The 251,821-nt window shown below is 47.0% G+C and overlaps 8 protein-coding genes and 2 long non-coding RNA genes across 17 annotated transcripts; 7 read left to right on the top strand and 3 right to left on the bottom strand.

Moving 5' to 3' along the window:
* Positions 1-58,147: 58,147 nt before the first annotated feature.
* On the top strand, positions 58,148-93,539 carry C12H15orf39 (chromosome 12 C15orf39 homolog). 4 transcript variants are annotated; one of them, XM_020814166.3, is made up of 4 exons: positions 58,148-58,763; positions 83,203-86,970; positions 89,005-89,038; positions 90,390-90,530. In XM_020814166.3, exons 2-4 carry the CDS (start codon positions 83,262-83,264, stop codon positions 90,391-90,393), a joined length of 3,747 nt encoding a protein of 1,248 aa, XP_020669825.3. In that variant the 5' UTR covers positions 58,148-58,763; positions 83,203-83,261; the 3' UTR covers positions 90,394-90,530. The 4 variants fall into 4 exon arrangements, with proteins under 4 accessions (XP_020669825.3, XP_020669826.3, XP_072838221.2 ...); XM_072982120.2 differs by lacking the exon at positions 89,005-89,038 and adding an exon at positions 70,454-70,858 and having other exon boundaries at positions 58,149-58,763; positions 90,390-93,539; XM_020814167.3 differs by lacking the exon at positions 90,390-90,530 and having other exon boundaries at positions 89,005-89,042.
* A 6,661-nt stretch (positions 93,540-100,200) lies between these two features.
* Positions 100,201-125,006, top strand: LOC110090533 (uncharacterized). Of its 5 annotated transcripts, none has more exons than XR_013538990.1 (13): positions 100,201-100,698; positions 102,996-106,257; positions 108,660-108,718; positions 109,811-109,971; positions 110,529-110,635; positions 112,192-112,250; positions 113,550-113,686; positions 113,789-113,913; positions 115,886-115,944; positions 118,457-118,611; positions 119,687-119,719; positions 121,320-121,462; positions 123,315-125,006. XR_013538990.1 is itself a non-coding variant. In XM_078381067.1 (13 exons), the coding sequence occupies exons 1-13, from the start codon at positions 100,442-100,444 to the stop codon at positions 123,378-123,380; spliced, it is 4,671 nt and encodes a 1,556-aa protein (XP_078237193.1). In that variant the 5' UTR covers positions 100,201-100,441; the 3' UTR covers positions 123,381-125,006. The 5 variants fall into 5 exon arrangements, 3 of the variants coding, with proteins under 3 accessions (XP_078237193.1, XP_072837765.2, XP_072837763.2); XR_013538989.1 differs by having other exon boundaries at positions 121,320-121,433; positions 123,315-123,452; XM_078381067.1 differs by having other exon boundaries at positions 119,687-119,796; positions 121,320-121,433.
* A 1,236-nt stretch (positions 125,007-126,242) lies between these two features.
* Positions 126,243-139,497, top strand: LOC110090531 (zona pellucida sperm-binding protein 3). Its single transcript, XM_072982004.2, has 9 exons — positions 126,243-130,370; positions 133,749-133,867; positions 133,957-134,060; positions 135,420-135,597; positions 135,691-135,811; positions 136,492-136,583; positions 136,716-136,849; positions 136,935-137,045; positions 139,321-139,497. Exons 1-9 carry the CDS (start codon positions 129,960-129,962, stop codon positions 139,446-139,448), a joined length of 1,398 nt encoding a protein of 465 aa, XP_072838105.2. The 5' UTR covers positions 126,243-129,959; the 3' UTR covers positions 139,449-139,497.
* Positions 135,805-139,327, bottom strand: LOC144584603 (uncharacterized). The gene is made up of 3 exons (XR_013538963.1): positions 139,199-139,327; positions 136,702-136,871; positions 135,805-136,601 (listed from the first exon to the last, which is right to left on the bottom strand). It is a non-coding gene; the product is annotated as an uncharacterized LOC144584603 (long non-coding RNA).
* Positions 139,498-141,508: 2,011 nt separating the features above from the next.
* LOC144584598 (methionyl-tRNA formyltransferase, mitochondrial-like) lies at positions 141,509-152,266 on the bottom strand. Its single transcript, XM_078380970.1, has 9 exons — positions 151,952-152,266; positions 150,233-150,445; positions 147,781-147,903; positions 146,723-146,825; positions 146,151-146,226; positions 145,037-145,128; positions 143,930-144,011; positions 142,792-142,874; positions 141,509-142,376 (listed from the first exon to the last, which is right to left on the bottom strand). Exons 1-9 carry the CDS (start codon positions 152,116-152,118, stop codon positions 142,239-142,241), a joined length of 1,077 nt encoding a protein of 358 aa, XP_078237096.1. The 5' UTR covers positions 152,119-152,266; the 3' UTR covers positions 141,509-142,238.
* A 3,921-nt stretch (positions 152,267-156,187) lies between these two features.
* LOC144584616 (maestro heat-like repeat-containing protein family member 2B) lies at positions 156,188-187,968 on the top strand. The gene is made up of 34 exons (XM_078381052.1): positions 156,188-156,209; positions 156,529-156,665; positions 163,012-163,177; positions 163,738-163,836; positions 163,946-164,019; positions 165,137-165,277; positions 165,812-165,904; positions 166,887-167,009; positions 167,549-167,653; positions 167,895-168,033; positions 168,606-168,646; positions 170,084-170,219; positions 171,296-171,342; positions 171,829-171,936; positions 172,357-172,476; positions 172,905-173,030; positions 173,599-173,751; positions 174,519-174,545; positions 175,522-175,650; positions 176,118-176,197; positions 176,595-176,730; positions 176,970-177,128; positions 178,039-178,140; positions 179,198-179,375; positions 180,667-180,776; positions 181,240-181,392; positions 182,021-182,175; positions 182,457-182,619; positions 182,833-183,023; positions 183,388-183,525; positions 184,601-184,712; positions 185,050-185,196; positions 186,022-186,195; positions 187,268-187,968. Exons 1-34 carry the CDS (start codon positions 156,188-156,190, stop codon positions 187,439-187,441), a joined length of 4,158 nt encoding a protein of 1,385 aa, XP_078237178.1. The 3' UTR covers positions 187,442-187,968.
* A 343-nt stretch (positions 187,969-188,311) lies between these two features.
* LOC144584601 (uncharacterized) lies at positions 188,312-196,179 on the top strand. The gene is made up of 3 exons (XR_013538961.1): positions 188,312-188,712; positions 189,565-189,667; positions 190,279-196,179. It is a non-coding gene; the product is annotated as an uncharacterized LOC144584601 (long non-coding RNA).
* Positions 196,180-199,825: 3,646 nt separating this feature from the next.
* LOC140702463 (methionyl-tRNA formyltransferase, mitochondrial-like) lies at positions 199,826-214,336 on the bottom strand. The gene is made up of 11 exons (XM_078380969.1): positions 214,090-214,336; positions 212,371-212,583; positions 209,918-210,040; positions 208,897-208,999; positions 208,578-208,653; positions 207,613-207,704; positions 206,602-206,683; positions 205,576-205,658; positions 204,929-205,159; positions 201,979-202,746; positions 199,826-201,304 (listed from the first exon to the last, which is right to left on the bottom strand). The coding sequence occupies exons 1-9, from the start codon at positions 214,254-214,256 to the stop codon at positions 205,022-205,024; spliced, it is 1,077 nt and encodes a 358-aa protein (XP_078237095.1). The 5' UTR covers positions 214,257-214,336; the 3' UTR covers positions 199,826-201,304; positions 201,979-202,746; positions 204,929-205,021.
* Positions 214,337-218,334: 3,998 nt separating this feature from the next.
* LOC140702436 (maestro heat-like repeat-containing protein family member 2B) lies at positions 218,335-248,900 on the top strand. Its single transcript, XM_078381051.1, is given in 32 exon segments — positions 218,335-218,356; positions 218,697-218,833; positions 222,492-222,579; positions 225,237-225,344; positions 225,905-226,003; positions 226,463-226,524; positions 227,299-227,439; positions 227,984-228,076; positions 229,062-229,184; positions 229,723-229,827; positions 230,069-230,207; positions 230,780-230,820; positions 232,255-232,390; positions 233,479-233,525; positions 233,999-234,106; positions 234,525-234,644; positions 235,094-235,219; positions 235,949-236,101; positions 236,877-236,903; positions 239,323-239,520; positions 240,436-240,537; positions 241,595-241,718; positions 243,064-243,173; positions 243,636-243,788; positions 244,428-244,581; positions 244,771-244,959; positions 244,962-245,026; positions 245,243-245,374; positions 245,376-245,434; positions 245,869-246,006; positions 248,388-248,512; positions 248,839-248,900. Coding segments are annotated over 32 exon segments (3,486 nt in total).
* An 8-nt stretch (positions 248,901-248,908) lies between these two features.
* Positions 248,909-251,292, top strand: LOC144584615 (protein maestro-like). The gene is made up of 3 exons (XM_078381050.1): positions 248,909-248,986; positions 249,847-250,020; positions 251,096-251,292. The coding sequence occupies exons 1-3, from the start codon at positions 248,909-248,911 to the stop codon at positions 251,267-251,269; spliced, it is 426 nt and encodes a 141-aa protein (XP_078237176.1). The 3' UTR covers positions 251,270-251,292.
* Positions 251,293-251,821: the final 529 nt, after the last annotated feature.

Genomic DNA, 251,821 nt, shown 5'->3' with positions numbered 1-251,821 from the left:
TGGCTCTTGTAATTTCATTCTTGGAATAGCCATTTGCTTGTTGGTCCCAGTTCAGATGGTTGAGTTCGGTGCTGCTCTCAACCAAAACGTTAGAAAAAAAAACCTTAAGGTTTTTTTTTTTAAAGAAAACCCTTAAAACACAACCTACAAACAACCCGGAAAACCCACAACAACCATCAGATCCTGGCCATGAAAGCCTTCGAGAATACTTAGATAATACTCTAGAGCTGCACTGTTCATGTATCATGATGATTAAGCATTATCATCATCTTTCACGACCAAAGTTTGGCAACCTATCTGCCAGCGATGAAAATCTGGGGGTGTTTTGTCAGTTTCGCGATGGAGGGTTTGATAAACTTCAGGAAGGTTTACTGGGGCACTAGACCAGATTTCCATCTCTCTCTTTTGTAAACATTCTTTTTTGCATCTGCCTTGTGATAATGATGGTGGATCTCTTCTCTGGGGCCCCTCAAAACGCTCTTGAAATGATACAAAATCATGGCGTACCATCATTTTACCCAGCATTCTCAATCCTGATTTGCAGCAATAGGGAGTGGGCCTTTTCTGGCCATCCCCATTTGGCGGTAGCCCCACCTAAAGGCAAACCAGGCCAGACCCTGCTTGGCTTCCAGAATCAGTCTTGATATTGGTATTGTGGTAATGGTTCATCCAAACTACCGTGTTTTCCCAAAAATAAGACCGAACCTGAAAATAAGCCCTAATAGGATTTTTCAAGATGCTCGTAATATAAGCCCTACCCCAAAAATAAGCTCCAGTTAAGTGAAACCCTGCCCTCCACCCTTGTGCAGCAAACAGAAGATGACATGACTGTACAGTATTTGAATAAATGTAAATTGTTGTACCTGGAAAAAAAAACATCCCCTGAAAATAAGCCCTAATGCGTTTTTTGGAGCAAAAATTAATATAAGACCCTGTCTTATTTTCAGGGAAACACGGCAGATGGGCCCAATAAGTGAGTCAGACTTGGTAAGTCAAAAGGTAAAGGTAAAGGTTCCCCTTGACAATTTTTGTCCAGTCGTGTTTGACTCTAGGGGGCGGTGCTCATCCCCAATTCCAAGCCATAGAGCCAGCATTTTGTCCGAAGACAATCTTCCGTGGTCACATGGCCAGTGCGACTTAGACACGGAACGCTGTTACCTTCCCACCGAAATGGTCCCTATTTATCTACTTGCATTTTTGCATGCTTTCGAACCGCTAGGTTGGCGGGAGCTGGGACAAGCGACGGGTGCTCAATCCGTCGCGTGGATTCAATCTTACGACTGCTGGTCTTCTGACCCTGCAGCACAGGCTTCTGCGGTTTAGCCCGCAGCGCCACCACGTCCCCCAGCGCCACCACGTCCCCTCGGTAAGTCAACATTTATGTAAATTACATTGTACCAAAGGATTTGCCTAACAACTGGATCCAGGCCAAAATTGACTCTTTTTTTTTCACGTTTTGATCATCTGAGATGATGATCAGTTCCTGTCAATGTCCCATAAAAAGTGAATTATATGTGCAGTGATCCCCAAACGTGGGTTCGCGGTTGTCTTGACGAGCACAGCTAGTGGTGAAGGCTTCTGGAAGTTTTAGCCTAAGGACATTTGGAGACACCCAAGGTTGGAAACCACTAGTCTATGGATGACAGGAAACTTGAATGTGTCAAAAAAAAAATTAAGCAGGGGAAAGGTGATGCTTGTTGAAGACTGGCACTTCTCCCTATGCGAGGGCCGTCTGTATCACTGATTCGCCAATGGAGACATGTTTAAAAATAAAAACTCATGCCAGTGGTTTTTCACTCCTGTTACAATTTTGAGCATTTATGGCTTACATCATTCATCTTGTCAAGGATAAATCCAAGTTGTCTGACTTCATGCACACTTGGTGGTTTCATAATAAACTTTCGGAATGTAAAGCGCTTGAAGGTGTTTTTCCGAAAGATAAAGCCCTCCTGTCAAAGCAAGCCAATAAAAATAGATTATTATCTGATTTACAGATCTGTTTGTGGAGAAGTTAGCTAGGGCTTACCTCACTTGGCACTGCCTGGAAGCATTAGACAACAAATCACATCATCCTTGCAATTGCTCTGCTGGAGGGCCAGCGGATGGAGAAATCCTTATCTGAACATACTTCACTATCCTTGAAAATCATGTTTTCCTTGAATGATGTACAATAGGACCCCCCCTATCTGCAGGATCAGTATCTGCGGACTGAAAATACTGCATAAAACTCCCCAGAAATATGTATTTATACATATTTCCAGGCTGTATTTACCAGAACTGGCCAAAAGACCGTGTAATGTCTAGCATTCAATACTTCCACGTTTTTTGGCATCCAGGGGGGGGGGAGGACTTGGAACTGATCCTCGCAGATATTGTGGTTCTACTGTATAAAACATTATAGCACCGAAACTCAAGAAAGTGGTTAAAAAAATGATTCATGTCTTGTACTGAAAGGGCGATTAAGTAGATGACAGGAGACCTAAGGCTGGAACATAAGAACTGTGGCAGAGGCCCTTTGTGTGGAAAACACCCACATCAAAGCTTGGAAAAGGTGGTGTTGAGGGTTTTTTTTTGGGGGGGGGGAGACTACAATTGTGCATCTTTCCAGATTTGAAGACTTTTGGGTGAGATGCCAGGAGGCTTTAGCATGTGACAAAAAGGTTATAGGCTGCGTCTCCCTTGTGCTTCTCTGATCAAAACTCAGAGTTTTGCCTTTAAAGTTTTTGGAGCACCTCTCAGCCAAGCTGTGCCTGGGTGGGATGAAAAGAAAGCTTGGGAAAATTAATTTGTTAGGCGGCACAATCTACTGACAGTCTTCCAGCCAGCCTGGCTGGAATAATCTGGAAGCTTTAGCCCCAAAAGTAACTTTTCCAAGGTAAAGTTAGCAGGGGAATTCCCAGAAAGCCCTCTACCAAAGATTTGAATATATAGGTTGGAGAGAGGAAATACAATCCTAATGCCCAGTCCTAATTAGTTATTGAGCACCTGCATAACAAACTATGGGTGGTTTCTGAGCAGTCTTCAAGGGACGTCTCATCTGTTGTCCATTACAGTAGTCCAAGCTGGAGGCTTATCAAAAAACGAGGCCAGGCTTTCTCTGTCTAGGCTACATGTAGTGAGTTGCAGAATTAGGTTGCAGAACGTCCCCTTGATTTTTATACTCCTATTTCATACTTGAAAGCTTTCAAGTGTGTTTGCACAAAATTTATTTATTTATTTATTTATTTATTTATTTATTTATTTATTTATTTATTTATTTATTTATTTATTTATACCCCGCCCATCTAGACATAAGTCTTGCGTAGAAAATTTGAGGCCAAAAGCAGTTAATAAGGCACCATAAATCCCCTTCTACATTCCAAGATCCATTTGTTCCTTTCAAAACCAGTTGGAAAGAAATCAGAAATCACTGAGAAACAGGATCATCAATTATCAAGCTAATAAACTGCAGTGTACAATTTGCATATTCAGAAATATATCATCATTGGGGTTTTTTGCTTGGCACTTCGCACCTATTCTGCATCTGTGAAAGGGCTTCCCTGAAAATGCCTCCCTGGCCAACAGGACTGATCCTGCACTGGTGCAATTAATGCTAGATCATTGCAAGTCATAATCAGAAGGCTTTATAGCTTGATTGAAATGACAAAGCTACCATTGTAAAACTGGCATTTGACCTTTTCTTAAAGCAAGAGAACATAATCTCTCGGGGCCGTAGAATGTCCCTGTGTTGGCTCAACTGGATGTGGCATGTTGCTAGGGCAGATGAAGGAGAACCTCAATGGCGTAGGGTAATAACTCTATGCTCGGGCACTTGCTTTAAACACAGAAGGTTCCAGGCTGAACTCTCCATTGTCCAGATGTGGCTGGGAAAAACATTCCTGAAACTTCAGTAAGCCACTGTTGGCCAGTGTCAGACAAGACCAAGCAAGACGGACGGACGGACGGACGGACGGACGGACGGACGGACGGAAGGAAGGAAGGAAGGAAGGAAGGAAGGAAGGAAGGAAGGAAGGAAGGAAGGAAGGAAGGAAGGAAGGAAGGAAGGAAGGAAAACTCCTCTGAGAGATGATTCCGTGATGTAGGTATTTATTTAGGAGGCAGTTAAAATCACTGGCATTCCGGGAGGCCTTTCACGTTGACCCCGGTTGAATGCCTCACCTCCAGTCTTGCCTGTCTTTGAAAACTGGTTGCACCACTATCTAAGTTTTTAGACTATGTTTTTTTGTTATTTATGTTATATTTACTTCTGTGGAGTTTGTTTTAACTGTCTGTAGAAACAGTTTCTAACTCTGCTACAGCTCCCTACAGTCTGCTTACACTTGGATGATAGACCATGGGGAGCCAGGGATCTGAAGTTGGGTGAGGAAATAATTTTGCTTGAAACCCTGGCATGCTGCTGCCAGTCAGAACTGTGTAATGTTGGGCTCGGTGGGCCATTGAATTGACTCAGCATCTGGCAGCTTCCTATATCCTTAGAGAACAGTTTAGTGTTGAAACCTAGCAGCCCATCAGCTAGAGTTGTGGAAAACCTCTGCTCTAAAGAGAACCTCTTGGAGAAAGCTGCTGCTTTGAACAGAACCTGCTCGAGAGTCATGGGGGAGAGAGAGAGAGAGAGAGAGAGAGAGAGAGAGAGAGAGAGAGGAATTCATTCTGAAAACTGGAGGGGTTTAGGGATCTACTGCCTGAAAGCTAAGAGAATGGCGAAGGCTGACCCATTTAGAGATTTAGAGCAGGGCTAGAAATGACTGTATTCGCGGGAGGGGTGACGAGACAGCTTAAGAATGAAACAAATCAAAGAAGTGTTTTTCTTGGCGGTGGTGCAGCCAAACAGAGGAATGACTTGCAAGGTCTAGCGTGAGCGTCGGGCAGGTTACAGCCTGAAACGTTGGTGAGATCATGGGAGACCAGCGGGGACAAACGCCTCCGGGCTGCCCCTTGAGGTCTTGTGTTTATACAAGGCAATCTGTTCCTTCCGTCACATACTAGGTAGGGCAGCTTCCTTCTGCTGGAATGCAGACAAACAAAGACAGGTCTTAAGAGGGAACCACAGGTTGGGCAAACTTTTGTACTCTTGATCAAAGAAAAGGATCAGCCTGGACAATGCAGTTGGAGGAGCATCACCTGGTCCAAAGGCCTTGGGCAAGAAGGCCACACTGGATGCCACTTCCGCACTTTGGAAGGCCGTTGACAAGACACTACTTGACGGGCTGCAATCCCTTAATGAGTCAACCACCACACAGCTGGGAGCACATCTGATCTCATCTGAGTTGGGAGACTAATAGGGCTTAAATAGGAGATCACCAGGGAATGGCAATGTATTGTGGAGGGTGTTTGAGAGTGGTAGAATGTACAAATGTATGATTTGTGTACAGAAGGTCCCAAGTTCAAGCTCCAGCATCTCCGTATAGAGGCTAGGAGCCCTGGGCCGATATGTAGCTCTGATTCTTCCTGTCCGAGTCAGCAATATTGGGTGAAATAGACCAATAGTTTGAGTCAATATAAGGCAGTTCCTTGTGACTTCACTAACAATGTTATTAGCTGCTGTTGCTGTTCTTCTTCCTCATTATAGGTGGCTCCTGGATTCTGCAAGTGGGACATGGTATCCCAACATTTATGGAGCAGGGAGATACATCTGACCATCCTCTCCACTGAGTAGATTATTTATCCTAACAATTTTATGGGAAAGAGAGCTAAAAGCCTGAGGTCCTTGCATGCATTCCGAAAGTAAGGGTAGGCAATACCTTTACTGAGTTACTAAAATATTTAAAACGAGTCAGCTTTCAAGGTCTAGCACAGTGATCCTGAACCTTGGGTCTCTAGATGTTCTTAAAACTCCCAGAGGTCTTCACCACTACCTGTGCTGGCTGGGATTTCTGGGAGTTGTAGTCCAAGAACATCTGAGTATCCAAAGTTGGGAACCACTGGTCTGGCATCTGGGCAATGCAGAACTTGAAGGGGTGGAAAGAGGAACGTCCAAAAAAAAAATCATCCTGATCAGATGTTTCAGTGTGAGGACCTGAACTCAAGGTAATGTCCTCGTAGGGAGGTTGCAAGTTCACTGGATCAGCTTGAGGGATGTACCTTTTTCCTCGGGCAGTGCGGAATAGATTATTATCCTCCATAGACAAAGAATTGACAGTGACCTGATCCATTCTCCACTGCATTGAGTCACAACATTTAGCTCTGTTTTGGTTGGAAGGAATGCACTCTGCAAATGTGGGCTGGGTTAAAGCCCCAGTTGCCCCCACTGGCCTTAGTGACCTGTCAACTCTGTTGCCAAGAAGTGAGTTGCCCTTCAGCCATTCACTCACACATAATTTAAGTTCTTCAAGAAACCTTGAGAGAAAGAGTTAGACTCTGAAGAATGGCAATCCTCCATGGTCTACTAACTTCCAGCTTTTCTGGAGACTGCCGGCGCATCTTTGCATCAATGCTTCCTTCTGATGTGGCCTGGCAACTTAGTCTATTGCCATAGGAAAAGACAGTGGTAGACCAGGCCTTGGGGCAAACCCACATACTGTGCAACCAGTAGACCAGGCTAGTGGATGGTCCCAAGGCCCCTTGGTAGACTGGACATCCCAGAATACAGGGAAGGTCTGCCTAAAAGTTAGGAAAGTGTGAAGACAGGAGGAGAAGGGGGATGACAGAGGATGAGATGGTCAGACAGTGTCACTGAAGTGACCAACGTGAATTTGACCCAACTCCAAGAGGCAGTGGAAGGCAGGAGGGCCTGGCGTGCTCTGGTCCATGGGGTCATGAAGAGTTGGACACGACTTAATGACTAAACAACAACAAATCATCAAATCAGAACTGACTTATAGCAACCCTATTAGGAGTTTCAAGGTGTGAGATATTTAAGGAGTAGGTTTTACCAGTTCCATACCACACAACCCCAATGGGTTTCCATGGCTGACCGGGATTCAAACCCAGGCCTCCTGCGTCCCAGTCCATCACTCTATCTACGGCACCATACTGGGGATCTGTAGTAATATAACGTAAACTTAAAAAGCAATGAAAACATCTTTTTTCAATATAAACATAGTTTAATTATATTTTTAAACTACTTTATTAACCTAAAATGTGACTTTTTTATTTTTCCAGAAATCAGTATCTAACTTATAACAGGATATGTGTTAAAATATATTTGTGTTTCTTTTGACTGAGTATTAAGAAAAGAGCTACTGGCTGTGCCTTGAATCCGTGCATCTGATTTTTACATGATCCTCAAAGCTGGCAAGAGTGAAACAGTACAATGCGGTAAATGACCCATGGAAACAAACAGCCAATTAAAACAAGAAACAACTGCCTGAAACACATGGGTAGGCCACTGTTCCCTATTGGAGTATACCTGCATCATATTAGTAGATCAGGCTGGAGGGTTACTTAGACCGTGTTTGTAAACAACCTCCCCATTGGAAGGCTGCTCTATCCATCATGTTCGTAGACTATGACTGCCCCACTGGACTCAAGATTCAGTTGACCAGATTTCTGATTTGTTTTCTGATTTGTTTCTGTAGCTCTGGTAGTACTGCTGACCCTCTATGGAGGATCCTGGTAGTGTTCCAGGCGATATCTACCTCTTTGTATTATGAATCACAAAGTTGATTTGGGAGGAGGCCTATCTTGATTTGCTTGCATCAGAGGCCAAAATTGCTAGTTAAGGTGTCTGTAGGGTGCAGTCTCCTAGATGTTGCTGGACCACAGCTTCCATCAGTCCTTGCCAGGAGCGATGGATGATGGGAGTTGCAGACCAGAAACATCTGAGGAGGAGACCTCCAGTACCCTCCCTCTGATGCTGGCAAAATCAAAGGGGGCAACATTAATTAAAAAACAAAACAAAGGGCAACATATTAAGACACCTGAAGACTAACAGATTTGTTTCAGTGTGAGCTTTAGTGGATGAAAATCCACTTCCTCAGACACACATTGATCCAGGAAAGGTCTCTTAGGCACAGAAAGGGAGAAAAGAAGAGAAAGAATGTTAGTCTGAGAATAATTTGCCCATTAAAGACATGTGAAATTTTGGAGGGGGGTGCTCTCTTCTAGAGGAAAGTGTCCTCATGGCAGCCTTCCTTCTAGATTCTCAAAACAAATATTTCTTGGAGCTAGCAGTACGGAGAGGAGCTTATGCTTCCTGCAGTGGGTTGGGAGGGAAGGTTTAACAGGGCAGGGCAAATGTCAAAAAGATGATTCAGAACTATAAAACAGGACGCTTTCCCTCATGCTGGCATCCTGGGCTCTGTGTGTTTCCTTTTACAATGTCCCTCAGCACTTTACAGTAAATTGCTAATCCACAGATCAGTTGGGTTGCAAGGCTTGTTTTCTTTTCTCAACCCTCCCCCAATCAGCAATTAACCAGCAATAACAACAACAACACCACACACACACACACACACACACACACACACACACACACACACACACACACACACACACACACACACACACACACACACACACACACACACACACACACAATCTACTTACCTGCCTGCCTGCCTGCCTGCCTGCCTGCTAGCCAACCAGCCAGCCAGCCAACCAACCAACCAACCAACCAACCAACCAACCAACCAACCAACCAACCAACCAACCAACCAACCAACCAACCAACCAACCAACCAACCAACCAACCAACACAGGGATTCCGCAGCTTGAAGACAGGTTCTTGCATTGCTTCACAGTAAGACCAGCCCTGCAAAAATATTTTTTTAAAAAACTGGAAATACACATGGCTGTACCTCTGGTAACAACCCAGCCATGAACTCACCTGGCTATCTTTGACAAGCCATGATCTCTCTGCTATCTGCAGTATAAGAGTAATGATGCTAGCCTGCTTTCCAGGCTGTTAGAATAATAATAATAATAATCTGAGAACTGCAGAGCTGGAAGGGACCCTATGGCTTATCGATCCCAACTTCCATCAAGGAAGCACAGTGAGGAATTCAACCTCTGACTATTCTTAATAGTCTTCTAGATAATTACATTCTCAATTGCATTATAATTACAGAGATCAGGCTTTGGATCAGTAGTGGGGAACATGTGGCCCTCCAGATGTTCTGGCATTGAATCCCCCATAATCTTTCACCATCAGAGCTAATGAGAACGGCAGTCCAGCAACAAGAAGGTCAGAAGTAGATATAACCCTACTTTAGGGTAGCCACGCAGATGTGTTGGCCTGTATCTCTCATTGTCCAACAAGCAGTATGACTGGTAATAGTGGTAATACTGGTAATCAGCAACCTCTTTGGGACATTAGGTTGGGGGAAGGGCAGTGTGAAGTATAATTACTGTACTCATAACGAAACATATGGTGGATCCATGGTTAGCCATATACATTAGAGCAGGGTTCCGTTTTAATCAGCGGGACTTAGCTTAGTCTGAAATCTGCAAAATCTCACTGACGTCAATAAATCCGCTATATCTACGGCTAAGTTTCAATCCAATCCAATTCCTCAAAACTAGAATGATGTGGATGCGCCATTTCTAGATGCCTTATTCCCATTGGGATCATCTTTGAAAATTAAATCTGCTGAAAGGGAAAGACGATACTGTCCTTATTGGCACAGCATCTAATATGAGTGGCTCCCAACTTTGGGTCCCCAGATGTTCTTGGACTGCAACTCCCAAAAGCCTTCACCACCAGCTGAGCTGGCCAAGATTTCTGGGAGGTTCAATCCAAGAACATCTGGGGACCTAAGGTTTGGAACCAGTGGTTTAAACCAATAAAGCTTTTCTTTATTTCCATGGCTCTTTTGTATTCACTAGAAATGTTTCACACCTCCACTTGTGTAGATGAAGAGACTGGTTAGGATCCTGTTGGGTTTGTGCCTTTGTTGTGGTGGGCCATCAAGTGCTTAGATGTACTTAGGTCATAATAGCTCATACACATGGCTATGTACTTAGTTGTGTGCCTAGGCTTTCAATGAATAACTAGAAAATTGGCAAAAAATATATATCCTTGCACAATATCTCTTACACAAACATATTTCTCAATAGGCTTCTGGGCACTGTCATTTCAAATTCCCTGGATTCACTTCCCATTCCCATCTCTTTTATCCACCCATCTCCTGAGTCTGTTGTTTTTACCTTTTTAATGTTGGCTCCATGGAATTTTCATCCACCCATCAATGGCCATTTTCCCAGTTTTGGGAAACGGACCACAATGTACTTTCATCTTTGCTAGGGAAGATTTCAGAGGCCAAAATCTGATATGATGTAGAAACAGCCAAAAGAGCTGTCTGCCAACCACACATCAAAGCTGCGTGAGCCTGGATTGCCGTACAAACCAAATGGAACAACAAGAACAAGAACCGATCCTTGTTGGTCATGAGTAAAGTGTTAGGAAGAACTGACATTTTTGAGACTGGACTGGAGTCAATGGCTGGGGTCCCCCTATTTGCAGATATTTGTGGCTGGCCCATCAGATTTTGGAAAGGACTTTACTACCATGGAGACTAATGATGCTTCCTGTTGCCACTTCCTACTGACTCCTATCCTGGGTTCCTGGTTCATTGGGACTTTTACAATTCAAGAAGGCAAACCACAATGTTTTGTTGGCTCGTCTGGAAGCAACAAGCCAGGATTCCAAGTTTGGAGAACACGCTAAACCTGGTTGGGACATCTTTTGTCCTCCAACCGGGATGTCACCAACTCCATTTTGCATTGAGTGGAGCCACTGTAGAGTTCTTTGTCCCACAGCATTCATGTATGCAGACATTCCACTCTTGAGTCATATATTCAGAGGCAGAACTTCTCCAGTCCTCCCTGCCCGCTGGTCCATGGAGATCAGTGATGGCCAGGAATTTTCATCTCTGTCATAGGATACGGAGTGTGGAAGCAATAAAGAAAATAAAGATTATCCTTACCAAGCTTTTCCTGCATGAGTGAGGGCAGGGTAGAGCAAAGCCCTGGCTAATCTAGAAATCTATTCACAAAATGACCAACCAAGCCCATGAGGGCTGGGACAGCCTTTGGTCATGCTTCCTTCCAATTAGTAGACAGTATCTCTATGCCATCAACAGAACAGTTTGTGGAAAAAACCCTACATCCAACAGACCAAGCATTCCCTGACCCAGAAATGCACCCCTCTGTTGAACATCTTCTCTGCACATCCAAAATTCAATACCAGAAGTATTGCTAGAGTTGTGGATTTTTTAAAAATAATGCTGGAATTCCATCGTCCTTTCATTGGGGCCGAGGCAGAAAGTAAAGAAAATTGCTTCCTCACCTTCCTCACCTGGCACAATAAGAAGTGAAATAAATCAAAGGCAGCAGAACAAAGAAATCAGACGAGGCCCTCTTTGATGTTTTACTGCCTCTGCAAATTGGTTTTCTTCCCATCTTGGCTCAGCTGGCAAACACCCAAGATCATATTACTTTGCCCAAGTGCCTGTGATTAAAAGTTGCTTATCGCAGGAAAATGATTCAAAGTCTGATTCTGGTTTGGTTCACTTCCTCCCTTTCGAACAGGGCAGTAACTGTTAAAATTGCTTTCCTTTGCAATTGGGGGATTCCTGCGCCTACTTTAGCTCCCATATCGTGTTATCTTGTTTCGGCCACTGCTTTCACACCTTATTTTCACACTAGGAGGTCTGAACTTCCTTTGATGCTACAAAACACAACTCCATTTGGCTATTTGGAATTGTTTTTTTTTTCCCGCCACCAGATTTGCAGAAATAAACTGAACCTATCTCCTTTTATTTTTGCTGATTTATAGAAATCAGTCAACCCAAGAACTGGAACCCCCCCCCATGCAAAGTAGAATTGGGGAGGGACAGGAACAGAAAAACTCTTGGGGTACCAGTGGGCACGGAAAGAATGTAGGTGTTACTACCAGGATGACTGGTAATGCCCACAGATACTCATAAGGGAACTAAACATGCTTTATTAGTAAACCTTTGAGATTTGTGATCTTTGGTTGCACCTACGAAAAATCAGATATACAGAAAAAGCTAAATCTGTGCCATGTTTGCAGAGAAGTCTTGCTTTCCTTCTCATTATACATGAAAGGTCCTCTTTTTTGGACAATAATTCGAATTTCTTTATCAGCACAATCAGTAGGCACACTGGCTGTGACCAATTTTGGAAGCTGTTGTCCTAAAAGGAGACTCTTAAAACCTTGGGTTGTAAGCCATGCTGACAGGAGAATTCTGGGAATAGTAGTTTTTTTTAAAAAAAAACACAGGAAATTGCCATGGTGGTTTATGCATTAGGGCGAGCCTCCGACCATTCCATTCTTTCCTCCTTCTTGACTAGGGGCAGTTCATCTCTGCTTGTACATATGTATGACTTACTGCCTGTGTATGTGTGTGTGTGGAACATCCATTTTTAGCCTTGGTTCTCTGCCCACCACTGCTTATTGTGTCAACAACATGAGGCACCAGCATCTATTGTTATGAATGGTCAAGGGGGAGCCATTTGTCCGAGGGCTAAGAGGAGCCAGAATAAGCATTGCAATTCAAAATTATGTACAGGTAGCTTTGAACCGGATCAGCCTCACATGCAGACCATTGCACTTACATGTGGATTTCCCTCTTTGAATCTATCTATCTCCTATTATTTTTGATGATTTATAGAAATCAGTCAACACAAGAATTGGTACCACCCCATGCAAAGTGGAATCGGGGAGGGGCAGGAACAGAAAAACTCTCTTGGGGTACCAGTGGGCACGGAATGAATGCAGGTGTTACTACCAGGATGACTGATAATGCCCACAGATACTCATAAGGGAACTAAATGTGCTTTACTGGTAAGCCTCTTTGGATTAGTTATGACATCCATTCCTTTTGCCTTAAAAACTACTGTATGGCATTGATCTAAAATGTTCCCAGTAATAATCAGTTTATTTAAAACACACACACAAAAAACGGGAATTATACTATTAGTTCCCTGCCCTTAACAGGTAAGGATGTTGTCCCGTAATGGCAAATTTCTAAATATAATGCAGCCGTCCCCAGGTAGACAAGGGTTCAATGGGTTTTGTACAAGTGCGATATTCTCCTTTAGCGATACACTGAATTGTTCTCCTCTCTTAGGGACTAGCCATTGAACGGAGGCCCCAATCTCCTTCTGCTGTGTTTGACTACCATTCCTAAAGGCTGTACCAGCAGTTTCCATCTTCACCAGATGACTTTTTTAAAAAGGAGGAGGAAAGAAGCCCAGGACCCCCCCCCCCCAGAAAAAGGCTCTTCAAAATGTCTCTGAACTTGTCTAAGGAGATTCTTTAAAGCAGTGGTCCCCAACCTTGGGTTCCCAGGTGTTCTTGGACTTCAGCTCCCAGAAATCCTGGCCAGAAGAGGTGGTGGTGAAGGCTTCTGGGAGTGGTAGTCCAAGAACATCTGGAGGCCCAAGGTTGGGGAACACTGCTTTAAAGATACCTTCAACAGGAATTCATGGTGGTTTGGGGGCTGTGTCTCTCTAGACTCTCTTTGACCACTGAAGCCCCCTGACTTCCTCTCTGCCTGCGTCTTCTTTCTTGTTCCCCTCATGTAAGTCTTGCCATGCAAGGTGGAGGAGAGGCGTTCACTCCCATCATGCGGAGAAGCCATAATTAAGTTCTTGAGAGAACTGCCACTAAAGAATGTGGAGAGGAAGCTGTTCAGGTTGCTTCTTCTCCAGATCCACAGGACTCCTTTTTAAAGAATGACAGTGGGAGTTGTGAAGGGGGCTGCATGCCTTTCTCTTGTGTTTGTTTTTTCAGACCTGGCATGCATAAATAGCTCTTCCAGGATAAAACTGAAGGAACACCTGGGATGTCAACCCACACCATGTATTTCCTGCTTGATGAACAATCACAAAACAAAATTTACAACATGTAGATTAAGACAAGCTTATAGTAGAATATATAAACTACTTTTCTCACACCCCCAGGGCTCCACTCCTAATGATGTGCTAATTATAACAGTTTGTTCTTCCTAAATTCAGAAGTATGAATTGTCGAAAAGCTGTAATAATAATTCCTTGGTGTCAAGCTGCTTTCCATTTATGGTGACTCTAGGGTTTCCTGAGTATAGAGTACAGTGGTACCTCGCTAAATGATGACCCCGCTGAACAACAAATCTGCATTACGATGACTTTTTGCGATCGCTATAGTGACTCGCAAAACAGTCATTCCAATGGGCAATTTTCACTTAACGACGATTTGGTCTGTGCTTCGCGAACCATTTCTTCGTAAGACGACATTTTTCCAGTTCAGCAAAATGGCTGCCCTGTGTTTTCCAGACCCATGCTTCGCAGGTCAGCCATTTTTACAGCTGATAGGCGCTCGGAAAACTGCTTCCCTATGGGCGATCTTCGCTGGACGACGAGGTAATTTCCCCATTGGAACACATTAAATGGGTTTCAATACATTCCAATGGGGAAACTGTTTTCACTGGATGATGTTTTCGCTTAACAGCAATTTCAGGGGAACGAATTATTGTCGTGGTGCGTGACACCACTGTACTTGGAAGCAATACATCCTTCCGTTCTTCTGGGCCTGCTTTGGGACTGTGCAGGCTGATTCCTCTCCCAATAAGTACGTTGAGGATTTGGTCTTCCGGCCAGGTACTCCAACTCACTGAGCTATTCAACCAGCTTTCAGAGATCTGCATTCAAGACAAAAGGAGCTTGGATATAAAGCCCAGCTTGTCATATCAGCAAGTGTCTGAGATGTGAGGGCTAACCCTTGAATAGGCTGCAGAGCAAAATTAGCAGGCATTACTCCATTGGCTCCAGCAAAAAGACAGAAAATGTCTTATTTTATAATAGTAAGCTTCAGGCAACTGATGGTGCTTGACAGCAAACGATGGGGCCTGACCTGTCCTGATATTGTTGCAGCAAAACTTCCACCACAGCTCACGCTTGGTTGTGCTGGCAAAGGCTGATGGGAATTGTCGTCCACACATAGGTCAGAAGGGAAAAGTACTGCTTGCATCAGGGCAGACACAAAGGAATTCAAATAATGCCTGGAGTCACTTGTATAAACAAATTTGGGCTAATTTAAAAGAGAGAGAAAAGACCAATTCTGGGTTGTAAAAGTCTATTGTTTCAGGCTGAGAGGTTTCTTCAAAGTTTTGCCTATCACTTAATAGTCACTAAATAATTTTGGGGCACCCAAAATGCTTGGAAGCTATAAACATGATGAATCCCTCTTGTGTTGAGATAATAGCAAACTGTGTCTAGTTCAGTCTCGTCTTATCTAGACAGACGAATGTACAAATTTGGAACTTTATCTAGGAAGACGTATGGGTTACTCTTCTCTCCCCTCCCCCAACCTTTAATCTCACAGAAACTTTTTAGGCATAATGAAGTTGTTCATTTATTTATTTCAAATATATACCACTCAATTTTGTGACATGTAGTACTCTAGATGGTTAACAGTAAATATAAGAAAAATCAACCCGCTGGAACAGAACGCCTCCCAATAAAATCCCTTCACCAACACCAATAAAGATTAAACCAAAGACAAACAATGAAGTAATTGAGAATGGAAGTCCTAATTTATGGGGGCAATGCAGAAAGGCTAAAGAGGCAACATGATGCAGTTCTTGGAAATGGTATAAAAATACTAAGGAGGTGGGAAGGAGGAACTCTTTGACCTCTGATCTCCCTTTGCCTCATGAATCCATCGTTTGGAGCAAGATTTCTCTGGGGAGCTGGGCTAAAATTTCTTGGATGCTGAAAAGCTCTGCTTCTGAACTCTTCGTATTTGTTATCTGTGCTGGAATTATGTATGAGCTAAAGTCCCATTTCCACTGTCCCAGGACCTTAACTGGTGGAATAGCTTCATGAATTAGGCATCTGGCTGAGGATGTGTATGACTTTGGGCTGGCTTGACTACACTCCTTGGATTCTCCCTACTTCTTTTCCATTCCCACGGGGCTGTCTTGACACTGGGTTGGTCCTGGATTTTGTTTCTGGATCCTATGGACTTGGTTTACATGACCTGATGGTAGGACTCTGTCTTTTTGACCCCCACTTTGCCCTGTGACCTTAATCCTGGACACCCCTTGTTTAGTTTGCATATTTTCTGGCCCTGCCCTCCCCTGCAACTGCAGAAGCCTTCACCACCAACTGTGCTGGCTGGGGTTTCTGGGAGTTGCAGTTCAAAAACATCCGAGTAACAAAGGTTAAGAACCACTGATATAAATCCTACCCCCAAAATAAGCCCTAGTTAAGTGAAACCACGCCCTCCACCTTCGTGCAGCAACCAGAAGATGACATGACTGTAAAATAAAACATCCCCTGAAAGTAAGCCCTAATGTATTTTTTGAGCAAAAATTAATATAATACATTGTCTTATTTTCAGGGAAACACGGTATGTGTTGCATATACTGTTTTGTAAGTTGCTTGGGATCCTGAAATTGGGAGAACAGTGAGATGAAATGAAAGAGATGGCTTCTAGATATGCTGGCAGACTTTAGGTGTTGAAGGTCCAAGTGTGCTATTTTTCCAAGTTCTGTCTGTATATATTACATCTTTTGTGAAATGGAAGGGAGAAAGGAGGAAACTGAGGAACAGCCTTGTTTGCAGCTTGTTAACATTGCTCTCCTGTAGTCCTCCTGATTTGCAAGTGGCTTGGCTACAGGAGAATTGCCTTAAGAAGCTGTAAACAAAAGCCACATGGCAAAATCCTCCCCTCATTTTCTCATTCTCTCTCTTTCTTGTGTCTAGGTGCCCTAGTGCAACAGTGCTGATACCAAGCCTTTTTAAAAGGCATTATTTGTAAAGATCTAGCCCTCTCTGTGTTTTAACAATGCCCCCTTCAATCACTATGCCATCATGAGAACCACCAGGAACCCTACACAAACTTCCCTGCATCAGTTCAAGCAATCATATATTTTGAACCAATGCAAATGAATCCACTATCAAAAACAGTAGAAGCCCCCACATCAGAGGGGGAAACTAAAGATTTGTGGACTCTGGGCTTGTTCACCTTGGCTTTTATGCCATAAGGTCAATGGGAAAAATGTATCAGACCATCGCAATCCCATAGCATTTCCAGCATTATCTATCAACGTTGCTGCAGCCTCACGAGGCTATATCTCTGAGAATTTTTTAAATATTGTGAATAGAATTCAAGATGGGAGAGAGCAGGAGAAAGTGAGCTAGATTTGCTGTTGAAAGAAGCAATGAATGGAGCCAGGAAGTAAAAGATAGTAGAAATTTGTCCAAGCAGGTGTAGTTTTTTTTTGCTTTCACGTCCTGCAAGCCTGGCATGGAGTTTCATCATAGCCCTCATTAGGAACTGGCAGCAAAATTCCCAAGGGACTTCCCTTGTTGTTCCTTATTTGTCAAGAGAAGGATATCGCGATCTTTAAAAGGTTTCCCCCGGGAACTCTTTGGGACCTGTTTTGATTATTGTTTTTCTTCCAGCCTCTGGTGCTTTCCTTTAACAAGGGCATGTGCTGAATTAATTTCATCTGTGTTAATTAGTGTGAAGAAACTTGCTCTCTTAAGCCATGTGGCCACTGACAAAGAAACAACAAGATATTTTCTTTACATACACATACAACTATCTCTGCAAGGGTTCAGAAATAATTTAAATATTCCAGAGAATTTATAAAATAATGTAGCCAATTCCTGGCAAGGAGAATAATTCTATGTCATTCAGGTAACAGAAAAGTTACTCTCTTTTTTTAAACCTCATGAACATTTTAAGCAAGCCCACCTAACTGACACTTCATAGATGAAAACATAATTTTGGGGGAACATAGACTTTCCTTGAGTTGCACATTTCTCTGGATTTTTGATGCCGCTCCCAGCTCAAAAACTCTATACAAAGCGGCATTCCAATGTTGCCTACAAAGTGTATGAAATGTTGCATACAAAATGTGTATGTAAGGTGAATTTTTTAATGAGACATGGCCAATAGGGAAAAGATGCACATGATAACAAATGTGATTTTTTTGTTGTACATTATTTTTAAAAATCCAAGCTAAGGCCAAAACTGGACAGGAAAAATGCCTTTTTATCTGTGAAACTGACACGGACTGTATAAATTGACTTTAAATAGTCCATCTCTAGTCATATTTGTGTTTTCTTTCCTTATGTTGTGGGTCCTCTTCCTAAACTAACTGAAACTGCATCACCAATATGTGGAAGACAGAGTAGACTTTAAAGAACACCAGAATTTGAAGAAAGGCAACAACACTTAGAGGACTAAAAAATAAATCAAGTCCAAAAAACCTTCCCCATCACTAAGGCTGCCACCCCAAAATTTTCCAAAGAAAGCTGCATATCCCGCAGTCACATATGTTTCACTGGTTCTTCTGGTGGAAGAAAAAAGAAAATTGCAGGGATGAGGGGATATGAAATGGAAGACAATGCCTGGAATCCTGAATAGGGAGCACGTTCCCTTTTTACCTTTGTTGCAGGTCCCGACTGAAGAGTTATGTCTGTGTCTGGGCTACATTTAAACACATCAAACCCAATGGCAAACTAAATGAAACAATTCTTCCCTTGCTACCTACAAATTGGAAGAATAAAAAAATCCCTAGCAAAATGTCATTAAATGAGTTTTAAATGCCTTGAAATGTAAAATTTGATAGTAACTAGAAAAGGTGGCTCATCAGACCCAAAGTAACATTGTAGCTGCTTGTTATATTGCTTTTGAAATGTAACTTGGTTATTAACTTGTTGCCTACAAAGTATATCTTTAATCTATAAACTAAACTCTTTAATCTCTCTAGATTGAGAGCGAAGACCAAAATCCAACTGAAATGCATATGGGACTTCCTCTTCGCAGATGATGCAGCCATTGTTGCCCACTCTGCTGAAGACCTACAACAACTCATGACTCGTTTTAGCAAGGCTTGCCAAGACTTTGGACTAACAATCAGCCTGAAGAAAACACAAGTTATGGGCCAGGGCATGGACTCACCTCCTTCTATTACCATCTCCACACAAGAATTGGAGGTTGTTCATGACTTTGTGTACCTTGGCTCAACCATCTCTGACACCCTCTCTCTAGATGTCGAGCTGGATAAACGCATTGGGAAAGCAGCTACCATGTTCTCTAGACTCACAAAGAGAGTATGGCTCAATAAGAAACTGACAACACATACCAAGATCCAGGTCTATAGAGCCTGTGTCCTGAGCACACTCCTGTACTGCAGTGAGTCCTGGACCCTTTGTGCATGGCAGGAGAGGAAGTTGAACACATTCCATATGCATTGCCTCCGACGGATTTTTGGTATCACCTGCCAGGACAAAATTCCAAATGGAGTAGTCCTAGAACAAGCTGGAATGTTTAACATATATACTTTACTGAAACAGCGACATCTGTGTTGGCTTGGGCACGTCGTGAGAATGTCTGATGGTCAGATTCCAAAGGATCTCCTGAATGGAGAATTAGTGCAGGGAAATCGCCCCAGAAGGAGACCACGGCTGCGATAGAAGGAGATCTTCAAGCGGGATCTGAAGGCCTTAGGAATGGACCTCAACAGATGGGAAACCTTGACCTCTGAGCGTTCAGCCTGGAGGCAGGCAGTGCATCACAGCCTCTTCCAACTTGAAGAGACCCTTGCCCACCAGGCCGAGGCCAAGAGGAAGTCACAAAAGCGGCAAAATCAGGGAGCTGGACAGGGGACAGACTGGATTTGTCTTCAACATGGAAGGGAAGGTCGCTTTCGAATTGGCCTCCTCAGCCACACTAGACACTGTTCCAAGAGCTCTATTTAGAGCACGTTACCATAGTCTTTTGAGACTGAAGGATGCCTGAACAAACTAACTAGGTGCAGACCATTGACTTGTGACTAGTTAGTTTCAAGCTCTGAAAGGAACATTTGGTTTTTGTTAAGCCAGTGGCAACAAGCAGCTGTGTTTTTTTTTCATAATGCTCCCTGTGAGTCTATTTATTTTATTTTAGGTTGGTTCAGTTAAGAAACTTATACCTCAGTAAAGCTGCATATCCCATTTTGAAAGAGATAGCTCCCCTCACCTCATAAAGCATTTCATCAAAAATGAAATCAATAAAACCACTCAAAATTACAGTTAGAACCAGATGCAGCTGGTAAGAGAGTTTATGAAACATCAGACTAGAAAGTTAAACACCTGCTGAAACAAAGAGATATTTACGAGGTCCTGAGAAAGCTACTGTGGTCTTCCTTCAGACAAATCAAGAATACAGCAGAGTTTACCCCTCAAGATCTCAGTACAGCTTTGTATAAATTCACAGAAATTATTTAGTCTACAGGCTGAGAAAAATAAACAGCTTCTACCAAACTAACATAGAGGACTGGCATAGAGAATTTGTGGAAAAAGCTGGTTGCTTGAGAAACGGTGTGTGCTTGTAAATAACATGGAAACAAAACAGGCTGGTGGAAGCAGGTAGTCATTGAGTCTTTTGCTCACTCGCCTGCATTAACTCTGTACTCGCCCATGGATATTTTTATTTTTACTTGCTTGTTTTATTTATAGGCTGCCTTTCTCCTGAGGAGGGACCCCAAGGCGGCTCACAATATTAAAAGGGACAGATTTAAAAACATACATTAAAAAAAAGCTATATGCTAATTTTTAAAACGCCTGAATAAATAAAAGGAAGTAAGCATTAAAAACTATCTAAAATTGAAAAGAAGCATTCAGGGGCTCAATTATGATTGTTAAAAGCCGGCCTGGCAACATGGGTCTCCAGTTGCCAGTGGGAGGATAAAAGGGAGGGGGCCAGCCTGATCTCCCCAGAGAAGGCCCTCCTGGTGTCCTCATCAACCGCTCCTGCCCTGGCAATGGGCTTAAGAGGAGGAGGGCTTCCTCTAATGAACTTAAGCACTGAAAAGGCACATGTGGGGAGATACAGTCCTTCAGGTAGCCTGGACCTAAATCCTATAGGGCTTTATAGGTAATGTCTCGGTGAGTGGTTACATCCATGGCTATCTTAACACACAGGCAGCTTCTTAAAACTAATCTTCCTTCTAGCTATTGAGGGCTTTAAGTGTAAAGAGACTGAGGTATTCAACTGCCTTGCCCACAACAACAACCTGGAGCAAGAGTGTTTTTAAACATCTAAAGGTAAAGGAAAAGGTTCCCCTTGACATTTAATCCAGCCGTGTCTGACTCCAGGATGCGGTGGTCATCCCCATTTCCAAGCCATAGAACCAGTGTTTGTCCATAGACCGTTTCCGTGGTCACGTGGCCAGCGCTACTAGACACGGAACACCGTGACCTTCCCACCGAGGTGGTCTCTATTTATCTACTTGCATTTGCATGCTTTTGAACCGCTAGGTTGGCGGGAGCTGGGACAAGCGACGGGTGCTCACTCCATCATGTGGATTTGATCTTACGACTGCTGGTTTTCTGACCTTGCAGCACAGAGGCGTATGCGGTTTAACCCGCAGCGCCACCACGTCCCCATTTTAAAGCGCTAGCTGAAGGGTAATCAAGAAATGATGGAGAAGAACAGGCCTATCCAAGCAGATGTTCATGAAATGGAAGGCGGTCTGGCAATCACGGCAGCCACAGGACCTTTCATTGGACACATCACAAAAGCATCTGGGTGCTGACAGAGACTCTGCAAAAGAAAGATTGACAGTGAATGTGCTGACAAAAGAGCTAAAACTTTGTGTGCAGACACTCTCAAAGTTTGACTGCATGGTCAAATACCACAGAATTTGCTCAATTTTTAAAATGGGTGAAGTCAAAGTACTTGAGGGAGGACATGACACAAGGGCTGATTCGAATTGGTCCAGACTTTGTTTGCTCTCAATGGGTCTTCCCCCCCCCGCTGCTGGGGGGCTTCTACTTTTTTTCTAAGTCATGCAGTTAGTTGTGATACCTTCTTGTAAAGGTGGGGTGGGCGGGCGGCCGAGCATGTCTGTAGGTGGTGGGGTGTGATAGTCAGGCTTGGAGAGGGGGGACATGCAAAAGCAAATCATACATTAAGAAAAGCGCTATATGCTAATTTTTAAAACGCCTGAATAAATAAAAGGAAGTAAGCATTAAAAACTATCCAAACTTGAAAAGAAGCACCACGAGTTTAATGTGAGGGGATGAGGTGTTAGTCCTGAATCCTGTAAAATTATGTGGGAAGGCTCTTTTATTGTGAAGCAAAAACTTAGTGTTGTCAATTGTTTAACTGACAGGTCTGAAAGTTTCATTAAAATCCCCTTCCTCTTCCTATTTGTTACTCTTTCCCGCTACTTTCAAGTAATTCATGAAGGAATTACTTCATCTCTGTTTATATATGGTTTAAAACTACTAGCATGATAAACTGTGGCTAAAATTGAGAGAATTCCTACATGTGTTACTTGACAGTAAGGGGAAAAGAATAATGGCTGGAAAGGGGAAGGTGATGATTGATGTTATGGGATCATTCTAGTGTGTGAATATAATGTATTTTGCAAAATTAGTTTTCAAACTTGATGTTCTGTACACTTAGTTACCGTAAGTACCTTTCCATGTTATTTTTTTTATAGAAAAGTTTTTGAGAAGTATAGTAGTTTGAAGCTTTAAATGAGAAAGTGGCTTCAGATCAAAACATGAAAGGATCAGCACAGGTGGGACAAGGGGAAGGAAGGATCAACAGAGGTGGGGCCAGAGGAAGGAAGGAAGGGTTGAAATGCAACTTGCATCATATCCAGCCTGAAATGTGAACTCCTGAACCAATCCACAGCCCCTGTGTGAGCACTGATTGTGATTTGAAACTTAATACAGACTGCAAATCACAGGAAAGCATAGTCATACCCCCAGAGGGATCAGCAAGATTTCAAATGACATTTTATACTGAGAATAAGAGGCTAACTTTAAACAAACACGTTTTGCTGATGTGCAGAACCTCCTTTTTAATTTCAAACCAGAGAAGAATTCCAGAGAGGGTGAGAAAAACTACTTGCCTTCCAGCATTCAGAACCAAAAGAGTTTATAATAATTCTTAACTTCACTAACATTCATGTATTTATATCCCCCTTTTCCTCCAAGACTTTTGAGGTAGCTTAGATGGTTCTCCGCCGCCAATTCTGTCCTCACAACCCTCTCGCAATACAAGCTAGATTTAGACAAAAAGTAATCAGGCTTCTATCTCCTGATGAACTTCATGGCTTAGAAGGGCTTTGAATGGAAGGTTCTGCCAGGGGTGGAGTACAGGACAGGCCTGGCCACTGGCCATGGCTTGAAAACATGCCCTATGGCCCTACTGCCTGGGGATTCTGGGAGCTGAGGTCCTAAATAGTAAATGTTTGAATCTCCGGCTGCATCCATGTGAACCCCATGACTCTCACCTACACACAAAGGTCTCACCTGACTGGTAAGTGACCTCAACAGACAAGTGATGTAATGAGAGACCAGACTACAGTAGTCTCCTGATTGTGCTAACTTTTCCTAGAGTACCAAACGCTATCCTGTAAACTCATAGCCTGGTGAGCTTGTAAGCTTATAAGGGAAACCTATATAGAAAGGTGCTTAAAGAAGGCCTGCAAGCTAAGCCTCTCTGTGGACCTTCATATGCCCTCCCAGAAGGGGAGAGAAATGGCATCAGGTATCTCGGTGTTCATTCCCCCAGGCAAGCCACGCAGGTGGAACAAGTTACCATTAAACCTCTTTGTCTTCAGTCCTGGTGATCTGGGAGAGATTTGCAGGATTCTTGTTGCAGTGGAAGGGGAGGCAAGAAAGGATTTTACACATACTGGACTGAAGACTTCCAATGACAGAAAGATCTCTTCCAGGTCCGACACTTGTTTCTCTGTGTCTCTTGCCACTTGGTCAGAACAGCACAGTTTACAAGGATGAGCATCCCAATTTTCTCCTCTCCTTTTAAAGAAAGACACTTCTCTTTAAGAAAACGTTTAAATATGACTTGAAATGTATTGAAAGGAATCTTCTGTGCAACAGTGTTTTTCTAAGAAGTGCTTTTTGCATAAGAATTGAAAGTTTCTAACTACGTAGCTCTTCCTTGGATATAAACTTCTGTGAAAAGTTCGTTCGTTCATTTAGTCATTTAGTCGTGTCCGACTCTTCGTGAAAAATACCATAGTGCTAAACTATACCGTTTGGAACAAAGGGAGATTTTTTTTTAAAAAAACTACTTTCAGGAAATGGGGAAAAAACATGGAATATCACAGATTTTAGCACTTTACTAGCAAAGGCAAGAGAAATATCTTGTGGCTGGTGGGAACAATGCCATCAACACCAGTGGTTTATTATGTGCATTTATGGGAATAAATTTTAAATCATGCCTAAGCCCAGAATTTTGCAACAGGCTGAAAAAGAGGCGGACCAGTGCTCATCTTTTGACATATGGTCAATTGCTTAGCTCTTTACTTAAGGTCCAATGTGAGTAGCGTGATCACCTTTAAAGAAAGAACAAGCGTCATCAACAAAGGCTTGCATAAAACTGTATGTGCCAAGTTATATGTGCAGTTGAGAATTAGCAATGGTTTTGATTATAATATATAAGTAGGGAAGACAATGACCAGATGATCCAGATACCTGTTCACTCTGTTGTCCAGCTGACCGCCATGGAATGTGAATTTAAAGTTTATGACCATCCTTTTTATAGTCCTTTACGTCTATATCACAAGAGACTCAACCACGGCAAGGAGAGACCACCTTCAAGAACTGTACTGTCTTCTGGCAGGCCTTCCAAGAGAGGACTATCTTTTACAAAAAAAAAAAAAAAACACCTGGGCACCCTATATGTAAGTGGTGAGGCTCAGCCATACTCTTCTAGACGTTACAGAATTGATAACATGGCAAGTATCACAAAGTTTGCTAGAGTGAAGGGGTTTTGGTCGCTACTAGCTATCAGAATATCCCGAACTCCTGGAAAAATGATTGAAGTCAGCAGTGCAAGCAACTTGGAATGTTGGCAGCGAAAGAGAAAAGATTCTTATTGGCAGGATGATGTTCTGGCTCCCTGCAATACTGCTTCTTTTGTGGGGAGCTTATTTTCCAACAGCCAGTCACAAAACAAAGCATGTAAAAATGCAAGATCCAGAGGTGAAGCATGTGCAAGGAGAGGCAAGTGGTCTTTCACCTTTGGGGGGATCTCTGCTTGTGAATTGATGTTTGCCTATCTGCTAGTTTGATCCTGACCCGCCTGGAGGAACTCAGTTTTGCACAGCTGGCTGGAAATAATGAGGAGGAAAAGGAAGAGGAAGAGACATTGCTGTCACTGTTTTGTGGAGCTTTCAAGGTGAAGGAAAAAGACTTTTATGAATTCTCAGGCAATTTTGATTTCTCCATTCAGACACATGGGTGCGTGCATGCATGGAAGGAAAACTATGCTTGGCTCCAAGAGAGTCGGAATTAACCCCAGAGTGGAACAAGATGCTAATAGTTCTACCATCCCTTCCTACTAGGTTAGGAACAGAGTTTGGAAATTTTACATTTTGGACCACAACTCTTGGTACTTCCAAGTGCTTGGCGGAGTTAGGGAGTGACAGACCAGACAATTAATTTTTCTCAACCCTGGTCAAAAATGATTAAGGTCATTACCAGGAAGTGGAACAGTGAAAGAAAGCTGGTCACCTCCCAAGTGAGAGATGCACCATATAGATTATCTAAGAATATACAATGGTGCCCTGCATAGTGATGATAATCTGTGCAGCAAAAATCGTTGCTATGCGGATTCGTCGCCATGGGAAAAAAAGCCCATAGGAATGCATTAAAGCCCGTTTAATGCGTTCCTATGGGCAAAAAACTCACCTTTAAGTGAAAATCCTCCATATGGCCGCCATTTTCGCTGCCCGGTAAGCGAGGAATCCGGGCAAAAACACAGTGGGCGGCCATTTTTTTAACCCAGCAGCCATTTTGGAACTGCCGATCAGCTGTTGGGAAATCATCGCTATGCGAAAATCAGTAAACGAAACAGCTTACCGATCATTGCAAAGCAATATTTTCCCATTAAAAACATTGCAATGCGATCACAAAAACGATCGCAAAAACTTAATCGCTATGTGGATTCGTCATTAAACGGGGCGCCCGTTAAGCGAGGCACCACTGTATATCTTGTTGGAGACAAAAGTAGATTCTACTCCTGGTTGGTTGGTTTCATTTCGTTATGTTGGAGGAGGGAGCTTTCTAATAATAATAATCATGTGCTGTCAAATCAATTCTGACTTATGGTGACCTTTTTTCTGTGTTTTCCAGGTACAGCCTACTCAGAAGTGGTTGACCATTCCCTTCTTCTGGGGGTGCCCTGGGACAGTGCAACTTGCCCAAGGCCACCCAGGCTGGCTCTTTTGGGAGGCGCAGTGGGCAACTGAACTCCCAACCACTGGGTCTGCAGCCGGATGCCTAAACCACAGAGCCACCCAGCCAGATGTTGCTGTGGTTTAGATAACATCCAGTATTTAAGGACAACTTCCCAAGATTTTTGGCCTTGTACAAATATACAAAAAAAATTGAGAGGTTGTGCTTGGAGTGATTAAAGAGACAATTGAATACAGTGGTGCCTCGCATAGCGAGGTTAATCCGTTCCGGATTAACCTTCGCTATGCTGAAGCATCGTTGAACAGGGCAGGGAATTCTATTGGTTCCAAATGGGCCAAATACTCACCGTTCAGCGATGCTTCTTAATGGCTGGCAGCCATTTTCACGCCCTCGCCTCGCTTAACGAGGGCGCGAAAACGCTGCGCGCGGCCATTTTGGGCCATTTCTGGGCTTCCGGCGGCCATTTTGGCCGCCGAACAGCTGATCGTCGGGCTTCGTTTTGTGAAGATCGGTAAGCGAAACGCTTACCGGTCTTCGCAAAGCGAATTTCGCCCTATTAGGAAAATGTTGAGCGATCGCATTAGCGATCCGAAAAAACGGATCGCTATGCGATTTCGTCGTTATACGGTGCACTCGTTAAGCGAGGCACCACTGTATTATCTAAACCATATGGCTCTAAAATAGCTCTTTTAACTCTTTATGGGCTCAGAAACACTGGGAACAGATGGAAGACGAAAGAAATATCTTCACTTCTCAGGACTGGTTAAGGAAAGTGTGGCAGGCAGTGAAGTTGATAAAAGCAACTGGTAAGAGAGGATAACAAAGGCTGCAAAAGCAAAATACTGTAGATTTACAGAACAATAGGCATTATTTTAAAATAATTGGAATAAGAATATTAGTGTTTACATTTCTTTACCAATTTACAAAAATTGTCTCTCTTTTCCCATTACAATAGGATAGGTAGGAATTTTTATAAAAATGGCACACTTTGCCAAAAGAATTTAGTATGATGGAGAATACTGTGTTTTTTTCCCCTCAGAAATCTGCCAGGATTTCAAGGCAAGGTATTTGCTGTTATATGTCTCCAAGTCACACACACACACACCGACACATGGCGACCCTATGAGTGAGCCATCTCTAAAATGCCCTGTCCTCAACAGCCCTGCTCACTTCTTGCAAACTCAAGCTTGTGGTTTCTTTCAGGGAGCCAGTCCTTCTTGTATTGGGGCTTCCTCTTTTCCTGCTGCCTTCCACCTTTCCCAGCATTATTGACCTTTCCTGAGAATCCTGCTTTCTCAGGTCCCAAATTAAAAGGATGGGTAGGGTTGACCAGTGTCTTCTGCCTGTTTAGGATGCCTGTGTTAATAGTAACCTGAGGGGTGTCTTTCCATAATGTTAGCTGTACTATAGGTATAAGAATATACGCTGGCTATCATAATATACTTATATAATTACTTAATTCTAACACATATGGTTATATCTCAAAAGCTACCATAAGGAGGAATCGCCTTGGTGTTGTGGTGAATAAAACAAAAGCAATGAGGAGACTAGATTGTCATATATAGGACGATAATGATGCATTCTCTAAGTGTTAGTAAAGAAAATCAATGCAAATAAAAACAAAACCAGCCCTGATACAACCCACCCCCCTCTTTGGTAACTAGCTTATCTTCCCTGCCCTCTTCCATTTACCAGCAGAATTATATTATGCAGTAGCTACTCTCTGGAGATGATGGGGGCCGAGTTTCCTGCCTTGGGTTTTCGAGACCACCAGTTGTTTGTGGAGGAGGGGGGCAGACTTTCCTATTACCCTTTAGTAATGGCACCAAAGGGATTTTAATTTTTTTTTAATTTTTATTTTTTGTAATTGTGTAATTGGTAATTGTGCCCCATGTGGTCTGGTAAGCATTGTGATGGAGTTGAAGCAGTGTGGGATATGTCGTCCGAGAAATGTAAGATGGAGTCAGACAGGTTCTGTGCGAAGATGATCTGAGAGACATTGGAATGTGTTTTTCTAAATGCTACGAGAGTGTTTTTCTGAAGACCGGTACAGCATGGCTCGTGATAAAGCTGCAGGACAGACCAAGGGGCCCTTGAAAGACTAAACATTCCGAACTAATTCGAGAAGAGATAAAACAACATTCCGAACTAATTCGAGAAGAGATAAAACACCTGGATCTTCATGGGAATCGAGGGCGCAGGAAGGCGTTATAGCCCCTTGAGGCTAATTGGTTAACAGCCATGAAGTGCCAAGAAGAAGGGAGGAGTCAGAGAATGTAGAAAAGATGGAAGGAGAGGTGTGTAAAACACAGCAGAGAGCTAGCTACAAGCTAACTGATTTCGGAAGGATCTAAAAATGATGATTCTTTCTGGAATGCGTCATATAAATATGTGGGAAACTATGTGATTGCCAGAAGGAGGTGAGGTTAGCCCACCTTAGCCCAGCATATTAGTTTTTTTATGGGGATTAGTTATTTTATTTAACTGTAATTACAGTGGTGCCTCGTTTTACGATTGCCCCACATTACGACGAAACCGCATTACGACGATCTTTTTGCGATTGCAATTGCGATCACAAAACGATGGTCTGAACGTGTTTTTTTTCGCTTTGCGATGATCGGTTCCCTGCTTCGGGAACCGATTCTTCGCAAAACAACGATTTTCCTCCAGCTGATCGGTGGTTTCAAAATGGCCGCCGGGTAAATAAAATGGCTCCTCGCTGTTTTCTGGGACGGATTCCTTACAAGACAGCCACCGAAAATGACCGCCCTATGGAGGATCTTCACAGGACGGTGAGTTTCCAGCCCACTGGAATGCATTGAAGGGGTTTCAATGCGTTTCAATGGGCTTTTTATTCTCGCATTACAATGTTTTCGTTCTACAGCGATTTCGCTGGAACGAATTAACATCATAATGCGAGGCACCACTGTATAGGGAACTATCTGGGAAAGGACAGGTGCTGTAAACTGGGATTCTTGCTTTGAAAACAAAGGTGCTACAGGTCTGTAGGGTTTGCTTTTAAAATGGAAAATATTGGAGAGCATTCAACAGCACCATTAGCTACCTCCTGTTTGGATTCCCAGAAGGGCAGACCCAGAACTGGGCCAAGAGAACAGAGTGTACTGAAGCACCTTCGGATGAATGCTTTCAGTTCAATCTCCTTAAGTACTGCTAGGCACAAGGCATGCTTGTTTGGCTATTGGAATGCCACAGGGTCAGTAGATAACATGTCTAGTCAGATCCTGAGATCTTAACAAGCTGGCCCATCCAGAAATCTACCGTGGGAATCTTTGCTGGCTGCCAGACTTTCATGCATGATCTTTAGCTTCTGCCATAGTTCTGGAGAGAGCTCTTCAAAGGGCAGCTGCAGGAACTGGTTAACTAGCTTTCAAATGCATCAAAGGTCCTCAGCTTCATTTGGAAAGGACTTGAAAGTTGACTGAGTCATGTATCTACTGGAATACTGAAGACGGGCTGATTGTGGATTGGCCTTCATCCCTGTTGGGTTCGTTCTGTGAAATACTGATTTGCCTCCATGTCTATAGATACCTACGCTGCTTATCTAAGTTGTTAGGTTTTCCCAAAGCTTGTTTTTGGATCAGCAGTACAGCACCTGTTTTGAATCCAGATGATCTCAGGTTCTTATCCCCCAATATTTCTAAGTAGATCAAACTGTGTGAAGGTCCAGAGAGCCACTGCTGCCAGTCAGTATAGATTGGGAAGGGCTACTTAAGTTGGCCAGCAGGTCAATTTCCCCAACCTGGACCCGTCATAAACAGCATTCCTTAAAAAAAAAAAAATGAAATCTCAGACTGCAGCAATATGACTGCGATTATATCTGGGCAAGACAACCAAGAGCCAGCTCAGCTGATGTTCTGCTGGGTGAGGCCACCACGCTCAATCCGATTCTCCTCCTAGCTTAGAAATTGGGAAATACCTCGAATTATCATTGCCCTGGCCGAATGCCATGCTTGCCTTGTTTGTGCCAAGGCTGGAGGAGGTTTGGAATCGAATAGCTCCTCTTCCCCAGAGTCCTGCTGCTTCGCTTTTGCTGGCATATTTGGCAAGCAGAGTAATTCTATGAAGCACATGCCTTTGTTGTAAGATCTCTGAGATAAGCAGACTGAAGGACCCCTCCTTTGGCAGAATTCTGCCTCCCTGCTCCACATGCTTCAGTTATGATTGTGCTGTTAGCTGCTTAATTGACTGAAATGTTGATTAGCAATTCCAACTGATTCATTCATCTGTTTATTAGTATTTGTATAGGATTAAAACAATGGTCGGAATTTAGCAGTCCATCTTATGCCACGTAGGCCATCAGCCGTGCTCTTTTTTGGGGCAATTAAAAATTTCTAACACCCCATCCCCAAAGCCCTGAGGCTCCCTCCTTTGGGATCCCTTTCATTGTGGGGAAGCCATTGGAAACTATGGGATGGTAGGGTCTGTAATTCCAAAAAATCATCTCTGATGTTCATGAATTGTAGAGACCCTAACGAAAGGAGTAAACCTGGTGATTTCAGACATTTATATCTGTGTGCTGGGCATTGTTAAAATTTGCTAAAACAACAACAACAATAATAACAATAACAACACACACACAAACAAACACACATGGGAGGCTGAAGCAGTTTGTGTTATTGCCAGTTTGACTCACACGCTGGATCCAAATCAGTTTGCAAATTCCCTTCATCCTAGAACTGAATCTGGCCATTCCACTTTGGTCAAGATTTCATCCAAAGGGACCCAAATCTGGCAAATACTTAAGAATTCCAAAAGGTGACATTTTTGGTTTCGTTGTAGGACTACTCTTTTGGGGGCCCAGGCTGGATGGAAGGGTTGCTGTAAGGGAGCTTGCCCCTGGCGAAGTGACCCTTTCTGGTGCCATCAGGCGAATGCATGCCTTTCCAGCCATCTGATCGCACCTCCAGTTTCCCCGGCTGTGTTTTCAAGGAACCCCTGGAAGACCCCAGAGCTGATAAATAATGCAAACATGCATAACCACAGCAAGTTTTGGAAACACAATCTGGATAGCTCAGTGGCTTAGGCTTCTGGCTGTGGAGCCAGAGGTTGGGAGTTTGATTCCCCACTGTGCCTTCTTGATAACGGCTGGATTTGATGATCTGCAGGGTCCCTTCCAGCTCTGCCATTCTAACTTGATGATGATAATGATGGTGATGATTAAAGTGTGCTGCTCATATACGGGGTGGTTTACAATTCAATTATGCAGACTGCACATTGCCTGCTCCCCCAGCGAACTGGGTACTCAGTTTACTGTCTTCAGAAGGATGGACAGGTTGAGTCGACCTCAAGCTGGCTACCTATGCCCAGAATCAAAATCAGGTCGTGAGCAGAGTCTTTACTGCAGTACTGCTGTTTAACTACGGCACCACAAGATTCCTCCACCTCCTTATCTCATTGGTTATCCAGATTCAGACAAACCGATTTGCTGTTCTTATTACTTGACTCTCCTCCACCCCATCATTTTTTTCATATTGTTTTTTTTAAAAAAAATATTGGCTGTTGGTTACAGTGGTTTATCAGTAAGCCCTTTGGGATTAGAAAGATTTCTAAGATAACAGTCCTGGGCATAATTCTTATTTTGTCACAGGCTGCAGCCATACTCCAACTGCTGTGTCTGTAAATAATGTCTTGAGTCACATTGTGGTTATTTTTTCACCCTGTGAGTGATTCCAGAAATATCATCATTTTGTGGTGAACTTTTCAGGAGCTACCATTATCGTAACCCACATGAAGCTGTCAACAACCACATCTGTTCCAAGAGGAGATGTGAAAAGCTTGTAGTCTAGCAAGATTTTTTTTTCATATTTCCCCAACCCTACAGGCTCCTTCCCTCCTTGATTTGCTACCGGTTGGGAGATTATGGGGGCACTCCGACACCATTTTTTTTTACAAGGGGAATGTTTCTCCCATTGTCATTGCCAAGACTGACAGGCATTCCGGATGACGAACACACCAATGGGGGTGGGGATGTAAATGTGTTGTTGTTTAGTTGTTTAGCCGTGTCCGACTCTTCGTGACCCCATGGACCAGAGCACACCAGGCCCTCCTGTCTTCCACTGCCTCCCGGAGTTGGGTCAAGTTCATGTTGGTCGCTTCGATGACACTGTCCATCCATCTCATCCTCTGTCATCCCCTTCTCCTCCTGCCTTCGCACTTTCCCAACATCAGGGTCTTTTCCAGGGAGTCTTCTCTTCTCATGAGATGGCCAAAGGATTGGAGCCTGAGCTTCAGGATCTGTCCTTCCAGGGAGCACTCAGGGTTGATTTCCTTGCAGTCCAGGGGACTCTCAAGAGCCTCCTCCAGCACCACAATTCAAAAGCATCAATTCTTTGGCGGTCAGCCTTCTTTATAGTCCAGCTCTCATTTCCATACATCGCTACTGGAAAAACCATAGCTTTGACTATTCGGACCTTTGTCAGCAAGGTGATGTCTCTGCTTTTGAAGATGCTATCTAGGTTTGTCATCGCTTTCCTCCCAAGAAGCAGGTGTCTTTTAATTTCATGGCTGCTGTTACCATCTGCAGTGATCATGGAGCCCAAGAAGGTAAAATCTGTCACTGCCTCCATATCTTCCCCTTCTATTTGCCAGGAGGTGATGGGACCAGTGGCCATGATGTTGTTGTTTTTGATGTTGAGCTTCAGATCATTTTTGCGCTCTCCTCTTTCACCCTCATTAAGAGGTTCAGATGTAAATGTAGCCCCCATGAAACATTGGTTCAGCCTAAGAGGGTGGATCTAGGATAGAGCAGGGGCACCAGTAACAGATTTTTTAAATCAGGAAGAGCAGGAGAACTGAAGAGGCCAGAGCTGCTGTTGCCTCTTGGACTACTGAGCCCTTGGCCAACTTGGTTTAGGTATAATTTCTACAATTTATTGGCTATAATTCCTAAACCAATTTTGGAGTGCTGAATCTACATAGCACAATTGAACTGCATCCAATTGCTTTGCTATTTTATTTTATTTATTTTTATTTTTATTTGATTTATTTGATTTTTACCCCACCCATCTGGTCTATAAGACCACTTTAGGGTTTTGAGGATTCTCCTGTGTTATGGACATAAGCTATCTTGGATTTTTGTCTGGCGTGGGTGCACAAATGGTGTGGGTGCACAAATTTTGTTGTTGTTCTAATTGTTCATGTTGTCTCTTATAGAAATGCAAATAAGAAGAGATTTATTTCATGAAATTGTGTTTGCAAGATTCCTCAACAGTAAGCAAACAGCCTCCTCGAACATGGATGTGTTCCATAAAACCTGTACATGTTTTTAAGTTTTAAAAATGGAATTGCTTTTATATTGTTCTCATTGCTGTACTTTACCCAGAGATCAGAAGATATAGGGTGGAATATAAATGTTCTCAATAAGTAAATGTTCCTGATATTAAGCAGACAGTAGAAGAGAAAACATGGTCAATAAAGCAGTAAAGGAAATAGAAAGATTGAGCAAATGTTCCTTCGGCTTGTTTGGAGCCTCCGGAGAGCAGGGAGTGGCCAAACCCCTGGACTCATGAAGAGCACCTTCCCTGAGATCTAAGCTTCAGCTGAGGTGCCCAAGAAAGGCACTTATTCTTTTTACATCTCAACACAACACAGCAACGAAGAGCACTCGTTCATGAAGCATTTGTAGATGCAGCCAAATGTCTTCTTGTTTATATTTCTCTAATTGGCAAAACGATAGCAGAGCACCTCGCTAACGAGCAAAATGATAACAGAGCCAAAGATCTAAGGGCAAACACATTCCAGAGCTGTCCGGCTTGGGTCCTCTTTATCGTGGCTAGCCTTTGAGCTGCTGCTCAGAAACATCTGTATAAACGGGTTGTAGAGGAGGGAGGAATGAAGGAATGGGGCAGAGAATGAAGCCGGGGAAGCTACAGAAGAAAGAATGAAATCTAGCAGGGGCCTAATCTATGGAGGGAACATAGACACATGCCAGTAAGCCTCCTTGCTTTGACACATGACACTGAAATGGCATTACACCCATGCATTTTTAAAAGAAATCTGGGCCTTTCTTTAAACCCTCAAACCCTGGTTCCATTACAACACTGCTCGTCATTGTTTAGTCATTCAGTCGTGTCCGACTCTTCGTGACCCCATGGACCAGAGCACACCAGGCCCTCCTGTCTTCCACTGCCTCCCGGTGTTGTGTCAAATTCATGTTGGTCGCTTCGATGACACTGTCCACCCATCTCGTCCTCTGTCATCCCTTTCTCCTCTTGCCTTCACACTTTCCCAACATCAGGGACTTTTCCAGGGAGTCTTTTCTTCTCATGAGATGGCCAAAGTACTGGAGCCTCAGCTTCAGGATCTGTCCTTCCAGTGAGCAATCAGGGTTGATTTCCTTCAGAACGGATAGGTTTGTTCTCCTTGCAGTCCAGGGGACTCTCAAGAGCCTCTTCCAGCACCACAATTCAAAGGCATCAATTCTTCGGCGGTCTGCTTTCTTTACAACACTGCTACAGTCTACAAAACTGAATAAAAAGCAGGACACAACATATCATGGCAAAGATTCCTAACTACTCAAGTTCTAGAGTTGCCATGTGTCCTAATTTACAGGGGACGGTCCTCTGGAAGCATCCTTTGTTTCAAAAGATGTCCACTTCAGATCCAGCTTAAAGATGAACAGCTTGTGTGGTAGGTCAATGTCAGAGTGAGTGAACATGGTACCTAGTGGTCATACTTTTATGGGAAAACATGTTGCATTTTAATAGGAATTAAAGCCATTATTTCTAAAAATGCATCTATAATACCAATGAGCATGTGGAAATTTGATCTAAATCTGCTCACTATTTTTTTTCTGTTTTATCAAGTTGATAAGCTGCAAATTTCTGAGGCCACCCTTCCAGGAACCAAGAGGGCATTGTTTCTCCTCTCAGCATGAGGAAACCCACACACAAATAGAAGGAAAAATTGTGGGTGTCAAAACTAAACATTTTTTTAAAAAATATTTGTTTTCCATTGGGTTAGGAAAGATCATAGGGAAGGGATTTGGAACAGGGTACTAGGGTAAATAAAAAAATACAGAATGTGATAGAGAACAATATATATCATTATTACTGTTGCCGATATGTTTTCCTACTAAGCTTACTTCACATTTTATTTATTTATTTATTTATTTATTTATTTATTTATTTATTTATTTATTTATTTATTTATTGGACTTATATACCGCCCCATAGCGCTACAAGCACTCTCCGGGCGGTTTACATTTTTTAATTATACAGGCTACACATTGCCCCCCCAGCAAGCTGGGTACTCATTTTACCGACCTCGGAAGGATGGAAGGCTGAGTCAACCTTGAGCCGGCTACCTGGGATTTGAACCCCAGGTCGTGAGCACAGTTTTAGCTGCAGTACAGCAGTTTTAACCACTGCACCAAGAGGCTCTATTTTTCAAGCCTTTAAAATCTATAATTATATCTTCTTTCTCATAATTTCAACCCATTTGTGTTCTCATCTCTCATTCAATTATACAAAGGTTCCCACTTTTTTCTCGCCTCAACAATTTCTTTGTCTTTTAATACTTAAGGTAAAATATCCATCTCTGTCCACAACTGCAAGGTATATATTGGAACCACAAAACACAGCATTCACACCAGAATCAAAGCACATGAGAGACACTGCAGACTAAAACAACCGGAAAAATCAGCAGTAGCTGAACATGCCCTAAAACAACCTGGACATGAAATTCTATTTCAAAATATTGAAGTACTGTACTGGACAACACCAGCAATCATTATGTTAGACTGCACAGGGAAGCCATTGAAATCCATAAACATAAACAGGACTTCAACAAAAAAGAAGAAGGCCTAAAAACTAAACAGGCCTGGCTCCCAATACTGTATTGAAAAATACAGCCTATAAAAGGTCAACGCTCACAAGGACCAGGGATCATTGCACAAAAAAGACCAGCTAACGACACCCATCAATCACAGAGATAATCTCTCCCCCTTTATCACAACAAAAAACACGCTGATCACCCTATCTCCTGAAAAAACACAAAAGCTGTTCCCACAGCTATAAATACTCAACTATCCAACAAACACCAACAGAGCATGGACAGAGTTCCCACTCTTGTCCTCTGAAGATGCCGGCCACAGAGACTGGCAAAACGTCAGGAAGAACAACCTTCAGAACATGGCCAAAGAACCCGAAAAACCCACAACAACCATTAGATCCCGGCCGTGAAAGCCTTCGAGAACTCCAGGATTGTTGGACTAAAGATTTTTAAAGCAGGAATACAACGGACCTGAAAAGTGGTGAGGCAAGAGAGAAACCCAGATGAAGTTGTTCAAGACTCCAGAGTTTATTGCAATTTTTCATGGAGTGACCCAGCATTCCTGTGCATGAAACATATTCCTGGATAGGAATGAACTATGATTTGTTTGTTTGTTCAGTCGTTTAGTCATGTCCGACTCTTCGTGACCCCATGGACCAGAGCACGCCAGGCCCTCCTATCTTCCACCGCCTCCCGGAGTTGTGTCAAATTCATGTTGATTGCTTCGATGACACTGTCCAACCATCTCATCCTCGGTCGTCCCCTTCTCCTCTTGCCGTCACACTTTCCCAACATCAAAGTCTTTTTCAAGGAGTCTTCTCTTCTCATGAGATGGCCAAAGTACTGGAGCCTCAGCTTCAGGATCTGTCCTTCCAATGAGCACTCGGGGTTGATTTATGATTATGATTATGGGTCACCAAAAATATACAGCCTCTAGTATTCTTTCTTCACTGTTGATAGAGACTGTATTTCATTTGTTTGCCTTTTCATTACAACTGCCAGGACCCCCCAGCCACTCATACCTGTTAAAGTAAGCAAAAAGTCACTGCAAAGTAAATTTACTATTACTTAACAAAGAAGTTGAAGTCGCCCCTCACAGAGGAACACACTTAATGTCTTTATACCTAAGCTATTGGAAGAATTAATTCAAAGTAACTAGTCATGTTTAACTCTTTGCCTACAAACTCTTCTGTTGTTCAGGATTCTACTCAGTTCTTCAGTTGGAGGAGGTTCTCAACTCTGGTGAGAGACAATATTACAAATACCTGACTTTGCAGCAAAAGATTTTTTTTCTGTCTCTAAAGGGGTAAAAGCAGTTCAGGTTGGATTACTGTTGTACTCAAGCCGGCCAGCTGGTAGTTCTTACATTTTTTACTTGAGAAACGGCTGTTCTGCCTTTCTCCTCCTCAGCCTCCCAAAGTGGCTTCTAAATTAAAACCACAAGAAAGCTATAAAAACAGTGGATTAAAGGTAATGCATCTGTTGGCATGATTAAAAATAGTGACAAAAAGGGTATTAAAACTGGATCTGTCGGGGGGGGGGAAAGTTGGTCGGAGCAAGAGTGAAACAGCTGAAGGATGTCATGAAGTTCAAAAAGTCTTGACCACAATCCAAAAATTCAAGACAAAAGGAGCAAACCAAACTTCTTTGGAGAAGGCCTTCCCGAAACTGGACATCACTGTTGAGAAGGCACTGCAATCCACTGCTGAAGAACATGTGGTCCTCCTGGAAGTTACCGAACTTCACCTCTCAGCAGCCTTAGGCCAACAGAGGCAGTAGTAAAGGATGATGGGATTTATAGACTGGCAACAGCTAAAGGACCCCTTCCTCTCCAGCCATGCAATACCATGTTCTCAGTGTCCGTTGCGTGAAAGACAGACCACAGTCTCCACATTCTTCTGTGAAAATTGGTGAATGCCTGCTTATAACTTTGAATTTGTGTGGTAGACAAGCTATCCCATGTTTATTTCTTGATCAGTTTGACACCTGCCCCTTGAGCCTGGAGAGTGATGAGGAAGAAAGCTTAAACAAAGAGTGTCTTGCACCCTTTAGGTTCTCCCCATGAATTCCATTTTTCCCCAGTCTGGAAATGGTTTTCCTGAAGCAGATGATATAAGACTTTTTATAATGCACACAAAGTACAAAAGCAGGCTTTGTTAGCAACAAACAACACAAGAACTCTCTGCATCATCTCACTATCTTGGATGGCCATCCATGGTCTCCCCCTTGTTGGCAGTGAAGCTTCTCATAGGGAAGCTGAGGAGAGACTGAGGGCAGCCAGAGAAACAATATGGAGAATGATGGGATTTACAATTTACAACGGCCAATCTGTCCATAGATGCTAAACAAGCAACCTGTTAGGGGTAATGAGTAAATATTGCTTGTTACACCAACAAAACAACACTCAGTTGCTTTTTTAATTGATTGTGAGCCGCCTTGAGTCGCCAATGGGGAGAAAGATGCATATAAATACAATACAATAACATGTGATGTGATGCAATAACATAAAATAAAATAGGCAATTTTTAGACCACAGAGAACAGGATGTCAGCATGCTGTCATTAGTCTCAAAAATAACATGTTGCAGGTAACATTATCCAGAGCCCAATGTAATCACTGTTCCCTCCATGCCCATCAGTACTACAAGGAATGTTGTTACCTGGGACTAGACATGGGATATTCATATTTGCCTCTCAGTGGAGATGAATATGAATTTTGGTACCACCCGGGCCGTTTGGATATCCCCCCCAGAACTGGTTGGTCCACTTACTGCTTGCTGTGCAGTGCCAGCGGCAATCATCATTCACAACACACAGATCAAGGAAGTAATCCGGCCGGCGCTTCCCCGCCTCCCTGCATAGCCGACCACTCGGGCAGAGGGCAGGATGATGAGTCTCCCCGCTCAGCTGCTGCTTGGTCGGCTATGCAAGGATGCAGGAAAGCCTTGGCTGGGCTACTTCTGCGATTGGCGTGTCGTGAATGACAACGGCCACTCGTGCCACACAGCAAGCGGTAAGTGGGACTGGCCAGATTTGTCTCCCTTGGGAATATCCCATGTCTACTGCGATGCATTATTTACAAGCTCTCCTCCATAATAATGTTGCAGCAAAGGCATTTAGAGGCATCTAAACAATATGAGGTTCTCCTCAGAGACAGGAATTATGTTAAACGGGTTGTGCATTCACAACAGAAAGTGAACTGCATGAAGAGACTTTATATACGTACAAGGGGCATCCAGGCATTTTTCTTTGTAGGATTAGGAACTTTGCAAAAGGCATGGTCCACAATTGCATAGACGGGTCTGGTCACTGCAGTCACATTGAGATGGGCATGAGCTGCCAGTTCAGCAATTCGTGTGGTTTGTTTATCATCTGGACAGGTGTTCAGAGCTTCAAAGCCTTGCCTCCTCCAGCAGGAGCCCACTTAGGGGCAGTGCCCAGAGGAGGCAGGGCAGGGAAGCCAGGCTGCTGCCGTCGCATCAATGCCTGCTGGAGGAGGCAGAGTTTTGAAGCACCAATAAAGAACCGGCGCGAACCACCAAACCTGTGCCCATCTCTAGTCAGGGCATAGATTCCACCATTGGGATACTCATGTTACCAGGTGTGACCTTTGTTCTCTGAGTGTGACATACACAGAATAAGCAATATGAAACAAGAAGCTCTACACCAGAAGAGGTGACATGTGCTTCTCCATCTGTTGGTGGACTAGAACTCCCTAGGAGATCATGGGAGTTCTAGTCTAGGACTGATGGGAAGGACTCTCCCCCTTTAAATACAATCATCCTCTTAGGTCATTCCCCCATGGCATTCTCTGAACCATCTCTTGCCTCCATCCCTCTGCCCCCAGTTTCTCAGCAAAAACTTTAATTAGGGAGCCTCCCTGTGAAGAAGATAAGGAAACATCAAAGGCCAGGCCAGAGACAGATATAAAAACCAGAGGGGAAAAGGAGTCGGGAGGAATACGAGCAAGTGATGCCCACGCTGCGCCCCCAAGCAGAGGAACACCAAACATTTTCATTAAGAAATGCAAAGCCTTTGGGGGCGGGGAGGGGGAATTGGGATAGCTTTTTTTTCTAGTTTTCCTCCGGGGACTTTCTTTTCCACTGAAAATAAGGAGTAAACTCCGGCAAAACATTTCCTCCTTGGGAATGAGTGAAAAGCTTTCAAAGGAGAGGGCCAAAATCTTATTGTCTTACAGGCTTATTGCCTCACAGGACCGCAAGAAGGCACTATGGGAGATACCTGTTCCTTTTCTGATGGCGTGATTGATCACCAAGTATTGATCGCAACCAAGCTACTGAAGGCTGAGTGCTAAAACTGAAGTTTTTGTGTGTGTTTCTCCCCCCCTCCCCCAAATGATTTTGTCCAATATTTTTTAGTCATTGAAAATGTTTAGGAATATGAGCAGTCCCTTCAAGGACCAAAACCCTCTCTTACCTTAAAGAGGGAGTTAATGGTCTTTGTTTACTGGCCCAGCGAGCTCTGGGTGGATTCTGGCTTCTGAGGATAATAACCATCCCGCCAGGCATCTTTTCAAAACATGAAATGGTTTCTGTGTGTTCTTCACTCCCGCGGCCTGCTTATGCCGAGTCCTCTAGCTTCCCTTCAAAGAGACTGAAGGCATCTGTGATGGGCAACTGGATGTGAACTGCCAAATAGCTCAGTGGCTTAGGTCTCTGGCTGGGGACGTGGTGGCGCTGTGGGCTAAACCGCAGAAGCCTGTGCTGCAGGGTCCGAAGACCAAGCAGTCGTAAGATCGAATCCACGCGACGGAGTGAGCTCCCGTCACTTTCTCCCAGCTCCTCACCAACCTAGCGGTTCGAAAGCATGCAAATGCAAGTAGATAAATAGGGACCACCTCGGTGGGAAGGTAACAGCGTTCCGTGTCTAAGTCGCACTGGCCATGTGACCTCGGAAGATTGTCTTCGGACAAAACGCTGGTTCTATGGCTTGGAAATGGGGATGAGCACTGCCCCCTAGAGTCGGACATGACTGTTCAAAAATTGTCAAGGGGAACCTTTACCTTTACTTTAGGTCTCTGGCTGTGGAGCCAGAGGCTGGGAGCTCAGTTCCTCATTCTGCCTCTTTGACAGGGATTGGACCGGATGATCTATAAGGTCCCTTCCAGCTCTGCAGTTCTAAGACTAAGATTAAGAGTATGATGGAGCAATGGTGAAACCAAGCCTCAGCAATAGCAGTGCGTGTGGTTGTTTGGGTGCATGGACCAATGTGCTGACCAGGTGACCCTAACAGGGGTTTCAAGGTATGTGTCACGATATAAGGTTTGGGACCTCAGTACATGGTGGAACATCTCCTTCCACGAGAGGGTGTCCATTTTACCACCTGAGGATAAGGAGCGATTTCACCAAGGCTACCCCACCCTAATGAACTTCCATGGCTAAGTGGGGATTTGAACCCAGGTCTCCTGAGTCCTAATCCATCACTCTAGCCACTACATCTCACCGGCCACTTATGCAGCACCAAAAAAAGAGGGAAAGCCTCGCTTGTGTGTGTGTGTGTGTTTTTTTTTTTTAAGAAAAGGACAAGAGATCACAGCTTGACATGGCATGTGGGTTCTGTTTAATTGCTATTGTTGAACTAAAAACATAGCTCTCCTGGGGAAAGACAATGGCCAAGCAACCAGCATGGCTACATGGTTGGCCAGCCACACTCGCTATCAGGGGAGGGACAACGTGGAAGCTCCCGCTTCCCCGTCTTGGGGTTCTTGATTGTCATTGTCCTGCTCTTGTGTAAGTAGAAGTCCTGTGGAAATCCACAGGGTTGATCGTCAACTTGGTTAACAGCAAGCTGGAGATCACAAAGGATGGACAGGTACACCCTGTTCACATCCCAAAAAGCATTCTGGGCTGAACGTGGCCTGGAACATTTCTCAAACCGAGGAGATTTTCAGACAGAGGTGGTCCTCACCCAAGGAGAAGACACGTCCACCCTCGCAGAAGTATACACTGCGCCCACTGCAGCAGAAACTCTGAAGCACTCCTTTCCACTCTCTGCTTAGTGCAGGGGTCTCAAACATGCGGCCCGGGGGCCATTTGCGGCTTGCCGGATGATAGTATGTGGCCCCCGCCTTGCCTGCCCCCCCCGGAGTGCCCACGTGTCCTCTGCTGCCAAGAGTAAAAAAAAAAAAAAGCCTTGCCTCGCTCGCCAGCACTCTTCCAAGACAGTGCCTCTTGCACCCTCCATCCGGAACTGCAGCCTGCCTGCCAGCCCGCCTGTCTGCCGGCTGGCAGGCTGCAGTTCTGGATGGAGAGTGCAAGAGGCGCTGTCTTTGGGGAGAGCCGGCGAGCGAGGCGCGCTGCCGGCCCTTTTTCCAGAGCGCCTGAGCCGCCGCAGAGCGATGCCTGAGAGCGGAGCTCGCTCCCAGCCTGTCCTCAAAGAGCGCCGCCAACAGCAGCTGCCACTGCCTCTTCCAGGGAAGCGGTTATCAGGCTCTCTTTCATTCTTGGCAACCCCAGCACCATCCCAGCCAGCGGCTGCCTCAGCACCCGGCAATGCTTCCTCCTCCTCCTCCTCCTCCTCCTCGTCCTGCTTCAGCCGCCTCAGCCCTGGAGGCTGCCTGAGCTGGCCTCTCAAAGTTTGCTCCTCTGTCGTGGTGGGGGTAGCTGCTGCTGCGGAGTGCTCCTTTTTTTGAGGGGGGCCCTCAGAGAAAGGTTGCCGGACCTCCGTGTGTGTGTGTGTGCGTGCGTGCGCATACCTGTGGGGGCCCCACCCCATTCTGTTTAATTTCGCAGATACCGATGGGCAAGGTGATTCTGTGAGGGTTTAAAAAAAAATTATGTTGTTCCCTCTCCGCTTCTTTGTCCTGCTGCTACTGCTGGTCGTGGTAGTGAAGAAGGATTTGGAGGGGGTCGTGGCTGGCGGCGAAGGCTCGCACGCCCCTCCTCCTCCTCGAAGACCCAGCCGGGCTAAGGAAACTCCTGGGCAGCTTCCTAGGGCTCTTGCTCCACTTGGCGGAAAATCTGATGCGGGCCCCAGCCTCACCCAGACTCCGCCTCCAGTGGTCCCCAAGTAAATTGAGTTTGAGACCCCTGGTGTGTATGCGGTCCAAGGGAAGATTCGTGCGTTAGCCGCCCAGATTGGTAGAATATACCAGATGGGCAGGATATAAATAAATAAATAAATAAATAAATAAATAAATAAATAAATAAATAAATAAATAAATAAATAAATAAATAAATAAATAAATAAATAAATAAAGACAACTTTGGCTAATCATGCTTGCCTGGCAGGGAGTAATAACACTTCCTTGGATCAGGTCTGGAAGGAGAGATTGGTGGGTTTATCAGCACAACCAGACTGTGTGGTTTCTGTTGACCATCCAAGGTGTTTCTGCCAGGCAAGCAATGAGGGAGGGAGATAATTTGTGCGCCCCATTTATGAGCTTCTTTTGCGGTCTCGTAATCTCTATGCGTGAGGCTGAATAAAATGAGTCCAGAGAGGCCTGGAGAGAGAGGGTAAAAAAATCTATCGCAGGGAGATACTCCCCGGATTTGAATGTTTCTTTTACAGTATTTGCTTATTTCTGTGTTTACATTTTCCCTTTCCTCCAAATGCCCCATATTCTGGAAATCCATATACGGTTAACACAAGCATAGACATGAGAGCTGGATGCACTGATGATCCGCTTGAATCAATTCCTTATGTTTAGATGGATGTGGGTCAGAATCCTCATATAGTTCCCTGTACAGCCCATCACTCTCTAGTCTAGTTTCCAGGGAGAGAAAGAACTGTATAAATTGACATGGCCTTCCAGACGTCTTTCGGTGGCAACTCCTACTGACCACAACCAGCGTAGCCCATAGGTCAGCACGATGGGAACTGTAGTCTGCCAAACTCTGGAGGCTTGCACATTGATGTTCTGCATCCTTGCCTTAAAGTCAGGGAAGGATATTGCCCGGGATCACAATTTGTGCCCCTGCAGACATTGTTGGACTAGTTTCTTTGACCAATTCTCAATGTATCCACTAAAAACTACAAGTTAATTAAGTGATCTCATGACTCACAAACAACGCATCTTTACCTGTTTGTCTTTCGTGGATGTAATTTATAAAATTCTCCAATAATGTCAAAAAAATAAGAAACCACCTCTTTCTTTTCTTTTCTTTTTATCCCTCCTTTCCTTCAGAGAAGCTCAGAAAGATTCATGGGATTCAGAGTGGCTCACAGCAACATGGGATTGACATTTATTCACCAGCTTCTGCTATTAGCATGGAGCCGGTGTGGTGGTGTGGGTAGATTGTCAGACCAGGACTCAGGAGGACTGGGTTCAAAGCCTCCCTCTGCCATGGAAATTTTAGTCGGGGATATAGATGGTAAATCATAATCAAGCTTCCGACTTATGGCAATCCTATGAATTAATGATCTCCAGAAAGCTCACCTCACCCATAGCCCTGCTCAATTCCTGTAAACTTAATCCTGTGGCTTCTTTTATGATCCATTTCATATTTGCTTTCCTCTCTTCCTGCTACCTTTAACTTTCCCCAGCATCATTATCTTTTCCAGGGAACAGGATGAAATAGAACTCATTTAATCTTTGATTCACTCTTAGGAGTTTATTTTCTTAACATCATCTCTAAAATAGTTAGACATACTATTTAATTAATCATGCATATTGAATAATAATAATAATAATAATAATAATAATAATAATAATAATAATAATAATAATAATAATAATAATAATAATAATAATAATAATAATAATAATAATAATAATAATAATAATAATAATAATTTGCATTCATTCCATTTGTTCCAACCCTTTCTTTTAACATTAGTTAAAAATTACAGAATGTTAGATCTTTAAAAGGAACTGGTCTGACCCTCTTTCTCTCTCTGTCTGCAAGATCTATAGTGCACAATGCAACCACAAAATTCTTGATAGATGTCTGTCCAGCTTCTGCCTCCAGTGAAGAGCAGCTCATGGGCTCATCATGAAGCAGGTTAGTCCAGAGGTTAGCCAAAATCAACTCCATCTGTTAGTGTCTAGCCCTGCACTCTGAAGCAACAGGTCTGCTCCCTATGTAGCAATCCTTCAGATATTTGAAGATCGCTATCATGTCTCTCTTTGTCAGAGAAATAACAATACCAGATCATGTTGACAAGGTTCCACACTAGATTCAAATGCAGTTTCCATATTTCCCATAAAGCTTGCGTGCTGCTTATATACTACCACATAGCACTTAAAACCCTCTCTGGGCGGTTTACAATTTAATTAGATAGGCTACGTGTTGCTCCCCCATCAAGCATAATTTACCGACTTCAGAAGGATGGAAGGCGGAGTGACCCTCAAACCGTCTACCCGGGATTGAACCCAGATCATCAGCCGAGGTTTGGCCGCAGTACTGCAGTTTAGCTACTGTATCACGAGGCTCCTCATAAAGATAATCACTTTGATGAATCTATCTATGCAAAGAGGTCTAGGGATTTGAAGCAGAACGTAGAAGAAGCTGGAACTTTATATGGAGCTAATTTACTCTCAGGAGCCTGCAGACTAATGTCCACTTGCCAGTTTGGACTACAGATCTCAAGGGCATGAAAAGTACAAATCTTGAACTACAGGTTGGTGTTGAGGGAGTGCCTTTTTCTAACACAACAAAGAGCCCCGTAAATAAACAAGCTTGATTTGACATAAACTGGACTGCCGAGTGTTTTAAAGTTGCCAGCAAACTCCTTTCGGGTTCTCTTCTGTAACATATTCCACTCCAGACATGTCTTAGTACTGTGAACTCCTTTGAGATATAATGCTGCCAACTACCTTGATAATATAATAAGTACCGGGTTTCTAAAAATTTAACCTCCGGAAATTTGAGTAGTACGTTGCTCTCCAGGTGACTTTGGGCCAGGCAACATATCTCAGACTAACTTACCTTGCAGGGCTATATTAAATGACAGGAATGGAAACCACCTGGATCTTCTTAGAAGAGGTGGATTAACAAGAAGAGAGGCTCATCCTCAAGTAAAACAAACTGTGCATTTCTGCTGTTGTTATGCACCACCACTGTTGCCTCTGACTCAGAGCGAAATTATGAATGAGTGACCTTCAAAATATCCTACTCACAACCCTGCTTGGCTCTTGCAAACTCAAGGCTGTGGCTTCCCTTATTGAGTCAATCCATTACACATTTGGTCTTCCTCCCTTCCTGCTGCCTCCAAATTTTCCCAGCATTGTCCTTTTCTCAAGCTAGATCTCTGAAAAGAAAAACTCATTCAAGATTATACTACAAATATCTGCTAGCTAGTGGAGTGCGCCAAAGAATTTCAGAAGGAGATCAGTATATGCTTTGTAGACTGGAGCAAAGTCTTTGACTGTGTGGATGATGAGAACCTATGGGTTGTTCTGAAGAAAAGGGCTGTGTCTCAGCACTTGATTGTCCTGATGCATGACCTGTTTCATGGACAGGGAGCTTTAGAACATAATGTGGAGAGACGTAATGTACCCTATAGGCAAAGGAGTCTGACAAGGGTGTATTTTATCTCCTTATCAGTTCAGTCTGTACACTGAGTATATATTACAGAAAGCTGGATTAGATTCAGATGAAGGAGGAGTGAAAAATTGCAAAAAGCAGCAATGATCTGGAATTAATCCCGATGAAAGTGAAAGAAGAAAGTGCAAAAGGAGGGCTACAGTTGAACATAAAGAAGACAAAAGCTGTAACTACAGAAGTACCATACAACCTAATGGGACAAAAAAGATTTTTAAAAAAGACTTTGTATATCTTGGTTTAATAATCAGTCCAAATGAAAGCTATTAGAAGAAGACGGAGACTTGGGAGAGCAGCAATGAAGGAATTAGAAACAGTCATCAAATGTAAGAGCATTGGCAATCTTGTATTTGCAATCACCATGTATGGGCGTGAACGCTGGACACTGAAGAAAGGTGTCCGGGAAAAACATGATACATTTGGAACCTGGTGCTGGAGGAGAGCTTTGTGGATAACCAGGACTGCCAGGAAGGCAAGTCAATCCTGTACTTTCTCTAGAGGCAAAAATGTTGAACTGGATTCTGTCTTCCTTTGGGCATGTCATGAGAAGGTGGCAAAAGACAATAATGGTAGAGGTGGTGGTGGTGAGGAAAGGTGGAAGGCAGCAGAAAAAGAGGAAGACACAAATATGAGATGCACTGATTTCATAAAGAAACCACGGGCTTGAGTTTACAATAGTGTTGATTATCTTCACCTTGGTCTCAGTGACACAAGATTGGATTTGATGATCTTTTCCCATTACTTTGTGGTGGCCTTTCCACATCTCAGTCATCTTCTGATTTCTTGGCTGCCGTCTCCATCTGGATTAGATGATTGAATTAAGGTATATGGACAAATCTTAGGACTGGAGAGGAACCTATAGATTGTGCGGTCCAGACCCTTTCAAGGAGGCCCGGGGGGAATCGAACTCAGAACCTCTGGCTCCGCAGGCAGAGACCTAAACCACTGAGCTATAAATTATTATGGGTTCATAACTCTTTTCTGACTTATAGCAACTCTAATAATGTTTTAAAGGTACGTCAGTGTTCAAGTAGTGGTTTTACTATCCCCACTGGCCAATGAATTTCCAGGTGGAAATTTGAATCCAGGTGGGATTTGAATCCAGCTCTCCTGAGCCCTAGTCTGACACTCTACCCACTATACCACACTGATAATAGCCTTCAGCTACAACTCACTTAGGTTAGGAGATGTCCTGGCCCATTTAAACCAAGTATGAATAATCCCCATGTTTTATTGCTTCCTGTTTTAACAAGACTGCAGGTGAGGTTTCATTGTTCCAGGCCATCATCTACACCTGTTCCTCACTTCTCCACTTGGCTCAAACTTGACTTTTCCCTTTTGGTATTAGAAAAATATGCAGGCTTGTATAACAATGGCTCCTTGTTCTCTGGAAGTTAATGATTGTGGACAAAAGGAAAAGATATGAACTGTGAGGTCATTCACTGGACTCTTAGATAAGCATCTTGGAACTTCCATTTTAATGCAAAATAAGACCATCATTATATCTTTGGAGAAGACCAGGAATGCCAAGCAAAGACTTAACTAATCCTTTCCCTCAGGTTCATCCTGGAGATTTACTTTCCTGACCATGTGACAAGTCACCAGCTTCAGGGACGCTGTACTTCCAACACCCAGGTGAGAAGCTGATCCTCGGAATTTTCTGCCTATAACAGAGGTCAGCTTTGGAAGTCATGAAGCCTCCAGCCGAGGACAGCAATGTTATTTTTATAGACCGTGGTTCCTGGCCAGCTTGACCAGTGTTTGGGGATTATTGCCAGTATGGTCCAAATGTTTATTTCCCCACCACACCCTATTTAAGGAAGGGGGTGATGGCTTTTGATGAGCTGCAGAGGACTTTCGAAATCAGGTCAGAGACCTCAGTCGGCTGACACCTGGCCTGAACCTATTGATTTCAATGGGCTTAGGTGTGCACACCTAATTTAGTCAGAACTCTCCACTATGACCTGTCCGTCTTGAGTGTCCCTGCACGGCATAGTCCATAGCTTCTCTGAATTACTCAAGCCCCTTCGCCACGACAAGGCAGCAATCCGTGAAGGGGTTTAAAAAGCAGAGACATCCCCTTGCCAACAAAAGTCCGCATAGTCAAAGCTATGATTTTTCCTGTAGTGATGTATGGAAGTGAGAGCTGGCCCATAAAGAAAGCTGACCACCAAAGAACTGATGCTTTTGAATTTTGGTGCTGGAGGAGGTTCTTGAGAGCCCCCTGGACTGCAAGGAGAACAAACCTATCCATTTTGAAGGAAATCAACCCTGAGTGCTCACTGGAAGGACAGATCCTGAAGCTGAGGTTCCAATACTTTGGCCATCTCATGAGAAGAGAAGACTCCCTGGAAAAGACCCTGTTGTTGGGAAAGTGTGAAGGCAAGAGGAGACGTCAGAGGACAAGATGGTTGGACGGTGTCATTGAAGCAACCAACATGAATTTGACCCAACTCTGGGAGGCAGTGGAGGACAGGAGGGCCTGGCATGCTTTGGTCCAAGGGGTCACGAAGAGTTGGACACGACTAAGTGACTAAACAGCAACAAGGTGTGCACACGACCTTAGAAAGGAAACAGGGTTGCTGAGCAAATGTGCTTTGCTAGCCAGAAGGAAAAAGCTGCAGTCCAGTGTATTCCCTTCCTTCCACACCATAAAAATTTAAATAAATCATTAACAATCTCTTTCCAGAGTCTTATAATTCCCCAAAAGTGTTCCCCCGGATGTTATCTGACTGCAACTCCCATCACCCCAACCATTGACCTTGCCTGTTTGTGGATGATAGGAAGCCTGGCACTTTAACATTGGGAGACCAAAGACTCCTGCCAGAACTATTTTCGAAGGTGTTTTGCTTACTGGGAAACCTGCCTCCCCATCCCCCCCTCCTTTTTATCAAGCTTTCACTTCCCTCGAGTCTTGTTAAATGAAACTTTCCACTCTGTGCTGGCAGCTCATCAAAACCTCTGAACTCTGTGGACTCTCTTGTTGTCAAAAGTTGGCAAGGTGAGTGGGGTGTGGGGGGGAAGGAAGGAACGGAAAGAGGGGCCATGAGGGTAGGCTGGTGATGTGATGTATAAAAGAGGAGAAATGCCAGTATTATTCTCTGCCTTGGGTATTTTCTTTCACTGGAACAGACCTTTCTTTCCTCAAAGACAGTTCCCCTATTCCTCCACCCTTCACTAAAGTTGGCAGTTCTATAACCCCCTTTTATCTATTTATTTTCTATATGATGATATTTCCAAACAACTCCTCGTAATTTTTTTTTGTTTTAATCCAAAAGCTTGCACGTGAGACTTGGCAAAGTACAACGTGATCAAGTAATAAAACCAGAAAACACAATAAAGACAAGCAATGAAGCAATGTATTAAAATCAGGAGGATAACTGTCTAGACTGGTAAACAGGGTGATTTATATGTGAATAAACCCAACTGAACTATGTGCAATTGGCATTTGAGTAGACATATCTAGGAATTCATTGTAAAGCAGGTTTGGCTTGATTGCTGGCAAGCCAGGGAAGAACCAGTAGTTAACCCTTAAAAGAAGAGAAATTAAAAATCACTGGCAAATGAGGCTTGCCAATCCCTACCACCACCTCTCTTTCTTTTTTCCTGGCAGAATTCCTTTGCTTTTAATAATAGTAATAATAATCCTAGACTTGCAGAGCTGGAAGGAACTCTGAGCTATCCAGCAGTTTTGGATCACCTTTTAATAGCTGCTTAATATGCAAAAATTAGCAAGTACTGTTTCTCAGGCCCTTGTTTTATATCTGGGCCAGCATGTAAAGCTTCTGTCTAGTATAACTTCTGTGTTAGGTAATTATTAAGGATATTGGAACTTACCTAGAGGGGAAAGTAGAGGGGCCTCGGGCCAGATGGGCAGTATAAAAATGAAATGGAATGGAATGAACGGATGAATAAAATAAAATAAAGTACAGTGGTGCCTCGCAAGACGATTGCCTCGCGGGACAATTAATCCGCAAGACGATGGGCTTTTGCGATTGCTGTTGCACTTCGCAAGACCTTTTTTCCTATGGATGATTTTCGTAAGACGATGTTTGGGTCTATGCTTCGCAAGACTTTTTTTTTAAAGACCAATGCTTTGCAAGACGGTTTTCCTCAATGCATTCCAATGAGGAACAGTGTGTCACAAGAAGGGATTTTTAGACCGATGCTTTGCAAGACAGTTCCCCCCCCCATTGGAACGCATTAAATAGATTTCAATGTATTCCAATGGGGAACAGTGCTTCACAAGTGTTTTCTATGGACGATTTTCGTAAGACAACAATTTTCCCCCATTGGAATGCATAAAATAGATTTCAATGTATTCCAATGGGGAACCGTGTTTCGCAAGACAATGTTTTTGCAAGACAGCAATTTTTGTGGAACAAATTAACATCGTCTTGTGAAGCACCACTGTATAGCACCATAAAATCAGTGTTGTGCTAGTCCCGTGGTTCCCAACTTTGGGTTGCCACATGTTCTTGGACTAAAACTCCCAGAAGCCTTCACCACTTAGCTGTGCTGACCAGGGGTTCTGGAAGTTGTAGTCCAAGAACATCTGGGGGCCCAAGGTTGCGAGCCCATGCTTTAGTCTATTTCCCAGACTTTTTTTTTATATCGGAGCATTGCACAATTTAAAATTATGCACAGATATGAAGGAGAGATGAAGTCCAGCAAATTTAACATGTTGACATGATTGGATTAATCTCAACAGACCTTTAGCTTCTATATTGTGTGCCACGGAGATAAGTATAATGCCATTCTCTCAAGATGGCCTCTGCAGCTGTGCCTTTACTAGTTTTGAGCTGTGTTTAGCCTCCTTTGCTTTTAATTTCCCAGAACAGCCCAGTGTGATAGGAGGCCAAAACCATTTTGGGATATAAAATAGCATGTTTGTGTGATTTATTCTGTGGAAATCGGAAGTCTATCAACTAGAGGAGATCCACAGATGCAGTGGAAGGTGGCAGATACCAAAAAAGGGTGCCTCTGAGCATAAAGGTCGCCTCAGAATTTGTTTTCCATCCTAGACATGGAATTCTCAAGCAGATCTGTTTTCTAAACAAATTTACTCCTATTTCCTCCTCTAAGGTTTTCTTGATTTCCCTGTGTGTGTTTGTTCTACATTTAGGAGTTGGAAATCTTTGCTGATCTTTTGGAGATCTACCAACAGATTCTCATCCAGCTTTTGCTTGCCTTGGCTCTGACATCGGATCCACCTTCCATTGGTTTGTTCAGGTAATTTAATGTTTACTGTACTGCCATTGCTGCTTATTCTTGGCTTCTCTTTTGACAGTTAATCAATGCTGTTGAACTGTTTTGATAATGAACTTCTTACACAAGAAACCGATTGTTGGCTTATAACGACATTGGTTGGATGATGCAGAAGCCAGCAATGACTCCACAGGGAGAAATAATTGGGGAAACTTTTCAAAGAAGGATTAGAACTTTGAAAAGTTACTTTGAAAGACTCCAATTCCCAGAATCCCCCTGCTGATGCTAATTGAGGGATTCTGGGAAAACAGGACAGTTGCTGTGGAAATGCTCACTGGTTCTGGAGGAGAGCTCTGTGGATCTCCTGGATTGCCAGAAAGACAAATAAATGGGTCCTACATGAAAGAAGGCAAAAATGAGGCTGAGGCTGTCCTACTTTGGCCACATCATGAGAAGCCAGGATTCTCTGGAAAAGACAATGATGCTGGCAAAGGTGGAAGGCAGCAGGAAAAGAGGAGGACCCCCATATGAGATGGATTGATTCCCTAAGGAAGCCACAGGCTTGAGTCTACAAGAGCTGAGCAGGGCAGCTGAAGACTGGACATTGTGAAGAGCACTCATTCATAGGGTCACCGTGAATCGGAAGCGACTTGACAACACACAAGAGCAACAACATATAAGAGGAGTTCTCCGAGCTCTCAATTCCTGTGATGCGGTAAACCACAATCTTCAATCTATGGTAGTTTATGAATGAGTTACAAATCAGCCAATTCATGGCAGTTTGCCATGACTTTAAATTCAATGGAAGAATCAAGCCATCAACTGTATTTGGCCAGAACCCTCTGAATCCACAACAAAATCAACCCATCATATGTGGTCTGCCATGATCTCCGAATCAGCAAGAAACCCCAAGAAGGAGCCACCTTGTGCTGGTCGATGACATTTCTTGTCTTCATCTCAAAGCAACAAGGTTCCCAGAGATTCTCTGCCAATGAGTGTCCTTGAACATTGCTCCTGTTTGCAAAACAGAACTTACAAAGTCCTCTTGCCAAAAATATGACTATGAGGTCAGCAGAAGGTCCTTGATGGATAAGGCTACCCACAGCTACTGGTTGTGATTTATTTGTTTATTTATTTAAAGTATTTCTAGTCTGCCTTTCTCCTTAAAAAGGACTCAAGGCAGCTTCCATCATTAAAAGACAACATTTAAAGCCAATAACAGTAAGTATACACAGACTAAAACGTATCAAACACACTACAAACACAGCAAACAAAACACCAAAACACATTCAAAGCAGTAAGACACAACCATCCATTAAAAAAAAAAAACCCACTCAGGCAGTCACTGAGGGAAAGCTTGCCAGAAGAGAAAGATATTTTGCCTGCTGGTGGAAGGACAGCCAAGATGGGGGCCAGCCTGGCCTCCAGTGGGAGGGAGTTCCAGAGTCTCTGGGAGCAGCCACTGAGAAGGCCCTCTCCCAGGTCCCTACCGGATGCCTCTGTGAAGGTGGCGGGATCGACAGAAAGGCGTCTCATGATGATCTTAGCACCCAAGTAGGCTCATAAAGGGAAACACAGTCCTTGCAATAGCTTCGGCCCAAGCTGTACCTGTAGGCTCTCACACAATGTGGGTCCCCCCCCCCCAGTGGGCATCTAGTGGATGCAGATGGACTTCATGGGCATCTGGGTCTGATTCACTCCAATTCTTCTTAGGGACAAGTTATATGACATGCTTAGCATGCCGTTAGAAACTGAAAAATGCAGAAATGTTCTTGCACAGTGCCTCCCTCGTAGCTGCGTACCTGGGCAATCAGAGTGGGAGAGGAAACTTCTTTCTACCTCCCAATCACAAAAGGAAGCAAGATAATTAGCAAGCTATGAGAGGTGAGGGGGGAAAAGAGTGCTGTGTTACCGAGATGCTTTTCAGCACTTAAGGAATCTCACTGCGGTGCTATTGGTATCATCTAGTGTTCTCTTTAGATTCTATTGTGGGGTCAACACTCTTCCGGAAGGCTTATATATGACGCCTGGCAGCGATCCTAGACTTGACACTGCATTAAATGGTGTTACTTCTCAGAAGTACTTTTTCTCTGGTTAAGCCAGTTCAGCACCTACTTCCCTATCCAGACAAAGATGACTGAGCCATCATATTTTATGTATGTATTTAAAATATTTTACCCCACCTTTTCTCCTTAAAAAAGGACCCAAGGTGGCTTACATCATTAAAAGACAACATTTAAAGCTAAAAAGAATCAGTATACAAAGGTGGCTTACTTTAAAAGACAATATTTAAAGCTAAAAACAATAAGTATACAAATATTAAGGAACAAACAAATACCATTCTGAGAACACAAACATAACTAAAAACATAGTAAAACCATGCCTTAGTTATCATCAGGTTAGAGTACTGCAATGTATTTTATATGGACTGGCCCTTGAAGACAGTTCAGAAACACACTTGAAATATTTTTGGCAGCTAAGAGTTTACATCATACAATGCCTATTATCTGCCAGTCACTCCAGCTGCTAATCCATTTCCAAACTTAGTTCAAGGTCTTGTTTTGGTCTGTTCTGTACAGGCCCAGTTACTCATGTGTAAGCCCACTCATGCGTCCTCCAACAAGCCTTTCGAGATCAGCATGGGAGATCTTAATCTTTGGCACACCATCTGTTGGCGACTATGAGGGAGAGGGTTTTCTCAGTAGGCCTCCCACGTTTCTAGAACTTGAGGAAATACGCACCACCTCACCATGGCTGACTTAAAATAACGACGACGACACAAACCCCAGAAGCTGAATTTGTGGCTGCCAATGTTTTGTTGAAGCATCTGCAGCTTTTTGGAATGGTGGGCATCAGTGCTTGTAAGCAGGACTTGGCCCTAAGATATGGGCATGAGCCACCCCCCACACACACACCATGAAAAAAAGAGAGAAGAAAATGTGAAAAAGAAAGTTTCTGCTTTCAGGAAAAAAAAATAATGGGGCAGGATGGGATTCAGCAGGTTCGCTTCAAGGTTTCATTGCCCTCTAAAGGTTGGGTGCCATGGGGCAATGTCTCGGTGGCCCTGCGCTAGTGACAGCCCTGGGGGACATGGTTTGAAGGCTGTATTTGCCTGCCTTCCAGGTCAGGAGAGGGCAAAATCAGTGTGCCTGGGAGCCGGTGATTTGCCTCAAGGATCCTCTGGGGGCCAGGCAGGTCCCGAAAAACAAAACAGAATGGGAAGCTGCCAGAATCACACTTTTGCATGCATGCATGCACGTACGCACACAGAGGGAGAGAGAGGGTGGAGGAACCTGCTGGGGTCCCCTATAAAAACAAAGCCCACCCTTTTACCCATCATTGTCTAAAGCAGGGGTTCCCAACCTGGGGTCCCCAGATGTTCTTGGCCTAAAACTCCGAGAAGCCTTTTCACCACTAGCTGTTCTGACCAGGATTTCTGGGAGTTGAAGTCCAAGCACATCTGGGGACCCCAGGTTGGAAACCACTGGTTTAAACCAATAAGGCTTTTGTTTAGTTCCATGGCTCTTGCGCTGGCTGAAAATGTTTCGCACCTCCACTGGGGGGTAAGGGAAGAGATTGGCTAGCATCCTATGACGTGTAGATATAGAACATGTGAACACAGACAGACAGACAGACAGACAGACAGACAGACAGACAGACAGAGAGTCCCAGGAAAACTCTGCCATGGTGGCTTACTATCTGTAGGGCCTGGGGAATTCTGTTGGGTGGCCTCTTAAACATGGCTTGAAAAAAAAAGAAGCTTTCAATCAAGAAATTGGTCAAGTGGAGAAATTTTATTTGATACAAGCAGAAAGATCTTTAAAGGAAAGTAATATGGGTTGAATTGAAAATATGGGTCCTGGAGATCTATAACCATGAACTAGTCGCCTGGTTGAAGCAGAGGGACGACTGATTTCAGAGTGACCATGCGAAAATGCCTCAGATGAATGTAAGTGTTGAGAAGTCACAGGTCTAAAATGGGACGGAGACCTCCATCCTTTTTGGGAACCATGAAGTGCAGAATGCAGCAGCCAGACTACTTAGTGGAGTGAAAAAATACCAACATATCTCACCCACTCTGGCCGCATTGCATTGGCTGCTCATCTGGTTCCACATTGACTTCAAAGTGTTGATGCTTACGTACAAAGCCCTAAACGGTTTAGGGCCTTGATACCTGGCAGAACGCCTACTCCTACCAAGATCTACCCGTGTCACTCGTGTGAGCCAGGAGGTGACGCTGAGGAGCCTAACGCCGAGGGAGGCCCGGAAGGAAAAGACAAGAAATCGGGCCTTCTCGGCGGTGGCTCCTCGCCTCTGGAACAACCTACCTCCTGAGATTCGTGTGGCTCCCTCGCTGGGTATCTTTAAAAATCAGTTAAAAACATGGATGTTTCGGCAGGCCTTCCTTCCAGTCAATCCGATGCCCTTCTTCCTCCCTTTGTTTGCTCCCAGTTTTTGAAATATCTATCTTTATGTTAAATTGTTCTATGTATATTTATTGTCCTATTTTTATGCTGTTAGCCGCCTAGAGTGGTCTTAACCGACCAGATAGGCGGGATATAAATAAATAAATAAATAAATAAATAAATAAATAAATAAATAAATAAATAAATAAATAAATAAATAAATAAATAAATAAATAAATAAATAGTAGGGCAGTGCCACCGCTAGGCCTGAGAGTCAAAGTCAAATATGGCTTTTCTGACCAGGCCTATGCATAGCAATCCTGTCACAAAAAGGGGACTACTAGATATTTTGTATCCCAAGAAGAACAACACTATATATATATATAAACAGCAAAGGACCTCACAAAACACATTTAAAAAATGCGAAATGAATATACTTTATTACCTATTGATTACAATTCTGATAAAAGGGGTTTCATGCATTCCAGTCACACCTCATACAGACTTATTCAAGAGAGAATAATTCTTGATTTGCGTCGTCCAAGTTCCAAAGAAAGTAGTTGGTTCCAAAAGTCTTTAGTTTCAGCAGACAAATTCTACCTGCCCGGACCTCTCTTTTTATATTCTTTTTGGGGCAGGTTGCTAGCCGTGCATGTGCATTAGGGGCTTCTTTGTCCCCCCCCTAGATAAATGGTCCTTATCACCTATGGTGAAGTATGGAATGCTTTTCCCATAGTGGATCTTCCATCACTAGTGGACAGGTGTGGAATCTGTTTGCTCGGGAAGATCCTCCGACCTATACCAGGGTCTTCTTAATCCTCGAGTTTGCTCTACTCCCTGAATGAGCAGCAGATGGTTTTTGTCAGCTTACTGACAAAGTTCAAAAAGTTCACAGTTCAAGAGCTGAATTTCTCACAATGAGGTCTCCATCTTTGGGTCTTTGTTCTCTCTCTCTCATGTTCTTCACCTGATTCTAGGCCAAACATTCCCACACACCTTACAATCCCACAGCCCTGCAGCCCACCACCTGTTTAAGCACAAAACTTACTGAATGTGCCCAGTTAGTCAGACCCTGCCTACAATATAACTCCAACACTCCGGAGATGCAAGTGCATCTCCTCCTGCCTTTTGAAATGGTCTGGCTAAAATCCCCTTTTCAGAGGGCTAGTGGTGGCCAAGTATTGGCTTTTACTGCACCAGGAGAAATCCAGGTAAAAAGGTTTGTAGATTTTATTAACCCCTCATCTACTTTTTCTTTCCTAATTGGAGGGCTGCCTACCTGTCAGGGCTGGTGTGAGGGCAAGCATCCTCTGTTCCTTTTTGTAAGGGCCTGGGGAAAGCAGGTGTAGAATTGATTTTGTTTCATTCCCCCCCCCTTTCCTAAACTGAGGTGAAGACACGGCTTTTCTCCTCCCCACAACCTTGGGAAGTAGGGAAGCTGATTGTGTCTGGATAAGGACTACCAGGGGAGTTTCATGGCCCAGAAAATTTGGAGATTTGGAGCCAGGTTTCTTGAATCTCATCTCAGCCCAACAGCCTTAGTGCAGATTAAGCCGCAGTCCTGCGGTCAAGCCTCTGCTCACGACCTGAGTGCGATCACCACGGAGTCAGGTAGCCGGTTCAAGGCTGAGTCAGCTTTCCATCCTTTCCAGGTCAGGTAAAATGAGTACCCAGCTGGTTGGGGCAAAGTGGGGGGGGGGGGAAGAGTGTTGTTTGCCTTATTACGGTCCAGAGAGTGTTTTTTTTTAGCAGTAGGGGGCGGCATACAAGTTGAAAGAAGGACAACCACATTCTACCACGCTATTTTAATGAATGAACGAATGAATGAAAAAGAAGATGGCATGGATCCGCATGCTTTCCTCCTTCTTTTCTCCTCGCTCACACACATTCTTGTTCTTCAGCCAGCTTCTTCCCTCTTTCCGTGACTCAGGGCAACTTGCTTCCCGTGGAAACGGATTGGCTCCGCTTCTCCCGAATCCGGATCGCTCTTTTCTCCCCTTTCGCCTCTTCCCTCCCCCCCCTCCCATCCAGCCTCCCTCCCTCCCTCCCTCGTGGGCCTGACTGCCTCCGGCCACCCCTTCCCTCCCTCCTTCCTCCTCCTCCTCCTCCGCCTCCCGGCTAGTTTCCTCCGCCTTCGCGAGGCGGGGAGGGACTGGAGAGCGGGAAGGTGACGCCGCTGCTCCGGATCGAGCTCGCGTCGACTTTGTTTCTGCGGGCGGAACTGGCACGTGAAAGGAGGGAAGGAAGCCGGGCTCGGTGGAGGGGGGGGAAAGATGCTTGATCCCGGGTGCCAGGTCGCCGGGGTTTCGATTCGATCTTATCTTTGTTTTGGGTTGTTTCCCTGAAGAAAAGAAGTGAATCCGGATTGGCGTTTTTGCTCCGGATTGAAAGCCGAGGGAGGGAGGGAGGGGGCGCCGTAGTGGTTGTGGATTTGTCGACGACGCGGATGGGCCGTTTGGGGCTGAGCCTCTTGGAGGACTTCGAATTGGATTCGATTTGAATCGGGCGCGGGGCAGCGCGCGCCATTGAAAGCACATCTGGTGGCAGCGGGATCGCGGATGGAATGGATTGAAAAGAACGGCCGCGATCCGCCGCGTTCAGCCTCCCCATGTTGCCTTTTTCCGCCTTCCGGGCGGCGTCATTCCCTAGCTGGCCGGGAGAGTAAGATGCGCCGGTGGGGAGCCCCCTTACCTGCGAGGAGCCACGCAGCCAAACTCCGGCTGCTCCAGGTGAGTCTACTCGGATTTCCTTCCCGGAACCCAAGCGATGAAGAACGAAAGAAAAAAAGGCGTCCCCCTCGCCTTGGATCCTTTTAAAGGGAGACCGTGGAGGGGGGGGTGAGGAGGGATCGGGACCCTGTACTGTCAGCCCTAGCCCATCCTTGTCTACTCAGAAGGAAGCCCGACTGGCTGGCTAGCCGCTGCCTTCCTTCAGGACGGCTCGAGTCTCCAGCCCGCAGGCTTGTGCGCCAGGCTTCCTCGGGAGTAAGGCGTGGGAAATTGGGGGCCGCGCTCGAGCAGGATCGGACCAGGGGAAGTGTAAGGAAGCCGCGAGTTCAGCGGGGTTTGGTTTGGCTTGGGAGGGGAAGGGCTGCTTTCCGTCTAAAAAACCCAGAGCCAGGATGAAACCGGAATTGCTACCCGCGCGCGGTTGCATCAGTTTATTGGCGAGGGGAGGGCCGGCGCTTTCCGAGAGGACCCAGGTGTTCTGCCTGGCGGGGAAGGGGGGGTAGTGACACCTCCCGAGTAAACACAGCCGTACAAACAGGAGGGAGAGAAAAAGACACTGTTTAGTCTGTGGAGGAGGACTTTGGAGGAGCGCCAAAACGTGCTTTTTGGGACTCCTTCCCTTGAAGGCGAGCCTCGGTTACCGGGAGCCAAAATGTATCCCTTCTTCCTCGGCTTTTAACTCTCCCTCAATCAATCAATCGATCGATCGATCCACGTCGACCTCATTGTCTTGGCAGAACACATGGGAAGGCCAGCAGCGTTATCAGAGCGCAGCGTTTAGCCCGTCGCGCAGGAAACCCACGAACTTTCCCGAACTGTCGGAAAGACGCAACACGAGGGGGCGCCGGGACTGCTCCGCAATGTCTTTCCTGGACCGGTAGCAGCACTTTGCACATGGTCTTGAGGACCCTTGCCGCTGTGATTTCTTTTTTCTGTTGAACTAGGAGGAAAAAAACAAAACTGGAAGGGGGTTTAGGTTTTTTTTGTTGTTGAGCGTTTGACTGCTCTTTCTTTCTTTCTTTCTTTCTTTCTTTCTTTCTTTCTTTCTTTCTTTCTTTCTTTCTTTCTTTCTTTCTTTCTTTCTTTTCTCTACCGCCCCATGAGTGCGATGCACTCTTCTGGACAACTTTGCCACGCTTAAAAACTTCAAAACCGAGCAATCGGATTAAAATAAAACACGCAGGGAAGAGCGGAGGGCTAAGACGGCAGGCTTTATTTTGCTGCTGCTGGGCGTCGGTGGGGCTGCGCGCCCGCGCAGGGGGTGGGGGAGTGTGCGCGCGTGGGAGGCTGCGATCCCGTGCACCTTTAGGCGTCATGCTTTCTTCTGAGGGTCATTCATCATTTCCGCCGACTCGATCGAGCGGAGGCTGGCGCGGTTTGCCAAAGGCCTGGGCGGGTTTGCTCTGACCCAGCCGCCTGCAAGCTATGGGTGTTAAAAAAAAATCAAAATCAAAACGTGGTCTCCTCTTTCAGCACCGTCCTGTAATCCCCACCCCTTGAGGAGGGCTGGTTTTCATCCGTTTCTCGCAGTGTCTTCTGTATATTTTATATTTTTGACACTCCTTCCCTCTCCCTCGGCCCCCACCCACTTTTTCTTGGACTACAGGGGTCGGGGGAGGCTTCTTGTTTTCCCCCTGTCTAAAAGAAGTTGTTCCCACAGGACCATCTGTTTCTTGTTGAACTTTTTAAGAAAACACACTGGCCTTAAAAGGCTCCAGTTGCAGCTTTCCTGGCCATTTATGGAGGGCCTGAGTTGTGTTTGTGTTTCTTCTTTCCAGGGTTGTGTGTGTATGCAGCATACACCCACACTCAGCACATGCACCTCAAGGACTGAAAAACTCCCCCCTTTTTTTGCAGACATGGTGTGGGCTCCAGTGTAAAAGCTGTTTTGGGGCCCGGTGTGTGTGGCTAAAGCGCCTGAACCGCAACCCCCTGTGTTTGTGGTAGCTATAGCATTCGTGTACACAAATGCGCTCAGTGGGCAAAGCCTAGGAAATGCCTTTGGTGTGGGTGAGTGTGTAACGCTTGGAGCTGAAACATGAGAAAAATGATGGGTTTGTGCTTTGCCAGAGTTCGTTATTTCTTTATTTCATATAGGGAGCTGCACAATTTAAAACTGTGGGTATGTGAAATATTGGCAGAATTTGAACAAATTAAAAATTTAAGATAATTGGATTAATTTTGACCAGAAGTGAGCTATTTCAATAGCATTATTGTGGCCATTTGCTAGATCTTTTGTACACATGGTGGGGCATAAAAATCCGAGAAAATTTGTCCTATATCCAAGTAGCCACATTTTACTTGATTATTCTTTGACCCTCTTGCTTTCCCTTGAAATCTATGAATGATGGGTCCAGCCGGAGTCTTGTCTTGGTGGGAGACACTCTTCAGAATTCATCCCTTTGACAAGGTGTGCCATTTCTGATCTCTGTAGGTTTAGCCTAGCCTCTTCGGGTTTGATATTTAGAGCTTCAGAGGCGTGTTCTCCAGAGTCCTCCTCTTCAGAACTGACATCGTAAAGCAGAGGTGCTGAAAACGTGGCAGGAAACCACATGGGGCCCTTGGGTGGCTCACTAAACCCTATAATTTTGGTCGTCAGTTTTGTTCCCCTGTTTTCTGTGATGCCTCCTGAGAAGGGCATGGGGAGTGTGAGCTTACTTGGAAGTAAGCCTTGTTGACTACAGCAGGGCTTACTCCCAAGAAAAGCTTGTAGAGTTTGGCCAGCTTGTATTCCAATCCATTTCTTGACGACGTAAAACTGAAATAATGATAAGGGCTGCAGCATTTGGAAATGACTACAACTCCCAGAAGACCCCAGCGGTGACCGCAGTGCCTGGGGGGATTCTGGGAATTTGCCACCGAAGCATCACTTTTCCAGCCTTTGCCTAAGAAGTTGCATTTTACCAAATCACATGATGGTGGTGTCCAACTTTGTGATGTTTATGATTCTACTGGGGATAAGCAAATGATATGATCTACAATGCCTATGAACCCTGGCCGTCAGCCGTACAGGCTGGGGCAAATGGGAAGCGTGGTGCTAAATATGTGGAAGGCATCAGCTTGTTTATGGGAGATGTCTTTCTTGGGTCCTTCTTAAAGAGAAAGGCAGAGTAACAAGATTTTAAGTATAGTAAATAAATGTAGAGCAAAGCTTTTTGCCTGGACAGGTTAGGAGGATCTCCCCATAGAAGGGTCATTCCTAGCTTTAAGTGAAAATGGGTACTAGCAGTAAGATACTGGCCAATGGAAGCACAGATATTATATGTATAAGTTATGTGAGCGATGTTCCTTTTCCTGCATCTCTTCTTTGGTTTTCTGCTGCTTTTATTTTTTCACCAGTGATCTTCTTATTCCATTCCTGCTTCTCAGGTCTCTGCCCCAAGTGGTTTACAATTTAGGATTCTAAGCATCTTAGGACAGGAGCCTTTTCTCTTCCATGTCTGTAAAAGCACATCTGCCACTCGCCTGTAGTGTCTGGAAGAGGTTAGTTCCAAAGGAAATGTCTATGAGTTCAATAGGGTTTCCTTCTTCTGAGGCCTTTATCTTCTCTACAATGCTGTTTACAGTTACCTGAACACAGTGGGACTGATTCACGTGCGAACATTCGTAAGACTCTAGGCTCTTAGAATTGTATCTGTGACCCAACTTTTGCAAATGCTAGAAAGATCATCACTAATAATAACCAGAAGTGAAGAATGTAGTCAGCTTATGTTTATCCACATGGTAAAACCAGAACAGCACTATGCAGAATGTTACTATTTGGTTCTGAATAGTTTTCTTGTTCGTTTCAGATGTGGTTGAATGCAATGCTAATGGTATGTGGTATCCAGGGCCATTCCCTTCTCAACAGTGGTAGTTAATGCTCTTCTCAGTAATTGCAACAGCGGTCCTTTGTGCTTGTGTGCGTTCTGCCAGTGTACGTTTAATAGTGCCAGTGGTGTACCACCAAGTATTAAGCTACAGTCAGAACAGAAAATAAAAAAATCACATTTCAGGCCAGTTTTGAGCAGCTTGAACAAATTTGCGAGCATGGGAACCATATTTGGTTTTGTTGCCTTGGCACAGATGCTCGAGGGAGACGAATGATGTGCTATGCTCTTCCAGCCAGATTCTCTGGGATTTTGGAGGCAAAAGGTAATTCTTGAGCAAGGCCAGGTTTAATGAGATTGGCAGCCAGGAGAACCTAACCAACCCACCCCCCTCCACCGGCCCAATAAAGGGTTTTATAAGCTATCTATGTAATGCTTTCAGATGACGGCATTCCCCATTCATGTTGACCTGAGATCTTGGGAGACTGAAGAAGAAGAAGGAAAAAGGCTTTGGTAAATGTGTTTGTTCTGGGTCTGAACATTCTTGGCTCATTTTGTCATTGGGAATGTGGGTGGAGGCTGGGGTGGGGGTGGGTGGTCAGTTCTAACTATGTATGCTCTGGAAGGCTGGACTTCGCACATCACTTGATCAGGTGTTGTTTGAATTGTGCCAGTAGTTGCTTTGCCTGGCGAACTTTTTGACCTGTGCTTGGAAAACACTTTATTACATGCATGTAAAGAGTGTTCAGTGTTGATATATATTGTGTATAGCACGCACGCAAGCAAGCAGGGAGTAGTAAATTATTGCAATATTAAAGAAACATTATACAGACATCATATTAAAACTCATAATAAAAGCAATATTAAAAACAGAGGTAAAAACAAAATAAAATAACTGGTAAAGTACATGGTTCCCATATCAAAGATGCTAAGAGGAACCATGATAGATCAGAGAGAAGGGTCAATCTAAACCCAGCAATGAATATTATTGATTGGATGGAAGTCCCGTGTAATCTAGGGGGTTGGGAACCTTTGGCTCTCTAGAAGTTCTAGACTTATGGTAAGATCCAGAACATCTAGTCCCTCCACACTGGGGCTGATGGGACTTGTAGGCCAAAACAGGGCAGAAGGTTTCCCTTTCCTACTATTGGCTAACACCCTCCCTCCCTGTCATTTTTTGGGGTATCATCTTCCTCTAGCCAGAGGATTCTGGGAGTTGTAGTCTAAGAAGGACCATTTTCTGGGGAAATCACAAGGTGGTTATGAGCATATGCTTATTTTGTCATTGTTCCTTTGCAGTTTTTTAAAAAATAAATACTGCCTATTACTTTAAAAGGCTCTTATAACTCCACCCCATGATATCATCTGGCCCTGGGGGGGCTAGTTCTGAGTGGAGACCATCTGGCCTTCAGGACCCCTAGTTTCCCCCACAGCTGCTGTCTTCACGAGGGTTTCCCAATCTCGACTTGACTTCTCTGGGTGTATTTAATCGGAACTCCCAGAATTCCGGGTCATAACGTAGTTATTCAGGATGGGCAATGATGGGAATTGTAGTCCAAGACAATTGTAGGACAGGGACATCCAAGACCAGGCACATGGAAGGCCTGAGAGTTATCCATTTCAGGTCAGAGAGGTCCAACTGCTTGGTAAAGGGGAAGAAGCTTTGTCATGGCTTTGAGCGCAGGTGGTTTGAAAGCCTTCTTTTGAGAGTAGATCAAGATCATCCCCTAGCAGGCTTCCCTGAGGTTTTGTACTACAACCCCCAAGAGCCTTGCTGGGTGTGGTCAGGGATGATGGTGCTTGTAGTCCAAAACCTCTGAAGGTCATGAAGTTATGCAAGTCTGGTGAATGCTCTGGTGGGCAACCCAGACTGTGCTGGGACGTCTCTATCTACACCTGCTCAGGTAACCCAGTAGGTTCAGAAGAATCAGGTTTTGCAAGCAGGATGGCCAGACGTGAATGGTTACTGGGTGGTGGTGCCCTCTCTCCGAGGTTCCTCTCTTTCTTACTGAGAGCATAAGAAACCTAGACATGTAACCGAGTGCCAAGAAATCTACTTTTTTTGGACTCCGCCTAGGCCTGCAAAGCTCAACATGATTTTTCCAGGAAATTTTGTGGAATGGATGACGTGTCCTTCCCAGTAAAGGCACGCCGGAGTGCCAAATGGTTCATCACAGTTGGCCAGTTGGCCCTGAAGAGAAACAATGAGGGTCTTGTTCCATTTACCTTTCGCCTGTTTTCGAGGCATCTTTTGGAGCAGAGGGAGGACGTTCCGTGGGTCTGTTTATGTTAGAAGATGATATTCTTAATCTCGGCTAGTTTATCCTCTCTCCCTGTGCAAATCCCCAAATGTCTGAGACTTGACTCATCTTCTGCTGGAAGGGCAAGGAGGGCAAATTGGCTTTGGAGGAAGATACTGTGAACAAAGGAGCATTCTTGATCCGTACTAATTCAACAATTGCAGCAGTGCGGGGGGGGGGAATAGTGTGTGGCCTATAGCCCCCCCCCCGAACTTCTCCCTTTTCCATCCATGAGTCTTTGCTCGTACCTCAGTTTCTTTTTCACTATCAAGAAATCCCAGGTGTCATTTGGATTAAGGAGCAAAAAAGGTAGAGAAATTGGGGGTGGGTGGGAAAAGAGGTGAATCGCGGGCTAAAGGGAGGGGTGGGTGAAAGGGGCAGCGAAGCATCTTTTTCTTCTCCAATCTGTTTTATTCATTTAAAATACTTTCACCCTTGAGAGGACCAAAGGCGGCTTACACTTGAAAGACAATATGTAAAAGTCAAAAGCAGTGAGCATACAAATATTTCAAAAGAATTAAACATGTATGATATTAAAAACGGCCAATTAAATCAGTACTAAAAACACATTTAAAAGCAACAGAGCATACAACCCTTCTCAAACGGCCAGTCCTTCGGGGAAAGCCTGCCAGAAGAGAGAGGTCTTCGCTTGCTTGCAGAAGGACAGCCAAGATGGGGCCAGTCTGGTTTCTGGTGGGAGGGAGTTCCAGGGTCTGGGAGCAGCCACAGAGAAGGCCCTCTCTTGTGTCCCCACCATACACCCCTGTGAAGGTGATGGTACCAAGAGAAAGGCCACCCCTAATTATCTTAATTCCCGAACAGGCTCATAGAGGGAGATGCGTTCTTTGAAATAGCTCAGACCCAAGTTGTTTAGGGCTTTATAGGCTAAAACCAGCATTTTGAATTGTGCCCAGAAATGGATCAGCAACCAGTGGAGCTGCTGTAACTGGGGGGTGGGTGGGTGGGTTGTTATATGTTCCTTGTAACCAGCCCCAGTCAGGAAACTGGCTGCTGCATTTTGAACCCTCTGAAGTTTCTGAACGTTTTCCAAAGGCAGCCCCACATAGAATGTGTTACAGTAATCCAGCCTAACTAGGACATGTGTCACCATGTCCACATCAGACCTCTCCAGAAATGGGCACTGCTGGACTGCAACTCCCATGTGCTCAGGCTCGCCTTGTCAACAGCAAGGGATTCTGGGAGTTGCAGTCCATCTGGAGGCGACAGACCACCAATCTTTGTACTCAAAAGGGAGGTCAGGTTTAGACCTCTGATGTCACTTTGCTGAGTGAAGCATATGAATGTGTGTGTGTGTGTGTGTTTCTGTGTCTTGTTAAGCATGGGGAACTGCTTGCCATTATTTCGACAACGTGCAAAGTTCTTAGCAAGCAATTTGGAAACCACTTGGTTAAGAAAGAAGTGGACAGCTTAGATAAATAGATTTGTTCCTGTTTTCAGAAGGGGATTTTCCCAGAAAGGATGACAAGTGGGTGGCAGAAGAGGGGTGTGTGTGTGTGTGTGTGTGAGACAGAGATAGAGAGAAGGGGGGAGTTTGAGTAGCTCCTTTTCAGAGATCAAAAGGAGCCCATTGGCACAGGGCAAATGGGGAAAAGGCTAAATATTTTCTGAGGGCTGCACCAGGGTTATCTGGGTCATCGAAAGCCACCAAGCTAGAGGAAGAGGTGGCTTAGACATCGTCCCCCACCCTGCTGTAGGTCCTGATAAAAGACACATAAAAAGACTCGTACACATGCACATACATCTGTGTGCACATGCACACGTCGTCCCGTAGTGAGTGTGGCAAAATAGACTTTTTCAGTGTGTAAAATACAGAACTCTGCTGCCTGGACTCTTCTGTGCTACTGTGAGTGGCTGGCAAGCTGACCTAAGCGGCAGAGGTTAGGGCATAAACAGACAGTTCACATCTTCAACTTATCTCCTGCTGTTGAACACTTCAAAGAACGGTCTGAGCAAGGAGCAGTGCTTATCTTCGTCAGAGGGCCTATCAAAGGGACCCTGCCTTATCTGCAGCCCTTGAAGTCAGATCACTTCCTTCCCAGAGAGCTATGCAGATTTGACTGTGTGCATGGTAGCAGGTCACCACGCTGCCTTTTGTCCCGATGAAACATGAAAGGACCTTCAAGAGGTTGCTGTGTAATGGCTCGTTTTGTTGTTATGTGCCAGCAAGTTGTCCCCTGAATTACGTAGACCCCATGAATGAGCCATCTCTAAAAAGTCCTATCCTCGGCAGCCCTGCTCAGCTCGCTCAGATTCACACCTGTGGCTTCCTTTAAGGAGTCGGCCCATCTCATCTTTGGTCTTCTTTTCCTGCTGCCTTCCACCTTTCCAAGCATTATTGTCTTTTCCAGAGAACCCGGCCACCTCGTGATGGGCCCAAAGTAGTACAGCCTCCGTTTTTGCCTTCAGAGATAATTCAGGCTTGATTTTATCTAGCTCTCTTTGATCTTGATTTTTATTAAATAAAAGGCCCATTTACTTATATAAAAGGTGGTTAGGGAAACTAGTTAGTTAGCCAGGCATGTCTTTCAGTAGAACAATTCTTTACTCAGTGCTGGATAGCTCAGTGGTTTAGGTCTCGAGCCAGAGGTTGGGAGTTCGATTCCTGACTAGGCCTCCATGACAGGGGCCGGACTTGATGATCCTGAGGGTCTCTTCCAGCTCCGCAGTTCTAAGATTATTATCAGCCTGTCTCCTGAGGAGAATCTGAGTCTGTTTGCCATCATAAGGGGCTGTGCCAGGAGGATACACTCTGTGCATGCCCCAGAACTATACAATTTCTCTGTTTAGGTGCACGTATAGGTAGAGTAGATCAGCTTTTATTATTTTCTGGTGCGCATTCTTCCCAAAGGGACGTGGTGGCGCTGTGGGCTAAACCGCAGAAGCCTGTGCTGCAGGGTCAGAAGACCAAGCAGTCATAAGATCGAATCCACGCGACGGAGTGAGCGCCCGTCGCTTGTCCCAGCTCCCGCCAACCTAGCGGTTCGAAAGCATGCAAAATGCAAGTAGATAAATAGGGACCACCTCGGTGGGAAGGTAACAGCGTTCCGTGTCTAAGTCGCACTGGCCATGTGACCACGGAAGATTGTCTTCGGACAAAATGCTGGCTCTATGGCTTGGAAACGAGGATGAGCACCGCCCCCTAGAGTCGAACACGACTGGACAAAAATTGTCAAGGGGAACCTTTACCTTTCTTCCCAAATGCTTGTAAGTCTCTCCACATTTGCTCCTGTATTCCGCAAAACCTTTTCTTGTAACTTCTACTCTTTTTGTCCTTGTGAATTATTTCCCTTTTCTTTTTGAGGAACTACAAAAGTCATTTGAAGAAGCTCTGTAGATTTAGGACTGAGAGGGTTGGTGGAACTAAAATCACTCCTTGGCTTGACCAGCTGCTGGGATTTTTTTTAACATTTGTGTGGGAGGAATGGGTGGCTACCTTGCAAGGTTGGCATGCTCATTTTCAGTGCCTGGAGCACCTCTAAATCTGGGAGACTGGGGTGTTGGGAGGAATACTGTTCCAGTCAAACTCCCATAGTCTCCACAACCTCTGACTCCCCCTGAGCTCTCTTACCTCAGGATGAACAAGAGGGGTGTGGTTGAGTGGTGGTAGCTTAATGGGGGAACTGTGACAGTGAAGAATGATGGGAGTTGTGGTTCTACAATATCTGGATCCAGCTTTGGTCATAGCTAAATGTGGATGCATATTTTCCTCCTTACCTTAATTTTGCAGTGGGTAGGTCAGGCTGAGAAAGAAAGAGATGGGTCAGAGGTCACTTCCGGAAGCTTCTTGGCCAGGTGAGATTCGAGACCAAGACTGCTGGCTCCAGGCCACAGTGCCTTTCTGCTCTCTGATGGATGTGTGTGTGAAAAGAAAAAAGCTGAGAGAGATGGCCCTAAAACGCGTGGAACTTAAGCCGTCCACCCCCTTTTGTCATTAACTAGCACTTACAGTCTCAGTAACTCAGAAACGGGTAGAAGAAAGAATAAAAAATGCTTCATTTGCTTACAGATCAGCAGCAAACTGACAGGCATGATTGCTTTCGGCAACAGCCCTCAACAGAGGGAAAAAAGCTTCGAGCAGAGAGGCTTTGAATTCAGGAGGGAACTGTTGGTTAGTGCTGGATAGACTGTCCCGCCAGCTTGCTAAAGGCAGCATGCGAGGTTGCAAAAACTCCAATATAAAATAGACTTGATTGAATCAAATGGAAATTACAGAGGAGTTGACTCGGTAAATTCCCAGTGGGCCTGCTCCAGTGCAACTTACCCGCCTTTGCCACAAGATTTCAGTCACTGCCTTTGAGGCTGGACAGTTGAAGAATGAAAGTGTCATCAAAAAGCCTTGGGAGATGAAGAAAGAGTAGCTGGTGTGGTTTAGAATCTTGGATTGAGTCTTGGGCATTAAGACCCTGGTGTTTCCTTCCAGGTTCTCTTGTAAGGACAGCATGCAAAAGCCACATCTGCCATCAGGAGATGGGGTGGAAATGAAATCAAACATCTGAATACAGTGGTGCCTCGCTTGATGAGGATAATCCGTTCCGTTCAAATTGCTGTTAAGCGAAATCCTCGTCAAGCGAAATGAAAAAGCCCATTGAAATGCACTGAAAACCGCTCAATGCGTTTCAATGGGTGAGATATCTCAGGTCCAGCGAAGATCCTCCATAGGGCAGTCATTTTCTGGTGCCTGTAATGTGAGGAATCCGTCCGAAGCACAGCGGAGAGCCATTTTAAACAGCGGGCAGCCATCTTTAAACCCACAATCAGCTGTTTTCTAATCGTCGTAAAGCGAAAAATCAGTTCCCGAAGCAGGGAACCGATCATCGTGAAGCGATTTTTCCCATTTAAAACATCATTTTGCGATCGCAAGAACGATCACAAAAACTTCATCGTTAAGCGATTTCCTCGTCTAACGAGGTAATCGTCAAGCGGGGCACCACTGTACTTTGCAAGTGGAAAAGACCTGGGTTGAGACCCTGGTAATCTCCAACTACATTGATCTCTGGTAGCAAATAAGGGGGGGTTCTGGGTGTTGTAGTCTGAAAGATAATGTTTCTAAGACCTGAGCAAAGCTAAGGGTGAATCCAGCTGACATCTCTTTTGTTGATCACAATAGACAATGTAGAGTTTGAGGTCAACTGCAAATTTGGGGGCTGGAGACCTGACCAAGATGTCCTGGATGGGATTTCTTGCTAGGCACCTTCTCTAGGACACGGCTTCCGTTTCATTCGCTCTCTTCCTTTGGACCCAATCTGCATAACCAGCCAGATGGGAAACATGAAGGAAGTAGAGGCTGGTGTCCTGTCTGTTCACTGTTTTGCACTTTGTGCATGCTCAGAGGAGGGCAGGTGGAGAGGCTGTGATGGGAAAGATGAACAGCAGCAAGGGGTATGGATTTTGGACAGGGAGGCCCCAGCGGGGCTATGACCCTTGGCCTCGGTCCCATCTGGTTCTACGGGAAGATCCTTACACGAAGGTCAAGTTCATCCAACTTAATATTTCTTCTGGAGGTTCTCCCAAGTTTATATGCAGTGATTTCATTGAGCCCTCCTCCCTGAAATTTTTCTAGGGCACTGGAATTTCAGCAGACTTCAGCACGCCCATGGTGGACCACAGGCAGATGATGGCAATGGAAAAGTCTATCTCTGTACAAGTTGCCTGGAAGAGCTGCTTAAGTTTGATAATAGCCTTTCTGAGACCTTGGCACCCAGATCTGTGATAAAGCTGCGTCCGTGGCACTCGGGAAGGATCGCACCCAATGCAAGGCCAGGGCATCTTGGCGGCTGATGGGACCATAACAAACTTGACATGTTTTAAAGAGAACGTTGATATGGAACATGCTGATTTGACCCTTCTGAAGAGGTTGCCAGAACTTGAACGATGGTGCTGCTTTCTCCTAGAGAGATGATGCATGGGCCATGAAGAGAAGAGAAGTCTTCACGTTCAGCCAGAAGCTTCAAAATTACAGAAATAAGTAAGGAAGTAAATAAATCTCTTCTGAGGTCTGGAAACAGGAGGAGGGCAAGATTCGAGCCGTACGTGAGCCCTGAAGCAGTTCTGTATCTCTGCCCTAAACCGTTCCATTGAATTTATCCATCGAAAGGGGAAACCCATTTGCAACAACCAGGAAATGTTGACGCTCAGGGAGGGGTTTGTGGTTTTATCACAATTGGTGGCTTTATTTATTTATTTATTTTTAAAAATTGGCTTGCTGCCACATTTTGGCAACTGTGACCGTTTCCGGAAGGAAATTGGGCCCCTTTAGACCTGTCAGAGTGGCTCCATCTTCCGCCTTCCCTTCCTCCACTTATTTTCTTTGGCTGCTTTGGAAACAAAGGGTCCAGGATAGCGCTGGGAACCCTCCCGACACTGGGGAGGAAGTGATGAGCTTTCTTCGCATGGAAGGACCTCGATTCAGAATGAGAATGGTTTGGGATGCTTTTAAAACTGTACAGAGAGAATTCTTGTGCAGAGAGGCAGCTGGAGAACACAGAGTCACATTTCCAGGTCAGAGTGTTTCGCTCACAGGTAGACTGCTTCGGCGAAATAGTGCGCAGAAGCTCTGCTTGTTAACAGGGCATACCGGAGAGTCACCCTCACATGCCCTTCCCGGCTGCTAGCAATAATAAACAGACCTGCTGGTTCAGACAAAGGCGAATCTTGTTGTTTAGCATCCTGTTTCACATAATGGCCAGCTAGGTGTTTATGGGAAATCCAGAAGAAGGGCTTGGAGCCCCCCCCCCGTTCTCTCCAGCTGTTACTTTTCAGCAGTTGGGAGGTTCAGATACACTGCGTCGCAAAATGGAGGCTCTGTTCTTAAATCGTTGACTAGGAGCTGGGGGTAGCTCAATCATTCCCAAATGTGAGTCCTGTATGTTATAAAGCTACAGTTCCCAGAAGCTGATGTTGTCAGGGCTGTATTGACTGGGATTTTTTGTTTATTTTGGATAGAACGTATTTATACTCAGTTTTCTGAATGGCATGAATACAGGGCAGCGAGAGTGGAGCAGAAGCATACATAGCATCCTGAGTTATAAAGTCATTGTTCTTACCAAGTTATAGCATGTCAGCCTGATCAGAGAAGGAGCGTGTTTCCAAAATATACAGCCACACTTCCTCTTCTTAGAGAGGGTGTCTGTATGTGTGTCTGTCTGTCTATTGACTGCCACTCCTCCTTGCCAGTTTTGAAGTAGAGCAGCTAGGCAGCGCATATTCTGGCTTGCCCAGGTGAAGAGATAGTCCTTCTCTCATGGGATGGGTGGGGATTAGCTGTATGGCCCCAGGCCTTGAAGGACCCTATCCAGTTGGATGTGGGGACTCCTCAGTATGTGGGGGTGTCTGTGTGCCTCCTTCGGCGCATTGCCCCAGGCTACATCCCTGTCAAGCAATGGCTGTGGGAGTTCCAGCCTTATGTTTAGCCTGGAGAAAAGAAGACTGCGAGGTGAAGTAATAGCCATCTTGAAACATCTGAAGGACTATCGTGTGGGAGACGGAGCCACCTTGTTTTCTGTAGTTCCAGAAGGCAGGACCTGAAGTAAAGGATTCCATTTACAAGGAAGGAGATTGTGCCTAAACATTAGGCAGAACCGCTTGACAGTAACAACTGATGGACTGTGGAATGGATTGCTTCAGAGAGTAGTGGATTCTTCTGCATTGAAGGTTTTTAAGCAACAGGTAGACAGCCACCTGCCAGGAAGGCTTTAGTGATGGGTTTTCTGCTTGGGCAGAGGGTTGAACTAGATGACCCCGGAGGGCCCCTTCCAGCTTACAGTTCTGTGATTCTATATATAGTAAATCATCAGTGGCTTTCTAGCTTCATCAGAAGCTCAACAGGGTTCTGGCTGGTCCATAACCTTCAGTTAGCAGAGGGCCATAAATAGGGGAAAATCCAGTCTTTGTTGCCACACGTCTCTGGATCCATAAACTCATCTTGATCAGGGAGGGTACTTGTGGTCCCTGCAGATCTTCTTCACCTACAGCTGTTTGTGTAAGCAGTGAGGAGCCTGTGAGGATGATAGGAGAAAACAGCACGAAAGTCATGGTTGCCTACCCTGAGTTAAATATTTTCCATAGAAGCCAACCCGATATTTCTGGTGTTCTCAGAAGGAGGTTGTAACGATAATCTCTTACTCCAACTATACTTTTAAATGGAAGCATTTCCAGGTAGTTTACAAGCCACCCACCCCCTATTTATGGCGTTGGACTACAACTCCCATCTCACATGCCATTGGCCTTGCTGGCTGGGTTGATGGGATTTGTAGTCCAGCAATATCTTGGGGTGGTGGTGGTGGTCCAGTGTTGAGAACCCTCTGGCATAGACCATTCTATAAATCCAGGAAGGTTTCTTGCTAGCCAGAGAGTATGTGCTTCGAACCCTTTGGGGCCGGGTGGAAATCCAGGTGGTGCTGGCAGCTTGAGTGCAGGTAGATTGTGCACGTCTTCTGGAGGCACAGCACCTACTTTTTTAGCAGGCATGCCAAGTGCCTGGACTGCAAGGTACAGCTCAAACCCTTCTGAGAATCCTTTATTAAAAAGAAAGGTCTCTTGACCTTCCTGTTTTATGAAAGTGGAAGGACGGTTTCTGATAATGAATCATATTCTGATAAATGTAGAGAAAAGTTCTACGATGGGTGACGTCATTTGACAGAGTCCACGTTTTCATGCTGCTGCAGGAAAGGCAAAATTAAAAGACCTTGTGAACATTTAGTTCCTAGATCAGAAGACCTGGTATGTATGTGTATGTAATGTATCATATTTTTCCGTGTATAAGACTATACTTTTGTCTAAAATCTTTGGACTAAAAATTGAGGGTCATCTTATACACAGAAGTAAGCTGAGGAAAGAACAAAAATAAGTGTAGGGGAAAGCAGGGATCCTGCAAGGCTTTGATCCGTGCTTTCCCCTCCACTTGCTAAGCCCCCCTTAGATTTCTTAATTTTGGGTTAGAAAAGTGGGGGCATGTCTTATACACGGGGGCATCTTATACACGGGAAAATACGGTATTTATTTATTTAAAATATGCTAACCCCACTTTTCTGTGGCTTACATCATGAAAAGACAATACAGTGGTGCCTCGCACAACGAGCGCCCCGTAGAGCGATGAATTCGCTCTATGGTGACGCTTTTGCGATCGCTTTTGCGATGCCCCCAATGGGCGAAAATCGCAGAGCGAAGTCGGTAAGCGGTTCGACCCGCCGATCAGCTGTTCCGCAGCTTCAAAATGGCCGCCGAAAGGGCCGGGCGCAGCGTTTTTGCGCCCACTGTTTAATGCGTTCCAATGGGCTTTTCTGCCCCACTCAGCAATGTTTCACACAGCGAGGGTTAATCCGGGACGGATTAACCTCGCTGTGCGAGGCACCACTGTATTTAAAGCTTAAAACAGTAAGCATACAAATGCCACACTAAAAAACGGCAAACAAAAGTAAGGCCAAAAATATATTCAAAGCAGCACATAAAACTACTCAGGCAGCTGGTCACTGAGAGAAAACCTCCCTGAAGAGAAAGGTCTTTGCCTACTTGCAGAAGGACAGTCAAGATGGGACCAGCCTGGCCTCCAGTGGGAGGGAGTTCCAAAGTCTGGGAGCAGCCACAGGGAAGGCCCTCTCCTGTGTCCCCATCAGAAGCGCCTGTGAGGGTGGTGGGGCTGAGAAGAAAGCCTCTCCTGATGATCTTAACACCCACGCGGGCTCATAAAAGGAGACCCAGTCCTTGAGATAGCTTGGGGCTTTATAGATTAGAACCAGCACTTTAAGTGTTCCTGGAAACGGATCAACAGCCAGTGGAGCTGCTGTAACAGAGAAATTATGTGATTCCCTGTAACCAGCGCCAGTCAGTAGTATGTGTTGGGGGAGTATTATGTGTGGTGCAGAAAGAAGATAGGAATTCTAATGAATGGGGTTACAAAAACAATCAAACAAAAGCAAAGCAAAGTGGTCTGCTTCTGTACTGCCCCATAACATTGGGCAATCAACCTTGAGCTAGATCGAACTCAGGTTGTGAACAGAGTCTTCACTGCAGTACTGCAGTTGAAATACTGCACCACAAGGATCTGTACTGAATTCTTCTTCAAGTGATAGCATTCTTTGTAGAGGGGACTTGTTGCTGCGTTGGGAGCTTTAAGATACAAAGGAAGTCCCCCTCTTCTTTCTCAGTGTAGGCAAAGAATTTTTCTATTCTACTGAAAGTATTAACCAGGCTTTGATGATGATCAGAGCTTAGCTTTCTGGACTACAGTTCCTAGAATCCCCTAATGAAGATGGGATTTGGCTGAAAGATTCTGAGAGTCGTAGTACAAAAAGAGACACAAGGTATATTTGGTGTATTTTTCAAATGATTTATTTAATGGCTGAGTCTTTATGGACTACAACCTCCATGACCCCTTGCTGTTAGCTTTGCTGGTTCGAGATGATGGGAGATGTTGTTGCTGATTGAGAAATGTGATTTTTGGGGAGCGGGCATCGCTGGCATTTTAAAAGTTGCGGTCTTCAAAACATAATCATTTCCAGCTGTTGGTCTGCTCAAAAATAAATCCCACTAAATGTGTGGGTCACATGGCAGGCTTGAAAGGGCTTAACACTCAGTAGATAATCTCAGAAGGTTTCCTGCAGTAATGAGGACTAGTAACATGCCCATCCTTCACATATTTGAGCCTCACATGCTTCTTTTTCATCAGAAACGTGTTTGTGCCTAGCATGTTTAGGCGGGGGATAAATTAAATAAATAAATAAATAAATAAATAAATAAATAAATAAATAAATAAATAAATAAATAAATAAATGTAGATCACCACAACAATTCCCTAGATGTGATGCCAGATGCATTATTTTGACAAGAGTTACACACAGAGTCCTCAAACCCATGTAGGCCAATTTAGCTCATTCTTTAGAAAGTGGTAGATAACAATCATCCCCTTATGTGCTTTTGAAGCCATTAGTTCATGCCCAGCTCTGAACTTTGGTATTTGAGCTTGTCAGCACTTGCTTATACCTGAGAAGGGCCTGACGTCATCTGTCTACGAAGGTGCCCGACCTCCTTGTGAGTTGCTTGTTAAATCTGGTCACAGATGAAGCAGCTAGATCTTGAGGTTATACTGCTAACGGCAGCTTGGGTCCATTTGTGTCACGTCCCCTTACATTGTGTTGTGTTATTATAATGATACTCCATTTAGCCCTCAGGATCTTGGTTTGGTTTAAAAAATATATAAAAAATCTAACTGACAAAGTTTGTGCACAGCAGGTTCAGATGTTATGAGGAGAAAAAAAACCCCACACAAAGTAAACACTGTTATTCTCCTTTCTGTGTTTTGCTAGCAGTGGATAGTAAATAAAATGATCATGTGGTCTCTTGTTAAAAACTTTGAAGAACTTTTACTGTTTAAAACACATGTAGAATAGAATAAACTCACCGTGCTGTGACATTTTGACGCTTTATGCGCAAACGTGTACTTGACTTATGTTAATATGTCATCCTTAAACTTGACAGACGTAGTTACTCTAACAAAGAGCTAACTCGTTTAACAGTTAAGCCTACCAAGCCCTATCTGATATGACATCCTAACACGATCACGTATTTGTCTCTATCTGTCCGTCTGCTAACTGCCACTTGCTTAATATATCTATCTGGCTGACGCCACACAGAGTATGATTGGTCAAAATGCCTCACTACGCAAATCTGATATTCTAGTCCTTCCTGTATAAACACACACAGAGAGAGATGGCTGTACAAGCCAGATGTTGGCTAAATATCAGGAAAAAATATCTTGTTAGATTAGTGCGACAATGAGACCAATGACCTGGGAAGGTAATGAGTACTCCAGTGCTAGAGAGTAAATTTAAGAGTAAATTAGACAACCCTCTGTCAATTTGCTTTGATTTAGATCTCTGCATTGAGCAGGGGGTTGGACTTGATGGCCTTCTAGGCCCCTTCTAACTGTATCATTCTGTGATTCTATGAATTACTGTATTTGCCGGCATATAGGATGACTTTTTTGCCCTGAAAAACATGCCTCCAAGTGGGGGGGTCGTCTTATACGCCGGGTGCACTTCAGTTGGGATAGACATAGCTGCCCATAGTGACCTTCCGATGCTCACCCACCTCAGTCTACATACCGTCCAGTATTGTGCGGTATCCAGCGCGGCCGCGGCAAGCATCAGCAGCGAGACAGAGGTGCCAGCCTTTTCGGCGTGACCGGCCCGTTCTGCTTGGTGGGAAACAGTGGTGCTCCAGCCCGTCCCTTGTCTACACAGAGCTCACACGGTAGGAAGCAGCGGCGCTGTGTGGAAGGTGTGGGGAAGAGGGGGTAGTCTTATACGGCGAGTATATAACAAACTATATTTTGAGTGGAAATGTTGGGGGGTCGTCTTATATGTCCAGTCGTCTTATACGCTGGCAAATATGGTACATTTTTCAAGACAGGACGTGTTTTAAGAAAGGGAGCAAGCAATGGGGTCATTTAATATTGTATTGTTAGCTAGGAGTTCTGGAGGCCCAGTCTACCCCCAGCATGGCGCAGGAAGACCAGGTCCCAAACCTCTGGGAGGCCTCATCTGCCATAGGGGTAGGTACACTGGACCTTTAGAACTTCTGGAGGCCCATCTATCTCCTCTAGGTAAACTGGACCCATACTGAGCATCAAAATACACTGTTGCAGATGCACTGTAATGAATCAGTGATATGTGAAGTGTTCGCGTATTATAGCAAAGGCAGCAGGACACATTGTCTTAAATAAAACTTGGACTTGACAGCCTGTCAAACAGAGAACACCTTCCGGAAGGGTGCAGACAGAAGTAATGCCACCAGTGGATGACATGTATAGATTGTAAATAGAGGTGGGCACGAATCAGAAAAATCGTGATTTGTTTTGATTTGTGATTCATCAAGGCTGACGAATCACAAATTGCAAATTTATGAATTTCTTCTGATGAATTGATGAATCAATTCATTTTTGCCTTTAAAACTGTATAAGATCCCCCCCCCCCAGCACCAAGAGACAACAAAATCATAAAGAAGCTTTCCTGACTCTCCTCTACAGCCGCAAAAGTTTGGTGAAAATTGGGTTTCAGACATCCAAGTTAAAAACCCACAAAATGTGTCCCCCCCAGGAAATTGTCCTTTAACAGCTGGCTTGGGGAAACCCAGTCTTCACCAAACTGGGAGATATTGTAGAGGAGAGTCATGGGAAGATTCTCCGTTATTTTGGTGTCTCTGTGTCCATGGGGGAACTTCTCTCGGGGAGTGTCCTTTGTGAGTGTATAATTCTGACATCTGAAACCCAATCATCATCAAAACTGGAGGGATTGTAGAGGAGTGTCAGAGGAAGCTTCACTGTATTTTATGTGGTCTCCAGATATATGGGAGCCATTTTATAGCCCAACAAATTGATGAATCAAAAATCGCTACAATTTGTTGATTCGTATTTGTTGGGGGCATTGATTCGTATGACTATGAATTGACGAATTGCCAACTTTTGAACAAATTTGGTGATTCATTTTTTAAATTCATGCCCATCTCACTGTAAGACATGCTGAAATTAATATCTTAGACTTTAGGAGACATACCTCTTTTGTTTTTATTTGGTCTATGCTTGCTGCAACAGGCTAATACAGCTCCCTTGAGAATTTGAGTATGAAGCTGCCCCCAGATCTGTACTGAGCAGAGGATTTAAATCCTGGTTTTTCCTGCTTCAAGACCCACTCCTCTGGATGCTCCATCATGACAGCACTCCAGTGCAAACATATAAACATTGCAAAACCTTGAAAGCTGTATTTACATTTCCAGATATTTAGAAGCTCTGGCCATTGGATCAGGGACAGCAGCTCTTAGACCAGGAAGGCCATCCATTTGAGGATGATAAAGAAATTATAAAACAGGCCTTGCTTATGGGACAGGCCTGGCTGCTTATTAAGTGCTGTAACGGAGTTAACAGCCATTTGTTCCCACAGGAAGATATCATGTTCGCCAAGAATATTAGGGACACTGAATTAGCAAAGTTCAGCATGGAATTAAGGAAGTTAAATCATTGAGCACATGAGCGATTGTGAAGTAAGAGTGTAACCAACTGGAGTGGCAGAGGGTGATCATTTAGTAAACTACAGGGAAGTATAAAGGGGAGTCAAAAAGCATCAGAGGTTTGTATCAGTTTGGACTTTCTGTGCCTATTTATGAGGAAGGATTGAAAAGTCTGGGCATGTTTAGCCTTAAGAAAAGAAGACTGAAGTGAGATACAATAGTACTCTTCATATATTGGGCAGGTTTGATTTGATTTGTCAGGGACATGATGGCGCTGCGGATTAAACCGCAGAAGCTGCTGTGTTGCAAGGTCAGAAGACCAGCAGTCGTAAGATCGAATCCACGCAACGGAGTGAGCGCCCGTCATTTGTCCCAGCTCCTGCCAGCCTAGTGGTTTGAAAGCATGTGAGTAGATAGATAGGTACCACCTCAGTGGGAAGGTAACGGTGTTCCGTGTCTAGTCGCGCTGGCCACGTGACCACCGAAACTATCGATGGACAAACGCTGGCTCTACGGCTTGGAAATGGGGATGAGCACTGCCCTCTGGAGCCAGATACGACTGGAAGAAATGTCAAGGGGATTTGGACTGAGCAGAGGTGGCCTTATAGTAGGCTTCCTTCTAATGCTATTGTTCTGTGATTTTATGATTAGCATGGTTTCATGTTTGTGTAGCATGTTTGCGCTGAATAATTGATAGTGGGCTGCTGGGATTGGTAAAAGTGATTCCCCCTTAGATAATGGGGAAAACATAAGGTAAAAAGTGGATGATATATTTTGTGTGTGATTGTGACTTGGCACATAAGCCACTTTAGAAATTGTGTGTCCCTGGTCTGGAACCAACTTTGCAGGCATCGGATTTTGTCCCCACATTCATCTGAGTATACTGGTCTTGCTCGTTCTGCACCACTAAATTGCTTCCAACTTCTAGGGGAAGAATTACAGTGGTGCCTCGCTTAACAGGTGCTCCATTTAGCGGTGAAATCGCTTAGCGACAACTTTTGCGGAGCATTTTTGCGCTTTGTTTAGCAATAGTCCCTATGGGCGATTTTCGCTTAGCGATGGTTGGGACCATGCTTCGCATAGCGATAAAATTTTAGGTCCCCTGTTTCGCTTAACGATGTTTCCTATGGCGATTTTCACTTAAGGACGGCAATTTGTTCCTATTGGAATGGATTATCCGGTTTTCAATGCATTTCAATGGGAAACTGCGTTTCGCTTAGCGATTAAATCGCTTAGCAGTGATTTTTTCAGAACGAATTAACATCGCTAAGCGAGGCACCACTGTAGTTTATGGCAAAACAGTGCTCATTAGAATCCTTTGATGGTATTCAGATGACCAGACGATGGCGAAATCTATGATCTATAGTTGTAGTAGGGATGTTATTTTTGATGTTTTGTTATTACTGTTAGGTTTTAGTTTTTTGTTCTGTTCTGTTGGTATGTATGAATAAAAATAAGTTTTTTAAAAAATTGCTTCCAACTTCTGGTGTTCCTCATACGTGAGATAGTCAAGGAGCGCGATTCACCAATGCCACACTGAGGTGCATCTCAGTGACTGAGCAGGGATTTGAAGCCAGGTGACTTAAGGCCTAATTTGATACTCTCTCTGCTACACCACACTGGTTGTGCAGTTTGACAAACCCTAAATGGCTTTGCACTGAGGGATCTGAAATGAACGTCGTAAAATCTGAGATGCTTGCTGGAGGTTCTGTCACATCTGCCAGCTGCCAGCTCGTGCAATGTTTCCCAACCTTGGGTCCCAAGATGGACTCGGACGAAAACTCAGAGAAGCCTCCACCATGAGCTGTGCTGGCCAGAAGTTCTGGGAGTTGTAGGCCAAGAACATCTGGAGACCCAAGGTTGGGAAGCATGTGAGATGGGGTTTTCTGTGTACCACCACTTGAACTGGGCAATCCTTTGTGAAGAAGGACAGGCGAGCACCAGCTATATTTCCACCAGTTGGTCAAAACTGTATTGTTTTACCTAGCTGTTGGCTTTTAAAAGTCTTTACAACCTGTTTTTTTTTAAGATTGCATTTTATTTATTTGGAGACACACCAGGTTGATGGTGGGAGAGACAGGAATAAAATAAAAACAAATTCAGTTGGCATCTTGAGAATCTGTTTTCAATTTTTAAAACATCTACGTTTCTAACTGTTAAGACTGTGGAGGTAGCTTGATTTGAAACTCCATGCATTGTGCTTGATGAATCTGTGATGGTCAAAGGATGAGGTGTGGTTGCCATCCCAAATTCTTTTTCTCTTTCCAAGGAGTGGAATGAAATTGAACACAGTGAAATGGATGAATATTTATGTAAGTTGAAGACGCCATGAATGTTGGCTCTTCTGGGCCACAGAATCTGTGCTTGTTGTGTGATCTTGATTACGACTGCTTCAAGGCACAAGGACAGGATGTTCCTTAAGCAAGTTATTAATCTAAACAAGTAATAATCACATACAGATATATCTGTATACAATCTCTGCTGAAGGGGAAGAAAACCTGACTATAAGCAAATGATAAGGAATCTTTCTTTCTTTCTTTCTTTCTTTCTTTCTTTCTTTCTTTCTTTCTTTCTTTCTTTCTTTCTTTCTTTCTTTCTTTCTTTCTTTCTTTCTTTCTTTCTTTCTTTCTTTCTTTCTTTCTTTCTTTCTTTCTTTCTTTCTTTCTTTCTTTCTTCCTTCCTTCCTTCCTTCCTTCCTTCCTTCCTTCCTTCCTTCCTACCCACCCACCCACCCACCCACCCACCTACCTACCTACCTAGAATCCCATTGATTTGAGGACTTGAGGATTTTTTAATTAAAAAACTTTACTAAATTCTGGTTTTAAAGGTGGTCTGAAAAGCTTCTGGATTTGTTCAGATTCACCCGTTTGTTATGATGCTTTGAAACTTAAAAATGATCTCCAAAGCTCCAAATTAGAATGCTTAAACACACAGAAAACAGGCTTTCCTAGAAAATGCTTAGTCTGTATTTTCAGCACTGAAATGGTATTGAGTGGGTGGGACAAAGTGTTTGCCCAGATATTCATTAGTGCTAGCATTTCTTGATACGGTTGCTTCTGAAATTCCTGATGCTGAAACAGCTGGTGCAGGGTGCCCCCTTCTGGGATAACTAGCTAGTTAGATCTCTGCGTTTTCCAGAGGGGGCTTTCATTGTACTATAATACCACAGTTTTGCTCGGATGGGAGCAGATACTGTTGTCTTTGATTTGTGGCTAACCCATTTTCTTCCACAATTTCTGTCCCCCCCCTGCTTTATTTCCACAAATAAATAAAGAGATAAATACAGAAAATAACTGCAGGAGCCAGCTGCTCTTCATGAAAGCTTATGGAAAATAAAGCTTGTTAGTAGTCTTTAACTCAATGATCTAGGGTCCCTTCCAGCTCTGTAGTCCTATTATGGTGCTGATGCTGATTAAGGTGCTTCAATATTAATTTTTTAAATTTAAAAAAAAAGTTAAGAAGGGGGGAAGAAAGAATTGACGTGCAGGGCTGAAGCGTCTTCCGTGTTTTGCAAGGCAACCTATAAAACATGATTTTTAAAAAAATTTATCCGGGAAAGGATACGTAGAATGGATAGGAGTATGTCAAGGGTTCAGCAGTGTGAAGGAAGTGGCTGTTGAAGACAGCAAGAGAGGAGGGAAAGGGGAGGAAGGACATGTGAAAGGGGACAAATGGGGGTGGGGGTGGATACAATCACAAACATAGCTCAGTGATTTAGGTCTCTGGCTGCAGAGCCAGACGATAGGAGTTCGATTCCCCCACTGTGCCTCCTTGATGGGGGGCTGGACTTGATGATCCATAGGGTCCTTTCCAGCTCTGCAGTTCCGACATTATATCTCAGTATCTGTGTGAACCCAGCAGGCTTAGCCAATGGGGAACATGAGCGTCCTGTTGCATCAGGAAGGGGATAGAAAACCAGGGAAGCAGGCAAGTCGGTCGGTCAGTTTCTCTGTCTCTCTATTCCACTTTTTTCCTTAAAAGAACCCAAGATGGCTTACATGGAATACGGAGCTTGGGAATGTGTTTGGGGTTTTTTTGGGGTGGGGGGAATAATGCCTTCAAGGTACCAAGATCTAAGAAGTGTTCCCCCCCCCCCCAAAAAGATGAGATTTCTGAGCTCTGATTTTGAGAAAAAAGGATGTCAGACAGCCTGAAGGGTGGAAGCAGAGCCCTGTGTACTGGGAGGCTTTGTTTAAATCCTACTTTCCACCCTTGTTTCTGATGTTCAGGCTGCAAGCGCGGATCCTTACGCAGCCCAAAGGGTGCCCTCCCTGGTGTATTCATTTTCCCCTCCTTTCCCTCCTCTTTTAGAATATCCACGGCGAGTCTCCTGTGGTGTGTCCCAGACTGGAGGTGGCGAGGGCAGCGTAATGGCAGAGAAGCGACCCTTGGAGACGGTGGACTCCCTGAAATACCACAAGCTCCCTCGTCTAGAGGCTGAGGTGGGCCCTCACGTCCACCGGGCAAGTTTATGCAAGTCCAGTGTGCTTCCCAATTACCCCTTGGACAGCCTTTATGGCTACAAAGGATCCTACTTTGCTTACCCACTGCAGTGCCACGAAGGGCCCAAATCTTTGGCTCACTGGGCACCCTCGGAGGCCTACGCCCATTGCACGGGGAGCCCAACCACCCAGCCGCTGTGGACAGAGAAAGGCTTGGGGACCCAGGGCCAGATGACTGGGAAGGAGAAGAGCAGCAACTGTGTTTCTCAAGAGACCCTGGCGGCTCCAGAGAGGTGGGCCAGCTGGGCCGGCTACCCGGAGTTTTCTTCCCAAGCTTGGCTCCACAGCTACATGGCTCAGCAGTCTCCTCGAGCGTCAGAGCATTGTCCAAACTTGGCGGTGCCCAAGCCTGTTTACCAGAACCACGTTTACAGTGCTGAGGCTGGGTACCTCCCCAAAGCCTTGGGAACGCAGGCAGAAAGCACCGCAAAGATTTCCCCGAGCATGGAATGGAGTCTCCCTCTGTTGGGAGCCCCAGACTGTACGGAGAGCCCCTGTTACAGCCCAGGGGGGCCGAGGAAAGCAACCGTTGCCGAATCCAGTTTCTCTCCGGGGGCCAAGCACTCGGCCGTGAGCCCCGCGGGCTTTGTGCCGTACCGCAAAGCCTATGAAAAATGCCAGGGGGGACAGGGCGGATCCTTTTTGGATGGCAGCTACTCTGCTGTGTGTAACACCCAGAAGAACATGCCAGAGGTGAACGGCGAGAGTCCCAGCAAACAAATGTGGTCTAAGCTACCTCCTCCTCCCATCAGCTCTCTTGCAAATCCCGCATCCATGATGCATCGCGAACGGTCCTCTCCAGGCTACCCGCCCCCTCCTTACCCCCTGACTGCTCATGAGCACATGCTGCTGTATCATCAGAAGTTCAGCCAAGCTGAGAAGATCAACTCTTTGTTCCCTCTGCCGGCCTGTAAAGGTTTCGGTTCTGCGGGCCGGGAGGATCCTCAGGGACTTCCAGGGTCTTACTTTCCTCCTGTGCCTGTGAGTTACTATCCTAGTCATCTGGAGAGTTACCTCTATAGGGCTTCTGGTCCGACTTCAGGGATTCCTCCTCCCGGCTTTCTTTCATCACGAGAACATGAGCATCAACAGAATTCAAGGGTGAGAGGAGACATGGGGAAGCCCCCCAAACTGGGATGGACTGCGCCAGAAAAGGCATCTTCCTGCAGCCCTTTGCCCAGGAACGGAGACACCCTTCGAGATTGTCTTGAAGGCAGCCAAGGGAAGGATAGGCAAGCCAACAATGGCTTTCTGAATCAACACCCAAGTCCCAGACCCCAGACTTCCCAGCCTTTTCCCTTGCTACATCAGTCACCCCTTTTCTTGAGCGGGTTTGGGCAAATGCCAGATGCTGGCTGTGTGGCTGGTTTTCCCCATCCGGAAAAGGCCAGACTCGGAGATAAGAAAGGCTTTTGTCCATCCAGACCACCTTCATTAACATCGGATACCAAAAAGCAACAGGGGGATAATCGCAAAACTGAAGCCGGAGCCTGCATTGTTATTTCCGACAGCCCGGTCACATGCCACGATTCCTCCTCTAAAGGAGACCTGCCCACGAGCGTTTCTGAAGACTCAAGGACCCTTCTGCTGAGGGTACCACAGTCGCCGGCAGAAAGAGCACAGAATGTTACTAAAAGGCCAGAAAGCCCATCGCTTTCGTCCTCCCCTCCTATGCCAGTGATCAACAATGTCTTTAGCTTGGCACCTTACCGAGAGTACCTGGAAGGTACTTCCGACACGGTGCAGATACCCCTTTCTAAAAACTGCCAGTCAGAGGAGGACTCTCCCAAGGAGGGTGGTGGAAATGTAGAAAGTCACGGTTCCCGGCAGACAGATTCCATAAAGCCATCGGAAGCCTCTCCAGTACGACCCACAGAGGGGAAAGGCCCCTCCTGCAGTGGAATGACAGAAGGTGGTAAATGGCACCCTAGTAGTAATAGCCCAGACATCAGGACGAAGGATTCTCCTGTTGCTCGGGAGAATGTTGGGGTCAAATCTTTCCCTGCAGTCAGGGCTGTCTGTAGCTGGCCAACCTCAAGGGGTGGTGCCAGCAAGGGGACTGGGGAAACGGAGCATGAAGACCACGCGCTAGACCTCAGCTGTAAAATGGAGGGCTTGGTAGAAGGGCTGAGTCTTCAGAAGTCACCAGAGGGCAAGACGGAGGCTGTTGAAAATTCCAAAAGCAAGGGAGAGGAAGTGAAAGAGGAGTCAGCTAACAAGCACGACATTTTGCTGGAAACTAATTGGCGGACCTCGGAGCTGCCACTGAAAAGCGGTTCTGAAGGAAAGAGCAATTTCCAGAGTTCTGCAGCATTCCTCTTCAAAAAATTCAAGATCCTGAAATCCCACGCAGCCAGTATTGGCACTGCGGTGCAACAGAAGCCGTCTCCATCGTTTCAGCCAGCCTCCTCCAGCGCTTTCTCTCCTCCACTAGGTCCTGATCAAGCAGGCCCTCGACAGGACAGCCCCGTGATTCAGCAAAGCCCTTCCCAGGTGGTAATTCTGCAAAAGATTTTGCCAGCTCAAAGAAGCCCCCATCCTGGGGCAACTTGGACAAACAGCTCACCAGCTCAACAAAGCCCCCACCAAGGGGTGACTCAGCAGACCAACTTGCCGGTTCAGCAAAGACCCCAGCAGGAGTCGACTCAGCAAAATAGGTCACCAGCTCAACAAAGCCTCCGCCAGGCAGGGACGGACCAATGCAGTTCCCCGGTTCAACCAAGTACCTGCCAACTAGTAGTGACTCAGCAAACCAACCCACCTGTTCCTCCAAGCCCTCACCAAGTGATGACTCAGCAAGGTAGCCCATCCATTCAGCAAGGCCTCCGCCAGGTGGCGACTCAGCCTGAAGCTCGTTTTTTGCAGCCGAAGGGCTTGACCGCCAAGCCGTCGGACACATCAAAAATCTTACCTCCTAGCACACCCGCCAGCTCTCCTGTGCTGGGAGAAACCAAAATTTTGGTTCCCAGCAGTAGCGAATCTCTCGGACAACAGCCGTCTCCTGGGCAGTATTTCACTGCCTTGCATACCTCCGTCTGCAGCACCATTTCCGGTGCAGTGTCTGCTTCCTCTCTAGAGCAGCTGGAGGAGTGGGTGAAGAAAGCCGAATCCCAGGCGGAGCCCAAGGAGAAGGGGGTGAGCTTGGCCAAGGCCAAGAATGGCTTGAAGACCTCCTCCTCGGACTTTCCGAAATTGTCCAAGGGCAAACAGATCTGGCTGGCCTTCAAGGAGGTGGGGACACTCTTTCGGAAACTGCTGTCCCAGCTGGACACTTTCTTGCTGACTCGCAAGTGTCCTTTCCCTCACGTCGTCCGAGCGGGGGCCATTTTCATCCCCATCCATGTGGTGAAGGAGAAGCTCTTCGCGAACCTTTCCAGTGCTTCCATTGACCACGTCTTGCAGGACCACAAAGTGGAGCTTCGTCCTACCACCCTGTCCGAAGAGAAGCTGCTGAGGGACTTGGAGCTGAGGAGCTGTACGTCCCGAATGTTGAAGCTGTTGGCCTTGAAGCAGCTGCCCGACATTTACCCAGACCTCCTGACCCTGCACTGGCACGAATGTGTGAAGCAACAGCTTGGTAAGTGTAGCTAAAGAGTGGGGAGGACCACCCATCAGTGTAAATGTGCCCATTCTCAACTGATGTCAGAGGCTAAGCATGACCAGGCCTGGTTAGGTGGGGGGAATTAAATTAAAGGCTGCATTAGGAAAGGACTGTAGTTGTCCTACATGGTTTGCAGGCAGAAGATCCAAAATTCAGTCTCCAATATATTCAGGTAGGACTAGAACAAAAACTGGCAGAAGTTCTAGAAAGCCACCACTGACAGTCAGAGTGGAAATTCTGGGCTAGACAGAACAATGATCTTAGTTCAAGGCAGCTTCCTCCATTCCTAATAATAAGAGCAGCAGGAGCAGCAACATGTCATAAACAAGGAAAAAGCTGTGTGGTCCTCTCTCACAATCTGAAGGTGAGTGAGTGATACTTTTTGTATAATGATAATACAGTGGTGCCTCGCTTAACAACGATAATCCGTTCCAGGAAAATCTCTGTTAACCGAAAACATTGTAAAACAAAAATGAAAACCCCATTCCAATGGGGTAAAAACTCACCATCCAGCGAAGATCCTCCATACGTCGGCCATTTTCGGTGCCTGTATAGTGAGGAATCCGTCCCTAAACACAGTGGGGAGCCATTTTAATCACCCGGTGGCCATTTTGAAAGTGCCAATCGGCTGTTCAGAAAACATTGTTTTGCGAAGAATCAGTTCCAGAAGCAAGGAACCGATCATCGCAAAGTGAAATTCCCCCATTCGGACCATCGTTTTGCGATTGCAAAAAGATCATCGTTAAGCGGTTTCATCGTAATGCGGGGCAATCGTAAAGCGAGGCACCACTGTAATGTGTAGTCAAGTCAGTTTTGATTTATGATTACCCTTTCCAGGAATTTCTAGGTAGAGAGGACTCAGAAGTGGTTTTCCATTCCCTTCTTCTGGGGCATCTTGGGACTGTGCAGCTTTCCCAAGGCCACCCAGGTTGGCTCTCTGAGGTGCACAGTGTGGAATTGAAGTCCCAACCTCTGATTCTGCAGCAAGGTAGCTAACTCACTGAGCTATCCATGCAGCTGAATCCTTTCTTAGTCCATTGAAATTTTGCAGGCAAATGCTAGCTTTCAGCTCCGGCAGGAGTTTTCATCCTGTTGCATCTTACAGAGCCGGTGGTTGTGCAGAGGGACCAGCGGTTCTTTGGCTAAGAAGATTGGGAGGAACGTTGACATCTCAAACTTGCTACCTCCCACACTAAATCTGTAGCCCCCATTTTTGGAACTTCCTTTAAACAATGAAACCTGCATCTGGTCAAGCATTTTAGAATGTGTTTGATTCTTCTGCACCACCCTGATGCTCAGCCTGATTCAGGACCTCCTGTAGGAGTTGAAAGCTAGTTGTTTGCTTGAGAGATTTTAGTCGTCTAATAAAGGCATCACCCACCCTTGTATTTGAACAACATCCTAATTATACCCATGTGTTTTTATCTCTCTCTGCTTTTTCTTTTGCATGGACGTCATTTGGGAATTTCTTCTCAGTGGAATCTTTAAAATTTACATGGTTATGATTATAATTTAATCCGCAGGATTCCTCCCTCCCTCCCTCCCAGGTTACTTAGCTATTATAAAGGGAGGTCATAACTTGAAAAAGGTTGGGAACCACTGATTTAGACTGGATTACTGCTCCCACCTTCCTTGACCATTTCTTCTGTTGGCTTTGCTTGATGGTCCAAAAGATCTCGAGGCTCCCAGAATAGGAATGGAAGGTCTTGATGGGCAAATACAGTAGCTGGACCTATAAGACAGTTTCCTGTGTTCTTATTTGGTGCAGTGACTTCTTTTTGCAGGTGGGCCTGGATAGCTCAGCGGCTTAGGTCTCTGGCTGTGGATCCAAAGCTTGGGAGTTTGATTCCCCACTGGGCTTCTTTGAACAGGGGCTGGATTCATAGATCCCTAGAGTCCTTCCAGCTTTGCGGTTCTAAGATGATGACTATGCTTCCCCCTACTTCAGGCTTGATGACCAGTGCTTCCACTGTCATTTCAGATGATTATCGACAACTTTATTTTTTCCAGGTCCAAGTTCACAGGCTGACCTGCATGCTTCCAAGTAGGTATCTGCTCTTTGCATGGGCGCATCTAACGTACAGCAGCTTGTAGAGAGAATGAAGAGTGCATCGCCACTGCACAGTTATAGCACTTCGATAGCATGTCCACTGCCACCCTATGGAATGCTGGGGTTTGTAGTTTCTGGAGTAACTTAGAATTTTGTGCAGTGGTTCAGCAGAGGACATCAGGTCTATTTAGCAGAGAAATCCAAGGATCCCACCAAACTGTATATCCCAAGATTCTCTAGTATGAAATGTGAAGGCGTAGGGATGGGGGCAAGGTAGTCAGTGATGGGCAATCTTGTCTAACAAGACTGGGGCAGTCAAATCCACATTTCCTTTCAGAAATCTGAAACCTCCCATCTAAAGAGTGGCTTTTACAGCCTCTGTTTTGGAATTTTTAATGTCCCCCCCCCCCCCCGGCAGCATCCCTAATGTTACAATGCCCAGCCTCATGATGACTCTGCAGGAGCTGAAAGCTAGCCTCTGTGTGTGAGATTTTAGTGGTCAAAATGAGAGCATTACCCAACTTTGTCTTTCATTAGCATAGAGTCCAAAGGGTGTTTGACAAATACAACTGTGTGGCGTAGATGCACTCACAGGATAAAAGAGATAGAGAGTCAAACTGGTTTGAAATGTGTCTTAGAATGAATGGGTGGTGGAGGCGGGTATCAATATGGAATACAGTGGTGCCTCGCTTAATGACAATAATCCTTCTGAGAGGTGATGTCCAACAGCGTCTGATGACTCAAGGTGTATACCATTCTCCACCACTGAAGTAGACAGTGCTGGCTTGATTTGGTTTAAGGTGGCTTGAGAGAAAAAGAAAATAGCAACACATTAGCAGCATTTTATTCTGACTAGACTAAACCTGGGAAGTGGGGGGCAGCATATTACATTGAGAACGCCTACACTAGCTTCTTAACTTGACAGCAGTTCACCAGTGGGATTTCCATCAGTTCTGTGATGCCGGCATAAAAACTCAATAGATTTTGGCCGGTCAAAATCAGCTTCTCTTTCTACCCATTCATTCTAATCCTGCTATGTTGTATAATTGAGAATAACATGACCCTATTTAGGATCTTTAAGATCACAGGGAGTCTTGAACTGGGTCACCCCGAGTCTTTGTGTTGGCTGGAGAATTTAACCAATGATCTGTCAGAGCTACGGGATCATTTTTAGTTTTGCTGGAGCCAGATTTAAGGTGGTGTTGCAGCTGTTGTGGGCAGGAAGACACCCACTGTATGGGATCCTTTGAGTGAAGAGTCTGCAATTCAAATTGTAGAAATGTGTAGGAAGGTGCTAATTCACTTGATTTTTAAAATTTATATATATATTCTTCCTTTTTCTTAGATGATACCGCCAGGGAGACCTCAAACAGTGACAGCAACGCTTCGGGAATAGGCGGCTTGAAGCGACAGGATGCAACTGTATGTTTACAGGATGTGTCATCTGGATCTCTTGAGTGGAATACCCATGGAAATAGTAAGCAAGGCAGAAAATGCGGGTTGGTACCTCAGGATATATCTACCTGCTTCTCCTCTGAGACCGGCCAACGAGTAGATGATGAAACCTCTCAGGAGCTTACCTTGCCTGTCTTGGGAAAAGGTGCTGCCACGAAGGACCGAGAGTGGCCCGCTGAGGAGAAAGGGACCATCATCTCTGGGGCTTTGGAGGCCAAAGGGCTCCACTGTGGTGCTAAGAAGCAGCACTTGCCCACCTGCAAGTTACCTGGGACTCTTCAGGTGAAAGTGACAAACAAGGTCGCCAGGAAAACAATCAGCACCTCAAAGGTCTTTCAGCTCCGGAAGTCCGTGGTTCATATCAAATTCCAAAATGCTCTGAGGGATATAAAAGAGCCGTCCGGCCTTAATCCCGTGGGGAAGAAAGGGGGAAAGCCCGCTTCACGGTTCTTGAAGAGTTTTGAGCGGCGCAGATACGGTGGCGTGAGGGCCTCTGCTTTGCCCCTGAGGTATCCCGAACTTGTCGGCAAGCGGATCAGGCACCTGTACGAGGAGAAGGACAAGACGGAGGCATGGTATCGAGGGGTGGTGCTGAGGGTGCACAAGCACCACAAGGACCCCCTGAAAACCGTTTACGAGGTCAAATACGACAGCGAGCCAGAGTGGCAATATTACCTCGAGATCCTGCAGGACTATAAGAAAGGCTGGCTGAAGTTGGACGAGTGAGCGACCATCGGTGGCGTTGATGCATGTAGACACGCAAGACAGAAAGGAGTCTTGCTGGCGGGTTTGGACATGGTTGGCAGATGGGTGATGTAGTGACATGTCCCATGTGTCTTCAATGATGGGGTGGGCCCAGTTCCTCGGCAGGCATGGCTCCCGTGGATGCCAAGAAAGTTTGCCAGACATTTTCAGTCCTCCGTTGCCCTGTAGATGGAATATTCGAATTAGAAATGTAAGGTTGCGAAATGGCTTCCATGCTCAATTTGGCACCAGAGCTGGTTATATATTTGCTTCTGAAAGTGGAGGCTGGCGACAAAAACCTCTTCCAGCCTCTTTCTTAATTTCCCCCCAGTGCTAGGTGTGGAACATGGTGGGAGGAGGACCGGAAATAAGTATTGCTCAAATACTGGCCTTGGAACAGTGGAGGTAGAGCCCACGAGTGTTTTTCATCTGCTGGCTTCTATGAATTGTCACCGGCAAGTGTTCAAATCTTGAACAACTTGCTCTTTTCTTTTTTTTAACAATAAGGCCCAGAATCCTCTAGCCAACGGGGTGGGTGGGGATTTTGGGAACTGCAGTCCAAAGATGTTACATTTCCAAGCTGTGCTACTGCCAGCTTCTAAAGTCAGTTCTGTTTGGTGGCTGTGCCTGCAGGCACAAATCAAAAGTCGTTTTTCCACTTGATCTCCCCTTTTTGTTTTAAAGCACATTGATCCTTTAAAAAAAATGCAATCTTTTAAAGACAGATCAGTTTGAAGGGCTGTGTTGTCTCCAAAAGGTCAGTGGAAATGTGGTTTCTGTATCTAAAAGGCTGATCTTTTTCTCCCTCGCCCCCCTGGCTTGAAGTACCATATTTCAGAAATGTGCCTTGATGAGGAATTGCTGCTACTTTTCGTTTTTGTTTTCAAAGTCATCTAATTTGGTGCTTTTCTTTGTGTGACATTTTCCAAGTGGCCTTGAGGGTTGGGGACCTCCAGACTTATCCCTCCTAAGATGCTCTCTGTTCCTGATTTATGCTAAAAAAGACCACGCGGAGGACAGTTAAGGGCAGGTATGGCATTAAGCCTGAGCAAACAAATACCGCTGAGATTTGGGAAATCGCCAAGAAGAAGAGGAAGATTCGTGCTGATAAGACTTTGGCAAGTACTGTCCTAAAAAATGAAAAGGAGGGAGTGGAGACCCAAATGTTATTTTAAAAGGATAATTGCATCCATTGCAAAAATGCCAACATGCGCTGGGTCTGTGATGGTTCTGCACATTAAGTGCTTTGGGGACAAAAAGGTCCTTTTTTTCAGGAGTAATCCACACTGGTTCCTGGGGATTCAAGAGGCAGCTCTTTGACTGGCAGTAACATCACAAACAGACAGACTTCCTCTTTAGCATTCATGTCTCCTTCTGGCTCTTTGGCAGATTTTAGGAGACAAGCAGAAATAACTCATTCACATGGCCAGCTGGTTGCACAGGAGGTATTTTTTATCTCATATAAAGCTAGCAAATGGAAAAACTTATTTTTTTTATTACAGCAGGAATGGAAAAACTTATTTTTTTTATTACAGCAGGACCCCTGTAGCCGTGGAATTGGTATCTGCAGTTTCTCCACTCTGGTTTGAAAATATTTAAAATATTTTTTAAAAAAACTAGAAATATGTATTACCACTACTGGCCATTAGAGGGAGCCAGAAACCATGCTGTGTATTCATGTTGAAGAATACCGAGCGTGGTCTCTGGCTTCCTCTGGTGGTCAGTTCTGGTAATACATAGTGAAAATATGTATTTTTGGATTTTTCTTCTTTTATCATGGTACCCAGCGCATTTGCTATTATCCGTGGTTTTCAGCATCCACGGGAGGCTTGGAACCCATCTCCCATGTATACAGGGGTCCTGCTATATAACCTTCTGAGTCCCCTGTGCTGGCTGAGGAACACTGGGAGTTGTAAAAAAAAACTTCCACCTGTGTGCAAATGCACAGAGGATGGAAGGCGATTGTCCTTACATGATGTGCAGGGCAGCACTTTCCGACTTTTCTACTTTTCTTATATTTTCCATGTTTGTGTGTACATGCAGGTCTCTTGGGAAAGGTGAATGCCACGGATGCGGCTTTTCCCACCTTGCACTCTTTTGCCAGACAACGAATAAATGTTTTTTAAAAATAGTACTGTGCAGCCTTCTGGGAACAAGTGTTTAATACTGTAGATTTTGTACAAAAGTTTCTACGGGAGCCTGTTTGCCTTTTTATTTAAGAAGTTCTTTTTGTAAGGATATAGTTTCCAAAAAAAAAAAAAGGTGCTTCACCAAGATTAAACTGTCTGTTTTGGAACTGGTGTGTTGCTGATTTCTCTTTGTGCCATCATCATCCATAATCCATCTAATCATATACTCCAGCAGTTGAGTGATCGGTCTCATAGAACAGGAGAGTTATGAAAGTTTAATTGTTTTATATAGGTTTCGAAAAGTCAGTTAAAGTGAAAGGATTTGAGAGAGAGAGACCAAAAAATTTCATTAGATTGTGCAAGTGCACAGTCATAACCAAGTCCCTGAATGCCATTTTTTTTTCAGTTGGGTTTTTCAAGTTTTACATGTTTTGAGTCATTTGGTGTATTTTAATTGCTATTATACTTTAACTGTTTTAATGTATAATTTATTTTTAACTATACTTCTTTAACATCATAAGCTACCGTGGAGTCTCTCTTATCAGAAGAAAAGTGGCCTATAAATAAAACAAATCAACGTAAGTAAGTAAATAAAAAATAAGTGTGTAGAAGACATAATTTCAAGAAAAAACAGAGGCTATAAAACATTTCTCCAAATCTATATTTGCCTAATAACTTTATTAGACGGATCAAAAGGGCAGAAAAAAGGGTGCAAGCTTTTGAGGTCATGAGTGGGGCAAAATATTAGAAAGCAGGGGAAGGGGAGAGGACCTTAAGGGGCCTTGAGGGATAAGGAAGGCTGTGAAATTAAAGTCAGTACTGTTAAATTTTGCCTCAAGAGTAGCCCATAGATGTTGGGAGCCAGAAATTTGAGCCTCCATCTGAGGTTACGCAAATTCCCACAGTAAATCCCAAGATGGATTTCTGTCCTGCTGGGGCTCAGAATCTTTTGCTGGTAGAAAACAGGTTGCAAAAAGTTCCTATTAATCGAGGCCGGGAGACGTTATAGCGAACACTTTTTAAATAGCCAATGCTCTACATTGCATGTATAGTAACACGTTCTGGTAACTTCATCTTTGGAAATACACATTTCTGGCATTTTTCTTTTAATGTTTCCAGACCGTGGATAAGTGAATCAGCGGATACTGATCCCGTGGATAAAAGGGTCCACACCGCTCCACAACGAATCTGCTTTACGATGAGTTTTTTGCGATTGCTATTGCGATCGCAAAATGATGTTTAAATGGGGGAATCCGCTTGACGATGATCGGTTCCCTGCTTCGGGAACCAATTTTTCACTTCACGGTGATAAACAGCTGATCGTCGGGGTTTCAAAATGGCTCCCCACTGTGTTCAGGACGTATTCGCTTTACAGGCATCGGAAAATGGCTGTCCTATGGAGGATCTTTGCTGCACGATGAGGTATTTTGCCCATTGGAACACATTGACCGGTTTTCGATGCATTTCAGTGGGTTTTTTACTTTCGCTTGACGGCGATTTCACTTAACAGCTATTTGAATGGAATGGATTATTGTCGTCAAGCGAGGCACCACTGTAATGCCCGTCAACCTGTACCACTTTCATTCTCCAGCAACCTGAAGGATTGCTAAGAAAGCCCCTTACTTGAAACCCTGGAGAGCAGCCAGTGATCCGTCTGCATCGCAGAGACAAGACTAAGTTACACAAGCCCATGAACTGATGTGGCAGAATATGACAAATATGAAAATGGCTGCCTCGATCATACAACTTACAGGGCAAACTCCTCCATCAGGCTTCTGGATAGCTAAGAGGTTTAGCTGTGTGACTGCAGTTCCAGAGGTTAAGTGTTCAATTCCCTCATGGTGCCTCCTGGACAAGGGCTGGACTTCGCGAACCCCAGGGTCCCTTCAAGCTCTGCAGTTCTAAGATGGCACTGCCTTCTGAAATATGAACCCCAAATGTGATGGACTACAACTCCAGTCAACATTGGCAATGAATTATAGGTATTGCTGTCCAGACCCTCTGGTGTGCACCACGTTGGGGAAGGCTTGGTGGTATAGGTGGTCTTATGGGACCATTAGGGTTTTTTTAAAAAAAATCATAATATTGCAAATAGGGGTTTTTGTTTTCTTTTGCTTACCATGGGTAAGTAACAGCATCTTTCCCTCCTACTTCCTCTGCCTCGCCTCACGATGGTTTCTTTCTGATTGAAATTCAGTCCTAGGAAAAATTCCAGGAAATTCAAAAGCTAGCTGACTATTCTCCCCTTCATGGATTGCTGCCTTGTCATGGTGAAGGGGCTTGAGTAATTCAGAGAAGCTATGGCCTATGCCGTGCAGGGACACCCAAGACGGACAGGTCATAGGGAAACAAAATGCAAGGGAGATAGGGAAAGGTACAGAAAATTGAATGCAGACTTCCAAAGAATAGCAAGGAGAGACAAGAGGGCCTTCTTAAATGAACAGTGCAAAGATATAGAGGAAAATAATAGAAAGGGAAAAACCAGAGATCTGTTCAAGAACATTGGAGCTATTAAAGGAACATCTTGTGCAAAGATGGACATGATAAAGGACAAAAATGGGAGGGACCTCACAGAAGCAGAAGACATCAAGAAGAGGTAGCAAGAATACACAGAGGAATTATACCGGGGGATCTGGATGTCCCGGACAACCCAGATAATGTGGTTGCTGACCTTGAGCCAAACATCCTGGAGAGCGAAGTCAAGTGGGCCTTAGAAAGCATGGCTAACAACAAGGCCAGTGGAGGTGATGGCATTCCAGTCAAACTATTTAAAACCTTAAAAGATGATGCTGTTAAGGTGCTACATTCAATATGCCAGCAAGTTTGGAAAACTCAGCAGTGGCCAGAGGACTGGAAAAGATCAGTCTACATCCCAATCTCAAAGAAGGGTAGCGCCAAAGAATGCTCCAACTACCGCACAATTGCACTCATTTCACACGCTAGCAAGGTTATGCTCAAAATCCTCCAAGGTAGGCTTCAGCAGTATGTGGACCGAGAACTCCCAGAAGTGCAAGCTGGATTTCGAAGGGGCAGAGGAACTAGAGACCAAATTGCTAACATGCGCAGGATTATAGAGAAATCCAGAGAGTTCCAGAAAAACATCTACTTCTCCGTCATTGACTATGCAAAAGACTTTGACTGTGTGGACCAAAGTGCCTGACAACCTTATCTACCTCCTGAGAAATCTATATGTGGGACAGGAAGCCACAGTGAGAACTGGATTTGGAACAACTGATTGCTTCAAAATTGGAAAAGGAGTACGACAAGGCTGTATATTGTCCCCCTGCTTATTTAACTACATCACATGAAAGGCAGGACTGGATGAATTCCAAGACGGAATTAAGATTGCCGGAAGAAATATTAATAACCTCCGATATGCAGATGATACCACTCTGATGGCAGAAAGTGAGGAGGAATTAAAGGACCTCTTAATGAAGGTGAAAGAGGAGAGTGCAAAAAACGGTTTGAAGCTCAACATAAAGAACCCCTAAGATTATGGCCACTGGTCCCATCACCTCCTGGCAAATAGAAGGGGAAGGTATGGAGGCAGTGACAGATTTTACTTTCTTGGGCTCCATGATCACTGCAGATCTTGACAGCAGCACAAAATTAAAAGACACCTGCTTCTTGGGAGGAAAGTGATGACAAACCTAGACATCACCTTGCCAACAAAGGTCCGCATCGTCAAAGCTATGGTTTTTCCAGTAGCGATGTATGGAAGTGAGAGCTGGACCATAAAGAAGGCTGCCCACTGAAGAATGGATGCTTTTGAATTGTGGTGCTGGAGGAGACTCTTGAGAGTCCCCTGGACTGCAAGGAGAACAAACCTATCCATTCTGAAGAAAATCAGCCCTGAGTGCTCACTGGAAGGACAGATCCTGAAGCTGAGGCTCCAATACTTTGGCCATCTCATGAGAAGAGAAGACTCCCTGGAAAAGACCCTGATGCTGGGAAAGTGTGAGGGCAAGAGGAGAAGGGGACGACAGAGGAGGAGATGATTGGACAGTGTCATCGAAGGGACCAACATGAATTTGACCCAACTCCGGGAGGCAGTGGAAGATAGGAGGGCCTGGCGTGCTCTGGTCCATGGGTCAGGAAGAGTCCAACACAACTTAAGGACTAAACAACAAAGCTGACTATTTTATGACTGTGAATTAACTCCAAGACAAGGAGGACGCTGTGGCTGCTGCTCTGAATCCCACACACTTCAACTGCCTCCAGGGCAAAGCTTTTGTCCATCAAAGTACTGTTATTTTCTCCTTAGTTACCAACTTCTGCTTTCAGCCCAAGGCTATCGTTTAAGGGCCATTCCCATCTGCCAGGGCAATTAGCAGGCAATCAAGTATTTAGAACTATGGCCTCCTCCCCCTCAAAAGCAAACTTTACTTAAAGTCACACACTTTTTTCTTACTTCCTAGCCCACCGTAACCCTTATCCTGTTCAGCCATTTGTTTTTCTTCTATTCATGCCATACTCTTCCCAGCAAGAAAACTACAGAGCACTGGCTCCCAACCTTGGGCCTCCAGATGTTCTTGGACTTCAACTCCCAGAAATCCTGACCAGCACAGCTGGTGGTGAAGGCTTCTGGGAGTTGTTGTCCAAGAACATCCCAAAGTTGGGAAGCACAGCTCTACAATGAAATTGTGAGGGAAGGGGGTGAGCTTGTGGCTGTCCAAATATTCTTGGCCTGCTGCTCCCATCACCCCTTAAGCTGTGCAGGGCTGATAGCAACATCTGGAAGCTCCCCCCCCCCTCTAGACTGTCGTGTTAGACTAAGGAGACGTGGTTCAATTCCTCGCCCTCCACTTATTTAGCTCACCAACCCATCTTGGGTCTTAAGGAACTCTGTGGAAGAGGAGGTGCTCTGACTCCTAAGAAGGTTCTGCTGAAAGGAATTTCAGATCAGCAGTTACATTTTTGAGAGCTGTACTGAAAGCTGTTTTACTATGAATGCTTAGGAGCCAGGGTGGCTTTCTGGTCTGGGGAAACCCCGTCCTTTTGAGAGATATTTGATGATCAGTCAAAGTCACCCATAAAGCTTTTTGTGACAGGGCTCTAAACAGAGATGTCAGCAAGTCTTCAGTAGTTGTTGTTTAGTCCTGTCCGACCGTGAAGGAGGAAAGAGGAGTGCGCCGTCCTCCGTGGAAAGTCGTGCGGTAGAAGAGGCAGAATGTGCAGTGGGAGTGTTAATTGACATTGATCAAACTGAAGTAATAACAGAAAAACCAACGGAGGTGTGTCTTGTAGAGGAAGGAGGGGAGGAGTTAGATTTGATAGTATGGGAGGAGATAAAAGAAGGAGAAAACGTGCGGGCTTTTAGAATCTGTACAGACGCGAACCCAGAAAGGAGCAAGAGTCGAGGGGTCCAGATGGAACCCATGCTTGGATTTGAGACTCCAGTAGGAATTGCGGCGGGTTTTCCTAATCTGACTACAGGAGGAGGTTTGCTACCAGATCCGAACCTTCCCAGAGGGTCTGGAAAGTGCTATGAACCCCTGGAATGGCTGGTAACGGTACACCAGCGCAACTATCCTGGTGGGAGGAGGGTAATACGCCCTGGACCCGAGTTTCAGAAGAAGCCTCCGGAGGGAGATTGGGCGAGGCACCCTTGTTGCGGAACGGTTTGTGCCGTTCGGAGTGCCCCCCTCCGCCCAATGACCGACCGAGAGAAGTTCGGACCGGCCCCTTACTAGGTGACCATGAAATGCCTTCTGTTGTGCGTTTGAAGAGATATCATTTGTTAGATGACCGCATGTTGCAGGATCCGTTCGATCCAAAAGAATTAAGTTTTGTAAACAATAAATCTCCTAATGTTGGATTTTATGACGAGCCTCCGTGTCTCTTTCCCGCCTTCACCACCAGTGCCCCCCCGGCTAGAGAAGAACTTCCTTACACCGACTCTTCGTGACCCCATGGACCAGAGCACGCCAGGCCCTCCTGTCTTCCACTGCCTCCTGGAGTTGGGTCAAATTCATGTTGGTCGCTTCAATGGCCCTGTCCAACCATCTTGTCCTCTGTCGTCCTTTTCTCCTCTTGCCCTCACACTTTCCCAACACCAGCGTCTTGTGGCTGATGCATCTTGTGGGGGGGGGGCATCCTGAGCTGAGTCCAAGTTGAGTTGAGGTGCAGGATCTAACCACTTGCTGGCTGGGCCTGTAAGACCTTGAAGAAGAGTCACCCTAAGTTGGAAGGGACTTCAAACAACAAGAATCTGTTGCATCCCAGGTGATGGTATAGTTCTTGTCCAAACAGCTTTGCCCACGGTCACCGACCGGCTCCACCAGATCCTCCCAGGGAAGGCTCCTCCGGGGGGGGGGGGCACTAAAACCATCCACCAGAGGCCAGGCCTTACACGTGGCCCTTACACTCTGGAACCACTGCTTTTGAGAGTTGGCCCTTCATGGCATCCCTGCTTGATTTCACGCCTTGCGTTCCAGCTTTTTGCGAGAATTCATGCTTCTTGTGATGTTTGCACACTTTGCAATGTTTTTGGTCCATTGCCTTGTTCATCATAACCCTACGACTGCTGGTTGTTATTTTAGTACAGTAGGACCCTTTTATCCACGGGATCAATATCCGCTGATTCACTTATCCATGGTCTGAAAACATTAAAAGAAAAATGCCAGAAATGTGTATTTCCAAAGATGAAGTTACCAGAACGTGTTACTATACATGCAACGTACAGCGTTGGCTATTTAAAAAGTGTTCGCTATAATGTTTTTCTTTTCAGAATCTGTGAGTGGGAAGGGAACATTAGAATTCCCCCCCCATACAGGGGGTCCTACCGATGTTGTAAACCACCCAGAGTAGTGCATTGCACTAATGGGGTAGTAAGAAAGTAACTAAGTAACAAAGAAAGAAAGAAAGAAAGAAAGAAAGAAAGAAAGAAAGAAAGAAAGAAAGAAAGAAAGAAAGACTCTGCAAGGCGCTGGTGCTATTTCTCAGACCCAAGCACATCAACTCTGTAACCTCTTAGTAACTCTCAAGATCGCCTCTTGAAACGGACAAAAACGAAACTCAGCCGTGGAAAAAAGGACGGCTCTGCCCCCTTTTTGCAAAAAAAGGCTTTATGACTCGGGGTTGCTTTGGAAAAAAGAAAAAGAAAGCGGTCCTCATTGGCCCGGGCACCTCAACCTGGTCTTCTTCCCGGGGGGGGGGGGAGGACCCGGGGCTTCTCCATCCCCGCCCCAAGGCGTGCAAACGAGCTGATAAGAGGTGGGAGAGGCGGGCGCCGAGGCTTCCTACCTGGGCGCGTTCGGGCAGCGGCGCGTCGGTGGTGCGGGCTGCGCAATGGGTCGAGGGGAGGGCGCGGCTCCCCAAAGGTGGGTGAGTTTAACCCCCCAGCCTGGCATCCCGCCGCGGGGTCCTTCCAGAGGGGCTGAGGCGGGGGTTGCTTGGGGGGTGGGTGGGCAGGTGAGGGCGGACCCCGAGGCTCTCCAACTGGGGTCCCCCGAGACTCTTGGACCCCCACCTCCCAGAAAGCGCGCTGGCCGGCACGGGAAGCGGGGAGGGCTTCGGGGACCTGCAGCCCAAGAACATGGGGGGGGGGGAGACCCCCAACCCTAAGGGACCCTCTTATTCTGGGTGGGTTTCCTTGAACGTATTGTGCACCCGAGGAGGGAGGGGAACCTGGGTTCAAACGCGCACTCGGCTTCTCCGGCGTTGGCCCCTCTTGCCGGGTGGGGGGGGGGCGGAAGCAGGCGAAACGGACCCCCACCTGGGTCGGCTGGTTTTATTTTTCATTTTTGCGGCGGGTTGTGGGAAAGGGGAAAAAAAAAAACCTCTGGATCTTTAGTGTAAGCTTGATTCCCCCGCCTGCCTCATGGCGTGGGGCCAATTCTAAGTTTTGCTTGTTCCAGGTGAAATACATTTTTTTGGGGGGGGGGGGTTCGAGTTAAGGAATGTGCATGACCCGGGTTGGATCCAGGGAGAGACCTTAGGGTGGAGTTGCTGCACCCACCCTCAGGAGAGCCAGGATGAGGCTCAATCTCCAATGAAGAAAAGGAAGGAGGAGAAAAGAAATCTGTCTTTCCTTTTCTTCTTCTGTTCCTCTCCTCCTTGTAGTCTTCTAGGACCCTTGGTTCTCCCCACTTGCCTTGCTTTAATTCCCTCCATCCCTTTAAGACGGCTTTGCTCAGGTGGGAAGATGCTTTGGCCGGCCATGATCTTCCACCTAAGCTCCCTGGTGGGTGGTTGTGGGAGGCCAAAGCGGGTGGACTCCGCCGGATCGGCTCCCCTTCCTGACGCCAGCCGCCCAGGTTTGCCTTCCCAGCCCCCAGGAGAGATGGCTTAAAGGGGTTGGTTGGGTGGAGGGAGGGAGGGAGCGCTGCCTGGGGAGAAGCTCCCCAGAGGCCCCCACCTGAGAAAAAGCAGCAGAACTTGGAAAAGTTAAGAGCCCTGGGCGGGAAAGTTTGGGGAGCTGTTAAATCCAAAGAATAACTTTGCCAAGCTCCAAGGAGGTAGCCAATTCCTGGCTTGGGAAGCTTTATTTTCTTTGGGGTTTGGTTTTAAAAATAAGGCGTGGAGTGGCAAAGCTAGGTCTAGACAACAGATGCAGAGTTTTGTGGTCTTGGACTATAACCTCCTAGAATTCTCCAGAGTTTGGGGATTTGGGAGTTGTAGTTCAGAGGCACACCTTTGTGCCTATCTCATCTAGACTGTTCTGCTGGAGACTGGGCTTGCACAAAATCAGCAGCGTTTTGCGCACTACCGTGCATGCACATACAGAGAGAGAGGACATGCATGTGCCTGAGAACTAGAAAACCCACTTTGCAGAGAAGGGGAACAGCTGTGAAGCCACAAAACTGGCTGAAATTGGGAACAGAGCTGCAAGCTAGTTTTCTGGGTATTGGGTCGCGCCTTTAGGCTAGAGAGGGTCTTGTTTTAAGAAATTTGTGTTTAAAAGCACTTTGGATTATTCAGTAGCTCTTCACAAAGTGTAACTGTGTGTAAAAGAGCTAGCAAAGAGATCAAAGAATACTCAGCAGGATTGCACCCCCCCCAACCCATATGTGTGAGGGACTGGTTCCAAGCCTCATGGATTATTATAGTGAATGCTATAGATAGCATGGTCTTTGGCTGCCTATAGTAGCCAGTTCTGGCAACTTCACCTTTAGAAATGTATCTCTCTAGGATTTTTCTTTTAATATTTTCAGACGGTGGAAAAGTGAATCCACAGATATTGATCCTGTGGATCGGTGGGCCCTACTCTACTGCAAACATAGAAAGGAAGTGGGCATGTTGGCATATCACCCTAACCTATTGTCTTAGGCAGAAGAGAGAGGGGAAAACATAAGTTCTAGAACAGGAATGGAAAACTATCTCTTTCCAGATGTTGATGAACTGCTGGTTCCATCATCCTTTATTTTAGTTAGTCCAGCTGGGGCAGATGAGAACTGGAGTCTAATGATATCTGGACAAAATGTGTCGGAAAATTGCTACTTTGTATTAACATCCCCCAACCAGCATGATTACTGGGGATTTTGGGAATTGTAGTCCAAGAACTTAATGTTTCCAAACATTGCCTTTGGAGGTCATGGGTCCTCCATCCCTCATCTGAGTAAGCGAATGTTCTCTGCCTTTACCTTTCCTTTTTAACAAAGGGCTTTTCTTCCCATTCATAGCGGAACGATGGGCTTTTCTATAAGTCAAGGAGCAGGACGACCACCTGGAAAAACAGAGCCTTCCATAAACACACGAATAACCAGGAGAACAGTTTCACGTCTTCCAGCAAGCTTGATTACATTTGCCAAAATGCAGACATGGCAAATCATGTTGGCCTTCCTGCCCCTCTTGGTTGGCGCTGCTGCCTATAATGAAGATCGCTGGGCTTCCTTTGATGAGATTCCAGCTGGTCTGAGATCAGAAACGTCGGGTCTTTCACCATTCCAGAACTCCACAAGTGGCCTAAAGATGGGCAGGCAAAATGTGAGAAACCATTCCAGAGAAGGGCATCCAGCTTTGCAGGAAAACCTATATACCAGAAGTATATTCATTAATGATATCAAAGCTGCCGATCAAGCTCATACTGTGAATACTCGCTTGAATTCAGAGAAGATTTCTGCAAGTACTGGCCTCGAAAGTGGGAAAGGACTTCCAAGTGCAGACTCTTCTGTCCTCCTTCAGATGGACCACAGCAGTTCTCAAGTTCTCCATCACACAGCTTCTCTCACACTAGCTAGAACTGCAGACGTTTCTGTTATTCTTCCTTCTAACAGGTTCAAAGAACCAGAAGACAGCATGACATCTTCCATTGGGCCACAAGGTATGGATCCAAGGGAAATGGCTTCCAGAACAAGCCCTCACCCTACCTCTTCCCCAGCATCACTCCTTCTAGACCTTAAGAGTACCTTACACTCTGATTCAAACACAGCACACCAAACTGTGCTAGGCCATGATTCTGCTTCTCTAAATATAGATTCCTCTATTGGCAACACCGTCTTAACTTCAAAACAGCTGTCAGCAACTCATAGGTCTTTTAGTCGCCAGCAACTTCAATCCCAGAACACCCTCTCATCCTGGCAGACACTCATCCCTACAACTGTAGAGTCTCCTGATCTTTCTGCCTTACCAGCTTCAAGGGATGGGACCAGTCGTGATCCAGAGCATTACAAGGAGGGTCTTCTGAGTTCAGACTTTAATTATGGAAGACATACAGCCAAAGCCCTACATGCCCGTGGTCAGTTATCTGCAGTTCCTCAAGGTAGTTCTGTAGAGAACAACAGGCAATCATCCAAAGCAACTGCTGAGTTGCCTTCAAGAAAGGAAAACATACCTGTAGCATCTCATAGTTCAACGGTTGAATCCTTTCTTGACTTGGCTAATAGCAGCATTACCCAGCTGGCCAAAGTGAATCCTACTCCTGCTCCTCATCCAGATGGAGTTGGGTCAACAGGCTTCAATTTTTCTCTTGCCATTGACCAACTGGATCCTGATACCACAGCTTTCAGCACCCCTACAGAAGTCAACGTATTTCCCAGACAGAAAAGTTCTGAATTGAAAGAGCACCTTACAGGCTCTGACATGACATCTCCACCTCTGTATCTTGACACTACAAAAGAGCACAAGGACTCGTCGCTGGTAACTTATGACATGATGAGCGCTTCTCTGGGTGAAGGACCTAAACTGGAAATGAAAGAAGGTATTTCTCCTGTAGGAGAAGACCATACTGATCCTCGTGTTGTTTCTACCCCTGATATCACAAATGTTAAAAGTGGTGCCACCAGCTTTGGCAGCGGCCTCCAGTCTTGGCAGCCTCCAACTCTTCTACCTCTAAGCACACTGAATCATAGAGATGTGAGAACCGAGTATAGTGTTCCTCTTGTTCAGGTCAGTCCATCCAAAACAATGAGCAGCACTGTTAGTTATAAGGAGACGGTGGACACTGAAGTGTCTAGAAGAAAGGAAGAGATCACAGCAGCTGCTGCAGAGGTGGCCGTCTTCTCTGAACTGCTGCTTACAACTTTTCGGGACACTCCAAGGGTGAGACTGAGTTCCAGCTTAATTTCTGAAGAGCCTGAGGTTGGGCTGGGGGGTCAGCATTACACTTTGCCTCGGAAAAGGAGTGAAACGACAACACCCACCCCTCTAGATTCTTCCTTTGTTCCCACATCTAGGATTATGTCGTCATCGAAGGAACCTAAGCCAGAAACGCTGGTGGTCTCCTTAACTACAAAGAAGGCTACTGGCACTATTGCACACACCCTTACACCAGAAACGGATGCTGTACTTGCATCTCACCCGTATCTAAATAGGGAAGAGGTTACCCTCCCGACTGGACCTGCTTTTGCTGGTTTGGCACATGCCAATCTGCAGACCGGAAGCCCCACCAGCAGTCCTGTAGCAGAGTTTCTCAGTGAGACATCCCCCGAATGGAACTCTACCACCCCATCATCTTTATATGATGTAGCATCTCTTCTGAATCTCCCAGAACCTGAGGAATCTTCAGTTGTTCCAGCTCACAGCTCCCTATCATTGAGTTTTACTTCACTTGGCTCCACCAACAGCAGTCTTCCGGCATCGAATTTGAAGATACACACTGAACGCCTAATGGCTAGGAAAGAGCAAGTGGTGTCAGTGGTCACAGAGATGTCCTTGTCTTTGCAAGAAGAACTGTGGAGGTCCAGCTCAACTTCTCCAACAACAGCCAGTACTGTATATAGAGGAGCGCCACTTCTCCCCACCAAGATGCTTCATCTTGACTTAGATACCGCTACTGTAGCACCCACTGAAGTTGTCCCATTAACAACTGCTGTAACATCTTTGGACATTCATCGCCCGCATTATGCTGATTCCTCTGGCTCAAAAGCTCCTGTCTATACATCTATCTCAGAGGCACAGTCTACCCAGGTAGTCACTGTGTCCTCCAGTTCAACAGCTCCGTTGACCGACCAAAAGAGTCTTCCCGTTGACGTGAACTCTGTGCCTTGCAGCAACATCTCATGCATGGTACGAACTCCTCCAGTTCCTTCTCAGAATACATCAGCTCAGCCTTCCATTTCTTACCAACCTTCCTTAACTAAAAAGGTTTCAGCGAGTATGTTAGGCTCAGCAGAAGGTAGAAAGAACGTGCCCTCCACTGTCAACATCTCCGAGATGACCATTCTCAAGGAGATCAGCACAATGGCTCTACTCTCTGGGAAAACTGTGACTCTAATTCAGGGAGGTTATGCTTTAGAGGAGCGAGTGTCGAAGTTCAAGAATCCAGTAATGAGCCGGTCAGCGAGGAAAGAGCATCTGACCCCCTTAGGTATATCTGCATCGCCGGTTCCAGCAGTACATATTCTGCCACTGTGGTTCCGACTCACTGGAATTAATTATACAGAATCTTTGGAGAATAAGTCCTCAGAAAGCTACATGAAACTGGAGAAAGAAGTAAAGTTAACAGTAAGTACTCTACAGATCGAGCTTTGAGTGTTTTGAAGCTTCGCAGTCTTAAATCAAGCAAACAGCAGCAACAAAAACATTTTGGAATTGATTCCTGATTAAACTTGGACGCACTTTTGACATTAGTACAAAAATAGTGGCTTTAATTTTAATGTAATGTAATTTAAAATGGCTAAATTCACAGAATTACCAAATATTTGGGGGACAGTTTGCAGTTATAACCGTGGTGGCACTGTGGGTTAAACCACCGAAGCCTCTGTGCTGCAAGGTCAAAAGATCAGCAGTTCAAGTCCACGCGATGGAGTGAGCTCCCGTTGCTTGTCCCAGCTCCTGCTAACCTAGCAGTTTGGAAGCATGTAAAAATGTGAGTAGATAAATAGGGACCACCTCGGTGGGAAGGTAACGGCATTCTGTGTCTAGTCACGCTGGCCACGTGACCACGGAAACTGTCTTTGGACAAACGCTGGCTCTATGGCTTGGAAACGGGGATGAGTGCCGCCCCCTAGAGTTGGACCCAACTGGACTAAATGTCGAGGGGAACCTTCGACATTTAGTCCAGTCGGGTCCAACTCTAGCCAGAGGTCACTGCCGAACCCCGAGCCAGAGGTCACTGCTGATCACTACAATCCCAAAATATGGTCGGATTTGAAGTTTGGCTTCCAGATCTTTTTCCACACGGAAAGTTTCTTGGGAGGTACCAAATTGCCATTTGGTGGATGAAATGGTCATTCGTAGATTGGGTTGGTGAAGGCCGTGAAAAATATTAATAGACTAAAACGTGAAGAACCCAACGATATAAGTGATAATGCATGGCAAACCAAAGATTAAATGCCTGCAGGAAAAAGAAAATCTTCGCTTGATAGATTAGGGGAAGGCATGAGGAACTTTAGTATGTCCAAAAGCCAGCTTTCTACTCTTAGGATCTTCTGGGGACTGTGTGGACTGCCGAAAATGGTAGTGGTGGGAATCTAGAAGCCTCCAAAGGTCTGCTTCCAGTTTTGGAAAATAGGTAGTTGAGGATGTTAAATACTGTTGCAGAGTTTTGAATATCTGTAGAAATTCTTTTTGCGACGCATTAGAAGTAGAGAGACCCACAGCTTCATGTTCCCCAGATAGTCCACCCCTTTCTCATTAACTGGCACTTATGGTCTCAATAACTTGCTCAGAGACCTTTGTAAGAGGAAGAATAAAAATGTTTCATTATTTACAGTTGTAAGTAGATTGACATCAAACAAACAATACTGCTTCCAGCAGACTAAACTGCTAAAGGGGAGCATTCAGCTAAAGAGACAGGGCTCTCTTTGAATTCAAAGGTGAGAAAAGAGTATACAGTGGTGCCCCGCACAGCGAGGTTAATCCGTTCCGGATTAACCTTCGCTGTGGGAAACATCGCTGTCCGGGAGGGAAAAAGCCATAGAAACGCATTGAACTTTGTTCAGTGCGTTCCTATGGCTTTCAAACTCACCGTTCAGCGAAGTTCCTCCATAGGCGGCAGCCATTTTCGCGCCCTCCCCTCGCCATTTCGGGGCTTCCGCAGCGTTTTCGCGCACTCCCCTTGCTTACCAAGGGCGCGAAAACGCTGTGCCCCGGCCCCTTTCGGCTGTTCCGGCGGCCATTTTTGACCCGCCGAACAGCTGATCGGCGGGTCGCAAAGCGAAGGTCGGTAAGCGAGCAGCTTACTGACCTTTGCTCTGCGATTTTCGCCCATTGGGGCCATCGTTGTGCGATCGCTTTAGCGATCGCAAAAGCGTCACCGTAGAGCAAATTCATCGCTCTACGGTGCGCTCGTTGTGCGAGGCACCACTGTATTTCCCTGCTTTAGCCACAGTTGTGTCTCCTTATGTTGTAGGAGAGGTATGCTAAGTCATTGGATCTGAGCCTTTGGCCCTTCAGATGTTTTGGATGTCAACTCCCAAAATCTTTGACTATTTGCCGTGCTCCCTGGGGTTGCTGGAAGCCGCGTCTAAACATCTGGATGGCCAAAGGGCAGGGTGCACTTAGAGGTTGCTCTGGCTTTTTCATTTCATTGCCCACCCATTCATAGGAAATTACCATTCCGTGCACCAAATGACAATCCCTTTCTGCTTCTATTCTGGTTGGGTTTGGCAATCCACAAGAATGGGAGGAGGGATGTTTTCCATCCAAACCCTTGGCCTTAGCCTCAGTTTGGCCAGACAGATTGTGCCCGTGTAGCAATGAGGATGGTTGTTTCAAGGAGAAAATGGCAGTGCTTCAGTTGGTCTGCACTGCACCTTGACCTCAGGCTACAGGAAGGCCAAAGAGCATCATGGGTTAGCTCTCTGAGTGCAGGCATCTAAATGTTGTTCTCTCTGAACTCTGCATTCTCAACCATCCTTTGGACTAAGCGTCTTTGAACAACAAACCTAATGTTCTACTTTCAGCTCAACAAGATGCTCTCTAACTACGAGAACTTCCTTCAAACGAATGTTCTTCGTTTCTTGTGAGTATTGAAATGATCCTCTGTATTTTTTTTTCCCTATGGAAAGCTATTAGGTACAGGTCTGTAGCCTGTAGATTTCAGAAGTTGGGAAGAATTCCCTTAGACAGATTTCTGCAAGCTTTAATCAAGAAACTTAAGTCCTGAGAGGTGTTTTCAAGTTCTTGAGTTAAAGAACTCCGACTCCAGCAGCCATTGTTGTCTTGTGCAGGAGATGGTGAAATGGGCGGGTAGCGTTAAGCTCTGTGGGAACTACAAGAGACTAGGGCTGTGGTAATTTTATGTAAAAAAAAACAACCCACAAACTTCTGGTCAGACACTACCACACCCACAATCCTTTGCAATTGGTCCATCACTGTTCATTACACTCCACTATGTGTCCATCCATTTGGCATTAAGCTAGGGTTGCCAGATACACGGGTACTAAAAGGAAGACATAGAAAGACAAAAAGGAGGACAAAGAAGGACATATTGAATGCTTCATTTGAATCATTCCAGATTAAACCCACAATCAATACAATTTTATTACAATAGCTGCCAATAAATGTCTCTTAGTGAACCAACCAAGAAACAGTCATGTTAAAAATTAAAAATAAATTCAATGGAGGCTTTTTTTCAAAATACCGGGAGTGGGCAGGCAGGTGGGGGTGGGGGAAGCCAGGGGGAAGGGGGTCCTTCCACCTCTCCCCCTCCCATCCAAAATTATAACATAAAATATACAAAAGCCTGACATTTTATCTTTGCCTGCCTGACGGAGGACATTAGGCTAAAAAGGAGGCCATGTCCTCCGTTCGCATGACATCTGGCAACCCTAATTAAGGCCCTCTAAAAGCTACCAAACCCTGTTTTAGACCCCATTTAGGTGTAAATCTGAATTTTCATAGTTGTAGGCCTAGACAGCCCTTGCAAGTCTGCCACTACTGTGGCAGGTGAATTGTGTCTGTTTTGTGGGATTACAGATCGGATGGGTGAGGCAGTCCGGTCTTCTCAGGGTCCTGCTCCTGTGCGTGACAGGATCGGAGTCTGAGGTGGATCAGGACTAAGAGGTCTACAGAAATGGACGAAGCGATTCTAACATCCTTGGCTTCCCAACAGGAACGACTCCCTGTTTGTTCTGAGTGAGGCGGTGTTCCGGGCAGGGCCCACCGTTCCCACACCTTCTGATACCATCCGGACGATCGTCACGGAGGTGGAGACCAAGAGATTGGATGCCTTCTTTGACTGGAGAATTGACGTGCAATCCCTTCGTTCCAACGGTGAGCATTTCTGGGGCAAAACCTGGCCCAGCAGTGCCAAAGAAATAAGTCTCTTAGGTAGAATTCTGGAAGGTCTTGTCCACAAGCCTACACCTACAAATCTTTTGCTCACCTGGATTAAGGCCTCTCTCTGAGACCAGAATTCAGGAGGTGCCCTCTGGAGAGCCTAAAGAGTAGTGAGATGATGACTCCAAGGAAGCAACATGGCAGCTTTCTCTTTCATGCATTATGAACAGGAACTAAGGCCGACAGGGCCACACAGCCTTGGCGATAGGGCTCAGTCCAGGTGAATGAAATGTTGGTGGCCGTCGATGTGGTGCTGTCGGCTGGAACTTCCCGAATTCCTGCCCGGGGAGTTCTTGGAGAATTCTGGGAGATGGAATCAAAAAGAAATGGAAAAGTCAAATGGTACATCCATGTTGATTCCTCACTAGGAACCCCAGATTTGGTCCAACCTCCAGAAGCTCATGCAGTAGCGAGAGCTGGTGAGTTGATATGTAGAACAGGGAGAAATACCAGCTTGTTGCTTTACAAAGAATGTCTTTCTGTTCCTCTAGGAATTAGCTTGAGCAACCTGGAACCAGAGACGTTGGCCTTATCTTTCACTGTTCTGGGCCTGAGACCTTGGTTGACCTTGGACTCGCTAGAAAGCCTGAGAAAGAAGGTGATGTAGTAAACTATGTGTTTTGGCCCACAGGCGTAGGGAACATCATTTCTGGAACACTTTCTCCTTGGGTGTGTTACATTGCCTCTTCTGTTTACCTCTTCTGCTAAATCAGATTGACTTGGCTGCACTAATTCATCTCCAGCTCTTTGGGGTGAGTGATGCATCCTGTCTTAAGCCACCAAGCTGCTGGCGGCTATTAAATGTTGACACTATCCTGCCTTCTTAGGACGGTGGCTCTCAAAGTTGCCTTTAGTGCCCAGAATGCCTCTTGAAGAACCCAAATGATCTCCAAATGGATAAAGTAAAACTGGATGGGCAGTATGGAGTAATACAAAATGAAAGGGGGGGGGAGAAACGCAGCCAATAAAGGTCATGTTAAAGCAAGCCTGCGCAAACAGGATCTGATTGGTGTCTAGGCATGGTATAAAAGAAAAGGTTAAGTACAGTGTATATTTGGAAGGAGATGGTGGATGATCTTGGTCTCCAGTGACACATCCTTATATTTGATGATTTTTTCTAGTTTCTTCATTGCTGCCCTTCCTCATCTCAGTCTTCTTCTGAGCACCCTAATTAGTTCCTCCTTGTTCCCTTGCTTCCCAGTCAAGTTCTTTTGAAAACTGGGGTTGATTAGATACTTATAGAGCTTCCTCGCTTTGTTTGCCTAGGAAGCCTCCAGCCGAGGAATCAAAGGTTAGGTTGTGTTTTTGAGAATTTATCTGGGGCCACCTTCCAGTGGGGGATGGTTCCAAAGGCGAAAGGGTGGGACTCCAAACACTAGCTCCTCCTGTCAGCAACTGTGACTGAGGAAAGGCATTTCAACCTTTTGGAACAGGGGAAATTTCTATAAAATCTGGGGCACTAACCATACAGTGGAGAAAGAGCTGGTGCCCACGTGGTGAAACCCAGAGGGCCAGGCTGAGTTGTATTGAGCTCCAAGGCCATACGTTTCCCTGCCCTGCCCTCTGTTAACCATCTTCCATAAGGGAGAGTGTGCAGGTGGTAGACTCGGAGAACCCTAGAACTGGAAAGGACCCACCAATTAATTGATTCAAATTCTCTGCCAAAGCAGGAAATCCACAGCTGAAGCTAAAGCTGGTAGCCACCTCATTTCCGTTCAAAACCCCCAAGTGAAGGAGAGTCCTCCACTGTCCAAGGCACTCCTTTCCACTATCTATCAGCTCTTCAATCAAGACGTTTTCCTAACACTTAAGCACAATCTCCTTTCTCTTATTGTGACTCCATTACTTCAGGTCCTACCTTCTGCAGCGACAGAAAACGAACTTGCGTCTTCTTCTACATAAGAGCCGTTCAAATCCTTGAACATGTATCTCCCATTTAGGCTTTTTTTCCCCTCCAGGCCAAATGTTCCCAGGTCCTTCAGCTGTTTCACATGGAGCTTGTTTAAGTTGCTAGGGAAAAGGGAGTTGGAACTTGACTGTAGGATGCTCAAGCATTCAGCCATTGTCGTTGAGTGGGAGGGTCACTTCTTGAGGGTTAATATCTGTGAGATGAGAAATGATGTGGAATTAAGACCAAGATTCTTGTCTCTGTAGGTGATCTTCTTGCTCGGCGCTCGATACACAGTGCAGAACATCTCACTTGTTGAAATCCGGTACGTGCCTGAGTTAACCCTCCTTCCAGTTTAGGTTTGGTTGTTCATGTGATACTGGAGATTTGGGTAACATGTATTGCTGCAGACAATCTGCTCAGGAAGAAGTGGTTGTGAACCCAGACACAAGTTTAAAACTTGATTTAAGTTAGACCTGGTCTTTCTGCAAGATTTTCTAATGTGAAAGGGAACTTGTTCTGTTTTTGAGTTAGAGCTAAAGGTTAGTCTGGAGTAGACAGAACAATCTGGGGAACATAGGAGAATCTGCTTTATTTCAAATCGGACGCATGGTCCATTTACTCCAGTGGTTCACAACTGTGGTCCCCTGATGTTTTTGGAGTAAAACTCCCAGAAGCCTTTCACCACTAGCTGGCCAGGATTTCAGGGAGTTGTAATCCAAGAACATCTGGGGACTCAAGGTTGGGAACCACTGTTTAGTTCAGTTTATGATTATTACAGTCCATGATGAGCAATTACAGTGGTGCCTCGCTTAACGATGATAATCAGTTCCAGGAAAATTGCTGTTAAGCAAAAACATTGTAATCCGAAATTAAAAAACCCATTGAAACACATTGAAACCCATTCAATGTGTTCCATTGGGCTGAAAACTCACTGTCCAGCGAAGATCCTCCATACGGCGGCCATTTTCGGTGCCTGTATAGCGAGGGATCTGTCCCTAGAAAACTGCGGGGGGGCATTTTGAAAGCCAGTGGCCATTTTGAAGCCGCCAATCAGCTGTTTAAAAAACATCGTTTTGCGAAGAATTAGTTCCCGAAGCAGGGAACCGATAATCACAAAGCGAAAAAAACCTATTTAAAACATTGTTTTGCAATCACAATTGCAATAGCAAAAACTTCATCGTGAAGCGGATTTGTCATAATGTGGGGTAATCGTCCAGCGGGGTATGACTGTAAACATAATTCAGGTTACATTTATAAGGCAGTCACAGTGCTAAAACGTGGGGAAAGAGTTAAAGGTAAGTTATAGCTTACAATCACTGATTTGGTCCAATGTTGCTGACACTGGCTGGCAGTGGCTATCCAGAGTTTCAAGAAAGGATGTCCTCAACTTGCCTGGAGATACGAGAGATTGAATTAAAGATCATCCATATGCAACCATGTATTTTCTTTAATGTCTCTACAGCCCTTGCACGGAGGATCGAAAGCTTGTGTTCACAACCTCCTTATGGGCTTCCTAGTGCATCTGTTTGGCCATCATGGGAACAGACAGAGCAGACAAATGCTGGTTTGATCCAGCATTGCTTTCATGATAACGTGCATTAATACAATTTCTGTCACATAGAAATATCGAAGCTGGTATAGATATAAGCGGAGAAATCTACATTGATACAAACATTCATGTGGACATTGGCTGGGCTCTGCAGGCGTTGATGGGGCTTTCCAATGACTCTGTAGACCTCACCTCTCTCTCCATCAATGGTAAGTAACTCCCTGGTCAACTCCTTCTCTGTTTGGGCTGTTTTAGGGGTGCTGGATGGGAACCTATCTCTCTCTCACATGCAGTGTGTTCTGTAATTGCAGGATCAAGGCTCAGCCTTCGTGTCTTCCCAGTTTCTTTCTTGGTAACCAACAGAATATTTGATGAGAAAATGATGGATCGCTCTTCTGCAGAACATCAGGACCTTGTGAGGGATCTCACTGATGTGGTAAGTGGGAGACACAAATGTGTCATAAAGCAGAAAGCCATAGCAGTCATGCCCCGCTTTACGATTGCCCTGCATTACTACGAAACCACATTACAATGACGTTTTTGCGATAGCTTTTGCAATTGCAAAACGATGGTTTGAATAGGGGTTTTTCGCTTTGCGATTATTGGTTCCCTGCTTCGGGAACCAATACTTCTCAAAAAGACGATTTTCGGACAGCTGATCGGCGGTTTCAAAATGGCCGCCGGGTAAATAAAATGGCTCCCCGCTGTTTTCTGGAACAGATTCCTCACTGCACAGGCACAAAAAATGGCCGCCCTATGGAGGATCTTTGCTAGACAGTGAGTTTCCAGCCCATTGGAACACATTGAAGGGGTTTCAATGCGTTTCAACGGGCTTTTTATTTTTGCATTACAATGTTTTCGTTCTACAGCGATTTCGCTGGAACGAATTAACGTCGTAATGCGAGGCACCACTGTACTTGGAGGAAGAACCAACCACTAGATCTTTTGCTTGTTATTGTTCAAGTTGAAAGGACCACAGAAACCTTCAGCAACTAAAAGTCAGGCTGCGCCTGCTTTCAGAAGGGACCAGGAGAAGCATGTACATGTTGCCCATATGCTTGCTAGCTATGTACATCCCCTTTTGTCTTCACTTCATTGTCTAAACTTGGAACAAATATCACCAAGTTGGCTTGCTGTCAAGCAGTTTTCTAGGTCTGGCAGTGATGGGAGATTCCATTGGCCAAAGGAGAGTTTTGGTATCTCCCTGAAGTATCTCTGATAAATTGGAAGCTGCCTGTCTTTGTCTTTAAAATGCAAGGGCAGATCTGGACCAGGATAAAACTGGCTTGAGAGGCAACTTTCTTCCTCTTAAACGTCTGGAGCAGAGCGGGTGAGGTTCAGCAAGGCCTTGGCCACTAGCATAGAAGTAGAATGGTTCTAGAAGGATCAGGGCTTAAATTGATGCCCTTGAAGCATTTTAGACCAGCCTTCCTAATCCTGGTACAGATGTTTTTAATTACAGTCCCCTCATTTCCAGCCCATGCTATGAGGTTGGAATCCAGAATCTGGAAGAGGGTCTAAATGGGCAAAGACTTCTCTGTAGGCCAGCAGTGGGGTGGCCAGCAGTTGACTTTTTGGGTAGGCATGTGAATTGCTCTCTTAAGAAAACACAAGAGGTTAAATCAATGGTTCCCAACTTTTTTTTGAGTCAAGACCCCCTTTAATAACAGCTAAATAACCAGAGGTCCCCCCACTTTAATAGGGTAAAGTCATCCCTTCTCAGAAAGTAGAGGCCCCCACCCCCAGACAAGCTTGTTTCTCATGCATGCACATTTGTTGTTGTTGTTTAGTTGTTAAGTCGTGTCCGACTCTTCGTGACCCCATGGACGAGAGCACGCCAGGCCCTCCTGTCTTCCACTGCCTCCCAGAGTTGGATCAAATTCATTCTGGTAGCTTCGATGACACTGTCCAGCCATCTCATCCTCTGTCGTTCTCCTTCTCCTCTTGCCTTCACACTTTCCCAGCATCAGGGTCTTTTCCAGGGAGTCTTCTCTTCTCATGAGATGGCCAAAGTATTGGAGCCTCAGCTTCAGGATCTGTTCTTCCAGTGAGCATTCAGGGCTGATTTTCTTCAGAATGGATAGGTTTGTTCTCCGTGCAGTCCAGGGGACTCGCAAGAGTCTTCTCCAGCACCACAATTCAAAAGCATCAATTCTTCGGTGTGCACATACACACTAACTTTAATATCCTGCTCTGAAAGGTCAGGGAAGAAATTATTTAACAAGAGCTATGTAATAGGCTGCCTTGGGTCCTTTTTAAGGAGAAAGATGAGAGAGAAATATTTTAAATCTTGGAGTAGAGAGGAAAATGGTGAACAAGCGAAGGAATTTGAACTCCAGGTTCTCCTATAAGGGTTGGGATGGTGACATGGCAGACAAGATGACCACTAACACACTTCTTATTTCCAGCTAATGCATATCCTGGGCAAGTACAAAAACTTCCTGCAAGTGGCAATCCGTGACATCACGTAAGTAGCCACATTCTCTTCACTGAACAAAGAGCCCCTCTTCTTTTCTCAACACACACTTGAGGAAAGAAGGCTGAGGGGAGACAGGATAGCACTTTTCAAATACTTGAAAGGCTGCCATATGGAGGAAGGGTAGTATCTCTTCTCGATCTATCCCACATAAGGACACGTAACAATGGGATCAAGTTATAGGAAGTCTGATTTCGGCTGAATATCAAGAAATATTTCCTATTTGTTAGAGCCGTACGGCAAGGGAATCAATTATCTTGATAGGTGGTGAACGCTCCCAACACTGGAGGCATTCAAGGGAAACTTAGACAGCCACTTGGCAGATATCCTTTGATTTGTATCCCTGCCTTGAGCAGGGAGTTGGACTCGATGGCCTTACAGGCTCCTTCCAACTTCATGATTCTGTGGTTCCACAGTTGTTAGGACTGCCACTCCCATCAGCCTTCATTGCCGCCTAAGAGTCCATCCACACGGAGCATTTATTCCCCTTCCTTTCGGACGGTCTCTCCGTCCGTCCGTCTGTCTAATTAATGGGCAGCCGTTCTCCCAATAATGGGATTCAAGTGTGTTTTTTTAAAAAATAGAATTAAACATTTTACAGTGTTCAAAAAATAGAATTAAAAATGCAAGAAATTTTTAAAAAATTAAACCATAACCGCAGTTAAAACATATTGAATGATTTAAAACTGTAAAAATGAACTTAGTTAAAAAAAGAAAAAAAAAACAGCATTCAGGGACTCAATTATTATTGTGAAAAGCTTGCCTGAGGAGGTGGGTTGGCAATTGTTGGCAGAAAGATAACGGGAAAGGGGCCCAGCCTGATTTCCCAAGGGAGAGCATTCCACATAACTTGGGAGCAGCCACGGAGAAGGCCCCCTCTTGCCTCCCCATCAGCCATGCCTAAGGGCCCAGAAGGCTCATAGAGGGAGATGGGGTCCTTCAGGTAGCCTGGATTCAAGCCGTACTGGTACCGCACCCCAGTGTCTGCACAACACAGGAGTGAAACCAGAGTCAACAGAGTCAAAGTGAATTGCTGGCTCTGGAGACTTTCAGAGTTAGTAATTCACATTTTATATTGTTGGGTGGGGGGACCAGATATTTTGGTATGGGATTGGGGGCTGCTGAAATTGCCTTCTGGGTTATTTTTTACACCAGGTGATGGTGTATTTTTGTTCTGCTTCGCTCCAGTTTGCTTCAGGGTAGGATCTGCTCATGCGGTCCCCGGGGCTTTGTTGCTTTGGCCTGATCTGTGCCGGGAGCATCCCTTGATGGCTATTTCCTTAGGGCCCTGTTTCTACGAGTCAGTCTAAACCTCTCCATATCCCATGAGTGGATAAAATAAGGAGGAAAGGAATGAGAGAGTGTAGGATGGGGGGATGATGATGATGATGATGATAATAATGATAATAGTGATAATAATGATAATGATAATGATAATGATAATAATAATAATAATAATAATAATAATAATAATAATAATAATAATAATAATAATAATAATAATAATAATAATAATAATAAATGATGTACCATCAAGTAAATTCTGATTTACGTGGTGGCCCTTTTTTCCAGGTAGAGAATACTCAGAAGTAGTTTACCATTCCCTTCTTCAGTCTCCTGGGACTGTGCAGCTTGCCCAAGGTCACAGGGGCTGGCTCTTTTCTCTGGAGGCCCAGTGGGGAATTGAACTTCCAACCTCTGGCTCTGCAGCCAGAGACCTAAACCACTGAGCTATTGAGGCAGCTGTAGGTGGGGAGTCCAAAAGGGAGGGCAATCAGTGTTGGGAGTGAGATATCCGGGAGCAATTCTGGGTGGGCACGGACAGCTGTTATTGGTGCATCTCAGCACGATCTGTTCAAGCTTCTAACCAAAAAATAACAAAACATATTCAGAAGGACTAAACAATACCACCATGTGGATAAAACTCTTAAGAGGGATGGAAGTTGGACCCCAAAAACACTTGGAAGGCCACAAGTAAACTAGTTCTGATCTGCACTTCCCTGAAGAGAAAGAGCTTTGCCTGCTTGCGGAAGGGCAGCAAAGATGGGGACCAGCCTGGCCTCCAGTGGGAGGGAGTTCCAGAGTCTTGGGGGCAGGTACAGAGAAGGCCCTCTCCCGTGTCAACCTCCCAACGCACCTGTGAAGGTGGCGGGATCGACAGAAAGGCCTCTCCTGATGCTCTTAACACTCGGGTAGGCTCATAAAGGGAGACATTGCACTAAAGAAGTAACAATATCAGCTGTCACCTTGCAAAAGGACTATTTACCCCCAAACTTTCTTTGCTCACAAGAGTAAAATATTGTTCGTCATTACATGATTTCTAAAGCAGATGTGGGTGATTTGTGGCATTAGACGTTGTTGGACTGCATCTCCCAGAATTCCTCACCCTTGGCTAGGCTAGCTAGGGCTGATGGGAGCAGCAGTCCAGAGACCTCTGGAGGTCCACTTGTTCTCCACCCATGATCTCAAGCTCTGTCTGAAGCGTTGTTTGCTTTCACTGCAGAGGGGGCTCCTTGGTGTGTCACGGAGATGTGATATTTCAACCCCCGGCTCCGACGAGCAAAGATGTGCTGCAGACGCTTGCTCTCTCGGTAGGGCCAAAGGATTACCTGGATTCCTCGGGCCTTCAGGTGGATCCCCTCTCCTTTACTGTAGCAGGTAATGCTGGTAGGACTTGTCAAATGTCTTTTCAGAAGGAAAGCAGGGTTTGGAAAATTATTCCCCCAAACCAATTACAGCAGGACTGTGGTCCCCTGGGGGGGGGTGTTGGTTCCAAGCCCCCTGCAGATGCTGAAAAAATGTGGGAGCCTTGAATGCTATATATTGCATGGTGTCTGGCTCCTCCTAGTGACCAGTTATGTTAAATATACCCTGGAAATACATATAAATCTGTATTCCTGGAGTTTTTTATTTAATATTTTCAACCAGCAGATAAGCGAATCAGTGGATGCTGATCCCGTGGATAGGAGTGCCCTACTATACTCACTATTTCAGTTGAAAGGTTCCCAGAAGTTAGTTTTTAAAAGTAACTTTGTATTTCTTGCTTCTCAGAAGTGACTCATTCACACTAAAATGGATTTAGTTACAGTGGTGCCTCGCTAGACACTTACCCCGCATGACAGTTTTTTCACTAGACATTGGCTTTTTACGATCACTATAGCGATTTGCAAAACAGTGATTCCTATGGGGGAATTTCGCTGGACAATGTTTGGTCCCTGCTTCGCAAACCGATTTTCGCTAGACGATTTTGACAACTCCCTCCGTGCTCACAAACAGGTGTTTTCGGGACTTAAGCTTCACAAGACAACAATTTAAACAGCTGATCGGCGGTTCGCAAAGCGGCTTTCCTATGGCTGATCTTCGCTAGACAACAACGATTCTTCCCCTTTGGAACACATTAAACAGGTTTCAATGCATTCCAATGGGGAAATGCTTTTCGCTAGACAATGATTTCGCTAAACAGCAATTTCAGCGGAACGGATTATCATCGTCTAGCGAGGCACCACTATACTTTTTAGAAAGAAACTGCTTTCTATTCAGCTACATGTATAAGACAACCCTCAGATTGTAGATAATCCATCATCATCATTTTGTAAGGCCATAATCCTATAACAATAAAAATTTAACTGCAGTTCACACTGAAAAAGAGGATAAGAGGTGTCCTCCAATAAGCATGATGTAATGATGTTGTACCTTAATTGACCTGTAACATCTCCCTTTATCAATCTCTTAGGTGATGGCCTGGATCCTCCCTTCACAAATTTAGGTATACCTAGCTATGGGGTAGCCGTCATCATTTTGTGTGTCCTCGTACTAATTGTTCTTCCCATCCTGGCTTTGCTGGTAAGATAGTCTTGGATAAGTGATACAGAGTATTTCTGCAGTCATTGTCAGCAGAGCCCTAGATCACAACATAAGGATAACAATTTAGAGCCGGGTAGCCGTTAAAGATGGGCACAAACTGGTTCAGTGGTTCATGCCGGTATGGCCAGGTGTTTTTAGCTATGGGATAGTGGGAGCCGACTCAGAGGCAGCACCTGGAGCCAGAGAATTGTCTCCAAGTGAGTGTTTGCTGGAGGGATGGGGCGCTGAACTGCAGAACACCTATTAGATGGCTGGACAAACTGGCACAACCACCAAATCGGCAGTTTGTACCCATCACTAGTAACCATCTATTAGGGATGCTGTAGGTGCATCATCCTTCATTAAGCAGCAGTTTGGATAACATGGATGTCAAAAGGCCCCTGATTCTGTAGTCTCTCTAAAGTTCATGCATGGATACTGGGCTTTGATTTTTTGGGGGGCACCCCAAGAATTTTAGGCACATACTTATAGTATCTCCACGCTGTAAAACTGCAAGCCTGTAAAATGAAATGTTGTACCGATGCAACTGGAGTAGCAGTAAAATGTTGGGACGCTTTCAGTTGGACCATTGGGTCTACTCACCCGCTTCATTTTCATCGCTTGAAATCAAATGAATACAGAATTAGTTGAGATTTGTGTCTCAATTTAGTCTTCAAAATCAGTTTCTCTTCTCTTTAGTAAATCAGTCTCTCTTTAAAAAATCTTGAACAATTCCTTAATAAATTAGCTTCTTAGTTCGGTTGTTTCTCAGTGCTGATGTAATGCAGAATCGAGGAAACAAATGCTCCATATGGGGAAGCCTTTATTCTGCAAAAACTCTGCACCAGTGGTTCCCAACCTTGGGTAACCCAGGTGTTCTTGGACTGCAATTCCCAGAAGCCTTCACCATTAGCTGTGCTGGTTGGGGTTTCTGGGAGCTGTAGTCCAAGGACACCTGGCTTACCCATAGCTGAGAAACCCCGTTCATCTACACCATCATCATAAAACAAAACTATATCTTCCTTATGCACCTGCTACAAACACAAGAAAGCTCAGTAATAACCACTTCTTTCATACAGGATGCCTTTTTTTAAAAAAAGCCACAGTCATCCTATGCATTTTAGAAACAGATCCTTAGAATGTTTCCTAGAACAGCTGAGGAGATGAACCACAAAACCCTAGCTATCCCGTTCAAGGGTGAAGTTTGAAGGTAAAATCCTGCCATGCCATGAATCACTCGGGTCATTTAAGTGCCCCTTGATGCCTTGGCATGTCTGCTTTCTCTGTTGAACTTGAAAACCATTCCAGACCGGTGGTTCTCAAGACCTTTGGTCCTCTGGATTTATTTTCTTTTTTCCTTTTGTTTTTTGGATTAAATTCTTAGAAGCCCCAGTCAACACGGCCAATAGTCAGGGATTCTAGGAGCTGAGTTCCAAGAGATACTGAGGAGCAAAACTTGAGGGCTGGTTCACTGTTTGATTACAGTCCATAGCTGACTTTTTAAACTCCTGACTTCTCCCAAGCCAAAGATCCTCGGCCGGAAAGACAAGATAATAATTAGCAGAGCGCATGATCCTGAAGCCGGCGTGGAAACGTTTGAACTGGATAACCCAGGTTTTCGCTCCGCCGTTGAAGAGGTACATGTGGACTGTCTGAACTCAAATGTGTGAGTGTACAATTAACTCTTAAGAAGGGCTCGCAAGTCTTAGATGAGAAGTCTAGAAATCACAGGGCTGGTGATGGTATCTCAGCTATTGTGTGCTGCGCCGGTTGAGGGAAGCTGTAGCTTTTGGCCAAGGCAAAACCTGGTTTGTGTATTTCAAAGACTGCCATCTGAGCTGATGGGGCTGCTGACCATTGATAATACCTCAGCTTCTTTGCTCAGACATCTAGCTTCTTAGCTTTGTGCAGCTGTCTCTACCAAATAAGCAAGGTGACCGTTCTGATTTAGCTAAATAAACACAACTGTTGGAATAATGGGGTCTACTTGGTAGTGGTGCAGGACAGAGAGACAACAAAATCCCACATACTTCTGTCTCCTCCTCCTCCTCCTCTATTTGTTTGTTTGTTTGTTTGTTTGTTTGTTTGTTTGTTTATTTATTTATTTATTTATTTATTTATTTATTTATTTATTTATTTATTTATTTATTTATTTGTATTTGTGAAGGCTTTCACGGCCGGGATCTAATGGTTGTTGTGGGTTTTTCGGGCTTCTTGGCCGTGTTCTGAAAGTGGTACCTTTCAGAACACGGCCAAGAAGCCCGAAAAACCCACAACAACTATTTATTTATTTATTTATTTATTGCATTTCTACCCCACCCGTCTAGTCAATTGGCTACTCGGGGCGGCTTCCAATATGTATAATAAAACATTATAAACGATAACAACGTTATAAACATCAATAATCAAATGATTCAAGATGGAAAAAAATAAGAAGAAATGAATCAAATAGTAACTGGAGGGAAGGCCTGCCTAAATGTCCAGGTTTTCAATTGGCTTTTAAAAATGCCCAGCGAGGGGGCCGCACAAATCTCAGGAGGAAGATTATTCCAGAGGCGAGGAACCACCGCCGAGAAGGCCCGGTTTCTTGATTTTTCCTTCCGGCCCTCCCTCGGCGTCAGGGTCTTCAGCCTCACCTAGAGGTGACTAGATCAGGTGATAATGGGTAGATTTATTTATTTAGGATACAAGGTCGACTTCCTGATTCCATGTCCAAGGTGACGCACAGTTGTGGGAATCATGTAGCCACGGTCCACAGGCTGTTCTCGTGACCCTTTCCCTCAACTCGTTAAAAAATAACCAACAACGTTAAAAAAGTAAACAATTTGAGCTCCAGGAAGGCTGATTCTCCTTCTCAACAAGGCACAAGTCCTCCTCCACACCTGTTTAAAGGGGGGGGGGGAAGGTGTATTTGTAGAAAATCAGAAGCGAGACCTCATTCAGTTCTGGTTTTGTTTCCTCTTTTTTTTTTTTTGGACTTATATACCGCCCCATAGCGCTACAAGCACTCTCCAGGCGGTTTACAATTTTAATTATACAGGCTACACATTGCCCTCCCCCCAGCAAGCTGGGTACTCATTTTACCGACCTCGGAAGGATGGAAGGCTGAGTCAACCTTGAGCCGGCTACCTGGGATTTGAACCCCAGGTCGTGAGCACAGTTTTAGCTGCAATACAGCGTTTTAACCACTGTGCCACGAGGCTCCTCTGTTTTTCCTTTTCGCTTTTGGAGACCAGTGACAACGCTCCTGGAGCTTGTCCACCTTGGTGTATCAAATGGAGGCTTTGAGTGGTGTCACATCGTGATGTCTTGATCTTCCAACATAAAAATCTGCCCCAGGAGCAGATGGGGTGGCCGTCTTTCCCACTGGGCTTCTCACGAAAACATTCTTCAAGACACGCAAGAAAGGGCTTCTCGTTAATTTTTCTCTCCAGCAGAAAAGCTCTCTAAGCCATTCATTGGGATATCTTCTTTCAAGGGACTTCCTGAGCTGACAATGGTCTGTCTTTAACCCACAGGATGATGACAGACTCCTGCACTCTCCACCGTCAGCAGTTCAGCAGAACCACCACCGTTTGCAGTGACGAGGGGATGATGTCCCATTCCATCTGAGTTCTGGGCTTTCGTCTGTGACTTGAGCCTTGAAAGGTGCTGGAACTTTTGAGTTGCGAAGGGTGTAGGAAGGCATGGACCGATGATTTGGTCCATCAGAACTGGTCTTGCAGCAGACCTGGACAATGTGGTGCATTGTTTGTCTGCATCTTGAATAAAATGGGAGGGAAGTGGGGACATCTAAACATTAACAAATGGAAATGGTGTTGCTTTATAAATGCCATAGTGAATAACTGGGCATCTTATTGAATTTGGGAGTAAGTTTTATTATAAGGACAGGCAAACTGTTCAGAACGAGAATGCAAGGAGAGAGAGCAGGTTCCTGCTCTGTCAACAGGATAGGTAGAACAGGCCCAACCTGACTCGAGATCTTAAAAGTTTATATCTTTGCACTGTCGTCTTGGTGGTGATCCTTGTTGAACAGACCTGAACCCCCGAAACACAGCGCTCTCTTTTTATTACAAGTTTGATCTTTTTAATATGTCTTTAAAACTTTTCTTTCTTCTTTGTGTAGAGTGTAGAAACTTTATGGGGTTTTTTGTTTTCCTGGATCTTGCTGGGGTGAGAACCCAAGATGTGTGGATATGGCGGGGTGGGGAGATAATTCGGATTTCTTACGTTTTAGCTGCTCAGTGTTCTTTTAGAGAATCTGCAGGCCTGAAGTCAAGGAAACATCTGTCCTCAAAGAATTTGATGACATGTTTAGATACATGCCATGTGTAGCAACTTTGTAATATTCATCCCTTTTCTGCTACTTGTTGTGTTGGATCTTGGAATTGCTTGCATCGTCCTAAAGTATAGCTTGGCAGAGGGTTTAGATGCAGACCTTTGACCCAAAAGGACTCAAAGAAGAAATAGAGTATGGTCTTACTAGTGTCATCAAGGTTGCTCTTGAAGGAAGCTTGTTGTCTCAGATTTTAGGGCTTGAGATGCACTGGATGTTGCATCAAAGTGTACGGAGGAAGCAGGCAAACCAGAATTGTGGAGTGGCAAGGAGTGGCCAAGTCGTATCCTGAGTTCAGGATGAAGGAGTGTGTGTCCCTCCAGATGTTGTTAAAGGCAGCTGTAGCTTCCTCCAGCCCTACCTTATCTGCTAAAGGATGGATGGAAATGGTTATTCCAACAGCATCTGGAGTGCCAGACACTCCTCATCTCACACACATCCTTATTTTAACTACAGGCATAGCCACACCTGTAAAAGTCTGTAGGAATGGCAAGAGTGCTACAGTTGGCTAAACAGTTTTGCTAGCTTGGTTCTTTTTTTAATCTCACCTGTATTACCCGAGGAGCCTTCCAGAGAGATGCATCACGTTCTGTCCATGTTGCTTTTCAAGGTAGTGCCTTCAGTTCCCCCTAAGAGTTTTAGCACCAGCTTGGCATAGTCTTGGCACAGAATTCTCCTTCTGGGCCAGTTTGCACAATCAGCTGGCCAACTCTTCTTTTTTCCTTTTTTTAAAAAAATACCAAACAAATTGAACCTGTCAATTGCACACAATATGCTTCTGGGGCCCCCTTCTTCTTTCAGGCTTGTTGCTGTGATTTCCAAGCATTGTGTTGTACGAAAATATAGTTCTGAATAAACTGATTTATAAACTTGATTTGAATGGTGCTTTTTTGGGGGGCAGTGGGGGAGAACTACACATAAGGGGCAAGTGTGATGGGGCTGGGGCCACAGTTTAGCAGGAGAGCTTGTTCTTTGCATGCAGGAATAATAATAGTAGTCTTAGAACCGCAGAGCTGGGAAAGACCCTACGGATCATCAAGTCCAGCCCCTGTCAAAGAGGCACAGTGGGGAATCGAACTCTCGAACTCCCAACCTCTGGCTCCACATCCCGAGACCTAAATCACTGAGCTATACAGCAGTTCAGAACATGAAGCTACTTTCTCGGTTGATAATTCCCAGGAATCTCTCTGGAAGTATAGCATGCTAGCTGGGGAATCTGGGAGTTCAGTGGTGCCTTGCTAGACAGTTACCCCGCATGATAGTTTTTTTCGCTAGACATTGACTCTTTGCGATCGCTATAGCGATTCGCAAAGCAGTGATTCCTATGGGGGAATTTTGCTAGACAATGTTTGGTCCCTGCTTCGCAAACCGATTTTTGCTAGATGACGATTTGCTTTTCGCTAGACAATGACTTCGCTAGACAGCGATTTCAGTGGAATGGATTATCATCGTCTAGCGAGGCACCACTGTACATTTAAAAAAACTCAGGCATGGGGCTGTACAGAAGATCCTGATATAGTCTCTAGTGTCTTGGAAAGGCTGGCTGGATAGCTCAGTGATTTAAGCATCTGGCCGCAGAACCAGAGGTTGAGAGTTTGATTCCCCCACGATGTGCCTCCTGGGAGAAGAGCCAGCCTGGGTGGCCTTGGGCCAGCTGCTCAGTCCCAGGGCGCCCCCTAGAGGAAGGCAAGGGCAAAGCACTTCTGAGTAGACTACCTAGAAAACCCTGGAAAGGGTTACCATAAGTCGGAATTGACTTGACGACACAAGGTTATGATGATTATATTGGAAATGGGATGTGGGAAAGACTTCTGCCTAAAGCAGTGGTTCCCAACCTTGGGCCTCCAGGTGTTCTTGGACTACAACTCCCAGAAGCCTTCACCACCACCTCTGCTGGCCAGGATTTCTGGGAGTTGAAGTCCAAGAACATCTGGAGGCCCAAAGTTGGGAACCACTGGGGAAACCAACTCTTGTTTGTTCACAAGCAACGAAGAAGGAGGGCATCTAGGCCATGTCGATGGTTGTGTTGCAGAAGAATTATCTGATTTGATGCCCTCCAGATATTTTGCAGATTGTTTTATATCACTTAGTGAAGACCATTACTCTGGGTAGTTTGACATCATAACCTAGATCCTAGCCCCCCCCTTCTCCACACAACAAATAAAAACAATTTAAAAAGCCCAGCATACAGGTGAAGAAATAAGCAAACAAGACTAAGGAATGGTGACAAAACTCAAGGATGGGGGTGGCAAACTGAACTAACTGAGGGGAAGAATGTTCCTTGAAAAGTGTGGTTTTGAGCAGTTTTTTTTAAACTCTGGGAGGGAGGAAGTGTGCCAGATCCCCAAGGGGAGTCTGTTCTGAAGTCCTGGGGTCACCCCTGAGAAGGACTGACTCCTCTTTGAGACCTTCCTCACTTCTCTTGGCCACCTGCAAAAAAAAGCAAGGCCTGGAAGGATTATGTAAAATGGGCAGCAGTTCTGTGAGAGAGATGCCCCCACAAATAACGAGGTCCCCAACCATTAAGGGCTTGATACATCAAAACTAACACCTTGAACCTGGCCCAGGTAGAGACCAGCAAAACGATCAAATTTCCTCAATCCAGTGATCAACCTGGCTGTCACATGCTGTACAGGTGTCATTTCTGAGTCCGTTTCAAGGGAAGCCCCCCACATAGAGGCCACTGCAGCAGTCTATCCTGGGAGGGACTACCAGAATTGATTAGAACCATTTGCTTTCAGCCTGGCTTGGTTGCTGAGAGAAATAATGATAAGGAGGCCCATCTATGTCCCCTTAAGCACACAGAAGGAGAAGATGGAAAAGTAGCAGATGAATCAAACACTGGATATATGTTTGCTTCCCATCTTGTCCGAACACCTTGATGCGGTACGAAGGTGTCAGGGAAGACCGGAAGCAATATCACCAGGAAGCTATTTTTAAAAAATACAGTAGGACCCCCATATCCATGGCAGATTGGTTTGAAGCTCCTCTGCGGATACTGAAAAGCGTGGATAGTAGCAAACACATAGCAAATATGCTTTTAAAGTTTCGTTTATTAACTCCTTCCTTGTATGGCAAGAGGAACTTCCCCTCCCCCCAGAACATTCCCCTTCTACCAAGGTAGTATGAATCCTGCCACCAGATTCTGTATGTTCCTTTGCTCTGGGTATTCTGAAAATCTGGTTTGGAGTCAAGGAATGGATCTGCCAGAGTTTGAAGGCTTGTGGTGATTCATTTTCATTGACTGCAGGTGACCATGGTTAAGTGAATCAGCTGATCCTGTGGATATGAGCCTCCTACTGTATTTCTGTCCTGCGCAAGGTGGCTTGCAGCAGTGGTTCCCAATCTGAGGCCCCCAGATGTTCTTGGACTACAACTCCCAGAAATCCTGGCTGACAGAGCTAGTGGTGAAGGCTTCTGGGAGTTTTAGTCCAAGAACATCTGGGGACCCCAGATTGAGAACCTCAGGCTTACATCATTAAAAACGAAACTACTGTAAATCTAGATTCCTAGAGCTGAGGTATCAAAGAAGCAGCTCTTCTCTTTAAGAACGAATGGCCACTTCAGAAGAGGATTTATAGTTCCAGTGGTGATAGGGCTGGAAAAAGTCTTGAGATGGAGCTACTGGGCAACAGCAAGAGAGGAACGTGGTCCTAGCAGAGGATCTTTCATAGATGAGGGCAGTGACAGTGCCGAGGAAGCCAATTCTGAATATTTCCAAAACTGAAAATCCTCAACAAGAGATAGTGCTGGAAGATGGGACTGTTAGGGCAAAAATATATAGTCAATCAGTTACTGGGAAGACCAAGGTATAAACATTGCTATTAATGAAACAACTGGATTAAAGTGGAAAAAGATGTTAGTTGTTGATGTTCTATGAAGCAAAAGAGAAGTCTCATGTTGGACACCTGTCATTGGAATACAGAAATATTGCACAAGATAAGCTTCAAATTGTATGACAAGAAATTGAGCATTTAGCACTGTGAAACGTGGGGTGAGCAAGCGAAAATGTATATAGCGAGGTGATACAGAGCAAAACAAGTGGGGCACTGTGATTCAAACAAGGTCTGACCAAAAGGCTTCATGGAAATCCTGTCAACATAATCATCCGTGAAATCTTGTTTATAAATATGTTTATTGCAAAATACATGCTTCAGGGAACCTGAATGGAGACGTGAATGTCACAAGATAGCCAATATATAAATAAAATAGACTTTATCATTGGAAGTTGACATTCTGCGCTTTCTGCAAAAACAGGATCAGATTTTGGGGGGGGTTGTGGTACAGGTCATGCACCATTAGAATAAAGCTGAAAAGGGAGACTAAAACGATAATATTGACCCTTAAAACTAAATTGTTGGGAAATAAAGAAAAACGATGTCTTCAAGAAATTTCTGAATCAAATGTATTTATTTTTGCATTTATAAACTGCTTAGACCTTAAAATGTCAAAGTGCTATATAATAAAACATTACACAGTAAATAAATTTATATTACACAGGACGCAGCATGCTTCTTGATATAGAGAAGGCTTACCCAAATCAGATGATCAAAGAAAGTGGGTGGGAATCCTCAAAAACTCATTTTAACGGTATCACAAAACTCTTCATAGGAGAGACTGTAACTTGCTATATTTGACCCGTAAATGGGATTTGTAAACTTCCATGCCTGGCTGGCAGTCGGTTGTCAAGAGCAATGGGCATCACCTCTGGCCAAATTTTTGTCTTAAACCCAGATTTTAATACCACCTTTGCCTGATGAAGAATCCTGGAGGATCTGAACGCCGGCATTGTTTGTAAGCTTTTTAAATGATGCAACTATAGTACTACCCAAGCAAGAAATCTTTTGTAACCATCTCATCCAAAAAATAATAATAATAATAATCTACTTCTCCCAGAAAACTTTACTACAAAAAGAGCCAGGTCCTTCTATAACTGATCTTCTCTCCTGATTAAGGCAACAGGATGAAGGCAATAAACTCTGTAACTAACAGAATCTCTCCACCTTCAATTGATAAGGAAATCTCAGACTGGGGATTTTCAAAAGGAGAGTGATGTTATCTGAACTAATCTATGGGTCCTGGCAGTAGAAATACATCTGTTATTCTTTAAGGTCCCCTAAGAATCTTTGTTGTTTCCCCAGAAAAGTTGTAAAACTGACATCTTGAGTCCCACTAAAGTCATAAAACAAAAGGGAGGTGAAACCGGGGAAACTGATAACAACCCCACATACCCAAGACCTCTATGGGAAGAGACATTTTGGTAAAATGGTTCCCTTCAGGTTAAAAAAAAAATTAACCCTGCAACAACCAGATCTTTATTACATCTTGAATAGTGAAAATGTTTCAAGGACAGTATGGTTACTAGATAAGGTAAAATACCAAATCCACAGCCTTATTTATGAAGAGCTCTGGAGAACTGGAAAGCTTGCACTGGAAATGGGATAGGTTGGGATAACGGCACAAACGGTCCATAGATCATGGCTTATTCTCTCTCTAGACCACTAGCCCTCTGGTTTGGGGATGATGGTAGTTGTAGTCCAGTGTATGTGGAGGGTAACAGATTGGGAAAACCGGGTTCGCACATTCTGTGCTGAGCCTCCCAAGAGACAGACAGTCGCTCAGGGTTGGAGCAGAGGGCCATATCCTGATGTCAGGAGGTCCTAAGTGCTTTCAGGACTAAGTCCTGGGGCTGCTCTGCTGGCTTTCTCTCCATCTGAGTCCCATTGCAGAAGACGGAGTCAGCTGTGAAGGATTTGTGCCCTGCTGCATATAAAGTTCCCCAAAGGCTCTATCTGGCTTCACTGGCTTGGTTGATCCAGCTATCAACATGGTCTTCCTCAGCAGTCCTTGTTATGTTCTCTTGTGCTTTGTCATTGGTGTGGTGGATGCGTATAGCCCTTGGGATTATTCAAGGGATGACACGGCTTGGAGATTTGCACCCAGAACTGTTCCCTCAGATAGCCAGGTCTATGAGCATTCCTCATCTCTGCTTTCTTCCTGGGCTTTTGTGGATGTCTCTCAGCCTCGGTCTTTGTCAGGATTGAACCCTGTTCACGCGCAGTGTGGGGAGGCTCAGGTGGTGGTGACCGTCAAGAGGGACCTCTTTGGCACTGGAAGACTTATCCAAGTGGCTGACCTGACCTTGGGCTCTCCAGGCTGCCAACCTACCTCTTACGAGGCTGCAGAAGAAACTGTGATCTTTGCCGTTGGTCTCCATGAATGTGGCAGCACCTTACAGGTAAGGTGGCCTTACGAGCCTGGTGGCCTCGGGTTTTCTTTTCTTTCCAGACCTTGGCAAAGCTCGAGCAATGATTCCCATGATCCTGTAGCCACTGGATAAGGTGGCTTGGGGATGCTGGGGGTTGTAATGCCAAAAAAACACACAAACTTCTAAGGTTTTTTTTTTTGGGGGGGGTGTCTCTTTTTATTTTTTCTCCTATTTGTAAAGCAGCATGTACCTTCTGATTCAAGCCTCCTGGTATATATACAGAGGTGCTGCTCCTGGATATCTCAAAATAAGAGGAAACGGGGATGGTTTTAAGACATAAGACATAAGAAATTTATTTGTCATTGTGCTCACAAGTGGGTGCAACGAAATGAGGTGCTCTTCCCCAAGGTAAAACTGGACAACACTACAAAAAAAAAGTTAAAATATACACAACTTTCACCATCCAAATATAGATACCCCGTTTTCTCTCAGCAATTAAAATTCCACCAAAAACCTATGGCCCCGCATTTAAACTCAATACTGCACTTGGGTAAAAATTGTTCTTGAATCTGCTTGTCCTTGCTTTCAATACCCTGAATCTCCTTCCTGATGGTAATAGTTTAAAGAGTTGATGTCCCGGATGAGAGGAGTCTTTCAGTATGTTAGATATCTTCCTCTTACATCTGTTCTGAGACAATTCATCCAAAGAGAGGAGTGAACAGCCAATGATGTTTTGGGCCGTCTTAATCACCCTTTGAATTGCCTTTTTCTCTGCCACTGTGCAGCTCGTGAACCATACACAGAGACAGTAGGATAATATGCTCTCAATCGAACTCCGATAGAAGGTGGTTAACAAACACTCAGTCAATTGTTGCTTTCTAAGAATCCTTAGAAAATACAACCGTTGTTGTGCCTTCCTGATTAACGCAGCGGTGTTTGCACTCCAAGTCAGGTCATTTGTTATGATAGCCCCAAGAAACTTACATTCAACCACCTGTTCCACACAAACTCCATCTATATACAGTGGCTGAATGTCTGCTCTTTTTTTTAGTTCTGCTAATTCTATAAACATATCCTTGGGGTTATTTTTAAAGGGAATTGAGAAAGTCACACATTACGGTTTTAGTTAGGGGATGAGAGTGAGTTTCTTACTCAAGAGAAGTGCTCTTGTGTTGGGCTGGAACTTGAGATACTCACCTTTTAGCATATCTTGCAGTGAGCTAACAGGCTTGTAGGATGACCTTGGGGGAGGTCACAATTTCATGGCCTGGCCTACCTCACAGGGCTGGTGTGGGGATAAAGTGGGGTGCAGGGAGAACAGTGTCAGCTGCCTGCAAGATCTTAGAAGAAAGATGGCTAGAAATGTAATTAGTGAATGAATGAATGAACCTCCTAGTTCTAGGCCTACACCGAGCTATTAATGCAATGGTTCCCAACCTTGGATCCCCAGATGTTTTTGGACCACAACTCCCAGAAATCCTGGTCAGCAGAACTAGTGGTGAAGATTTTTGGGAAATTTAGTTAAAAAAACGTCCAGGGTCCCAATGCTGGGACCTACTGTTTAAGTACAGTATACCTGACAGTGTTGTGTTCCTGTAAGGACTGCCACGTTTCTTACGGCATCCAACGCTCTGTGCTTCAGATCCAGGAACTGTTGTTCTCTGGTGTGGGAATATGACTGAAAGGATGAACCGTTGAGGTCAAACAGAAAAAGCAGCATGTATAATTCACAAATAGCAGGTGTTGGAAAGATGACTTTTGGGGACACCATTTCCCAAAATCCTACAGCCAATGGGGCCAGTGCTGGTGGAGGGATTCTGGGAATTATAGTCCAAAAGGTAATTATTCTGAACTCTGTAAAGGTACATGACCAGCTCAGATCTGTCCCACAGAACCCTCGGTTGCCTTTGCAGGAATGGACTGACATGACTGCCCCTTTGGAAGTGAAGAACTAGGGCTGTCTTTGGAGTGTTGAACTGTTACTGTGATTGTTACACGTTCTCAAGCCAATTCTAATTACCTGTAATCCTGTCAATTACAGGGATCTCCAAAGGCCCCTGGAAGAGCGGTGCCCTCTTTCAGTTCTGAAGGCCAAATTCAGTTTAGGAGAACATCTCTGTCTCAGCATTGGCTAGGCCTAATCTAGAGTACTGTTCTGGACACCACACTTTAAGAAGCATACCAACAAACAGGAGCAAATTCAGAGGAGAACAACAAGGATGATGGGGGGGGACTGGAAACCAAACCCTAGGAGGAAGGACTGGAAGAACTGGATACGTTTAGCCTTGAGGAAAAAAGATTGAGGGGAAATATGATAGCACTTTCAAATACTTGAAAGGTAGTCCTACAGAGGAAGGACAGGATCTTTTCTCCATCACCCCAAGGTACAGGATGTATAACAATGGGCTCAAGTTATAGGAAGCCAGATTTCAGTTGAATATCAGGAAAAAAAAACTGTTAGAGCAGTACGACAATGGAAACCGGTTACCTTGGGAGGTGGTAGCCCCTCCAATCCAGGAAGCATTCGAGAGAAAAATGGACCATCGGATCTGCTTTGATGTGGATTCCTGCTTTGAGCAGGAGGTTGGACTTGATAGCCTTATAGGCCCCTTCCAACTCAATAATTCTGTGATTCCATCTCTCTCTCTGTGTACTCGCATGCGGAGACGAAAGAGATGGGATCAAAAGAGTGTCCCAGCATCTTTTAGCTTAAAGGTCTTTCTACGTTAGCAGAAAGCTATTTATTTAGCTTGTTGTTGTTTAGTCATTAAGTCGTGCCCAACTCTTCATGACCCCATGGACCAGAGCACACCAGGCCCTCCTATCTTCCACCGCCTCCCGGAGTTGGGTCAAATTCATGTTGGTCGCTTCAATGACCCTCTCCAGCCATCTCGTCCTCTGTCGTCCCTTTTTCTTCTTCCCTTCACAGTTTCCTAACATCAGGGTCTTTTATTTATTTTTATTTATTTAGCTAGCTTTGGTTATATACCATCTGATTAGTGCTAGTCGCTATTCTGGGGCAGTGAGCAGTCAAAACCAAAGCAAATACTGTAATATGACAATAACCATAAGAAACAGATGCAGTCATTTCACCTCCAACTTCTTTGACACACCCCTTAACACGCTGAAGGTGAAACTGAAGCTGAAAGCAATGCCTTCTGGAGGCTGGATTCCATTACAAGCCTCGCCTCCTAGCTGGGTCACCCAACAAGGAATGGTTACAGCCAAGGCAACGGACGAAGACCCACCTGTTTTAGAATGGAGCAAACCATGGCAATCATTGTTTGTTCCCAGATTGGTGTAATGAGGATGAGAAGATAGCCATCTGGGGGGGGGGGGAGGCATCCAGAGGGCCAGATGGCTGGGACCCCAGAATGGTCCAATTTGGCACAGTTCTTCTCTTTTCAGATGACTCCCGATTCGTTGGTCTACAGCGTAACCCTGTATTACCGTCCCAGTCTTGGCAGCCACCCCGTCATTGTCAGGACCAGCCCAGCTGAAGTTCCAATCGAATGCCACTTTCCGAGGTGAGGATCGCTTCTCCCTTCCTCCCTCATTCCTGGTCTGCAGTGGCTCCTCTCTGGACCTTGTTTGGCAGCGGTGGTTTCTCTTTCAGGAGAGACAACGTGAGCAGCAAAGCCATCAGGCCCACGTGGATTCCATTCAGCTCCACCATTTCCTCACAACAGAGGCTGGCCTTCTCTCTGCGCTTGATGAACGGTAGGGAGTTTGCCAATTCCAAAGATCAAATGTGGTAGGGAACTTTTTCCCCCCCTGTTTGGGCAAAGAATATCTAGTGATGTCTCTTCCCAGATGCAAGAGGACGGAGATCTGCCCCAGGGTAGCATGCACTGGTGACTACTAGTGCTGACCTACTTTGGGCACATCATGAGAAGTCAGGATTCTCTGGAATAGACAATAATGCTGAGAAAAGTGGAAAGCAGGAAAAGAGGAAGCCCAAATACGAGATGGATTGACTCTAAAAGAAACCATAGACCTACGTTTGTAAGAGCTGAGCAGGGCTATTGAAGATAAGACATTTTGCAGATCTCTCACTCCTAGGTTCACCTTAGGTTGGAGCTGACTTGACTGCATGTAACAACAAAAACAACAGGATTTAAGCAGAAACATGTTCCCTCTGGTGACCAGCGTGCCTACCAGATCAGTCTACTGGCCAGGTTCTAGCCTGGTGGGTGGGGGGAGAATTTCTAGAGGCCTTAGGCTGCAAACTCCAATGCCTAGACGTGAGACCACCTCTATGACGCTTAAACCCAGTTACTTTTCATACGAACATGAGACGTTTAAGGGAACTGGCTGGGTAGTTCAGTGGTTTAAGTATCTGGCTGCAGAGCCAGAAGTTATGAGTTTGATTCCCCCACGGTGCCTCCTGGGAGAGGAGCCAGCCTGGGTAGCCTTGGGCCAGCTGCACAGTCCCAGGGCTGCCCCCTAGAGGAAGGGAATGGTAAACCACTTTTGTGTATTCTCTACCTAGAAAACCCTGGAAAGGGTTGCCATAAGTCAGAATTGACTTGAGGGCAAACAGTAATGATTATTTAAACTGGAAAAAGCCCCCTAGAGGCCAAAATACTTTACAAAATTGAAAATAAGCGGTGCCCCCTCCCCCAAAGATGTAGGCAAAGATGGCCTCTGTGTTCCCTAGAGCAGTGGTCCCCAACCTTGGGCTTCCAGATGTTCTTGGACTTCAACTCCCAGAAATCATGGCCAGCAGAGATGCTGGGGTGAAGGCTTCTGGGAGTTGTAGTCCATGAACATCTGGAGGCCCAAGGTTGGGGACCACTGATCTTGCAGAGCTGGAAGGGACCCTATGGGTCATCAAGTCCTGCCCCTATGAAGGAGGCACAGCAGGGAATCAAACTCCCAACCTCCGGGTCCTTTTGCCAGATGCTTAAAACACTGAGCTATCAATCAGTTAGCAGCTCTCCAGGTTGTCCTGGTCTCTCCTGATCAGCCAATCTCGATGGCTAAAAGTTCTCCATCTCAGGCTGAATAGAACTTTCTTCTACTGGCAATACCGATGTACTCCATTCAGAGGTACTTTTATTAAAACTTGCCTTCCAGAGGACTGGAGCACTGAAAGCACCTCTAACAGGTATCAGCTGGGGGAGGCCATGCACATCCAGGCTGACGTGAAGGCCGAGACCCATGTGGAACTGCGGCTCTTCGTTGACAACTGTGTGGCCACCTTGAGTCCAGATGGAACCTCTTCTCCTAGATATGTGGTTGTCGATCACCACGGGTACGCTCTTCTTCTATAGGGTGTTCTGAATTGCATCTACTTCTGTAGCTGCCAAACCACTGTGCAATAGCGCTAACCTTATATTGCCTCTAGATGCCTTATGGATGGACGATCGGATGATTCCAGCTCGGCCTTTGTATCTCCAAGATCCAGACCAGATTCTCTCCAGTTTACTGTCGATGCCTTCAGGTTCGCAGGAGACATTGGAGACATGGTGAGAGGCTAGTTCAACCAGGCAAGGGCAACTTGTGATTCTCTAGACCAACCTTAGGTGCCCAGATAGTGTTGGGCTGCAGCTCCTAGAAGCCTTCACCACCAGCTGCTCTGGCCAGTATTTCGGGGGTTTAGTCCAAGAACATATTAGGACTCAAGGTCATGAGGCTCTGCACTAGTAGCTCAGTGCAAGCATAAACTGAAACGGGCTGTACTTGCAAGAGGCACAGTAGGGAATCAAACTCCCAACCTCTGGCTCTGCAGTTAGGCACCCAGACTACTGAGCAATCCAGCTGTTTTGTTGAGGGCCAGCACCAATAATGTCATTGTAGTTTGGGAAACCCGGTTTTATCCTCATCCGTTCTCTAATTGTGTGCATTGCATATGTATCTTAAACCCCCAAAGATTTTATGCGATGCAGTTAACAAAGTGACTGGAATTGAGGAAAGCTTGTCCTACAATAAATGTAAGTCTTAAACATGCTACTTGACCTTGTTTTGATGCAAGAAGCAGTGTTTGCAATGCCTTTGGTAATAAATAGTACAACACAAGCCACACGAGCCAGCTAAACATGGAAGGGTATGAAGCAACCTATCTGTAGACCCTGGCCAACCCACCCTATCCTAAACTGATTTCTTGGCAATGATGGCTTTTCCTCCACTGTTTTTCTGCCCCTTCTAGATCTACATTACCTGCCACTTGAAAGTCACAGCTGCCGATCAACCTCTGGATCCTCTGAACAAGGCTTGTTCTTTCAGTAAGGCAGGCAGCAGGTAAGTAGAGCAGATGAACTTCGCAGGGAAGAACAAGTGAGAATTACAGCAGGGAGGATGGCAAGGGGAACCAACCATTTATTGAAGAAGTGATTCGGTTTACGTCGGCTTTCCCCACCTTGTTCACTGCAGTTGGGCTCCAGTGGAAGGTTCTGTTGACATCTGTAGCTGTTGTGAGGCTGGAAACTGTGAGTCACCTGGAAGACCTGATGCTTTCGGGAGAGGATCAAGAGGACGATTCCAGAGAGAGGCCGCCTCTTCACGTGGTAAATGTTCCTTTCCTTTTTCCTTGATTAAACCAAAGAAGGGTTAGCCCAGTTGAGAATCATTCTGGTTTTGCTTATTGTACAGATGGCCCTTCAGGAGAAGAAGCGGAGGCTGACGTTTCAATAGGACCTGTCATTCTAAGTGTCCAAAAGACTTCAGTGCATCAACCTCAAGATGAAAGAAGAATGGGGCAAAGTAAGTTTGGTTGGAAGAGCAGCTGCTGTCCAGCATAGTAAAGCTAGAGGAATGGTTCTCAACCTTGCCAGGTGTTCTTGGACTACAATTCCAAGAAGCTTTCACCACCAGCTGTGCTGGATGGGGTTTCTGGGAGTTGTAGTCCAAGAACACCTGGGTTACCCAAGGCTGGGAACCAATGAGCTAAAGGAACAAAAGAAGTACACTTCATCCAGCCATGACAGTATTGCCCAACACAAACTGGCAGTGATTCATCAGAGTACAGTGGTGCCTCACATTGCAACGTTAATTCGTTCCAGCGAAATCGTTACTGAATGAAAATGTCGCAATACGAAATTAAAAAGCCCATAGAAACGCATTAAAATGCAATTAATGAATTCCTATGGGCTTAAAACTCACCGTTCAGCGAAGATCCTCCATAGCACGGCCATTTCTGGTGCCTCTTAAGTGAGGAATCCGTCCCAGAAAACAGCGGGCGGCCATGTTTTTTCCCTGGCGGTCATTTTGAAACCGCCGATCAGCTGTGCGAAAATGGTCGTTTTGCGATCGGTCATCGCAAAGCGAAAATACCCCATAGGGAACATTGCAAAATCTTCATCGCAAAGCGATTTCGTCCCTAAACGTAGTGATTGCTATGTGAGGCCCCACTGTATATTGAGATTCTTTGCCTAATGTTACTTGGCAGTCCCAGAGATTAAAACTGGGGCTTCTGCATGGTGTTCTACCTGTGAGTTAAGGTCCTAATTCAGTTCCTGCAATTCCTGTGTAAGGCTGGAAGAGACCTTTTCTGGAGATCCTGGGGGTGCAATAAGAATACGAAAAGATTGAAAGAGGGTGGCCTGATCTATGGTGACTTCCAGTGTTCTGTCATCACTCTAGTAGATGAATGAATGCTCTGGCTTGATATGAAGAAGCTGGATCTTGTAAGATAGTTACACCTTCTATTTTACACAAGTCAAGAGCTCAGAAAAGCTACTTCTTGCACAACATCTTCCAGATCCCTCAATCGGCATTACCAGTGACCGTGTTGGCTGGTGTTTTAGAAGCTATAGTCCAAAACAGGAATGTTTCTGAGCTGTGGATAGGATCGTTAAATGAAGTCAGTAGGTTTGCTCTGTCTTTGCAAAAGAAACTGCAGGCCCACATGGGCTTGGGTTCAAAGGACAGGAGCCTGCAACGTTGAAGATCATAGAAAAGGAAAAGATGGGACTCTCAGCCGTCTTATGTCTCCGGCATTTGATGGCTGAAGTTTCACCCAGGAGAACCACATCTGAATTTAGAACTCTCTGTGAGGAACTTCTTCAGTGAGAAGCTGTTGCTTCTGGACCAGCCATTCGGCTCTTCCATGGAGCAGAAACTTGGAAACCTCAAAGCCATTGTGGCCGAACACTTGTTTTGTATGCCCAAGGTCCACTGTCCAGTATCACCAGGTAGACTGGGAGAGATCCTAGTCTGCAGCCACATACAGGAGCTGCTGATTCGTGGAGACAACACTGGAGCTGGGTGTAATGGGACAATGTTTTGACCTCTATGAAAGGCAGAATCCAGTACCCCAGGCTGTTACTGGAGAGACCAAAAAACCTAGCTCTATTGAAAGTCTGCTTGGAGAGGGGGCAACAATTGTCTGCAATAAAACAGGAGCTTTAGTTGATGGATTACATATAAGGCTCTACAGATGGTGGAAGGATATGCTTTTGAAGATGGAGCAAGAGATGAGCTATAATGAAAGGCTGAGAAGTAATAGATGGTCTGGACTCTAGACGTGATAGTTCTTGGAGAACCTTTTCTGTAGAACAGGATTGAAAAACTGTAGGCTTCCAGATGTTGATGGGGTTTTTTTTGGACTGCCAATCCCATCAGCTATAGCCAATGGTGGAGAATTATTGGAGCCGCCATCCAGAAGTATCTGGACAAATCTGGTTATCCATTCATTCCTGCTCTAGGGAGTGACCCTGTCCAGAGTCCTGGCAATTTGTGTCTGGAAGTGAAATCATACAAGTTGTGGTGGCAAGTAAAGTAACATCTAATTCACAAAGTGCTGATTGTGTTTCTGGTTATGTACCTGTTTGTCCAACGGTCGTGCAAGTAGGAACACAACCAACATCTTGTAAACTTGCAGCAGTTAGCTTGCAATATTTCAAGTCATAGATTACCTTGCTTGAGAACCTCATTCTTTGAAGGCTGGCTGCAATGATGAAGGGGCCATAATAGATGAGCTCGTTTTGAGGACTTGTGGTGGCCTCCTTAATGCTGTTTCTTTCTGACCATTCTTTAGGTGCCCATGAGAGTTTTCTTCTTACAATCTTGGGACTGACCATAGGAATTGCCCTTCTAGCTTTGGCTTCAGTGATTCTGTTATTTCTTCTCGCTGGTAAGAAGCAGCAACAGTCAACTCACCTGTGAGCTGTTCTGGCCTCTAGTGCAGTGGAACAATAAAACAAAAAAAGGTGGATTTCAAGTGTGGCTTTGACTCAGATGCGTGGCTTGAAATACTATGTGTAATGGGTTGAGGTTGATGGATTAGATGCACTTTAAAGCAGGAGTTCTCAACCTTGGGTCTCCAGATGTTCTTGGACTAACACTCCCCAAACCCCTCACCACTAACTGTGCTGGCCATGATTTATGGGAGTTGTAGTCCAAGAACATCTGGAGACCCAAGGTTGGCTAAGCGCGTCTTGACATCATCCTTGACTACAAGGACCTGTATTTATTTATTTATTTATTGGACTTATATACCGCCCCATAGCACTACAAGCACTCTCCGGGCGGTTTACAATTTTAATTATACAGGCTACACATTGCCCCCCCAGCAAGCTGGGTACTCATTTTACCGACCTCGGAAGGATGGAAGGCTGAGTCAACCTTGAGCCGGCTACCTGGGATTTGAACCCCAGGTTGTGAGCACAGTTTTAGCTGCAATACAGCATTTTGACCACTGCGCCACGAGGCGCCTTCTAAGTTAGAATCGGCTTACATGAGATACGGCCCATAACTTTGTTTGGGCGTCAAAGCAGAACAGTGCAGTGATTCTCAACCTTGGGTCACCAGATGTTCTTGGAACGGCAGCTCTCAGAAGCTTCCACCACTAGCTATGCTGGCCAGGATTTCTGGGAGTTGTAGTCCAAGAACATCTGGGTATTCATGGGAACCACTGCATAGGGTAAGACAACATGAAACAGATGTGACCCTCTTCATGCCATTTTATCACACTGAACTGTCAGGAAAATCGGTGGCTTATGTAGTTCAATTTTGGCCTTGCTTTACTCTAATAAGGTGTGTGTTGTTTTGCCATGTTTGTATTACCTGTTTCCCCGCTCATTTTTGTCAAGTCCCGAAGCAAGCAGTGCCACCTGCTGGTTCACTGGGGACGATGCACCCAGTAGTTTGTAAAAGATGAACTATCCGCTGGCCCTCCTTGTGGCATGTGGAAAGAACGCATACGTTGCAAGGGCTCTACCTGCTCGAAGGCTGTTTGTACAAACAGAATTGGAGGGTCTATCCCTCACCTGCAGAATGCATGCATGGGACACAATATCCCAGCTTCACACCACCTGCAAGAATGGGGGAACAGGTGAGGGAAGAGCTCTACCTTGAAAGCCATCGCCAGTGGGGATTGCATCTGAGCTATGCAGAGCATGCCTTTAAAAATCACCTGTGGAAGGCCCAGGATAGGCGCTTAAATGCAGAGTGCGTTTTGCTGACTCTGCAACCCTGTTCCTGAAAGCTGACCTTCGATGCCTTCCATCTAAGCCAGGAATGGACCACTTGCAGTCCCCCAGCTGCTGCTGGACTGCACATCCTATGAGCCTTAGACAGCACAGCCAACAGTGGGACTTGTAGTCCAAAATCTTAAAGGTGGCAATGACCTTCTAGTGAAGTAATTACTTCCATTTTAATATTTTGTGGAAACCAAACATGCACTGTCTGGAACACCCGTAAAGCGTGCATATTATTTTTAAAAACTCCTCCATGTCCAATACATCAATACATTGGCAAAAGAATGTCCCTGGAGGGCTGCCTCCATTACATTACTGGCAAGTCATAATTTTTTCTCCTTGTGGGAAGAGACACTGAAATGTTGCTATGCAAATGTCATCAGGGGGAGGGGATGATGACTAGTACTGCTGTGCGGACATCCCAAATCCACTGTGTGCAGTGCATTTCAGCAGGAGCAGCCAGTGCAAAAGAGGAAAATTTTCCTAAACAGAAAATCTTTGCTGATCAACATTCCCTCTGTTTCCACACACCTCCCTGGCGTTCCATTGCACAACTAGAACAAAAGGGACTGGAAACAATAGGTGTGGGTCCCCGGGGGGGGTTGGCGGAGTCAAGCACACTCGGGCTTCTTAGAGGGAGACTTGCTTTTGCTATACTGATATATCAATAAATTATTTTATATATATATTCTGCTCTCAGAAACAAGTCTCCCTCTAAGATGCCCGAGCGCGCTTCAGTAAAAATGATTTATCTTTATATCAATAAAAATAATTTATTGATATATCAGTATAGCAGAAACAAGCTTCTAAGATGCCAGGGCATAAAATCAGTGATTCAAACAGGAGGAAATTAACACGTACCGATAAAAGTTTTTCGGACAGTAGTCCTGGGATACAAACCACAGCACAACAGAGGTATGGAAAGTATTGGAAGAACTGGAAAACTTTTCCCTCGTGTGAGTAGGGCCTTAATCTGCTTGGCAATTCAACAGTGTGACAAATGTTAAGGGCTGGCACATCTATACACCACAGAAGCTTTCCATTTCTAGACGATACACCACCAATTTCATTCAAACGGGTATTTATGTTGTCCAATATAGAAAGTGGGACATTGTTCTCTTGCAGCATTTTTCAAAATGGCTGTTACTAAATTCTGCATTGTTCTTTTGGATCACAAAGCTGCACTTTAGAAAAGAACCTCAGAATATACTCATAACAGAGGGTATGGATTCCAGGAAATCCTTTTCTGGCTGCACTGAAAAATCCAAAATTAAAAAAATCTGTTCAAGTGTTCAAAAGGACGGATTTCAAATCCGTCCTTCACTTTAGGACGGATTTGAAACAATGCCGAGGGGCTTCCAGCCATGTCATCTGGAATCATCACCGGATTCTTCCGGACAGTAGTTCAAGTCAATTGCTGCTGTGCGTTGTGTGGATGCAACACTCTGCTTTTGGAACTGTTTTTTGTTCTGGCCATCTAGAGTGTCTGAAACCTGCACTCTCTGAGAGGCATTTTGGAATTCTGCTGAAACCAGGGATGCAAATACCCATTGTAGAATTCAACAGCTGTCAGCTTCTTCTTAAGGATCACGGCCTTTGCTCCAACCCAGCCTTCCTAGAAAAGGGAAACAGGCAAAGTGAGACTGGGAAAGGCCAGAGCACTTCCTGCAAGTCTACAGGGTCACTGCCCACAGCTAGAGGCTAAGCAGGCTGTCCCTCTCGGCTTTCAAGGCTTTGTAATGCCATCTTTCTTCGGCTACAGGAGTCAGCTTGGAGAACATGGGGGGGGCAGGGCCTGATTTAATTGGAGAACTTTGTCTGGGAGAAGGAGGAGGCAGAGGTTCCAGAAAGGCATTAGCATCCACCATAGTGTGCATTTTGAAGCCAGGGTAAAGACGACATGAGCAAGCAAGTAGAGCATAAAGTTACACTGGAAACCATTCCTTCAGTTTAACAAATTGGGACTAGACCACTGCCCCAACAGGGAAAGGGGGATTTTAAAGAATAGAATACCACACTTAGGAGCATACCTTGCAGTGGATCACTAATGCTTCTGACTTCTTATCGTAGAACACTGATCCTGGGAGAATCTCATTTTCAGGTCTTAACCTATCTGGACGGAAAACACGTGTTCTACTCATTGCTTTCCCACAACAAGTGATTATTAAGTTATAATAATAATATATTGTCATTGTAAGTATATACACAGTATACCCATACAATGAAATTCACAGACACCCAGAGACCAGACACATGCACACACACAAAATTCCCCAAACACTCCCCACCCACTAAAAAATCCCCCACTAAAAATACAAATATCTACACTGCAGGCCAAGTAACACAGTCCAACTAATTATTCACTACTGGTGGTCTTTAAGCTCATTATTAATTGCAATTATAGCTCTGGGATAAAAACTATTGAGAAAACGTGTGGTCCGAGTCTTAATTGTTCTATATCTTCTGCCAGACGGCAACAGTTCAAAAAAGTTATAAGCAGGATGGGAAGAGTCTCTCAGGAGGCTGTGTGACTTCCTTAGACAGCGGGATGTGAAGATGTCATCCAGGGTTGGTAGCTGGAGCTCGATGATATTCTGGGCAATTTTAATGGTTCTCTGTAGAGCTTTTTTGTCTGCTACAGAGCTACTCCCAAACCATGCCAGAATGCCATAAGTTAGGACACTCTCAATGGTTCAACCTCCTTCTATAACCTCATCAAAGTAACAGATCTTAAACGTGCTTCCCAGTGCTCCTTAAGCTCTGGCCTTTGTAAGGCTCAAGGAGAGACTTTTGTAACTCAGCTGGATCAGCTAATAAATCTTAACACACCTCATACTCTCCAAATTTGTTTCTGGGATCAATACATGCACGGTGCTTTTCGCTGACCTTAGATGTCACGATGCACTATAGCACAACTACCACTTTCCTATGTAAGTGGAGTGGCTTAGCTTTGGGTTACTAAAGGCTTTATAGATCCAAAGCAGTACTTTCAGAAGGGGACATACAGCCAAGCTGGATACCGAAACAGTAGTAAAAACACTTGCAGGAAACAAATTATGGGCAACAAAAGAAATATAAGCTCTACTTCATAGAATGCCCTGCAGTGTCATTTAACCTTTATTCCCCAGCGTTTTACAAATGGGAATATTAAATGATTCATTTACGAACCAATAAAATCAGGCAATGTCTCCACTTCTGCAAGATCCAGGAGCTTTACCACACTGCCCATCCACAGTGTTCGCAGGGGCATCTGAAAAGATACAGCACAATAAAATATCTAGGCACAACATATATTAACACGAGGCATCTTGTGTCTCAGGAAGTGGTGTTGTCCATGAAAGCTTACACTGAAATATAGCAGTTAGTCTTTAAGGTGCCACAAGAGTTTTCTTACTTTTTATTTCTCTTTTGTTTTTTGCCTGACTTATATGGGAGAAATTCAGAGTTACCTGCTGCTTTACAGGAATTCTAAGGAACTGTCTTACATTGAGCCAGACCACGACTCCACCTGGCCCAGAGTTGCAATGACTGGAAATGGTTCTCTAGGGAGTTCAGACATTCAGTTCCCCAGCCCTACCAAGGACTTAACGTGGGACAACTGCATGCAAAGCATGTGCTCTTGACAGACCAAGCCTGCTTCCTCTGGGAAGGTGCCATGCTCAGTTACCAGTAGAGAAAAGAACCAATTCCTCCTTTCCCCTGATGGTGTTTCAGCAGAGGCATGGCATGTGTAAAATCAACAGGATGTCCGCTCAGCCTGGAGGAGGTCTCCAGGCATAGGAGCAGAGCAGTCTTGTTAGTCTAGGGCAGCAAAACCACCAATAATTCACATAGCACTCTACTCAATAACTGGCTTTATCCACCACCAGCTTCTCTGGCCTGCAATTAAATGTATCAGCACCAAGAAAGAGGAGTGTGTCACTGGAACGTTTAATACATGAAGCGAAATCTAAGGCTAACAAAAATAACACATATTTCACCTGCCAAGCAATACAAAGTTATGTTGGGGAAAAGGCACACAATTTATGTTTGGTTTTTGGTCACTTTCTATTTGAGGGTGGACCAGAAGCTTCAACTATGCTACTATAGTAGTACTTTTTGTTGCTTTTCTTGAATGTTATTATTATTATTATTATTTATTTGATTTATACCCCACCTATCTGGACCGATGGACCACTCTAGGCGGAATGTTACTCTGTGTTCTTTTGAAGGCACAGCAAAGTAAAAGTTGGAAGTGAGTAATTTTTGTAAACCGATTTGCAAGACTGTTCTTACCAATGTTCCCAAGGCACGGTGCATCCTTAGTATTTGCTCAGGGGCCTGCTCTTCCCACTGAATGCAGCTCATAGCAGCAGTAACTTTAGGAGCTTTAAGATAAAAGCAAATGCAGGAGTCAACAGACCTCATTTTACACCTTAGCTCTTTAAATATTTGGACATCTCTTCTAAATAAACCCACCATTCAGATAATTGCATCACTAGTATTAAATTACTACAGTGTACGGTAATGTCATAATCCTTCCTCATCTTAAAAGAATGCCACCATACTCACCTCTTGGGCTCCCAACCCACCAATGGTGGGATTCAGCAGGTTCACGCTAGTTCTACAGAACCGGTAGCTAATGTATTATTGGTTCTGCAGAACCGTTTGTTGGCCTGCTGAATCCCACCACTGCCACCCACCCACAAATCCTGATGCTCTACGGTGATTCATTAGAAGAATCAGCTGCTGCTCCTAACTTTCCTAAATGAGAGGGGGGGGGGAAGAAAAGATTCCTGGTGAAAAACTGATTGACTTATTTCAAACACCTTGTAGAAGAACCCTAACTAATAAAATAATAGTAAATTAAGAAGGGAATTGAACCAGTCTATTACACCAGTGATTTCCAGCCTTTCTGACACCAGGGACAGGTTTAGTTGAAGACCATTCTCCCAAGGTCTGGGGGAGGGTATTTGTTATGCAGTAGGTTGCTGGAAAACAGCTTTGAATCAAGCCCATTACATGTATTATACCAGGACAAGATGAGTGGTGAGCAGGAGGTGAAATGCAATTGAAGCTCCACCTCCTGTTAGATCAGCAGCGGCTTAAAATCTAATAGGAGTGCAGACTTCTACATTAGACTCTAATGCCACAGGCCCAGCAGATCTTGCAGCAACAGGAGGGGAGTGAAGCTCCACCTCTTGTTAGATCAGCAGCAGCTCAGAACCTGATAGGAGCACACTGACAGGAGGCGGAGCTTCGCTCGCCACTCACCTCCTGCTCGCCGCTCATCTGGTCCCAGCGGCCCGTTCCTTCCAAGGCCACGGACTGGGACTGGTCTGTGGCCCGGGTCTTGGGGACCCCTGTATTAGGTAATACTGACTTCATTCAAGAAATACCCCAAACATACCAGCTGTTGTTCCTTCCTTTGGCTGCTCTCTCTTGTTCCTTAAACTTTCGGCTAAGTGTTCTAGAACAGCAATGAGCTGAGAAAAGAAAATCCAAAGCATATATTACAAAAGATAGACTCCTACCAATGTGATCATATTTATTCAAATTTCTAAACCAGGGAAGCACGTTTCTCCATTTTTATTGTTTCATCTGTCTAAAAATTAATGCTTCATCCATCGGATGATGAAGTTCTTCTTGTTTGGTTCACTGATACATAAAACCTTCACTATTTATTTATTTATTTATTTATTTATTTATTTTATTTCTATCCCGCCTATCTGATCATATTAGACCACTCTAGGCGGCTTACAGTAAAAACAACAATGTAATTTTAAAACTTTACAGCAGAAACTTAAATAAAAAAATAATAATAATAAAGAACAGAATAAGAAAAAAGATCGTCAAGGGTTTTCTGTTGGGAAGGCCCGCCTATACATCAATGTTTTTAGTTGTTTCTTAAAAATGCCCAGCGAGGGAGACTACCATTTCTTGTTGCAAAACCCACTTTGAAGAAGGGCCATGTTAACTTACCATATCTGCACCCAGTTTGGATAACACTGACTCCAATTCTTTTGCCGTGCAGTTGGGTGGAACTGGAACGGTTTCCTGTTTAATTATGGGACCTACATCAAACCTATGGACATAACACATAGCATTACGTTTTTACTTTTATCTTGGAGTTATGGTTTTTAAACAAAGAGTAAGAGCTCATGAGAGTTTGTAAATCAATGGGAGGACAAGAAGCTGTCAGAAAATTATAGATACACATCCCTGCAAGAAACAAGCCTTCAGTGTTTGATCTTACAAGGCCGCCGTCTTTCAGAGCTGCTTTAAGTGCCACTATTCTATAAAATCTAGATAGTAGATATACTACTCTACTTTGGTTAGAGTGGGTGGCATATCAGTTTAATAAATAAATAAATAAATAAATAAATAAATAAATAAATAAATAAATAAATAAATAAATAAATAATTTAAAAACTGCAGTACAGAGATACCAGAGCAAACATGAACTAAGGCAGTTTTGGCTGAACATCTCTACATACTTCTACATCTCTACATAAAACATACTGCCCAATGGTTTTAAGAGATCACATGAAACCTGCTACAACATTTTTGTAGTGTGAAAGTTTTGCTTTAGGTTCCAGACGACAAATGCCATTTGAACCTCTCCTCTCATTCTCCTACCCCTAGTCTTAATTCAATGCCCACTGTAGGATATACCTCCTAAACAAGTTCTTTTTGGCCCTGCTTCCACCTGTCATTTCTGAAAAATGTTTGGCATTCTTGGGGCTCTCCTTATTCTGTCACTTTGGCTCCAAAAACACTGACAATAACAAACTAAGTTCTTAGTTCTTATTATTAAGTAGCCATTGTCTGTACTTTTTTAATAAGCTCCAGACAACACAAAAATATAGAATCAAGCTGCATAATCCTAACCTTTGAATACATAAAAAAGAGAAAAGCATTTGTAATGGCATAATGTAGTTTTAACAGATGGGAAGATCACTCAGCACCCACAAAATTTTCAGAGTTGATAAAAAATAGGTTTTGACATGTTATTCCATTAGATAAAATAGCATTTATACCTCTTTGGCCTAATCTGCATTATTGTCACCCCAGTAACTGTAGCTCCATGGAGTACTGTGTGGATGATTGGTGCGGGACCACGCCATCTCGGAAGACAGCTGGGATGGACATTCAATACGCCACTGAATCAGAAATTTAGAAGAAATTTGGAAATCAGAAGAGAATACTAATTCTATAATATGCATAAGCACTTAGTGACCAATTTATTTATTTGATTTGTATACCACCCATCTGGCAGCCAAGGCCACTCTGGGCAGTTGACAACAAATAAGAAAAAAACAGCAGAGTAACAAAATAGCAAAATTAATACACAATACAAAACTTATAATACAATAAACACAATTAAAAGTGTAGAGAAATAAAAACATGCAACATGGCAGTATGATAAAAGTTATATTATTGGACACGATTGTATCAGAGTATAGTTAGTTCTGGGAAGGCCTGACTAAATAGTCAGGTTTTTAGTAGCTTTCTGAATGTGCCCAGAGAAGGGGCAAGGCGGACTGCGGGCAGAAGAGAGTTCCACAGTTGTGGAGGTTCCGTTGAAAAGGCCAGACTTCCGGTGGTTGTTTTCCAGGCCTCTCTCGGGGTCAGGCCTCTCAGCCGCCCTGCCTGCAATGATCGTATAGGATGGGCAGACCTAACCGGAAGGAGGCGCTCAGCCCGATATCGAGGTTCGAAACCATTCAGGGCCTTATAGGTTAGTAGCATCCCCTTGAAACTGGTACGGAAGCGAACAGGTAGCCAGAGTAAGGCAGCCAGGGTGGGGGATATATGTTGACATTTTCTAACCCCACCAAGAAGTCTCAACACCGCATTCTGGACCCGTTGCAGTCTCTGTAGCAGTTCCAAGGGCAGCCCCACATAGAGGACATTACAATAGTCTAATCTCGAGATTACCAGCACATGGACCAGCATGGTGAGGGACCTGGTGTCAAGGTAAGGACGTAGCTGGGTGATCAGCTTTAGGTGGAAATAAGCTGACCGGACCACAGACACTATTTGAGATGTCACTGATAGCGATGGGTCCAAAATCATGCCCAAGCTATGAACCTTATCTTTCATGGAAACAGTGTCCCCCCCAAAAAAAAAAAGATAAGGAGGCACCCAGACAACAGAGGCCCCCACCCACAGGATTTCCATCTTCTCCAGGTTCAGTCTCAGTCTGTTTTCCCTCATCCATCCCGGCACCGCATCCAGGCAGCACTCAAGGGACGGGACAGCATCCACTGCAGAAGGATGGAAGGGGAGATAGAGCTGGGTGTCATCTGCGTATTGGTGACACAAAGCTCCAAAACTCCTGATGACATCCCCCAGCGGCCTCATATAGATATTAGATAGCATTGGGGAGATGACCGACCCCTGCGGGACTCCACAATTGAGAGCCAACGGAGCGGATAACATCTCCGCAAGCTGAACTCTGAGGACAGTCCTCCAGGAAGGATCTGAGCCAGGGCAAAGCCTGAGCATCAACCCCCAACCCTGAGAGCCTCCCCAGGAGGGTACCTGGGGTATCAAAGGTGGTATCAGTGGTATCAAAGGCCACTGAGAGGTCGAGGAGAACCAGCAAGGACACTTTGCCCCTATTGGCCTCCCTCAAGAGGTCATCTTGCAGAGTGACCAATGTTGTCTCCGTGCCACGATGCGGCCTGAACACAGACTGGAATGGATCAAGGGCATCAGTCTCCTCCAGGAGAGCATGAAGCTGGTTGGCCACCACTCTCTCTACCAGCTTGCCAATAAAGGGGATACTGATGACTGGACAATAGTTGTTAATATCATCAGCCACCAGATTGGTTTTTTTTCCAGATAGGCCAAACCCTCTTTAAATAGGCATCTTAACATTCAGTAAAGTTGTTGCAAATATATACTGCTCAATTATGGTCCCTTTTCCACTTTATGTACAAATGTATGTTGCCATCAGGGGGGTGCATTTGACTTAAATCACAATTTAAATCATGCTTTATATTTAAAACATTGTGGGGTTTTTTTATTATTTACTGTATTTTTTTTAAAAAAATCCACTTTAAAATGTTTTAATTGTGATTTAAATCAATTTGATTTGAAAATAATTCCCCCCCCCCCCAAGGCTGGCATTCTGACAATTAACCTTATAAACTGTAGACAGTAGAGAAGCAGAGAACTGAAGGATAAGGGAAGTGGAACAAGAAAACAATCTGAATTTTTTTGAAATTGTTACATCAAACTGAAATTGTAAGATAGAAATGATTTAACACAGTAATAAAGATCCCCCATTTTGTTCACCTTGTGAGAGAGTGATAATAAGCTGAATACTTCAGGGAATAGTTCTAGCAGGCTCCACTTCAGGCACCAGTAACTTAATCCCACGCAGCATCCCTCCCCAGTGGTCAGAGACCTTCCACTTATATTAGCCAAATACTCTGAATTATGTAGATCACACTGAGCATGCTCCAATGACCACAGTCTTACTATGGGAACTTCAAGATGAGGTCCTCATGGAGCAGATGGCCAAATGATGCCACCACACCGATGTCAAAGTGCTTGCACGAGGCAACATCTGGCCAGAAGTGGACAGGGAGTTGAGACTGCTCTGCATAGTTCTTGACAGGCAGTCCTTTTGGCAGCTGGGGCTGTACAGTCACCACCTCCAGATGGTCTACAAGAGCATTCGGTCTGGGCTCCCTGCAACAGGACATTTTAAAAAAAGAGGTCAAATGGAAGATTTGACACTGCCAAGTTACCACCATGCCAAGATCTAAACCCCACAAGAAAACTGCTTTATACCAAGTCAGATATCTGCTCATCTAAGCCAGTACTGTCTACTCTAGGGGAGGGAAAACTTAACTCCTGGGGCTAAAACTGGTTGTCTCTCCGTATGTCCTTTCCCTGTAAGATCAATGTTTGGTGATTTCCCAACCTTTGCACAGTGTTCTTCTTCCTCAGTTCTAAAAAAGGTTGAACCTCTAAGGCTTTCTTAAAGATATAGTAAGTTCAAATGCTGGTTGATCCTTTGACGCCACCCACCATCAAAATAAAAACACCCTGAGATTGCTTTTGAAACAGAATGAGGCTCTCGCACTGAAAAGTCTGCTCAAGCTTGCCTCACATCTCTTAAAGTCTTGGTCACAAAGAAGTCACCAGAGATTACAAGGAGTGAGCCTGTCATTTGTGCACAAAGGATATGCTCTGCTGCTGAACTTGTCTTTTTATTCATACTTCTACTCCCAAACACTCTGGATCCCCATTATTCTGTATCTTGTAAGTCATCTATGATGGCTTTCTGCAGACTTACTGCCATACAGTTAAATTACGGACTACAAGCCTTTAGTCATTCAAGAGCCTCCATTACTGGACAAAGTATGTGCAGTTGAACGCATACTTTGTCCAGTAATTATTAAGTCCAGAGCACAGAAAAGAGTTCCGACTCCTGTCCTCTGAAGACGCCGGCCACAGACACTGGTGAAATGTTAGGAAGAACAACCTTAAGAACACAGCCAAACAACCCGAAAAGCCTAAGAGAACCATCGGATCCTGGCTGTGAAAGCCTTCAAAAATACAATTATTAAGTTCTTTGCACAATTTCTACATTTGCTTTAGATGTGCTTCTCATTTGCTATTTCAGATGGCTTTTAAAACTGTTTTCCGTCATACATACAGAGAGGGAGAGAAGCCGCTTGGAGGTTTTTCTCATGCCAGTGTAGGAATTAGCTAAATAAATGAATAGATCCTGAGGGTCTCGGGAAAAGTCCCTGCTGAGGCTGTCAAGATGGAACCTGTGCAGAGAGACTCTAGAAGGGCTTTCCAGGGAAGGGAGATACCGAAGGAGGGATTTTAGGAATGACGCTCCTCCCCCCCGTGAGTTTTAACGGCCCTGGAGGGATCTGAAGTCAAGCCTGCTGGGTCCTGGTCCGGCCCACGAAGCCTTGCACCACCCGAGGAAACCTCCAGCCCGTGAGCCCCTCGGTTCCACAGCAGGGATGGATGGGAACCCGCCTGCTGCCCACGACCCTCGCCCAGCCCACGCAGGCCATCCCGGGCTCTCCGAGAAGCCGGTCCGCTTCCCGGGGCTTTCTCCCCCTGTTTCCCCCCCCCCGCTCAGCCACCCTTCAACCCAACTTCCGGTTGCCCTCTGACCCCCACCCACCCACCCCCCGCTTCCCCTTTCTACCCCTGGGCCACAGGACACACCGAGTGGCCTGGAGGGCGCGGAGGGTCTCGACGGAGAAGTCGTCGGTGCCGAAGAAAAGGACCCTCCAGGGCGGCCCCGCTCGCCTCCTGGGAAGCTCCCCGGCCGCCGCCGTCCCGTGAGCCCGCCTCCAGCCGTCCCGCCCGACCCGCCACAACCAGCCCCTCATCGCCCCTCCGCCCGCCTCCTCCTCCTCCTCCCTCAGGCGTTGGCGTCGCGCGGCAATGACGTCAAGCGCGCTCGCCCGATTCCGAAGGCACAGTTGCGGGCGGGGAGAGCAGGCGGCGTGGGCGGGGCCTGGAGCCAAACGATGTCCCGGCCGAAGTGTCATCTAGAAACCATGGCAACCGTATCCATGGCTGCCGATCCCCCCCCCCCCAGTTCCAGGCCTCCTTGCGCTACATTCTCTCCCCACAGCCCTTGCTGTGTTGACACCCGAGGGCCTTGCAGGGAGGAATGCAACCGGGAGAGCTTCCATGTTTTTTAGCTTTAATACGCTGTTTTAATGATGTAAGGCGACTCGGTTCCTTTCTTAGGAGGAAAGGGCGGTGAAAACCTTTTAAATAAATAAAATAAGTAAATATTCTATTTGTCTGTCTGTCTTTGCTAGTTTTGTTTGAAGGCACAGTGAAGCTCAAGAGACAGGAAAAATAGGAGTGACTGCCTGATTCCAGCTCTTAAGCCTCATTGTTTGAGCCTCCACAGTTTCAGACCTCTGAGGAGGTGCACAACGTGTCCCTCGGCCACAGAAAGATCAAGCTGTGGGTTGGCTGGGACCACGGTGGGCTTTAGAGGACAGTCAGTGGATCTGAAAAACAGTCTCACGGCCTAACACATTCCAAGACTTTTAAATCATGTCACTTTGAACCTAACAGTCTCCATTTTCTCTGACTACAAATCCCATTCTCCTTCGGATCATCACATCCTGTTCTGAGGATTATGAATTTTCTCTCTCTTTTTTTTTCTTGATAACAGATCAAGACTCAGTTCTGTATTTTGGAACAAAATAATACGACGAATGGCCGAAGCTCCAGTGGGACATTCCCCAGGGTAACATTAGTACAGTACATATGAAAAGATCTCTGTAATGTTTGGCTGTCTATGAGTGTAATGAAAATGGGGAAGAAGGCGAGCACCAGGGTTCATTAATAGCACCATACGTAGGTGACATGGTCAAATGCTGTGGGATTTGCACTACGTCTAAAAGGGGTGAAATGTCAAGTCTTTGACTGACCGCATGATACAAAACCTGCTTGCAATTAGTTCCCGTCTTTTCTGCTCCCAAAGTGGCTTTCCCCCCTCTGTCACTGGGACCTTCTCCTTTTTTAAAGCTGGCATGATTCAAATGGGCCCTCTCCTCTGTTGCTATTTTTTTTTCTTTAAAATATTTTACCATGCTTTTCTCCTTCAAAAGGACCCAAGGTGGCTCACATCATTAAAATATAATATTTAAAACTAAATCCAAAAGGTATACAAAGGTTGAAAAGGATCAAAGAGTACACACTACAAGGTCAACAAATGCCAACTGGAAAACACATTGAAAATAGAAAGGCAGAATCATCCATTCAGCCAATGAGGGAGGAAAAGCTTGACTGAAGAGAAAGGCCTTGGCTCGCTTCTAGGAGGACAGCAAAGATGGGGCCTGCCTAGCCTCAAGTGGGAGGGAGTTCCAAAGTCTGGGACAAGCAACAGAGAAGACCTTCTCCTCTGTCTCCATCAGATGCACCTGCGAAGGTGGTAGGCCCAAGAAAAAGGCGCATGAGCCCCTGCGCCCCATGCAAGTGCTGTACCGCATTTGCGCATATCCATGAGCGCCCCTGCACCCCATGCAAGCACTGCACCACTGCTTGTGCATGTGCACAAGTGCCCCCACACCCCATGTGAGCACTGCACTGTACATGCACATGAGTGCCCCTGCGCCACGTGCGAGCGCTGCATCGCCATTTGTGCATGTGCACGAGCACCCCCGTGCTTTGCGCAGGCACGTACAGTGGCACGGTGCTCGCACATTTGTGCTCACGCTCTTGAGAGAGAGCGCACACACTTATTCACACATGCAGATGGGTGCGGGGGATGCCTCGCCTTCCCCAGGCAGTCCGCAGGGTGAAAAAGGTTGGGGACCCCTGCTCTAGCCAGCAGGTCACTAAGGCATGTGTCCCCATGGCCGGATGAGACCCTCCAAGCTTTCTGGGCAAGCATTGCAACCAGCATGAATGGTAGTGGCATCCACCCAGATAATGAATATTAACGAGATATATCTGCATGGACCAATGAGAGTGTTCTAGAGGTGGAGTCACCAGAGTCTCTGCAGGAGGAAGAGAGGGAGAGAATAGAGTTTTGAAGATGCTGGAATCTGGGTGAGGGAGAGTGGTGGTTGAGGAGGAGGAGGAGAATGGAGGATGTTTGGTTAAGAGTTAACAACACTGCTTGTACTGTCATCATCTGTAACAATAAACAATGTCTGCTTGGTTCTGAAAGATAAACAGTGTTGATGTCATCAACCAGTGGCAGCTGAATGACACATACTGTGAGCCCTTCGCTTGGTGGAACAACCAGGGGCCACGCGGGAACGTGACAACGGTGAACTCCCAAATCAGTCCCGCCACCCATCTATTCCCCCTTTCCCTTCTTTTCAAGTAACGCGGGCAGGGATGACGTTTCTCTGGTGACATCGGGTTTCAAATTAGTTTAAACTAGTTAATGTCCCCAGAGATGAGGTCAGTCCTGTATGCCTTACTTAAGAGTAAGGAAGAGAAGTAACGGATTGGGGTGTGTGTGATTCTATCGGGGTTCTTTCTCAGTTGTGAATCGTGGTGTGCTTAGCAAAACGACTGTTCAGACCTTTGATATTTTGTATTCTGAAACGAGGAAGGACCTTTCCATCATGTTCTTTTTCTATAAAAAGCTTTTTCAGAAATGTAGTTGTCTCAGGCTTGACTGGGGGGGAGGTTCCTCGGACAGGCTCCTGGGCTGAACCTGGGAAGTTCTACCCCACTTGTCTGCAAACAAGACCTGGCGTGTTTCTTTCGGGCACGTACCCCCTCCCTGGCTCCTCTAGAACCGTATCAGGGGGACACTTGCAACGCTTCCCCCACCCTCCAGCACCCACCCCCCACCCTGCCCTGGGACTCTTTTCTGGCCACACGTATCCGCGTTGTGCTCCATTTATGGGATTTCTGGGACTCATCTGTTGGAGTTCTCCCTGTGCTGCCTGGGCGTCCCCAGGGAGGCAACCTTCTCCTGGGTTCTTGGGTGCACCTTCCCCCCCCATATCCCCTTCACCCTGGAGTCGGAGAGCCCTCGGGGCTGCCAACCAGGAAAGAATCGGCAGAGGCAGGCCCAGGAAGGAGTAGCGGCCAAGAGGCAGGACCAGAGGAAGGGAAGGAGTTGGGCACGGGAAGGCTCCCTGCGGTGCAGCAAGGATGAGTGGTGAATGCTTGAACCAACCCAGGGCTCCCGTGTGAGCACCGATGGCGGTTTGAGACGCAAGACGGGTTGTGAATCAAACCCCAGCCATGCTGAATTGTTCAGTTCTCCAGAGGAGTCAGACCCTTAGAGAAGGACTAGAAATGCTTGGCTGGGACCACCGTGGGTTTTATTTAGAGGACCAGGAGCAGACCTCACACCCACATATAAGTCAGGAAAGGGCCGGGCAGCCTCTTCTGCTGAGAGGACATCCTGGAACGATGGAAGCCGACTTGGCCTCCCGGGTCTGGTTCCCTGAGAGGCAAAAGCCGCTTGGGCTTTCCTCACGCGTCCCAGAGGGCTTCCTGGGATGGGATGTTGTGGTAAACAGGGGGCAGTAAACAGGCCAGATCATAATGGTTTTAAGGATGATGAAAGCAGCCTGAAGGCCAGCAGCCTTGCCCCCCTTGGCCAGCTCGGGTCATCAAGACATGTCATAGAGGAAAGACAAGCCCTCTGTCCCCCCCTCAAAATTTTCCCTCAGAGTGAATGCGGTCCTGAGCAAAGAACCATTTTTTTTGCTTAGTTCACTCAAATTATTGTTATTCTTATCATTATTCTGATTATTATTATTCTTATTATTATTATTATTCTGATTATTATTATTCTGATTCCTATTATTCTGATTATTATTATTATCAATATTATTATTATCAGTATTATTATTATCATTATTATTTTCAATATTATTATCATTATTATTATTAGTTTAATTATTGATATATCCTATCCATCTGGCAGCCAGGGCCCCTCTGGGGCCAAAGTGGTCGAATATGGAGGGCCACTTAAAGAAAGGTAGGTGGGGGGGCGAACGGAGGGCGGGAGGGAGGGGGTTCTTTCAGTCTATCCTCCCAGGGCTTGGCTTCCAGGTCCAGCAGGGGGTTGGATTGGATGGTCTCATCAGCCCTTCCAAGCCCACCATCTTAGGACAGATTTGCCAGACTCTGTTCCTTGCGCCTCTTATTTTTATTTATTTCTGTATTTATTTATTCATTCATTTATTCATTTATTTATTTATTTATTCAATTTATATGCCGCCCACACTACCCAGAGGTCTCTGGGCGGCTTACAACTCTCTTATTGGTAACCACCGATCCCATGTTCTCCCTTTCAGAGCTTCAGCATCAGGTTAGCATCCAGCTGCAGGGCCTGGAAGATGCTGATGTGGCTGCCCAAGATCTCCTCCACACAGCTGGAGAGAGCAAGACGAAGCTGCTGGTCCCTCTGTTGACCGAAGAGATGCTGAAAGAGGTAAGAGGCAATTTTTCACAATCAACAGCAATTTGTTTGGAAAGTTGTCTTCGGAGTCTTTGGAGCTGCAGAGGAGGGCATCTCGGCAATGGCTTTTATCAATCTTTCCATCGTTCCAGAGGGCAGGTCTGATAGGAGGGGACAGTCTGAAAGGCAGGATCTAACATTTTTTTTTTAAAAAATAACTTTTATGACATCACAAACAGACACACAAAACAAACAAAAACATATATATATATGTGCGGGGGTGTTTTCCATGCAATCATACAGTGGTGCCTCGCATAGCGATCGCTCTGATTAGCGATGAAATCACTTTGCAACACATTTTTTGCAGTTGCAAAAGAGATTGCTTTGTGATGTTCCCTATGGGGGAATTTCACTTTGCGATGATCGGTTCCCTGCTTCGGGCACCGATCATCGCAAAGCGGTGATTTTTTTAACAGCTGATTGGCAGTATCAAAATGGCCGCTGAGTAAACAAAATGGCCGCCCGCTGTTTTCTGGGATGGATTCCTCGCTCTACAGCCACCAAAAATGGCTGCGCTATGGAGGACCTTCGCTGAACGGTGAGTTTTAAGCCCATAGGAACGCATTAATCGCGTTTTAATGCGTTTCTATGGGCTTTTTAATATCGCATAGCGACGTTTTCGTTTTGCAGCGATTTCGATGGAACAAATTAACGTCGGAATGCGAGGCACCACTGTATCCAATATGTAGTCTGACTACATAAACCATATTTCCCTACCAAGATATTTAAACCATATTATATTCTAAAACGGAGAATATAATATGGTTTAAATATCTTAATAGGGCAATATGGTTTATGTAGTCAGACTATATATTGGATATGATTGTATGGAAAACACCTTCCCGCATATATGTTTTTGTTTATTTTGTATGTCTGTTTGTGATGTAATAAAAGTTTTTAATATGTGTGTGTGTATACAGTATATAATATGGTTTAAATATCTTAGTAGGGCAATATGGTTTATGTAGTCAGACTATATATTGGATATGATTGTATGGAAAACACCTTCCCGCATATATGTTTTTGTTTGTTTTTTATGTCTGTTTGTGATGTAAGAAAAGTTTTTAATATGTTTGTGTGTATCTATAATATGGTTTAAATATCTTAGTAGGGCAATATGGTTTATGTAGTCAGACTATATATTGGATATGATTGTATGGAAAACACCTTCCCGCATATAGGTTTTTGTTTGTTTTTTATGTCTGTTTGTGATGTAATAAAAGTTTTTTAATATGTGTGTGTGTGTATGTGTATGTATGTTTGTATGTGTAAGTATATTTTGTATCAATGCTTCAACTATTAAGTTTAGTAAACACCTTCCTGATTTATAATAATTAACATACATACATTATCTGAAGTATAATCTTACACCTATATTTATCTTTCACTAAGCATTTTCTATTATTATATTTAACATGAAACATTTCAAGTTTAAGAATTATATATTCTTATCTATTACCTATATAGATGAAAGTCCAAAGTTGCTAACAATATATCTTAATATAGTTATTTAAGAAAAAATAAATTTGTAGATTCTTTTCCTGCATCCTTATCAATCCAGTTATACATCAGAGTGTCAATGCTTTTGCAATCAAGAAAAATCAGTATTTTAAAGTGAAAAGAAGAGGAAACGATATCTATATGTGGTTGTAGTGGGTTTTTCAGGCTCTTTGACCGTGTTTTGAAGGTTGTTGTTCCTGACGTTTCGCCATACTCTGTGGCTGGCATCTTCAGAGGACTGGAGTAGGAACTCAGTCCATGCTCTGTTGCTGTTTGCTGGATAGTTGAGCATTTATAGCTGTGGGAACAGCTTTTTGTCCTATTCAGGAGATAGGTTGATGATGGTGATCAGCGTGTTTTTGTTGTGGATGTATTGTTATGATAAGAGGGAGAGATTATCTGTCACTGTGATTGATGGGTATCTTTAGCTGGTCTTTTTTTGTGCAATCACCCCTGGCTCTCCTGGCTGGGTAGAGTTGGTTGACCTTTTGCAGGCTGTATTTTCCAGTGCTGGGAGCCAAGCCTTATTAAGTTTTATCGACTTTCCTCTTCTTTGTTGAAGCTCTGCTGGTGCTTATGGATTTCAGTGGCTTCCCTGTACAGTCTAACATAAAGCTTGCTGGTGTTGTCCAGTAGTCCAGTGTTTTGAAATAGAATTTCATGCCCAGTTTGTTTTAGGGAATGTTCAGCTACTGCTGATTTTTTCCGGTTGTTTTAGTTTGCAGTGTCTCTCATGTTGTTTGATTCTGGTGTGAAAGCTGTGTTTTGTGGTTCCAATATACAGTGGTGCCTCGCATTATGTTAATTCGTTCCAGCAAAATCGCTGTAGAACGAAAATGTCGTTAAGCGAAAATAAAAAAGCCATTGAAACACATTAAAACCTGTTTAATGCGTTCCAATTGGCTAAGAACTCACTGTCCAGCGAAGATCCTCCATAGGGGCGGCCATTTTCAGGTGTCTGTGCAGCGAAAAATGGCTCCTAAACACAGCAGGGAGCCATTCTGAGCATCCGACGGCCATTTTGAAAACCCGACGATCAGCTGATCGTTGGGAAGCGGAAATCGGTTCCCAAAACAGGGAACCGATCACGCAGCGAAATTCCCACATTAAAATGTTGTTTTGCGATCGCTGTTGTGATCGCAAAAACCTCGTCGTAATGTGGATTCGTCGTTAAATGGAGCGCCTGTCTTGCGATGCACCACTGTATACCTGTCCACAACGGCAAGGTATCCGGTATATTCCTGCAGTGGTGAGGGGCTTCCTTTTGTCCTTTGCTGACTGTAATATTTGTGGTGGGTCTGAATACTGTTTGTAGGCTGTGTTTTTTCAAAAGTTTCCCCATGCGGTCCATTACCCCTTTGATGTAAGGCAGAAAGACTTTATTTGTGGGTGCCTGTTTTTCCTCTTCAGTTTGGTGTTGTTTTCTTGGTTTCATTCTTGGAATAGCCATTCGCCTGTAGGGCCCAATTCAGATGGTTGAGTTCGGTGCTGAGAAATGGAGCTTCACAGTTCCCATTTGCACGGTCTACCAGAGTTTTGATTATGCCTCTTTTTTGTCGTGGGTGGTGGTTGGAGTTTTTGTGTAGGTACCGGTCTGTGTGGGTGGGTTTTCTGTAGACCTTCTGTCCCAATAGGAGGCCAGTTTTGCGTATGACCACGACATCTAAGAAAGGGAGCTGGCCCGCTATTTCTTTTTCCATGGTGAATTGTATAATTGGGTGGATGCTGTTGAGATGGTTTCGAAATTTTTCCAGTTTTTCTTCACCGTGGTTCCAAATTGCGAAGGTGTCATCCACGTATCGGAACCAGACTGTGGGTGTGAAGGGTGCCGAAGCCAGGGCCTGTTTTTTGAAATGTTCCATGTATGGTCAACCCTCAACTTCTGAACGTCCCTAGATACGGATTTTTCGATTTACGAACAGCTCCGTTGGCAAAAATTGGCATCGAATTGCGAACAGAGCTCGACTTGGGAACAAGGTCAAGGCTCTGTTTGCAAGTCAGTGCCTTTTTTTTTTTTTTTTTTTTTTTTTTTGCTAACAGAGCCGTTCGTAAATGGCTTCCTGCAAAAAGGCAGGGAGAAAGGGCTGGAACTTCGAATTTCCTGCCCTTTCTCCCTGCCTTTTTGTCTTCAGAGCTCTCACACGGCTTTCTCCGATGTCGGGGGGAAGCCCTTTGAGAGTTCCGAAGCTGCCAATCGCGGCGGCGGGGACCACGAGGGAGGTCTCCCAGGGCTTGCCTGCCACCATGGGAGACCTCCCTGAGGGTCCCTGCCACCATGATCTGCACCTTCAGAGCTCTCAAAGGGCTTCCTCCGATGTTGGGCAGAAAGCCCTTTGAGAGCTCCGAAGGCAAAAATGCATGGAGAAAGGGCTGGAAATTTGAATTTCCAGCCCTTTCTCCCTGCCTTTTTGCAGGGAGCCATTTATGAACAGCCCCGTAGGCAAAAAATTTTTGGAAACAGAGCCTTGACCTTGTTCTCAAAGGGCTTTCCCCCCGAGATCGGAGGAAGCCCTTTGAGACCTCTGAAGCCAAAAAGGCAGGGAGAAAGGCCTGGAAATTCAATTTTCCAGCCCTTTCCCCCTGCTTTTTTGCCTTTTCAAATGCTGGAATGGATTAATTCCGTTCCCATGCATTTCAATGGGAAATGGTACTTTGAGTTACGAACTTTTTGACGTACGAATGTCGTTCCAATATGGATTAAGTTTGTAAGTCGAGGTACCACTGTAGGAGTTTGCTATAACTGGGCTGAGGGGGCTCCCCATGGCCACTTCATCTGTCTGTTCATAGAACTTGTTATCCTACTGAAAGTAGGTGGTTGTTAGGCAGTGTTGGAAAAGGGCCTTGATGTCTTCTGGAAAGATCTGCTGGAGGAGTGTCAGTACGTTGCGTGGGTGGGGAAATTATTTAGATTTAACTGGGGTGTGGGGTGAGTTGGCTTGTATATTAGACTCTGGCTATGGTGGAATTTCTATGTTGTACTCAGCTGGGGGGTCTGTCTTTTTTTCTTGGGGGTGGGGCTATAGCTTATATTGCTTGTTGTGTTAGAGTTGGCTCGGGTTGGGTGTCCTGTTACTCGAAAATACAGGGTAGGGGTCGTTTGCAATGAATGTTTAACAAAATGTTTGTTGTTCTCGGTATTTTTTGTGAAACTGATGGTTTTTTAGACGTTTTATGTCATATGAGCATTTAAAGATTGTAATACATGGGATATCTAGCAGAGTAAACACCTTGATAATATGGACTAGGTGCACTGTAATGGTTGGGCACTTGAAATGTACAGAGAGTTGAAAATAGATAACAAATGCAGTGATGCCTTGCTTAGGAAACTGCTCAATTTAACGATGAAATTGCTTAGTGATGACTTTTTCTGAGCCTTTTTGCGCTTCATTTAACGATGGTCCCTATGGGCGATTTTTGCTTAGCGATGGTTGGGACCATGATTCGCATAACGATTAAATTTTGGGTCACCTGATTAGCATAACGATGGTTTAAACAGCCGCATGTTTGCTGTTTTTAAAATGTTTTTAAGTTAAAGTTTACTGTTTAAAATGTTTCAAACAATAAAGTGCACTTAATAAGCCCTTTGTTAAACAAATTTGACTTTGTTCTGACTCTTTTTTAATTTGTTGTTGTCCCCCCCCATTGAGATGCATTGAATAGGTTTCAATGCATTTCAATTGGGGAACCGTGTTTCACTTAGCGATGTTTCCTATGGCGATTTTTGTTTAAGGATGGCAATTTGTTCCCATTGGAATGGATTATCCGGTTTTCAATGCATTTCAATGGGAAACCGTGTTTCACTTAGCGATGTTTTCGCTTAGCAACAAATTTTTAGGAATGAATTAACATCACTAAGTGAGGCACCACTGTACTAAATGCCGAAGGGGCCAAGGAATGTGGGGTCATGGGTGAGATGTAGCATACTCATCAACCACGGGTGGTCTTGGAAGGATAAGAGTGGGCGGAGTTGGACATAATGTGCCTGACTTAACAACCACAGGTCTTGGAAAATACAGTTGTGATGCAACCTCGATATAAGAGTCTGAAGCTGGACATGATAAACCTTTCATGCAAGGATTGCTGACCTGTCAGGAGGGGTACAATATAGAATATTTGATGGTAGGGCAAGGATTCTGTAAGATTAAGCAGGTATTTGCATGCTTGTTATCCATTGGGTGGGGAATTTACTGTACTTTATGTAGTGACATGTAATTAGTACGATTCAGAGCATTATGTCTATGATGATATGCATGGGGCAAAAACATCTATGCACGATATACATGGGGCATAAGATTACATTATTTTAGGACTAATAATGGGGATTATACATATATGTATGCGTGCTTTTTTACTCTTTCAGCAATGGGGGTGGGGGGGTACCGGACGATAGGAAACGGATGAGGGCAAGCCTGGGGAACAGATTTGTTTTGGTGCTTACTAGTAATATTTAGTCAGTGGTGTAAGACAAAAGATAGTTTAGTTAAAATATTGGCTTTGGGGGGCAGGGTTGGGTTTGGTTGCTGTCGGCCGGAAGGATTGTGCACGCTGGGCCATTTGACCAGCACTTCTAGCCAGGGTCGGATCATGGAATCAATCCAGAGTTTAGGAAAGTTAGTATCTTTTTGTGAAGATGATGGTTCTGAGAAACCCCCAGCCGCCCTCGTTACCAGCCTGGCTGGATGGGAGATTCTGGCCACGGACAGCCAAAACATTCCTGACCTCTGGATTCATTGGTTCCCCGAACGCCCATCCCCCATTTCAAGTTTGCAAGGGGATAAAGAAGGGAGTAATGATGCCTCAACCTGATCTGCTTCTTTAGGGAGCTCCGGAGGAACGCAGCAAGAGAGCCAGCGACCTCCTTCTGTCTTTGGCCAAAGGCCACTTCCATCAGGTCATGGGATACCTCCAGAACATCTTAAAGGAGGTGGACACGCCGCCCCACCCCATGCTGCTGAAGACCCTGGAGAACTTCAGCTCTCGCTACGGTCTGCACCTCTCGAGTTTTTCTTCCATGGTTGTGGGTTTTGATGTCCTCCTTTCCCAGATGGCTTGCGGGGAGGGGGATTGGGGGAGGACTAGTGAACTGAAGAAGCTGGACCAAAGGTGCCAAATTCATGAGACCTCCATTAAAATTAGAAGTGGGAAGGGACCCCCTTTTCCCCAACTGCACAATGTCCGACTAATTGCAGGAAAGCCCACCCTTTCCCCAGTGTTCCTTGTTTGTTCTTGAATCCCTGCTAGAGGGTGGTGTCTTTTCTGCCGGACCCCCTCGCCTTGCTGTTTTCCCTGCTTCTACCTTGGGTCTCAAAAAAGACTCGCCCAAGCTTGCCCCGGAGTGATGTTGACACTGAGCTGTAGCAGAAAGCGACTAAAGCGTGATCATCCTCCTCCTCAGAATGCCCGTTGCCTTCCCTCGAAGGAGTGTTTGGGTTGTGCCTCTTAAGCTTCCTGCTGGGCTTCACTACCCTGTTTGATTTCTTCCCCATCACATCTTGATGGAAATGAATGAGTAGATCATGGTGTGGGTCTTTTTCTCCTTTTGCAGCTCTCCGGACCGTCCCCTACATCATTACCAGCTTCCTTTACCTTCAGGTCATCCTGATCCTTGACCTGGGAAGCCGAGAGAAGGTGGCCATCTGTTCTGGTGAGTGGGAAAGCGGATCTCTTCCTCGGGAGTTGGCCTAAGAGTCCTCCCCATTCCTATCCGTCTGACGGCCTTTCTAGACGGAGCCCCTCTTCTCCTTAAAGTACAGACTTCTGTGCCGAGGTCATTGGCATATTCCCCACCATCCCATCTTCCCGTCTTCTTCCCGTCTTGCGTTTCCCGGTGACTTTCCTGAGACTTGCTCCAGCTTTTGAAGAGACAAACGGCTTTCTTCAAGGGCAGAGAAATGGATTGTTCAGTTTAACCCCAAGTGTTAGAAGGGGAGGAGACCAAAAGCAACACACGAGGTGCAAGGGGCAAGTAGAGCAGGTCGAGCGAGAGTTCTGCAAAAGAAAGCCAAGCGGGTTTGGGAAAGGACCAATGGGGAAGGATCCGGTCCATTTCCCCTAAGGGTCAAACCCTGTCCGCCTGCTAGAAGCTCCATGTCTCTGACCCCAGGGAAGGTCCTCAGGGGTCAGGCTTTCACCTTCGTCCTTTTCTTTCACAGCTGTGGAGAAAATGTGTGTCTCCGTCGCCCACTATTATAAGAACTGGAGGCTGTGCCACTATCCTCGGGAGGCGGAGTCCAGCTTTTGCCGTCCCCTCCTGTCCATCTACCAGCGGCTGAGTGGATACTGGCAGCAGGAGGAGGACAGAAATGTAAGCAAACTCATTTTTATTTCAATTTGGGTGAGTTCCTGGTTGTATCAGGTAGAATGAGTCGTGCCAGCCTGGGAGAGGGGAGTCTTTTTTCATTCTCGCTGCTCCCTGCACAGGAAGAGGCTCGTGTCTCTGACACGAAAGGGCTTCCCTTGCCTTGGCTCTGGTCAGGAAGGGCCAAGGAAGGGGGAGCAGCGCCTTCCCTCTGACTCAAAGCCAATCGGGAGGAAAGGCGAGACGTAGTGCCCTCACTCGGAATAGTTGCTGGGGAAGGAGCTGCAATGCAAAGATTGCTCTTCCATTGGGCGGAGAGGGGGCAACCTTGATTCTCCCCTCCCAGTGATGCCTTGCAAAAAAAGAATGAAAAAGATACACAGCCCCTCTTTTGCTCCTGTGTTGGTCCTCGTGAAGCGTCCGGATGATGGGCTGCTTTGCCCGGTGACTGCACAGCTGGGAAGAATCCTGTCTGTCCAGAGTGCCGGGATCTTATGGTCAGCATTGGTTTCACCTCTGACGAAGGCCAGCCAAACTTGTCCTGGCTTGAGATGAGATTCCTTCTCCTCTGGGGATGGATCCGTTTCCCTGCATTGATTGAGGGACCGAACCCTAAGGAGGTTCTTTGCATTTCTCTCTCTTGCAGGTGAGCGAGGCGGCTTTGAAGGCTCGGTGGCCAATGCTGGCCGTTCTCGTTCGGTACCAGCCACAGCAGGACGAAATACTAAGGAAGTTCCCGGATGTCATCAAGGAGAGCAGGATGGTGGATGCTCCCCTCATGGCCAAAGTAAATGGATAGTCATGGGGGAGGCGGGAAGACATTCTTTGGAGACGGGCACGCTCAGGAGGATGATGGCACAGAGGTGCTCTCCAGGGTCTCCCTGCTTGGGCTTGTCCTGGATCACCAAAGCCAGGCCATCCCTTAAGCTGCCAGAGGCAGCCCTACAGAGGAGAGTGGAGACGCCAGGATTTTTGGGGGGTGAAGGGGCAGTGAAACGGCTCCAGACCTAGGAAGACGTTTACAGGCCCTGAGCGCCAAGAGTTGCGCACGGGGCACCATAAAGAGCACCACTGTTGCTGGGTGGGAGAGTCAAAAGATGGTAGTCCAACCCCCCCCCTCCTGAAAGCCTTTCTGAGCTCTGGGAGAATAGGAAGGGCCCCCTTGCAGGCTTCTCTGGGGCCTTGACCACTGTCCTGCTCAGGAAGCGGTCCTGCTGCTCTTCAGCCCCGGGGGCTCAATTTGCATGGCTGAGAAAAGGCACAGCACCAAACAGACACTGACTTCTCTCTCCCTCCCCCACCGCCTATGTTTTCTTTTTAGAGACTTTATCTGTTCCTGGAGGGCTGCGTGGACTGTCACCCCCCAAACCTCAAGAAGGTCTTCCAGACTCTTGAGAAGTCCACGTTCAGCAAGGTAAGTCAGAGAAGGCTCTGATGGCGATCCCTCCCACCCAAAACGGAAGCCCCCGTTGGTTGCTCTCCACATGCCCCAGGGGTGGGGTGCTAGAAAGATATCATAAGAGTGGCATCACTAGGCTACACTGCCCAGAATCCTCCAGCTGACACAGGGATGTGGAACAGTTTTCACCCCATCCCAGAGCAGCCTGTAAATCATCCCACTCCCCAAGAGCTTTGCTGCTCTCCCTTCTGGTGATCTGGAGATCTCTCCAGCCTCTTTCACGTCATGGAGAGGAAGGGTGGATCCCATCGCCACAAGGAGAACGTCATGAGCTGAGATGAAGACGAGGGCCTAGAGACGTGGGTGCAAGGCAGAAAGGTCTCTCTGGCTTTCCAAGCCAGGAGTAAAAGCAAAGTCTTGCAACCCGACACAGACAAAGGGTGAGGCCCAAACATTGAGGGGATTCAGAGAAAACCATGCAGTCCAGATGGAAAGTGGTTTCCATGCCCAACCAAAAAGAAATTTACTTTTTTTGGACTATAGTAAAAAAGACCATTCTGGCTGTGTGATGTTAGCTCTGTAATCCACAAGAAAGAGGAGGAGGAGGAGGAGGGAGGGAGGAAGGGAGGAAAAAGAAAAGCATACAAAAAAATATAATAATAATTGTCCAAACTCTGGCAATAACAAATCCCTGCCGGGGCCCCAGTGAAATTGCCAGGGAGTCCAAACAGGACCCACAGCCAGGAGACATCTGCACGACCTGAGTCTGCTCAACAGAGAGAGTAAAGGCCAAGAGAAGGAGGTTCCAGTCCTCAGAAACGTTCCCTGGCAGGAAGCAGGCTCTGGTCTTGCAGAAGGAATGGCCGGTGGGACCAGGAGCTCTCCTCCCAAGGCGCTTTTAGGGGCTTCCGGATCCCGCCTCAAATGGGGTTTCTTCAGCACGGGAGGCAGGCTCGGAGAGGCAAGCGACGAGATGACTTTCCTCCCTTTCTGTCAGGCGAGGGAAGCGACCCTGTTCTTCCTGAAGGAGCTCCTGAGCTCCCCGAAGGTCGAGGGATGTCTGGAATGGGAGATGGTCACCTACCTCTTCCGTCAGGTCGCCGTTCGTACCAGTCAAGGGGTAAGTCAGCACGAAAGAGCCCCAAGACATCCTTCCTCTGGCAGGGACGAGGCGACTCGGGGACCCCTTCCAAGGCCATCGGGAGGCCTCTCTGGGCCTGCCTGTCTCGTGACCGCCTGCCTCCTGCCATTCCAAAAGATGTTTCCCAAGCTCTGGGCTCTAGTAGGCGTCCCATCATCCCTCCATCATCAAGAGTGCGCTGGTTGGAAACATTGTGCAGGGGTGGGTGTGCAGTCGAGCCCCTCTTGGAATCGGCTGGGTGGGGAAGAGGCCCTTCCATCTGTGTGTGTGTTTGTGTGTCCGAGTCCCTCCTTTTCATTCCAGCCTCGGCTGGGTTGCACCTAGGCACAGGGGCACCTCCTCCAGGTGCTGCCACCACCGTCTGGCTCAAAAGCTTCCGAGGTGCGCAAGCTTTGTGCTTGTGTCACTCCCCGCGGGTGAAGGGGCGCTTTTTGGGAGGGGGGGGCCTTTTCTCTGGAGACGGTTCTGGTTTCCTGACCTTGCTGTTTCTGTGGTTCTTGTGTGTCTGTGTACGGCAGGTCGGAGACAGTGCCAGAGGCCTGATGCCAAGGGAAGCCGATGTCCAGGACTTTTCTATCGAGGTCCTGGAGCACGTCAACACTTCGGCCACCGGGATGTTTAAAGTGAGTGTCTTGGGTGGATTTGTTCTTCAGAAGACCGGAGGAGTTTCACCCCTCTTCCTACTCAGGGTGAGGTCAGGCAGGGAGAGAGCTGGCATTTTAGCCTGGGGGGTGCTTTATTTCCCAGCAATCCTACGACACTCGGGGAAGAGAACGCCAGCCTGGCCCCAATCTGTGATGCCGAGCTTCTCCAGACCGAGGCTGGGCTCTGATTCTCTGACGGTCCCCTCTCTCCTCTTGGCAGGCTCTGTGGCCGAAGCTGTTATCCTTCTTGCTTCCTCCGGAATACACGCCAGCACTGACCCCGCTCTGCAGATGCCTGAAGGAGTTGGCCGTCCTTCGGCCGGAAGGATCCGTCCTCTTCCTGGGATCCTGCAGAGTAGGTCAGTTGGTCAGTGGGTTGGTTGGGTACCAAAGGCAGTCCCCTGGGCTTGAACTGTGCATGGCTGGGTGGGATTGGCACTCACCTCTCTTCCCATGGGAAGGAATGGATCCCTCTCTCCTTTGGAGAGGTCATGCCTCGCTGAAGAGGTCTTGGGTGGGTGGGGAGCCTTCCAGGGGCCAATGTCAGACATATGTCCCAGGAAAACCCAGGCCAGAGCACCCCCAGAGGGGCCAGAGATCAATGTGATAAGATGCAAGGCAGGGCCTCTGGGCTTGAAGGAGACTCGCCGTTCCTTGAGCCCGGAGGGAAGGGGAATCCTCCTATTTCTCAGTGAAAGCTCGGGCCAAGGGGAGTCCGGGGCGCTCCAGAAAGGAGCAGGCCCACCTCCGCCCCCCCCAGACCTCCATGTCCTTTTGTGGCTTTCCGAAGGAGCCCGGTCCGTTGCTGGAAGGATCCTAGTGACTAGACCTGGGAAGGAGATGAGGAACCGTGGGAAACCTTTCCATGATTCCAGGGCTTGCATCACTAACGTCCTCCCCCCCCCCCCGACCCCTGTTCTTCTCCTTTTAGTAAAGCTTCCAAGTCCACAAGAAGTGTTCGGACGGCTTCTGGTGAGCAATGCTTAGAAAAAGCATCTACGTTTTTGTCTTGGGGGGTGGGTGGGAGGAGAGTATGGAGGTGAAAGGTCCTCTCAGTTCCTTGACCTCCCATTTCCCAGAGTGTGTTGTGGCTTCTCGGTGCAGGGATTCCAAAAGAGAGGTATTGCAGAAACCTCTTCGGCCCAGTACGCTGGCTGGGGAGCTGAGTGGGAGACCGTTCTGGCCGGAGGGCCCGAGGGGGTGAGATGCACTCCATGCTGAGCCTGCTCCAGAGAAGCTCCAGCCCATGGGGCCTTGGGCAAGCTGCAGGTGCACCTCCTCTGCCAGGGCCTGGCGAGGCGCCTCTGAGTGCTGTGTCCCTTGGACACCCTGGAAAGGGTGGCCAGATGTCCATATTGTCTTGACTGCACACCTTCTTTGTATTATTACTTTTAGTGGTTCTTTCCAGAGTTTGGAAAGCTGCTTTTGCAAAAAGTCATTCACCCCAGATCCTCCCTGGAAGGTGAACAAGCAGGTCATCCCGTGGCAAAGTGCTCCCCCTCCCCCCCCTTTGAAAGGAGATGTCGTTGCCTTCTTCATTGCAGAAAATTAGTTAAAGGAGGGCTAACGAGAAATGTAGGAAGAAAGGAACTCACTGAAGGATCGGAAAGTTCCTTCAGCTGCAATATTGTTAGCTGGCTTCATGACAACCCAGGGAGAGGCAAAATGCAGCCCTCAGCCCTGCTGGGGCCAACCAGCTCCCCCGCTTGTGTCAAAAACTGAAAACGCAACAACCGAAGGGGCCACGAGAGGGAACTAGAGAAGACGTCCCGGTCTTGTTCTGGTCTCTCAGTGAGGAAACCACCCACTTTGCTTTTTTGGGGGGCAGTTTTCTGTGGGATGGTGTCATCTAGTGGAAGGGCTCTCCCGTCCAAATCCAGCGGAGAGACCCAGAATCCTAAGGAAAGCGTAAGTTAGGATAGTGCCTGCGTAATGGAAGGCACTACTCTGGGCGGTTTATGTTAAAAATAATAATAATAAAGGACAATAAATAGAACATGATCTAAAAGCAACGCATCTCATATAAACCAAGGAAATCAAAACCATCCGTACCGCAGCTCATCAATCAGACTAACCAGGCGATGGCACGAAGGGTGGCCTCGTTGCCACCTGAGCCTGACGAGAGGATGCCCTCCGAGGCTTCAGGGAGCAGCCTTGCTTTGAGCATCCTCTTCAAGGCCGGGATGTTGCCCAGCGCAGGACACACACACCCCGGATAGGAAATGGACCGAGCAGAGAAGGCGCCAACGGGTCCCTGGGACCCCCCTCCTCTCGGGAGGGCGATGCCTGCCTATTTCCAGGAGAGGAACTGCTCCTGAATCTGAGCCGCTGGCAGTTAGAGATGGACGGGTGAGTCCTGGCTTCTCCTTCGGGGGCCCTCCTTTCTCATGTCTCCTCTCCTGCCTACAGGTATTGTCCTCCTCCGGGAGCCAAAGAGGCTTCTGGGCCCTCCAGCTTCTGCACGCCCTGCGAGCTGACATCCACGAGGCCATCGTTCATCTGTGGGCGCAGCAAATCCCAGCGCTTTGGGAGTATTGCCGGGCAGGTAGGTTGCCCGATGGGTGCCTGACAGGAGGATTCATGGTGAAATGCTTTCCCACCCCCCGGGCCGTCTCAAAATCTTAAAAGTGCTGCGCTTCACTTTGCAAGCTATCCGAGGAATAGCGCTGTCTTCCAGAAGGCCCCTCGATCTTGCTTCCATTTTTCTAAAGTTCCTGACATTTGTTTTATCCATTCACCTGATTTTGGATTTTTTCCTGGACGAATTCAGGAGCACCTAGCAATCCAAAAGTAGGTTTGCCTTTTCAGACCTTTTGCCCCAGTTCTGAAGTGCTTCCCTAGACAGCCCCCCCCCCAAAGGGACGTACACGAAGCAGGCGGACCTCTATATAGGTTTTGGCAGGCATGGGTGGCTTAAAGTCTTTGCGCAGTTTTCAAATTCATAAAGGAAACAGTAAGGAAATAGTTATGTTACTTTAGTACCATACATTCATTTTCTATTTGTATTTTTACATGGATTCTATTAATATGTCAGAGAACTTTAGTCATTTTGGTGATGTCGGAACATTGTAATTCTCTCTCTCTATATATATTGAATCTATATGTAAAGATCACGATGTTTACTAATAGGGTACACACAAAAACAGGGCACAGACAATAAAAACAGGACTGATTTTCCTACCATTTGGTACTTGAAAGATTGTGAAAAATGTCTGCACCTTGTGCATGACACACCTATAGTGTGAAAGTCATGTGTTCCAAGTGATGATATTGCCCGTCCTCGGCTATTTTGAGGAATATTAAGGAAATGTTATTAGCACCACAATTGGTAAACAGCATTACTTTTGCCTCCTTTTTTCACATGTAGCCAATTATATTTAGAGATGCCTTTCAAAATCCTTCCTGGGGGTCTCTAAGAGGGAGGTTTTTGCCTATTTTTAAGAGTACGTTAGTAGGACGTTCCTCTTTAAACAGTGAGGGATGACCAACAGATTCCATTTCAAGAAGTCATGGCTCAAGTACTACTCTTGAAAAATACGGTCCCAAACTCTACACCACACCCACACCCACCCACCCCCGTCCCAATTGAGTTGGTACAACGATGTCCTCTTTTCCTTCCAGAAGGCACCAGAGGAAGCCAACCTGAGTGGCAGCAGAAGCTTCTGCAGGTGAGGTTCTGCTCTTCTTCGACCAGGAACTGGCTGGAGGGAGAAGGGGGATCTCTTCGACAGACCAGGCTGGGGGCAGGGGGGGGGTCTCCTGGACTCTGGTCCATTAGCCTGAGGGGCAAAAAGGAAGAGCCTGTGAAGTCAGATGCCCTGGGTAGCAAATGGGAAGAAGGGCAGACAGGTGTAGACGACGTAGGACACAGCGGAGAACCGTCCTCCCCCAGTGTTTGACTCGGAGACCAAGCTGGTCCATTTTGGCTCTCCGGTTTGGCAGCCCATTGGCTTTAGACTAGGTGAAGAGAGTGCTTAGCCCCTTTTCCCTCAGCTCCTGTGGGAAGTCATAGTCTCCATTTCTTTAAGAAGTGGTTTTCCAAGGACATTTTTAAGGCATTTGGGCAGGGGAAAGGGCAGGAGTGGAGTCTTAGGAGCAGACGTCGAGGCCCTCGTGAACCAAATGTCTGGATTCATTCATGCTCTCCTCCTTAGTTCCTGAGGAGGTCCCTGAAGACCATGGAGGACGACAGGTGGACCAAGAACCTGATCTTAGCCCTGGAAGATCAGATGGGCAGCTATGCGGACGGGTCCCTTGAAAAGGTTCGTTCCCCCGTTTCTCGTAAAAACTGCAGTCCTGTGGCCCCTCAGCTTCTCCCCCGAGCGTGGAAAGCTGCTGCAACCTGGGGGAGACCTCAGTCCCTCTCAGCCAACATTCGTCCAAAGCAGCTGCTGCAGAACATAGTGGCGGAAATCCTGTTGCTTCGCCTAGGAAGTCGTCCTGGTGGAGGCCCCTTGAATGGGCGGGGGTGGGATGGGTCAACGCCTCCCTCAGGATTCTGTTGCTTCAGTGGGCCTTCTCGAGGGCCACTTTCCACACCAAGCAACCGGATTTCGGCCGGAGTGGTCCAGCCTCTGCTGGACGGCCTCCAAAATGAAGGACCGCCGACCCAAAGATCTAGACAGGTGTCCGATTGTTCGACTGAAACCTCCCCCCCCGTTCTACCCCTCCTTCTCTTTCAGAGCGTCCTCTATCAAGTCCTGGGCTTGTCACTGGCCTGCTGCGCGGACCGCACGTACGTCCTGCACTGGCTGGAGCGTTTGATTGAGAATGCCAATTATTTGGAAGCAGCCGAGAAAGAGGTGAGTCTCTAGCGATTCAGGGCAGCCTTCAGAGTTCTGTACCCACCTGGCGTCTCTTTTGTCCTTTGGGGGGCGCGGGGATGGTGGCTTCTTCTTAATAGATGGAGGTTTTTCTACCTCTCTTAAGTTGAAACCCTCCACAACATTGCAAGGGACTGAAGAGCACCTGGCTGTGCTAGGATGCCACAGAGTCAGGAACATGACGGTGTGCTAGGGGTGGTCTTCTCTCCCTTCCAAACGGAGAGATCTAATCCAGTTTCTATAATGGCTCACAGATCAAGTCTCAGAAACTGGGCAGGGGCAAACATGGAGATCCTTCTCCACCGAAGCATAAGCGGCTTCTCTGGTCGAGTCATTTCTCACAGAAGCATCCCTTCTCCAATCTTTCTCTCTCTCTCGGTCCCCTCTCCCCCCACCCCCCCTTACAGAAAGTTGCCGAAATCCTTTCCTTTGCTGCGATGGACCATTTAGATCTGACCCTGGCCACATTGGACGACTGCAGAGCTGGCATGGATCTCAAGATGGGGTTGTCTGCCCTCCTCACCCACCATAAGGTAAGCCAGTGGACGGGGCCAGCAGGTCGATGCCAACTTTAAAGTAAGCCACCCTGGATTCAACGGGATCTAAAACTGGAGCCTGAGCCTCCTCTGATGCCAGCCATTCATCTTCACATTCCATGGGATCGCTGGCTGCAGAATGAGGAGGTTTGCTCAACTGATGAGATTTACCAAAGTGTTGACATACGACTCAGCAGTGCATTCCGTGGCTGAATTCCTGTTGGGCAGCTCCACCTGCACCTGGGGATGACATCATCCTCATTGGTGGCAAATCCCTGCTCATTATGAGCCCATTGCTGCTGCTTGATTGTTTCCAACACCCAAAAAGTGAAGTTAAGCATACAATCCTGAAGCATTTTTAATGGGGGAAAGTCAGTCCGCCTTCCCCCACTGACCCCCAGATCACAGGACATAAGTAATTTGATAAAACCAAATCAATCCTGCTGCCATGACGATCAAAGAAGGGACAGAAGAGGGAAACGCGCAGAGAGAGACAGACAGACAAACAGATGATAAGGTAGCAGCTGCCACCTTGCCAAAACACCCCTTTCTGTTGCCTACTTAGGATTACAAGACTGGCAGGCGAGGGCATCTCCTTAAGACCCTGATCCTGGCCTACAGCCGGGTTGCCATCCGGGCCCCCAAAGAGTTCCTGTTGAAGAGTGGGGAGGCAGAGATCCTGAAAAAAGTCCTCAAGCTTTACAGGATGAGCTTCCAGGTAAGAAGTAGAAGGGGGTCGGAGGGTTGGATTCTGGTGAAATGGGGCACGGAGGGAGCAGGTCGCTGTGGGGAGGGGTGGGAATGGAAGAGAGGGAGTTCACTGTACTCCAGAAACCAGCCAAAGTGACCTGCCCTAAAATTCAGGTGCCACATTGCAGCTTGTGTGTCTCAGGGTGCTGCCATTAGCCTTTTCTTGCCTCACTGAGAACTGAAGCAGATGAGACGCTTAGCTCCTATTCAGAAGTGGTGCTCCTCAAGTGGTAAAAGATGTCTGGCTGCCATAGTAGCTGACTTCCCTCACCTTCATCCCCTGCATTTTGTAGGTTTTGTTTCATGAGTGGCCACTTTCAGTGCTCATCTTGGATTGTCTAGGCATCTGGCTCTGAGGAAATCTCTTTCTGGGAGCCAAAACAAAGAGAAAGAACAAATGAGAGAGAGAGAGAGAGAGAGAGAGAGAGAATTGATCTCTCTCTTAAATGTCTGTCTCAATCCCGAAATCTCACTTCCCTCCTTCCTAGCAAGGAAGAGGTGACATCTGCCAAGAACCGTTCAGTTTTGGGCTTTTTCCATTCAGAACCGTTCAAGAAAAATCCAGACCATTGAGGGGGAAACCCCTCTGATGATTCTGCGCCATTTGCATAGCAAAGCCGTTTATCCCCTGGCCCAAGGCCTGTGTCCTTAACATTTTAAACAATAAATTTAAAAAAGGCCAGCTGCCTTTCTAGGCTTGTGCAAAGAGGTCAGTTTCTCCATTTTATTTTTCAGGTCCTGGGAGTCAAAATTGAGAGCCAGGTAAGCTGTCGCAGATCTGAGGGTGTGATCGGGCACCTCCGTGTCCGAATTTTTCCCCTTGAAGTGGAAGCAGGATGGAGGGCCCCTGCTAGGGCCCCTATTCATATGTGGCATTTCCCCTAGTGGACTCTCTTGTCCTACTATGATGATGATGACGATGATGATGATGATGATGATGATGATGATGATCAACTCCTCCACTTGAGGAATCCTAGAGAGATGAACCGGGGGGGGGGAGGGCTTGCTACTGTTGTTGCCCTGTCCAGTCGCTTCTGGATGGCAGCCCTCGTGCTGCTTCCAGAGGGTGGGAGACGTTCACACCAAGCTCACCCTGGAATCCTGGAATCCTGGAGTTGGGAGGCCATCGAGTCCAACCCTCTGCTCGAGGCAGGAATCCGAATCAGAGCAGATCCGACCGAGGGTTGTCCAGTTGGCTCTTGAAGGCCTCCAGGGTTGACTCCCGCTCGCGAGTTCCCAGGGCCAGGCCGCGATCTGAGCCCCGTTCCAAACTCAACTGGCTATAGCATGCTGGCTCTCGGAAGGCGGCAGGACTGCGAAAGGATTCTGACACGATAAACCCTTTGAGGAGGCTTCTTTCTTGAGGTGGAGGGACCCGAGAGAAATCAGCTTGATAGGCCGACAGAATTCCTTAAAAGGGGTTCCTTCCCACCCCCGTGGAATTCGTGTCTGCTCACTGCAATTTCTGTGGCTGGTGGTTTCGCAGAGTTTTGAACGAAATCCTTCCTGACTTTGGGCGAGGCTCTTTGAACCACATCCTTCTCTCGGGTTTGATCTTTTCTGAGAGAGACTCACCATCGTTCGAGGCGAATCTGGTGGGGAGGCAAGAGGAAGCCTTCTCAGGGGCTGCCCCCAGGTTCATGATCTCCCTGCTGAGGGAAGTTAAACAAGCAGAATGTAGACATACATTTGGTACCAGTACCAAAGGAGGAGGATGATGACCATTGGTTTCTTTTAGGCAAGACAGGACACCCACCTGAAGCTGATCTTCTGCGAGAGCGTCGCCAGCATCTGCAAAGCCATCTCTGAAGCCCAGGACGGGAACTTCCAGCTGGGCTGCAAAAAAGAGCTCTTGGAGGCTTTGTTGGTAAGCAACGTGGGGGGGTGGGGGGGGACACCCGAAGGGTCCGGTGGGGTTCCCAGAAAGCCCAGAAGAGGGAGGGGGCGTCTCTTCAGACCCGGGGGGGGTCTTCCTCGTGGCACAAAGGAGACTTTTGGAAGCTCCGCCAGGGAGACCCTTCTTGGAGGGCTTCCACCACGAGAGCCCCACCCGCTCTTTGGGGAGGGGTCTCCTTGGGAGCAAAGCGTCCAGCCGGCAGCTCTGCTCAGAACGGTTGTTGCCCCAACGCCTCGGGGAATGGCTGTCCGTGGAAAAGACGAGACTCCCCCTCAGGAAAGCACCTTCAACCCCCTTCCGGGCGATTTTAGAAAGCATTTTGGTCGTATCCTCTGTTGAGTGGATGAAACCCTCATCTCTCCTCCCCCTCCTTCTTGTTTCTCCTTCCTTTTTGCTCCTTCCACCACCACCACCACCACCACCACGGGGGTCTTCAGGCCTTTTTTGGGACGGAGCGCCTCGAAAACTTGAGAAGCTCCCTTCTCCCAGCAACCATCTCGGCCTTAGGCTCCCTGAGGTAAGTTATCGATAGGCAACGGAGAGGCCAGCTGGGCTAGGGAGGCGTCCCTCAGGGAGCAACTGGTGTGGGGCGGGGGCGGCTCTTCGATGTGACAGGGGGGCTCGTCTGTCAGTGCGTTTGGTTGACGGGCACGAGACGGGCAGGGAAGTGAGGCTGCCAGCTGGCTTCAAGGCCACAGGGTTTCCCTCCAGAGACACAGTCCTCCAAAGCTGCTGTCCTGGCCCTGCCCACTCGCCAATGATTATACAGAGGCAGAGGCAGTCTGATTTCTTGTCACGATGCTCTCACATGTAGATCAGAATGAGAAAGAGCCAGCCTGAGATTTGGGCTGCCTTTCTGCCTGGGACCTTTGTAAACCTCTGTCTGGATTCTCAAACTACCTTCCTTCTGCTAGCCACCTCAAGCCGCGCCTGCCAGTGGAAGCTCTCCGGGAAATGCTGGACGGAGTCATCAAGAGCCTCTTTCTCCTCCCTCCCCTGGAGCGTCTTAAAAGGATAGCAAATGATGAACAGGATGCGTCCAACATTGAGGTATGTCAGGCAGGTTTTCTTCTAGGTCTTCCTTTTTAGCATCTGATGGGAGCTTTCCTGAAACATCCTATTGCATAGGAGGATGCAATATAGAAGAGGATAGAAGGCTGAAACGTCGCTTTGCTTTTTTTTTTTTAACCGCCAAGGCCTCTTAAACAGCCTAATGTCATTGTGCGGTCAATGTCTGTTTGTTTCCACTCTTTGCTGGGCCTCGCTTTGCCCACCCCCTGGTTTATGAGGAGCCCATGGCGTCAGGGGAACGGTGTAGCTCTCGGGCCTCACTCCCTGGGTTGTCCTTTCAGCTCATGTACACCAGATCCGTTGAGGCCAGGGGGAAACTCTTCGAGGTCCTCGTTACAGAAGAGCCAACCTCAGAGAGGATTGATGTCATGTTCCAGGTAAGCATAAACCCAAAAGGAAGTCCCCTGGTGTGGCATTTCCATTCAGTATTGCAGAAACTTTGCCAATTTCATGGTCAAACTATACATTGAGGATAATCTTTAATTAGCATATTGTCCGAATTGTCCCCATCAGATCATTTCAGTATTTATATAGGATCAAACTAGATCTGACACGCAGTTGTCCAACTTTCTCTGGAGGGCCTCCAGTGTTGGAGCGCTCGGCCAGCTCCTTGGTTCCATCGTTCGACAGGAATCTGGTTTCCTGTCCCTTGAGTCCATCATCCCCTTACGTGCTGTTGCGCTTTGGCATGACTGAGAACCCCTCCTGCCCCTCCTGGGTGTGACCACCTCTCGGCCTTCTTTCCTCGAGGTTAACCATGCCCAGTTTCTTCCGTCTTTCCTCACAGGGCTTGGTTTTCGGTCCCCGGATCACCCTCGTGGCCCTCCTCTCCACCTGTCCCAGCCAGTCTGCGTCGCCCAGACTGATCTCTCAGACACGAAAGCTTTCCTCAAGAGCGAAGTGATGTTGCCTCTTAGAACGGCCGAGCCGGAAGGGAGGCCTAAGTCTGGGCCCTCCTCGAGGAGGCCGAGTGGGGAATCGAACTCCCCACCTCTCACTTCCACAGCCAGAGCCCTGAACCCCTGAGCTCTCCGGGAGTGCTCGAAGGAGGGATGATCCACAACATGTAGATCGGGGGGGGGGGGAGCCTTCCCTCTCTCTCACCATTTCCACATTTCACCCACCGGGCCATGAATGACCAGCTGTGTTTGGCAGCCAGATGGGCTACGTGGCTCCCATCCGGCTGAGGGATATCTCAAAGAAAAGCAGAATAGGTTTGTAAAATGAGAAAGGTTTGCCCCTCAGAGAGGTCTCATAAACGGGTCTGTGTTCTTGCTTGGCCTCCAGCCGATCGAGCCCTGGTTCCTGGAGTGTGAGGGGAGCCGAGAGAGGGCCCTGCAGGCCAGCTTCCAGGTTCTGGCTCCCTTCCAGGCCAGCTTTCGTCTTCCGGTGAGTCCTCCTCCTCTTCCTCCCGCCTCCTCCTCCTCCTCTTGCTGGCCGACCAGAAGACCCTGTGGGAAGAGTCCCGATATTCAGGAAGGCTCCCCGGAAAGAGGCAAAACTCTCCCTCTCCTTGGTGTCTTTGGACTTGGGCTCCATGACTTTAGACCAGCCTTTCCCAGCCCGGGGGCTTCTCTAGAGTAAGGATTTCATCTTCTCCTGCGTGGGCTCGGCCATCGGATCAGATGGGCCAAGCATGAGAGAACTCAGCTTGAGTGTGTCTATGGAAGGGAATGCCTTTCGTTCGAAGGGTAGAGGCCATTTCTGCTCTGCTGATGTGGTGATATGCACGTCCATCTGGTTCCCTTCCATCCGACGCCCATCAGGCTTCACGCCTTTGGTCTTGGGGTGGGGTGGGTGTGCATTTTCAGAGTGATGGAAATCATTGATGGTGTCCGAGAAACGAGCAATGAATGGTTTCCTTCTCAATCAGCACCAAAGAGCAGAAGTGACTTTGCAGAACAGACGTCTCAGAGGAGACGAGAGTCTGGCGACCGCCCTGGGTCTCCACTAGGACTGTCTTCTCCTCGATTGACACTCACTCCCCTCCCGGTAGCACCTCCCACAGCAGGGGCTGTACAGCCAGGTGGGCTCACCTTGGACCCGGGCTGGCTGTGGCTTTCCTCCCCGTTTCTCTTCCCACCTATGCCAGCCTGATGTGTCCCAAGCCTGGACAAGAAGGCGGCCCCAAGGGCTGAGGGCAGGCCTGATCCAGAGCTCCTCTCCCCTCTGGGACGATGCAGACGAGCTTGCTCGGTTTGGGGACTGGCCTTCCAAAGGCAAGGAGGGTTCCCTTGGAAGTTGGCTTTCACAAACACAGGAAGGCCTCCTCCTTCGCCTCTTGGCAAGATGAACATGCGATTCACGTCAATGACCAGGCTCTCTGTAAGGTCTGTTTCAGGCCTCCGAGAATCCCTTCTGCTGCAGATCTTGGAGGAGAGGTTGGTTCTGCAAATCCTCAGGCCTTCCAAGGCCATTTCAATCGGTTTTATTCTCTTCTTGGTAGGACGGAGAGAATTTCAAAGGCTACGGTTTCGCGGTATCCTTCTTAGCCCCTTACATCCTGGAGAACTCCATCGCATGCCGGCAGTGGGCAGCCAAGTGTATCAACTGCCTTATTCATATTCAAGGTGAGAATGTTGGGGGGGGGAGATGGGATCAAGGGCTTCAAGGCCAATCAATGGGTGCCTTCACTCTGTGACCGCTAGCGTTCTTGGAGTGACCCTGTCTGGAGGTGAACCTGGATGGATGTAGGACCCCAGGAAACCTCTTTCCAGCTGAGATGGACCCCACTTACAAATGGACAAGGGGATTATCCTCAGGGGAGGCAGAAGGTGCTCCTTCAAGGCGTCAGATCCCAAGGGTGAAAAACGCTGCCCCTTCGAGGTGGCTTCATCCCCAAGCCTGCAAATCAGGGCTTAGAAAATGACGAGGATGACCTTCAAACAATTTGGTTTAGCCATGAGATGACACCAAGAATCCCAGGTTGACCCATGTTAGTTTTAACAATGAGGGACCCTGTGGGTGTGAATTCCACTTTGAGCCCTTTTTGGTTCTTTCCAGTGACGTTTTATGTGTCACCAATTCATGACTTTATGAGTCCAACACCAAAGGAAAGAGAGAGGTGGCCGGACAAGGCAGGGAAGCAGTGGCGGACAGTGGGAAGGGAAGGGGCAGGCTGGGGTGGGGTGACATGGAGTAGGAAGTTGGTTAAATCGGGCAAAATCAGTTGATTCCGAAAACTTTGAGTCCTCCAGTTTAGACGACCCCGAACCAACCCGAACTAGCAAGTCAGCGATTTTTTTTTCCTGGTCTGCTTCTCTGTTTGTTCCTTTCTTTAGTCAACATTCCCTTCCCAGATTTGTGACCATGACTTTCAGTTAATATTGTGGCCCACATTTTGGGCCCGTTTTGTCATACATTTTTTAACTATTTCATCTTGCGTTTTGAATTCTGGTAGATAACGATACCACATTTTAATCTGTTTTTCCCTTACATTCAGAAGAAGTAACTTATGCGGTTTTCCTTACAAAAAACGACTGCTTTATCGCTTGTACATCTTGAGTCTCTTTGTGTTTTTGCCCACCAATCAAGTATTGTGCCTTGTTCTTCTAGTTCTTCCCTTACTCTCACACTTAAGGCCACTTTTAACAAACCTCTAAATCTCAATAGAGTTTCTTTTTTCCCATTAATGTGGGTTGTGTGAATGCTTCTGTGGGTGAGACCCATTCAGGAACTTTCTGGTCCTTTTCTTCCCGGATCTTGGTCCATACCCAGTTTAAAGCTTTCCTTATCAGATGGTTCTTCAATGGTTTATCGTCTTTTGCTTTTTGATACCCTAGGAAGGTGGTGCCATCCTAGATTTAAATCATGTCCTTCTGATTTCTATCTTATGTCAGTTTCTAAAGCAGTCCATTTCTTTACCTAAACGAGAGCACAGGCTTTATAACATGATTCACCCTCTTTTCTTTCCAGGCGGATCGAGAATCACGGAGGCGGAAGAAAAAGAGATGACGTCTGCCCTCTGTGATCTCCAGGCAGAAGTCCCCACCGATCTGTCTGGGGCTTGGGCCAGACTGGCTAAGGTGATTCCCTTGATCGGGTGGGAATCTCCCGAGCGCCTGGGTCACATCCACCTCCCGAATCGGTTGGAGTCCTGTTTTCTCAGCGAGCCGAGTCAATGGCCAGGCTCATTGGCAGTGCCTTCATCTCTGAGATGAGGTGCCTGGGTATGAAATCCGGGTGGCCTGAGCCGTCCTGTGTCCTCGCGGAGAGGCTCCAGTCCTTGTCCAACTCCAAGCCCACATTGGGGCCTTTCCGGTTCTCTAGGGGAACCTGCTGGAGTCCACGGGGAAGTGCCAAGGCCGCCTTGTTTTGGAAGAAAGAGCAAGATGCAGAGAATTCCTGCAATCCCTGGGCAAAATCCTTGGGCAGGACTCTTTGGAAAAGCATAGAGCTGCCCATCCTTGGTCTGGCAGGAAATCTCACTGGGGAAGGAGAAGGTCTGAACTATAGAAAAAGCCTGTCCTTTCTTCTTTTTTTTGGCAGGTGGTCAGCATCCATCTCGCGAAGGATCAGCTGTTGGACTTCACCAAAGCCATCCTGGAAGACCTTGTGTCAGGGATTCCCAGCTATGCCAGGGCTGGTGGTTACTGGTTGCTCGCCAACCTCCAAAACCACGGGGAGGCCATGAAGAGCAAGGTAGCCATTTGCCAGGAACCCTCCTTTTCTCCAGGCAGGAGATGCAGAAGTCAGAAAGAGATCTCCACCTGCATCTTTTCAGCTTTGCCCAAAGGATGCTGAACTTCCTTTTGTAAACTTCTGCCCTTCTGCAGAATCCAGAATTTCTCAGCCAGCAGAGCCATGGCCCCCTCGGGTGGGGGATTCTGGGTGCTGTAGTCCAAAAAAGGCCCTTTTCGTCTCCTATTCATCCCCGTTGTTTTCTCTAGGTTGGGCCTTCATCTGGACAAAGGGGTCTTGGGACGACCTTTCTGGCCACGTCCAGACGTGGGCCCAGCTCTATAAACCACGTGGGCTGTCACCTCAACCCGGGGGGGCAGCGGCAAGGGGGCGCCGCTGTGGTCGTGAGCTCACTGGAGGCCCCAATAGATGGGCTTCTGTTCCAAGTCACTTCAGCCAAGAGTTGCTCAAACAAGAACGGTGTCCTTTCAGGGAGGGAAGAGTAATCTTGTCCTTCGGATTGCTAAATAGAATAATAAAGAAATAAAACCATTCTTCACTGAAGCATTGCTTTTATGATGAAATAATCCGGAGGATTAGCTTTACAAGAGCAAATATGAGCCAGGGATCCCCGTCTTGCTCCTTCCAGGTGCCCGAGCTCCTCGATACTTTCTGCAGCCACCTGCCGATCGTCACTCAGGGAGGCATGGAGGAGGTCCCTCTGGAGGCGGTCTGCATCATGGCCCGCTCCCACCTGGACACAGTCTTGGGCCACCTCCTCCGCCGAAGCCTCCCCTTGGACAGGTGGGTGCTGGAGGGAAAAGACGGCTTTCTGTCCTTGGGGGAAGAGGCTTCTTTCTTCTCGGTCAGGCCCCGGTCCCTTAACTGGGGCGCTGAGATCGAAAGGACGGATGCAGTCCTGGTGGGAGACCCCACGCAAGGTTTCTCCTTGCCCTGTGAGAAATTGGTTTCTCACTGCCGGGCGTTGCCAACCCACCAGGGGCTTCTTGCGCCCAAGCTGCTGGTTCTGAAGGCCAATTCCAGGCTCAGGCCATCTCTGCAACTCCCACCTTCTCTCCTTATAGCGAGACTGGCAAGCTGTGGAGGTCTTTCGATCGAGACCCATCCCTGGCTGTGAGAGTCCTGGCCAAGCTGACGTCGTGTGTGAACCAGCCCTCCATCCTCGGATCAACAACCAGCTCTAGCATTGATGAAAGCGGGGACTATGCGGAGGAAGAACCTCTCAAAGTACGCTCCAAGGGACATGGGATGGCCCATCCTTTTAGACCACGTTGGGAAAACCGTCTCGGCTGTTCTGCTCTGAGAGCCGCTGAAATGGGTGGCTCCAAGGAGGCCAGAACCCTTGCCTTGGGGAGGAGGGGAGGATCTGAGACCCGCAGTAACACCTGGTCTCTCTTTCCCCCCCACCCTCTGTTCCCTTCCTCTTCCTCCCCTCTGCAGGCCACCTGTGCGATCTATGAGGTCCTCTCAGGACTGCCCTCTGAGGTGGATCTCCAGAAGGTGTTCCCGGAGCTCCTGTTCACCCTCCTGTGGCAGGTCAGCCAAACCCTGGGGCAGAAGATGCCCCCGTGTGAGGGTCGCCGCAGGCTGTTCCTGAGGGAGCAGCACCTGACACCAGGGAACCCTTGCAGGTAACGTCCCCTCCCTTGGGCAGGCTTGGGAAACCTGCAAGCCTGAGGGGAGGGTTTTTTTTGGGGGGGCAGAGGCAGTCTTTCTGCATGGGGGAAGCGTGCCCACGTCTTACGTGCAGCAAGGAATGGCCCCATCCCATGAACCTCTGCCCGGGTCCCCTTCTGGGCAGAAGGCGGCATCCTCTCCCGGCCGCGTGGAGGTCTTTGCCAGCCCTGCTCCTGGAATTTCCCCGCTTCTTCTTCTTCTTCTTCTTCTTCTTCTTCTTCTTCTTCTTCTTCTTCTTCTTCTTCTTCTTCTTCTTCTTCTTCTTCTTCTTCGGAGGGGGCGATTCTGAGGCCCTCTCTGGGTCCTTTCCTTCTGCAGCCTCTCTGTGGACACCCTGAAGGCTCTGGTCGTGAAGGGGACACCAATTGCATCCCAGGAGGAGATCAAGACGGCAGACTTCTGGGCCTTACTCGGGGATCCTCGGACCCACCCTGAGGGCCTTTGCCAGTTGACCAAGTAAGTGACTTATGAATAGCCGAAGGAGAGGAAAGGGCTCTGGGGCTGGTGAGATTCTGGGAGGTGGAGCCCAGGAGACGCAGGTTGTCTTTCCCTGCGATGGCTGGTCATCCAGGTGGCTGTAGAATGGCCTCCAGCCTGGATCATCGGCCACACTGGATCATGAGAAGCAAAGGAGGGAGAGTGGGGTTGCCCCACGTCTGGCGTAGGGGCTTCCCAAGAAGCATCCCTAGTCCCCTGTGGGAAACGGAGTCCTGCCATTTCCCCTCCTGCTCCCCTGATGACAGAAAGGCAGGGGTGGTGGCACCCCCAGAAGCTCATCCCATCCAAGGTGCTCCCCACCTCCCCTTCCTCTCCCTCTGTTGGGAAATCGAAACCTGGAAGGAAGGAGGGAGGGAGGGAGGGAGGGAAGGAGAAGGGAAGGGAAGGAAGGAAAGAAGGAAGGAAGGAAGGAAGGAAGGAAGGAAGGAAGGAAGGAAGGAAGGAAGGAAGGAAGGAAGGAAGGAAGGAAGGAAGGAAGGAAGGAAGGAAGGAAGGAAGGAAGGAAAGGAAGGAAGGAAGGAAGGAAGGAAAGGAGGAAGAAGGAAAGGGAAGGAAATGAATGGAAGCAAGCAAGCAAGCTAGTTCTTTGTTCATTGGCTTTCAGCTTCTACTCCTCTTTTTCATTCTGTTGGTACTTGTGCTCAGGTGAGAGGTGTAGCGAGGAGGAAGCACGAGTTTAATTGAAGTCAATAGATTTTGTGTTCCTTTGGGTTCTCCAGGTCTGCTCACGTTCTGGCTCATAAATATGGAGGGTTACAGTTCTTCAACTCCTGCTGTTCAGCTCTGTCGGTCTCCCTGCCTCTATGTCTGCCAAAATGTGTTTTCTCCCTCCCATTCTCGCACTTGTGGGGCGCTTTTCATGCACGCATCCGGCCACCATTCCTGCATTCCAGGGTGACCTGCACCCACAACTCCTCCCACGGAGGGCAACCTCTCCCTGCCTCAAGTCCAATTGGCCCGGCTCCTTCCCTGGGCAGCAGTTGTGGAAGCTGGTCTTCTCCTTGACGGTTCCCTTGTTCATCCTCTCTCCCAGGTGCTTGCTGGAGAACGGCTTGCTGAAAGACCAGGTCATCCAGGACGTCCTCCCCTGGATGGATGCCAGCTCAGAAAAGCTGCGGCTCGCAGGAACCGCTCTCTTCACAGAGGTGAGAGCCAGGGGTTGAGGCACTGGGGGGGGGATCTGGGGCTGTTTTCTGGTTCTGTACTTGCCCACGGAGCTAAGCAGATCCTTGTGGAAGGCAGAGGTCTCCTCCCTCAGCTGAGAACATTGGACTTGCCCTAGATGAAACGGGCAAGAAATATATGGCACCGCATGGAACGAGGAGGAAGAAACTGTCCTTTCTTGCACACACAAATGAGGCCAGATTTACGTCCCTCTTTGAAACTCCGAGTCCCTTGATTCTGGCAGGGTCAGAAGGCTGAGCTCCGGAGGCCGAAGGGCCCAGGGACACAGGGTGTAACGAACGTCTCGAACTCTTGCAGGTGATTCAGGAGCCCAGCTTTACCCGATGGGCCGCACTCAGGGCCTTCGTTCCGACCCTGATCCGGAACGTGGAAGACCAGCACGCCGGGATCCGCCGCATGGCCCTGCGCAGCCTTGGCCGCCTTCTCCTGGTGGCACCGGACCAGGTCAGCCCTTCCCCCCCTGGAGCGGCCCTTGTTTCAAAAGGCGTGGGCTGGTAATGGGTTCAAGACACGCCCTCCCCATTCCCTCCTTGCTGGGGATAAAAGCAGGGACCAATCCAGAAACCCCAGAGGGGTCTTGGCCCAAAAAAGAGAGGAAGAAAAGCCACACTCAGGGCATTTTGGAGAAGAAAGGGGTTCAGTGCCCTTTCCTGGACCCCAGTCCACCTCGGTGGATCCACGGAGGGCCAAAGGCCAATCTCAGGTGGACCCAGTGGTGGTCCAGCCTTCCAAGGGCTGGTGGTCGTGGGAACCTCCGGCACCAAGTCAGGTCAACCAAGACCTCTTCCCCCCCATCCTCTCTTTACTAAAAAGCTGAAGCCTGTCCGGCTCTCCATTCCTGCCAAGTAGGAGAGACGAGGACGAAGCGCGGCCCCAGAGGTGCCACCGAGGGTCCCTCGCTCCCTTAGAACCCGCGCAGTCCACCCACCGGGTTCTGCGCGGCGCCCATGCCCGTCTTCAGCGACACGGTGCCAATCCCCAAAGCAGACAAGGCCGCCGGCCCTTTCCTCAGACACCTCTTTTGATCAGGATGATCTTCCTCGCCTGGATTCCTCATCGCCTTCCTTGTCCTTTCAACCCACCCGTTTTGGGACTACCTTCTGGGAGAGCAGAAAGCGAGCTTTTTTTCGGAAGGGAAGCCCCTGGGAGGTGCGGGTCGCCCGCTAGGGAAGAAGGCCTGGTCTCCGACCCGCCACCTCCTCTGGCCAGCGGGCTCTGGGGAAGGACGAGGGGCTGAGAGAGGGTCCTGGTCTTGTCTCCTCCTTCCAGGTGAAAGGACTGAAGAAGGACCTTCTCATCCTTCTCTTCAACCACCTCCGGGACAGCGCGGTGGTTGACGAAGCTCTGGAGGCACTGGCGCTCGTTGTGCCGTGCCTGAGGATGGGGAAAGTGGCCTTCCTCTTCCGCGATCTCTGCTGGAGGGCCAGCAAGTACCTCTCTGAGGTAAGCGGATGGCCGTCTCCCCCCTCCAAGGGCCCACCCCCTTTCCCTCCCTGACTCAGGAGAGCCGAGATCTCCCCTTCCCAGGCGTGGCTGATGTTCTAGCTTTGCCCACTGTCCGCCCAGAGACGGTTTCTGAGCTGATGATCCTCACCACAAGAGAGGCTTCTCTGGTCACGGGTGGGAAACAAGATCCTCGGTAGATCCCGCCGAGAAGAGGCTGAGAACCAGTCTCGAGTGTCAGATCTTCTGTTATTTTCAAACAGACTTCGACAAACTCGGCTGCTCTCCTCCCTCCACGCCTGCTCCTCGGCCATCGAGGGATCCTAATCCTACGGTCCTACGAGGGCCCGTGTCAGGATGACTGAGGGAATTCTTAGGGGCTTGAAGTATCTGTCGGAGACAGAGACCATCACCCAGAGCCCAAGTTCCATCCCAGGGATCTCCAGGGAGGGCTAGGCCAGAAATCTGGAGACTGGCCAGCCATGCCATCAGCAGACAAGGGCCTTCCCCCTCCAGATACCCACCGCTTTACAAGCCCTGCTCAGGAGAGGGTTTGCCTGTCCACATTGACAAAAGGGCTGCCAATCTGAACTGACCCACGTGGGTGGAGTGGTTCCCTGTGATGGCACCAGGGGAGCCTGCCTGCTCCTCCTCCTCCTCCTCCTCTTCCCAGGCCCTTGGAAACTTCATAATCTCTCTTCCACCCCATGAGGGAAGAACTCAGCTTTCAGGGCGACCCATCCCCTTAGCCAGGGCCTCCACTAAGAGGGGAGAAACCTTCACCTGCTCCTAAGGAGCCTCCCAGGGATACCGGTCGCCTTGGTTTCCGCTAGGAAAAGGCAAGCCCTCCTTTGCTGAGCACCACGGGCGAGTGAGCAAGCCGCCGAAGAGGGGAGGTCTGTCCAAGGCCCGGACAGGGCTCCTCCCTGAGCCGTCGGACACACGGACGAGGCCGGGCAGATTCCGGTTCCTTCCTCCTCTTCGCCAAAACGTCACGGTGCCTTTTTGATCTCTTGCCAAAGAGTGGCTTTGCTGTCCATGAAGGTGAAGCCTTGTCTTTCCCCGGTTTTAGGAGGACGATGCTATCCGTGCTGCAGCGTTCCATCTCTTCGGTGCCTTGGCCACCCGGGCCAAGCAGGGGTACAAGACCTTCTTTGCCAATCTAGTGAAAGAAAACTTGGCACTCTTGCTCATCTATCAGGGCGACCCAAACCCCAACATCTCAGAGGTAGGACTGGAGCTTTAAGGCGTTGGTTACATATGTATAGTTCTCTGTTTTCCTGCAAAATGTATTTTTAAAGTAGATGTTACATAGGATGTTGAGAATGTTCAAGGTGTTTTCCCTTCTTAAGACAAAATGACTTCTGATCTAAGTCCCCAACCCTATTTCGAACGTCCCGTCCGTGGCCCAGGGAGACCTGGTTGGGAGACAGCTTCCGAGTGCCAGCAACCTCCCCGAAAGAGGATGCTGGGGGTTTTCTCTAAGCAACAGTCCCAGGATCTCACGGGACCCGATGACCCCTTGGCTGGGCCTCCGTCCTCCCCTCTGCTCAACTGCAGAATGCTCAGCCAGCCTTTCTTTGGCGCTTGGTTCTGCTCCTTGCACAGGAGACGATGGCGCCTGGGGATGTCCCCATGGAGCTCAGGGAAATAGAGAAACCCACAGTGTGGGAATTGGGGCACCAAGCGAGCAGAGCATGGAAACATGGCTGTTTTGGACTGGATTGTAGGGGAGTAAGGGAGAGAGGGGGGTCTGGAAGCTGTCATGCCAAAAAAAAGGGGGGGCAGTGGTTCATGTTGCATCTCTTCCTCCCGTAAAGAAGCTTTTCCACACTCTGAAATAGATCTGAGCCGGATGGCTGAGATTTCTGTTCTAATCCGAGGGCTGAGTTTCAGGAAGAAAGTCTCAGCCACTTTGGTCCAGGACACCTGGAAGGCCCTCTCTTCGAGGGGGGTCCCTGCTGCACATCCGACCTTGACGGAAGGCTGGGCTGGTGGGTGCGGGAGACCAGGCTTCTCCCTGACCAGCACCTCAAGGAAAGGAGGCCCATCCAGGAAGTCACGCTGCCTCCAGCCTGGTCAGACATCCAGGAGTCAGCCGAGGTGATATGGTCTGAAAAGGCCTTTCCTCCTTAAGAACCCACTTTGTATCAAGAGGTCTTTTCAAATACATAAATTGGACAAAGACGGCTTCAAACAGACTTTTCTGAAATGGGACTCGATGTGATCTTGGGCTAGATAAAGATGAGCAGCACTCAAGCTGGCCTGATTTTGGAGGAAAACTTGTAAATCTACCTGCTGGCATTATGGATGCTTTATGTGTGTATGGTGCATGCCTTATCTTCGTATGATGCGTACATCCGAAATTTGAAAGTCCATTCTCTGTCTTTTCCTCTCCTTTTTTAGGCATGCAAAATGGCCTTTTTGCAGTGTCTGCCCTTTGTGACCAAAAGACACCTTCAGCAGCTGCACCAGACCACCGAGAGCAGCAACATAAACGCTCTCTGCCAACAGCTAGTGAGCAAGAGAGACGGGGGGGGGGGGGGGAAGAGAGGCTTTTGGACCGGGAGTGAGAAGGCGGGGGAGGGACAGGAGTTTGAATTTACCAAGCCTAAGTAGACTGTCATTGCTAGCTAATGTATTGGCCACATCTTTCCAAAAGGTTCCAAGGGGGCTTTTATAAATATTAAAAAACAACAACACCAAAGTTGAAATCTAATCATAAACGGTTGCAGTGTTTGAAAAGCATGACACGAGTCTCCTACTAAAACTCCCCAATGAAGAAAAAAAATCTCGTTCTGATCTGGTTCCAAGGCTACCCCTTGACAGCCTTCTCTGGGAGGTTGCCAGGAACCGAATCCAGCTCCTTTGGCCACGCAGGGATGAGAGGACACACTCCCTCGTCCGCCACAGAGAACCCAGGGTGGTGTATGTAGTGGAAAGAGCGGTGGACTAGGACTCCGGAAGCCTGGCTTTCCATCCTCCCTGCGGCGAGGAGACCAGGTGCCAGGGCCCGTTGCACCCACACGCCCGGTCGTGCCTCTGGTTCCACCACGGAGGTGCAGACGGAGACCTTGTCGATTGGATGTGGCAAGTGAGGAACAAACAGGACAGAAACCCTGAAAGGAATCTGGCCGTTCTCGTAAGCTGGAAAAGGGATGGATCGGTTTTACTGACATGTACAGTAGTAATCAGGAAAAAAAACACCCAAAAAGTGTCTCTTTCAAAAAAGGCAACACAGCATTGTGAGGTATCGGCCCAAGACTTGAATAAAATCCGTGCCGCCACCCTCAGGAGTATCATGGTGTTCTTTGGACCATGGATTTGGGCGGCACAACGAACTGAAGTGATTTTTACCTCCATCTTTAGGTCCAAGAGTGCCCCCACCTGAGCATGGGCCTCCAGAGAGACCTTGTGCCCTACTTCCAGAGCAGGCAGGAAGAGCTCCAAAGGAGAGCTGTGGAGATCTCAGGTAACCGGACAATCCTCTGAGCGGCCCAGCGGGGAATCCCAAAGAGAGGTCTGAACCACCGGGCTGGGCAGCAGTTCTGAGGGAGAAGATGGTCTCTTGAAGGATCTCAAGGGCCCTTCCACAAATCCCAGAAGTCAGGGAGGCCGGAGGAAGGGAAGAGACACCTACGAGGGTCTCAAAACCTCCAAGAAGTGCCGACCGGGCTCAAATGTCGCCCAGCTACCCTCTACCCCAGTCTCCCTCCTCTTCACTTCTTTTGACAACTCTACGGACGTTTTCCCTCAGAAATGCATGTGCTCTCCAGGGGGTCAAGTCTGTCATGCTTCGGCTCTTCTCCTTCATTAACCCCTCTCCAACTTCTGTTTTCCTTTTTATATGGAATTCGTGCTGCAACCCCTGCTCAGTGAGGGTGTCGGAAGCAGCCTCAAGCGGATTCCCACCATCGGGAAGGGTCGAGCCCTCTCTCGACTTCCAAGGAATCCCATCTAGCAGCTTCTGTGGGCAAAGGGAGAATAGTGGGAGGGGCGCTTCCTTTCGGTCCAAATCCTCCCCAGAACCCGGCCTCGGGAAAGGCCACCTGACCCTCTGCTCCCTTCATGCCTTTCCCTTAGGAGCCCTCCTCCAGAGCACCCCAGTCACAGCGCTAGAAGAAAGAACGCTGCAGCGTCTTCTGACCGGTAAGGCACGGGAGCGATGGGGGCGATCGGGCCTCGTTGCCCACCTCAGTGCTCTCTCCTTGCTGAAAGAATGGGTGGGTCGTTGGGGGGAAGAAAGGGAGGGAAGATGAAGATTCCTTTCGCTTCCAGAAGGAGGTCCCATCACAAAATACAGGTTTGACCCTCCATTGACCAGACATTGGATTCCGGAGGGTCTGGAGGAAGCCCAAGCATTGAGCTCCCGCTTTGGCCTCCTAATGGGTTGATTCGTGGATGCTTTGCCCACCTCTTGTTTCAGAACTCGCCCCATTGCAGGGGGACGCGAGCACAACCCTGCAATCAGCAGCGGAAGCGCTACAGGACCACGTCCATCAAAAGAGGGAAGAGCTTCAGGACGACGCCACGCGTGGAAGCAGCACCACTCGGAATTCAGCTACGTGGTACCGGCGGCTACTTGGTTTTCGCAGGCACTAAATGTACGTATGTGGTTCTACAACGGTTTTCTATAGTTTTAAAAGCCAGGGTTGGTTTTACATGGCGTTCCTGAAGTACTCCACCCAGGTGTTGTGGGAGAGAAGGCCGAATTCCCAACTCTGGCCGCGGCGGTGGTGGTGGCGGTTGAGGAAGGAGCAACTTGAGGGGAGGTGGAGGTGGCGGGGAGGGTTCAACAGCAGCACAAGAGGAGAAGGTAATTTCTCCTTTTTTACAACCGTTTTTCTCTGAGCTCCTCCCGAAAGGCACACCTTGGAAACGCATCAGGGTTGGACTGGAGCCGGGAAAGTGAGGGCACCGGGTTACTCTACAGGAAGCCTGAATGGAGACCTTTTTCCTTGTGTGATCACACCGCTAGATCCTTAGAAAGAAGGATTAATGTGCTTCATTGACAAAGGGGGGGAGTGAGCTCAAACGTTCCTTGGAAAGATCAGTAGGACCCTCCAGGGCCTCTCCGCAGACTTTCCATTGCTTTCTTGCTCTTTTCTTCTTCCAGGCCATCCATCGAGAGCAAAGGCTTCACCCCATGAAAGAGAACTTCTACAGCCGGGCATTCGCCAACCATCGGACGAGATCCAAGAACTGACTCGTGGGACTGGAGGAACAGGCCGACGGATTCGACGTTGAGAGAAGAAGGGAGAGGCTCAGGTTTGAGGGTACCAACTCCTCGCCATTTCTCAGATCCTCCTCTGGCCTAGAGAAGGTCAGGTAATGAATGAATTCTGCAGGTTTGGTCCACCGCTGATCTTCTCTGAGGAACTGGAATTCGTCAGGGATTGAAGACAGCTCTTCTTCCTGAATGTTCTTTTGTTGAAAAATTATTTAGATCATTGAAGAAAAAAACGCCAAAGCAAAGGAGATGCACAACCATAGGTTAAAAAAACCATAATAATAAGATGAAGACAAACTGAGGGGGATTAAACTTTCTGGTCACACTGATCAAATAAACCCAGACAAAAATCAGAGGTTTCCAATTTGGTACAAAAAATATATATAGATGGTTGTTGTGGGTTTTTCCCATCCCTATCTAAATTCCTTTCCTAAACCTTTCCTTTCCCATCCCTACCTAAACTCTTTTCCTCCCCCTTTCCTTTCCCATCCTTATCTAAACTCCTTTCCTCCCCCTTTCCTTTTTCCAACCCTGTCTAAACTCCTTTCCTCCCCCTTTCCTTTCGAATCCTTATCTAAACTCCTTTCCTCCCCCTTTCCTTTCCCATCCCTAACTAATCTCCTTTCCTCCCCCTTTCCTTTCCTTTCCCTTCCCTAACTAATCTCCTTTCCTCCCTCTTTCCTTTCCCATCCCTAACTAATCTCCTTTCGTCCCCCTTTCCTTTCCAATCCCTAACTAATCCCCTTGCCTCCCTCTTTCCTTTCCCATCCCTAACTAATCTCCTTTCCTCCCCCTTTCCTTTCCTTTCCCTTCCCTAACTAATCTCCTTTCCTCCCTCTTTCCTTTCCCTTCCCTAACTAATCTCCTTTCCTCCCCCTTTCCTTTTTCTTTCCCTTCCCTAACTAATCTCCTTTCCTCCCTCTTTCCTTTCCCATCCCTAACTAATCTCCTTTCCTCCCCCTTTCCTTTCCCTTCCCTAACTAATCTCCTTTCCTCCCTCTTTCCTTTCCCATCCCTAACTAATCTCCTTTCCTCCCCCTTTCCTTTCCTTTCCCTTCCCTAACTAATCTCCTTTCCTCCCCCTTTCCTTTCCTTTCCCATCCCTAACTAATCTCCTTTCCTCCACCTTTCCTTTCCCATCCCTAACTAATCTCCTTTCCTCCCTCTTTCCTTTCCCTTTCCTAACTAATCTCCTTTCCTCCCCCTTTCCTTTCCCATCCCTAACTAATCTCCTTTCCTCCCCCTTTCCTTTCCTTTCCCTTCCCTAACTAATCTCCTTTCCTCCCTCTTTCCTTTCCCATCCCTAACTAATCACCTTTCCTCCCCCTTTCCTTTCCCATCCCTAACTAATCTTCTTTCCTCCCTCTTTCCTTTCCCATCCCTAACTAATCTCCTTTCCTCCCTCTTTCCTTTCCCTTCCCTAACTAATCTCCTTTCCTCCCCCTTTCCTTTCCCATCCCTAACTAATCTCCTTTAATCCCTCTTTCCTTTCCCATCCCTAACTAATCTCCTTTCCTCCCTCTTTCCTTTCCCATCCCTAACTAATCTCCTTTCCTCCCTCTTTCCTTTCCCATCCCTAACTAATCTCCTTTCCTCCCCCTTTCCTTTCCGTTCTCTTCCCTAACTAATCTCCTTTCCTCCCTCTTTCCTTTCCCATCCCTAACTAATCTCCTTTCCTCCCTCTTTCCTTTCCCATCCCTAACTAATCTCCTTTCCTCCCTCTTTCCTTTCCCATCCCTAACTAATCTCCTTTCCTCCCCCTTTCCTTTCCTTTCCCTTCCCTAACTAATCTCCTTTCCTTCCTCTTTCCTTTGCCATCCCTAACTAATCTCCTTTCCTCCCTCTTTCCTTTCCCATCCCTAACTAATCTCCTTTCCTCCCTCTTTCCTTTCCCATCCCTAACTAATCTCCTTTCCTCCCCCTTTCCTTTCCTTTCCCTTCCCTAACTAATCTCCTTTCCTCCCCCTTTCCTTTCCCATCCCTAACTAATCTCCTTTCCTCCCCCTTTCCTTTCCTTTCCCTTCCCTAACTAATCTCCTTTCCTCCCTCTTTCCTTTCCCATCCCTAACTAATCTCCTTTCCTCCCCCTTTCCTTTCCCATCCCTAACTAATCTCCTTTCCTCCCTCTTTCCTTTCCCATCCCTAACTAATCTCCTTTCCTCCCCCTTTCCTTTCCTTTCCCTTCCCTAACTAATCTCCTTTCCTCCCTCTTTCCTTTCCCATTCCTAACTAATCTCCTTTCCTCCCTCTTTCCTTTCCCATCCCTAACTAATCTCCTTTCCCCCCTTTCCTTTCCTTTCCCTTCCCTAACTAATATCCTTTCCTCCCTCTTTCCTTTCCCATCCCTAACTAATCTCCTTTCCCCCCTTTCCTTTCCTTTCCTTTCCCTTCCCTAATATCCTTTCCTCCCTCTTTCCTTTCCCTTCCCTAACTAATATCCTTTCCTCCCTCTTTCCTTTGCCATCCCTAACTAATCTCCTTTCCTCCCTCTTTCCTTTCCCATCCCTAACTAATCTCCTTTCCTCCCCCTTTCCTTTCCCATCCCTAACTAATCTCCTTTCCTCCCTCTTTCCTTTCCCATCCCTAACTAATCTCCTTTCCTCCCTCTTTCCTTTCCCATCCCTAACTAATCTCCTTTCCTCCCCCTTTCCTTTCCCGTCCCTAACTAATCTCCTTTCCTCCCTCTTTCCTTTCCCATCCCTAACTAATCTCCTTTCCTCCCCCTTTCCTTTACCATCCCTAACTAATCTCCTTTCCTCCCCCTTTCCTTTCCTTTCCCTTCCCTAACTAATCTCCTTTCCTCCCCCTTTCCTTTCCCGTCCCTAACTAATCTCCTTTCCTCCCTCTTTCCTTTCCCATCCCTAACTAATCTCCTTTCCTCCCCCTTTCCTTTACCATCCCTAACTAATCTCCTTTCCTCCCCCTTTCCTTTCCTTTCCCTTCCCTAACTAATCTCCTTTCCTCCCCCTTTCCTTTCCTTTCCCGTCCCTAACTAATCTCCTTTCCTCCCTCTGTCCTTTCCCATCCCTAACTAATCTCCTTTCCTCCCTCTTTCCTTTCCCATCCCTAACTAATCTCCTTTCCTCCCCCTTTCCTTTCCTTTCCCTTCCCTAACTAATCTCCTTTCCTCCCCCTTTCCTTTCCTTTCCCTTCCCTAACTAATCTCCTTTCCTCCCCCTTTCCTTTCCTTTCCCTTCCCTAACTAATCTCCTTTCCTCCCCCTTTCCTTTCCTTTCCCTTCCCTAACTAATCTCCTTTCCTCCCCCTTTCCTTTCCCATCCCTAATCTAAACTCCTTTCCTCCCCCTTTCCTTTTGAATCCTTATCTAAACTCCTTTCCTCCCCCTTTCCTTTTTCCAACCCTGTCTAAACTCCTTTCCTCCCCCTTTCCTTTTGAATCCTTATCTAAACTCTTTTCCTCCCCCTTTCCTTTTTCCACCCCTATCTAAACTCCTTTCCTCCCCCTTTCCTTTTTCCAACCCTGTCTAAACTCCTTTCCTCCCCCTTTCCCTTCCCATCCTTTTCTAAACTCCTTTCCTCCCCCTTTCCTTTTTCCACCCCTATCTAAACTCCTTTCCTCCCCCTTTCCTCCCCCCCCACTTCCCATGCTCTTTTGAGCAATGACAGAGTTCCTACTCCAGTCCTCTGAAGATGCCGGCCACAGAGACTGGCGAAAGGTCAGGAATAACAACCTTCAGAACATGTCCAGAGAGCCCGCAAAACCCACAACAACCATGTCACTCAAGATTTAGAAATCTAGTCCATTTGTAAACTTTATAAAGAAGAAAAGACTAATAATCCTATGAATGAAAAAGAAAAGTGGAAAGGGTGGTTTCGCCAGGACCTTTTCTCTTATGATCCCAAGGTAGACCAGATTAGTCCCCCTCCGAGTGCCTTTGTACTTTTCTCCTGGAAATATTGATTTCTCTACAGGAAAAGAGACCTGAGAGCTGACATGAAATCGCTCCCTTTTCTGCCCAGAAGTAGGGCTGCGTATTTGACAAAGCTTTCCTGAAAGCATTAGTTCCATCATGCATTGAGTTCTATGGGTGCCTTAGAAATCAATCCAAAGGTCCAGCGGTGGACAAATCTGCAGACTTCACAAAACCCTTTGGGTCTACTTTGAAAAGGATCTGAGGAAGAGGTGATAGGTTGGACCTAAAAACCTAACAAAAAAAAAATTGCCGACTCTTCACCAAATCTTTGTTGTTTTCTGTTCAGATGTTAACGGATGGGGTTGGGAGTTAAGCAGAACCAGAATATGATGGACAACTGATCAAAGGGATTGTAAACACCTGAAAAGTTTCTGGAAGACCAAAGGAAATCTTTTTGGGTGAGGTTACAAATTGCAGCCAGGAAACCCCAAACCAGAAAACCCTCTGCATGACAGGGATGAAGAAGACATCCCACAAGAGCCTGTAACTCCTAGCAAGAGACCTCCAGCTTAAAGCCTCTAAACACAGCTTGAAGATGAAAAAAAAAGGACCCTCCGTCCTCAGTGGAGAAGAAGAAGAATACGTCTCACGAGCAGTCCTCGGTTTGCACAACAAGAGATCTACAGGGTGAAGCCTCAACATACAGCATCTCTCTGAAACAATAAACTACCAGTCAAGAAGGATAAGGTTAAGACGTCCGTATCATTTTTCATGTCAATGTGTACGTTATTATAGAGAAAGTATTCAAGTTTCCCACCTTGTAAAACGGCTATACTTTTGATTCTTCTTTATTAAAATGTGATACAGAAGTTTTCACAAATTTGAATGCAGTCTTGTTTTTTGTTAACTTTGTGTGAAAGAGGGATTCTGTCCTGCGTTGATTACTGAATTTCACCACCTTGGGGATTAAATACGTAGAGTTTGCTGATCTGAAAGAGCCCTGGGTGAGATCAGACCCTGGGACGAAATCACAAGGCCCCCCCGTCTGCTCTCTCGATCTCCTTGGAGAACAAGCTTGGCCAAGCCAAGGCCTTCTGGGCGTCCGGGATGACAACTCTCCCGGGCCTCAGCCAGCATGTCTGGGGGTCAGAGATAGGGAGAGGGGGGCCAGATTGAAGAAGGTTGCCTTCCGTTCGAGGAGAGAATTCTCCTCCAAGGCTGAACGCTTCCTCTAGAATTGGTTGGGGGCTCTGTGCCCGAGATGGGCAAGACTGAAGCCGAGGGCAGATGGGTACAAGGCCTGAAGGAGAAGAGGGCGCTCCTTTCCTTTGGCCTCCTCTGCCACATCGCTCAAGCTGCTGCCGGAGAGGAGAGGTTCCTTTTTTGGAGAGTCCTCGACAGATTGCTTGCTTCGTCCCATTTCTTGGTCAACCTTCTCCTGGTGAGGGCACCCGAGGTGCCCCGTAAGCATTAAAACACCTGGTCAGCCGAAATACACCATGGATGACAAAGTTTTAAAAAGTGAAGCATACAAGAATAATTAAAAAGCAATCCGTTCATTATGTAATAAGAGAAGGCATTTGTTAACTTTCAAACCCTGCTTAAAACGAATGCATGTCCAGCGTCCTGGAGCATCCACTCAATCCTAGATATTAAAAGCCTACCTAAGGAGGCAGGTCTTTCAGTGTTGCTGAAAGGAGAAAAGGGAGGTGGCCCACCTCCGTGCCAAGGGAGGGCATCTCGCAACCGGAGGGAAGCCCCTCTCTCTACGTCCCTGTCAAAGACGCCTCGGATGCCAAGTGGGGCCAAGAGAAGGGCGAACTTCTAACCATCACATTTAAGTCCCCAATGCCTTTTAAAAGTTCTGATCATTTTTCATATTTGCTCACTTTTAATTACTCAACTGTATTTTTATGAACAGAAAGTTTAATTGCTTTTTAATTTGCATTAAACGTTTTTAAATCTACTTTTCTAACATGGTGAGCTGCCTTGTGTCTCCTGATCAGGAGAGAGGCAGGACAACAACAACAACAACAAGGTAGGATCTGTGATGGGTCATCAGGAGAGAGACGGTCCACCAGGGAGCCTGAACCCAGACGGTAAAGGGCTTCCGACTGTAGGTCATCACCAGCACTTTGAATTGGGCCTGGGAACAGACACGTCGCCAGTCCAGCTGTTGTAGCAGGGGAGCTAGAAGCCCCTCCTCTGCTTGAGATGGAAGGCAGGCAATCAAGGCTCAGTTTCATGCCTTGGCTAGTCAACTTCATGCTTTCGGAAGTGAAGGATCGGCCACCTGCCCACCAGTGCCCAGAGGACACCCATGAATACTCACAATGCTTTCCCACACTTTGGGGGAGGCTCTTCTGTCAAAACGAAGTGGAAAGATCAAAGAATAATCTAGTAAAACGATGCTACCTGGAGACAGGACACATTTTCTGTGACTGTAGAGAAATTCAGTCCATGCAGCCCTTCTGCGCATACAATGTATGCCCCACCACATGTACAAAAGAAGATCTAACATCTAGCCAAGATAAAGCAATCTAAGTTGAACACTTCTGGCCAAAATAATAATAATATTTTAAAAAAATCTCTAATTTGGAGAACTGTCTGTCAGATCTGCTTGGACCTGGGTTTCTGCCATGAGCTAGAGGTTGGACCCGATGGCCTAGAAGGTCCCTTCCAACACCGTTGTTGTACGATTCTATGAAAAGATCATCACAAGAAGTGGGTGAATGGGTCACAGCTTGAAAGGAATGAATTAAAGGTCATGTTAATCTGTAGCTAGTGATTTGGGGCAACATGCAAACATAACTCCTTTCTTTTTTCTTTCTTTATTCCTGTCAGAGAGTTGAACGATTCAAAATTATGAATTTATATGAAATACAGTAAAATTAAAACAAATTGAAATGATAAGATAATTAGACCCTTTTTAACCAGACGTGGGCTACTTCAGTAGTATTATCTCAGCCATTTGCCAGCTCTTCCTTTGTACACGTGTTGGGGAATGAATTGTATGCACACGTGGGCTTCGAGGACTGAATTTCTCCACTGTCAAGAAAAATGGCCCGCTATCCAGGTAGCCCCAATCGGACTTGATTGTTCCCAGCTTGGATCTTCCAACTTCATTTTGGAGTCTGTTCAGGAGCTTCCAGGCGCCCCGCTAACTTCTTCCATACAATGGTCTTGTTTTCAACCCTCTTGCACGGATGGCATTGTGGGAGACTGCCAGAAGCTCCCGGGCATCAGCCCATCTCCCTGCAGGTGGATGTCCCACCTCAAAACACCTCGGCACTCAGCACCGGCCGCTCACCCAACTATTGGGGCTGGAACGACGCAGCTCCCGGATGCGCCCGGAGAGGTTCGGGCATGCCAACAGAAGGGACGTTTGAGAAAGGGGGCTCCAGCAGTGAGGAAGAGGAAGAGGAGGTGGTGGCGGTGGCGGCTTCAGCCAACGACATAGATGAGGATGCCTGCCAAGCTGAGGAGGGGCCCACGGCCACAACTCCCGCAACTGAGGGCTTGGAGACGGTGAGGAGCCGTGACCCCTCGATGGAGGAGATGGTCGCATTTCCTTCCCACTGAAAGAGGCGGACCATCTGCAGAGGGCTGAGGCCTGGTGGGCGGAAGCCTGGACGCAGGAGAACCAACACCATGCCCGCCCGTGCCAGCGACCACATGAGGGCGAGGGGCTTCCCAGGGTCTTGACCGAGCACTCTATGAAGCCACCACCTGAGGGCTCTGTCTGCCCACTCGGATCCGAAAGCCCCGTAAGATCCTTCATACATTCAACCTTGGTGTCTGTTATTTTCACCATGTTTTCCATTTTCCACTGCTTTAAGTAATTTTTCTCTACTTCTATTAATCTCATAATTGGGGCTTCCTCTTTCTCCCGCTGTGGCCTGTTCTATTGGTTGTTATCCACAACATCCCATTTTCCACATTAAATATCATCTGTCCACACCACTTTTTGGATGTCGTGTGTGATCCATGTTCATTAATTTCCTTCTCTCCCCACCCCCAAATCCCACCCTCCCAAAGATGTTGAATGAAGCCTTTTGGTCCCCAAGAGCCCATGTGCCCGAGAAGGACCAAGATGGCACCAACATTCAGACCAACCCTGTCCGCTTGGATGGCCACAGCGCTGCTGCTTCTGGGGCTGGGAAAGAGATGCATGAAGAGGACCAGACGCTGCCTTCCACACCCATCTCGTGCAGCTCCATTACACGCAAGGAGCTGTTTTCCCCAGCCCCCATTCCCAGTAAATCTCTCCTGTGCAGAGCAGCCTTGTGGCTGGTGGCAGCTCCCTTTCCAGCACATACCCATCCTGATGTGGGTGAAAAGGAGCCGGAGAGGACTTGGGGGGGGGGGACTCCATTTGAGAAGCCCATGGCACTGAATCCCCCCCACCCATTGGCCATGCCTGCTCACGTTCCCTGTCTCATAACCAGGAGGCACCTCTCCACCTCATCAATGAGCCACAATCATTCACACCTAGTTACACAAAATGCACACAAACAACCATAGGATTTTGGTTAACACATTTGATTTTGCATAACCACTGGATAGGTTGTTTGCTTCTTCCTCATCAGTCAGTCAGTCCTTCTGGATTTGCTGCTTTGTCTGCTTGGGTGTGTTATCCACAGGGCTGTGTGTCCAAAGTGGCCTGTTCTCAACATCTAAGCTAGTGTGCTCCTCTCGGGCATGGTGGAGGATGTTGGAGAGGATACGGTTCAGTCAAGCTGAGGTAATAATTCAACTACCAGTCTGGCCAGCTGTTGTGGCGTGTATGTCTGCGTGCGGAGGCACCCTTTCGTCTTTTCCTTCAGCCAATAAAACCTCTTGGGACAACCTTGCGAGAGTAAGCTACAGAGAAGAACTCAGTAATGAGCGCTCTCACATTCAAAATAATAATAATAATAATAAAACCAAATCTGAGAAGTGTGTCTGCTATGAAGCCTACCTTACCTACCGTCAAGCCAACTTGACTCCATTTGGAAAGAAAGTACTTTGACCCCTCGTTTGTTGTCGGCAGTCCAGACAGGAATGAGCTTCAAAATGGAAAAAAAATTACCGAAAGCAGACCGAAATCTTGGGTATAGATTGACGATAGTACAGGTATCTTAACAGCAGGTGGAACTCATTGACTGCTAAGCTGCTCTGCCATCATCCTGCTGAAGATCAGAGTCGAACTTCTCTAGGCAGGGCTGTCAAAGGAGGTGAGGTGGGTGGCTCTTATGGGGAGCACTTTTTCAGCCCTGGGGGGACCCTCCTCCCAGTTCTGCCCTCCCCAGGAAGGCCTTTTTCTTCCTTTGAGGCGCTGTAATCACTCAGTTGCTAAGAGTGGTGTTCCTTTCTAGAATCGGGGATCAAGAGAGTTGTGGGGGGGAACCTCAGGGCACTGGAGGGCACGGGTAGAATGGCCGAGGGTCAAACGAGGCCTCCTCCGTTGTTGATTTAATTTAATTTTATTCCAAATATTGAAAGAACAGAAAGTTGCTTCCCTCTCCACCCACCCCCAACCCACCCCCAATTATATTTTAGTGTTTGGTACATATCAACTATAACTATAAAGTATATAAAATATATAAAGTTTGAATAAAGACTATGCTGTGGCAAGACATCCAGATGTCGTTATAAGTATGCTACTTAGTGCCAATAAGGGATTTCAAGGGCTAGGGTCAACTATAGAAATCAGCAACCATTAGACCCAAACAAGAGTCCTTGAGAAGAAAAACAAATGGCAGGGCTTCACTGTCGCACGTCAAAGGAAAATCAGACCGGTCTTGCTCAGCGGCTTCTGCTTCACCAAGCTTCACGGCTGAGAATGGTTGGGTGACACTGATTGTCCCGTTGGTTCGCTGTGCACCTCGGGAGGATGAGGTGGAGACGGGTGGAGCTTCTCGAGGAGGGCCATGAGGGACCTGAGACACTGTAGACTCCTCTGTGGACTCAGAAGGCTCCAAGTGGTCTTCATCCCCTGCAGTCTCCTTTTTCCTCTGTTCTTGCTGAGGGAAAAGAAGATGGAGAAAAGGGAGATACTAGGAGCAATAGGAATGGTCTCAAAAAGCTTTGTGCTCACTGACCCACCTGAGCGAACTACGAGAGGGCTTCACACCACAAATGGGTCTCTGGACAGGGAGATACGCTCTTTCCTATCTAAGCTAGGATACCCTTGTGATCTCCTAACCATGTGTTGATGCGGAAGTTCTGTGTAGGCCATTTTCACTGCCTGCCATTTTTACATTTAGATTCCGTCTCCCCTCACATGCCCATCTTTCTTCTTCTAGTTAATGGGGTGGAGGCATACATTTAGTTGCCCCGTTTATATGAGACTTATTGTATGTCTATCCCATCTTTCTTTCAAAAAAACCACCAAAAATTTTCAGAGTACTGTAGTCTGAATGCACATCATCACCAAGTTACCCTCACAAACTATCCTGGGAGGTACGTTAATTTGAGGAGATAATTAGGTGAAGATCACCCAGCAAGCTTCAGGACAGAGTGACTGCATTCAACCAGATGTCCAGCCCTGGAGTCAAGAAACGCTGATTCCTGGACTTCATGAGCAATTAAATATCTTTTTAAAAGTTCTTCCAGAAAAAGAGCAGGAGTTGTACTAAATGAAGCAAACCTGTCCCCAAGATTTGAAAGAGACAGACGTCTCCGTTTTGAACCTCACCTCCTGATCCTGCAGCCGCCTCTTGTGAGCCATCTTATAGAGTTTGTGGAACTTCTTTCCATCCAGTTCAATAAATTTGGACACAAATATCCACAAGTACCTCCCAACTCCCTGGCTACAGTTTTCAGAGAGACTTTGGTGCATTATCTAATATTGCCACCCGGCTTCCCCAGAGACTGGCAAAGCCAGAAGAAAATCATGCAAGCTGAGACAAGTCATGCGAACAGGCTTAAATGAGAAAAGCAAAACATAAAAAGATGAAAGACGTTTAGTTCTGTACTGTATAGAGGATACTGAGCAGAGGTTGCCATGGTGCAGAGGCAGATGTTCCTACGGACAGCACTTTTGTCGATCTGTGCAACCAGATATGCACAAAAATATACAGAAAATATAAAACATGTGAACAGCATCCTTGAAAGTGCCCTGTTTTGGAGATGCAGCAAGGAGGAAGGAAAGGTCCACCTGTGGTGTTCTAATGGCGATAGATAGACCACCAACGCATGCAAACACCCAGTTGTCAACCCATATGCAAGTGAGTCATGTTAGGGCAGCCGAAATGGCCTCTGCTGGTGTAAGCAGGAAGAAAGGGATAGACCCTGTCCAGTTCTGTGCAACAGGTATCTTGTGTACCTTCTCACTTTTGTCCTTTGTTTTCTTTTTTTTCTCTCCTTCCTTCCCCTTTTTACTCGCAGTCCCTTTTTCTTTGCCTTCCTCGTCCTCCTTTGTCTTCTGCTTCTTTCTCGCAGGACTTTGATCCCCTCCATCCACCTAGAGAGAAGAGAGGGACATCCAACCCATCGATTCGTTTCAATCATTTCTCATCCCTCCTTTCCTCGGAAAGAACCCAAGGAGGACAAAGCCAATCAACGAAAAGCATTCAGTTAAAAACAATGATACTGCATTTAAAATTGGAAGGCATCCAGTGAAGCAAGAAGAACGCCTTCTAGCCAAACTTCAGCTGCTTTGCCAAAAGTCTTAGTATATAAAAAAAATCTAAGTTGAGTTCCTCAGAACGTCTTCCACAGACTGCTTCTCTGATTGCCGAGGGGGAGAGACTCCATTCCCATGCTCATCCCTGCCTTCGGGAGACTTCTTTTCCTTTTTTCTATGGGGCCCCCTCTTTTCCACCTGGCTCTAGGGTAGGAGAAAAGCCAGCTGAAAGGAAAATACAATAAACTTCCAACCTGCCCATTTCATTCTTTGGAGTGAGCACCTATCTTCCCTTATCTCATAAAATCAATTGCCACTTACACTGTGGATAATCCATTGAGTCAACAGGGAAAAAAGGAAAAATAATTGGCACCAAACTAACCCCAATTCTGCAATCAGAAACCTGAATCCCCCCCAATTCCCTGGGGGGACAGATGTTTTTCTGAGGAAGGGTGCTCCAAGGGCTGCAAAAACAGCCTTTGGGGTCCACCTGTGGCCTGAAAGCTTAAGGATTCTCATCATGATCACAGACAATATGGCTTTAGATGGATCAGACGGACGAATACCGAGCACGCAGGTCGCTTGGATGTTCTTCCAGAAGCTGCTGTTTTTCGCTTAGCTGGTTGAGGGATAGGCATCAAAGTTGAAGGTCTGTCTGACTGAAGTGCCAGATCTTCTGACTCTTTAGAACTCCTGTCCTCTCCTAACTGCTTCATCGGTTCAGGAACTGCCTTTTTCATGCTTACTTTTTTCGAGATTGTTTTACACCCCAAAATCAGTGGTCTGGGGGTTGGCGGTGAGGAGGGCAAATCCGGAGGCTGTAGTGCTTCCTCCATCAGGTAGATTCTAAGGTCACATTTCCGCTCCTTCAATTCGAGCTTAGTGAATTTTCGACAATGAAGCGTGAACATTATTTTAAAAAACTCCTCCATGTCCAATACATCAATACGTTGGCAAAAATATGTCACTGGAGGGCTGCCTCCATTACATTACTGGCAAGTCATAATTTTTCCCCCTGTGGGAAAATACACTGAAAGGTTGCTATGCAAATGTCACCAGGGGGAGGAGATGATGACCAGTACTGCTGTGCAGACATGCCAAATCCACTGTGTGCAATGCATTTCTGCAGGAGCAGCCACTGCAAAAGAGGAGCATTCTCCTAAACAGAAACTCTTTCCTGATCAACATTCTCTCTAATTTCCACACACCTCCCTGGGGTGACATTCTACAACTAGAACAAAAGGGGCTGGAAACGATAGGTGTGCGTCCACGGAGGGGTTGGTGGAGTCAAGCACACTCGGGCTTCTTAGAGGGAGACTTGCTTTGCTATACTGATATATCAATAAATTATTATATATATATATATACTGCTCTCTCTCAGAAACAAATCTCCCTCTAAGATGCCCGAGTGCGAGTCAATAAAAATAAATTATTTTTATATCAATAAACATAATATATTGATAAATCATTATAGCAGAAACAAGTCTCCCTCTAAGATGCCAGGGCATAAAATAAAACAGGAGGAAATTAACTGGTACTGATAAAAGTTCTTGGGACAGTAGTCCTGGGATACAAACCACAGCACAACAGAGGTATGGAAAGTATTGGAAGAACTGGAAAACTTTTCCCTCGTGTGACTAGGGCCTTAGTCTGCTTGGCAATTCAAGAGTGTGACAAATGTTAAGGACTGGCACATCTATATACCACAGAAGCTTTCCATTTCTAGACGATACACCACCAATTTCATTCAAACGGGTATTTATGTTGTCCAATATAGAAAGTGGGACATTGTTCTCTTGCAGCATTTGCTGTTACTAAATTCTGCATTCTTCTTTTGGATCACAAAGCTGCACTTTAGAAAACAACCTCAGAACACACTCATAACAGAGGATACGGATTCCAGGAAATCCTTCTGGCTGCACTGAAAAATCCGTTCAAGTGTTCAAAAGGAACCCTTCACTTAAGGACAGATCTGAAACAATGCCGAGGGGCTTCTAGCCATATCATCTGGAATCATCACCTGATTCTTCCGGACAGTAATTCAAGTCAATTGCTGCTGTGCATTGTGTGGATGCAACACTCTGCTTTTGGAACTGTTTTTTGTTCTGGCCATCTAGAGTGTCTGAAACCTGCACTCTCTGAGAGGCATTTTGGAATTCTGCTGAAACCAGGGATGCAAATATCCATTGTAGAATTCAACAGCTGCCAGCTTCTTCTTAAGGATCACGGTCTTTGCTCCAACCCAGCCTTCCTAGAAAAGGGAAATAGGCAAAGTGAGACTGGGAAAGGTCAGAGCACCTCCTGCAAGTCTACAGGGTCACTGCCCACAGCTAGAGGCTAAGCATGCTGTCCCTCTCGGCTTTCAAGGCTTTGTAATGCCATCTTTCTTCGGCTACAGGAGTCAGCTTGGAGAACATGGGGGGGGGCAGGGCCTGATTTAACCGCAGAACTTTGTCTGGGAGAAGGAGGAGGCAGAGGTTCCAGAAAGGCATTAGCATCCACCATAGTGTGCATTTTGAAGCCAGGGTAAAGACGACATGAGCAAGCAAGTTGAGCATAAAGCTACATTTGAAACCATTCCTTCAGTTTAACAAATTGGGACTGGACCACTGCCGCAACAGGGAAAGGGGGATTTTAAAGAATGGAATACCACACTTAGGAACATACCTTGCAATGGATCACTAATGTTTCTGACTTCTTATTGTAAAACACTGATCCTGGGAGAATCTCATTTTCAGGTCTTAACCTATCTGAAAGGAAAACACATGTTCTGCTCACTGCTTTCCCACAACAAGTAATTATTAAGTTCAACCTCCTTATAAAACCTCATCAAAGTACAGTGGTGCCTCGCTTAACGATGATAATACATTCCAGGAAAATCGCCGTTAAGCGAAAACATCGTCAAGTGAAATTTAAAAACCCATTGAATAGCATTGAAACCCGTTCAATGCGTTCCAATGGGGTAAAAACTCACAGTCCAGCGAAGATCCTCCATACAGCAGCCATTTTCGCTGCCTGTATAGCGAGGAATTTGTCCCTAAACACAGCAGGGAGCCATTTTAATTATCCGGCGGCCATTTTGAAACCGCCAATCAGCTGTTTAAAAAACATCGTTTTGCGAAGAATCGGTTTCCGAAGCAGGGAACCAATCTTCGGAAAGCGAAATTCCCCCATTTAGACCATCGTTTTGCAATCGCAATTGTGATTGTTGCAAAGCAGATTCGTTGTAATGTGGGGCAATCGTAAAGGGAGGCACCACTGTATCAGATCTTAACCGTGCTTCCCAGTGCTCCTTAAGCTTTGGCCTTTGTAAAGCTCAAGGAAAGACTTTTATAACTCAGCTGGATCAGGTAATAAATCTTAACACACCTCATGCTCTCCAAATTTGTTTCTGGGATCAATACATGCACGGTGCTTTTTGCTGACCTTAGATATCATGATGCACTATAACACAACTACCACTTTCCTAGCTTAGCTTTCGGTTACTAAAGGCTTTATAGATCCAAAGCAGTACTTTCAGAAGGGGACATACAGCCAAGCTGTATGGCGAAACAGGAGTAAAAACACTTGCAGGAAACAAATAATGGGGAACAAAAGAAATATAACCTACTTCATAGAATGCCCCGCAGTGCCATTTCACCTTTATTCCCCAGCGTTTTACAAATGGGAATATTAAATGATTCATTTACGAACCAATAAAATCCGGCAATGTCTCCACTTCTGCAAGATCCAGGAGCTTTACCACACTGCCCATCCACAGTGTTCGCAGGGGCATCTGAAAAGATACAGCACAATAAAATATTTAGGCACAGCATATATTAACACGAGGCATCTTATGTCTCAAGAAGTGGCGTTGTCCATGAAAGCTTACACTGAAATATAGCAGTTAGTCTTTAAGGTGCGACAAGAGCTTTGTCTTACATGGGAGAAATTCAGAGTTACAGTACTTGCTGCTTTACAGGAATTCTAAGGAACTGTCTTACATTGAGCCAGACCACGACTCCACCTGGCCCGGAGTTGCAATGACTGGAAATGGTTCTCTAGGGAGTTCAGACATTCACTTCCCCAGGCCTACCAAGGACTTAACGTGGGACAACTGCATGCAAAGCATGTACTCTTGACAGACCAAGAGCGCCTCCTCTGGGAAGGTGCCATGCTCAGTTACCAGTAGAGAAAAGAACCAATTCCTCCTTTCCCCTGATGGTGTTTCAACAGAGGCATGGCATGTGTAAGACCAACAGGATGTCGGCTCAGCCTGGAGGAGGTCTCCAGGCATAGGAGCAGAGCAGTCTTGTTAGTCTAGGGCCGCAAAACCACCAATACTTCACATAGCACTTTACTCAATAACCGGCTTTATCCACCACCAGCTTTTCTGGCTTGCAATTAAAAGTATCAGCACCAAGAAAGAGGAGTGTGTCACTGGACCGTTTAATACATGAAGCGAAATCTAAGGCTAACAAAAATAACACATATTTCACCTGCCAAGCTCTACACAGTTATGTTGGGAAAAAGGCAGAGTTTATGCTTGGTTTTTGGTCACTTTCTATTTGGGGGTGGACCAGAAGCTTCAAATCTACTACTATAGCAGTACTTTTTGTTGCTTTTCTTGATGTTGAATGTACCTCTGTGTTCTTTTCAAGTCACAGCAAAGTAAAAGTTGGAAGCGAGTAATTTTTGTAAACATATTTGCAAGAGTGTTCTTACCAATGTTCCCAAGGCACGGTGCATCCTTAGTATTTGCTCAGGGGCCTGCTCTTCCCATTCAATGCAGCTCACAGCAGCAGTAACTTTAGGAGCTTTAAGATACACCTTAGTTCTTTAAATATTTGGACATCTCTTCTAAATAAACCCACCATTCAGATAATTGCATCACTAGTACTAATTTACTTCAGTGTACGGTAATGTCATAATCCTTCCTCATCTTAAAAGAATGCCAAAAAACTCACCTCTTGGGCTCCCCACCCACCCACAAATCCTGATGCTCTACGGTGATTCATTAGAAGAATCAGCTGCTGCTCCTAACTTTCCTAAATGAAAGGGGGGAAAGAAACCATTCCTGGTGAAAAACTGATTGACTTATTTCAAACACCTTGTAGAAGAACCCTAACTAATAAAAAAATAGTAAATTAAGAAGGGAATTGCACCAGTCTATTACACCAGTGATTTCCAGCCTTTCTGACACCAGGGACAGGTTTAGTTGAAGACCATTCTCCCAAGGTCTGGGGGAGGGTATTTGTTATGCAGTAGGTTGCTGGAAAACAGGTTTGAATTAAGCTCATTACATGTATTGTACCAGGACAAGATGAGTGGTGAGCAGGAGGTGAGATGCAATTGAAGCTCCACCTCCTGTTAGATCAGCAGCGGCTTAAAATCTAATAGGAGTGCAGACTTCTACATTAGACTTTAATGCCACAGGCCCAGCAGATCTTGCAGCAACAGGAGGGGAGCGAAGCTCCACCTCCTGTTAGATCAGCAGCAGCTCAGAACCTGATAGGAGCGCGCTGACAGGAGGCGGAGCTTCGCTCACCGCTCACCTACTGCTCGCCACTCATCTGTCCCAGCGGCCCGTTCCTTCCAAGGCCACGGCCTGGGACTGGTCTGTGGCCCGGGTCTTGGGGACCCCTGTATTAGGCAATACTGACTTCACTCAAGAACTACTCCAAACATACCAGCTGTTGTTCCTTCCTTTGGCTGCTCTCTCTTGTTCCTTAAACTTTCGGCTAAGTGTTCTAGAACAGCAATGAGCTGAGAAAAGAAAATCCAAAACATACGTCACAGAAGATAGACTTCTACCAATGTGGTCATATTTATTCAAATCTCTAAACCAGGGAAGCACGTTTCTCCATTTTTATTGTTTCATCTGTCTAAAAATTAATACTTCTACCCTCGGATGATCAAGTTCTTCTTGTTTGGTTCACTGATACATAAAACCTTCACTACCATTTCTTGTTACAAAACCCACTTTGAAGAAGGGCCATGTTAACTTACCATGTCTGCACCCAGTTTGGATAACACTGACTCCAATTCTTTTGCCGTACAGTTGGGTGGAACTGGAACGGTTTCCTGTTTAATTATGGGACCTACATCAAACCTATGGACATAACACATAGCATTACCTTTTTACTTTTATCTTGGAGTTATGGTTTTTAAACAAAGAGTAAGAGCTCATGAGAGTTTGTAAATCAATAGGAGGACAAGAAGCTGTCAGAAAATTATAGATACACATCCCTGCAAGAAACAAGCCTTCAGTGTTTGATCTTACAAGGCCGCCGTCAGTCAGAGCTGCTTTAAGTGCCACTATTCTATAAAATCTAGATAGTAGATATACTACTCTACTTTGGTTAGAGTGGGTGGCGTATCAGTTAAATAAATAAATAAATAAATAAATAATCTATTTAAAAACTGCAGTACAGAGATACCAGAACAAACATGAACTAAGGCAGTTTTGGCTGAACATCTCTACATACTTCTACATCTCTACATAAAACATACTGCCCAATGGTTTTAAGAGATCACATGAAACCTGCTACAACATTTTTGTAGTGTGAAAGTTTTGCTTTAGGTTCCAGACGACAAATGCCATTTGAACCTCTCCTCTCATTCTCCCACCCCTAGTCTTAATTCAATGCCCACTGTAGGATATACCTCCTAAACAAGTTCTTTTTGACCCTGCTTCCACTTGTCATTTCTGAAAAATGTTTGGCATTCTTGGGGCTCTCCTTATTCTGTCACTTTGGCTCCAAAAACACTGACAATAACAAACTAAGTTCTTAGTACTTATTATTAAGTAGCCATTGTCTGTACTTTTTAATAAGCTCCAGACAACACAAAAATATAGAATCAAGCTGCATAATCCTAACCTTTGAATACATAAAAAAGAGAAAAGCATTTGTAATGGCACAATGTAGTTTTAACAGATGGGAACATCACTCAGCACCCACAAAATTTTCAGAGTTGATAAAAAATAGGTTTTGACATGTTATTCCATTAGATAAAATAGCATTTATACCTCTTTGGCCTAATCTGCATTATTGTCACCCCAGTAACTGTATCTCCATGGAGTACTGTGTGGATGATTGGCGCGGGGCCACGCCATCTCGGAAGACAGCTGGGATGGACATTCAATACGCCGCTGAATCAGAAATTTAGAAGAAATTTGGAAATCAGAAGAGAATACTAATTCTAATATGCGTAAGCACATAGTGACCAATTTATTTATTTGATTTGTATACCACCCATCTGGCAGCCAAGGCCATTCTGGGCAGTTGACAACAAATAAGAAAAAAACAGCAGAGTAACAAAATAGCAAAATTAATACACAATACAAAACTTATAATTCAATAAACACAATTAAAAGTGTAGAGAAATAAAAACATGCAACATGGCAGTATGATAAAAGTTGTATTATTGGACACGATTGTATCAGAGTATAGTTAGTTCAGGGAAGGCCTGTCTAAATAGTCAGGTTTTTAGTAGCTTTCTGAATGTGCCCAGCGAAGGGGCAAGGTGGACTGCGGGCGGAAGAGAGTTCCACAGTTGCGGAGGTTCCGTTGAAAAGGCCAGACTTCCGGTGGTTGTTTTCCAGGCCTCTCTCGGGGTCAGGCCTCTCAGCCGCCCTGCCTGCAATGATCGTATAGGATGGGCAGACCTAACCGGAAGGAGGCGCTCAGCCAGATATTGAGGTTCCAAACCATTTAGGGCCTTATAGGTTAGTACCGTCCCCTTGAAACTGGTACGGAAGCGAACAGGTAGCCAGTGTAAGGCGGCCAGGGTGGGGGATATATGTTGACATTTTCTAACCCCACTCAGAAGTCTCAACACCGCATTCTGGACCCGTTGCAGTCTCTGTAGCAGTTCCAAGGGCAGCCCCACACAGAGGGCATTACAGTAGTCTAATTTCGAGATTACCAGCACATGGACCAGCGTGGTGAGGGACCTGGTGTCAAGGTAAGGACGTAGCTGGGTGATCAGCTTTAGGTGGAAATAAGCTGACCGGACCACAGACACTATTTGAGATGTCACTGATAGCGATGGGTCCAAAATCATGCCCAAGCTATGAACCTCATCGTTCATGGAAACAGTGTCCCCCCCCAAAAAAAAAAGATAAGGAGGCACCCAGACAACAGACAACAGAGGCCCCCACCCACAGGATATCCATCTTCTCCGGGTTCAGTCTCAGTCTGTTTTCCCTCATCCATCCCGGCACCGCATCCAGGCAGCACTCAAGGGACGGGACAGCATCCACTGCAGAAGGATGGAAGGGGAGATAGAGCTGGGTGTCATCTGCGTATTGGTGACACAAAGCTCCAAAACTCCTGATGACATCCCCCAGCGGCCTCATGTCGATATTAAATAGCATTGGGAAGATGACCGACCCCTGCGGGACTCCACAACGGAGAGTCAACGGAGCGGACATCTCCGCAAGCTGAACTCTGAGGACGGTCCTCCAGGAAGGATCTGAGCCAGGGCAAAGCCTGAGCATCAACCCCCAACCCCGAGAGCCTCCCCAGGAGGGTACCTGGGGTATCAAAGGTGGTATCAGTGGTATCAAAGGCCACTGAGGGGTCGAGGAGAACCAGCAAGGACACTTTGCCCCTATTGGCCTCCCTCAAGAGGTCATCTTGCAGGGTGACCAATGTTGTCTCCGTGCCATGATGCGGCCTGAACACAGACTGGAATGGATCAAGGGCATCAGTCTCCTCCAGGAGAGCATGAAGTTGGTTGGCCACCACTCTCTCTATCAGCTTGCCAATAAAGGGGATATTGGCAACTGGACGATAGTTGTTAATATCATCAGCCGCCAAGTTGGTTTTTTTCCAGATAGGCCAACCCCTTTTTAAATAGGCATCTTAACATTCAGTAAAGTTGTTGCAAATATATACTGCTCAATTATGGTCCCTTTTCCACTTTATGTACAAATGTATGTTGCCATCAGGGGGGTGCATTTGACTTAAATCACAATTTAAATCATGCTTTATATTTAAAACATTGTGGGTTTTTTTTATTATTTACTGTATTTTTTTTAAAAAAATCCACTTTAAAATGTTTTAATTGTGATTTAAATCAATTTGATTTGAAAATAATTCCCCCCCCCCCAAGGCTGGCATTCTGACAATTAACCTTATAAACTGTAGACAGTAGAGAAGCAGAGAACTGAAGGATAAGGAAAGTGGAACAAGAAAACAATCTGAATTTTTTTAAAATTGTTACATAAAACTGAAATTGTAAGATAGAAATGATTTAACACAGTAATAAAGATCCCCCATTTTGTTCACCTTGTGAGAGATTAATAATAAGTTGAATACTTCAGGGAATAGTTCTAGCAGGCTCTACTTCAGGCACCAGTAACTTCATCCCACGCAGCATCCCTCCCCAGTGGTCAGAGACCTTCCACTTATATATTAGCCAAATACTCTGAATTATGTAGATCACACTGAGCATGCTCCAAGACCACAGTCTTACTATGGGAACTTCAAGATGAGGTCCTCATGGAGAAGATGGCCAAATGATGCCACCACACCGACGTCAAAGTGCTCGCACGAGGCAACATCTGGCCAGAAGTGGACAGGGAGTTGAGACTGCTCTGCATAGTTCTTGACAGGCAGTCCCTTTGGCAGCTGGGGCTGTACAGTCACCACCTCCAGATGGTCTACAAGAGCATTCGGTCTGGGCTCCCTGCAACAGGACATTTTAAAAAAAGAGGTCAAATGGAAGATTTGACACTGCTAAGTTACCACCATGCCAAGATTTGAACCCCACAAGAAAACTTCTTTATACCAAGTCAGATATCTGCTCATCTAAGCCAGTACTGTCTCCTCTAGGGGAGGGAAAATTTAACTCCTGGGGCTAAAACTGGTTGTCTCTCCTTATGTCCTTTCCCTGTAAGATCAATGTTTGGTGATTTCCCAACCTTTGCACAGTGCTCTTCTTCCTCAGTTCTAAAAAAGGTTGAACCTCTAAGGCTTTGTTAAAGATATAGTAAGTTCAAATGCTGGTTGATCCTTTGACGCCACCCACCATCAAAATAAAAACACCCTGAGATTGCTTTTGAAACAGAATGAGGCTCTCACACTGAAAGGTCTGCTTAAACTTGCCTCACATCTCTTAAAGTCTTGGTCACAAAGAAGTCACCAGAGATTACAAGGAGTGAGCCTGTCATTTGTGCACAAAGGATATGCTCTGCTGCTGAACTAGTCTTTTTATTCATACTTCTACTCCCAATCACTCTGGATTCCCATTATTCTGTATCTTGTAAATCATCTATGATGGCTTTCTGCAGACTTATTGCCATATGGTTAAATTACACACTACAAGCCTTTAGTCCTTCAAGAGCCTCCATTACTGGACAAAGTATGTGCACTTGATCGCATACTTTGTCCAGTAATTATTAAGCCCAGAGCGCAAACAAGAGTTCCGACTCCTGTCCTCTGAAGACGCCGGCCACAGACAATGGTGAAATGTCAGGAAGAAAAACCTTAAGAACACAGCCAAACAACCCGAAAAGCCTAAGAGAACCATCGGATCCTGGCTGTGAAAGCCTTCAAAAATACAATTATTAAGTTCTTTGCACAATTTCTACATTTGCTTTAGATGTGCTTCTCATTTGCTATTTCAGATGGCTTTTAAAACTGTTTTCCGTCATACATACAGAGAGGGAGAGAAGCCGCTTGGAGGTTTTTCTCATGCCAGTGTAGGAATTAGATAAATAAATGAATAGAACCTGAGGGTCTCGGGAAAAGTCCCTGCTGAGGCTGTCAAGATGGAACCTATGCAGAGAGACTCCAGAAGGGCTTTCCAGGGAAGGGAGATACCGAAGGAGGGATTTTAGGAATGACGCTCCCCCCCCCGTGAGTTTTAATGGCCCTGGAGGGATCTGAAGCCAAGCCTGCTGGGTCCTGGTCCGGCCCACGAAGCCTTGCACCACCGGAGGGAACCTCCAGCCCCTGAGCCCCTCAGTTCCACAGCAGGGATGGATGGGAACCCGCCTGCTGCCCACGACCCTCGCCCAGCCCACGCAGGCCATCCCGGGCTCTCCGAGAAGCCGGTCCGCTTCCCGGGGCTTTCTCCCCCTGCCTTCCCCCCCCCGCTCAGCCACCCTTCAACCCAACTTCCGCTTGACCTCTGACCCCCACCCCCCCACCCCCCCGCTTCCCCTTTCTACCCCTGGGCCACAGGACACACCGAGCGGCCTGGAGGGCGCGGAGCGTCTCTACGGAGAAGTCGTCGGTGCCGAAGAAAAGGACCCTCCAGGGCGGCCCCGCTCGCCTCCTGGGAAGCTCCCCGGCCGCCGCCGTCCCGTGAGCCCACCTCCAGCCGTCCCGCCCGAGCCTCCACAACCAGCCCCTCATCGCCCCTCCGCCCGCCTCCTCCTCCTCCCTCAGGCGTTGGCGTCGCGCGGCGATGACGTCCAGCGCGCTCACCCGATTCCGAAGGCACAGTCAGTGGCAGGGAGAGCAGGCGGCGTGGGCGGGGCCTGGAGCGAGACGACGTCCTGGCCGAAGCGTCATCTAGAAACCATGGCAACCGTATCCATGGCTGCCGATCGCCCGCTGAGTTCCAGGCCTCCTTGCTGTACATTCTCCCCCCCACAGATCCTGCTGTGTTGATACCAGAGTGCCTTGTAGGCAGGAATGCAACCGGGAGAGCTTCCCTGTTTTTAGCTTTAATAATCTGTTTTAATGATGTAAGGCGCCTTGGTCCCTTTCTTAGGAGGAAAGGGCGGTGAAAACCTTTTAAATAAATAAAATAAGTAAATATTCTGTGTTTGTCTGTCTATCTTTGCTAGTTTTATTTGAAGGCACAGTGAAGCTCAAGAGACAGGAAAAATAGGAGTGACTGCCTGATTCCAGCTCTTAAGCCTCATTGTTTGAGCCTCCACAGTTTCAGACCTCTGAGGAGGTGCACAACGTGTCCCTCGGCCACAGAAAGATCAAGCTGTGGGTTGGCTGGGACCACGGTGGGCTTTAGAGGACAGTCAGTGGATCTGAAAAACAGTCTCACGGCCTAACACATTCCAAGACTTTTAAATCATGTCACTTTGAACCTAACAGTCTCCATTTTCTCTGACTACAAATCCCATTCTCCTTCGGATCATCACATCCTGTTCTGAGGATTATGAATTTTCTCTCTCTTTTTTTTTCTTGATAACAGATCAAGACTCAGTTCTGTATTTTGGAACAAAATAATACGACGAATGGCCGAAGCTCCAGTGGGACATTCCCCAGGGTAACATTAGTACAGTACATATGAAAAGATCTCTGTAATGTTTGGCTGTCTATGAGTGTAATGAAAATGGGGAAGAAGGCGAGCACCAGGGTTCATTAATAGCACCATACGTAGGTGACATGGTCAAATGCTGTGGGATTTGCACTACGTCTAAAAGGGGTGAAATGTCAAGTCTTTGACTGACCGCATGATACAAAACCTGCTTGCAATTAGTTCCCGTCTTTTCTGCTCCCAAAGTGGCTTTCCCCCCCTCTGTCACTGGGACCTTCTCCTTTTTTAAAGCTGGCATGATTCAAATGGGCCCTCTCCTCTGTTGCTATTTTTTTTTCTTTAAAATATTTTACCATGCTTTTCTCCTTCAAAAGGACCCAAGGTGGCTCACATCATTAAAATATAATATTTAAAACTAAATCCAAAAGGTATACAAAGGTTGAAAAGGATCAAAGAGTACACACTACAAGGTCAACAAATGCCAACTGGAAAACACATTGAAAATAGAAAGGCAGAATCATCCATTCAGCCAATGAGGGAGGAAAAGCTTGACTGAAGAGAAAGGCCTTGGCTCGCTTCTAGGAGGACAGCAAAGATGGGGCCTGCCTAGCCTCAAGTGGGAGGGAGTTCCAAAGTCTGGGACAAGCAACAGAGAAGACCTTCTCCTCTGTCTCCATCAGATGCACCTGCGAAGGTGGTAGGCCCAAGAAAAAGGCGCATGAGCCCCTGCGCCCCATGCAAGTGCTGTACCGCATTTGCGCATATCCATGAGCGCCCCTGCACCCCATGCAAGCACTGCACCACTGCTTGTGCATGTGCACAAGTGCCCCCACACCCCATGTGAGCACTGCACTGTACATGCACATGAGCGCCCCTGCGCCATGTGCGAGCGCTGCATCGCCATTTCTGCATGCGCACGAGCACCCCCGTGCTTTGCGCAGGCGCATACAGTGGCACGCTGCTCGCACATTTGTGCTCACGCTCTTGAGAGAGAGCGCACACACTTATTCACACATGCAGATGGGTGCGGGGGATGCCTCGCCTTCCCCAGGCAGTCCGCAGGGTGAAAAAGGTTGGGGACCCCTGCTCTAGCCAGCAGGTCACTAAGGCATGTGTCCCCATGGCCGGATGAGACCCTCCAAGCTTTCTGGGCAAGCATTGCAACCAGCATGAATGGTAGTGGCATCCACCCAGATAATGAATATTAACGAGATATATCTGCATGGACCAATGAGAGTGTTCTAGAGGTGGAGTCACCAGAGTCTCTGCAGGAGGAAGAGAGGGAGAGAATAGAGTTTTGAAGATGCTGGAATCTGGGTGAGGGAGAGTGGTGGTTGAGGAGGAGGAGGAGGAGAATGGCGGATGTCTGGTTAAGAGTTAACAACACTGCTTGTACTGTCATCATCTGTAACAATAAACAATGTCTGCTTGGTTCTGAAAGATAAACAGTGTTGATGTCATCAACCAGTGGCAGCTGAATGACACATACTGTGAGCCCTTCGCTTGGTGGAACAACCAGGGGCCACGCGGGAACGTGACAACGGTGAACTCCCAAATCAGTCCCGCCACCCATCTATTCCCCCTTTCCCTTCTTTTCAAGTAACGCGGGCAGGGATGACGTTTCTCTGGTGACATCGGGTTTCAAATTAGTTTAAACTAGTTAATGTCCCCAGAGATGAGGTCAGTCCTGTATGCCTTACTTAAGAGTAAGGAAGAGAAGTAACGGATTGGGGTGTGTGTGATTCTATCGGGGTTCTTTCTCAGTTGTGAATCGTGGCGTGCTTTGCAAAACGACTGTTCAGACCTTTGATATTTTGTATTCTGAAACGAGGAAGGACCTTTCCATCATGTTCTTTTTCTATAAAAAGCTTTTTCAGAAATGTAGTTGTCTCAGGTTTGACTGGGGGGGAGGATCCTCGGACAGGCTCCTGGGCTGAACCTGGGAAGTTCTACCCCGCTTGTCTGCAAACAAGACCTGGCGTGTTTCTTTGGGGCACGTACCCCCTCCCTGGCTCCTCTAGAACCATATCAGGGGGACACTTGCAACGCTTCCCCCACCCTCCAGCACCCACCCCCCACCCTGCCCTGGGACTCTTTTCTGGCCACACGTATCCGCGTTGTGCTCCATTTAGGGGATTTCTGGGACTCATCTGTTGGAGTTCTCCCTGTGCTGCCTGGGCGTCCCCAGGGAGGCAACCTTCTCCTGGGTTCTTGGGTGCACCTCCCCCCCCCCCTATCCCCTTCGCCCTGGAGTCGGAGAGCCCTCGGGGCTGCCAACCAGGAAAGAATCGGCAGAGGCAGGCCCAGGAAGGAGTAGCGGCCAAGAGGCAGGACCAGAGGAAGGGAGGGAGCTGGGCACGGGAAGTCTCCCTGCGGTGCAGCAAGGATGAGCGGTGAACGCTTGAAGCAACCCAGGGCTCCCGTGTGAGCACCGATGGCGGTTTGAGACGCAAGACGGGCTGTGAATCAAACCCCAGCCATGCTGAATTGTTCAGTTCTCCAGAGGAGTCAGACCCTTAGAGAAGGACTAGAAATGCTTGGCTGGGACCACTGTGGGTTTTATTTAGAGGACCAGGAGCAGACCTCACACCCACATATAAGTCAGGAAAGGGCCGGGCAGCCTCTTCTGCTGAGAGGACATCCTGGAACGATGGAAGCCGACTTGGCCTCCCGGGTCTGGTTCCCTGAGAGGCAAAAGCCGCTTGGGCTTTCCTCACGCGTCCCAGAGGCTTCCTGGGGTGGGATGTTGTGGTAAACAGGGGGCAGTAAACAGGCCAGATCATAATGGTTTTAAGGATGATGAAAGCAGCCTGCAGGCCAGCAGCCTTGCCCCCCTTGGCCAGCTTGGGTCATCAAGACATGTCATAGAGGAAAGACAAGCCCTCTGTCCCCCCCTCAAAATTTTCCCTCAGAGTGAATGCGGTCCTGAGCAAAGAACCATTTTTTTTGCTTAGTTCACTCAAATTATTGTTATTCTTATCATTATTCTGATTATTATTATTATTCTTATTATTATTCTGATTATTATTATTCTGATTCCTATTATTCTGATTATTATTATTATCAATATTATTATCATTATTATTATTATCAATATTATTATTATCATTATTATTTTCAATATTATTATCATTATTATTATTAGTTTAATTATTGATATATCCTATCCATCTGGCAGCCAGGGCCCCTCTGGGGCCAAAGTGGTCCAATATGGAGGGCCACTTAAAGAAAGGTAGGTGGGGGGGCGGAAGGAGGGCGGGAGGGAGGGGGTTCTTTCAGTCTATCCTCCCAGGGCTTGGCTTCCAGGTCCAGCAGGGGGTTGGATTGGATGGTCTCATCAGCCCTTCCAAGCCCACCATCTTAGGACAGATTTGCCAGACTCTGTTCCTTGCGCCTCTTATTTATTTATTTATTTATTTATTTATTTATTTATTTATTTATTTATTTATTTATTTATTTATTTATTTATTTATTTATTTATTTATTTATATGCCGCCCACACTACCCAGAGGTCTCTGGGCGGCTTACAACTCTCTTATTGGTAACCACCGATCCCATGTTCTCCCTTTCAGAGCTTCAGCATCAGGTTAGCATCCAGCTGCAGGGCCTGGAAGATGCTGATGTGGCTGCCCAAGATCTCCTCCACACAGCTGGAGAGAGCAAGACGAAGCTGCTGGTCCCTCTGTTGACCGAAGAGATGCTGAAAGAGGTAAGAGGCAATTTTTCACAATCAACAGCAATTTGTTTGGAAAGTTGTCTTCGGAGTCTTTGGAGCTGCAGAGGAGGGCATCTCGGCAATGGCTTTTATCAATCTTTCCATCGTTCCAGAGGGCAGGTCTGATAGGAGGGGACAGTCTGAAAGGCAGGATCTAACATTTTTTTTTAAAAAAATAACTTTTATGACATCACAAACAGACACACAAAACAAACAAAAACATATATATATATGTGCAGGGGTGTTTTCCATGCACATACAGTGGTGCCTCGCATAGCGATCGCTCTGATTAGCGATGAAATCACTTTGCAACACATTTTTTGCAGTTGCAAAAGAGATTGCTTTGTGATGTTCCCTATGGGGGAATTTCACTTTGCGATGATCGGTTCCCTGCTTCGGGCACCGATCATCGCAAAGCGGTGATTTTTTTAACAGCTGATTGGCAGTATCAAAATGGCCGCTGAGTAAACAAAATGGCCGCCCGCTGTTTTCTGGGATGGATTCCTCACTCTACAGCCACCAAAAATGGCTGCGCTATGGAGGACCTTCGCTGAACGGTGAGTTTTAAGCCCATAGGAACGTATTAATCGCGTTTTAATGCGTTTCTATGGGCTTTTTAATATCGCATAGCGACGTTTTCGTTTTGCAGCGATTTAGCTGGAACAAATTAACGTCGGAATGCGAGGCACCACTGTATCCAATATGTAGTCTGACTACATAAACCATATTTCCCTACCAAGATATTTAAACCATATTATATTCTAAAACGGAGAATATAATATGGTTTAAATATCTTAATAGGGCAATATGGTTTATGTAGTCAGACTATATATTGGATATGATTGTATGGAAAACACCTTCCCGCATATATGTTTTTGTTTATTTTGTATGTCTGTTTGTGATGTAAGAAAAGTTTTTAATATGTGTGTGTGTATACAGTATATAATATGGTTTAAATATCTTAGTAGGGCAATATGGTTTATGTAGTCAGACTATATATTGGATATGATTGTATGGAAAACACCTTCCCGCATATAGGTTTTTGTTTGTTTTTTATGTCTGTTTGTGATGTAAGAAAAGTTTTTAATATGTTTGTGTGTATCTATAATATGGTTTAAATATCTTAGTAGGGCAATATGGTTTATGTAGTCAGACTATATATTGGATATGATTGTATGGAAAACACCTTCCCGCATATAGGTTTTTGTTTGTTTTTTATGTCTGTTTGTGATGTAATAAAAGTTTTTTAATATGTGTGTGTGTGTATGTGTATGTATGTTTGTATGTGTAAGTATATTTTGTATCAATGCTTCAACTATTAAGTTTAGTAAACACCTTCCTGATTTATAATAATTAACATACATACATTATCTGAAGTATAATCTTACACCTATATTTATCTTTCACTAAGCATTTTCTATTATTATATTTAACATGAAACATTTCAAGTTTAAGAATTATATATTCTTATCTATTACCTATATAGATGAAAGTCCAAAGTTGCTAACAATATATCTTAATATAGTTATTTAAGAAAAAATAAATTTGTAGATTCTTTTCCTGCATCCTTATCAATCCAGTTATACATCAGAGTGTCAATGCTTTTGCAATCAAGAAAAATCAGTATTTTAAAGTGAAAAGAAGAGGAAACGATATCTATATGTGGTTGTAGTGGGTTTTTCAGGCTCTTTGACCGTGTTTTGAAGGTTGTTGTTCCTGACGTTTCGCCATACTCTGTGGCTGGCATCTTCAGAGGACTGGAGTAGGAACTCAGTCCATGCTCTGTTGCTGTTTGCTGGATAGTTGAGCATTTATAGCTGTGGGAACAGCTTTTTGTCCTATTCAGGAGATAGGTTGATGATGGTGATCAGCGTGTTTTTGTTGTGGATGTATTGTTATGATAAGAGGGAGAGATTATCTGTCACTGTGATTGATGGGTATCTTTAGCTGGTCTTTTTTTGTGCAATCACCCCTGGCTCTCCTGGCTGGGTAGAGTTGGTTGACCTTTTGCAGGCTGTATTTTCCAGTGCTGGGAGCCAAGCCTTATTAAGTTTTATCGACTTTCCTCTTCTTTGTTGAAGCTCTGCTGGTGCTTATGGATTTCAGTGGCTTCCCTGTACAGTCTAACATAAAGCTTGCTGGTGTTGTCCAGTAGTCCAGTGTTTTGAAATAGAATTTCATGCCCAGTTTGTTTTAGGGAATGTTCAGCTACTGCTGATATTTTCCGGTTGTTTTAGTTTGCAGTGTCTCTCATGTTGTTTGATTCTGGTGTGAAAGCTGTGTTTTGTGGTTCCAATATACAGTGGTGCCTCGCATTATGTTAATTCGTTCCAGCAAAATCGCTGTAGAACGAAAATGTCGTTAAACGAAAATAAAAAAGCCATTGAAACACATTAAAACCTGTTTAATGCGTTCCAATTGGCTAAGAACTCACTGTCCAGCGAAGATCCTCCATAGGGGCGGCCATTTTCAGGTGTCTGTGCAGCGAAAAATGGCTCCTAAACACAGCAGGGAGCCATTCTGAGCATCCGACGGCCATTTTGAAAACCCGACGATCAGCTGATCATTGGGAAGCGGAAATCGGTTCCCAAAACAGGGAACCGATCATCACGCAGCGAAATTCCCACATTAAAATGTTGTTTTGCGATCGCTGTTGTGATCGCAAAAACCTCGTCGTAATGTGGATTCGTCGTTAAATGGAGCGCCTGTCTTGCGATGCACCACTGTATACCTGTCCACAACGGCAAGGTATCCGGTATATTCCTGCAGTGGTGAGGGGCTTCCTTTTGTCCTTTGCTGACTGTAATATTTGTGGTGGGTCTGAATACTGTTTGTAGGCTGTGTTTTTTCAAAAGTTTCCCCATGCGGTCCATTACCCCTTTGATGTAAGGCAGAAATACTTTATTTGTGGGTGCCTGTTTTTCCTCTTCAGTTTGGTGTTGTTTTCTTGGTTTCATTCTTGGAATAGCCATTCGCCTATAGGGCCCAATTCAGATGGTTGAGTTCGGTGCTGAGAAATGGAGCTTCACAGTTCCCATTTGCACGGTCTACCAGAGTTTTGATTATGCCTGTTTTTTTCGTGGGTGGTGGTTGGAGTGTTTGTGTAGGTACCGGTCTCTGTGTGTGGGTTTTCTGTAGACCTTGTGTCCCAATAGGAGGCCAGTTTTGCGTATGACCACGATATCTAAGAAAGGGAGCTGGCCCGCTATTTCTTTTTCCATGGTGAATTGTATAATTGGGTGGATGCTGTTGAGATGGTTTCGAAATTTTTCCAGTTTTTCTTCACCGTGGTTCCAAATTGCGAAGGTGTCATCCACGTATCGGAACCAGACTGTGGGTGTGAAGAGTGCCGAAGCCAGGGCCTGTTTTTTGAAATGTTCCATGTATGGTCAACCCTCAACTTCTGAACGTCCCTAGATACGGATTTTTCGATTTACGAACAGCTCCGTTGGCAAAAATTGGCATCGAATTGCGAACAGAGCTTGACTTGGGAACAAGGTCAAGGCTCTGTTTGCAAGTCAGTGCCTTTTTTTTTTTTTTTTTTTTTTTTTTGCTAACAGAGCCGTTCGTAAATGGCTTCCTGCAAAAAGGCAGGGAGAAAGGGCTGGAACTTCGAATTTCCTGCCCTTTCTCCCTGCCTTTTTGCCTTCAGAGCTCTCACACAGCTTTCTCCGATGTCGGGGGGAAGCCCTTTGAGAGTTCCGAAGCTGCCGATCACGGCGGCGGGGACCACGAGGGAGGTCTCCCAGGGCTTGCCTGCCACCATGGGAGACCTCCCTGGGGGTCCCTGCCACCACGATCTGCGCCTTCAGGGCTCTCAAAGGGCTTCCTCCGATGTTGGGCAGAAAGCCCTTTGAGAGCTCCGAAGGCAAAAATGCATGGAGAAAGGGCTGGAAATTCGAATTTCCAGCCCTTTCTCCCTGCCTTTTTGCAGGGAGCCATTTATGAACAGCCCCATAGGCAAAAAAATTTTGGAAACAGAGCCTTGACCTTGTTCTCAAAGGGCTTTCCCCCCGAGATCGGAGGAAGCCCTTTGAGACCTCCGAAGCCAAAAAGGCAGGGAGAAAGGCCTGGAAATTCAATTTTCCAGCCCTTTCCCCCTGCTTTTTTGCCTTTTCAAATGCTGGAATGGATTAATTCCGTTCCCATGCATTTCAATGGGAAATGGTACTTTGAGTTACGAACTTTTTGACGTACGAATGTCGTTCCAATACGGATTAAGTTTGTAAGTCGAGGTACCACTGTAGGAATTTGCTATAACTGGGCTGAGGGGGCTCCCCATGGCCACTTCATCTGTCTGTTCATAGAACTTGTTATCCTACTGAAAGTAGGTGGTTGTTAGGCAGTGTTGGAAAAGGGCCTTTATGTCTTCTGGAAAGATCTGCTGGAGGAGTGTCAGTACCTTGCATGGGTGGGGAGCTTATTTAGATTTAACTGGGGTGGGGGTGAGTTGGCTTATATATTAGACTCTGGCTATGGTGGAATTTCTATGTTGTACTCGGCTGGGGGGTTGTCTTTTTTTCTTGGGGTGAGGCTATAGCTTATATTGCTTGTTGTGTTAGAGTTGGCTCGGGTTGGGTGTCCTGTTACTCGAAAATACAGGGTAGGGGTCGTTTGCAATGAATGTTTAACAAAATGTTTGTTGTTCTCGGTATTTTTTGTGAAACTGATGGTTTTTTAGACGTTTTATGTCATATGAGCATTTAAAGATTGTAATACATGGGATATCTAGCAGAGTAAACACCTTGATAATATGGACTAGGTGCACTGTAATGGTTGGGCACTTGAAATGTACAGAGAGTTGAAAATAGATAACAAATGCAGTGATGCCTCGCTTAGGAAACTGCTCAATTTAACGATGAAATTGCTTAGTGATGACTTTTTCTGAGCCTTTTTGCGCTTCATTTAACGATGGTCCCTATGGGCGATTTTTGCTTAGCGATGGTTGGGACCATGATTCGCATAACGATTAAATTTTGGGTCACCTGATTAGCATAACGATGGTTTAAACAGCCTCATGTTTGCTGTTTTTAAAATGTTTTTAAGTTAAAGTTTACTGTTTAAAATGTTTCAAACAATAAAGTGCACTTAATAAGCCCTTTGTTAAACAAATTTGACTTTGTTCTGACTCTTTTTTAATTTGTTGTTGTCCCCCCCCCATTGAGATGCATTGAATAGGTTTCAATGCATTTCAATTGGGGAACCGTGTTTCACTTAGCGATGTTTCCTATGGCGATTTTTGCTTAAGGATGGCAATTTGTTCCCATTGGAATGGATTATCCGGTTTTCAATGCATTTCAATGGGAAACCGTGTTTCACTTAGCGATGTTTTCGCTTAGCAACAAATTTTTAGGAATGAATTAACATCACTAAGTGAGGCACCACTGTACTAAATGCCGAAGGGGCCAAGGAATGTGGGGTCATGGGTGAGATGTAGCATACTCATCAACCACGGGTGGTCTTGGAAGGATAAGAGTGGGCGGAGTTGGACATAATGTGCCTGACTTAACAACCACAGGTCTTGGAAAATACAGTTGTGATGCAACCTCGATATAAGAGCCTGAAGCTGGACATGATAAACCTTTCATGCAAGGATTGCTGACCTCTCAGGAGGGGTACAATATAGAATATTTGATGGTAGGGCAAGGATTCTGTAAGATTAAGCAGGTATTTGCATGCTTGTTATCCATGGGGTGGGGAATTTACTGTACTGTATGTAGTGACATGTAATTAGTACGATTAAGAGCATTATGTCTATGATGATATATGCATGGGGCAAAAACATCTATGCACGATATACATGGGGCATAAGATTACATTATTTTAGGACTAATAATGGGGATTATACATATATGTATGCGTGCTTTTTTACTCTTTCAGCAATGGGGGTGGGGGGGTACCGGACGATAGGAAACGGATGAGGGCAAGCCTGGGGAACAGATTTGTTTTGGTGCTTACTAGTAATATTTAGTCAGTGGTGTAAGACAAAAGATAGTTTAGTTAAAATATTGGCTTTGGGGGGCAGGGTTGGGTTTGGTTGCTGTCGGCCGGAAGGATTGTGCACGCTGGGCCATTTGACCAGCACTTCTAGCCAGGGTCGGATCATGGAATCAATCCAGAGTTTAGGAAAGTTAGTATCTTTTTCTGAAGATGATGGTTCTGAGAAACCCCCAGCCGCCCTCGTTACCAGCCTGGCTGGATGGGAGATTCTGGCCACGGACAGCCAAAACATTCCTGACCTCTGGATTCATTGGTTCCCCGAAAGCCCGTCCCCTATTTCAAGTTTGCAAGGGGATAAAGAAGGAAGTAATGATGCCTCAACCTGATCTGCTTGTTTAGGGAGCTCCGGAGGAACGCAGCAAGAGAGCCAGCGACCTCCTTCTGTCTTTGGCCAAAGGCCACTTCCATGAGGTCATGGGATACCTCCAGAACATCTTAAAGGAGGTGGACACGCCGCCCCACCCCATGCTGCTGAAGACCCTGGAGAACTTCAGCTCTCGCTACGGTCTGCACCTCTCGAGTTTTTCTTCCATGGTTGTGGGTTTTGATGTCCTCCTTTCCCAGATGGCTTGCGGGGAGGGGGATTGGGGGAGGACTAGTGAACTGAAGAAGCTGGACCAAAGGTGCCAAATTCATGAGACCTCCATGAAAATTAGAAGTGGGAAGGGACCCCCTTTTCCCCAACTGCACAATGTCCGACTAATTGCAGGAAAGCCCACCCTTTCCCCAGTGTTCCTTGTTTGTTCTTGAATCCCTGGTAGAGGGTGGTGTCTTTTCTGCCGGACCCCCTCGCCTTGCTGTTTTCTCTGCTTCTACCTTGGGTCTCAAAAAAGACTCGCCCAAGCTTGCCCCGGAGTGATGTTGACACTGAGCTGTAGCAGAAAGCGGCTACAGCGTGATCCTCCTCCTCCTCAGAATGCCCGTTGCCTTCCCTCGAAGGAGTGTTTGGGTTGTGCCTCTTAAGCTTCCTGCTGGGCTTCACTACCCTGTTTGATTTCTTCCCCATCACATCTTGATGGAAATGAATGAGTAGATCATGGTGTGGGTCTTTTTCTCCTTTTGCAGCTCTCCGGACCGTCCCCTACATCATTACCAGCTTCCTTTACCTTCAGGTCATCCTGATCCTTGACCTGGGAAGCCGAGAGAAGGTGGCCATCTGTTCTGGTGAGTGGGAAAGCGGATCTCTTCCTCGGGAGTTGGCCTAAGAGTCCTCCCCATTCCTATCCGTCTGACGGCCTTTCTAGACGGAGCCCCTCTTCTCCTTAAAGTACAGACTTCTGTGCCGAGGTCATTGGCATATTCCCCACCATCCCATCTTCCCGTCTTCTTCCCGTCTTGCGTTTCCCGGTGACTTTCCTGAGACTTGCTCCAGCTTTTGAAGAGACAAACGGCTTTCTTCAAGGGCAGAGAAATGGATTGTTCAGTTTAACCCCAAGTGTTAGAAGGGGAGGAGACCAAAAGCAACACACGAGGTGCAAGGGGCAAGTAGAGCAGGTCGAGCGAGGGTTCTGCAAAAGAAAGCCAAGCGGGTTTGGGAAAGGAGCAATGGGGAAGGATCCGGTCCATTTCCCCTAAGGGTCAAACCCTGTCCGCCTGCTAGAAGCTCCATGTCTCTGACCCCAGGGAAGGTCCTCAGGGGTCAGGCTTTCACCTTCGTCCTCTTCTTTCACAGCTGTGGAGAAAATGTGTGTCTCCGTCGCCCACTATTATAAGAACTGGAGGCTGTGCCACTACCCTCGGGAGGCGGAGTCCAGCTTTTGCCGTCCCCTCCTGTCCATCTACCAGCGGCTGAGTGGATACTGGCAGCAGGAGGAGGACAGAAATGTAAGCAAACTCATTTTTATTTCAATTTGGGTGAGTTTCCGGTTGTATCAGGTAGAAGGAGTCGTGCCAGCCTGGGAGAGGGGAGTCTTTTTTCGGTCTTGCTGCTCCCTGCACAGGAAGAGGCTCGTGTCTCTGACACGAAAGGGCTTCCCTTGCCTTGGCTCTGGTCAGGAAGGGCCAACAAAGGGGGAGCAGCGCCTTCCCTCTGACTCAAAGCCAATCGGGAGGGAAGGCGAGACGTAGTGCCCTCACTCGGAATAGTTGCTGGGGAAGGAGCTGCAATGCAAAGATTGCTCTTCCATTGGGCGGAGGGGGGGCAACCTTGATTCTCCCCTCCCAGTGATGCCTTGCAAAAAAAGAATGAAAAAGATACACAGCCCCTCTTTTGCTCCTGTGTTGGTCATCGTGAAGCGTCCGGATGATCGGCTGCTTTGCCCGGTGACTGCACAGCTGGGAAGAATCCTGTCTGTCCAGAGTGCCGGGATCTTACAGTCACCATTGGTTTCTGACGAAGGCCAGCCAAGCTTGTCCTGGCTTGAGATGAGATTCCTTCTCCTCTGGGGATGGATCCGTTTCCCTGCATTGATTGAGGGACCGAACCCTAAGGAGGTTCTTTGCATTTCTCTCTCTTGCAGGTGAGCGAGGCGGCTTTGAAGGCTCGGTGGCCAATGTTGGCCGTTCTCGTTCGGTACCAGCCACAGCAGGACGAAATACTAAGGAAGTTCCCGGATGTCATCAAGGAGAGCAGGATGGTGGATGCTCCCCTCATGGCCAAAGTAAATGGATAGTCATGGGGGAGGCGGGAAGACATTGTTTGGAGATGTGTGCGCTCGGGAGGATGATGGCACAGAGGTGCTCTCCAGGGTCTCCCTGCTTGGGCTTGTCTTGGATCACCAAAGCCAGGCCATCCCTTAAGCTGGCAGAGGCAGCCCTACAGAGGAGAGTGGAGACGCCGGGATTTTTGGGGTTGAGGGGGCAGTGAAACGGCTCCAGACCTAGGAAGACGTTTACAGGCCCTGAGCGCCAAGAGTTGCGCACGAGGCACCATAAAGAGCACCACTGTTGCTGGGTGGGAGAGTCAAAAGATGGTAGTCCAACCCCCCCTCCTGAAAGCCTTTCTGAGCTCTGGGAGAACAGGAAGGGCCCCCTTAGGAAGGGCCCCCTTGCAGGCTTCTCTGGGGCCTTGACCACTGTCCTGCCCAGGAAGCGGTCGTGCTGCTCTTCAGCCCCGGGGGCTCAATTTGCATGGCTGAGAAAAGGCACAGCACCAAACAGACACTGACTTCTCTCCCCCCACCACCACCCGTGTTTTCTTTTTAGGGACTTTATCTGTTCCTGGAGGGCTGCGTGGACTGTCACCCCCCAAACCTCAAGAAGGTCTTCCGGACTCTTGAAAAGTCCACGTTCAGCAAGGTAAGTTAGAGAAGGCTCTGATGGTGATCCCTCCCACCCAAAACGGAAGCCCCCGTTGGTTTCTCTCCACATGCCCCAGGGGTGGGGTGCTAGAAAGATATCATAAGAGTGGCATCACTAGGCTACACTGCCCAGAATCCTCCAGCTGACACAGGGATGCGGAACAGTTTTCACCCCATCCCAGAGCAGCCTGAAAATCATCCCACTCCCCAAGAGCTTTGCTGCTCTCCCTTCTGGTGATCTGGAGATCTCTCCAGCCTCTTTCACGTCATGGAGAGGAAGGGTGGATCCCATCGCCACAAGGAGAACGTCATGAGCTGAGATGAAGACGAGGGCATAGAGACGTGGGTGCAAGGCAGAAAGGTCTCTCTGGCTTTCCAAGCTAGGAGTAAAAGCAACGTCTTGCAACCCGACACAGACAAAGGGTGAGGCCCAAACATTGAGGGGATTCAGAGGAAACCATGCAGTCCGGATGGAAAGTGGTTTCCATGCCCAACCAAAAAGAAATGTACTCTTTTTGGACTATAGTAAAAAAGACCATTCTGTCTGTGTGATGTTAGCTCTATAATCCAAAAGAAAGAGGAGGAGGAGGAGGAGGGAGGGAGGAAGGGAGGAAAAAGAAAAGCATACCAAAAAAAAATAATAATAATTGTCCAAACTCTGGCAATAACGAATCCCTGCCGGGGCCCCAGTGAAATTGCCAGGGAGTCCAAACAGGAGCCACAGCCAGGAGACATCTGCACGACCTGAGTCTGCTCAACAGAGAGAGTAAAGGCCAAGAGAAGGAGATTCCAGTCCTCAGAAACGTTCCCTGGCAGGAAGCAGGCGCTGGTCTTGCAGAAGGAATGGCCGGCGGGACCAGCAGCTCTCCTCCCAAGGCGCTTTTAGGGGCTTCCGGATCCCGCCTCAAATGGGGTTTCTTCAGCACAGGAAGTAGACTCGGAGAGGCAAGCGACGAGATGACTTTCCTCCCTTTTTTTGCCAGGCGAGGGAAGCGACCCTGTTCTTCCTGAAGGAGCTCCTGAGCTCCCCGAAGGTCGAGGGATGTCTGGAATGGGAGATGGTCACCTACCTCTTCCGTCAGGTCGCCGTTCGTACCAGTCAAGGGGTAAGTCAGCACGAAAGAGCCCCAAGACATCCTTCCTCTGGCAGGGACGAGGCGACTCGGGGACCCCTTCCAAGGCCATCGGGAGGCCTCTCTGGGCCTGCCTGTCTCGTGACCGCCTGCCTCCTGCCATTCCAAAAGACGTTTCCCAAGCTCTGGGCTCTAGTAGGTGTCCCATCATCCCTCCATCATCAAGAGTGCGCTGGTTGGAAACGTTGTGCAGGGGTGGGTGTGCAGTCGAGCCCCTCTTGGAATCGGCTGGGTGGGGAAGAGGCCCTCCCATCTGTGTGTGTGTGTGTGTGTCCGAGTCCCTCCTTTTCGTTCCAGCCTTGGCTGGGTTGCACCTTGGCACAGGGGCACCTCCTCCAGGTGCCGCCACCACCGTCTGGCTCAAAAGCTTCCGAGGTGCGCAAGCTTTGTGCTTGTGTCACTCCCCGTGGGTGAAGGGGCGCTTTTTGGGAGGGGGGGCCTTTTCTCTGGAGACGGTTCTCGTTTCCTGACCTTGCTGTTTCTGTGGTTCTTGTGTGTCTGTGTACGGCAGGTCGGAGACAGTGCCAGAGGCCTGATGCCAAGGGAAGCCGATGTCCAGGACTTGTCCATTGAGGTCCTGGAACATGTCAACACTTCGGCCACCGGGATGTTTAAAGTGAGTGGCTTGGGTGCATTTGCTCTTCAGAAGACCGGAGGAGTTTCACCCCTCTTCCTACTCGGGGTGAGGTCAGGCGGGGAGAGAGCTGGCATTTTAGCCTGGGGGGCGCTTTATTTCCCAGCAATCCTACGACACTCGGGGAAGAGAACGCCAGCCTGGCCCCAATCTGTGATGCCGAGCTACTCCAGACCGAGGCTGGGCTCTGATTCTCTGACGGTCCCCTCTCTCCTCTTGGCAGGCTCTGTGGCCGAAGCTGTTATCCTTCTTGCTTCCTCCGGAATACACGCCAGCACTGACCCCGCTCTGCAGATGCCTGAAGGAGTTGGCCGCCCTTCGGCCGGAAGGATCCGTCCTCTTCCTGGGATCCTGCAGAGTAGGTCAGTTGGTCAGTGGGTTGGTTGGGTACCAAAGGCAGTCCCCTGGGCTTGAACTGTGCATGGCTGGGTGGGATTGGCACTCACCTCACTTCCCATGGGAAGGAATGGATCCCTCTCTCCTTTGGAGAGGTCATGCCTCGCTGAAGAGGTCTCGGGTGGGTGGGGAGCCTTCCAGGGGCCAATGTCAGACATATGTCCCAGGAAAACCCAGGCCAGAGCACCCCCAGAGGGGCCAGAGATCAATGTGATAAGATGCAAGGCAGGGCCTCTGGGCTTGAAGGAGACTCGCCGTTCCTTGAGCCCGGAGGGAAGGGGAATCCTCCTATTTCTCAGTGAAAGCTCGGGCCAAGGGGAGTCCGGGGCGCTCCAGAAAGGAGCAGGCCCACCTCCGCCCCCCCCCAGACCTCCATGTCCTTTTGTGGCTTTCCGAAGGAGCCCGGTCCGTTGCTGGAAGGATCCTAGTGACTAGACCTGGGAAGGAGATGAGGAATCGTGGGAAACCTTTCCATGATTCCAGGGCTTGCATCACTAACATCCTCCCCCCCCCTCGACCCCTGTTCTTCTCCTTTTAGTAAAGCTTCCAAGTCCACAAGAAGTGTTCGGACGGCTTCTGGTGAGCAATGCTTAGAAAAAGCATCTACGTTTTTGTCTTGGGGGGTGGGTGGGAGGAGAGTATGGGGGTGAAAGGTCCTCTCAGTTCCTTGACCTCCCATTTCCCAGAGTGTGTGGTGGCTTCTCGGTGCAGGAATTCCAAAAGAGAGGTATTGCAGAAACCTCTTCGGTCCAGTACGCTGGCTGGGGAGCTGAGTGGGAGAGCTTTCTGGCCGGAGGGCCCGAGGGGGTGAGATGCACTCCATGCTGAGCCTGCTCCAGAGAAGCTCCAGCCCATGGGGCCTTGGGCAAGCTGCAGGTGCACCTCCTCTGCCAGGGCCTGGCGAGGCGCCTCTGAGTGCTGTGTCCCTTGGACACCCTGGAAAGGGTGGCCAGATGTCCATATTGTCTTGACTGCACACCTTCTTTGTATTATTACTTTTAGTGGTTCTTTCCAGAGTTTGGAAAGCTGCTTTTGTAAAAAGTCATTCACCCCAGATCCTCCCTGGAAGGTGAACAAGCAGGTCATCCCGTGGAAAAGTGCTCCCCCTCCCCCCCCTTTGAAAGGAGATGTCGTTGCCTTCTTCATTGCAGAAAATTAGTTAAAGGAGGGCTAACGAGAAATGTAGGAAGAAAGGAACTCCCTGAAGGATCGGAAAGTTCCTTCAGCTGCAATATTGTTAGCTGGCTTCATGACAACCCAGGGAGAGGCAGAATGCAGCCCTCAGCCCTGCTGGGGCCAACCAGCTCCCCCGCTTGTGTCAAAAACTGAAAACGCAACAACCGAAGGGGCCACGAGAGGGAACTAGAGAAGACGTCCCGGTCTTGTTCTGGTCTCTCAGTGAGGAAACCACCCACTTTGCTTTTTTGGGGGGCAGTTTTCTGTGGGATGGTGTCATCTAGTGGAAGGGCTCTCCCATCCAAATCCAGCGGAGAGACCCAGAATCCTAAGGAAAGCATAAGTTAGGATAGTGCCTGCGTAATGGTAGGCACTACTCTGGGCGGTTTATGTAAAAAATAATAATAATTAAGGACAATAAATAGAACATCATCTAAAAGCAACGCATCTCATATAAACCAAGGAAATCAAAACCATCCGTACCTCAGCTCATAAATCAGACTAACCAGGCGATGGCACGAAGGGTGGCCTCGTTGCCACCAGAGCCTGACGAGAGGATGCCCTCCGAGGCTTCAGGGAGCAGCCTTGCTTTGAGCATCCTCTTCAAGGCCGGGATGTCGCCCAGCGCAGGACAGACACACCCCGGATAGGAAATGGACCGAGCAGAGAAGGCGCCAATGGGTCCCTGGGACCCCCCCTCCTCTCGGGAGGGCGATGCCTATTTCCAGGAGAGGAACTGCTCCTGAATCTGAGCTGCTGGCAGTTAGAGATGGATGGGTGAGTCCTGGCTTCTCCTTCGGGGGCCCTCCTTTCTCATGTCTCCTCTCCTGCCTACAGGTATTGTCCTCCTCCGGGAGCCAAAGAGGCTTCTGGGCTCTCCAGCTTCTGCACGCCCTGCGAGCTGACATCCACGAGGCCATCGTTCATCTGTGGGCGCAGCAAATCCCAGCGCTTTGGGGATATTGCCAGGCAGGTAGGTCGCCCGATGGGTGCCTGACAGGAGGTTTCATGGTGAAATGCTTTCCCGCCCCCCCGGCCCCTCTCAAAATCTTAAAAGTGCTGCGCTTCACTTTGCAAGCTATCCGAGGAATAGCGCTGTCTTCCAGAAGGCCCCTTGATCTTGCTTCTATTTTTCTAAAGTTCCTGACATTCGTTTTATCCGTTCACCTGATTTTGGATTTTTTCCTGGACGAATTCAGGAGCACCTAGCAATCCAAAAGTAGGTTTGCCTTTTCAGACCTTTTGCCCCAGTTCTGAAGTGCTTCCCTAGACAGCCCCCCCCCCCAAAGGGACGTACACAAAGCAGGCGGACCTCTATATAGGTTCTGGCAGGCATGGGTGGCTTAAAGTCTCTGAGCAGTTTTCAAATTCATAAAGGAATCAGTAAGGAAATAGTTATGTTACTTTTGTAACATACATTCATTTTCTATTTGTATTTTTACATGGATTCTATTAATATGTCAGAGAACTTTAGTCATTTTGGTGATGTCGGAATATTGTAATTTTCTCTCTCTATATATATTGAGTCTATATGTAAAGATCACGATGTTTACTAATATGGTACACACAAAAACAGGGCACAGACAATAAAAACAGGACTGATTTTCCTACCATTTGGTACTTGAAAGATTGTGAAAAATGTCTACACCTTGTGCATGACACACCTAGAGTGTGAAAGTCATGTGTTCCAAGTGATGATGTTGACCATCCTCGGCTAGTTTGAGGGATAGTAAGGAAATGTTATTCTTGTGAAATAGCACCACAATTGGTAAACAGCATTACTTTTGCCTCCTTTTTTCACATGTAGCCAATTATATTTAGAGATGCCTTTCAAAATCCTGCCTGGGGGTCTGTAAGAGGGAGGTTTTTGCCTATTTGTAAGAGTACGTTAGTAGGACGTTCCTCTTTAAACAGTGAGGGATGACCAACAGATTCCATTTCAAGAAGTCATGGCTCAAGCACTACTTTTGAAAAATACGGTCCCAAACTCTACACCACACCCACCCCCACCCACCCCCGTCCCAATTGAGTTGGTACAACGATGTCCTCTTTTCCTTCCAGAAGGCACCAGAGGAAGCCAACCTGAGTGGCAGCAGAAGCTTCTGCAGGTGAGGTTCTGCTCTTCTTCGACCAGGAACTGGCTGGAGGGAGAAGAGGGATCTCTTCGACAGACCAGGCTGGGGGCGGGGGGGGGTCTCCATTAGCCTGAGGGGCAAAAAGGAAGAGCCTGTGAAGTCAGATGCCCTGGGCAGCAAATGGGAAGAAGGACAGACAGGTGTAGACGACGTAGGACACAGCGGAGAACCGTCCTCCCCCAGTGTTTGACTCGGAGACCAAGCTGGTCCATTTTGGCTCTCCGGTTTGGCAGCCTATTGGCTTTAGACTAGGTGAAGAGAGTGCTTAGCCCCTTTTCCCCTCAGCTCCTGTGGGAAGTCATAGTCTCCATTTCTTTAAGAAGTGGTTTTCCAAGGACATTTTTAAGGCATTTGGGCAGGGGAAAGGGCAGGAGTGGAGTCTTAGGAGCAGACGTCGAGGCCCTCGTGAACCAAATGTCTGGATTCATTCATGCTCTCCCCCTTAGTTCCTGAGGAGGTCCCTGAAGACCATGGAGGACGACAGGTGGACCAAGAACCTGATCTTAGCCCTGGAAGATCAGATGGGCAGCTATGCGGACGGGTCCCTTGAAAAGGTTCGTTCCCCCGTTTCTCGTAAAAACTGCAGTCCTGTGGCCCCTCAGCTTCTCCCCCGAGCGTGGAAAGCTGCTGCAACCTGGGGGAGACCTCAGTCCCTCTCAGCCAACATTCGTCCAAAGCAGCTGGTGCAGAACATAGTGGCGGAAATCCTGTTGCTTCGCCTAGGAAGTCGCCCTGGTGGAGGCCCCTTGAATGGGCGGGGGTGGGATGGGTCGACGCCTCCCTCAGGATTCTGTTGCTTCAGCGGGCGTTCTCGAGGGCCACTTTCCACACCAAGCAACCGGATTTCGGCCGGAGTTGTCCAGCCTCTGCTGGACGGCCTCCAGTGAAGGACCACCGACCCAAAGACCTAGACAGGTGTCCGATTGTTCGACTGAAACCTCCCCCCCCGGTCTACCCCTCCTTCTCTTTCAGAGCGTCCTCTATCAAGTCCTGGGCTTGTCACTGGCCTGCTGCGCGGACCGCACGTACGTCCTGCACTGGCTGGAGCGTTTGATTGAGAGCGCCAATTATTTGGAAGCAGCCGAGAAAGAGGTGAGTCTCTAGCGATTCAGGGCAGCCTTCAGAGTTCTGTACCCACCTGGCGTCTCTTTTGTCCTTTGGGGGGGGGGACGGTGGCGGCTTCTTAATAGATGGACGCCCTGCTCTTCAACCAAGAAGGTTTTTCTACCTCTCTTAAGTTGAAACCCTCCACAACATTGCAAGGGAGTGAAGAGCACCTGGCTGTGCTAGGATGCCACAGAGTCAGGAACATGACAGTGTGCTAGGGGTGGTCTTCCCTCCCTTCCAAACGGGGAGATCTAATCCAGTTTCTTGAATGGCTCACAGATCAAGTCTCAGAAACTGGGCAGGGGCAAACATGGAGATCCTTCTCCACTGAAGCACAAGCGGCTTCTCTGGTCGAGTCATTTCTCACATCAGCATCCCTTCTCCAATCTTTCTCTCTCTCTCGGTCCCCTCTCCCCCCCCACCCGCCCTTACAGAAAGTTGCCGAAATCCTTTCCTTTGCTGCGCTGGACCATTTAGATCTGACCCTGGCCACCTTGGATGACTGCAGAGCTGGCGTGGATCTCAAGATGGGGTTGTCTGCCCTCCTCACCCACCATAAGGTAAGCCAGTGGACGGGGCCAGCAGGTCGATGCCAACTCTAAAATAAGCCACCCTGGATTCAACGGGATCTAAAACTGGAGACTGAGCCTCCTCTGATGCCAGCCATTCATCTTCACATTCCATGGGATCGCTGGCTGCAGAATGAGGAGGTTTGCTCAACTGATGGGATTTACCTAAGTGTTGACATACGACTCAGCAGTGCATTCCGTGGCTGAATTCCTGTTGGGCAGCTCCACCTGCACCTGGGGATGACATCATTATCATTGGTGGCAAATCCCTGCTCATTATGAGCCCATTGCTGCTGCTTGATGGCAATTTCAGGGTGCAGAACCCCAAAATTGGCAAGAGAAGCCTGTCACCAAGCGGCATCTTCTGCAGTCGATTTGTGCACAGAATCATTGTGCCTGCGGAGCTGCTCAACAGGATTTCAGCCCCTGGGCTTCTGCAGATGAGACAGGTGGAGTGCTGGATTGTTTCCAACACCCAAAAAGTGAAGTTAAGCATACAATCCTGAAGCATTTTTAATGGTGGAAAGTCAGTCCGCCTTCCCCCACTCACCCCCAGATCACAGGACATAAGTAATTTGATAAAACCAAATCAATCCTGCTGCCATGGCGATCAAAGAAGGGACAGAAGAGGGAAACGGGCAGAGAGAGACAGACAGACAAACAGATGATAAGGTAGCAGCTGCCACCTTGCCAAAACACCCCTTTCTGTTGCCTACTTAGGATTACAAGACTGGCAGGCGAGGGCACCTCCTTAAGACCCTGATCCTGGCCTACAGCCGGGTTGCCATCCGGGCCCCCAAAGAGTTCCTGTTGAAGAGTGGGGAGGCAGAGATCCTGAAGAAAGTCCTTGACCTTTATAGGATGAGCTTCCAGGTAAGAAGTAGAAGGGGGTCGGAGGGTTGGATTCTGGTGAAATGGGCCACGGAGGGAGCAGGTCGCTGTGGGGAGGGGTGGGAATGGAAGAGAGGGAGTTCACTGTACTCCAGAAACCAGCCAAAGTGACCTGCCCTAAAATTCAGGTGCCACATTGCAGCTTGTGTGTCTCAGGGTGCTGCCATTAGCCTTTTCTTGCCTCACTGAGAACTGAAGCAGATAAGACGCTTAGCTCCTATTCAGAAGTGGTGCTCCTCAAGTGGTGAAAGATGTCTGGTTGCCATAGTAGCTGATTTCCCTCACCTTCATCCCCTGCATTTTGTAGGTTTTGTTTCATGAGTGGCCACTTTCAGTGCTCATCTTGGATTGTCTAGGCATCTGGCTCTGAGGAAATCTCTTTCTGGGAGCCAAAACAAAGAGAAAGAAAGAATGAGAGAGAGAGAAAGAGAGAGAGAGAGAGAGAGAGAGAATTGATGTCTCTCTTAAATGCCTGTCTCAATCCCAAAATCTCACTTCCCTCCTTCCTAGCAAGGAAGAGGTGACATCTGCCAAGAAACATTCAGTTTTGGGCTTTTTCCATTCAGAACCATTCAAGAAAAATCCAGACCATTGAGGGGGAAACCCCTCTGATGATTCTGCGCCATTTGCATAGCAAAGCCATTTATCCCCTGGCCCAAGGCCTGTGTCCTTAACATTTTCAAAAATAAATTTAAAAAAGGCCAGCTGCCTTTCTAGGCTTGTGCAAAGAGGTCAGTTTCTCCATTTTATTTTTCAGGTCCTGGGAGTCAAAATTGAGAGCCAGGTAAGCTGTCGCAGATCTGAGGGTGTGATGGGGCACCTCCGTGTCCGAATTTTTCCCCTTGAAGTGGAAGCAGGATGGAGGGCCCCTGCTAGGGCCCCTATTCATATGTGGCATTTCCCCTAGTGGAATCTCTTGTCCTACTATGATGATGATGATGATGATGATGATGATGATGATGATGATGATGATGATGATGATCAACTCCTCCCCCCACTTGAGGAATCCTAGAGAGATGCCACCAGATGGCATGAACCGGGCGGGGGGAGGGCTTGCTATTGTTGTTGCCCTGTCCAGTCGCTTCTGGATGGCAGCCCTCGTGCCGCTTCCAGAGGGTGGGAGACGTTCACACCAAGCTCACCCTGGAATCCTGGAATCCTGGAGTTGGGAGGCCATCGAGTCCAACCCTCTGCTCGAGGCAGGAATCTGAATCCAAGCAGATCCGACCGAGGGTTGTCCAGTTGGCTCTTGAAGGCCTCCAGGGTTGACTCCCGCTCGCGAGTTCCCAGGGCCAGGCCGCGATCTGAGCCCCGTTCCAAACTCAACTGGCTATAGCATGCTGGCTCTCGGAAGGCGGCAGGACTGCGAAAGGATCCTCACACGATCAACCCTTTGAGGAGGCTTCTTTCTTGAGGTGGAGGGACCCGAGAGAAATCAGCTTGATAGGCCGACAGAATTCCTTAAAAGGGGTTCCTTCCCACCCCCGTGGAATTCGTGTCTGCTCACTGCGGTTTCTGTGGCTGGTGGTTTCGCAGAGTCTTGAACGAAATCCTTCCTGACTTTGGGCGAGGCTCTTTGAACCACATCCTTCTCTCGGGTTTGATCTTTTCTGAGAGAGACTCGCCATCGTTCGAGGCGAATCTGGTGGGGAGGCAAGAGGAAGCCTTCTCAGGGGCTGCCCCCAGGTTCATGATCTCCCTGCTGAGGGAAGTTAAACAAGCAGATTGTAGACATACATTTGGTACCAGTACCAAAGGAGGAGGATGATGACCATTGGGTTCTTTTAGGCAAGACAGGACACCCACCTGAAGCTGCTCTTCTGCGAGAGCGTCGCCAGCATCTGCAAAGCCATCTCTGAAGCCCAGGACGGGAACTTCCAGCTGGGCTGCAAAAAAGAGCTCTTGGAGGCTTTGTTGGTAAGCAACGTGGGGGGGGTGTGTGGGACACCCGAAGGGTCCGGTGGGGTTCCCAGAAAGCCCAGAAGAGGGAGGGGGCGTCTCTTCAGACCCGGGGGGGGGTCTTCCTCGTGGCACAAAGGAGACTTTTGGAAGCTCCATGAGGGAGACCCTTCTTGGAGGGCTTCCACCACGAGAGCCCCACCCGCTCTTTGGGGAGGGGTCTCCTTGGGAGCAAAGCGTCCAGCCGGCAGCTCTGCTCAGAACGGTTGTTGCCCCAACACCTCGGGGAATGGCTGTCCGTGGAAAAGATGGGACCCCCCCTCAGGAAAGCACCTTCAACCCCCTTCTGGGCGATTTTAGAAAGCATTTTGGTCGTATCCTCTGTTGAGTGGATGAAACCCTCATCTCTCCTCCCCCTCCTTCTTGTTTCTCCTTCTTCTTTGCTCCTTCCACCACCACCACCACCACCACCACCACGGGGGTCTTCAGGCCTTTCTTGGGACGGAGCGCCTCGAAAACCTGAGAAGCTCCCTTCTCCCAGCAACCATCTCGGCCTTAGTCTCCCTGAGGTAAGTTATCGATAGGCAACGGAGAGGCCAGCTGGGCTAGGGAGGCCTCCCTCAGGCAGCAACTGGTGTGGGGCGGGGGCGGCTCTTCGATGTGACAGGGGGGCTCCCCTGTCAGTGCGTTTGGTTGACGGGCACGAGACGGGCAGGGAAGTGAGGCTGCCAGCTGGCTTCAAGGCCACAGGGTTTCCCTCCAGAGACACAGTCCTCCAAAGCTGCTGTCCTTGCCCTGCCCACTCGCCAATGATTATACAGAGGCAGACGCAGTCTGATTTCTTGTCACAATGCTCTCACATGTAGATCAGAATGAGAAAGAGCCAGCCTGAGATTTGGGCTGCCTTTCTGCCTGGGACCTTTGTAAACCTCTGTCTGGATTCTCAATCTACGTTCCTTCTGCTAGCCACCTCAAGCCGCGCCTGCCAGTGGAAGCTCTCCGGGAAATGCTGGACGGAGTCATCAAGAGCCTCTTTCTCCTCCCTCCCCTGGAGCGTCTTAAAAGGATAGCAAATGATGAACAGGATGCGTCCAACATCGAGGTATGTCAGGCAGGTTTTCTTCTAGGTCTTCCTTTTTAACCTCTGATGGGAGCTTTCCCGAAACATCCTATTGCATAGGAGGATGCAATATAGAAGAGGATAGAAGGCTGAAACGTCGCTTTGCTTTTTTTTTTTTTTAACCGCCAAGGCCTCTAAAACAGCCTAATGTCATTGTGCGGTCAATGTCTGTTTGTTTCCACTCTTTGCTGGGCCTCGCTTTGCCCACCCCCTGGTTTATGAGGAGCCCATGGCGTCAGGGGAACGGTGTAGCTCTCGGGCCTCACTCCCTGGATTGTCCTTTCAGCTCATGTACACCAGATCCGTTGAGGCCAGGGGGAAACTCTTCGAGGTCCTCGTTACAGAAGAGCCAACCACAGAGAGGATTGATGTCATGTTCCAGGTAAGCATAAACCCCAAAGGAAATCCCCTGGATTGGCATTTACATTCAGTATTGCAGAAACTTTGCCAATTTCATGGTCAAACTATACAGTAAATTGAGGATAATCTGTAATTACCATATTGTCTGAATTGTCCCCATCAGATCATTTCAGTATTTCTATAGGATCAAACTAGATCTGACACGCAGCTGTCCAACTTTCTCTGGAGGGCCTCCAGTGTCGGAGCGCTCGGCCGGCTCCTTGGTTCCATCGTTCGACAGGAATCTGGTTTCCTGTCCCTTGAGTCCATCATCCCCTTACGTGCTGATGCGCATTGGCATGACTGAGAACCCCTCCTGCCCCTCCTGGGTGTGACCACCTCTCGGCCTTCTTTCCTCAAGGTTAACCATGCCCAGTTTCTTCCGTCTTTCCTCACAGGGCTTGGTTTTCGGTCCCCGGATCACCCTCGTGGCCCTCCTCTCCACCTGTCCCAGCCAGTCTGCATCGCCCAGACTGATCTCTCAGACACGAAAGCTTTCCTCAAGAGCGAAGTGATGTTGCCTCTTAGAACGGCCGAGCCGGAAGGGAGGCCTAAGTCTGGGCCCTCCTCGAGGAGGCCGAGTGGGGAATCGAACTCCCCACCTCTCACTTCCACAGCCAGAGCCCTGAACCCCTGAGCTCTCCGGGAGTGCTCGAAGGAGGGATGATCCACAACATGTAGATCGGGGGGGGGGGGAGCCTTCCCTCTCTCTCACCATTTCCACATTTCACCCACCGGGCCATGAATGACCAGCTGTGTTTGGCAGCCAGATGGGCTACGTGGCTCCCATCCGGCTGAGGGATATCTCAAAGAAAAGCAGAATAGGTTTGTAAAATGAGAAAGGTTTGCCCCTCAGAGAGGTCTCATAAACGGGTCTGTGTTCTTGCTTGGCCTCCAGCCGATCGAGCCCTGGTTCCTGGAGTGTGAGGGGAGCCGAGAGAGGGCCCTGCAGGCCAGCTTCCAGGTTCTGGCTCCCTTCCAGGCCAGCTTTCGTCTTCCGGTGAGTCCTCCTCCTCTTCCTCCCGCCTCCTCCTCCTCCTCTTGCTGGCCGACCAGAAGACCCTGTGGGACGAGTCCCGATATTCAGGAAGGCTCCCCGGAAAGAGGCAAAACTCTCCCTCTCCTTGGCGTCTTTGGACTTGGGCTCCATGACTTTAGGCCAGCCTTTCCCAGCCCGGGGGCTTCTCTAGAATAAGGATTTCATCTTCTCCTGCGTGGGCTCGGCCATCGGATCAGATGGGACAAGCATGAGAGAACTCGGCTTGAGTGTGTCTATAGAAGGGAATGCCTTTCTTTCGATGCGTAGAGGCCATTTCTGCTCTGCTGATGTGGTGATATGCACGTCCATCTGGTTCCCTTCCATCCGATGCCCATCAGGCTTCATGCCTTTGGTCTTGGGGTGGGGTGGGTGTGCATTTTCAGAGTGAAGGAAATCATTGATGGTGTCCAAGAAACGAGCAATGAATGGTTTCCTTCTCAATCAGCACCAAAGAGCAGAAGTGACTTTGCAGAACAGACGTCTCAGAGGAGACGAGAGTCTGGCGACCACCCTGGGTCTCCACTAGGACTGTCTTCTCCTCGATTGACACTCACTCCCCTCCCGGTAGCACCTCCCACAGCAGGGGCTGTACAGCCAGGTGGGCTCACCTTGGACCCGGGCTGGCTGTGGCTCTCCTCCCCACTTCTCTTCCCACCTATGCCAGCCTGATGTGTCCCAAGCCTGGACAAGAAGGCGGCCCCAAGGGCTGTGGGCAGGCCTGATCCAGAGCTCCTTTCCCCTCTGGGACGATGCAGACGAGCTTGCTTGGTTTGGGGACTGGCCTTCCAAAGGCAAGGAGGGTTCCCTTGGAAGTTGGCTTTCACAAACACAGGAAGGCCACCTCCTTCGCCTCTTGGCAAGATGAACATGCGATTCCCGTCAATGACCAGGCTCTCTGTAAGGTCTGTTTCAGGCCTCCGAGAATCCCTTCTGCTGCAGATCTTGGAGGAGAGGTCGGTTCTGCCAATCCTCAGGCCTTCCAAGGCCATTTCAATCGGTTTTGTTCTCTTCTTGGTAGGACGGAGAGCATTTCAAAGGCTACGGTTTCGCGGTATCCTTCCTAGCCCCTTACATCCTGGAGAACTCCATCGCATGCCGGCAGTGGGCAGCCAAGTGTATCAACTGCCTTATTCATATTCAAGGTGAGAATGTGTGTGTGGAGGGAGATGGGATCAAGGGCTTCAAGGCCAATCAATGGGTGCCTTCACTCTGTGACCGCTAGCGTTCTTGGAGTGACCCTGTCTGGAGGTGAACCTGGATGGATGTAGGACCCCGGGAAACCTCTTTCCAGCTGAGATGGACCCCACTTACAAACAGACAAGGGGATTATCCTCAGGGAAGGCAGAAGGTGCTCCTTCAAGGCATCAGATCCCAAGGGTGAAAAACGCTGCCCCTTCGAGGTGGCTTCATCCCCAAGCCTGCAAATCAGGGCTTAGAAAATGACGAGGATGACCTTCAAACAATTTGGTTTAGCCATGAGATGACACCAAGAATCCCAGGTTGACCCATGTTAGTTTTAACAATGAGGGACCCTGTGGGTGTGAATTCCACTTTGAGCCCTTTTTGGTTCTTTCCAGTGACATTTTATGTGTCACCAATTCATGACTTTAGGAGTCCAAAACCAAAGGAAAGAGAGAGGTGGCCGGACAAGGCAGGGAAGCAGTGGCGGACAGTGGGAAGGGAAGGGGCAGGCTGGGGCGGGGTGAAATGGAGTAGGAAGTTTGTGAAATCGGGCACAATCAGTTGATTCCGAAAACTTTGGGTCCTCCAGTTTAGACGACCCCGAACCAATCCGAACTAGCAAGTCAGCGATTTTTTTTTTCCTGGTCCGCTTCTCTGTTTGTTCCTTTCTTTAGTCAACATTCCCTTCCCAGATTTGTGACCCTGACTTTCAGTTAATATTGTGGCCCACATTTTGGGCCCGTTTTGTCATACATTCTTTAACGATTTCATCTTGCGTTTTGAATTCTGGTAGATAACGATACCACATTTTAATCCGTTTTTCCCTTACATTCAGAAGTATCTTATGCGGTTTTCCTTACAAAAACCGACTGCGTTATCGCTTGTACATCTTGAGTCTCTTTGTGTTTTTGCCCACCAATCAAGTATTGTGCCTTGTTCTTCTAGTTCTTCCCTTACTCTCACACTTAAGGCCGCTTTTAACAAACCTCTAAATCTCAATAGAGTTTCTTTTTCCCCATTAATGTGGGTTGTGTGAATGCTTCTGTGGGTGAGACCCATTCAGGAACTTTCTGGTCCTTTTCTTCCCGGATCTTGGTCCATACCCAGTTTAAAGCTTTCCTTATCAGATGGTTCTTCAGTGGTTTATCGTCTTTTGCTTTTTGATACCCTAGGAAGGTGGTGCCATCCTAGATTTATATCATGTCCTTCTGATTTCTATCTTCTGTCAGTTTCTAAAGCAGTCCATTTCTTTACCTAAACGAGAGCACAGGCTTTATAACATGATTCACCCTCTTTTCTTTCCAGGCGGATCGAGAATCACGGAGGCGGAAGAAAAAGAGGTGACGTCAGCCCTCTGTGATCTCCAGGCAGAAGTCCCCACCGATCTGTCTGGGGCTTGGGCCAGACTGGCTAAGGTGATTCCCTTGATCGGGTGGGAATCTCCCAAGTGCCTGGGTCACATCCACCTCCCGAATCGGTTGGAGTCCTGTTTTCTCAGCGAGCTGAGTCAGTGTCCAGGCTCATTGGCAGTGCCTTCATCTCTGAGATGAGGTGCCTGGGTATGAAATCCGGGTGGCCTGAGCCGTCCTGTGTCCTCGCGGAGAGGCTCCAGTCCTTGTCCAACTCCAAGCCCACATTGGGGCCTTTCCGGTTCTCTAGGGGAACCTGCTGGAGTCCACGGGGAAGTGCCAAGGCCGCCTTGTTTTGGAAGAAAGAGCAAGATGCAGAGAATTCTTGCAATCCCTGGGCAAAATCCTTGGGCAGGACTCTTTGGAAAAGCATAGAGCTGCCCATCCTTAGTCTGGCAGGAAATCTCACTGGTGAAGGAGAAGGTCTGAGCTACAGAAAAAAAAGCCTGTCCTTTCTTTTTTTGGCAGGTGGTCAGCATCCATCTCGCGAAGGACCAGCTGCTGGACTTCACCGAAGCCATCCTGGAAGACCTCGTGTCAGGGATTCCCAGCTATGCCAGGGCTGCTGGTTACTGGTTGCTCGCCAACCTCCAAAACCATGGGGAGGCCATGAAGAGCAAGGTAGCCATTTGCCAGGAACCCTCCTTTTCTCCAGGCAGGAGATGCAGAAGTCAGAAAGAGATCTCCACCTGCATCTTTTCAGCTTTGCGCAAAGGATGCTGAAGTTCTTTTTGTAAACTTCTGCCATTATGCAGAATCCAGAATTTCTCAGCCAGCAGAGCCATGGCCACCTCTGGTGGGGGATTCTGGGTGCTGTAGTCCAAAAAAGGCCCTTTTCGTCTCCTATTCATCCCCGTTGTTTTCTCTAGGTTGGCCCTTCATCTGGACAAAGGGGTCTTGGGACGACTTTTCTGGCCACGTCCAGACGTGGGCCCAGCTCTATAAACCACGTGGGCTGTCACCTCAACCCGGGGGGGGGTCAGCGGCAAGGGGGCGCCGCTGTGGTCGTGAGCTCACTGGAGGCCCCAATAGATGGGCTTCCGTTCCAAGTCACTTCAGCCAAGCTAAGACTTGCTCAAATGAGAACGGTTTCCTTTCAGGGGGCGGGAAGAGTAATTTTGTCCTTCTGATTGCTAAATAGAATAATAAAGAAATAAAACCATTCTTCACTGAAGCATTGCTTTTATGATGAAATAATCTGGAGGATTAGCTTTACAAGAGCAAATCTGAGCCAGTGGATCCCCGTCTTGCTCCTTCCAGGTGCCCAAGCTCCTCGATACTTTCTGCAGCCACCTGCCGATCATCACTCAGGGAGGCATGGAGGAGGTCCTGCTGGAGGCTGTCTGCATCATGGCCCGCTCCCACCTGGACACAGTCTTGGGCCACCTCCTCCGCCGAAGCCTCCCCTTGACAGGTGGGTGCTGGAGGGAAAAGAGGGCTTTCTGTCCTTGGGGGGAAGAGGCTTCTTTCTTCTCGGGTCAGGCCCCGGTCCCTTAACTGGGGTGCTGAGATCGAAAGGACGGATGCAGTCCTGGTGGGAGACCCCACACAAGGTTTCTCCTTGCCCTGTGAGAAATTGGTTTCTCACTGCCGGGCGGTGCAGACCCACCAGGGGCTTCTTGCGCCCAAGCTGCTGGTTCTGAAGGCCAAGTCCAGGCTCAGGCCATCTCTGCAACTCCCACCTTCTCTCCTTATAGTGAGACAGGCAAGCTGTGGAGGTCTTTCGATCGAGACCCATCCCTGGCTGTGCGAGTCCTGGCCAAGCTGATGTCGTGTGTGAACCATCCCTCCATCCTCGGATCACAACCAGCTCTAGCATTGATGAAAGCGGGGACTATGCGGAGGAAGAACCGCTCAAAGTACGCTCCAAGGGACACGGGATGGCCCATCCTTTGAGACCACGTTGGGAAAACCGTCTCGGCTGTTCTGCTCTGAGAGCCGCTGAAATGGTTGGCTCCAAGGAGGCCAGAACCCTTGCCTTGGGGAGGAGGGGAGGATCTGAGACCCCCAGTAACACATGGTCTCTCTTCTCCCCCCCCCCACCCCTTGTTCCCTTCCTCTTCCTCCCCTCTCAGGCCACCTGTGCGATCTATGAGGTCCTCTCAGGACTGCCCTCTGAGGTGGATCTCCAGAAGGTGTTCCCGGAGCTCCTGTTCACCCTCCTGTGGCAGGTCAGCCAAACCCTGGGGCAGAAGATGCCCCCGTGTGAAGGGTCGCCGCAGGCTGTTCCTGAGGGAGCAGCACCTGACGCCCGGGAACCCTTGCAGGTAACGTCCCCTCCCTTGGGCAGGCTTGGGGAAACCTGCAAGCCTGAGGGGAGGGTTTTTTTTGGGGGGGTGGAGGCAGTCTTTCTGCATGGGGGAAGCGTGCCCACGTCTTACGTGCAGCAAGGAATGGCCCCATCCCACGAACCTCTGCCCGGGTCCCCTTCTGGGCCGAAGGCGGCATCCTCTCCCGGCCGCGTGGAGGTCTTTGCTGGAGCCCTGCTCCTGGAATTTCCCCGCTTCTTCTTCTTCTTCTTCTTCTTCTTCTTCTTCTTCTTCTTCTTCTTCTTCTTCTTCTTCTTCTTCTTCTTCTTCTCTTCCTTCTTCTTCTTCTTCTTCTTCTTCTTCTTCTTCTTCTTCTTCTTCTTCTTCTTCTTCTTCTTCTTCGGAGGGGGGGGCGATTTCTGAGGCCCTCTCTGGGTCCTTTCCTTCTGCAGCCTCTCTGTGGACACCCTGAAGGCTCTGGTCGTGAAGGGGACACCAATTGCATCCCAGGAGGAGATCAAGACGGCAGACTTCTGGGCTTACTCGGGGATCCCCGGGACCCACCCTGAGGGCCTTTGCCAGTTGACCAAGTAAGTGACTTATGAATAGCCGAAGGAGAGGAAAGGGCTCTGGGGTGGTGAGATTCTGGGAGGTGGAGCCCAGGAGACGCAGGCTTTCTATCCCTGCGATGGCTGGTCGTCCAGGTGGCTGTAGATGGCCTCCAGCCTGGATCATCGGCCACAGTGGATCATGAGAAGCAAAGGAGGGAGAGTGGGGTTGCCCCACGTCTGGCGTAGGGGGTTCCCAAGAAGCATCCCTAGTCCCCTGTGGGAAACGGAGTCCTGCCATTTCCCCTCCTGCTCCCCTGATGAAAGAAAGGCAGGGGTGGTGGCAGCCCCAGAAGCTCATCCCATCCAAGGTACTCCCCACCTCCCCTCCTTCTCCCTCTGTTGGGAAATCGAAACCTGGAGGGAAGGAGGGAGGGAGGGAAGGAGAAGGGAAGGGAAGGGAAGGGAAGGAGAAGGGAAGGGAAGGGAAGGGAAGGGAAGGGAAGGGAAGGAAGGGAAGGGAAGGGAAGGGAAGGAAGGGAAGGGAAGAAGGAAGGAAGGAAGGAAGGGAAGGAAGAAGGAAGGAAGGAAGGAAGGAAGGAAGGAAGGAAGGAAGGAAGGAAGGAAAGAAGGAAAGAAGGAAAGAAGGAAAGAAGGAAGGAAGGAAGGAAAGCAAAGGAAAGGAAAGGAAAGGAAGGAAGGAAGGAAGGAAGGAAGGAAGGAAGGAAGGAAGGAAGAAGGAAGGAAGGAAAGGAAAGGAAAGGAAAGGAAGGAAGGAAGGAAGGAAGGAAAGGAAAGGAAAGGAAAGGAAGGAAGGAAGGAAGGAAGGAAAGGGAAAGGAAAGGAAAGGAAGGAAGGAAGGAAGGAAGGAAGGAAGGAAGGAAGGAAGGAAGGAAGGAAGGAAGGAAGGAAGGAAGGAAGGAAGGAAGGAAAGCAAAGGAAGGAAAGGAAAGGAAGGAAGGAAGGAAGGAAAGGAAAGGAAAGGAAAGGAAAGGAAAGGGAAAGGAAAGGAAGGAAAGGAAGGAAGGGAAGGAAGGAAGGAAGGAAGGAAGGAAGGAAGGAAGGAAGGAAGGAAAGGAAAGGAAAGGAAAGGAAAGGGAAGGAAGGAAGGAAGGAAAGGAAAGAGGAAAGGAAGGAAGGAAGGAAGGAAGGAAGGAAGGAAGGAAAGGAAGAAGGAAAGGAAGGAAGGAAGGAAGGAAGGAAGGAAGGAAGGAAGGAAGGAAGGAAGGAAGGAAGAAGGAAGGAAGGAAGGAAGGAAGGAAGGAAGGAAGGAAGGAAGGAAGGAAGAAGGAAGGAAGGAAAGGAAGGAAGGAAGGAAGGAAGGAAGGAAAGGCAAAGGAAAGGAAAGGAAAGGAAGGAAGGAAGGAAGGAAGGAAGGAAAGGAAAGGAAAGGAAGGAAGGAAGGAAGGAAGGAAGGAAGGAAGGAAGGAAGGAAGGAGAAGGAAGGAAGGAAGGAAGGAAAGGAAAGGAAAGGAAAGGAAAGGAAAGGAAGGAAGGAAGAAGGAAGGAAGGAAGGAAGGAAGGAAGGAAGGAAGGAAAGGAAAGGAAAGGAAAGGAAAGGAAGGAAGGAAGGAAGGAAGGAAAGGAAAGGAAAGGAAGGAAAGGAAGGAAGGAAGGAAGGAAGGAAGGAAGGAAGGAAGGAAGGAAGGAAGGAAGGAAAGCAAAGGAAAGGAAAGGAAAGGAAGGAAGGAAGGAAGGAAGGAGGAAGGAAGGAAGGAAAGGAAAGGAAAGGAAGGAAAGGAAGGAAGGAAGGAAGGAAGGAAGGAAGGAAGGAAGGAAGGAAGGAAGGAAGGAAGAAGGAGGAAAGGAAAGGAAAGGGAAAGGAAAGGAAGGAAAGGAAGGAAGGAAGGAAGGAAGGAAGGAAGGAAGGAAGGAAGGAAGGAAGGAAAGGAAAGGAAAGGAAAGGAAAGGAAGGACAAGAAGGAAGAAGAAAGGGAAGGAAATGAAGGGAAGCAAGCAAGCAAGCTCGTTCTTTGTCCATTGGCTTCAGCTTCTACCTCCTCTTTTTCATTCTCTTGGTACTTGTGCTCAGGGAGAGAGGTGTAGCGAGGAGGAAGAACGAGTTTAATTGACGTCAATAGATTTTGTGTTCCTTTGGGTTCTCCAGGTCTGCTCACGCTCTGGCTCATAAATATGGAGGGTTACAGTTCTTCAACTCCTGCTCGTTCAGCTCTACCGGTCTCCCTGCCTCTATGTCTGCCAAAATCCGTTTTCTCCCTCCCATTCTCGCACTTGTGGGGCGCTTTTCATGCACGCATCCGGCCACCCTTCCTGCATTCCAGGGCGACCTGCACCCACAACTCCTCCCACGGAGGGCAACCTCTCCCTGCCTCAAGTCCAATTGGCCCGGCTCCTTCCCTGGGCAGCAGTTGTTGGAAGCTGGTCTTCTCCTTGACGGTACCCTTGTTCATCCTCTCTCCCAGGTGCTTGCTGGAGAACGGCTTGCTGAAAGACCAGGTCATCCAGGACGTCCTCCCCTGGATGGATGCCAGCTCAGAAAAGCTGCGGCTCGCAGGAACCGCTCTCTTCACAGAGGTGAGAGCCAGGGGTTGGGGCACTGGGGGGGGATCTGGGGCTGTTTTCTGGTTCTGTACTTGCCCACGGAGCTAAGCAGATCCTTGTGGAAGGCAGAGGTCTCCTCCCTCAGCTGAAGAACATTGGACTTGCCCTAGAATGAAACGGGCAAGAAATATATGGGCACCGCATGGAACGAGGAGGAAGAAACTGTCCTTTCTTGCACACACAAATGAGGCCAGATTACGTCCCTCTTTGAAACTCCGAGTCCCTTGATTCTGGCAGGGTCAGAAGGCTGAGCTCCGGAGGCCGAAGGGCCCAGGGGACGCAGGGTGTAACGAACGTCTCGAACTCTTGCAGGTGATTCAGGAGCCCAGCTTTACCCGATGGGCCGCACTCAGGGCCTTCGTTTCCGACCCTGATCCGGAACATGGAAGACCAGCACGCCGGGATCCGCCGCATGGCCCTGCGCAGCCTTGGCCGCCTCTCCTGGTGGCACCGGAATCAGGTCAGCCCTTTCCCCCCTGGAGCGGCCCTTGTTTCAAAAGGCGTGGGCTGGTAATGGGTTCAAGACACACCCTCCCCATTCCCTCCTCGCTGGGGATAAAAGCAGGACCAATCCAGAGACGCCAGAAACGGTAGAAATCCACATTCAGGGCACTTTGGAGAAGAAGGGGGTTTGGTGCACTTCCCTGGACTCCAGTCCACCTCGGTGGATCCACGGAGGGCCAAAGGCCAATCTCAGGTGGATCCAGTGGTGGGGTCCAGCCTTCCAAGGGCTGGTGGTCGTGGGAACCTCCAGGGCTGGTGGTCGTGGGAACCTCCGGCACCAAGTCAGGTCAACCATGACCTCTTCCCCCCCATCCTCTCTTTACTAAAAAGCTGAAGCCTGTCCGGCTCTCCATTCCTGCCGAGTAGAGAGACGGGCCCTTCGTAGTCCTATTCCCGGGGAGACGAGGACAAAGCGCGGCCCCAGAGGTGCCACCGAGGGTCCCTCGTTCCCTTAGAACTCGCCCAGTCCACTCACCGGGTTCTGCGCGGCGCCCACGCCCGTCTTCAGCGACACGGTGCCAATCCCCAAAGCAGACAAGGCCGCCGGCCCTTTCCTCAGACACCTCTTCTGATCAGGATGATCTTCCTCGCCTGGATTCCTCATCGCCTTCCTTGTCCTTTCAACCCACCCGTTTTGGGACTACCTTCTGGGAGAGCAGAAAGCGAGCTTTTTTTCGGAAGGGAAGCCCCTGGGAGGTGCGGGTCGCCCGCTAGGGAAGAAGGCCTGGGCTCCGACCCGCCACCTCCTCTGGCCAGCGGGCTCTGGGGAAGGACGAGGGGCTGAGAGAGGGTCCTGGTCTTGTCTCCCCCTTCCAGGTGAAAGGACTGAAGAAGGACCTTCTCATCCTTCTCTTCAACCACCTCCGGGACAGCGCGGTGGTTGACGAAGCTCTGGAGGCACTGGCGCTCGTTCTGCCGTGCCTGAGGATGGGGAAAGTGGCCTTCCTCTTCCGCGATCTCTGCTGGAGGGCCAGCAAGTACCTCTCTGAGGTAAGTGGATGGCCGTCCCCCCCCTCCAAGGGCCCACCCCCCTTTCCCTCCCTGACTCAGGAGAGCCGAGATCTCCCCTTCCCAGGCTTGGCTGATGTTCTAGCTTTGCCCACTGTCCGCCCAGAGACGGTTTTTGAGCTGATGATCCTCACCACAAGAGAGGCTTCTCTGGTCACGGGTGGGAAACAAGATCCTCGGTAGATCCCGCCGAGAAGAGGCCGAGAACCAGTCTCGAGTGTCAGATCTTCTGTTATTTTCAAACAGACTTCGACAAACTCGGCTGCTCTCCTCCCTCCACGCCTGCTCCTCGGCCATCGAGGGATCCTAATCCTACGGTCCCACGAGGGCCCGTGTCAGGATGACTGAGGGAATTCTTAGGGACTTGAAGTATCTGTCGGAGACAGAGACCATCACCCAGAGCCCAAGTTCCATCCCAGGGATCTCCAGGGAGGGCTAGGCCAGAAATCTGGAGACTGGCCAGCCATGCCATCAGCGGACGAGGGCCTTCCCCCTCCAGATACTCACCGCTTTACAAGCCCTGCTCAGGAGAGGGTTTGCCTGTCCATGTTGACAAAAGGGCTGCCAGTCTGAACTGACCCATGTGGGTGGAGTGGTTCCCTGTGATGGCACCAGGGGAGCCTGCCTCCTCCTCCTCCTCCTCTTCCCAGGCCCTTGGAAACTTCCTTCTTCACAATCTCTCTTCCACCCCATGAGGGAAGAACTCAGCTTTCAGGGCGACCCATCCCCTTAGCCAGGGCCTCCACTAAGAGGGGAGAAACCTTCACCTGCTCCTAAGGAGCCTCCCAGGGATGCCGGTCGCCCTAGGTTTCCACTAGGAAAAGGCAAGCCCTCCTTTGCTGAGCGCCACGGGCGAGTGAGCGAGCCGCCGAGGAGGGGAGGTCTGTCCAAGGCCCGGACAGGGCTCCTCCCTGAGCCGTCGGACACACGGACGAGGCCGGGCAGATTCCGGGGCCTTCCTCCTCTTCGCCAAAACGTCGCGGTGCCTTTTGGATCTCTTGCCAAAGAGTGGCTTTGCTGTCCATGAAGGTGAAGCCTTGTCTTTCCCCGGTTTTAGGAGGACGATGCTATCCGTGCTGCAGCGTTCCATCTCTTCGGTGCCTTGGCCACCCGGGCCAAGCAGGGGTACAAGACCTTCTTTGCCAATCTAGTGAAAGAAAACTTGGCACTCTTGCTCATCTATCAGGGCGACCCAAACCCCAACATCTCAGAGGTAGGACTGGAGCTTTAAGGCATTGGTTACATATGTATAGTTCTCTGTTTTCCTGCAAAATGTATTTTTAAATTAGATGTTACATAGGATGTTGAGAATGTTCAAGGTGTTTTCTCTTCTTAAGACAAAATGACTTCTGATCTAAGTCCCCAACCCTATTTCGAACGTCCCGTCCGTGGCCCAGGGAGACCTGGTTGGGAGACAGCTTCCGAGTGCCAGCAACCTCCCCGAAAGAGGATGCTGGGGGTTTTCTCTAAGCAACAGTCCCAGGATCCCACGGGACCCGATGACCCCTTGGCTGGGCCTCCGTCCTCCCCTCTGCTCAACTGCAGAATGCTCAGCCAGCCTTTCTTCGGCGCTTGGTTCTGCTCCTTGCACAGGAGATGATGGCGCCTGGGGATGTCCCCATGGAGCTCAGGGAAATAGAGAAACCCACAGTGTGGGAATTGGGGCACCGAGCGAGCAGAGCATGGAAACATGGCTGTTTTGGACTGGATTGTAAAGGAGTAAGGGAGAGAGGGGGGTCTGGAAGCTGTCATGCCAAAAAAAAAAGGGGAGGCAGTGGTTCAT

This window comes from Pogona vitticeps, chromosome 12, assembly GCF_051106095.1.
Source record: "Pogona vitticeps strain Pit_001003342236 chromosome 12, PviZW2.1, whole genome shotgun sequence".
NCBI lineage: Eukaryota > Metazoa > Chordata > Lepidosauria > Squamata > Agamidae > Pogona > Pogona vitticeps.
Note: the sequence above shows the minus strand (reverse complement) of the source record. Positions and strands in the feature narration are given on the sequence as shown.

Excerpts from the sequence above, each read along its gene's own strand:
- C12H15orf39 (XM_020814165.3), top strand. The coding sequence starts at position 83,262 with ATGGCAGAGAAGCGACCCTTGGAGACGGTGGACTCCCTGAAATACCAC. Across the intron at positions 86,971-90,389 it reads ATGTGTGAAGCAACAGCTTG|ATGATACCGCCAGGGAGACC; the intron begins GTAAGTGTAGCT and ends CCTTTTTCTTAG.
- LOC110090533 (XM_072981664.2), top strand. The coding sequence starts at position 100,442 with ATGACTCGGGGTTGCTTTGGAAAAAAGAAAAAGAAAGCGGTCCTCATT. Across the intron at positions 109,972-110,528 it reads GCAATCCCTTCGTTCCAACG|GAATTAGCTTGAGCAACCTG; the intron begins GTGAGCATTTCT and ends CTGTTCCTCTAG. Across the intron at positions 115,945-118,456 it reads GTGGCAATCCGTGACATCAC|AGGGGGCTCCTTGGTGTGTC; the intron begins GTAAGTAGCCAC and ends CTTTCACTGCAG.
- LOC110090531 (XM_072982004.2), top strand. The coding sequence starts at position 129,960 with ATGGTCTTCCTCAGCAGTCCTTGTTATGTTCTCTTGTGCTTTGTCATT. Across the intron at positions 130,371-133,748 it reads AATGTGGCAGCACCTTACAG|ATGACTCCCGATTCGTTGGT; the intron begins GTAAGGTGGCCT and ends TTCTCTTTTCAG. Across the intron at positions 136,584-136,715 it reads TTCAGTAAGGCAGGCAGCAG|TTGGGCTCCAGTGGAAGGTT; the intron begins GTAAGTAGAGCA and ends TGTTCACTGCAG.
- LOC144584598 (XM_078380970.1), bottom strand. The coding sequence starts at position 152,118 with ATGAGGGGCTGGTTGTGGCGGGTCGGGCGGGACGGCTGGAGGCGGGCT. Across the intron at positions 146,826-147,780 it reads ATGCAGATTAGGCCAAAGAG|GTTTGATGTAGGTCCCATAA; the intron begins GTATAAATGCTA and ends TTATGTCCATAG. Across the intron at positions 146,227-146,722 it reads CCAAACTGGGTGCAGATATG|CTCATTGCTGTTCTAGAACA; the intron begins GTAAGTTAACAT and ends TTCTTTTCTCAG.
- LOC144584616 (XM_078381052.1), top strand. The coding sequence starts at position 156,188 with ATGGAGGGCCACTTAAAGAAAG. Across the intron at positions 156,666-163,011 it reads CCGAAGAGATGCTGAAAGAG|GGAGCTCCGGAGGAACGCAG; the intron begins GTAAGAGGCAAT and ends CTGCTTCTTTAG. Across the intron at positions 178,141-179,197 it reads AGGCCAGCTTTCGTCTTCCG|GACGGAGAGAATTTCAAAGG; the intron begins GTGAGTCCTCCT and ends TCTTCTTGGTAG.
- LOC140702463 (XM_078380969.1), bottom strand. The coding sequence starts at position 214,256 with ATGAGGGGCTGGTTGTGGAGGCTCGGGCGGGACGGCTGGAGGTGGGCT. Across the intron at positions 209,000-209,917 it reads ATGCAGATTAGGCCAAAGAG|GTTTGATGTAGGTCCCATAA; the intron begins GTATAAATGCTA and ends TTATGTCCATAG. Across the intron at positions 207,705-208,577 it reads AAAGGAAGGAACAACAGCTG|CTCCTAAAGTTACTGCTGCT; the intron begins GTATGTTTGGAG and ends TGTATCTTAAAG.
- LOC144584615 (XM_078381050.1), top strand. The coding sequence starts at position 248,909 with ATGGAAGACCAGCACGCCGGGATCCGCCGCATGGCCCTGCGCAGCCTT. Across the intron at positions 248,987-249,846 it reads CCTGGTGGCACCGGAATCAG|GTGAAAGGACTGAAGAAGGA; the intron begins GTCAGCCCTTTC and ends TCCCCCTTCCAG. Across the intron at positions 250,021-251,095 it reads CCAGCAAGTACCTCTCTGAG|GAGGACGATGCTATCCGTGC; the intron begins GTAAGTGGATGG and ends CCCCGGTTTTAG.